Raw genomic sequence first — 288,358 nt, 5'->3', positions numbered from 1 at the left:
TCTTGTTTTTTGGTACTTGGGTAAATTTTGAGACTCCCCTAATCCTGCCGATCCTCCCCATCTCCTGAGTTGTCAGGTCTCCAGTTTTTGGCCAGAGGCTCCGGATTTTGTGGATCCTGTCTAGTTCTCTTGGTGAGTCATTTTAATCTCTAGACTCTCAGTTTTTATTCTAAAAAAAAGTTTCTAGGTGGTCTGGTTCACAAGATACATACTGAAACGTCAGCCACCTCCCCTGCAACTTCTGTTAAATGAGCTAGTAGTTGACTATTCTAACCCCACCCTTTCAGGTTTGTAGCCAATAAGTGAAGTCAGAGTTGTAATTGACAAGGCAGTACCTAGATCCCATTGCAAGGTCAGAAAACTGTTGTTTTTTCCTGCTTATCTGAAAATCTCATCAACTGAGTAAGTATATAGCTTTCAGTCTTTTTCTCTCTTGTGTGCAAGAGTCAAACATGTTTAAATTTTCCTGGGCTTTTGAAGAGGTCAATGTTTCAAAAACCTTCTCAATATGAAGCTTTAATCCTGTACTTGCTTTTCTGGGAGTAAAGCTGCAATGTTAATCCCACATACCAGGAGTAAACCCCATTGAATTTAATAGGTCTTACTTTTGAGTAGACATGGTTAGGATTGTGCTGTAAATTGATGAGACTTTTGAGTGAACATAGCAAAAAATTGTGTTTGTGTTGTAAATCTTTCTCTCCCCATCCAATCCTAGTTTTTAAAGCAATTAGGCAGGGCTTACTTGGGTATCACTGCTTTAATTATGTAGGAAACTAATACAGATTTTTTTTAAAAAAAGTTCTGCAATGACTAACTGGTTTTGACAATAAACTATTATATGAGGTGTATATATTCTTACATCTCCAGTGTGTGTATATATGTATGGAGTTTGTGAGGTAGGGTTGCTGACTGGAAACCAAGGCAGCTCACAATAAGAAATAAATTCCTTTAAAATTCAATAACCATAAAAACAAGTATAAACAGTTGCAAAACAGCTTAAAGTTACATGATTCTGAATTTTGGGTTGGGTAAATGAAGTTTCTTATCACTTGAGTTGCAGTTCTGTACACGTTTCCCTGTTTGAGTAAGCCCCCTTTATACTATGGATGGATTTCACACTATGGATGTACATCATTATGTCCTCCACATTTTAAGTGTGCCCTTCTTCTTTGGGATGATGATGGTTCCCCTCTGTTGTTTTCATCCTGAAGGGCAGATTAGTCTGAGAGATGGTGAGTAGCCCATGATCACCCAGTAAACTTTTATAGCTCATTTCCATTTTAAAAAATCAAAATGATTTACATGCAGGCTAGGTTTAGTAAGTAAATCCACACAATATGTTTAAAACACATCCAACTCACATTTAAAGCACATGATTTCCCCTAAAGATTCCTGGGAAGTGTCTTGATATCATTCATTGGCAATCTGATTTCACATTATGGTTGTAAATTATTATTTACAAATTATTATTTCCTCTACATTTTAAGTGTGCCCTTCTTCCTTGGGGTGGTCATGGTCCCCCTCTCTTGTTTTCACCCTGGGGGCAGATTAGGCTGAGAGATTATGAGTAGCCCATGGTCACCCAGTAAACTTTGTAGCTTATTTCAATTTTAAAATTTAATTAAAATGATTTATATGCAGGCAAAGTTTATGAAGATCCACATAATACATTTAAAGCACATCCAATTCGCATTTAAAGCACAATGACTACCCCCAAAGAATCCTGGGAATTGTAGTTTCCCCCTCACAGTTATAGTTCCCACCACCTTAACAAGCTACAGTTCCCATGATTCTGTGGTGCGATTCATGTGCTTCAAATGTGTTGAATGTGTTTTAAATTAATGGTGTGGATCTGCACTACATATGATATGCATTCATTAGTGAATTGAAAAGAACAATTTTAAAAGATACTTTTTTAAACAGGGGAGGGGCTGTAGCTCAGTGGTAGGGCATATGCTTTGCATGCAAAGGTCCAAAATTCAATTTCTGGAAAAGACTATTGCCTGGACTCCTGGAGAACCAATGCTAGTCCATGTCAGCAGTGCTGAGCTAGATGGTACCAAATTGCCTGAGTTGGTATAAGGCAGATTCCTTTGTTCCTAAAAATGGAAAGAGACCCAAGGGCCACAGTGACTCTAGCATTTATTTATATATTTTATTTACAACATTTATATACTGCTTTATTGTAAAAAATCTCAGAAGGAATTAAAACAATAAAATTATTGGCAAAAACAGTTAAAGACAGGTATTTAAAAGCATTCAAAATAATAAAGCCAACAATGAGTTAAAAACAGATAAAAAACATAATGGCTTCTACATGCCTGGGTAGTCTTGCCTTAACTAAAATGTTTTTAGCAGGTGCTGAAAACAGTACAATGAAGGCTTCTGCCTAATGTCAATAGTCAGGGAGTTCCAAAGCATAGGTGCTGCCACACTAAAGCATTGATTTCTTACCAGAGCTGAACAAGTACTATGTGGCACCTTGGAACGTGGCAACATGGAAAGTGCACCTTGAACTTTGCTTGGCAGCAAATTGGCAACCAGTGCAGATTTCAGAGCAGAGGTATTATGAGCTGATAGGGTTTCACTCATGTCAGCAATCGTGCCACAGTATTCTGCACTAACTGTAGCCCCAGGTCAGGTTGTGCTGCATGAGGATTTCTGTGACCTTGGCTAAATGGCTGCCAGGATTTTTTTAGTTTTGGTTTTTGGTTAGGAATCCTAACTCATTGTAGGATGCTGAGTTTTCTGTCTTACTCACAGGAATCTTGTTGTGGTTGGTATGTTATTGCGTTTAGGAAATCATCACTGTCTTTTGTTTTTGTTTTTCTATTTGCATTTCATTTACATTTAACCTCATTCCCTTATATCCATAGAAGCAACAACAGTAGTTTCATGCGCTCAGCTCAGCTCCCTTAAACCCACTGATGGTTGCAGGATGATTTGTTTCTTTCTCCAAAGTGGACATTCCAGGCAGAGAGTTGCCAACCTTGCTTGGATATGGATATCTTTGCAGAGGATCAAGCTTTACGAACAGCACAATCCAAACCATACCTACTCAGGAGTAAGTCCTGTTGAGTTCTGTGGAGCTTAGTCGCTTACTAAATGTGTTTAGAATTGCAGCCTTCAGGGGCATCCATCTTTACTCCTGAGTGCTCCCATCTAACATCTCCACAACACTAGGCTTTCTTTTTACAATGGCCTTCTGGTGACTGGCCTGGCTTAAGGGCACTTAAACCCTTCTTGCCAGAAGCAAGTAGGCTAGATGAAATGTTCGCTGCCCAGGCTCCATCTTTTAGCTAAGATTTCTATCTTAATTTCCAATCAGATAAATGTTTTTGTTTGAATTGTATGCGCCAAGCAACTGTAGTTGATGGTTAATATATCATGCTTAATGACATCACAGGGCCCAACCCTGAAATCTCAGGTACTTGGAGAATAAATTCAATTGATATATAATATGAAGCTGTATTGGGCCAAAGCAATATCCAACATAGCCTTCTCATCTCATCTATAGTGGGCAGATCTGCAAGGAAATTTAATAGCCATGGCAAATCTCTCTCAGTTATAATTACAATTTATACCACAGTTATTTTCTTAAGAAAAGAGTTACGGCTGGCTCCAGCAGTGGGCCAGGTAAGGCACTGGCTGAGGGTCCAGGAGCTCAGAGGAGCCTCTCGCCAATCCAGCTTATGGATGTTGCTATAATACCAAATATTATTTATTTACATACTTTGCCAGTACAAAAAGGTTCCTTTTTTAATCTCTAAAAAAAGGAAGTGTGAGTTGAGACCATAATAGGGAGACCCAAGGGTTAATTTTAGATGTCTGGGAGTGGTGTATCCATTCAGTTGTGAAATGATGGGTGCATTTCTCCATAAGTTCAGAATGTTGAATTATTTTTCTTTGACAATAGCGAGTTGCTATATTGGTCAAATTTTGTTTTACTTTAAAGGAGTGTAGCCAAGAGAGAGGAGGACTGGCGAGGAGACCAAAGGAACAAGAGGCTCACAGATAGCCTGTGCTCAAGGACCCCCAGAAACCTGAAGCCAGTCCTGAAAAGAATGCTTAAAATAATTATAATTCTTAATTAAATTGAGCCCCTTTGTTTTTATTTCTTGAAGAAAGTGAAAACACTTGAAGAGCATTAAACCAAGTAGTAGGTGTTTGAAGAAGGCAAATAAAATGTTTTATGCTACATTTTTATCATGAGATACTTAGGACACAATCCAACTTGTATTTACTCAGGGCTGAGGGGGATTGGATGTGACAGACCCCCAGCTAAGCAGGCAGGGTCCCAACTCTACCGGGCTGTGCCAGCAGAAGCCCCTCACCCCGGCTCAGCTGCAATGGAGCCGGAACCCAACCGGCTCAGCTGGTGGTCTGCCAGGGAAGCCCAACATGGTAGAAGGGGTGTTGGCGGAAGACAGCTCAAAGTCCAAAAAAGGAGCTTTTGGGGGGGGTGTTGGAGGAGGAACTGGGGGGGGACTTACACAACATATAACTCCTGTTCGGAGTGCTCCTGTGGGTCCCAATCCAAGCCAAGGTTACACCAAGAAAAAAGTCGGTCTAAGAAAATTCTAATGGAAGTAAATGGGGAATGTGTACTCACTGGTGGGGGTATTCATGAGAGCCACCTTTTTCTTTTCTGTTCCTGCGTGCAGCTCCCTGCAGAGCTGATGTTCAGCCAGTCTTGCAGCTCCCGAACAACAAATGGATGTCATGGTTTCCTGCCAGTTCCTCCTCTACTGGCACCCCTTCTGCCCATTTCCCATGAGTTGGATTGCACTGCCCAAGCCATTGAGCTCTGAGGTGGATCAGTGTTTTTCATGACATGAAGAACCTGTTTCTCTGATGTGTGTGGATTGTGGAATAAAGAATATTTAGTGGGGAGGAGAGCCTGGCTGGGAGTCCAGAGTCTGTGAGTTCAAATCCCCGCTCGTGTCTCCTGGGTGTCAAGGGCCAGCTAAAGATCACCCCCACAGTGAGTGGCTCAGGGTTACGTGCCCTGCCACCTGTGCAGCTGTGGGCAAGCTGCATAGTCCCAAGGAGCCCAGTTGCCCCCCCAGCTGGCAGTTGCGGACAAGGAAGGGGATGGCTTGTGCAGCTGCGGCAAGCTGAGTGGGCCCTAGCCAGCTGGAGAGGACTAGCCTCAGAGGGGGGCAATGGTAAACCCCCACTTACCATGAAATCCCCATTCATAGGGTTGCCAGAAGTCGGGATCGACTTGAAGGCAGTCCATTTCCATTTTCAAAGACTAAAGAAACTATAATTGAGACTATGAGACCACCTAGGCTCTGTGAGCAAGCCCAGTAAATAGTATTATGTACAATTTATTCCTGTTCTCACCTTCATATTTAAAGGTTAAAATATGATGAGAATACAGATCGTCTGGCTCATGCACATTTGTACTTCACTTACAAAAATAAAGTGGTTTGGTGTGAGAGGGTTAAAATAGTATAAAATACATATTCTTTGGCATAAAAAGGGATAAAAAAGACAAGAATGTAATTAGTTTGGCTCAGGAATATATAAACATGCAGATATTACTTGGCTTCCAGTCCTCCCACTGATAGTGATCTTTCCTGGTTGGGGACTTGAGCCAGAATTGACCGCCTCAGACGACCCATGGCCCCTGACATCCTAAGGGACTCCTCATAAAAGAAATGTTGTCAAATTCTGATATTGGGAATGGTAATTTAGTCCTTCTGGGTAAGATGCTTTGAGTGAGATGTTTCAATAAATCATATGTGCTGGGTTTTGATATTAAGATATTATTTAAGACATTGTGCTGAATTTATTGTTTTAGGTCTTTCAAAAATTGTTCTTTTGTTTTATTGTTGTACCCCACCCTAAGATCAACTGATATAGGGCAGTTAGAAAGGACAAGATAGAAATATGTTAATGAATAATAAAATAAATGTTTGAATCGGCCCACCAGTCCTCAAGGTTGTTCACTTCCCTACCTGTTTCTAGTAGAGTTGGGCACCACAAAAGGCATAACTTGAGACATTTTTAAGTTCTATCTTTTTACATTTCTAGTAACTTAACCTGAAGTAAGAGGTTCTAGCATAAGGGCTGGTGCCAGACTGCAGTGGATGCTTGGGCACTAGACAACAGCAGGCTCTCAACAACCCCCTCCCCCCATGCAGCCAGTGTGGGTTAAATAGGCCTGTCAGCACTGCTAATGCTGGGTGATGGCAGGCATGTACACACACACAATGCACAATAACACTGACACAGCAACATAGCATGCCGAGTGTGTGCATGTGCCTGCCATCACCTGAGTTGGTGGCAGGGGTGTGTTGATGTCTCTGCCACCAGCTTGAGTGTGTGGAAGAAAACAGAGCTTTGTCTTTTGTTTAATCAGATCCTGCTAGAGGCACTTTATTAAAATATAACAAGCAGCTGCTCAGAGAGAAGTTTAGACAGACATGGAGACAACATGGAAGCCCAAAGTTCTCTGTTCCAAGCAGTTTTCAGCATACATCTATAGCATTATTTCAGAAGCTTTCTTATCATCACACAAACATCTTAGGTACTAGGGACTGAGTAATTAGCACTATGCACACATGTTGATCTGTTTTGTGATTAGAAGATTGGGTGTCAATGGTTTTTCAGAACATCCTGTGACATATTTCAACATATTTGCCACCCTGGATTCCTACTGGGAGGAAGGGCGGGGTATAAATCTAATAATAAAGAAACAAACATATTCTTCCACCATGTTTCAGTGTCATTCTTCCCATCACCCCCTTCAAGCTTGCAAAGTCTTAACCAAAGTTTGAGGCCTAGGAATTTTTATTCCATATTCCCCCTTTTGAGCTTCTACAGCTCACCTTAAACTTCCACTTGCATTAAACCATTGATTTCACTCTTGTATTCTTTCATTCCTATAATCTCCGCATGCATGTTATGTACTTTCTGTTTTTGTTCCTGGTTCAAAGGCTTTTGCATTTGTTTCATGGTACAACTTAATTAAGCAACATCACAGAAACATTATGACAGCATAAATTCTAATTAATGTAGCAAATAATATCAATAAGCCATGTGTTATGCTAGAGCCAAGTGATTCAAAAATAGAACTGAACCATAAATCCCAATTATTTACACATATATAATAAGTAGTTCTATATATTTTCATACCTTGGTGTTCAAAACTGCATTTAGCATTAAAGTAATGGAGGTTCTGAAACACTGAGAGTTGCATTATATATTATGATGATGGTGGTATTTTGGGAGCAGGATAAAGTATAATTACATGTGCTCCATCCCACTGGCTTGGACCCATTGTTTCATAAGAGTCACTCAACTGATGGCCACCAGAGCCATACACCTTGGGAGTGTTTCTCCTTGGTGCTGCAGTCACGAAGGTCCATTCCTGCTTTCCCCAGATACATTCTGGCCAGAAGAGCAGCAGCCAGACTAGTCCAGAGAGTAGAAACCAAACAACAACAAGCCACACCCACTTCAGGAAGTGGGATCTAGGCAGAGGGCTTCTTTCTCTCTCTAACATGATATCTGGTCTGCTGAATATTTTTAGTTGCATCTTGCAGTGGCAAATCCTCTTCACTCTGGATGCTTGGCTCACCACTAGACTCATAGATTTTGCCTCCCCTGGCAGGTGCTAGGCTCATTACCAGTAAGAAGAGGCTTATAGTATCCCTCCAAAAGGTGAATCAGAAGCAGGAAGAAAGTTACTAAAACAAGTAAGAATGGAACCAACCAAAACCAGGAACGAAGCAAAAGGTCTTCTTCACCTTCTCCTGATAATAAATTGTTGTTGAAGGTAGCATCTCATAAGTTGAAATTCTTATATGGAAGTCATTCCCATGTGCAAATTTGCACAGATGCCTTGTGATGATTGTCATATGATGAACTGGCATAGGTGTAATTTTTTTGTATACTAGGGGCTGCTGCCCCTGCTCACTTTGCTTGCCAACCCCGCCTACCATCACCAAAGCTCTCCCTCCTTCCCATGGGTCATCAGAACCCCCCCTTCCCCCCCATGACAGTTGCCAGACCTCTCCTCACTGCCCCATGGGGATCACCAGAGCTCCCCCTTTTGTAAGCATGACACATACAAAAATGTAATATAGGTACACATGCTGAAAGTTTCCGTTGGTTTCACTGTTATGTAATGAAACTTGTAATATATATAATCTTTCACGTAGGCAAATATTTTTATTTAAGTTGATGGGATAAGAGAGGAAAGACAAAGATGCAACAACTTTCCCAAGCCAAATAATAAGATAGTCTAGTTATGCACCATGTTTTCCTTTACTATTGGCATAGCTTGGCTATTAGCAATGAATGCTAATTAGTGGCTGATCAAGGCAGGAGATTACTGGATGGTCAGCTCCCACAATTCGCTAAATGAAAGAAGGTTGCAAAATAGAGTGTGAGATTGAAGTGCCCCTACCACAGAAGAGAAAGCACTGCTAAGCATTGTGGTTTTGAGAGTTGGTGGGAGAAGTAGAGGTGTGGGTTTCAAAGGTGTGGCTGTTAATTTGGAGCTGATGTTGTTGTGAAGCTGGGGCTATCTGCTTGCTTCTGTACCCCTGTAATATTTATTTAGTTGTACATTTGCAAAAGAGAATATTGTGAAATGCTAGAAGACTCCTTAATTTGTTGTGTGTTTTATTTATTAGGAAAGTGTTAGGACAGTGTGATTTGTTATTGTATTTTCATTGAAAGTTGTTGTTGTTGTTGCTTTTTAATAATGTTATCTTGCTATTTAATTTTTGTAAATTGTACTGTTTTTATTTCTATGTGTTTCTATATTTGTGTTTATTTTTTGTAAGCCACCTTGAGGGCCTTTTGGCCAAAAGGTGGCATAGAAATAAACCATAATAATAATAATAATAATAATAATAATAATAATAATAATGGTCAGTGAGTAACTCAGTCCTCATGTCCCAGGCAGACATGAAGTCCTCAAGAAAAGCAGATTTGTTAAACTAGATGCATCCACATTTTCCCAATTATGATGAACAGTTACAGCACACAGTTAATAATCTGATAGTTTATACATGATAGTGAGTAAGTACGGCATCATCTCCACTTGGTTAATCTGTAACTTTATCACCCCGCAACTCTGAACCCAATTTGGCTCAGAGCCTGAAAACTGTAACCATATACCATTGCTAAATCTGTTTGGGGCAAAGAAATGTATCGAACTATTGTCAATATACACAAGAAAAAATAGCCACCTTTGTTTCTGAGGGTGTCATTCAATGCTAGTCCTACTCAGAGTAGACCCACTGAAGTTAATGGACCTGACTAACTTAGGTTCATTAATTTTAATGGGTGAGTAGGATTTAGTTGACTATAACCCTGAGATTTCTTCCTGAGCAGTTTACCTTAATGCATTCATTTCTAGTCTTATCTTTACAGAATCAACAATCAAGACAGTACCTGCTTCCAGTCAGTTTCTCCTTCTGATCCTTGCGCCTTGGCCCTTATTTCATATTAGGATTGTCAGTTATTTGTTGGCTTTGCTCCTGCGCCTTTAAAAGCAACTTGATATCTAGATACTAACAGGTGAAACCTCTTGGTATGGAGATATAGTCAGTTCCAGCTGCTTAATTTAGCAAAGCAAAAATTAAATATACAGGTGCAAGGCCAATTTAGCTGGCAATGTTTGGGAATTATATGAGAACAAAGATTTGATGTGTAACTTTTAAAATCTCTTTCTTTAGGATGAAATTCCATTGATGACTTTACCTCTCTCAGGATACCATGAGACTCTCAACTCAGTAAGTGACAGACCTTCTATTTTGAGATGGAGCTTTTTCAAGCCCAGATTGACTTTGTCATTGTTTTATGCCAAACAGATGCCTGGACCCAGGGCGCATATTCATCCTGATCCTTAATAATACTCAGAAGTGTTCTAGGGTTGCATAATTTATTTCCAGTCCAACACGAGGATGCACACCTTAATGTGATCAGGGGGGTTGAGAGTGTTGAAGAAGCTGAGAGCAATGCTGTCAGAAGTCTAGACCAAGAGGCTAGACTCCTAGCAGGGACACCCAAGGTGGAATGGTCAAAGCTGAGACACCAGACTAAGATGCATCCAGACTCAGAAGAAGGCAAAAGTAAACCCCCTCTGAATACCTCTTACCATGAAAACACTATGAACAGAGTACAGTAGGGCCCTGCTTTACGGCGATTCGCTTTACGGCGATTTGCTAATACAGCAGTCTCAATTAGACATAATTAGACTAAAGCTCCACTCATACGACGCTTATTCTGCTTTTACGGTGGTTTTTGGGCATTGTGTGCCATTCTATTCAATGAGTTCTGCTTTACAGCGGTTTTCGCTTTACAGCGGGGGTCCGGAATGTAACCCGCCGTATGAGTGGGGCCCTACTGTATCGAAAATGCAGCATGAGATAGTGGTGGAAGATGAGACCCCCAGGTCAGAAGGGACTCACCGAGCTACCGGGGAAGAACAAGTACAAGTAGTGCTGAGACTAATGACGCAGCTAGGTCAAAGCTGAAAGGAAGCCCAGAGGCTGATGCACACAGATGCAAAAGGAGAGTCTGGAGTTGTACGATGCACACAATGGGAACATGGAATGTGAGAAGCATGAACCAGGGAAAGTTAGAAATTGTCAAGCAAGAAATGGAACATATCAACATTACAATACTTTGTGTGAGTGAATTAAAATGGATTGGAATGGGACATTTTCAATCAGGCAACTACAAAATATTTTATGCAGGAAATGAGAAATTAAGAAGAAATTAGGTTGCTTTAATAGTGAGAAGTGATGTATCAAAAGCAATTAGGAGCTACAATGCAAGGTCTGAGTGAGTGATATCAATGAGATTAAACAGCAAACCTATTAACATAACCATTATCCGAGTCTATGCTCCAGTGGCAAACACAGAAGAGGAATTGGAAAGATTTTATGCAGAAGTACAGGGAGAAATTGATCACACACCAAAACAAGATGTGCTGATAATCATGGGGGACTGGAATGCAAAAGTAGGGAACAGAGAAGAACTAGGGATTGTGGGGAAATGGGGCTTAGGAGACAGAAATGAAGCAGGAGAAAGACTTATTGAATTCTGTGGAGCCCCATTTCCCCATTTGTTTCTTGTGAACACATTTTTTGAGCAACTGAAAAGACAACTGTACACGTGGACATCACCAGATGGTCAATATAGGAATCAAATTGATTATATAATTGGTAGCAGAAGATGGAGAAATTCCATACTTTCTGCGAAAACAAGACCAGGAGTAGACTGCGGTACAGATCATGAACTGGTTGTATCGAAAATCAAAGTAAAGCTAAAGAACAACAACAAAGCAATCATAATGCCAAAATACAATTTAAATAACATCCCAAAAGAATATAAAGATCAAATAAGGAACAGATTTGAGGCTTTAAACTTAGTTGACAGAGAACCAGAAGAACTATGGAGTGAAGTCAGAGACATTATCGGGGAAGAATGCAAAACGACAATACCTCTCATTAACTTTGGAACATCCTTCCTGACAAGGTTCGCCTGGCGCCTACACTACTATCCTTTCGGCGCCAGGTGAAAATCTTCCTCTTTGCCCAGGCATTTTAACATTTTAACATTTGTTTAACATTTTTTAATATTTTAGTATTTTGCACTTAATGTTCTAACAGACAGTTAAATTGTAATCTGATGACCAGATTGTTTTTAAATTGTATTTGCTGTGTTTTTACTTGATGTGCACCGCCCAGAGAGCTTGTTATGGGCGGTATAGAAATGGAATTAAATAAATAATAGAGAGAAAGACCTCAATGGATGACTGAAGAAACTCTTAAAATGGTTAAAGACAGAAGGAAAGCAAAAGCAAGAGGAGACAGAAACACTATCAGAGCCCTAAATGCGACTACACAGCAACTAGTACGTAGCGACAAAGAAAACTATTACAATAGTTATTGATAGAAATAGAAGAGGACAACAAAAAGGGAAGAATCGTGTTGTACACCGCCCTGGGAGCTGTTAGCTATAGGGTGGTTTAGAAATGCAATTAAATAATAATAATAATAAGAAGAACAAAAAATTAGAGAAATTAAGGAAATTTAAACCAAGAGTAGGGATGTTGAATAATCAACAGAGGAACACACTGACTGATTGAGAAGAAATAAAAGATGGAAGTAATACACTGAATAACTCTATAAAAGAGATGCCAGGATGACACATTCATTCATGGAGGAACTGTATGATGAAGAACAAGAAATTTTAGAATGTGAGGTGAAAGCTGCTCTTAAAATACTCGGAAGAAACAAATCACCAGGAACAGATGGCATACCAATAGAGTTGCTATAAGCTACTGAATCTGTCCAAATTTTGACAGAAATTTGTCAAGAAATATGGAAAACAATGGCCCACAGACTGGAAGTGTTCAATCTATATCCCAATTCCAAACAAAGGGGATCCCAGGGAATGCAGTAATTATCGAACTATTGCCTTAATATCCCATGCAAGTAAAGTAATACTCAAGGTTCTACAACAGAGGCTCTTACCATATATGGAGCGAGATATGCCAGACGTCCAAGCTGGATTTCGAAAGGGAAGAGGCACCAGAGATCATATCGCAAACATACGCTGGATAATGGAATGGAGCAAGGAATTTCAGAAGAAAATCACCCTGTGCTTTATAGATTACAGCAAAGCCTTTGACTATGTAGATCATGAAAAACTATGGAATGCCTTAAAAGAAATGCGGGTGCCACAGTATCTGATTGTCCTGATTGTCCTATTCTCAGAATATGAGAAACCGATTGGCTCCCCGTCAGAAAGGGTGTGAAACAGGTGTATTTTATCACCCTATTTATTTAATCTATATGCAGAACATATCATACAGAAAGCGGGATTGGACCAACATGAAGGAGGTGTGAAAATTGGAGGAATAAGTATCAATAATTGAAGATATGCAAACGATACCATACTACTAGCAGAAACCAGTAATGATTTGAAACGAATGCTGATGAAAGTAAAAGAGGAAAGCACAAAAGCAGGACTACAGCTGAACGTCAAAAAGACTAATGTAATGACAACAGAAGATTTATGTAACTTTAAAGTTGACAATGAAGATATTGAACTTGTCAAGGATTATCAATACCTTGGCACAATCATTATTCAAAAGGAGACAATAGTCAAGAAATCAGAAGAAGGCTAGGACTGGGGAGGGCAGCTGTGAGAGAACCAGAAAAGGTCCTCAAATGCAAAGATGTATCACTGAACACTAAAGTCAGGATCATTCAGACCATGGTATTCCCAATCACTATGTATGGATGTGAAAGTTGGACAGTGAAAAAAGCGGATAAGAGAAAAATCAACTCATTTGAAATGTGGTGATGGAGAAGAGCTTGGCACATACCATGGACTGAGAAAAAGAAATAACTGGGTGTCAGAACAAATTAAACCAGAACTATCACTAGAAGCTAAAATGATGAAACTGAGGTTATCATACTTTGGACACATCATGAGAAGACATGATTCACTAGAAAAGACAATAATGCTGGGAAAAACAGAAGGGAGTAGAAAAAGAGGAAGGGCAAACAAGAGATGGATTGATTCCATAGAGGAAGCCACAGACTTGAACTTACAAGATCTGAACAGGGTGGTTCATGACAGATGCTCTTGGAGGTCGCTGATTCATAGGGTCACCATAAGTCGTGATTGACTTGAAGGCACATAACAATAACAACAAGTAAAATGCAGAGCTTGGAAAAGTTACTTTTTTGAACTACAACTCCCATCAGCCCCAGCCAGCGTGGCCAGTGGATTGGGCTGATGGGAGTTGTAGTTCAAAAAAGTAACTTTTCCAAGCTCTGGTAAAATGTATAATATACTGAACAGCAGAGTCCCCTCGGGTTGTCAGTGGTCTCTTCAGAATCTGGTAGCATGAGCTTCCTGGCCTAGACTTCAGCCTTTCCTCAGGGTGCTTTAGTATGGTAGTTAATAAACAGAGTGACTGTGAATAAATTGCAGAAGAAATTATTCTGGTATCATTTTATTCAGAAAAAAATCTTTATAACATGAAAAAGGAATGTAACTTGAAGCAAAATGGAATTTCTGATAGTGTCATTGCAATATATATACAATTGATTAAGCTGATTGGCATTTTTAACCTTTCAACTGTACAGTGGATTTTCATCAAACCAGGAAGGCCAAACCTCTGCAGCTTCTCCATGTTTTTGATAGATGCTAAAGTGGCAAAAGGAAAAACTGGAGGTATGTTATGAGTGCACAAAAAATTGGTTGCAAACACGTGAACTGCATGTCAGGGGAAAACATTTAAATGGCTGTATCTCAGCCATTTTGTATCTGATTGTTTTGAAACATTCTTTATTTCTCTCCATGCTGACTCTTGTTGCAAAATTTTATAAAGCTACAACAGATCATCTGGATTTTATTATTGGAATGTTCAGGCATTATTACCTGCTGCAGCAATTGTGTTATAGAACTTAGAATTCCACAGCAATCTCAACATCAGCATCACTTTGTGCCTGAATGACAGTGAATCCTCCTTCATGAAGGTAGGAACCAATGCATTCAGAAATCATGATGCTCATAGTTCAAGGCAGCCAAAAATTCTTCTTTCAAGTTTTACCTGCATGCCTAGTGATAATAAACCGCCTCATTCAATGTTTCATAATATGCTTGATTGTAGAATTGCTTGCATAGCTGAATACACTGAAAACTCTCTTAATGGACTTCCCCTTCATAGTTTACTTCTGATTTTTACCAACCTCCTTTGCTATAGCTCTGGCAGTGTTCCTTGCTTGGGAGTTCAGGGCGCCACACTGTAAGAAGGATGTAGACAAGTTGGAACAGCTCAGAGGAGGTAAATGAAGATGGCTGAGTATGGAAAACAAGTCCTGTGAGGAAAGCTTGAAGACCTGGGTATGTTTAGTTTAGAAAAAAGGAGACTAAGGGCAGACATTGTAGCATTCTGCAAAGGATTTTTGCATAGAAGAGGTCCTGTCCCTGGTTCTTAAGAATTCCAGGTGATGAAGCATGGTAGATGACAGCTAGAGTGCAAGTGGCTCAAGTATAGTAAAAAAGATGGCAGAGCACAATAAGAGCGCATAATTGCACCTACCACGTTGTGGTGATACTTCTCCATCATCATTGTATCCTTAAGTAGGTGCTCAACTGAGCTTTTCCAGGTAGTGAATCGGCCTAAGGGGAAGAGCCTGAGTCCTCAGAAGCCTGCTGTGATAAGTTTGCAAGACACTTTGCGGGCAAAGTTGCTTGCATTTGGGCTGAACATGACTCTGTAGTTCCTACAGGACTAGTGGAGGTCTCTTGAGCACTAGTCAAATCTAGTGTCTTGGGATCAGTCTTAGTTGTTGAGGCCTGATGATGTGGACAGGACACTTGAAGGTGTTTGACCTACTACATGTAACCTTGCCCATCTTGGCCTGTAAAAAGGTAGCCAGAGGGCTTTGACTAGGTGGGTCAGTTGCAAATATCTTCTGTTTGGGCAAGATGCTTGAAAGGGTGGTATGTTTGGAGAAAGCTAATAATCTAGACCAGCCTTTCCCAACTAGTGGGCCACCAGATGTTGTTGGACCACAATTCCCATCTTTCCTGACCATTGGCAATGCTGGCTGAGGCTGATGGGAGTTGTGGTCCAACAACATCTGGTGGCCTACTAGTTGGGAAAGGCTGATCTAGACCCATTTCAGTCTGGCCCCAGGCCTGCATTTAGCACTGAAACAGCTTTGGTTTCTCTGTTTGATGACATACATTGGGAAAATAATAGGTGAAGCATAGCCCTTCTTGATCTCCCTGCAGTTTTTGCTAGCATCAGCCATGGTATACTCCTGAACTGGCACTATAGTTTGGGAGGCATGGTGTTATGCTGCTTCCATTCTCACCTGCAAGAGTGTAGGAATTGGAGATGTCTACGCAATCCCATGGCAATTGTGCTGTGAGGTTCCATCCTCTACCCCATGCTCTCTAACATTTATATGAACCCCGTGGGAGCAGTCGTCAGGGGGGCTAGAATGAGGTGTCATCAATGTGCGGATAATACCCTGCTCAGTTTCTACCTTCTCACCTCTATTTTCCCTTTCCATGGGAATCAGGTAAAACTGTGCAGGTGCTAGATCAGTGCTTGGAAGCAGTAATGGGCTAGATGAGGGTCAGTGAACTGAAGCTGAATCCCAACAAGATGTAGATGCTATGGGCTGGTGGTTTCCTGGTTCAGGAATTAGGTGAGCGATCTATTCTGGATGCAGTTGCATTCCCTCTGATAATCAGGCCCATAGTCTGGGGGTACTCCTGGATTCCACCCTATTGCTAGAGGCCCATGCAGCCTCAGTGGTGCAGAGTGCTTATTTTAGCAGCATCTCTTCCTGTCCTATTCTGCCTGTGATTTGAGATCTGCTAAGGAGGCTCTTTTGGTGACACCATCACCATCACCTCAGGAGAGGGCCATCTTGGTGGTGGCATCTCAGCTAGGGAACATCCTTTCCCCGGGGGTGGGAGTGGGTTAGACTGGCACTGGCAATAGCTATCTATCTATCTGTGGCAGCTGAAAACATTTATTTTCCTCTAAGCCGTGTGTGTGTGTGAGTACTGGTGTAACAGAGAGGGGTAGAGAGAGTAGTGATCTTTGTATTATCTTATAAGCTGTAAATTTTCCTATACATTATTATTGATTGGTTTTATGTTACCTTACTTGTTGTAACCCGCCCTGAAATTGTTTATGATGAAGAATGGGGTCATTGTTTTGGCTGTTGATCAGAGGCAGCAAAAAAGACAGAACATTTATTTATTTATTTATTTATTTGTTAAATTTTTATACCACCCCACTAGCATAGCTCTCTGGGCGGTGTACAACAGAAAGTATATACAATAAAATCACATAAATCGATACAAAAACATATATATAAAAATCCACAAATCTAAAACCAAATTGAACATATTAAACTAAAATGCCTGAGCAAAGAGAAAGGTTTTAACTTGGCGCCGAAAAGATAGCAATGTCGGCGCCAAGCACACCTCAGTGGGAAGACTATTCCACAATTCAGGGGCCACCACTGAGAAGGCCCTGGTTCTTGTAGCCATCCTCCGAGCCTCTCTGTGAGTCGGAACTTGGAGGAGGGCCTTCGATGTCGAACGTAGTGTACGGGCAGGTTCATATCGGGAGAGGCGTTCCAGGAGGTATTATGGTCCCGCACCGTATAAGGCTTTATAGGTTAAAACCAACACTTTGAATCTGACCCGGAAACATATAGGTAGCCAGTGCAAGCGGGCCAGAACAGGTGTTATATGTTCGGACCACCTGGTCCTCGTTATCAGCCTGGCCGCCGCGTTTTGCACAAGCTGTAGTTTCCGAACCGTCTTCAAAGGCAGCCCTACGTAGAGCGCATTGCAGTAATCCAATTGAGAGGTTACCAGAGCATGGACAACTGAGGTGAGGTCCTCCCTGTCCAGATAGGGACGTAGCTGGGCTACCAACCGAAGTTGGTAGAACGCATTCCGTGCCACTGAGGCTACTTGAGCCTCGAGTGACAGGGAAGGATCTAAGAGTACTCCCAGACTACGAACCCGCTCCTTCAGGGGGAGTGTAACCCCGTCCAGAACAGGGTGCATATCCACCATCTGATCAGAGAAATCACCCACCAACAGCATCTCAGTCTTGTCTGGATTCAGCCTCAGTTTATTAGCTCTCATCCAGTCCATTATCGCAGCCAGGCAACGGTTCAGCACATTGACAGCCTCACCTGAAGAAGATGAAAAGGAGAAATAGAGCTGCGTGTCATCAGCGTACTGGTGGCAAAGCACTCCAAAACTCCTGATGACCGCACTCAGCGGCTTCATGTAGATGTTAAAAAGCATGGGGGACAGAACTGACCCCTGCGGGACTCCACATTGTAGAGCCCACAGTGTCGAGCAATGTTCCCCAAGCACTACCTTCTGGAGACGACCCACCAAGTAGGAGCGGAACCACTGCCAAGCAGTGCCCCCAACTCCCAACTCCACGAGCCTCTCCAGAAGGATACCATGGTCGATGGTATCAAAGCCGCTGAGAGATCAAGGAGAATCAACAGAGTTACACTCCCTCCATCCCTCTCCCGGCATAAGTCATCGTACAGGGCGACCAAGGCTGTCTCGGTGCTAAAACCGGGCCTAAAACCCGATTGAAATGGATCTAGATAATCGGTTTCATCCAATAGCGCCTGGAGCTGGGCAGCAACCACTCGTTCCAAGATCTTGCCCAGGAATGGAACATTCGCTACTAGTCTGTAGCTATTAAGGTCTTCTGGGTCCAAGGAAGTTTTTTTCAGAAGTGGTCTCACTACTGCCTCTTTCAGACAGCTAGGGACCACTCCCTCTCGTAAAGAGGCATTTATCACTTCCCTGGCCCAGCCAGCTGTTCCATCCCTGCTAGTTTTTATTAGCCAGGAGGGGCAAGGATCTAGTACAGAAGTGGTTGCACGCACCTGTCCAAGTACCTTGTCCACATCCTCGAGCTGAGCCAACTGAAACTCATCCAATAAAACATGACAAGACTGTGCTCCGGACACCTCATTAGGATCAACTGCTGTAAACTGGGAGTCCAAGTCCTGGCGGATGCATAAGATCTTATTCTGGAAGTGCCCAGCAAATTCATTACAGCAGGCTACCGATTGCACTATCATGTCCTCAGGGCCAGAATGAGATTCCATTACAGTGCGGCTTCCACAGTCCCATTTCTTCAGCATTTTTGAAGAATAAGATGATTATGAAGTCCATATGCTAAAACTGTTCTAAGGTTTACTTTAAAGTTGCTTTTCTTCATGTGAAAGATTTTGCAGTAATGCAGTTTCATTAACAATGGGTTGTATTCAGTGGCATCCAGGTCAACAACTGCATTCTTGGATATCATCTTCCTGAAAACATGCTGCAATTCGTTTATCTCTTCTCAAGTCAAATAGAAATTATTCACTTATTTCTGAATGATTACCACAGCAGACTTCTGAAATAGAGGATGCAGAGTAGAATCAACAATAAGATGTCTATAAACTCCCCTTAAAAACATATTTCCACCAAATATGTAAGAAACTGTGTTAACAGCTACTCCAAAAGTTCACATATAATGCAACCTTAAGCATATTTGTTCAGAAGTAAGCCCTATTGAATTAAATGGCGCATGCTGCCAAAAGTGTGTCTATAGGAAATCACAGATCTAAGGCTGCAATGTGTTAGCCCCTCTCATCATTGGCATGCGGACCTCAACAGAGAAAAGGTTGCCGTTTTCCTAGTGTAAATGCTATTTTCTGTGATCAGCAATCATTGTCAAAATACAACACTCATAGCTTGAGGAAAGACCTACCAGCAGAATAAAGACAATACTAGCTTTTACTGTCTGATGATCTTGGAAGCTAAACCTGGAACTATTTGTAGGTTTCCTAATTAATTGTCAGAAGACACTTCCTATGCTGTGGAATTTGTTCTGTAACACGGTTCTTACAGCAAATGATAATGCCTGAACAGTCTGCAGGAGTTGTCAACATGGCATCCAGATGTGCCTGCAGGGTGCCCTTCTCTGCTGAAATTAGGCTTGAAAAAACATTCTGTTGTCGTCAGTACACAAGGATGCAGTGTGTGCTAGGTTGCGGGCTGTGTGTGGTGCCCACATCAGCTTCTCCACTTGGCAAACGTGCTCAAAAAGGTTGGAGACCAAATGGTTATAAAATCAAGACAGTTGTCTCGACCCAAGTGTATCAACTTTTGAAGTTTTGCACAGAATCTGTGAAATTCCCTTTGTGGGGAAGGCTGTGGGTAGGGAAAGCCTGTGGCTCAGTGGTAGCGCAAGTGTTGCATGCAAAAAGGTCCAGGTTCAGTCCCCAGCATCTCCAGGTAGTGCTATGAAAGACCCCTGTCTAAAACCCTGGAGAGCTGTTGCCAGTCATTGTAGAGCTAGATGGACCAATGGTCTGATTCAGTGTAAGGCTGAGTATGCACCCTGTATACACACTGTGTATTAATGTGCATTCAGTGAGCAGGGTGCAGGTGCATTTTTGGGGTGCTATACACACAACATCATCTCCATGTCATCTCTGTCCCACACTCTTCATTGATCTAGTGTTTTTGCTAGAACAGCTATAATCCATTTTGTCCTGAGAATGCACTTCTCGAGCACTTTCTGCCTGAATGTGTACACAGAGAGCGCTTCCTCAGCTCCTATTAGACTGGACCTTCTGATATCTCAGGGCTGTGCCACTCCCCCTCATTTCGTCCATTCACATCTTCCCTTCCTTTTTTGCTAAAGCTGAGGGTTGCCTTTTTTGCAATGGAGGACAATGAGAAGGGAAGAGGCATTTCGTGGAAAACCATGATCTTGATATTTGTGGGGAGGAAAAGAGTAAAGAACAGCTTAGAAACGGCTACCGCAATTATGGTACATTTGAGCATATTGCTCAAGAGATGGAAAACCAGGCTATAAACTGTATATCAACACACCAGTTTCCAGCTCCTCTCCTTCTGCATATCCTGAAGACCCACAAATAATAATAATTTTTTTAAGGTTGATGGAATTGCAAGTGTGCAGCTTATCAGAAGAATTATGTCATTTCTGGCAGCACTAGGGGAGTGGAAACACGAATTGAGGGAAGAGGAGTAGAGAAAACCAGTGCACTCTAGTTGGTAAACTGGCCCATCAATGTGTACAGATGGCATGGGTAGCAGCTGCCGCTTTAATCAAACATTAAGGTGAGAAGGTGTGTACTGTTGCAAAGAACTTTGTACAAAAGCACTCTATGGAAAAATGGCCCACACATGTTTCAAAGGCTATGTGTGTATACATGTCCTAAGTCATTCTTTTAGCAGCCAAGATAACGTGGGCTAGAAAGTGGAAGAATCAACAAGCTCCAATGGAGCAACTGGGAATGGCTAATGAAATGTCTGGAATTGGCAGAAATGGACAAGCTGACCAAGTTAGTTCTAACGTTGCAGAATGTTAGTTTTGCTGATAAATGGAACTGTTTTGCTGAATATTGGAACATACACATGTAAGACTTGGAAAAAAACATTATTTCTCTAAACAATATCACTTTCATAAAATTTAAAAAATGTTAAAAGGCAGTTTCCTAGATTACTATGAAATTTTGGATAGAGAGTCTACATAGCCAGAGCTCACCAGCAGAAGTAACAGCTGGATATATCTCTTGAGATATCGCAGTTTAAGTATTTTCCCCTGAAGTGCTGTTCTTATAAAAAAAAATCAGGGAAAGCACCCTTTCTGGTTTGACAGAAATGATTGTATATTAATATAGTTGTGTATAATATCAGGTACTTTAATATCCCGTTTTTAATTTATATAGCATTTGTTGACCTTTTAATTATATTGGAGGATAAAGTTAGAGATGTCCATGCACAACTAAACAAATACCTACACACATGCCCATAGTGGACCTCAGGTTTCTGGAACTTAGGGTGGGTGGAGAAGTTCTAACTGCAAGGAGGGGACAACGCACAGCGTGAATATATTTTCATCAAGCACCACCCTCTAGTGTGGATAGGAAACACTGAGATAGTTTAGGAGGCATAAAATTAAAAGTGTTCATGTGTGAATGAAGGTGAATAAACTCACTTGAAAACAATGACCCACACATGCATGAATGCCTTAGTGTGAACAAAGTCTCAAAGCAATGTTGTTTTCGTCACCAAAACCTGGTGTAAACAATATGAGAAGGAAGGGAAAAGAAAAAACAAAACCTTTGTGTTTATTTCAACTTGACAGTGAGTAATGATAGTGATGTATGAGATTTTGCATGGGATAGAGAAAGTGGCTAGACAGAAGGTTTTTCCTCTCATAATACTAGAACCCAGGGACTATCCAATGAAGCTGAATGTTAGAAGATTCAGAATAGACAAAAGGAAGTGCTTCTTCACATAGCACATAGTTAAACTGTGGAATTCATTACCATAAGATGTAGTGATGGCCACCAACTTGAATGGCTTTAAAGACAATTGGATGGATTTCATGGAGGATAAGGCTATCAACCATGATGGCTATTTTCTGCCTCCATTGTTAGAGGTAGTAAGTCTCTGAATACCAATAGCTGGGAATTCCAAGTGGGGAGAGTGCTATTGCACCCAGTACCTGCTTGTGGGCTTCCCATAGGCGTCTGGTTGGCCACCTGAGAACAGGATGCTGGACTGGATGGGCCTTCGGCCTGATCCAGCAGAGCTCTTCTTATGTTCTTACCTTAAGACACTGGATGTTAATAACAGGCCAGTGTAGAGTGATTAAAGGTGTGTGTATGGAGACCATTAATTTAAAGTGTAAAAAGGGGAACATTTCTAAAACCAACTGAAGAAGAAAAAATCTGTATTGTCATATGGACAGTAACTAGCCATAGATAAACTTTGTACAATAGACTAAAGGTGAATGGGGGAATTAAGGGTAGAGACACACTCACTGTCCTGCTGGATCCAACGCGTCTCCACCTCTCCTGAAAATGGGGTCACACAATGCTAGTCAAACCCCACCACTTTTTATTGTAAAACCTGGTGGGATCAGCTTGAGTGTGTGTGTGTGTGTGTTTAATTTGCTTCAAAGAGATTTTGCAACTCATAGGCAGATGAACCTATTCCCCCTTCAAGTGCGGCCAATGGAAACACTTTGCTGTAGGCAACTAGTGTGCTCACAGCCTAAGGTTGCTTATATTCAGTAATAAACTTTTTTTAAAAAGGAAAATGACAAAAGTGAAGAAAAAATAACATCAAAGGTATGAATGTATACAAATGGACTACAAGAAGATGAGCATTGCAAGAGAAATCAGTTTTATTACAGAAAAAAGAGAATAACAAAAAACTTTGTGAAGGGCTGTAGCTGAGTGGTAGAGCATCTGCCTTGCATGCAGAAGGTCCCAGGTTCAATCACTGGCATCTCCAGGTAGGACAAGGTGAGATCTCTGTCTGAAACCCTGGAGAGCTGCTCCGAGTCAGAGTAGCCAATACTGAGCTACATGGACCAACGGTCTGACTCAGCACAAGGAAGCTTCCTATGTTCATGAACAGATGTGTGTTTATCAAAAGGATAAACAAAACACAAAAATGTGGAAAATGGTGTAGTAGTGTTATTAAGGATGTTATTGGAATGCACAATATGCCTTTACTTGGCTTTTAAAAGCTCAACTCTTCAGGATGTTAACACACGATCAGTTTTGATGTAGGCAACTTGATACATATATGTCAATTGCCCAAACATTTGAGGTGATCATGGCACAGCATTCTCTCTCAGTGGAAAGGTCACTGCCCCTTCAGTTAGAGAGTGTCCCAAGTATTTTATAAAATCTCGTAACTGGTGAGTGCACTTTCTTACAAAGAATAGTCACCAGTATAATGACACTCTTTATCTTTGTGGCTGTAGAATCAATTTAAAAATTCCACCTAGACATGAAGTCTATTGTTTGTGAATTCAGGGAACAGTATTATTAGTATTAATATTAGTATTAGTATACTGCCCCATAGCCGAAGCTCTCTGGGTGGTTTACAATTAAAAACATTAAAAACAAATATACTAATTTAAAAACACTTTAAAAAAACAATTTAAAAACAGTATATCCTAGCATAACAAATTTATATTCAAAAGAACACTCTGAGCCAGCCTAATCAACATTTACAGTTTTTTTAAAAAAAGTTCTATTTAATTTAGAGTCTAAATTAGTTGGATGAAATGAAACAAACAAAAAGGCAGGTCCAATAGTCAGTCCCCACTTGTGTAAATTTAAAACAAAATAAAAAAATACTACCATCAAAGCAGCAGCAAATTAACTCCTTTATTTAAAAAACGTTACCATAATAATCAAATGCTTTCTGGGATGACTGGAGGGGTTTGATTATATTATGTAGAGGCTGAAAAGAACCAACACCAAACTTGTCTCTCCTATTTTCCTTACAGCCTCCTTGTTCTGTTTATTCCCACAGAGGCTTAGAGACATTTTTTAAAGCATACAGTACCTAGAAAATGTTTTACATGTACACATAAAAATGCAATGTATGTGTGCAATGAATGTATATTTCTAAATATATGTATTAAACTTAAGTACATTTGCTAAGTAGGTGGGATTGGCTACAGCCAACTCCCTGCCAAGTACATGCTTGGTAGCAAGCAGTGGATTGCTGCTGCAAAAACTGTGAAGCATGTCTCACTACTGGATCTCAGTAGTGGATACTATAGATAGCATGGAGAGTTGTATTTTTGTACCTTTCCCTGATGGTAGAGATTAATGAAATTATAAGAGTGTGAATGCAGGACAGGACTGTCATGTTAGATGAGTAATTTAGATGAAAAGTACCCTAAAGGGGAAATTAATGGGGAAGGTGATTCTCTAGTATCTCCTGGACATCATGTATGTGTGGGAGAGAGAGAAACGTTTTTATCATTCTACTAGTTGATTCAATTGGTTGTTTTCTTTGACCAGTTCCCAACCAAATGGGACTTTGTCCTAGTTTGTGACAATCACAGCCTCGGCAGTAAGAAGGATAGAAACAAAACGTCGTTTCTGCATGAACTGCGCAGCAAAGGATTCGTTATTGAGGTAAGACTGATATTTTCACAAGAAAAGATGGCACCAGGTTCTTGAGTTCCTTCCTGGCTATAGAACTGATGCCAGACTCGGGGGCCCTTCCTGGCAAGAGACGTGTAACCCTCCCTGCCTGGGATGGACTTGATACAACTAGATGATTCATACAGGGGAACTGGCCACTGTTTGGATGCAGTTAACAGGCCCTCCTTTCACCAGCATTGATAGTGCAGTGGCCATATCATTTTGAAGCAATCCTTAATTAGAAAACTAATGAGAATTAGAGATTGCACCAGACTCCTGTGCCTAGTGGGCCTCTCAGTCACCCATGGATCTTTACAGTTGCCTGATTTTGCCAGAAAGACAGAATTGTCAGTCAGGCTCGATAATTTAATCATAAAGGCTGCAGGTCAGCAGTAGAGAACCTCCAGCCCATAGGCCTGATTTTGCCTGTGAGGCCATTCCCCACAACCATGCCCACTTGCCCAACACCTGTTATCATATGACACGTGAAGTGTGGGGCATATATGAATGCAGCTAAGAAGGAACACTTGGGAGATTAAAGTTGCTCCCCAGTGTTCCTTTGCAAACTGGGCTGTCTGTCAATGCTGATCAGCTGCCTGGTTCTGATAGGGAGCTCCAGTGGCATCACTGCAGTAGGGAGTTCCCCACCAGGAACTTCCTAGTGCAGCCCTGGGGGCTCATTTTCTGTTTGGAGCAAGCAGTTTGGATTCAAACCACCTTCTCCAAATGGAGATGTCTGCCGCAGAAAACATGTTTCTTTCCTCTTCCCCCAAATGGAGTATTTTTTCTCTGCAGAGGAAGCAGTTTAAATCCAAACAGAGAGGAAAATGCTCCATTTGGAGGAAGAGGTTTGGATGTAAACTGCTTCCAATCCCCCCGCCCCCCAGAGAAAAATGCTCCACTTGGACAGAGCAGTTTGAATTCAAACAGCTTCCTCCAAAGAACTTCAAAGGGGCTTTCTGTAACTACTGATCAGTGATTACAGGAAGACTTTTTGGCTATGGGAGCATGCCTTCAATGAAAGCACATCTTCAAATGAGACCTAGGTATTGCATCAATTTTTTAAAAAATGGAAATGCCTATCCAGTTCATTTCACAATCTGTGGTGGACTGTTCCTTTCACTTTATTCTCACTATTATTTCTGATGTTTAGACAATTAAAGACATAAAGCTCTTTCATGGAATTTGTGCCCCAAGTTGGATCTTCCAAAATTACCAGTTCCTTCTGAGGAATCCTGATTCAAAGTCAAGAGTTTGCTATACAGAGCAACTAGATGAGCAGCAGGAAATGACCACTGCAACAAGGTACAAAATATCCCCCAACCCCACTCTCTGGTATTTTACAAGTGTCAGCCACTATGGCAGGGGTGGGGAACGTCAGGCCCAAGGGCCAAATGTGGTCCTCCAGGTCTCTCTGTCTTGGCCTTAGGCCTCACCCCAGACTATGCCCCTCATCGGCTCTACACTATGCCATCTTTGAGTGCTTTTTCCTGGCTGGAATGTGTCCTTAAACTGTGATAATGCCTTTTGCTTGCCTGGATGGAGGTGTGTGTAAAAAAAAGACCTCTGCCTCTTGAATGGCTAGAATTGCCCGCTGTGCAAAAGTAAGAGTTGCATCTGTTGCTCTGCTCGCTTTTGTCTCTGCTCCTATCACCACCACTGGCATGTGGCCCCTGGAAGGTTGCCCCTTCTGAATTACTTCATGTAGTATTTATTTATATATTTATTTATGACATTTATACCCCACCTTTCTTTCATGATAGAAACCCAAGATGGCTTACACATGGTTCCCAGGCAGTTTCCCATCCAAGCACTGACCAGTCCTGACCCTGCTTAGCTTCAGCAAGAAGCTGGCCTTATGTGCCTTCAGACCATAGCCTGGGTATCTGCTATTACATGGTTTCTCATTTGAACAGAGCTGTTCTCCACATGCCTAGAATGACTCTCCATATTACTATAAATGTTAAGGAAGGCTTGTAGTATGTGCAGTATTCCAGAATGAGCCAAGCTCTTTCCGCTTCTTCTGTGGCTGTGACTCTGGATAAGCTGTTTCCACATGAAAGCGATAGTGGATGATAACCACTTCAGTGTGGAGCAAGTTAATTCTCATCTCACCCATGCTAGTTCTGCGTATTTCTCCACTGCGTATGCAGGCATACATCTTTTCCTGGTATGGGGAAAGTGACGCTTATTATTTTTTATCCATTTAAATGTTTCTCTGCCATTGCTACTTCTCGATTCTTGTGTGTTTTAGGATACGTATTGTCAGCTTTATCTTGCATAATACAGAGATTCAAAGTACTACAGGTATGGGAAGATTTTTCTCTTTGTTTATAAAATGCAATCAATGTATTGTTCCCTACCAGTCTGTTGTTTCTTTTCTACAAGTAAAATTATGAGCATAAGTGCAGTTTACTACACAATCTTGCATTTGTAGATGCTCCCAGGGTCCAGTTCATAGAATCATTTTTGCATGTTGAAGGATGTGTTTACCTCTTATGATGAGTATTAATGGTGCAATCATTTGGCTGCTGTTAAACCTGTGATGAGCTAAGGGGAAAAAAAATTTTTTTACACAAACTTAACTACCAAACTGGATATATGCAAAATAATCTTATGCCTATTTTTCCTTATCAATTCTTGCTTTGCATCAGATGTGTGCTGGTGTAATCAGTTGGCTGTAGTATGAGGCTTATGAGATCTATGAGATCTAGGCTCAAATCCCCACTCAGAACTACCCAATTAATACTTTGCTTTTTAAAACCTGGAACAAAAGTGCCTACACTGAAACAGCAAAATAGATGCTGCAGCAACCAAGACACAATATTTCAAAATGTGGCCACAAATGCCCTTGGTGTGAGGTTTATGAAAGCAGCTATCTTTTTCTTTTTGTTTGTACAAGTCCCTTGGAGGACAGCATGTCATCACTTCCAATGCATCTGTAGCCACATTCTGAACACAGGTTGCAGTAATAGCCAGACTTTCTAACCACTTGGAGCAGCTGTTATAAAACACATCCTTCAACATGCATGTTTTATTGTACGCCGCCTAGAGTGGCCACTGGCTAGATAGGCGGCCTATAAATTAAAGTTTATTATTATTATTATTATTATTACTTTTACACTTTAAAAACAGCCCTCAGACCATCTCATAAAACTGTAAGTAAAGTGTTGTTTTTAAGTGAATTTACTTTAACATGTGCTCCTGTTCAGAGGTACACATGTTGCTATGAGAAGCTGGCTTTTGCCGCTTCATTTCAAAACTGCTGAACAAATATTAGAGTGTCTAGCCCTGGTTTATAGATTTAGAAGTATGTTGTAAGAACTGTGCCTTTTTGTCTTTGTTGTCTTCTTGTTTCTGCTCTGCTATTAGAGAAGCTTAAGCTTCGTGACCTGATAAAGAATAAAGTCTTTGAAACAGCATTTCCTTTACATGAGGAGGAATATTTAAGTGCCAAGCTAGACGTAAAGGTAATTGTATGAATACAGTTAATGTTCATGTTTTTTAAAAATGTAAATATTAGCACTGGAGAACAGGGGATAAGCATCTGGACCACAGCAGGTGGGGAAAGAGGGCTGAACTTTTCCCAATGAAATCTCCCCCCCTCCCCCAAATCCTACTATTTGTATTAGAAGGGAAGATGCCATTGATGTATGGGGCAGGGAGAGGCTAAACTAAATATATCTAAAAATAAATTTTCAAATGGTCAAACATAATCAATAAAAAAAGAGCAGAATCGTGGTAGATGTATTAGCATCTCTGTTCAGTATTGAACTCACATAATCTCTGATCACTGGCCATGCTAGTGGGGTTGATGGGAGTTGTAGTTCACAAAATCTGGAGGATATCAGACTGGGGAACGTTTGTATAGTCTGTACAGAATTTTAATATGTGTAACCATGCTGTTATATTCAGAGAGAGAATCTGGGAAGATTTCAAAAGATTCATTGGGCCCGATGGACAGAAATCCAACCAATTGAAGATATCAGGTAAAGGAAAGAGGATGCAAATATCCTCATCTTGCTAATTATAGTGAAGAACTTCTGTAGTGCAAAAACCCACTGTGGGAAGAGTCACATCATATTAATCCATCTATCAAATTTAAACTTCATATAAGAAGAGAGGAAATTAATTGGAATAATAATCCATCTAGCAAATATACGGCGGTATTCAACTAAATGCACTAGCGGACTGACTTCAACAAGCACAAGGAGATTTCCCCCTTTCCCCTGCATGTGCCCCGCCCCATCCTCAATTCTGATCTGGAGGGTTGGGTGAACCCCCAGAACAGATTTAGTGGGCATGATTGGAGAGAGGGGAAGAACGCTCTGTTGCGCAAGGAAAAATCCTTGCACAGACAGAATGTTTGACTTCATGCTATGTTAAAAACATCCCCTTGTCTCAGTGTAAGAGAGGGGAATTTAACTGGAATAATATGTAAATTGTTTGTCTCCCCACCCCCCACTTAAATTAGAACAAATTATTGGGAGTGGCAAGCATTTGAAATCAATGTGGACAGATGGTGGCAAGCACCTGCTGAAATGGCTGATATTTGTAGGGTGGCTAATCTTTGGCCCTCCAGCTGTTGTTGGACTACAGCTCCCATTATGTCTTACTATTGGGCATGCAGGCTAGAACTGATGGGAGTTGTAGTCCAATAACATCTGGAGACCTGAAGGTTCTCCACCCCGGTTTATATCAAGGCAAGGATTGCTCTTTTGAGAATAGTTTCAAGCTTCTGTGTTTGCCTTTCAGGACATATTTTGGGGAAAAAGTCGCTCTTTATTTTGCTTGGCTGAGCTGGTACACTCGCACCCTGTTCGTAGCTGCTGTGCCAGGCATTATTCTTGTTATATATGGATTAATTAGCTTCCGGTCCAGTCAGGTCAGGTGAGTAACCAAGATGAGCAAAGAAACTTTGTTTATGGAGGCTGGTGAGCTATGTGCAGGACATCTCTGTGTGCAGAGATGTTCCTAAGTATTTACATATCTTCATCTGAGTCTGAGAAGAGTAAGCACCAACAGAATAAAATATAATTTTGTACCATGCAAATATATCTTGGCCCATCTGTGGCTTCTGCTTGTGAGATTATGGCAGGATTATTTTGCCAAATAATGATGCAACAACATTGCTGAAGTTAAGCATGCCTGGGTTTGTCAGGGCCTGGATTTGAGGCTGCATGAGAACGACATGCATTCCTCCTTGATTCCCTCATGAAAAAAAGGCAGAATATACATGTAATAGATAACATACTGGCCTGTATTTGTCCATCTGTGCTGTGAGCACATGGGCAAGATAAAGAATCTATTAGGTCTGGGTACAGCTCTGCCTTGGCCTTGTTGTTGAGGAGAATAAACTGGATTAACAAACCAATCACTGTACACTTTACTACCATTCCTCATTTAGCAAAGAGATCTGTGCAGCCAATACTACTATGATGTGTCCACTCTGTGACCAGAAGTGCCCTTTTTGGCCACTGTCAGACACTTGCACATATGCACAGGTAAGAATAATCTACATAAAATGTGTCTTATTTGTCCCTTCTTGTGCTGCCCTTTAACATTGCCCACTCCTAAGGGAGCAAAATATTAATTGTAGATTTTGGTTGCTTTGTGGAGATTAAGAAGAGCCTCTGTTAACATACACAGAGGCATCAGCGGCATTGTGTCGTTTGCCAATGTAGCTATTCTCTGTATCTATATCTGAATGGTAGTGAACACCTGTTTTTATTTATTTGTTTATTACATTTGTATACCGCCCCATAGCAGAAGCTATACAGTAGGGCCCCACCCATATGGCAAGTTAGGTTCCAGACCCCTGCCGAAAAGCGGATCAGCTGTAGCACGGGGGTCTGGAACCTAACCCGCCGATTGCACTGGAGGAGGAGAAGATCAGCTGTAGCCCTCCTCCGGCGAGATCAGCTGGAGTGTGGGGAGCTCCAGCCCCCCCCCCAGCTGATTGCCCCGCTGGCACTGTATTAGCAGAATGCCGAAAAGCGGGGCACCGAGAAGTGGGGCCCTCCTGTATTCCTTTCAGTATTAAACCATATAAGACTGGATGGATGGGATGTCGCCTGCTTTGGATAGGGTTGCACTTCCTCTAAAGGAGCAGGTTCGTAGCTTGGGGGCACTTCTGGATCCATTATTGTTGCTTGAGGCTCAAGTGGCCTCAGTGGCGCAAAGTGCCTTCCATCAGCTTTAGCTGGTGGCCCAGCTGCACCCCTATCTGGTCAGGGATAGCCTAGCTTCTGTTGTCTATACTCTGGTAACCTTTAGGTTAGACTACTGCAATGCATTATACACGGGGCTGCCTTTGAAGACAGTTTGGAAACTGCAGTTGGGCAGAATTCTGTGGCCAGATTATTGACCAGAACAAGTTGGTCTGAACATATAACATCTGTTCTGGCACAAAACTAATTAGTTTCTGGACTCAATTCAAAGTGCTGGTTTTGACCTATAAAGCCTTATGCAGCTCAGGACCCTCAAGGACCACCTCTCTCCATGTGAATCAGACCAGGCCCTGCAATCATCATCTGAAGCCCTTCATGTGCTCCCTCATGGGAGGTTCAGAGGGCCTTTTCACTGGTAGCCCATTACAGGGAGGCATGCCTGGCACCATCTTTATCTATTTTTAGGTGCCAGGCAAAGACTTCTCTTTACCCAGGCTTTTGGCCTTTAATGTGTGGGGCCTTAGCTATTGGTGGCCTCTTTTAGTGGGGTGGGATTGTAGCCCTGTTCTTTATTATGTACTTCAGTTGTTTTAGTTTTGTTTGTTTTTTATTGATTATGTTTTTTTAACTTGTTTTGATGTACAGTAGGGCCCCGCTTTACGGCGCTTCGCTAATAAGGCGCTTCGCTAATAAGGCTGTCTCAATTAGATGCAATTAGACTAAAGCCCCATTCATATGGCACTTGTTCCGCTTTTACGTTGGTTTTCAGGCATTGCATGCCATTCTATTCAATGAGTTCCGCTTTACAGCAGTTTTCTCTTTACAGCAGGGGTCCAGAACGTAACCCACCATATGAGTGGGGCCCTACTGTATTGATGTGTTTTTAGGTTTTACTGATTGTGTTTGCTTTATCTGGTTTTAACTTGTTTTAATGTAAGTCACTCTGGGCCACTTTTGTGAGAAAAGCAACTAATAAATATAAATAATATGTCCCAATTTTTCAATGGGCACAACTTTTCAATGGAAAATTATTGTTTCACTTTCTTCCTCAGCACACCCAGTGACTTTTTTTTCTCCAGTGGGCTCTCCCTGAAATAGTGACTCTTTCTTATTTCCTGTACAATGTAGATCACCCATTTGCTTGACAACGAAGGAACAGTTCTCTTTGCAATATTCATGGCTATCTGGGGTAAGCTTCAGGGCAGGTTGATCTACAGCCTGTTCTGAATTGTATGACAAACTCTGTTGTTAACTGTGAGTCCTTGTGTACCCAGGACATCCCGACAAAGAAAATATGTTATACAACTTTTATTCTGATAGCAGAATGTGAAATATCTGCTGGGAAAACTTAAAATTTGCTTTGTTTTGAGTACTGAAAACTCAACCTCCTTCACTATAGTAGAGCATTATGCAGATTGACAACAGGGATAGGGAACCTGTGGCCCTCCAGATTATGTTGGATTACAACTCCTACCATCCCTATCAAGTGAAATTACATATAATAATTGAAACTTGGAAATTAGTTATATAAATGACAATGATTTTTGTGTTCTTCAGCTGTGAAGTCACATATTGCCTTTCAGTCTTCACCATTCTGTATGGAGACTGCTTAATAGGCTACTGTAAATTAATGTGGCAGCTCATTAGTTCAAGTTCTTACCACACTGACTGTTTAACTATTGGATTAAAATGTGCTCATTTTTTAAAAAAATCTTTTTTATAAGAAGCAAATGATATTCCAAAATTAACGTATGCAGCATAAACACATCTAAAGAGTATAGCCATATGTAACAATGCATGATAACATCAAATCCCAGATGCAGATGAGGAGAAAAGAGTTCTATATTATATTTTTGTGTTTCTCTGATATTTAGAACGTATTGGGGACCATCCTTAAAATAGCATCTTTCAACTCAGAACTGCAGTAATGGACCTTTTAAGAGACCCTTATCTGTTGACAGTATATTTGGCTGTGGTGTCTCACAGTCTTCAAAATTAATAAAAGAAATAAAGTCACTCCAAGTTGTTGAAAATCAATGTGTTGCCTTGGGTTTCTTAGTGGCTTAAGGTGGCTTGTTAGTTTCTCCATTATTGCCAAGTCCCAAAGTTTGGCATGCCAGTTCTAGATATTCAGTCCTGAAGCATTTTTGTTTGTTTTGTTGAAGCCATTCTCACACTGTGGAACAGCGAGGCTCATTGGGCTCTTGACATGGTTGCCGCAAGCGCCCTCTCCAGCACTGTGGAGCCCGGTTTGCACCTTGGTACACCAGTGAGCTAAGGACAGCGAAACAGGCTGGATGACGGCTAGAGCACAAGTGGCGAAAGACGCGCTGTTAGGCTGATCGGGCATGAGTAAATCATAACCATGCCTGCTGTGTGGCGGTGAGGGCGGTGAAGAAGGCTTTTCCGTATTGTCAGGGGTCTGTTTTATTATTTATTTATTTATTTATTAAACTTGTATACCGCCCCATAGCCGAAGCTCTCTGGGCGGTTTACAACAACTAAAAACAAATACAATTTAAAATACATCTTTTAAAAAACATTTTAAAACACAATTTTAAAATTATTGACATCTACTCCAGCCCTTTGGAGGCCCACTGTGAATTGTTTGCAAGGCACTTTGAGAGTAAAGTTGCTCACCTCCTTAGCAGTCTTGATGCCCCATCCATATCTACTGTAGTCCCCAATGAGGTATCCAGTGCAACATCTGCTGCTACTTCTTGGGAACCGTTTCAGTTGATGCGGCCTGATGACGTGGACAAGGTGCTTGCGATGATGATGCCAGCAACGTGTCCTCTTGACCCTTGCCCTTCTTGGCTTACTAAAGCTTGCCGAGGGGTTTGACTGAGTGGATCCAGGGTGTGGTCAATGCATCATTGAGGGAGGGAGTGGTTCCAGCCACCCTGAAAGAGGTGGTGATCCGACCGCTCCTGAAAAAGCCCACCCTGGACCCATTGGTCTGCGACAATTATCGACCGGTTGCAAATACCCCCTTTTTTAAGGAAGGTGATTGAGAGGGTTGTGGCGCAGCAATTGAAAGTACTCTTGGATGAAACAGATTATCTTGACCCGTTCCAGTCTGGGTTCAGGCCTGGTTATGGGACTGAGTTGGCCTTGGTCGCCCTGATGGATGACCTTTATCAGGAGAAGAACAGGGGAAGTACGACCCTGTTACCCTTACTTGATCTCTCAGCAGCTTTTGATACCATTGGCCATGGTATCCTTCTGGGCTGACTTGGTGAGATGGCTATTGGAGGCAGTTTTACAGTGGTTCCGATCCCATCTCCAGGGTCGTTCTCAGAGAATAGCATTGGGTGATTGTCTTTCGGCCCTCTGGCAGTTATGCTGTGGGGTGCTGCAGGGTACCATCTTGTCCCCCATGCTGTTTAACATCTATATGAAGTCCTTGGGAGCAGTCATCAGGAGATTTGGGGCAAGGTGTCAGCAGTTTGCTGATGATACCCAGCTCTATTTCTCCATAACATCTGAATTGGGAGAGGCCGTGCAAGCCCTGGACCGCTGCCTGGACTTGGTGGTGGACTGGATGAGGGCCAATAAACTGAGTCTGAGTCCTAGCAAGACGGAGGTGCTGTGGGTTGGCGGTTCCCGAGTTCAGATAATTGGTTAGTAGCCTGCTCTGGATGGGGTTGTACTCCCTCTGAAAGAGCAGGTCTGTAGTCTGGGGGTGCTCCTAGACCCATATTTGTCACTAGAGGCCCAGGTGACCTCAGTGGCTGGGGCGCCTTTTACCAGCTTTGGCTGGTAATACAGCTGCGGCCATTTCTGGACAGGGATAGCCTTACCACTGTTGACCGCGCACTGGTAACCTGTGCTCTATGTGGGACTGCCCTTGAGGTTGGTCTGGTAGCTGCAGCTGGTGCAAAATATGGCGAGACTGCTCACTGGGGCAGGGTATCGCCATCATGTCACCCCGCTGCTGAAAGAATTGCACTGGATGCCCATATGTTACCGGGCCAAGTTCAAGGTTCTAGTTTTGGTGTACAAAGCCCTATGCAGCTTGGGCCCAGGATACCTGAAAGATCATCTTATCCCTTATATGCCCAGTCGATCACTGCGCTCTGCAGGTGAGGGCCTCCTGCAGATACCATCTTATCAGGAGGCTCGTTCTTCACAACATAGGAAACGGACCTTTAGTGTGGCGGCACCTACCCTGTGGAACTCCCTACCCTTAAATATTAGACAGGTGCCATCTCTGTTATCTTTTCGGCGGCTATTGAAGACCTTCCTCTTTCAACAAGCCTTTTAAGCTGAGACCTTATTCCAATCTGCTTCTGTGTTGGAATTGCTTTTTAATATGCTTTTTAAAAAAAACAATATGTTTTTTAATCTTTTTTTTTTAAAGCAGAGCTTTTTAAAAAATGTTTTTAAAGTTGTTTTGTTTTAATGTCTTTTAATGTCTGTTTTTATGATGTTTTAAAGTGTTTTTAGTGCTTTTGTTTGCTGCCCTGGACTCCTGCTGGGAGGAAGGGTGGGATATAAATCAAATAATAAATAAATAAATACCACAAGCATAAGCCTAACCAAGTTCTTGGAAAATGCTTCTGCATTATCACCAGCAAATATGGCTGACAAACATAGGCTTAGGTCTTTGACCATGGGGTAGCAGATGAAACTTATCTCAGCAATAACATCATCCCAAAGCACATCTGCCACTACAGATGAAAACAGGAGCCTCTAAAACTTTCCTGTTCTCTCAGGTGTTCGATAGTTGAAGAGGACTCTTCCTAGCAATCTGAAGATTACTGATGGAAGAATGTTTTTATGCTGTGTTTTTTATTTTTAACTGTTCTCTATATTTTTAAAATGTCTTTTAGAATTTTTTTAAAAAAATAATTGTGTTTTGGAATGTTTTTACTGTTTTTTATGTTTTTCCTTTTCTTGCACTGTTTTGTTTGTGTTTGCTGCCTTGGGATCCTTCGGGAGGATGGGCAGGATTGAAATTCAAATAATAATAAAGCCACGTTCTCTCCAGCAATCTGCTAATTTCCCTCACTGGAAGTGGGCCATGTGCACCAGCCTGAGATACCAGTGATGTATAGTTTTAAGAGAATTTTCACATTCATTGGCTGACACCAAGTGGAGGAAAATTTGTACATACTTCACTTCACCCTTGGCACTTCAATAAATTATCATCATAAGTTTAAAAAGTGACATTTACTGCTCTGCCTTATGCCAGAGGTGGTCGTAGACTACAGTGAGTTGTGCTAGACTTTTATATTGGCTGCAGTGAAATGTATACAACATTCAACACAGATCTGGCTAAAGCATATTGTTGATGTCCGTGTCAGGTAGTAGGCAAATGTGACTCTAGAAAACACATTTGTGTTACTTGCTATGGTATTTTATAGTTCCTTATGGGCCTTTCTGAAATTAAGTGCATCATGACTCATACTGTCAAAGGCCCCTTGGAATAGCTGGATTCCTTTCAAGCTATCACATTTCTGTGTTACATTTGTTGGAACCAAGACTTTCTCTGTTTGCTGCACACTGTAAAATGGATTGACCTGTACAGAGTTGAGTTGAGGACCCCTATAAGAGGATGGACAGGATGTTTTTCTCATCCCTCTCCGTATATACACAATTCTATCTTTTCATTTTAAATTTATAGCCACTGCATTCTTGGAACTGTGGAAGAGAAAGAGAGCTACGGTTGTCACTGACTGGAACCTGTATCAGTGGGATGAAGAAGAGGTAAGGTTAATTCTTTCATATTGCCATTTTTTCTATATGTATTTTTTATCCACTATACCAGTCCTACTGTTTATCTGAATGGGAAGAAAGGTCCACACTGCTGTCTCTGGGTGTGAGGAAAATCTCTTCTTTGGTAACTCTGATGTGAGTACAGCCTTAATCATTTGTGTGGTGGTATCCTCCTTGACACTGCAGAAAGAGTAGGGAGATCACACTTTTACCTTATACTAATTGTGATACTGCTTGAAGACGTTGGTAGAAATGTCAAGAATCCTGTAATCCAAGGGTGGCTAACCTGTGGCCATTCAGATGTTGCTGGATTCCAGCTCCCATCATCCCTGACCAAACCATCCAATTTTCCTGACACAGGCCTCCAGGGACTTGAATGTTTTGTTGTGGTATCCAGATGTTTGCTACAGCAGTCACCTGAAACAAGATTACTCTTAGAACCAGTGCTCTAGGTCTCTGCACTCCGCTGTAAGCAGGCAGTGCAGCCAGTACCCATCAGGACCAAAGCATTCCACTTCTGTTCTGGCACTTCAGGTTTGAGTCCTGCCCTTTGGACTTGCCATGACTTCAAGGGTCATGCTCATCATCTCTAGCTACAGGGCATCAATGTCCTCTCTTATATCTATGACTGGCTGTTGGTGGCACTGACTTGAGATCACCTTGCCATTGCACTTTGCCTCCTGGGAGATCTGGGCTTCTGCCTCAACACCAAGAAGTCTTGCCTTCAGCCCTTCAGCATCTTCAATTCATTGGTGCTGTCTCTGAATCTGTTCACAGTGGTGCATTCCTGCCAAATGATGGAGCTGATACCATTGTTCAGCTGGCTACTGGTGAGGTATCTGTATTACACATATGGTACAACATCTACTAATCTACAATGTCTACTGAGTCACATGGTAGTCATGCCATATACCAGTTGCGCATGAGACCACTGCAGTTCTGGTTTGCAACAGTATTTGCACGACACTGGGATTAGCAATCCATGCTTGTGCACTCACTTGCCTCAGTCCATCCCTCACTCCAATGATGGATTGCTTGTCACACTTGCTATAGGATCTTTGGTTTGAGTATTTGGTACTGGAGATCTCTGTGACCATAGACTCTTCTCTCTGACGTTGGAAACCTATTGTCCGGGATGCAGCATCAGTGTTCCGTGAGCACCTCCAGGGAAGAAGATACACATTAAATTGCACTTATTTATTTAACAAAATTGTATAAACAGCACACACACACACACACACACACACACAGAGAGAGAGATACTGTTTACATAAAATAGCATAAAATAATTTATTTAAAAAATCAATAAAATCAACAAACCTTTTTAAAAAGTAGGCATGATAAAACTGCATATCTGGGTAGACTTGCAAACAATGTTTTTAGCAGGTGTTGAAAACAGTACAGTGAAGGCCCTGTACATCAGTGCTCTGGAGCTACTACCAGCCCTCAAGGCACTGTGTGCTCTCTTTCTATTGGTCCACTGCAGGCTTAATACAGGTTGTGATGGACAACACTGCCATCTCTTAAGAGTAAATGGCAATAAAATCACTTACTCTACTCCACTTGGTATCACATTGTGAGACTGGTGCATCTGTTCACCTCCCCCCCCATCAATTCACTAGGTGGAGAACAAGAAGTCTGTTGCAGGTCAAGTTCAGCAGGGGAGATGGGTGTTCCCATTAATTGGGCTTTGCTTCATAAGTGACCGGTGCTATATTTTGCCATTAGGGGAAGCTGGACTTAGACCAGTCTGGTGAACAAGAAGTGTGAAGCATACAGTAGCAGGGCCAGAAATGGAAGAGGCTCTCTGGGGGAAGCTTTCTCATATCAGTGTTTGGGACCATTCTATCTCTTCCTTTCCTGTTCCTCTACTGAATTGGATGGTTGCCAAGATTGCTCAGGATCAAACAAAGTGCATACTGATAATCCTGTGGTGGCCACATCTGGCATGGTTTGTGACCCTTCTAAGACTCTTAAGGCACAAAACTTACCAGCTTCCTCAGCAGAGAGACTTTCTCTGAACACTGGAAAAGTCTTTCATCCACTTCTCCACAACCTGACTCTCATGTCATGGTTCATCAGGAGTGGCAAGTTCTCTTAGCTGGTATTGAATTAGGTCCTCTGGAAGTCCCACTGAATGTCCAGAAGGGCACTGTATGCTTTTGAGTGGGAAAGGTTTTTAAGCTTTGCTTTGAACCTTTCAATCAACTCCCCCAACTGTCCTTTGGACACTGTGTTAGAGTTATTTGTGTCCCTATATAAAGGAGGCTATTTTGTCCTTATTTATTTGGTGGCTGTTTTTGCCAGTCATTGTCTGGTTGTCTCTATTTTCACACTCATTGTTGGGCACTTTCTAAAGATATTTTCAGACCAGCACCCTCTAACCACATAGTGGTTGCCAATGGTACACAGCTCATGTTGCCACTGTTTGAGCCAATGATGGTACATGATCTATGCCTGTTATTGCTCACGGTGACATTCTTAGCGGCCATCACTGTGGTGCAGAGAGCGAATGAGCTGTGTGCTCTCAGATGGCAGAAAAGAAAGCATATTTCCCTGCCACCGTTGTATCAGCCAATGGAGTTTTTTCAAATAATGAGGGACCTACTTGGTACTCATCTGACAAGTCAGCCTGCTGTACCTTTGAAGGCTCATTGAGACTACTTGGCAGTACATTTTGCAGATAAATAGCTCATATCTGCACTGACTTGGATATCATCATCTTATTTGTATGCTGTCTTTCCACACAAGAAAATGTGCTCAGGGCAGTTTACAACAAAGAGAGCAGCAATACATCTCAAAATCAACAATTGCAAGAAAAAATTCATAATAAGAATAATGAAACAGCAACATAACAGCAAATATAATGCAAACAAAAAACAACTTTTCAATGCTATAAATGTAACAACATTACATATCCTGGCAGGCAACATTACAGTTTAACAGAGGTGGAGATGGATGTAGCCATGTCACCATCTGCTCATATTGTTGTGGATACTTTTTCAACTTGTGCATCCTGAGGATGCTGACAAGTTGCTTGAGAGATTAAGACCTACCACTCACTTCTTGCTAATTAGTGAAATTTGTTAGGTCTGGACTTATACCATGGACATTAGAGGTGGTTAATGGCTCATTGAGAGATGGTGCAGTTCCTGCTGTCCTGAAAGAATTAATTGTGAAACTACTATGGAAAAAGGCAAGCCTGGATCCTTTGGCTTTGAAAAAATAGTGCCAAGTTTCAAAGTAACCATTCTTGAGCAAGATCCTGAAGTAGGTGGTATCCTATCAACTCCCAGACAGTCTTGGAGGACACTGAGTATTTAGATACATTCCAATATGGTTTCCAGAAACTGCCTCTGTTGTCCTGGCGAATAAGTTATGCTGGGAGGATTGACAGGGTCATGTGACCCTGTTGGTTTCCTTGGACCTCTCAGTAGCTTCTTATTTCCATCAACTTCAAAATAATGACACTGGATCCTGTGTATTGCGTTTGGGAACAACTGCCTGGAGAGCTGTTGTCAATTAGAACAGACAATACTGGGCCAGGCTCAGTGTAAGACAACTTCATATGTCAGTAACTGATGTCAAGGAGACTAAATTGTTTACAACATTTGTTAACAGGGACGATAAAATTGTGCAATTACAGGATAAAAGTAGGCTTGAGTGTATCTCAGTTATGAAGGAAAAATTGTCCCAGTAGGATCTGCAGACAATTTGACACAGATGGCTAAGATGGTTTCACTTCCAGGTCAGAATGGATAAGCAAGTCCAACAGTCAGCATTCTTTTGGTGGATTTCAGTAATAGCTGGAATACTCATCAGAGCTGAAATACTCCCCTCCCCAAATTCACCACTTTGTTTGCAGGTTGGGATTGGGGGCATCTCAGCCATTTTGTGAGGGTTCTTGCAAATGGACAAGGTCAGAGCTAAACTTAGAGTGCTACTCACTTCACATTGTTGTTGGATGTTGTGGTTTGTTTGCTTTTTAAACCTGCAAGATACCAGAATGAAGGCAGGAAACATTGCCTTCACCCTAATGTTGGTTTCAGTCATCATCACATAGCCAAATCTTGTTGGCTACAGATATCATCACAAAGGCAAACTGGAGTAAGGGAAATGGCTCCTCTCCCCATTCTAGCATCTTGCATCCAGCATCTGCAGCAAATGTGATTGTTGTTGCTGCCAGAATCACAAAACAGCTGAGCTAAGAGGGATGGTGTTCATGAAGCCTTTGCCCCCCCCATAGCCACACTTTTTGAGCCCCAAAAGTGATGAGCTACTGAGTCTGCCTTATACTTTAGTGAAAAGCATAATAAGGATCTGTCAGTGTGACTGTATCTCTATCTCTAGGAGGACCTGGCTATGGAACTCGCCTATAACCCAGAGCTTGATCCCCAGCTGTATAAACATTCTTACATCCGCAGCACTATTGTCCTCATCTTAGTTCTGCTTATGGTATGTGATTATTATTTTTGTGGTGCACTTCTGGCATGCATTTTAAACATTTGTTTGTTTATGGTGTATTTATAAGCCACTCTGCAACATAAGGCACAACATCCTTGAGGAGATTGGAAAAGTCCCTTGCAGAAAAATGAGTATTTCAGGGGATTTCTTGAGCTTCTTCATTGATGTGTCTTTCTAGAATAATTCACCATGGCAAGCATCACATATGTTCTTTTCCTTGTCTGCTATAAGACCTTGCAATAAAGTTTTGACTGATCCCTCCAGAACGAGAGAGCATATAATTTGAGTAGAAATTAGAAGGATAAATACAGTCCAGGCTTCCCATTGAAGAGCAATCAACAGTATTATTCTCAGCCATTTAAAGCCTCAAAAAAGATTTTTCTGACCAGTACTAATTAATGCTATCTGCAGGGATACTGTCATGATTGTAAACTGCTTAGAAGTTTTATTTACAATTTAAGTTGTATCCAAGTTCTGTTCAAAAAAATTAAATAAAGTTTAAAAACTAGTGACCACTGCATGTTGGTACAAGATTTTAGGTATTTTCAGCCCCCATTCCACAAACATTACACCTGACATAATATTCAACTGGCACACCTATACTTGATTAATAGTCCTTCTCTCTTTCCAGGAAACAGGGATCTGTGGTTTTATGTGGGGTATTGGGTATTTCTAACAGAATTCTTGTCACCATCATCCAACTAGTTTCCAGGATCAAGGGTCCACAAAGGTTGGCTGACCAAACAGTTATGGTCACTAGGACCCTGCCACTTTCCTAAAAGGCAGGTTCTTGTGCTGCACCTCCAAACCTTGGTGTAAGGTCAGGGACAATCCCTGGCTCTAAATATGGAATTAGAGAGAGGGCTGCAAAATCCTTCTGGCAAATGCATTGCATTTCCAAGGTATTTCAAGTACCACAAAAGCAAGCCCTAGCTTTCCTCTCAGCTTTGGAGCTGAAGAGGGGATAGGGATCATCCACATAGTTGTGCTGGGCTTCCGAGAACTAGAAAGGTAGACTTGTCTGGGTGCTGTACTTCAAAGGCGCTTCAAGCAGTAGCAGTGCAAAAATGACAAACCTCCTTCTCTAGAGCTGGAGTGGATGGCTGGGGCTTGTCATTGTTTTTTGGCACTGTATTTCCAATGTGCTTGGAGCAACTCAGGAATGCAACGCCAAAGCATCAAGCCACAACTTTCCTCTCCAGCTCTGAGCTTGAACAAGCGGGAGATCTTCCCCACAGCTCCACTGTACTTCCATGTGTTTCCTAAGCACAGCATAACTGCAGAAGAAGTGTTGCCTGCCCCCTTCCTATCTCCAAAGTCTGAAGGATGGCTTGGTTTGTCATGTTTACCAGAGGGCAGTGGAACACTTGCTTATGGTAAGTATGGTGAGCAGAATTAAGCTATGATAATGTGGAATTAAACCAGTATGTTTGTTGCATAGTTCCTGGGGATTGTCTGCAGGAGTCATCTAATAACTGTGGGTTAACATCCCCACTGCTCTAGGACAGGCAGGATCACAGGGTACCAAAACAACTGCCTCAGCCAGCTCCTTGGTCTCCACCTCTGGTTCCTTCTCTGCATCGGCACAGGACAGAGTTTTTCTAAGTTCCTGCTTCTCATTTCTTCATAGTTTTTTATTCTTGCCTTACCATCTCCTGGTTCCTTATTTTGCCTTTCATCTGCTAATTTTCTGTATTCCTCTCAAAGGTTTTGTTTTTTAAAGCAGCAAACCCAGGAGAAGGAACAAGCGGAATCTCCAAGGATGCCGCTGCAGTTCTCCCTCAGCTGGAGAGTGTTCAGGACACAGCTGAAGCCTCTCAGTCGGTTTCAGGGAGTGAACAGGAGGCTCCCCTCCCCCTTCGGAGAAAAGACGCCAGCGACTAGTGCAACGATGCTGCCAGTCTGGCCGTTTAAGACAGCAAGTTCTTGGGAGCCGGAGGGCTGGTTACCTGCACCTGTCTTAGGGAGTGGGATTTAAAAGGCAGCTCTTGACTTCAGTGGACTGCTGACTACAACGTTGGTTGTGACCTCCACACTAGACCCAGATTCCAGAACCCAGACCCTTGGACTGATTTCTTGGCTAACCGGACCCGGAATTCCCCCTCGACTTTGCTTCTTGGACACTGACTCGGCACGTGTGCTCGGAAAGACTCCTCTGATCTTCCCTCATCTCTTCCCCATTATCTTCCTGGCCGTAACCCAGCCAGCTGCTGGCTAATGAGTTTACAGGGCAGGATAGAGAGGCAAGCTCTGGTGCTGGAAGGAACTGGTCCTTCGTCAGGAGCTACAAACATTAAAACAAACTCAAATCACTATAGTGAAGCCAACACTGTGGTCTTGAACATAAACAAAATATTTTAGAAACCACACTTCATATGACTCATTTAACAAACATTTAAAAGACATTTTTTAAAAAAACTTTATTTAAAAAAGTTGTCATGTGTTATCCTAGAACTTTGACATGATACTGACAACTTAGAGAGCTATAATGTGTGACTCAGAAGAGACAGAATCTTATACTGGTCGTGGCAAAACAGCTTAAACATAACACTTCCGACCCTCCCCCAGGAGAACAGAAGGGAATAGCCTGACGACTTTTTTAAACAAAGCTTTTTTTTAAAAAAAAATGTCTTTTAAATGTTTGTTAAATGAGTCATATGAAGTGTGGTCTCTAAAATATTTTGTTTATGTTCAAGACCACAGTGTTGGCTTCACTATAGTAATTTGAGTTTGTTTTAATGTTTGTAGCTCCTGACGAAGGACCAGTTCCGAAACGCGTTGAGCTTTTAATAAACTTCTTCTAGCACCAGAGCTTGCCTCTCTATCCTGCCCTTTGTTTGGTGCTGTTCCCTTTTGTTTCTGCTAATGAGTTTACAGCCCAGCTTTCACCCTGTCAAAGCTGACAGGCTTCCATCATTTGTTCATCATTATATAATTTTCCAACCTGAAGCCTTCATGTGATTCTGAAAGCACCAGCCCAGCATCCCTTTGATTTCCTGCTATTTCACATTTGTCATTTAGGGTTCAATTTTTAGTTGTAATTACTTCTGCTAGTAGTGTGTCCAAACTTGCCCCCTCATCAGTGAAGGGTTACCTGTGTATCTTTACCAAGGACACAGTTATTCTTTGCCTAGTTCCTTCCTTACTCTCAAAAGTGAACTTCTGTATTTCATAGGTCACAAGAACTGATCTTACCGATATTCTGCCCTAATTCTCTCATTCTTCTGAGATGGTGTGGCATAAATTAAACCTGTAATGCCCTCCTGACATCTACCTTCATAAGCCCATGCCATTCTCAAAATCAGATTCTCTGTTTATTTCTTTTGATCCTGCCTCTCTATGTCAGAAATGTAATTGATCCACGTTGGCCTGCTGGGTTCGTGCTTGCATTGACAAGGCCTATAAACATCTTATATCATCTCTGAATATTTTAGCTCCTTCTGCTAGGGTGGCTGAAATTTTGACTGTCTTTTCTACAAATGCCTTCTTAGAGGATATCTGCAGAGCTGCTACCTGGATTTTCACCAATACCTTTACTAGACACTAAAAATTTACCAATATGCTTTGGTGGGTGCATGACAGGTGCTCTAGCAGGTGCTCCTGCTATCCTTGGGGAGCCACCTGCTATAGCCATCTCTGATTAGGCTTAACGTAGGCAAGTCCCACTGTTTTACTGGAAGTCTCCTGCATGCAATCCCCAGGAACAGAACATTGGTTACTTACCATGAATGTTCTTTCTAGAAGCATGCAGGAGACATCCAGCCCCGCCCCCCAGGCAAGTGGCTATGTATAGGCTTGACCTCCAGCATCTGATTTGTGACATGCCAGTTCAGAGGGATTACTTTTCTTTTTCTTTCTTTCTTTCTTTCTTTCTTTCTTTCTTTCTTTCTTTCTTTCTTTCTTTCTTTCTTTCTTTCTTTCTTTCTTTCTTTCTTTCTTAAGCTGTCTTTGTCCTCCTCATTTCTGTCTGTCCTGTTTGGCTTGGATGTCTGTTCTTCTTTGTGGCTTGCTGCCCTGGGCTCCTACTGGGAGGAAGGGCAGGATGTAAATCAAATAATAAATAAATAAATAAACATGGTCAGCACTGGAGGCAGAGATTCAGGAGCTGGTGGCTGCAATCAGGTTGGTACCATGTGATCCTGCCTGTCCAAGGGCAGTGGGTGTTTAAACCACTGTTTTCTGGATACCTCCTGCATGCTCTCAGAAAGAATGTTCACAGTAAGTATGTTCCAATCTGCCCCATAGTTTAATAGTGATACATATTACCATCCTGCAGCACATTGTCTCTAGATTCTTGCACTTCTTCTTTATCATTCTAACAGTACATTCTCTCCTTGTAGATCTGCGTGCTGATTGGTATTGCCTTTGTACCTGTTCTCTACAGAAGCATGGTGACAGTCATCTTTACTCAGTCCAATTCAGAATTTTTCCGAGAACGAGCCAGTACTATGGCAGTAATTACAGGGGCTGTGTTGCACTATTTTACCATCATTATTATGAGCAAGGTATGGAGTCATACATAGTGATATTTTCCAGCAGTCTGTCTTGCAGTTATTCTGTATTGTGTGTATCATATTATTTTGTTGCCTTTTGTCTGTTGCAGGTTAACAGGCGTGTAGCATTGTACCTCTGTACCGATCTGGGTAAGAAAAACTCCTTACTTTACCTATCTAGATGAAATATGTTCAATTCATAACTAAAGAAAAAAGAGGTTGCCTATCATGAATGCATTTGGGATTTTGAGCACAGAATAAGGCAGGTGTAGGGGACAGTTGGCTCTCCAGATGTTGCTGAACTACATCAGCCGTAGCAAGGTGGGCCAGTGGCCAGGGATGATGGGAAGTGTAGTTCATCAACATCTGGAGGGCCAAAGGCTCCCCACTCCTGGAATAAGACATACATAAGAATAAGAAGGGGGTGCTAGGTGCCACAACTAAGTTAGATGTCTATTATCTTGTTTCCAGAGAAGCCAAGAACATTCACCGAGTGGGAGAAAAACTTTACAATCAAATTCTTCACCTTCCAGTTCTTCAACCACTTCTCTTCTGTGATCTACGTTGCTTTCTTCTTAGGGAGGTAAACAAAATTGCAGAAAAAGAGAGTTCAGTGTATCCCACAGGTGAGGTTGTTAGCTTCGGATCAGGAGACTTGGGTTTGAATTATGTCTACAATTTTCTTCCTGTGTCAGGTTTGCACCTGCAAAATGGAAACAGTGGTGGCCTCCTTCTCATGGTTGGTGTGGGGACTAATAGTACATTTTATTTATTAAAAAAATGCTTTATGAATTATGCTGTGGGGGGATATAGCTGCAATGTTGCTTACAATAGCACATCACTGACAAAGCTTGCCCTCTATATTCTGAAAGCACGGGGTGATTATCCATTTCTCTGTTTATCCTCTCCCTGCCACCATTGCACTTTTTTACTACTTTAGGTTTTGATGTTGAGGTGCTGCTTTTTAGTTCTACTGCATCTCATTACTCATTGTCAGGGATGCCAACAGGATTTCCTGGGCCTGGTACACTGTGTAGATTGGGCCCCCTACATTCCTGCCCACCCCTGTCGCCTGGCAAGCTACTGGCAAGAACTGCTGCTTAGGTACATATATTACCAATATGAACAGTTATTTGGAATCCCTGACAACAACAGACAAAAAATACTCACAGTACATGCAGCTTCACAACATTGGTGACAGAACCAACTCTCAGCCTAACCTCCCTCACAGGATTGTTGCAAAGATTAAAGGGGAACAGAGGACCCAGAAAGAAAAGCGAGGTGCAAATATATCATGTCCTGTTCAGAGACCATGCAGTGAGTGGGGGAAACATGGATGAAGGCAGCCCCCTATTGCTTTAATGGAAACATCCCACAGTTCTGATATTTCACAGCAAAATACCAACAAAGAAGCTTGCCAACACACACACACACACACACACACACACACACACACACACATGCAAATACTCTAAGCATGTGCAGCTTGACTCAACCAAATCTCAACCTGGCCTACCTTACAGGGTTGTTCGACAGACTCCATACACACACAATTCAGATGTAAAAATACATAACCCCATATAATAGTTTATTGTCAAAACCAGTTGATCATTGTAGAATATTTTTTAAAAAATCAGTATTAGTTTCCTGTTAAATGACAGTTGTGACACCTAAGTAAGACCTATCTAATTGCGTTAAAAATAGGATGAGGGGGAAGAGATTAACAACACAAATCTATGCAATATCTACTGAGACGTCTCACTGAATTACAGCACAATTCTAGCCACCTCTACTCAAAAGTAAGTTCTGTTGAATTCAATGGGGTTTGCTCCTAGGTATGTGGGATTAACATTGCAGCTTTACCCCCAGAAAAGTGAGTATAGGATTAAAGTCTCATGTTGAGAAGGTTTTCAAAATAGACTATGAATTAGACAAACTGCCATGCTCAGCAGCGCAGGGAAATGTAAAACTGCATGACTCCCTATATTTAGAAAACTATAGCAAATTGATATGGCATCTGTGAGGCGTCCTTCCCTGGCTCTCCCTGTCAGGTTCCTACCTGCTCGTGGTTACTGCCTGTCTCTAGGCACCACCAGGGACTCCACCAGTCCGGACCGCTCTCTCTTATGATTTCTCTCCCCGCTCTAGCACAGATCTCAACAGATCCCCCTGCTAGGCAACCACCAGTAACGTCCCAATACTAGTATTCCCAGAGACTCTGAATACTGGTATTGTTATTCTCTTCACCGCTGCCACCATTTGTTACAGTTCCCCTTCAGCCTTGGTCATTACCTTACCCTCCCTTCTGGTCTGTGAAACCCCAGCCAAGGATCAGGCCTTTGGTAAACCAAATTAAGTATTTATTACAGATAACAAAGCTAACAAGATTAACAAGATTTCTTCTTAAGGCACATAAGCATATGGTTTTACTCAATACTAATCCGAACTCCACCTCCCTCCTGGTAAACAACTCTCTAAACCCCACCAAGCAATCCACTCTTTCTCTTCTCCCCCCAGATTCCACAATTCACCACCTCACATTCACCCAGATTTACCTGTCATCCTTTCATTTATACTGTCAGCCATTTTAAACATTCAGCCAATCATCAAGCATTCTATTGCCCATTCACTCCCCCTCCTCTTTCACTACTTACCATGTATACTCTAAACAACCAGCACTTACCATATATACACTAATATATAGGAACATCACATTTCCCCCCCCCCTTAAACAACTGCAGAGTATTATTCCTGTTCCAGGATTTATACGTCGCGTTAACAAATAAAAGTCTCTATGGGGAAAATGTCTTTCTTTGTTCCTCTGTCTGGTCACTTCACTGCAGTCCCAGCCACTTGCCTGGAAAGTCCATCGGCCAGTACATTGTCCTTGCCTTTGATGAACTGGAAGTCCACTTGATAGTCCTGTAGGGCCCAGGACCACCTCTGCAGCATAGTGTTATGGTTTTTCATAGTCTGCAACAATAACAAGGCCCGATGATCCGTAGTCACTGTGAATCTTCGTCCCCACACGTATGGGCGCAACTTGTTCAGTCCCCACACGACCGCTAGGCACTCCTTCTGGACCGACGAATAGTTTTTCTCCCTCGGCGTCAGCTTGCGACTCAGATACGCCACTGGATGTCTGGTGCCTTCTCTCTCCTGCAGCAAGACGACTCCCAGTGCGAGGTCTGACGCATCTGTAGCCACGATGAATGGTTGCTCATAGTCTGGTGCTATTAATATGGGTCCTTGGCACAAGGCTTGCTTCAGCAGATCAAAAGCCTTCTGGCATTCATCCGTCCATACCACATGCTCAGAACACTTCTTCTTGGTCAATTCATGCAAGGGGGTTGCTATTTCCCCAAAATTTCTCACAAACTTCCTATAAAAACCAGCCACACCCAGAAATGCCCTTACTTGTTTTTTGGTTAAGGGGATCGGCCACGCTTGTATTGCCTCCCCCTTGCTCCATAAGGGGGTGATTTTCCCACTCCCCACCTTATGTCCTAAATAGATTACTTCCTTTAGTCCAAACTGGCATTTCTTAGCTTTTATTGTGAGGCCTGCTTTTCTTAAGGCCTCCAATACTGTTGTCAGGTGTTGGACATGCTCAGGCACCGACTTGCTAAAAATGGCCACGTCATCGATATAGGCCACTGCAAAATCTGACATGCCTCGCAACACAGTATTGATTAGCCTCTGAAATGAACTTGGTGAGTTCCTTAGTCCCATGGGTAAGGTCACAAACTCATATAACCCATCTGGTGTACTGAAGGCAGTTTTGGCTCTGGATTGCTCGTCTAGTTCCATTTGCCAAAATCCTTTACAGAGATCTAATGTAGAGATAATGGTTGCTGCCCCCAATAACTCTAACATAGCGTCTACCCTAGGCATAGGATACGCATCTGGGACAGTAATTTTATTGATTAGCCGATAATCAATGCAAAACCTTGTCGTTCCATCTTTTTTCGGAACCAGGACAATACTTGAGGCCCAGGGACTGATGGATTCCCTTATCACTCCTAATTCCAGCATATCTTCCACTTCCTTTTTGATCTCATTCAAAACTTTCCCATTCGCACGGTACGGAACAGATCTGATTGGGGCATGATCTCCAGTATCAATGGAATGTATAACTATACTGGTTCGGCCAGGTTTGTTGCTAAAGAGATTCCTATAGGTTTTCAAAACTCTCAGAATCTCTTCTTTTACTTCCTCCTTCACCTCCTCTGACCATTCCACTTGATCTACCCCTCCTTTGTCTTTGCTTTCCTGTACCAAATCTGGAAGTTCAGGCCCACTTCCCTCAGGGAATAAGGTAACTTGCAACACCTTTGCATCCCTGGTATGGTAAGGCTTTAACATATTTACATGAACCACTTTGCTTTTGTTTAATTGGTCTGTGGTGATTACATATGTCACTGTGTCAAGCCTTTCTCTGATGGTATATGGTCCTTCCCAGTTAGCCTGTAATTTGTCATGTTTCCTGGGTATGAACGCCATAACCATATCTCCCACATTATACACACGTTCTGTGGCTGTTCTGTCATACCAGTAACTTTGCTTCTCCTGTGCATGACTCAAATTCTCTTTCACTACTTCCATCATTGATGTTAATTTATTGCGGAATTCCAATACAAAATCTACTACAGAAGTTTTGTACTCTCCCAGAGTTCCTTCCCATGAATTTTTTAGCAGTTCCAAAGGTCCCCTCACTTTTCTAGTAAACATTAGTTCAAAGAGTGAGAAGCCTGTTGACTCCTGAGGGACTTCTCTGTATGCAAACAAGAAGCATCCCAACCGTTCATCCCAGTCTTGTGGGTGATCTTGAACATAGCTTCTTATCATGCCCTTCAAAACTCCATTAAATCTGGTTCTGTATTTGCTAGGTACTATCAATTGCTTCACTGGTTCACATTCATCCTTTCTCTCAGCAGGCATCCACAGTCTATATAAAATCCCATTCTCACACACAACTTGATTCCTCAGTTTGTCAGTGAAAGGAATCTGTTGGGTCAGAGCTTGTTCCTTTACCTGCTTCAAACTGATATCTTTATGCAGCTCTTCCCTGAATTGCTCTGCTTCTTCCCCAGAGACCACTTGATACAGTTTGTCTTCTTCAGCAGGCCTGCTAGTGGTTGCTATGGTGACCTGAGGCTGGTTAACAGATTCCACCCTGTTTGTTTCAGCCCCCCTTAATATGGCTTCTTTTTCTCTGCCAATTTGCTGTCTGGTCACTACATAGATCTTTCCTTGGGCACCCATTACATCTCTTCCCAGTATTACTGGTTCTTGTTGCTGGGCATTAATGCCTACTTTATATCGGCCCTCTCGGCCTCTCCAAGTCATTTCCACCAGGGCCACAGGCAAACTTTCTGGTTGACCCCTCACTCCTTGGATAGTCACAGTTTCCTGAGGTAATATTACCTCAGATTTTATTAAATCTGGCCTCAGTAATGTCTGAGCGGCACCAGTATCGAGCAATGCCCAATAATTTGCCCCTTGTACTCTCACTTCCTCTCTTAGACTTGAATCAAGGTCTGTTACTTCTGTCCAGTTTATCTGGCAAAACTGAACCTTTTTCGCTGTTTCTAAAGCCTTGGGCTCTGTTTTCACTGCCCTTGTCTGAGCAGGATTACTAATGGGGTTGGCAACCTCACATTGAAAACGTAGGTGCCCCGGTCTACCACATTTGTAGCATAATTTCTCCTCACTTTTAGGGTACACAGATCCACTCTGGGGTGTCCTGTGCCCTTCAGATTTTAATGGAGGACTCACTTCCGGGAAGGGTGACTTCGCTTGTGCCTGCTTTTGAGACGGGCTCCCGCCTCAAAAGAAGCTTATTCAGATATAAATCAGTCAGAACATTTTTTATTTTGACTGATGAAATTTCTCCCGGGCAGGGAGAAACGTAGTGATCAACCTCAAAAGCCTGTTTTTGTTGGGAGGACTGGATTTCATTAATTTATGAGAAAAGGTCCAGCCAGCAATGCCGGACGGACTTCCGAACAAGCTCTATCTGATTAATGCAATACGTTTATCTTTTCTTCAAAGAGAAAACAGACTAACAGGCAAGCACCCTTCTTTCTATTCTTTTTTTTACTTGGTTTAAATTGTTGCAGCAAAAAGAGATTTGTCAAATGAATCAGCTTTAAAGAACTTCTGGGTGAGCTATAACTCTTCTCTGTTATTCACGAAATTAACAGCTTATCTCTGTTTCTATTGCAAAAAGCTGTCCTGGAAGTGCATTCTAAAGATATAAACAGAAGAGGGATTTCTATTCCGAGGAACATTATATTGTCTGGGACTATTCTCTTTTTGGTCTATTTTATTTTGACGAATCTGCTTCTTCACGACGCCACTAACTGTTTTGATGCTGGGAACTAAATTTGTTTTGTATTCTTGAAAATAGAGAGATAAGGCAGGCTGCTCTGTTTATACTGTGATGTCATCAAGCCTGGAATATTAACCCAATTGTTGCTGAAATAAGAAGTGGTTCTTCTTTATTTTTGTTTTGTTTTGTTTTCGTGGTTTTAAAAATGGCAATCAAGAAAGTGGCTGAGAATCTGGAAGTAATTATGTTTCAGAAAATAATGGATGAGATTGAGATAACGAAACAAACCCTGCAACAGGGCAGTAAGGAGCTGAAAATTGAACTGAGCAAAATGACGCAGGAGCTTAAAGAAATAGGGGATCCTGTGAGAGAGGAGAATGAGATCAGAGATGAGAAAAGAAAAAATAAAGGGAAGATACAAGCCCTGGAGATTGGAACAAATGTGGAATTGGAAAAAGATCTGGAGTTTATGGATATTAGAAATAAAATCTACTGTTTGGAATTTAACGTTATCTTTGAAGAAATTAATGAAGATATTAGAGATAAAGTTATCAATGGCTTGGATAATCTTCTCGACTGGAATGACGTGATGGAGCTTGATATAGAGAAAATCTATGGAATTAACTGCAGCCATGTGACAATGGAAAAACTCTCAAGAGATGAGCCAGTGCATTTTGTAAAAAAGAAGAACAGAGACATGACTTTACAACAATATTTCAGCAACTTATTCAGAATTGATGGCAAGAAAATATTTGGGATAGAGGAAATTCCCATCAGACTCTTATTATATGACTATGGCTATGACAGCAAGATTATTATGGAATACTGATAATGGAAGATTGGACACTGAAATTACTGGACTTAACAGGACTATTGAAGATGGAAGATGGAATTAATAGGGATAATGGAATAATGGCTATTGAAATTATTGGACCTAACAGATTTTGATGAGATGGATTAATCGATATGTTTATTTGGACTATGGTTATGACAATAAGATTATTATTATTATTAACGAGATGGATTAATCGACATGTTTATTTGGAGAAAAATTGATAGATATATTTCTTAAAGAATTGAAACCTCTCTTTGACTTTTTGTGGAAAGAATAAAGTAATGTTTATGAGATTTGATGATTAATTAAGATAACTACTGGAGGAAAGTGATTTTATAATATAATTTAAGAGACAGGATTGTTATATATTGTAGACCTATAACTGATTTGATCTGCGACAAATGGGAAGTCAACATTTTATTTTTTTGTTTAATCATTTTTGTTTTGTTTTGTTTTTTGTCTTTGAATGTTTTATGATTTTGTTTTGTATGTTTTATGAAAATTTGAATAAAAATTATTGTAAAAAAAAAAAAGATTTTAATGGAGGACTCACTCGCTGTGGTACCACATCCCTTCTGCCAGCACTATATGGTCTGGGTTTAAAGTCTCTTGATGTTTTCCCCACCCAGCCAGTTCTATTGGAGGCGAAGTGATCCGCCATCTCTGCGGCCTCCTGCACAGATGTAGGGGAACGGTCTTTGACCAGGAGCCTTATTTCTGGTGGTAACTGATGGTATAATTGATCCAGTATCATGAGGCTTTTCACCTCTTCCACTGACTGAGCTTTGGCACTACTCATCCACTTTCCAAATATACCCATCAACTTTGCTCCCAGTTCCACAAAAGACCTCCCTGTCTGTATCTGGCAATTTCTGAAAAGCTTTCTAAAATAATCAGGCCCCAGTCTGAATCTTTTAAACACTGCTTCTTTGAATTCAGCATAGGTGATGGGCTTGTCTGAGGGGAAATATTGGTATACCTCAGCCAATTCCCCTTTAATCAGGTTTGATAAATACTGCATGTATTTATCTTCAGGTAGCCCCCACAACTGAGCTGCTTTTTCAAAGGTGCTGAGGTAAATTTGAGGATCTTGACCAGGCTCATAGACAGCAAAGTCCTTTGGAGTAATTTTTATTTTTGCTCCATCTCTCTCTTTCCTTGTCTCCTCAGAGTGAAATTTCTCTCTTTCAAATTTTAACTTTTCTACTTGTAATTCAGCATCCAATGCTCGTTGCTTCTCCCTCTCCTCAAACCCCAATCTCATTCTCTCAATTTCCAACTCCCTCTGTTTTTCCTTCTCTGCACCTTCCATCCTCAATCTCTCAGCTTCCAACTCCCGCTGTTTATCTTTTTCCTCAGCCTCCATCCTCAATCTCTCAGCTTCCAACTCTCTCTGCTTGTCTTTTTCCTCAGCCTCCATCCTCAATCTCTCAGCTTCCAACTCTCTCTGTTTTTCCTTCTCTGCACCTTCCATCCTCAACTTCTCTCTCAAGTACTCTATATAAGCGGGATTGCTTAAATATCCTTCTGGGGTCTCTTCTCTGACAGGTTGTTTTTGCTGAGCAGTTGCAAATCCTATAAGTGCTACCCTCAATTCATCTACCCCTTTACCCTCATGAGGTAAATTGAATGTTATGCACTTCTCCACCAGCTCCTCTCTTCTCATTTTTATGTATTCAGCCATGGTGTTTGAGTTCACTCACTCTTTGCCACACACTCTTTGCCAGTCACTCTCACAAGTAATCTTGTTTTGTTATTTCTGTTTGCCACACCACTGTATCTGGATTCTCTGTTGTTCGTATCCCACCGCTACTGACACCACATGTGAGGCGTCCTTCCCTTGCTCTCCCTGTCAGGTTCCTACCTGCTCGTGGTTACTGCCTGTCTAGGCACCACCAGGGACTCCACCAGTCCGGACCGCTCTCTCTTATGATTTCTCTCCCCGCTCTAGCACAGATCTCAACAGATCCCCCTGCTAGGCAACCACCAGTAACGTCCCAATACTAGTATTCCCAGAGACTCTGAATACTGGTATTGTTATTCTCTTCACCACTGCCACCATTTGTTACAGTTCCCCTTCAGCCTTGGTCATTACCTTACCCTCCCTTCTGGTCTGTGAAACCCCAGCCAAGGATCAGGCCTTTGGTAAACCAAATTAAGTATTTATTACAGATAACAAAGCTAACAAGATTAACAAGATTTCTTCTTAAGGCACATAAGCATATGGTTTTACTCAATACTAATCCGAACTCCACCTCCCTCCTGGTAAACAACTCTCTAAACCCCACCAAGCAATCCACTCTTTCTCTTCTCCCCCCCAGATTCCACAATTCACCACCTCACATCCACCCAGATTTACCTGTCATCCTTTCATTTATACTGTCAGCCATTTTAAACATTCAGCCAATCATCAAGCATTCTATTGCCCATTCACTCCCCCTCCTCTTTCACTACTTACCATGTATACTCTAAACAACCAGCACTTACCATATATACACTAATATATAGGAACATCATAGCATCATAAGCTGCATGTACACTTTATTTCTGTCCAAAAATATTTGATAAAATGTAAATATACCACTTTCGAATTTTTTTTAAAAAAAACCTGCATGTACACTTTTATTATCTTAATCACTGAAATCATTTATTGTGCATGCCCACCAAGATCCTGCTGTGCTATGTGTGCTTCTTTGAAGTTCTGTTCTGGACCTCATGCTGAAAGAAAAGTGGGCAGGCAGACACACGTGCTGTTGCTGAAAGCTATAAGCTTACTCAGCTTACGAGATGTTCACATGTACACCATTAACTAATATGCAGAGACAAGCAGGAGAAGGACTTGCAATTGTCTGGTGTTGAACAAATCCCTTGTGACTTGCAGCTCTGATTTCACTCATTGGCCTAAAACCTGAAAAGGCAGGGATTGGAGCAGCCGGCTAGCTCATTTCACAGAAGTTGTGGGAGGGGGGCAACTCACATTTTGGTGAACACTTAGAAACTTACTTTAAAAAAATAAAAATAAATGAAAACTAAGAGTCTGGGGGCCCTGCTGGACCTGGGCCCAGTAAAAATTGACCAACCTGTCTGTCAGTGGCCTTGCTCATTGTGACTATTATCTTCTAGACTGTGTGCTTATCAAAACTGTGTGGTTATCAGTAGCATTAGGAACTAATTATATCTCAATCAAACTTTCTTGTTAGAATTAATGGTCGCCCAGGTGACTATGTACGTGTTGGTGGCAAGTGGAGACTGGAAGAAGTAAGTTTCTTTGTCACAATTAATGTTTTCCTAACTTCCCACCTGGCCCCCTGCTCATTAGAATAATCTCCCTGGCCTTCTCATTCATTCTTGGTACATTTTCTCATTCATCCTCCTCGGAATCCTCAGGTAGAAGGCAGTTTAAAAATATACTTAATAATAATTTTGTGGGGCATTACTATATTCAGTGGAAGCTGACCATCATTCTGTTTCTCAAAGGTCACAATTATTTCCTTCTATTGCATTCAGAATTGAAAAAGTAGGAGTAGAAAAATACCCCAAAATAGCAGCAGTCATATGTAATTACAGTATATGAATAGGCAGATGTGAATCTGAGATACATGAAATAAACAGTGGAAACTTCCAAGAGCTTTGCTATTTCACTCATCACATTACAATGATGCAGGCATGCAGTGTTTCCTGAATGTTTCTCTATGAACAGTTTTTTCAGAATATGAGTACCTAAAAGTGCTTGGGAATTGGCATTTAATTGCAAACCATCTTTTTTTCTTGCTTTTTCCAGTGCCACCCTAGTGGTTGCCTCATAGATCTCTTTATCCAGATGGCTGTAATCATGACATTAAAGCAAACACTGAACAGCGTTGTGGAGTATATGCTTCCGTAAGTCAGAAAAATTTGCACGATCTAGTCTTTGGGATTAGATCCAGGTCCTCCTTTTATCTGGGGCATCACAGGCTGTCACAACTAGAGTGAGGATATAGTATGGTGATGGCTTGTATGCCAATAACAGTTCCTTTTGTTGGAAACATGAAGTGAACATTTGGCTGTGTTTTAGCCAAGAGGAAGATAACAGTTTGGTGCATTTGGGACTAGGAAGAAGTTTTGTTTCTTCAGAACATATTGGTTAATGACTTGGAGTGATGAGAATTCTGTTATCTGGCAAGAAATGACTTGGCTTTTTTGCTCGAATCTTCTAGATTTAAGACAGGGCAGTGGTGGAAAATATTTTTCAGTCCAAGAGCCATTTTTTCTTGTGGAGAACCTTTGAGTAATTTGCAGGAGCCAGAAGCAAAAGTAGTAGAGCAGCTGATGTGACTCTTGACTGGAATGTAGCCTGTTGCGCAAATGCAGGACTCACATGTTTTTTCTACATTCCTCCCAAGCACTTGAGGAGGGTGTGGAGCAAGGCCTGTGAGGGGTGTGTTGCTAGGGGAGAGTCCTAACGGCCAGACAGTTAGTGGGCTGAATTTGGCCCATCAACTTTACATACATACCTTGGTTAAGGAATTAAGCACGTAAATCCAGAGGCAGGGTTGATAGGGCTTAGTGAACATGCCCATGCTTTTCATTTCATTGCCTGAATGTTTTAACTGAGGCCTCACCTCCTAGTTTTGCCTCCCCTTTCCAGAAATACGCTAAACTGCAGTATAACAGTACTAAAGCCAGAAGTGATTTAAAATGCTTTATTAGGGTAATAACATGCAAACCAGGGAAGTAAAACATTGCTTTAAAAACTGTTAATACCCTCATTAATCTCTCCTGATATTGTCCGTTGAAAAGAGTATCTGGCCATCTCCAAGGTTGGCCTTCCAAACATTGGTGATTTTAAAAAGTATCAAGCCTATCTGGGACCAACTTTCAAACTTCCTTCAATCAAAACTTTTAAAACTAACTGGAGAGTCCAAATGAGCAACTGACTTTCTTGAGCCAAAACTTTCTTCTACCCACACCATTAAACCTCTGTTTGCTTCTACAACAAACCTTCTTATCCGAAGGCAGGACTGGGAAAGGGGAAGAATTCCAGCAGAGAGGCTGATGGGAAGTGGAATTCCTGACTCAACATTGTGTTACATTCCCCTTCCAGTCTCTAAAAAGAACTTGTTTTTTAATGTTCAAAAATGAATTTTTCAAAGTATGCTTCCTTCCTCCAACAGAGAAAGTATGGTTTTGAAAACAATTTATCTCAGAAAAGAGAAAATTCACAAGCAGGGGAGTGAACTAATTTTGCCTGTAAGGATCATCTGTTGCTTACTGAGCATGGTCTGCTCCCTCTGGTTAGGCCAGCCAGCAAAGAGCTCAGAGCAGGACTTTCCTCAGGCAAAGAACTTGGTGGTATTTTTACAATCTAAAAGTTGGTTGGTGTATCTTTTTGATTAAGATAAAAATAAACTGAAATTTAATTTTTTAAATATTTTTGTATTGTTCTTATGTTAACACAAGAAAAAAGTTAAATGTTGAGACTCCAAGATAACGACAACTAGGTAAACTGGATCCATCCTGTAAAACAGGAATAGGGAATTGGATCTGGGCAGTGGGCCAGATCATTATCTTCTATCCCTTGCAGGCCAAGTTCAACATGTGGGTGGAGTCACCCACCCGTCAATCACCTGATGTCACAATGCAGGTGACTTTTTTTGACTGCAGGGTCTTTAGAAGACCCTTTCTGAGCACTATTTTGCAGTGCTTTGCAGGCACTGTTGATCAGTGATGCCTGCAAACCACCTTGCAGCTGAGCTAGATTTTTACCTGCCCCACAATTGACGTCATATATGATGTCAGGTGTAGGGCAAGTGGGTATGGCTTGGCTGAAATGGCCTTGTGGGCCAAATGGGGAGGCCTGGTAAGCCTGATTAGGCTTCTGGGCCAGAGGTTTCCCAGCCCTGCTCTAAAACAACTAGGTAAACTGTCTCCTTGGGCTGCCCTCTCTCCTCAGTTCTACTGAGTGAAGTAGGATAACTTAACCATGCATACATGCTGATGTCTAATCATGCTTACATGTTGGGAATGGTTAGAACATTTATTACTCATTCATGTACTCTGGGGGATTAAGAAAGAACAAGATTTGGGGGCAGAGTGAGGCAGGGCTGTGATGGAGCCAAGACTTAGCTATGCTTGGGGAATATTTACAGGTGCAGCCCTTGTTGCACTAACCTGTACTTAGGCAATTTGAACCAATAAGTTGAGGGCCTCCTGACCTGCTGAAAAGGGAGTCCCAGCAAAGACTTACAGCTATTGTCATCCTCTTATGGGTGAATATTCACAAACATCCTTGACAGCTCTCAGGCCTTGTATTTAAAAACGTGTTTTGTCTCGCTTAAAGTTATGTTTGCTCCTGCAGCTGGGTAAGGTGCAAGTTCAAGCTGTTCGGAAAACCCCAAAACAACAGCAGGGGTCGTGGGAAGGAGAATGCTTGGGACTTATGCAAAGAACAATGGCTACGGAACTATCACCTTAATGAAGTCAATGTCTTCAGTTTGTTTGATGAATATATGGAGATGAGTAAGTGAAATTGAGCAGAAAGGTTTGAAGAAAGGTGAAGAATAAATGGGACAGAACTTGACATTCTATCTTTGGCACCTCCCATTAAGTTAGTCAGCTAGCTAGCTATTTGGCCAAAGAAGACTGGATGATAGCTTTCAGAGAAATGATAGTGGAGTGATATAATTGTTGTCACACACTCATTTCCTTCTGTCCTGCTACTGCCTCTGGCCAAACATGTTTCTTAAACCTGTGAACAGAGATGATTGCAGGGATGTGTGTGCACCATAGTCAGCACTGCTTGTATCATATTATGTTCAACTCTCTGAAAAATGTGTATTCTTGTTCTAGTCCTAGATTACACTGAGAATGTTAAGGCCTGGCTTGTATATCCTCTGTACAATTAAAAACAAATGTCGGAAAATTCCTCCCTCTGACCTATTTGCATCCTTCATATATTCCATTCACCTCTGCTGGTTTGGATACTTTGGTCAGCTCTTTAAGATAGCTAAGATACTAGATTTTTGTGGTGAAATTTCCTTAAAACTTTATCTCCTAACTGCTCATATTGTCTTAGACATTTATTTTTACACTGTTTTTTTTTTTAATTTTAGGCTATCATGGCCAGCTCAGTTCTTGATTTTAGACTATCATGGCTATCTTTATTTTCTAAAGATTGATCAATGTGTGTAAGATATCACATTTTGCAAACTTTGTGTTTGTAAGAAATAATAGCACCAGCTATTACCCTTGTGGCACTTTTTATAGTATGCTGAAAAATCAGTAAACGGTTTTAGATTTAATCCTCTTGGTCTCAAAATTGGAATTCAATGAACCTTAGAAATTAGGGAAACTTTAGAGGCCCAGTGTTCCCTGTACCAGTTCAGTCCTCCTTTACATTCCTTTTTGACAAGTTTGATCTGCAGGTGTGTTTTTGAGGCAGGACCTTAGCGGTAGTAGCTCTGATTTTTAGAGTTTCATGGTCATGGCTAGCAGTGATAAATGCTCTCTGGAGGCTTTTAAAAAGGGGTGGGGTTTTTTAGCCTTTATTTTGCAGAGGCTTCCAGGATGGGTCTTGGTTCGCTTTATTCCTGACCTCTGTGCAAATTGTTTTTGTTTTTGTTATGGTAATTTTATAGGATACTTTAGTGTTTGTGAATTTTTTATACTTTCAATATTAGGATGGCAAATTGCTTTGACTAAAGCTTAATATATGCTGTGCATGGAGAGGCCTCACTGCTGGAAATCTGACTCCTGTCAACTTTTCCCAGCCTGAGAGTCTTTCACAGGTGTTGCCACATGCTTTCAAAACCTTTTTTCAGCCTAAGGGCTAGTAACGTGCTTGTTAAGCACATGAAAGTTTGGGTGCTTAATTCTTTGCACAGTACCTATTGCTGCATTTTGCATTTTTAACTCCAGAATGTGGAATACAGGTCACTTACTTATTAACTGAACATCCATCCAAATTTGTTCCCACAATGTTTATGGTAAGGTTATATGATATCGCCTGTTTACTGAACATTCATTCTGATTAGTTTGCAGGGAGCTTATACGACATCACATCAAATCAGTTATTAGCCCACATTTTCCAGGGCATTTTTCTAGCACTTTCCTTGCCACAAAAAGTCTGCTTGGGGGAGTGGGTGGGAGATTTGTTGCTGAAAAGCTCCAAATCAACTTTAATTGCCTAAATTTGCCAGGGAGTTATTGAATCCCACCTACAAAATAGTGACAGTCTGGAAGTGCCTACACATAACTCTTTCAATGGCTTTATGTCATGCAGGCAATTGGACTGCAGTATATGTGCACACTCTGGCACAGCAAATGTAGTGATTACTAGAAGTTTTCCTTTATTTGCTGCCTCTTTTCAGTGTACTCTTTTTAAATCCTCAGTGATCCAGTATAGCTTCACCACTATTTTTGTGGCTGCCTTTCCCCTTGCTCCATTACTGGCCTTGATCAACAATCTCATTGAGATTCGACTAGATGCTTTCAAGATGGTCAGATTGCAGAGACGTATGGTGCCCAGCAAAGCGAACGATATTGGTAAGCTGAGGATGAAGGAGAGAGGCTTTTACTTCAGACCCCTTGGGAGAGGTTGTCATTTCCCCCAATATTATTAGTGGAAATACTAAACTCTTTTTGAAGTGGTGCGTTACTCAATCAAGATGCTGATTTAAGAGGTTTCTCAGAAGGGGAAAAAGGAAGAGGTCTCATGGGCACCAGGATAGAAGCAATTCATAGCCTGAGATTTGTGTTTCATTGTAGTCTGCCTCTCCAGATATACTTGGACCACAATAATCTAGAGGGAAGAAGACATCCAGAAACCCTTATTGGGTCAGTGTAGCTTACGCAGAGCCCCATGACAGAAACACAGGGGAGCCAGTTGCCAGAGGAGTTCTGTGAGTTGCTGGAAGTAGGGGAAGGAGCTAAGGAGGGGAGCCCAGTGCTGAGGGACTCTGTGGCTTGATTTAGAAACTCTACAGTCTGAGGCTGAAACTGAGCCTACTGAGTTGCCATTTTATGTTATTTCATTTCATTTATGAATCACTTCCCATGAAACATCTGATAAAAACATCAACAATCCAATATATTGCATCTAAATTGGGATAAGAATCTTCACAAGAGGCTTAAAGGAAAGTCTTCAGTTGGCGCCAAAAAACAATAGAGTTGGTGCTTGTCTGATATGTAACGGGAAGGAATTTCAAAGAATGCCTCCACACTAATGGCCCAGTTCCTGCATTGTATGAAACAGACCTCCTGATGAAATCATACCTGCAGGAAGCCATGGGGAAGGGCTATGGGTCAGCGGTACAGCATCTGCCTTGCATGCAGAAGGTCCCAGGTTCAATCCCCAGCATCTCCAGGTAGGGCTGGGAGAGAACTCTGCCTGAAACCCTGGAAAGCCGCCGCCAGTTGGTGTAGACAATACTGATCTAGGTAGACCAGTGGGTTTGACTCAGTATAAGGCAGTTTCTTAAGCCCTCTCCTGCAGAATGCAGTGGTCAGTTGAGTATATAATGGGTGAGATAATCTTTTAGGTATCCTGTTCCAATATCACTCCTTCAAGGGCAGTATGGCCCTATCAAAAACAGGCAGTAGACCAGTTATCCAGACTTGAGGACACAGCCCTTCTGCCTTGCTAGAATTCAAACTCAGTTTGTTGATGTCGTGTCCAGGACTGGACTCAGTAACCAGACCAGGTTGTGAAAGCAATTCAGTCTTTATTAACGTAATATCCAAACAGAGGCTGCGCCTTCTCATGAAGGAACACAATACATGTGTCCAGCGACATGCAAGAGAGTTGACAGAACAAAGGAATTCCCGCCCCCCCTTATCCTTATTAAGGTGGCTTTCTGGTGCGAATTCTCTCACTCCGCCTTAGGGTGATTTCTTCCCCGCCCCTCCTCTCTCTTCCCCTGGCTCGTTTTTGTTTTCTCCGGGTTCGTGGTGAGGGGGGAAGTTCTGCCTCCTCCCCTTCTGAAGATTCTATCTCTGGTATTGGAGAAAGAGGGGGGTGAATGTCATGCCCATCAGGCGGGCTTTTCTCTGGCTGAGGAGGGAGTTGAGCTCCCCCTCCTTCCTGGTCTAACTGCTGTGGCTCGATAAGGGGGGTGAGCGTGGGAAATTCCTGAGAAGTGTCTGTAACTTTGTCTGTTGGAGTTTCAAGGCCTCTGCGGCTGCTGGGCAACACTATCTCTGAGAGTTCTCCCTCCCCCTCTTCACCCAGCTCTGGGAAAAAGATCTCCTCATCTTCTGAAGTGCTAGGGTCCCAATCCTGCATCCTGACAGTTGACTCTCATCCAGCCCACCAACAAGTCCTTGCACACATCCAGGGATTGCACAGCCTCTCCTGATTAAGATGTTTGCACGGCCTCTCCTGATTAAGATGTTACAGAGAACCAGAGCTGGGTATCTGTGTACTGATAGTTCACCCCGTAATCTTCTAATGACCACTCCCAATAGCTTTCTGTAGATGTTAAATAGCACTGGGGACAAGATGGTACCCTGTGGCACTCCTCGACACATCTGCTATAGAGAGCCAAAAATAATCACCCAATGCTACTTGAAACCAACCCTGGAGACAGGCCACTGTAAAACAGTGCCGCCATTAATGTTCTCTGAGTTGATTCAGGAGGATATGATGGTCAACAGAGATTTTTTGACACTGCTGAGAGATTTTTGAAATATTAAGCAGTTGAAAAATGCTTTTAAATGGAAATAAATAAAAATGGTTTCAAAAGAACAAATTGATCAAAAGATAAAGTAAAAATAACAGGGTGGCACTCCTGTCCTTCTGATAAAGGTCTTCCATCAGGGCAACCAAGGCCAGGCCAGTTCCATAACTAGGCCTGAACCAAGATTGGAATGGGTTAAAGTAATTAATTTCATCTTAGAGTGCTTGCAACTGTCCTGATATGACCCTCTTGATCACATTCCCCCCAAAAGGGATATTTGTGACCAGCAGGTAAATCTCAGAAACCAGTGGGTCCACGGTGGGCTTTTTCAAGAGTGGTCAAATCGCCACCTCTTTCAGAATGGCTGGACTCTGGCTCCCTTCTGCAAGGATGATACCCTGGACCACTGTTCTTCAACCTTGGGTCCCAACTCCCTTGGTCTACAACTTCCATCATCCCCAACCAGCTTAGCCACTGGTCAGGGATCATGAAAGTTGTAGTCTGACAACATCTGGGGACCCAGAATTGAAGAACATTACCCTAGACTGCATATGCTGAAACTTCAGAGCTCCCTTCAGGACTAGAAAGAAAATAGATGTTATAACAGTAGATGTGTACTCTATTGTAAACTGCTTCGAGATCTCTCAGATAGTTAGAGGTCTATGAATGGAAATGAAAACATGACATCTGTAATTGGCTGGTAGCATGAAGCCTCTGGATTGGGCAAGTCTGGTGTAAATATTAGGAGTCTTCTGCTTTTGCCCAGTCAACGGAGGCCTCAGCTCTTATTTATTTATTTATTTTTATTTTATTAAATTTATATACCGCCCCATAGCCGAAGCTCTCTGGGCGGTTCACAACAATAAACCACATATTTAGACAATTTAAAACAACTTTAAAATTTTTAAATTCTTAAAAAAGTTAAAAAACAATTTTAACACATACTAAAATGCCTGGGAGAAGCGGAGAGTTTTGACCTGGCGCCGAAAAGATAATAATGTTGGCACCAGGCGTACCTCATCAGGAAGATTGTTCCATAATTCGGGGGCCACCACTGAAAAGGCCCTTTTTCTTGTTGATACCCTCCGAGCTTCCCTATGAGTAGGCACCTGGAGGAGGGTCTTCGATGTTGAGCGTAGTGTATGGGTAGGTTCATATCGGGAGAGGCGTTCCATCAGGTATTGTGGTCCCGAACTGTATAAGGCTTTATAGGTTAACACCAGCACTTTGAACCGGGCCTGGAAACATATAGGCAGCCAATGCAAGCGGGCCAGAATCGGTGTTATATGTTCGGACCACCGGGTCCCTGTTATCAATCTGGCCGCTGCATTTTGCACGAGCTGCAGTTTCCGAACCGTCTTCAAAGGCAGCCCCATGTAGAGCGCATTGCAGTAATCTAATTTAGAGGTTACCAGAGCATGAACAACTGAAGCGAGGTTCTCTCTGTCCAGATAGCTCTTTGACTCAGGCCACTGAACTCAGGGACCCTGCATTAGGAAGCAGTCCCTTCCAAGTGTGGATTTGGATGTGCCTGTCCTTGGCTCAGCCTGGCCCTAAGACTCAATACAGGAATTTGTTTAGATGCTGGTTGGAGCATGACAGCAGAGGGAATAGGTGTAGTTGTATCCTCTTTGCATTTTGTTCTCGAGGCCTCAGGCAGACAGGTAACACACTCTTCAGGCTTACTTCTCCCTACCAAGGGCTAGAAGCCTATACTTTCTCTCATCAGTTAAATAAATTGTTAAATTGTGAAGGGAGGGGCAAGGAGAACCATTAATGAATGTTGGGGCAAATGCCATCTGCTCCAGAGAAATCTAGGAAAAGTCTCTCTCTGGTTTTTTTCCTGTTGCAGGTATCTGGTTGTTGGTTCTGGAGGCAATTGGTATTTTAGCTGTCATAGGCAATGGTCTGGTAATTGCCATCACCTCAGACTTCATCCCAATGCAGGTGTACAAATACACATCTAGTCCATGCATGCAGAAGAATTACACTGACATAGAGTGAGTGTCATTTGATAACTTTTGGTATCTTTCAAGTATAGCATATATTCAGTCAGTCAGTCTCTCCATGTGTGTACACTTGTTATATATAACTAATACTAAACAGGAAAATATCCTAAGACTAGCAGGGTGATATACTGAATATGACTGTGTCTCATGAATTATTTCTTTATTTTGGGGTTACTGTAAGGATTAATTGATTGCTTTATATCAGAAGCAGCTCCTGTTAAAGGCCTTTGTAGAGACCATTCATCAAGCACATCATTCATTGATATGGAGGAAGAAAAGGGTGGAAAAGTTATGGCAGGGAGGAATTTAGTACTGGACAAAATGAGGCAAAATGTGATAAGCAAAGAGGAGGAAATGTTGTGTGTGACATATTTTATGTGTGTATAAGAGAAAATCAAAATGTTTCAATCACTTTCCTGAATCCTCCCTACAGAAAAATTCTGTTCAATTCTAGGCTGTAATCATGTAAAGATCCTATTACATGAGTGCATTTTGACCAAAATGTACTGCACAGAATGAGATTACCTCCTCCATTAGAACATCTAAGAACCAATGTCCTAAAACGGCTTTGTAGTTTAATGGGGATAGGTACACAAGACATTTTTTCTTTTTTATAAAACAATGAAGCTCTTCCAATAAGTGCAGAATCAAAACTAAGTATTTTCACATGTAACTGAAAATCTGAATCATGTTCCTATTGTTTGTAATGTGAATCACGAAATAATTAAGGGACATAAACAAAACACCAACCTCTCAATTTATTACATAATATCTAAAAATCAGCACTGAGAATAGGAAGATCCACCATATTTACATTTACCAATGTAAAAAAAATGATTTTCTAAAACTTTATACAAACAAGTAAGTTCTAACATAAGTTGAGCCAGAAATGACCAGCATCCAAAAATTTTCAGCAGTTGATTTTTTTATTTCCTTTTCTTGCCAAAGTCGTGTAAGCTGTGTACTTTGACTGTGACACTATTGCATCCCATCTGATTATTACATTTTTTTTGTTGCCTTTAGCTGTTTAGCAGGTTATATCAACTACAGTCTTTCAGTGTTCAATGTCCAGGATTTTGAGAACCGCAAGGATCTGGCAGAACTTAAAGATGCCATGGGGAATGAGATAACACACTGCAGGTACTGGCAGATACATGATGATGCTTCCATGCTCTCAGTTTCAGCAGTGAAACTTCCACAGCCCAGTCCATAATTGGTGTCAGCCTCCTTCCCTTCAATAGAGCTTGAGTCATCTGTTCAGCGTGATAGCGGTGGAGCTTTTTTTATGTGCGTGAGGGGAAACTCAACCTAACACTGGGCTAGTCTGGAGATGATACTCTTTCCCATTTCTAATAACACTACAAATATATTTGCATAATGATCAGGGAATGAGTGGAAAGTCTTTATATAGGTTTCAATAGAAGATATTATTGGCCATAGATCAACTAAAGCTGTGTATGCAACAAATATTTTCCCAAGTAACATGTTTTAAAGTGAATGCTGTTTGAACCAAATCATGTGTGGAGTCACAGTTTACTGTTCCAGTTCCAGGTGTGGTTGCAGGAAAGTGAATTCCATTTTAAAAAAAGGAACATGGCTTTTCTGCAATATTCATTGTAATGTTAGAACAGACGTAGCAGGAACACAGTATCTGCTAGCTAGGAAAAGCAACCTACCAGTGATCTACTCGTGAAATTAAGTTCTTCTGCTCCTGTCCTTCATCATCAGTTTGGCTGGGAAGGGCTTAGTTTCAAGTGCCATGTCGGACCCCTACCTACACACAGATCTCCAGCTGAATACATCTACAAAAAGCAGCAGCAGAACTTTCTGGGCAGAGAAGAGGGAGGCAAGCAGAAAGAAAAGTATTCCACTTCTCTTGAAAAAGGAATGCAAATAACATCTTTTTTTTTTTTTTACAATAATTTTTATTCAAATTTTCATAAAACATACAAAACAAAATCATAAAACATTCAAAGACAAAAAACAAAACAAAACAAAAATGATTAAACAAAAAAATAAAATGTTGACTTCCCATTTGTTGCAGATCAAATCAGTTGTCTACAATATATAACAATCCTGTCTCTTAAATTATATTATAAAATCACTTTCCTCCAGTAGTTATCTTAATTAATCATCAAATCTCATAAACATTACTTTATTCTTTCCACAAAAAGTCAAAGAGAGGTTTCAATTCTTTAAGAAATATATCTATCAATTTTTCTCCAAATAAACATGTCGATTAATCCATCTCGTTAATAATAATAATAATCTTATTGTCATAACCATAGTCCAAATAAACATATCGATTAATCCATCTCATCAAAATCTGTTAGGTCCAATAATTTCAATAGCCATTATTCCATTATCCCTATTAATTCCATCTTCCATCTTCAATAGTCCTGTTAAGTCCAGTAATTTCAGTGTCCAATCTTCCATTATCAGTATTCCATAATAATCTTGCTGTCATAGCCATAGTCATATAATAAGAGTCTGATGGGAATTTCCTCTATCCCAAATATTTTCTTGCCATCGATTCTGAATAAGTTGCTGAAATATTGTTGTAAAGTCATATCTCTGTTCTTCTTTTTTACAAAATGCACTGGCTCATCTCTTGAGAGTTTTTCCATTGTCACATGGCTGCAGTTAATTCCATAGATTTTCTCTATATCAAGCTCCATCACGTCATTCCAGTCCAGAAGATTATCCAAGGCATTGATAACTTTATCTCTAATATCTTCATTAATTTCTTCAGAGATAACGTTAAATTCCAAACAGTAGATTTTATTTCTAATATCCATAAACTCCAAATCTTTTTCCAATTCCACATTTGTTCCAATCTCCAGGGCTTGTATCTTCCCTTTATTTTTTCTTTTCTCATCTCTGATCTCATTCTCCTCTCTCACAGGATCCCCTATTTCTTTAAGCTCCTGCGTCATTTTGCTCAGTTCAATTTTCAGCTCCTTACTGCCCTGTCGCAGGGTTTGTTTCGTTATCTCAATCTCATCCATTATTTTCTGAAACATAATTACTTCCAGATTCTCAGCCACTTTCTTGATTGCCATTTTTAAAACCACGAAAACAAAACGAAACAAAAATAAAGAAGAACCACTTCTTATTTCAGCAACAATTGGGTTAATATTCCAGGCTTGATGACATCACAGTATAAACAGAGCAGCCTGCCTTATCTCTCTATGTTCCAAATAACATCTTAAGGGCTTGTATATTAGCGTAATATTAGATACCCTATAATCTGAGAGAACAATATTCTGTTGGCATTAGATTATGATTGAACTATACTAATTTTTCTTGTCTTATCTGTACAGTGACTGTTTTATTTTCCCCTTAATGTTCTGCTTCAAAGCCACTTACAAAAGTAAAAAAAAAAATTACAGTAAAACAATATTAAAAGCAAAGATTAAAAGAATATCCAAAGGGATAGCTGTGTTAGTCTGTTGCAGCAAAAACAACCAAGACTTTTTTCCCCTGAAGACAATAAAAACAATTTTTAACAACAAATGGAATGGACAATATGCACTGTAGCATTTATGTGTTGCTATTGTCCTTTCTGCAGGTACCGTGATTACAGGAACAGTGAGGACTACAGTTACACTGTTACATTTTGGCGTATTTTTGCAGCACGCCTTGCCTTCCTTATCTTGTTTGAAGTAAGTATTTTCATTGTAAAAACTATGGGGGCTGTGTTCTATAGAGGACAGAGTCCCATTAGGTTAGGTGAGTGTGGAACAACATTTATATTGCACTGGAATTATCTTGGGTCACTTTCAACAAATTATGACTATGGTGTCCCTAGCCACACTCTTCCTCATTTTCAGAGAAACACACACTGACGGATGCAATCATGCACTGGTAAGTGCCTACACTAAGCTGTACTTAGGGGCAGTGAGGGCAGCAAAAAAGCAACATTTTGCTGCCACTATTAAATCATCTATCTGCCGTCCAGCGGAGCTCTTTAAAATTGTCCGAGGGCTATTACATTCTGGCCCTACGGACATGGTGCAGTCATCTCAGGCGCGCTGTAACGAATTTGCTAGGCGCTTCCAGGATAAAATCTCATGCATCCGCCAGGACTTGGACTCCAATGTTATAGCAGTTGAATCGATTGAGGTGTCCAGCGCACAGTCTTGTCCTGATTTTTTGGATGAGTTTCAGTTGGTACAGCTTGAGGACGTTGACAAGGTGCTTGGACTGGTGCGTGCGACCACTTCTAGGCTGGATCCTTGCCCTTCTTGGCTAATAAAAGCTAGCAGGACTGGAACAGCCGGCTGGGCCAGGGCGGTGATTAACGCTTCTTTGCGGGAGGGAGTGGTCCCTGGCCTCTTGAAAGAGGCGACAGTAAGACCACTCCTGAAGAAACCGTCCCTGGACCCGGAAAATTTTAACAACTATAGGCCGGTAGCTAATGTCCCATTCCTGGGCAAGGTCCTGGAACGAGTGGTTGCCAACCAGCTTTAGACACTCTTGGATGAAACCGATTATCTGGATTCATTTCAGTCAGGCTTTAGGCCCAGTTTTGGCACGGAGACAGCCTTGGTCGCCCTGTACGATGACCTTTGTCGGGAGACAGACAGGGGGAGTGTGACCCTGCTGATTCTCCTTGATCTCTCAGTGGCTTTTGATACCATCGACCATGGTATCCTTCTGGGACGACTCACTGATTTGGGAGTGGGCGGTACCGCATGGCAGTGGTTCCGCTCCTACTTGGCGGGCCGTCTCCAGAGGGTAGTGCTTGGGGAACATTGCTCAGCACCCTGGGACCTCCAAAGGGGGTTCCGCAGGGGTCAGTTCTGTCCCCTATGCTTTTTAATATCTACATGAAGCCACTGGGTGCGGTCATCAGGAGTTTTGGAGTATGCTGACATCAGTATGCTGATGACACGCAACTCTATTTCTCCTTTTCATCTTTTTCAGGTGAGGCTGTCGACGTGCTGAATCGATGTCTAGCTGCAACAATGGACTGGATGAGAGCTAACAAACTGAGGCTTAATCCAGACAAGACTGAGATGCTGCTGGTGGGTGGTTCTCCTGACCAGATGGTGGATGTTCGACCTGTTCTGGATGGGGTTGCACTCCCCCTGAATGATCAGATTCGTAGCTTGGGAGTTCTTTTAGATCCATTCCTGTCGCTGGAGGCTCAGATAGCCTCGGTGGCACGGGGTGCTTTTTACCAACTTCGGCTGGTGGCCCAGCTACGTCCCTATCTGGACAGAGAGAACCTCGCTTCAGTAGTTCATGCGCTGGTAACCTCGAAATTAGATTACTGCAATGCGCTCTACGTGGGGCTGCCTTTGAAGACGGTTCGGAAACTGCAGCTTGTGCAGAATGCAGCGGCCAGATTGTTAACGGGGACCAGACGGTCCGACCATATAACACCGATTCTGGCCCGCTTGCATTGGCTGCCTATATGTTTCCGGGCCTGGTTCAAAGTGCTGGTTTTAACCTACAAAGCCTTACACGGCACAGGACCACCTGTTGGAACGCCTCCCCTGATATGAAACCGCCCGTACACTACGCTCAACATCGAAGACCCTTCTCCGAGTGCCTACTCATAGGGAAGTTCGGAGGGCGGTAGTACGAAAAAGGGCTTTTTCAGTGGTGGTCCCTGAATTGTGGAACACCCTCCCAGAGGAGATACGACTGGCGCCAACGTTACTATCTTTTCGGTGCCAGGTTAAAACTTTCCTCTTCGCCCAGGCATTTTAATTATTTTTAATTATTTTAATCACGTTGCATTTATTGGAAGTGTTTTAATTTTTAATATTTTGTATTTTTAAATTGTGTTTTTATATTGTATATGCTTATGTATTTTTAATGTTGTTCTTGTTCTTGTGCACCGCCCAGAGAGCTTCGGTATGGGGCAGTCTATAAGTTTAATGAAATAAAATAAATAAATAAAATAAAAATCTGTCATATATGAGAAGAAACAAAAATCCACTGTTCCTTTTAATAGCTGCATATTAGCAATTTCCTTGCTAGCAACCAGGCCACATTCTATAAGATATAGGGCAAAGTAGTGGCCAGTATGGCATGGAGAAACCGCCCTTTTTCTTTTGAGAAACTGTTACATTATTATAAGTTTTATGATCCACCCTTTGTCCATAGACCTCATTATGTGTATGCAAATAGGCTTTCTATGCTGACTGACATTCAGATATTGGACATGCCAAACCTGCTTTCGAGATGAAATACCCCTTTTCTGAGTCCAGGAACAGAAACTCCCATTTAGCAAGCGGCAACCATCCTTGGTCTTGACTGTCTTTTCCAGGAATAAATAGAAAGTCTATGTTGAATTATAATGGGGGCATGACTTCAGATTTCCTCTGGGTCCAGCACAATGGTGGGGTTATAATGCTGTCTGTCCAGTCCCTTTACAGTTAAAGGAAGGATTTAGATTAATTGTCATAAGAGCTTGGTCTGGACCTATGTTGCTTAATGGCCATGATATAGTAATGAAACACTCAAGTGTCCAAAAGAACCAATGTAAAGTAGTTAAGAGGAGCAGGTTGCTTTGCCTATTTTCTAAACCAACAACTGTATTGTTGAAATACTTGTAGACTGCTTAGAGACTATTGTAATTAAATGGTACATAAATTGCCTAAATAAATAAAGTAGATGACGATTGCAACCTGTTCCCTGTGAGGAACAAAATCTGATCCTATTGGCTCTTTGCAGCATGTGGCCCTTTGCATCAAACTGATTGTAGCCTGGTTTGTGCCAGATGTCCCCAGAAGAGTTAAGAACAAGCATCTAACAGAAAAACATAAAAGGCTGTTGGAAAAGTCTCAGGTAGGTGTGTTTGTAGCGCACTGCGTGTGTAGGTGAGACGTGGTATGAATCCAAGAGCCGTTTAGAACAGGAATAATCACACTGACCTTGATTGTCTGGAACTCTGTTCTCACAGTTTAACCCTTCTGCTTCAGGTTTCTCTCTCTCTGCTAAAAACCTTATCTGTGAGTCTCACAACCTGCGTCACTGACCAACAGTGTTATCCTAGCATGAGTCTCTTGAGGGGCAAAGCAATGGCCAATAAAGCTGTAGGATAACTTTGGTCTCTTCCAAGATTATACATTGAACAGAAGGTTGGACTCGATAGCTTTATAGGCCCCTTCCAACTCTACTAACTCTTCTATGATTCTATGATACATGTTCTTGAGACTAATTGTTGTCCTCCCTGTGCTTCAGTTACTCTTGACTATTGGGTCACCTTGTTTCAGGAAAGACATGTGCGGTGTCGTATGACTTGACCTGGACAAGTTTTCAAAGCAGTGATTAGTTAGACATGAAGAAGTTCAATCACCTGAGTATCTGTTCAGAGTTAGGCTGAAATATATAGCTACTAGTGTTGCCCCATAACAAAGCACAATCCTATCTTGGATCATGGAGGACAGATGAGCCCTGTGCGTGCGCACATATACTTATATACTTCTGAGAGGATATCCTCTACATATTATCGATTGCAACATCCACCGAGCCTCCATTCTGTCAAAAACCTCCTCCTTAATGAGGTTTCAAAGAACAATGGATTCCATTTGTGGTAGATTTCCATCCAGCATCTCCTAACTATCCCAAGCAATCAAGGAGAGCTACCCATTGCTAGCAAACTCTGAACATCTTCTTGAGATTTGTATGCAAGGAAGCCTGAAAGATGATCAGTTTGTAATAAAGAGCAATCAAGCAGGGTGTGCTGTGTTAAATGCTGAGGCACAGACACATAAAGGCTGTGTGCATGATTGGCACAGAAGGCTGGGGCATGCAAATTTTGACACGATTAAGAAAACCCCGATGCATAGTGAAAACATGCGGTTGAAAGATTGTGGGCAGTTAATTGATTGTGATGCCTGCCATAAAGCTAAAATGACAATTGCACCAATAAACCGGGAGGCTAAAAGCTCGACAACATGCCCCCCACACCAACACCAACAACCGCACACACCAACACAGCAAGCCTCCTGTTGTAGCATTTCCCCAACCTCCTAATTTACGCAGACTGTTAATGAGAGCTGTGCTTAAGCCACCTATCAGCAATCCTGGGTCTCATGCTTGTCATTCCAAATGCTGTATCACCTGTGTGTACCTCATGGAGACAGCTACTTTCAAAAACACTAGGACAGGCAGAACATACTACGTCAAACAGAACATCACCAGCAGGTCCTGCAATATAGTTTATGTCATCGAATGCAGAAAACCAGGATGTCATATCCAATATGTAGGAAAAACTACAACTGACCTATGCACACACTTCAGAAACCACAAATCAGCAATCTTGACAAAAAAGTGGAGCAACCAGTTGCAAAACCTTTAAACACAGGGCCACCGCCTGTTGGACTTTTCTATAACAGCTATAGAGATGCCAACAGATCCAGCAGCACTGACTATGAGGAAGAACTTTTGTCTGGACACATTGGCACCACATGGTCTTAACCTGGAGAACAGTACAAGCATTACTTAGGTTCTGCAAATGAAGCCCCTCTGGGCATTCCATTCTCAAAGGTCTATAACTGCCACCTTGGTAACAGCATTTGTATGTTAGCAGCTCATGAAGGTAGAAGCTGAAACGTTTTGGTAGTACAGTAAAAACCTGTTTTATTAAAATCACAATTACGTGTATATATTTTTAGGTGATTAATGGAATCCTTGCCAAGTGTCCTGCCCGAAGCCAAGAGACCCAGACTCGGACGCGGCTGTGAGTTTTTATCTTTTTATTAAAGTGATAGTTACATCAAAAGCAGTGCACCTCCTTAACCTAACTAAGCTTTCTAGGAACTTTTCCCTGTCTAACTCTGACTAAGCATAACTCCACAGCGTTACAGCGTTGACTCAGCACTGAACCCCTTCCTGTGCCCCCTTAAGAAGGCTTGGCCTTCGCGCAAATCCTCTGGCTCCTCCTTAACTACTGTTGAATCTCCTGTTTTTGCTGTTGGTGTGTGCGTGGCGAAGAAAGTTGGTTCTCAGGTTCCCCCTCCGAGAATGTTGAACAACCAGCTTGCTTGACTGTGGGAACTTGCAAGGTGCCTGGCTGGGAAACAGCAGGTGAAGCGGGCGGCACAGATGCAGGCTCAGGCGAGGGAGGTGTGTCCAAAGGAACAGTCCTCAAAGGGGCAGTCTCTGACAGCTCCAGTTGTATGTCAGTGGGGGGGGGAGGCACGGGGGAAGTCAATGTGTCAGTGACTGGAACTTGCACACTCTGGGGAGTCACCCTGCTGCTTGTCCCCTCTCTTAGCTCATCGTCCCAATCCTCAATGTCAGTGTCTGGAGCTTGAACCCCCCCCCCATCATCCTGGGGCACAACACCAAGCTTGGGTGAACTTCTGTTTTTTGCTTTCAAAACACCCTCCCTGCCCCCCTCTCTATAATACAACAAGGTAGAGCCTCTGAGACTTCAGTCTCTGACAAGACATTTTAAGAAGTCAGTGCTCTAACAAGATTTTGTGGGGTTTCTTGGGCAAGTTACCTTTCTCACTGCCATTGCTACTGACTGTACTATTCCTTCTCTTCACCACTCTTGTCTGCTCATTTGCCATAGAAGCCTGTCAGGGCAGGACAAGTGAGCAAGTTATGGAAGTTCCTTTTCCTTCATGTTGCCGCTATTCATTTGTTAGGGAGAAAGCGAGGGAGAATAAGCAAGCAGCAACATGGAGAAGCAGGGGGCTCTTAGCAGTGTGGACCTTTGCATGGATCACAGCAGGTGGCTAAACAAACAAACCCTTGATGCTGGCCCTGAAAGTAGTAATCTTTCCAAGTCGAACCAAATGAATTATCCAACGCCCCTGAAAATTATAATCATAGTCTGTTTATTTATATATCACATTTTCCATAAGTACATCTGCGCTCATGGCAGTTCACATAATAAAAAATAGTCTAACTACAATAGTACTATAATGATACATAATAAAAAGTATAATTTCACTACACCATAACACTCAAAAAAACCAACAATTAACAGTTCATTTATCATACATTAAAAGCGGAGGTGGGGAACTGCAGGGCCTACCAGGGATTCCAATTTGGCCCACAAGGCCATTTTCTTCAAACCATGCTCACCTGTCCATCAGCTGACCTCACTAGTGACATCACTTGATGGGCAGCAGGAGAAGGCTTCATCTTGCCTGCAATGTGAATTCCTGTTCCCAGTAGGGAACAAGGTCACGTAGACAAGGCAACAGGATTGAATCCCTGCTAATCGGATGAGTGGGGATTAAAGTCCTGTGTAAAAGCATATATCGAAGCAGCTCACATGTGAGAGCTATTTCAGAGTCTTTTGCGAAGTCTTTAAGATAGCTCCTGCATTCCCATTTGCTCAAACAAGAGTGCAGGGGCTGTCTTAAAGCCTTTTGCAAGTCTCGCCCCTCACTCTTTAAGTCCCTGATCTCAGAGACCGAAAACAAAAGTGCAAAGAGACTTGGAAGAGGCTTTTGCAAGTTTCCCTCCTTCCCCTTTCAGTTCCCAGTCTTGAGGACTTTAAAGGGAAGCACAAGGGATTTTGACAAATAGGCAGCCCCACCCACCCATCAATCATGTGACATATTATGATTGGTGGGGGGTGGGACTGCCCACCTGTGAAATTTGCCCCATGATTCAGATCCTGATAATGCTCTGGCCCATGGAGCCAAAAAGGCTCCCCACCCCAGATCAAAAGTGAGGATAACGCTCACCAATAGGTCAAATAAAAATATTCAATAACTTAACATCCAAAAGTAGCCCCGAAGCTGATTACATTAGTACCTGGCAACTCTCCCCACCCCAAAATCTTTCATGCCACAACCAAAAAGGCCAGAAAGGCTCTTCAGAATTCTTCTGGAAAAAGCTCCCTTTTGAAGGCTCCTGGGGCTGGAGGGTGGGACACGGCAGATGCAAGGATCCATCCCCGATGGCAAATAGAATCTTTGTCTCTGCTCAGACTTAGTTGTCATACTCACCACAATAGTTGCATAAAGATAAAATAACTGTGAGGAGGCACCTGGAATAGTCCATGTGGATAGTACTGCAGCAGGAGCTATGGCAGCAGAGAAGACTTTCTTCCCTGCTGCCTCCTCTGTGGTTGATGTCAGTGCAAGACAAGTTCTATTTGTTTTTCTAGTTATGCCTTTAACTATAATCCTAAATTAATGAGGAGTTAGGTCCATATATACATCCAAGTTAAGCCCTGTTTGGGCATTCGCTTCACATGATTAGTAACAGGGATGGAGAATGAATCCACAACTCTGAATCCAGAGGGGGCTTATCTGGATACCCAATCTGGGTAGAAGTCCATTTTAGAATCCATGGTCCTATGGATCCCATTACCAGCCCAAGGGCTTTAGTGCTGCCTGCCTCTGTCCATTTCATGGTTTTTTCCCCCATTTAAAATATTTCAGAAGTCTTCCAGGAGTTCAGACCCTGAAGCAGCTAGTGCAGTGAGTCTTCTTGTCACCAGATGTTTTCAGTAAAATAGGGCAATTCCCCTTGGGAGCGATGGGACGATGTTCCATCATTCTCAGAGGGACTTGTCCAGCAAAAATGTGGCTGGCACATATTTTGCCATACCATTCTGTCTGAGAATACCAGAATGTCATCAAGCTCCATTGCTCCCAGGGGCCTGCTTTATTCTATTGAATGTACATGGTGGTAAGAAGACCCACCGTGCATGCCACTTCAACCATTGAGCAGCTGGAAGACTTCTGGAGCTTTTTAGAAGGGAAAAAGTCCTCTTGTAAAACAGACAGAAGCAGCGCTGAAGCTGTCAGACTGCCTTGTATAAGTACTTTTATTTTTTCATTTATTTTATTTTTACATTTGTATTTCTGCATGGATTTTAAAGGCTCTTCCGTTTACAATCAACATGGAAACAGGACAGATTTAGTCCTGTCTCTGTTTAGAACTAAGACAGACTAGACCATAATGGGTCTGGTCCATCCCTAGTTAACAATCATGTGGTGGGGAAGAACATGGTTATACCCACTGATCCCCACCACCATTGTTGACGTGTGTGTTGGGCAAGAATGTCTGTAGAAGAGAACCTACTGTATTCACATAGGTTCCCACTGCGATTTGGGAGCATACAGCAGGCTCCCTTTTAGAGATGTCCCTATTCCAAGACGTGGACAGGTAATGAAACAGTGGGTGCAGCTGCAGTCCCCCTCTCCACACCTTGTTAGTCACATGGAGCAAAATGCTCAAATAGTGCTTCAGCTGACAGTGATTCCTCTGCCTAAGATACAAATGTACCCTGCCTATCCTATGTCATGCCTACATCACAGTTTGTCTCCTGGAAGTGACCAGTGGGAATACTTTTGTTCAATAGGCAAATAAATACTTGATGTATTGTTCTGTAAGGTAGTTCCATACGCCAACTGGCCAACAAATTCTATTTTAAATTCTCAATTTAGATGGTTCCATTCTCTGTTCTATGAAATTAAATATTCTAGTATTTTTTATTTTCAAAGCTCAGAATGGCATAGGAGAGACTTTCATTGACTTCCCTTCAGGCATTAATCATATCCACACAGCCTTAGCTTCATCGTTGTTTTCTCACTATTAAAATGCTGCTTCATGCAACTGAAATTGAGAAGAGCTGTTCCTTTGTATTTTAGAGAAATGGATAACTCCACAGAAGTATAATGAAATGTCTGATGAGGGTGTTGGGATCAAGAGAAGAAATCCTAGAGCCCAGCACCTGCAGAATGGTGCTACAGGCTTTGAAGATGCAGCTGAACTCTGCAGGTGTAATTTGATCTTTTACTTATTATTTTTGGATTTTACCTCTTCATTTAAAGGGAACAGTGCAAAGATTTCTTTGCATGGTAAGATTGTTTTGAATATTTCAGTGTTCCTAAGAGACTACAGAGTGGGAACAATGTCACATGCCAAAGCAGAAGTAAGTGGGAATCTTTGCACTGTCAATACGGTAACACATTGCTGAAAAGCATTTTGGTTATGCCAAAATTTCTATGCTCTTCTTCCATAAGAAGGAGAGAGCATCTTGGAATTGACACATGCTACCACCCATAACAGATTTGGCCCTAAATTTGGCCCAATTAATTACCCATCTCATAAAGATGGGAAGCTTAATTCAGATCTGAAAAGCACTTTAAAGTCTTTGTCTATGTTGTAAACATTCCAGATTCTATTATTCTATTGAGGCACCATGTAGATGCCCTCAATCAAGCCTCAAGCCCCTTAAAGGTGGCAATTTGTGTATTACCTCACTTGACTTTTTCACATATAATTTGGGGGCATAGATGCATCCACACACATTCACAAACTTGACAAGAATAGGCATTTTTCTTTGAATTCTTTATTCAATCCAGAAATGTGTGTGCATGTTTACAAAGATTATATAGTTTTTTCATCAATTCACTCATCCCAGAGAGGCCAGCTGATCGTAGAACTATGGGATGCAGCAGAAGAATATTGGGCTCTGCTAATTTTAGTGCCTGTGCAGAAAAGAGAATTTTAGCAGATGGAGCTTGTTGCATCATAAACCTACACGTGTGAAAAAGCTGCTCTTTACTAATTTTTCTCTTCTACATAAGCACTAAAGGCACAAGGATGCTTCACTGCACTTGGTCACTCTACATCGGGATTGGTGACCTTTGGCCCTCCGTATGTTGTTGAACTACAACTTCCATCATACATAGCCATTAACCATACTTTTGGGGGCTGATAGGACCTGTAGTTTAGCCAACATATGGAGGCCCAAAGGTTCCCCATCTCTGCTCTACATAAACTGTTTTGTGTTTCATATCCCTTGTGCCTCCCTTGCAATCAAGTATCTAATAATACAGAGAAACAAAGCACAATAAAAAGACAGATCCAGTAAATGTTAAGGCTTCAGCGTAGAACAGCTGAATTAATGTTGATATGTAACTTTAACATCCTGACATTCAGGGTTTTTTGTTTGCCAGTGTTACCACATCTTATGGCTATTGTTAAGCTGCTTGTTTCAGAACTAAATCATAGCACTGACAATGTAAAAATATAGCATATGCTAAAAGGTACTTCTATATTGTTTTAACCTGAGCTAGATCCTGTCTCTGTTGATTTCAATCATCATCATTATGTTCTGACTCCTGAAGTCACTTCTGCAATTCATACCTTTGACTGACAAGATAACAAAAAGATAAAATTGCCATTATAGATACCTAACAGCTATGTCTTTTTTTCCCCTTGACAAATTCTAAATTTCATTGCAAGTTGAGCTTTGGCAGCAATCCTAAATACATTCCTTGAAATTCAACAGGATTTGGATTATCTCTAAAACGTATCTTTTTGAGAATCTCTGTAATGCTATAATTCTGGAAGCACTTTGCTCAGGGAAGCGCCTTTAAAATTGTGTCTCACAGCAATACGAAGATCAGAGTGTTTTGGCTCTAGATTACTTGAACTGGAATCCTTACATATTGAATTATGGGACTTTATTCATTTGTAGTTCCTCAGATTTTCTGATCTTGTTTTGTCATACTGTTTAAAGTTGTACTTTTAAAGAAAATACGCAATTACTCTGTAGTTCTCTAAAGTGTAATTTTTATTAAATTAAATTTTATTCAATAAATTTTTTTAAAAAGAAAACTACAACTTTTAAGCATAAAGACTGGACTGGCTTTATTTTCATTTAGACAGCGCTGTCAGGAATCCCATCTTTAGACAGAGGAGAGCTTATTTCAGAATTCTGAGCACCTTTCTTTGGAGTTGTGGTATTAAAGGGAGTAGGGTATAGCTCTGGTGGAAAAAATAACCCATGTGGTACAGGCCGTAAGGGAATTTAAAATAATAATTTCCATGAGATATGGAATGACTTTATTAAACATGTCGCTAACCAAGGCACTCTGAGGTGTGCACCCTACATGGAAATCTGTGGAACAATGTGTTTCAAAAATGGTGTCTATGACAGGCCACTAACGTAATATGTACTTAGTTGGTCTCCAATGCTGTCTTGAAATGCGGAGCAAGCTATAACTCATCTCATGTTTACTTATTATGCTTGTTCATGCCCCTAAATCTGTTCTGGGGTTCACTGAACCCTCTGGAGCAGATTTGGGGAGGGTGCAGGACATGTGCAGGGGGAGGAGGGGAAATATTCCATTGCACAAGCGGAAATACTTGCACTGACAGAACCAGTTACCACCCAGTGTTTTTGTTTGATGTTCCTGGGGAAAAAATATGGTTAAAATTCCACAATTCTGCAGTGACCATAGGCAGTATTACTGTGAAGTGGAACACTGCACCCTGAGACTTCCCCTCCCCCCTACATGGTAGCATTTTTGTTCCCAATAGCTTGCATGTATAAATGGGTTTCCTGTGAAATCCTATTTTACTTTGTCTTTCATTCACCCCAGCCCCAATTTATTTTTCCAGTGCTATTAACAGTGTCACAGTTGTTTCGGAAATTCCAGTTTGGCAAGGTGCCTTCAGAATGACAAAAGACTAAAGGATAGAGATGACTTTAAATATTTACTTAGGCAAAAGTCAGGATTTTTCCCTCTACAATATTACAAATGTATTTTCCTATATTCTCTGTAATTTATACCATTTTTAAAGCTTGATTGTATCCCAAAATGTAATGAATAACTGCTGTTTTTCTAATAACAATCTAGATGATTTTTATCCTTTCTAACCACACTTACATACCCGAACTCTCTATCCATCATCCGAAGCCCTTCTCTAGGTGTCTCCCCTGAGAACAGATTATGGGGGTAGCAAAAAGGGAGAAGTCATTTTCGGCTGTGGCCCCTCATATATGGAATGCTCTGCGCAGTAAGGCTCATCTGGTGCTGACATCTCGTTAAGACTTACCTCTTCTTCCAGCTTTTTGAGGGAATATAATTGTCATGCTTATTGCTGCTGACTACCTTAATATTATTCAAACACAGAGTGCTAATGCTTTCTCCGCCTACCACTATAGAGTCCACTGACCATAGACTATCTTGTACTTGCTGCTCTTGCAAAGGGTTGCAAAGGTCTGAATTCCTTTCACAGCTCTCAGATCAAGCCAAGGGTGAGCTATTATTATTGGATATGTTAGCTACCTAGCGACTTGAAATTTGGCACTGTAACACAGGAATATTTAAAGCAGACGTGGCTAACCTGTGGCCCTCCAGAGGTTGGTGGAGTCCAGCTGCCATTATGACACATTTGCTCTATTCAGAGGGAGCTAAGGTGCCACGTCATCGATGGCAAACTTGCTCTGTTCAGAGTGAAACTAAGTGTGATTTCTATATAGCACACACTGAGTCTGGCAGTTACTTTATTTCTCCTTTTCATCTTCCTCAGGTGAGGCTGTTAACGTACTAAACCGTTGCCTGGCCGCGATAATGGATTGGATGGGAGCTAACAGACTGAAGCTTAATCCAGACAAGACCGAGACGCTGTTAGTGAGTGCCTTCTCTGCCCAGATGGTGGATGTTCACCCTGTTCTGGATGGGGTTACACTCCCCTTGAAAGAACAGGTTCGTAGCTTGGGAGTTCTTTTCGACTCTTCCCTGTCTCTTGAGGCTCAGGTAGCCTCAGTGGCACGGAATGCTTTTTACCATCTTCGATTGGTAGCCCAGCTACGTCCCTATCTGGACAGTGACGACCTCGCCTCAGTCGTTCATGCTCTGGTAACTTCTAGATTGGACTACTGCAATGCACTCTACGTTGGGCTGCCCTTGAAGACAGTTCGGAAACTACAGTTAGTCCAGAATGCAGCGGCCAGATTGTTGACGCGGACCAGAAGGTCCGCTCATATAACACCTGTTCTGGCCCGTCTGCACTGGCTTCCTATTTGTTTCCGGGCTAAATTCAAAGTGCTGGTTTTGACCTATAAAGCCTTACACGGCATGGGACCGTAATACCTGGTGGAGCGCGTCTCCCAATATGAAACTACCCGTACACTGCGCTCAACGTCTAAGGCCCTCCTCCGAGTACCATCCCATCGAGAAGCTCGGAGGGTGGTGACTAGAAATAGGGCCTTTTCGGTTGTGGCCCCCGAACTGTGGAATGGTCTCACTGATGAGGTGTGCCTGGCGCCGACGCTGCAATCTTTTCGGCGCCAGGTGAAAACCTTTTTATATTCCCAGGCATTTTAATGTGTACTATTAATATTTATTGATGTATTTTGCTGCTATTTTGATTATTTTTGTTTGATTCCATTGTATTATTGTATTTATATATTCTCTGATTGTTTTATTATTATGTACACCGCCCAGAGAGCCCTTGGGCTTAGGGCGGTATATAAATTAAATTAAATAAATAAATAAATCTACACCTTCGCTCCCTCTGCACAGATGCCACATGAAGGAGGTACACACCCACCCTCCGTATTAGCATGGAGAAATTAAGGCTGAAGGATGAATCTTAGGCATATATGTTTGGTATATATATGTTCCCAGGAGAATTGCTCCGCTTGTGCTTGCCTCTAGGACGAGCTCTCGTCTCAGAGGAAGCTTTTTCAGTTTTTAAAACCAGTCAGAAGTTTTTTTTTTGACTGGGAAAATTTTCTCCCAGGCAAGGGAGAAACGTAGAGATTATCCACAGAAGTTCCGTGGTGTTTGTTGGGGGCTGGAATTCATCTGGATCGTCTATGAATGAAGGTCTAGCCAGCAAGCGTTGGACGGAGCTAGGGATTACAACAAGCTCAAACTGATTAAGCGAGACGGGTTTTTTTTTCTTCAAAGAAAAACGTTCTAACAGGCAAGCATTCTTCTGTCTATTATTATCTAGCTTAAATCGTTATAGCAAAAGAGATTTGTCAAGGAATTAGCAACAAGAATTCCTGGGTGAGTTATAACTTTCTCTTCTACACTCGGAACTAGGAGGAAGAAAATCGAAAAAACCTATCTTTGTTTTTATTGCAAAATGCTGGCATGGAATTGGGCATTATAAAGATATAAACGGATGAGGGGCATCTGATTTGAAGAGAGAAAATTTGATTTATTTGATATTTGAATTTTATATGTCTGGGACTATTTTTTCTGGTCTACTTCTTTTTAACGAATCTGCTTATTCTTTATGCCACTAATTATTTGGATGCTGTGAACTAAATTTGTTTTGCACTTTTGGACACATAAGAGATAAGGCAGTTTGTGCTATCTAGAGGACTGATGTCATCAGGTTTGGAAGATTAACTCCTTTGTGACTGGAAAAAGAAATAAACTGTTCTTTGCTTGGGAATAGTGGCTATAATTGGAAATTGAAGGTGTTTTGTTCTTTGGGTTTTAAGAATGACAATCAAGAAGGTGGCTGAGACCCTGGATGTACAGGAAGGGATTTCCTCTCTAGATATGTTTCAGAAAATAATGAATGAGATTAAGCTAATCAAACAAGAGATGAGACAGAGCAGACAAGAGATGAAAATTGAATTTGGCAGAATGAGACAGGAGCTGACAGAAATAGAGGATTCTACGAGAATGGAGGTAGATGGGACCAAAGATATAACTGGACAAATAAAAGGAGATGAAAGAAAAATTAAAGGGAAGGTTCAAGCCCTGGAGATTGGAATAGATTTATTAAATATGGACTTGGAAAAAGATTTGGATTTTATGGCTGTGATGGATCCTGGAGACAAATATTACTGTTTGGAACTCAGCGCTGTCCCTGGTGAAGAGATTGGAGATAAAGATATCATCGGTTCGAAAAAATTCCTGGACTGGAAGGATTTCAAGAGATGTGCTAGTGCATTCTGTAAAAAAGAGGAACAGAGATGCGGCTTTGCAACAATATCTCAGTGATACGTTCGGAATTGATGGCAAGGAAATATTTATGATGAAGGAGATTCCTATCAGACTCTTATTATATGACTACGACAGCAAGATTATTGGGTGCGCAAAGATGGAAGATGGAAGATGGAATCAATACGGATAATGGAAGAAGAGCTATTGAAATTACTGGATTTAGTAGACTTGAAGAGATGGATTAATTGACATGCCTATTTGGAGAAAAATTGATGGATATATATCTCAAGGATTGGAAGCTTCTCTTTGTCTTTTTGTTGAAAGAATAAAATGATATGATGTTAATGTGATTTGATACCAATTAAGATAACCACTGGAGGAAGGTGATTTTATAATCTATTAAGAGACAAGTTTGTTATATATTATAGACTTATAGCTGATCTATGATAAATCGGAAGTCAATAGTTTTTATTGTATTAGTTATTAATTTGTTCTTTTTCTTTTTCTTTTGTTTTGTTTTTGAAAATTTGAATAAAAATTAATGGTAAATACATTTCCTTTACTTAACAGAACTTAATCAAACATTACAGAAAATAAATGAAATTAGTCAATAACATAGAAGCATTATAAAACACAATTGCTATACTAAACTACTGATTCTGAGCTAAGAAACCCTATTAAATCATAATTACCTGAATCAACAAGGCTCTCTGACGCAAGCAAGGTGATAGGTGCCTCTCAAAAAGAAGAGGAACAGATGCTCAGAGTAAGGGATATTTATACTAAATCTTTCCTTTGAAGAAGATAAATTTATGACACATTCCTAAATATTCTTAAATGTTTCTCAGTTATCAAAGAAAGACAAAGCTACTTTCTACAAAATATCCAACTACATGAAAGACTTTGATAAATCATATGCCCACTTAACATGCATTACAACCTTTGCGATAATTTTGATTAGACATAGACTACTATCATCAAACAGAAATAATTGTAGGCACATCTAATAGATATATAGAAAATACAAACTATTATTTTATTATCAAAACCTAGATTGTATTAATACGAGAATGGGTCTGGTTCTCCTCTGCACAGTAACTGTATCAATGTTAAAAGTAACATTCACTGTGAATGCAACTTATTTAGGTGATCGACAAATGTGGGTTGATTGAGTCTAGCCAACAACAGGAGTCATAGGTGTAGTGATTTAAGATAGGGAAGTGGGGAGTAGTGATATCCCAGTCTGGTTTGCAAATCTGGTCTGTCTCTGAAGGACATCATAAAAATGGAAAGATGCCTTCTACTCCCAATATAATGTTTTTAACTGAGCTGCCTTGAGGTAAGGAAAATCAGCTATGGGGTCTGGACCAATGTCTCTGGAACCCATCAAAATGGGTGCAGAAGTGGGTATATTTGCCGCACCATCATCCCTGACCATTGGTCATGATGGCTAGGGCTGATGGGAGGTGGAGTCCATTTTAAATTGTTTAAAAAAAATTTTTTTAAGTGTTTTTAAATTTGTATATTTGTTTTTAATGTTTTTAATTGTTGTAAACCGCCCAGAGAGCTTTGGGTATGGGGTGGTATACAAATATAATAAATAATAATAATAACCTCTGGGAGGCCACAGATTAGCCAGTCTGCTTTAAAAGGTTAACCATCATCCTTGACTGTATATATGTTAATGCTGGTTTGAGAGACACAAAGAACATGCATTTACTCTAAATTTGCTGTGATGGCATCTGGTGGTAGGGCCAGTGGCAAGAAATGTACCAGGAACTGGTGCCTTGAAGAAATGCAGCAGTGCTTCTCTGCTGAACTTTCAGAAACTTTCAGAACACAAGGCCCATTTAAATACGCAGATGGTAGTTGAACTGAGCTAATCAAAGCTGCTGGATCTTATTGCTATCTTTTTTAGACACATAATTTGTTATTTTATTGGTTCGTTGAAACGACTTAATTCAAAAAGCAGAAGATGTAGGGCATAAATATTTTAAATAGTTGGAAATACATACAGTAGAGCCCCACTCATACGGCAGGTTACGTTCCAGACCCCCGCCGTAAAGTGAAAACCACTGAAAAGTGGAACTCATTGAATAGAATGGCGCACGACGCTTGAAAACCACCATAAAAGCGGAACAAGTGCTGTATGAGTGGGGGTTTAGTCTAATTGCATCTAATTGAGACCGCTGCATTAGCGAAGCACTGTAAAATGAAGCGCCGTAAAGTGGGGCCCTACTGTAATGAGATCTCAGTTCTGCTATTGAGAATAGCATATCACCTGGAGTAAATTACATAAAAGTTCCAATGTTTTAAGCCTTCAAGGAGCTAAGTTGCTTCCTTAAAAAAGAGTAAAGAATTGTAGCAAAATATGTCAAAATGTATTGTTTTCTGTCTCGGTGTGTTTGGCCTTCATGCTATTTGCTTTCCAATTTAAATTAAAGCTATGATACTGAGTGGGTGAGACCCTGGCATTAAGTAACGGGGCATTTAATATTCAGAATTTGACATCCAGCCTGTGTGGAATGAATGGAGCGGAGGTTTGTCCTAATCACGTCCGGGTTATTATGGCAACTCCTATTCTGTCTATAGTAGATGGATCCTTTATTATAGCACATTCAGCAAAAGGAACATCCTGGCATCTGCATCTGAATTGCCATGGAGAGACACTCACTGCTTTGTGCCTCTTAATGCTCTTTATGGTACTGAAAGCTTACATGATAAAAAGGGGTTTATTTTAGAAGACAAGGCTTTTAGTGTTGCAGTAAATTCTCATATGCAGGATTAGTTTGATGAGCTCATTATTGTAAGTTACAGTCATTTATTTATGCTCAGGAGTGCAGAAGCAGGAAAGTGAAATTACACACATCATTAATACTTTCCAAAGCTTATCTAATGCCTGCTATTACTTCCTTTCCTATTTTAATTCTGCACAGTGTTTTCTCTCTCAAGGCAGCTAGTGATATCAGAGCACTAATAATCCAATCAACTAGGCTGCCTTTCAGTCATTAGCTATATGGGGTATCTTTTTCCCAAATACAAAGTAATCTGTACATTGTCCTTAGTCTCAATTTGCATAATAAATGTTTCAGAATATTTAACATAGAGCTGCAAAATATGCCTGTTTGTTTTATTTGCTGTTGTTATGTGCCTCCAAGTCAACTACAACTTATGGCGACCCTATGAATCAGCGACCTCCAAGAGCATCTGTCATGAACCACCCTGTTCAGATCTTATAAATTCAGGTCTGTGGCTTCTTTTATGGAATCAATCCATCTCTTGTTTGGCCTTCCTCTTTTTCTACTCCCTTCTGTTTTTCCCAGCATTATTATCTTTTCTAATGAATCATGTCTTCTCATGATGTGTCCAAAGTATGATAACCTCAGTTTCATTATTTTAGGTTCTAGTGATAGTTCTGGTTTAATTTGTTCTAACACCCAATTATTTGCTTTTCTCAGTCCATGGTATCCGCAAAGCTCTCCTCCAACATCACTCGAAAATGCTTGGAAGTTGTTTAAAAACACTATATTAGAAGCTCAACTGGAGTGCATACCGCAGATCAGAAAAGGTACCGCCAGGGCCAAGAAGATGCCAGCATGGTTAACGAGCAAAGTCAAGGAAGCTCTTAGAGGCAAAAAGTCTTCCTTGAAAAAATGGAAGTCTTGTCCAAATGAAGAAAATAAAAAAGAACACAAACTCTGGCAAAAGAAATGCAAGAAGACAATAAGGGATGCTAAAAAAGAATTTGAGGAGCACATTGCTAAGAACATAAAAACCAACAACAAAAAATTCTATAAATACATTCAAAGCAGGAGACCATCTAGGGAGACAATTGGACCCTTGGATGATAAGGGAGTCAAAGGTGTACTAAAGAACGATAAGGAGATTGCAGAGAAGCTAAATGAATTCTTTGCATCTGTCTTCACAGTGGAAGATATAGGGCAGATCCCTGAACCTGAACTAACATTTGCAGGAAGGGATTCTGAGGAACTGAGACAAATAGTGGTAACGAGAGAGGAAGTTCTAAGCTTAATGGACAATATAAAAACTGACAAATCACCGGGCCCGGATGGCATCCATCCGAGAGTTCTCAAAGAACTCAAATGTGAAATTGCTGATCTGCTAACTAAAATATGTAACTTGTCCCTTGGGTCCTCCTCCGTGCCTGAGGACTGGAAAGTGGCAAATGTAACACCAATCTTCAAAAAGGGATCCAGAGGGGATCCCGGAAATTACAGGCCAGTTAGCTTAACTTCTGTCCCTGGAAAACTGGTAGAAAGTATGATTAAAGCTAGATTAACGAAGCACATAGAAGAACAAGCCTTGCTGAAGCAGAGCCAGCATGGCTTCTGCAAGGGAAAGTCCTGTCTCAGTAACCTATTAGAATTCTTTGAGAGTGTCAACAAGCATATAGATAGAGGTGATCCAGTGGACATAGTGTACTTAGACTTTCAAAAAGCGTTTGACAAGGTACCTCACCAAAGGCTTCTGAGGAAGCTTAGCAGTCATGGAATAAGAGGAGAGGTCCTCTTGTGGATAAGGAATTGGTTAAGAAGCAGAAAGCAGAGAGTAGGAATAAACGGGCAGTTCTCCCAATGGAGGGCTGTAGAAAGTGGAGTCCCTCAAGGATCGGTATTGGGACCTGTACTTTTCAACTTGTTCATTAATGACCTAGAATTAGGAGTGAGCAGTGAAGTGGCCAAGATTGCTGATGACACCAAATTGTTCAGGGTTGTTAAAACAAAAAGGGATTGCGAAGAGCTCCAAAAAGACCTCTCCAAACTGAGTGAATGGGCGGAAAAATGGCAAATGCAATTCAATATAAACAAGTGTAAAATTATGCATATTGGAGCAAAAAATCTGAATTTCACATATACGCTCATGGGGTCTGAACTGGCGGTGACCGACCAGGAGAGAGACCTCGGGGTTGTAGTGGACAGCACGATGAAAATGTCGACCCAGTGTGCGGCAGCTGTGAAAAAGGCAAATTCCATGCTAGCGATAATTAGGAAAGGTATTGAAAATAAAACACCCAATATCATAATGCCGTTGTATAAATCTATGGTGCGGCCGCATTTGGAATACTGTGTACAGTTCTGGTCGCCTCATCTCAAAAAGGATATTATAGAGTTGGAAAAGGTTCAGAAGAGGGCAACCAGAATGATCAAGGGGATGGAGCGACTCCCTTACGAGGAAAGGTTGCAGCATTTGGGGCTTTTTAGTTTAGAGAAAAGGCGGGTCAGAGGAGACATGATAGAAGTGTATAAAATTATGCATGGCATTGAGAAAGTGGATAGAGAAAAGTTCTTCTCCCTCTCTCATAATACTAGAACTCGTGGACATTCAAAGAAACTGAATGTTGGAAGATTCAGGACAGACAAAAGGAAGTACTTCTTTACTCAGCGCATAGTTAAACTATGGAATTTGCTCCCACAAGATGCAGTAATGGCCACCAGCTTGGACGGCTTTAAAAGAAGATTAGACAAATTCATGGGGGACAGGGCTATCAATGGCTACTAGTCATGATGGCTGTGCTCTGCCACCCTAGTCAGAGGCAGCATGCTTCTGAAAACCAGTTGCCGGAAGCCTCAGGAGGGGAGAGTGTTCTTGCACTCGGGTCCTGCTTGCGGGCTTCCCCCAGGCACCTGGTTGGCCACTGTGAGAACAGGATGCTGGACTAGATGGGCCACTGGCCTGATCCAGCAGGCTCTTCTTATGTTCTTATGTTCTTAACACCACATTTCAAATGAGTTGCTTTTTCTCTTATCCACTTTTTTTTGTCCAACACTGACCTGGGGGAGGGGCAGGGAGGGGAAGGGGAGGAGATTGGGTGGGTGGGTACTGGGCAGAAGGGAAGCTCTTTTCCTTTATTTATTTATTTATTTATTATTTGATTTATATCCCGCCCATCCACCCAGCAGTAGCCTAGGCAGCAAACAGAAATGATAAAAACACTTTAAAACATCATAAAAAGACCTTAAAATACATTAAAATAAAATGACGTTAAATACATTTTTTAAAAAGCTTTAAAAACATCTTTAAAAAAAGGCTAAAAACATTATTAAAGAAAACATATTAAAAGTAATTCTAACACAGACGCAGACTGGGATAGGTCTCAACTTAAAAGGCTTGTTAAAAGAGGAAAAGATAGCAGAGAGCAAAAGGAAAACATTGTGAACAGTATCATTGGTTTTCAGTGTTTCCCCACCTTTTTATTCTACAGCAGGCACATGTAGCCTCCAACCCAATTTTAAACCAAAGCTGTCCCTGGCCACATCCACACCAGGCCTTTATTTCACTTTAGACAGTCATGGGTTCTCTCAAAGAATCCTGGAAAGTGTAGTTAGTGAAGGGTGCTGACAGTTGCTAGGAGACGCCTTGTTCCCCTCACAGACCTTCAATCAGAGAGGCTGACTGTTAAACCACTCTGGCCACTGAAGCTCTGTCAGTGGAATAGCAGTCTCCTCTCAGCACCCTTCACAGACTACACTTCCCAGGATTCTCTGAAGGAAGCCATGACTGTCTCAAGTGAAATCAAAGTCTGGTGTGGGTGTGGCCCCCTGATTAGCCAAGCCAAGCAGCTGTGAGGCTTTTAGAACACTGACAGTTGGTTCTTACTGAGCATGCTCTGCATTATCATAGGGTTCCAGCCAAAATTTCTTAAATTAATTAAAAATCAGTCAGGCATTTTTTTAACTTTTAAACTGCAGAAGATGAAGGTCAGAGTATGGGGCAAGGTCAGTATTAGGATTACAGGTACTCTGTGAACATGGCTGATCTTTAATGAATTTCAACAGATTATGAGAACTCTGACAAAAAAGTCCAAAAGGGCTCTGGAGTTTTTCCCTCTCTTTTTAGACTTTGAACTATCTATTCTCTCTGACTGTTTTGTGTATCGCCATGAAAATTGAGAGTGTTGTTAAGCAAGCGTTTCTGAGTTCAGAACTATAAGTTTTGTAAGGTTTTGTTTTGAAATGAGCTTATGGGAAGCATCAGAATGGCATGGAGGTATTTTCAATTTAATATTGGAGAATGTGAAAAATCCACTCTGGCTATAGTATACAGCCACTCTTGTGGCTGTATAATAAAGGTTTACCTCTGAGAATGTAATTATAGCACATCAGGCTTTATTTTTTAAAAAAAGATGAATACAGAGGTCTTGTGGAAGACCTTTATCATTATTGCATAGATCTTATACAAATTGGGTAAATATCACTCTTGAGTAAGATCTCAGTATTTAAAAACAGCAACAACAAATGAAACTGGATATTGCCTCCCCCCCTCCCAAATAAACAAGCGTTCATTTTTCCCATTGTGAAACTTGATAATTAAGGGTGCAATCCAAACCCTGAATCTGCTGGGCTGTAGGGGATTAGGATACAATGCAACCATGCTCTCCCCAGTAGAAGTCCCACCTCACTAGTGGGTGGTCCAGTGGGCCAGAATCCATGCCTGTGGACAATTCACCTGGTATAATCTCCAAAAAAGGGTGGAAGACAGGGCACCCAGCCACCATATCCTAACCCCGCTCAGACTACAGCTAAATCCTTACAACTGGGTGGATCCTGCATCAGCCAAAGAGCAGACACATGGGACATGTCCCACAGGAAACAATCAGCCAGGCCCAATCTGGAAAAATCTGGGTCCAGCCCCACCCACTGGGCATGCTTATGCCAGCACAAGAGCACTCTCCAGATGCATCAGAGTCATGCTGCCAGTCAATGCACAGCACCAGCAGGTATAAACCTGCACATGTGGCCAGAAAAGAAAAAGGTCGTGGAGGGTGTGAGAGACTGACTAAGGGAAGAAGGGCAGAAAAACAAAGCCCAAATGCATTCTGTCAGGTTCCACCCACTGGCATGGATGGTAAGCAGCAGAATAGCAATGAATATCCATTTCTACACATAGGAATGTGTAGAAGCTAACATACCAAATGTGCACACAGAAAAACTGGATCTTGATGTTTGCAATACGTCCCGTCTGAAAATAACCCACGTTCTATAAACGTATTGTGAAACAGCGATTCCCCCCCCCCCAGTGATGAACATTCACTTTGTTTCATAGAACTGTAAACCTCTTCCAGGAGTTCAAACCAGTCTCCGTAAGAATATATAAGAGAAAGGGTTGAACCTGAAAGTCCCATCTTCCAACCCTCTACACTTCTCTTGGAAGGGAAAGAGAACCAGAAGCTGCGTCCAAACCTGGCCCAAACAGCATCTTAAAAGGAAAATACTGAAAATTCTATAACAGCAGGGGCCAGCTGATCATATTCTTTTCTCCATTCTCCCGTGGATAAAAGCAGGAAGCTGAGAATAACAGTATTTATCACTTCAGTCTATTTCCATATCTTGTTTGATCTATAGTTTACATCTATCTGGCTCTGCAGTTTTAATGAAACAGTGAAAGGAACTCGCCAAGATCATAAAACATTACTAATACGCAGGTCTGATACAAAAATTTATTTAGGACATTTTGCCTGTATTCCTGGGACTCACAGCTAGCACCAAATAAATCTTGATTCTCATGCTTACTAAAAGACCGAGAAAGGGAACAATCATAAGCCTGCTAAGGAAGCAAGAAGTCAACACACCGAGACTAAATAGATTGCTCTGACACTGCCTATCTATCTTCTTCGATCCTGCTGTGTTGGAGAGGGTAAACAAGTCCCGTCCTACTCAGGTGTGTACGGCCTAGGGCTGAGGCAGCCGATTGCATGCTGGGGGATGTAGTATTTTGTCGCAAAAAACTCAGCGGGATGAAGCTGCCGCACTACACTACCCAGAATGTTCTGCACAGAGAGGTGTGAGGAACCGCCCTTTGCCTACCTGAGCGCAGGCGATGGGTTCCTATGGCAACAAGGAAGAAGGTTATGAAGACTCCTCCCTGTAGCCTCAGCAACAAAAAGTGTTGGCTTCGCGCTAGAGGTTATTTTTGGGGCAGCTGGGCCATGGCTTCCTGAATAGAGGTTGGTGGTCCTTCCCGTTAACTATGCTCTACTCTCTCTTTAGCCCAGTAAATGAGATACAGGTTCCTTGTTAAGAAAAAAGTTTGTTTAAACAACACCAACAAGAGTGAGGCCTAGACAATAGAAGAATATTACTTTGAGAGAAGTAGTAACCTCACATTCCTTGGGGTGCTTTTCTGCCGTTCTAAAGCAAGATTTTGGCGTATCAAGTGAAAATGGAATTGCTGCCTCTAATAGAGATTAAGGTGTTCTCTTTTTGTAACTCAGATTTAGAGTAATTTTGCAGATATATTTCTCAGGGGTGATTATATTTGCACCTGTTGGGATACGTATGAAAATTGGTTAGTATACAACTTTGTTGTTGTTATGTGCCTTCAAGTCGATTACGACTTACGGCGATCCTATGAATCAGCGATCTCCAGTAGCATCTGTTATAAACCACCCTGTTCAGATCTTGTAAGTTCAGATCTGTGCCTTCCTTTATGGAATCAATCCATCTCTTCTTTGGCCTTCCTCTTGTTCTACTCCCTTCTGTTTTCCCAGCATTGTTGTCTTTTCTAGTGAATAATGTCTTCTCATTATGTGTCCAAAGTGTGATAACCTCAGTTTCATCGTTTAAGCTTCAAGTAATAGTTCTGGTTTAATTTAACACTCAATTATTTGTCTTTTTTGCAGTCCATGGTATCTGCAAAGCTCTCCTCCAACATCAAATTTCAAATGAGTTGATTTTTCTGTTATCCACTTTTTTCACTGTCCAGCTTTCACATCTATACGATATTATACTCCATTGTGGCAGTGTTTGGGGTTTTGCCCAGCCTTGCGTTGAGATAATACTTATTTTTGATATGAAAAAGGGGTTGGGATTCCTAAACAAAGTGTGGGCTCCCCTGACTGAAAGATCTGTATAGCCCGTTTCTCTTAAATATTTCCTTGGGAATTGTCCCTTCAGAATTAAATGAGGCTTTCTGCTAAGTAAGGCAACCTATCCATAGGCTACAGTCCTATGATGCTCAGTAGGGAGTAAGTCCTACTGGACACAGGAGAACTTACTTTGGAGTAAACATGCATAAAATCTCAGTTAAATGGGGGGGCAGGCACTTGCATTCCAATCTTTATTTTATTTGTGTATTTATTTATTAGATTTATATCCCGCCCTTCCTCCCAGTAGGAGCCCAGGGCGGCAAGTCTAATAGATTTAAGCAAGTCTGATAGATCTTAGTGATCCAGCAAAGAATATTTAGGATCATTGCTTAGGTTCAGTTTTCTTATTTTAATTTATATTCATTGGAAAAATGTAGGTATAATCTAGCCAAAGTTTAACAGCACAGTCTTAAGGATATATTCAGAAGCAAGTCTCCATGTTCAGTGGGGCTCACTTCCTGGTAACTGTATACAGCCTAAGAGCTCTTGAATGTCTTAGTGGGATGTACTCCTAAATATCCCCCTTTAGGATGCACACCTTAACGTGGTGAGGGGGTTTGAGAGTGCTGAAGAAGCTGAGAGCAAAGCCGTCAGGAGTCTAGACCAAGAGGCTAGACTCCTAGCAAGGGCACCCAAGGCGGAATGGTCAAAGCTGAGACACCAGACTAAGATGCATCCAGACTCAGAGGAGGGCAATGATAAACCACCTCTGAATATCTCTTACCACGAAAACCCTATGAACAGAGTATCCAAAATGCAACACGAGATAGTGCTGGAAGATGAGACCCCCAGGTCAGAAGGCACTCACCGAGCTACTGGGGAAGAACATAGTACAAGTACAAGTAGTGCTGTGACTAATGACGCAGCTGGGTCAAAGCTGAAAGGAAGCCCAGAGGCTGATGCGCACAAATGTGGAAGGAGAGCCCCGAGTTGTACCACACACACAATAGGAACATGGAATGTGAGAAGCATGAACCAGGGAAAGTTAGAAATTGTCAAGCAAGACACATCATGAGAAGACATGATTCACTAGAAAAGACAATAATGCTGGGAAAAACAGACGGGAGTACAAAAAGAGGAAGGCCAAACAAGAGATGGATTGATTCCATAAAGGAAGCCACAGACCTGAACTTACAAGATCTGAACAGGGTGGCTCACGACATATGCTCTTGGAGGTCACTGATTCATAGGGTCACCATAAGTCGTAATCAACTTGAAGGCACATAACAACAACAACAACAACTCCTAAATATACATGTTTAGGCTTGCTGCATGAACTCTTGATTTGTCATTGAAATAAGTAAGACTTGAAAGTGTTAAACTTTGCCAGGACTGTCCTCTATGTTTTGTTATTGCTGTTTATAAGACAACTGCTTCTGACCATTAAAGATTTCTAAAATAGAATGTGATTACTAGATCTTATTAGATATCATGACATTTTAGGCAGAAACATTAAGAACTTATTTTTGATGTATTAGCTACAAAGTAAATAATTGGAAGTGGAAATGTTTGGAGGATGATTGATCACTGATGAAATTGTGGAGATGAAACTATATGGTTTGGTTTCTAAGGCAACAGGTTTATTTAAAGCTGTTCACAAAAGAATGAAATCGTGTGTCAAAGAGAAGTCTGTGGTCTGGTGCTAAGATTCTGCCCAAATTTCATAAGTGCTATGGACTGTCTGGGCAAATTAAAGCTGCATTTGTCAAGTGTTTAAGATAAAACTATAACTAATAATCTATGTCTATCATGGTCCCTGAAATGCAGCATTTTGAGCTTCTTGAGGACTAGATGATCTAACATAGTGATGAACAGGTGGAAACCGTTTCTGTGACTCAGAAGCAGATTTTGTGAAGCCAATATATTTTGATTACAAAACATTTGGGCCATAACACATAAATCATAATAAAATATCTTCTCGCCTGCCCCACCCAATGTGAATGTGAATTTTAAAACCTTATCTATAAAATATCAAATAAATTGATTCTGAACCAAAGTGTACCTGTCTCATACCCATTAAAAGCTTAACCCTAGCCACAAAACCAACTATAATTGACAAGGTCTTACAATTAGGTCTACTCTGCCAATGCTACGATCTCTGCAAATGTAGAAATTGTTATTGATTGTAGAATTTATTAGTTTTTTTCCAGTATTTATAGGCTGCCTTATAACCAGGTTCTTAGGATAGTTTAAAAGGTTGCAGCCCTATATCTGCTAAGTCCCCTTGAACTGAATAGGGCTTATTGATGAGGACTCGTATAGGATCATACTGTAAAACAAACTAAAAAATCGCACAACGAAATAAAACAATATAAACGGCATAAAACCATGTGGCAAAGATAACAGGACATAACTAGCAAGCATGAGAAAGTAAAAAAAATATTTTGAGATATTTTGAGAAAAATATGAGAATCTGTTCTCATTTTTTAAAATGAGCATAACTTTGTAGATGTAAATGTTGTTTAAGATTGGCATGATAGTTTATGGACAATGCTTGAAAATGTTTCACTCAGAAAGAGCTGAACAGGATTTCCAGTGGCCAGAGAGATGGAGATTCAGCACCCTTCTTTTTTTAGCTTTTTGCCTTTCCCTATGAATAGCAGAAGCAGAATAAATTAAAGCAGAAAAAGCAAATACAGACAATTTTGTTAAATTAGTATGATACAAGTAGTAGAACAGGTTTCCTTGGGTAATGGGTTTCAGTAATCTAGTGAAAAACTTAGGTGTCCTTTTAAAATATAACTTCTATATATAGTTTTGCATGCAACCTTTTCAAACAACAAAATCTGGTTGCACCTTGAAGATTAACAAACAGATAGGAAGCAGAAGGAATGTTGTACTGGTGCAACATTGTGATGTCTGGAGTGTTGCATCAGTGCAGCAAAATACTCGATGTACCAACTTGGTACTGTGCAGTTGCTCTGTGGGAGGTCTTGCAAAAGTCAGATATATGTAGGGTAGAAGAATGTGGTGCTGCTACCAAAAAAAAAAATCCTGCTCCTGTCAGAATCAAGGAACCTCTCACATTGGCACTGTTGTCAGTGTTGTGACCACAAAGCAAATATATTAACTAAATGATATAATTCTTATATAGCACTTTGCATGTTGAAAGTACTATGTCCAAGATAAATAGCCCTAATTTTAAAATGAATGCTGGGTGCTAGGACCCATCATTCAGTGTCTTCCCAGAGCATAGCCAAAAGCTCTGTGCTTTGGCCCATACCAGGTCATGTAGTGATACAGTTGAAAACTACCACCCACATTCCATCCCACAATATTACCCACATCCATGGGCAGTAAAACAGAGGGGACAAAGGAAAGGAAATTGGAAATGCAGTGTTTGGGTAACCCAAACACTGTGTGCCTGCTTTGTAAATGTTACCCTACTTGAAGCACAGCAGTTCTTTGCAAGGCCAGCTCACCTGTCTGGCAGGGTGAGCTGGCCTGACTTGGATGGTAGTCCTGGGATATCATCAGAGAATGAGGGGCCAGTGAAAGGGATGTATGAATTCTACACTAAAAGGCAAAGCTGGCTGCAAAACAGACTTATATAGATGTACACAGATCTCCTGTTCATTTGTGGACATTCCTGCCCTGCATGTGAAGGGTGATATATGAATGCTTTAAATAAGACAGCAAGTGCCAGGTATTTAGTTTATTATTATCTTTATAACATGACCATGGCATGGACTTGCCATTTGTATTTTCTGTTCTCAGAAAAGGTCTTCAGCCTTCTTTGACTCTATGGGAAATTTCTTTCATAGATCATGTACCTCTGAACATACTAAAAACTTTCCTGCCATTCATATTATGGTCAAAGTGCTAAATACTTTTCAGTGCATTGTTACATAGATAGCAACTTTGATCACGCAATGATTTTGAATGCAGGTTTGGGTAGTCTAGTGGTTAGTCATGTTTGAGTTTCCGAAAGCCTCGAGTTTTGCCTCTTTTATGCATTTTCTTCCACAATTGTACTGTTCAGCAGTCGTTCCTCATGATCAGAGATGTGTGACCTTTCTGAGTGTGTATTTCATGGTACATTTAAAAATAAAGCAATAAATAAATAAAGCAATGAGTATTTTAGAGATTGTACAGACAAGGGAATTCAGCCTATGCTAGTATTGTTCAGTTCAGTAATACTACTTATCACATGTGAAGCTGTGCAGGTTTGATCTTGTCTTGCGATCTCACATTTTACTTTTGCATGAAAGCAGGTCTCCTTGGTGTATTTTTCTTGTTTACTCTTTGGGGTTTTCTTGTTTACTCATTGGGGCATTTTCTTGTTAATGGTAGCAGTCTTTGCCAGAGTCCAAGATAGTTGGCTGGCTTAGCGCCACAAAGTGGCAATCCTCACAGCCGCAGAGCTCTTGAGCAACCTGCCTCCCAGCTTTTCACCGAGCAAACTCTTGGTTGGCTGTTTGCAGCCAACAGGTTGGGTGGGTTTGTTGTTTTTAAGAGATTCCAGGTTTCATTTTATCATTGTATGCAAGTAGAAAGTGGGAGGAGCAATTATAGCAGGTGGGAGGAACTGGCTCTCCCTAGTGCAGACCTGGAAGATTGTTATTGGGGGCGGAGAATGGAACAAGTCATTTAAGGAGGACATAGAATGAACAAAAAGGTGGGGGGAGATATTTAACTGGCAAAGGCAGTCTGTTGGACAGTCATATGATTAATATGGCCACGATCAGGGAGCATACACCAAGGACACGTAAGGAGTCTCAAGTTTTGAAGGTGTCTGCCTGAATCTTACAGGGAGAAGTCCAGAAAGGTAATGCTTTTCCCTGTGCTTTTCCAATTTGTAGGATGCTGTTCATGACTAAGCTAAAATGACTGTGAAATTGCTCTCTCTTCTGTCTGCACCATCTGTCCTCTTGGCTTTGTGCTTTGCCACAAGGAGTGAGCAGGAAAGGACAGAAGCTTTGCAAGGTGAGACTCAAGAAAAATGGTGTCATAATGTGTGTGTGTGTGTGTTATAGATATACATAGGCTTGTGGTGCTTGAAATAAAGGCAGCCTGACCCACTGTTTTTTCTTCTGTATGTTCTTGTTGCTTGACCTGATAGACCCTCCTGCCTTGGTAGTCTCTTTTGCCTCACCCAGTCAGCTCCCTTCTGTGTACAGATGGTGGACATCTCTTTTTGGAAAAGGTTTCTTTTTTACCCACTGAGGCAATATCAGTATTTTAAGGGAAGATTTGAAACTTTAATCTAGCATATCTATTTCCTCCCTTGTTTCTGACAGTTTGGCATAGTGGGCTTTCCTAGGCCTTGCTTCCTAACTTGAACATTTTCTGTTGCTGTCTTTTGGTTGGTGAGATTTGTGTGAGTGAGTGAGTGAACTTCCTATTTCACCAGTGGGTAAAATAGGCTGTGTGAACATAGGGACTGCTGTATATTATTGATGTTCTCCATTTGTTCTTGAGGCCTCCGTTAATTCTGTTCTCCCTTGACACACATTGCCAGTTCCTGCAGATTTCACATTAGCTCACTGATGCCTGATATGGCTGGCTTCTGTCCTGTGAGACCTTTTAAGTAGTCCACATTTATCTATTCATGAAGGCCATAATTCTTGCATCGTTTATCAAATCTGCTTTAGGGGTGCATCTTTAGGAAAGGATCAAAAGTGCATCCAGCACCCTTCTGACCTGCATAGTCAGCCCCAGGGATTGGGCTCGTGGGAGTTGTAGTTCAAAAAAGTAACTTTTCCAAGCTCTGGATTCACGGGGTGGTGATGAAATGCCTTGTGCTACCATTTTACTACAGTAAATTTGTTATCACTAGTTAATATACATTTGCCATTTATGAAGGAGTCTGAGTCGGACAGTAGAAAAATAGAGGAGTCGGAGTCGAAGGTCTGGCGTACCGACTCCACAGCCCTGACCTGAACTGTACACAGTATCCCAAGGGTGGTCTCACCATAGCTTTGTATAAGAGCTGCATGATATTGGCAGTTTAATTTTCAGCCCCTTCCCTTTTCACAACTGCTGCATACTGGTGTGACATTTTCATTGAGCTATCTCCCATGACCCCAGATCACTTTCCTGATCAGTCCCTGCCAATTCATGCCACATCAGCACATATGTGAAGATAGGACTCCCCCCCCCCAATGTATCATTTTGCACTTATTTACAGTGAACAGCATTTTAAAACCCATTCACCAAGTTGGAGAGATCCTTTCAATCCCTTTTTGTTTTTACCGCCCTGAACAGTTTGGTATTTCAGCAAACTTGGGTTCCGCACTCCTAACTCTAGATCAGTGGATTATGGAGAGAAGAGCTGGAAAAAATTTTACTGATCTTTTTACCATCCACCTCTTTTTTTTCCTTTAATTTTTTGTGTTAAAACCTGGTCCTGAAGAAAGGCTCCAAATATCTCCCGTACTTTTGCCTGTCCTTGGAACTTGGTCGAAAATGTGGTCTTTCTTTTGCTAGTTGCCAGGACAGAACAGTAGAGAGTAAGCAGTGTGCTGCAGGCTATACACAGGAAACCCAAAGAATTCACTATTTTCATTTTGAATTGTCTACTGACTCTATGTGCTCAGTAGATTATGCTTGTTTCATGATGTCCACTTGTAAACTTATTGCAGGCAGCAGTTGTCTTGCAGTGTCTAGTATATTATACGACATATAACGTTAGCCTTACCATCTGGTCAAGCGCTACTGACAACTGTTTTACAAATGTGGCTGCAGCCACCCTGTAGGGAGTTAAGACAGTTTGTCTCATGGTGTCTACTTGTAATCTGATGGTGGCCACTGTAATTGTAAGTCACCATTCTGCTGCTTGAATTGGTTTTGCAGCTGTGAATTTAGAAAGTATTTTCATTTTAATTACACTTTTCTGTCGTATTCTATTATGAAGATGTATTTTAGTATAATTTGTTGTTGTGAACCGTCCTAGGAAATATTTGTGGGAAGGGTGATATACAAGTATCTTTTGAATAAATAATCTCAAGTCACCAGGTGAGGTGATGGTAGTTTTCAGTGCAAGATGTTGTGGCTTTGTTCTACCTAGGTAGTGGTTGTGTGATAAGCCAATAGTTTCTCAAATTCCAATATAGACAAGACAACAAAGACATAAAGAAGTATGGCTGAAGAAGGTGTCCATAGTTCCTTACCTACTGTATATATTCCAACATGCCACACTCATGACAAGGACTTTGAAGATGTAAAAGAGTTCAAAAGGGAATGATTTGGGAATACTGGAAAATTGAGATCTTTCTAAAGAGGCCACACTTTTCTTGGACTTCCTGGTTCCTGGTCAGAACAGTAATATAATACGCTTAATAATTTCCTATTGGGTGTGCGATTATCCAATTGTGAGTGATTACTTTGAATCACTGTAGACTTGAGCCCCAAGTCAAATACAGTCACATGCCACAATGCATACAAAACGTGAGACAGTATTTGGGGATTCGTGTTCCCATTGTTACTGCAATGTGGATTAAAATCTATGCCCACATATTTTATATTTGAATGTGCGCAGCAATGTACATGCACATCCAGATGCTCATGTACATATATACACACAAGTTCCTTACAAAGTAAGGGAACCTGGAACCCATGTGGAGAAGCTGCTTCCAAATATTTATCTTCCTTGCTGGATCAGGAAATTAATGCTGATCTCACATCAGCTTTAATTTTTAGCTCATGTCCCATGACAATCAAAAGTGTGTGTTCACAATCATGGCTTAAAATGATTTCTAAAAGTATTTTGCAGCATCTGCCATTTTTATGCTGTCCCAAACAATTCTAAATTTGTTCTTGATGGTGGTGATTCAGATTAACATACACATTTTATTTAAGGCAATGTGCCTACTGCCATTGGTTTTTAATGAGGTTTAAGCATGTTTAGCCTTCTCCAGTGTGAGCTGTATAAGTTCAAGGGCAAAGGACACTTACTTACTTTGGTGATCAAGAGAAATAAGCGCTATCTATTGATTTAAACGTTGACTATTCTACTGAATGTACAGCTACAAATTAATTTTGTCCCATAAGTAATTAATGTAGCAGACTTCTGATTGTGAAATTGTTTATATTCTATCCCTCTTATTAAGGACATCCTGATTTGGTTGTGCAAAATTCATGGTTAGATTTTATCTGGTCTTTATTGAGCATTCATTTTGATTTATTTGTGCGGTGTTTGTATGTCTTCCCGTTAGACATTCGTTTATCCTACACTTTTCAATGCATTTCCCCATCACTTTCAAAACTGCAAAAGGTCTGATTCTTTTCAAAAGTGTTGTTGAGCTAGGGCAACTTTAAATGAGCAAATCTAAAGTTCTGGTATGCTGTTGAATCCTTCCCCCCAAATAGTGACAGTCTGGAGGCACCCTTAATCTTGTCTATATATGGCTAGTTGAAATGTCCACATAAGATGAAATGGTACACTACATTTGATGTTTTTAGAGGGTTTTTTCCTTCTTAAATATGACTTGTCTTAAACTCCCTCTGGGCATCTGTGGTGAGTAACGCAGAAATCTCTGCACTTATTGTCCAACAGCATAAAAGGTACGATGTTGCCTTGATCTGACCTCTTAAAACAATGCCTCATTTAATTTACTGTCTCATAGGAATGAGATACAGCTTATCAATGTAACTTTCCATTCAGTCCCATTTAAAGAGTTTTTGACATTCTTGCATCTGTAATCACAGACTGCTTCTGAAAGGCCTAGTCTATCAACACACCCAAGCTACAGTGTCCATAGCAGCATATACGAGAAATATCGATCAGTTGGTTAGAAGCTATGATAAGCCTCTCTCTCTCTCTCTCTCTCTCTCTCTGTTATATGGGTTTGCGTATGCCTGCTGTGAACTTGGAAAAAGCATTGGTAGCATCAATACAATAACGTTCCTGTCTGTTAGGACCAATAAATAAGCCATAATCTTTGAGTTTTACATTGAGGACCCTTGCACGGTTTTGCTGTTGCAACAGACCAACCTAATCCACCTTTTATAGATAACGTTTTTGTACAAATGGACCACAGCTTGAAAAGAACCCAACTGTTTTGAAAGTGTGTGTGTGGAGGGAGGGGGAAGAGTGAGAGAGTGTGTGTGTAAGAGTGTGTTGCTGAGCCAGTAACAAGTGTCAGCATCTCCTAAAGAAGTTATTTGTTGAGATATTTGTGTCTCCTCTGTATACTGGCTGGGGCAACTTAAAGTAACAAGCAGTGTAGCCATCGCATGTTATCTAAGTGTGTTCCGGACCATTTATAAACCCTCTGCCCACTTTTATTTTCCTTTAGTGATATATTTGTGTTCGCCTTTATGCAGCAGGAGTAGCACAATATCATCTCACATAAAGGTTGGGAGAAAGTGCTATGCTTTTTTTTTAGGGGGATCCCCTGCTGTAAAGAAATAGCTATACTGACAATGACTTTTAGAAGCTGGGCTGAATGAGCACCCTAGGGCATGCCTTGCACAGTGGGAAAATCTAGAATGGAATATTTCAAACTAAAGGGTTCTAAAATGGCTGTACATGTTAGTATAGCTATTTTTCAAGCTATTTTAAAATAGTGCTGGAAGAATGCTTTAGCACTGCAATAGCACAGTGGGATAGCACTTCAATGGAACATATTTTCAGATAAGTGTGTATAGGATTGTAGCCTAAAAATTTACAAAATGGTGTGGTCATGGTGTGTGCGGGGTGTAAGAATCTTCACTCAAAGGCCAGTATGAGTGCCAATATGCTACTGGTCCAGGTTCAAGGCTTTTGTGTTAATATATGAAATTCTGAACAATTCTTGTCCAGGGTACCTTAAGGATTGCCTAAGTCTTTTTATCTCAGCTCAGTCACTTACATCACCCAGAGGAATGGTGCTAGTTGTCCCACCCACTCCATGTAACAGAGGCCCAACTGGTCTCAGCTATAAGTTGGGCATTAGTGTTGTCGGTCCCATGTTATGAAGTACCCTTCCAGCAGAAATTTGGCATGTATCTTCACTTTTGACTTCCAGGCATCTTGCTACTTGAGCTAGAATAAAAAAACTGATAAGATTCTACTTGATTAAGAGCTCCTGCTCAGAATATGTAGAGCATTTAAGAGCACATATAGCTTTTTTTAGGTTTGCTGCTAGTGATGTGTCAAATACGAATGGGTTAGAATTCGTGGCACTCCCACAGTTGCATTGCCCACAGTATGCCCAATTGCATTAAATGCTGGCAGCATGAAGAATAACATTTTCCCATTGCCAAAATATTGCTGCTTGAGTGGGAAGAAAGTATGATATCCCCAGAAAAGATGCGTCCCGAACAGAATGCATTTCACAATGAGTAGCAGCAGCACATATCAACAAGGTGTAGGGTACCTGTGGTCATCCAGATGTTGTTAGACTCCAAATCCCATCTGTCCAACCAGCATGGCTAATGGTCAGGGATGATGGGTGTTGTAATCCACCACTATATGGAGGGCCAAAGATTAGCCACCCTTCATATAGACCAGGAGTGGGGAACTTTTTCTGGCTGGAGGGCCAGATCTTTATCTCCCTGGCAGGCCAAAGCTGACAGCCCTGATTTTCAGGACTTCAGAGCAAACCTGAAGGCACAATCCCGTCTGCCCAGGATTGGAGTGTGCCTTCAAATGTCCCACCACTCCAGCGCAGAGAAGTATAGAGGGGATTGAAGATGCTGTCCGATAGGCCTATCAGAACAGACCTTCAACCCCTCCCCCGTGCTTCTACTAAACACTTCTGTAATTGGAAGAAGGGTGGAGAGGATTGAAGGCACACTCTGACTGGCCTGTCAGCTGAATAGCAGATGGAAGTGCACCTTTAAACACCTGTCCTCACTAGTCATGTCAGCTGGTGGGCGTGGTTTGGGACCCCTGCCCATCTTGGCTGGTGAAGACTGGCAGGGCTGTAACCACCGGCTGGGCCAAGGAGGTAATAAATGCCTCCTTGAGAGAGGGCGTAGTCCCTGGCAGTCTCAAGGAGGCAGTAGTAAGACCTCTTTTAAAGAAACCTTCTTTGGACCCAGATGTGTTGAACAACTATAGACCGGTGGCGAATGTCCCTTTTTTGGGCAAGGTTTTGGAGCAGGTGGTCGCTGGCCAGCTCCAGGCGCTCTTGGATGAAACCGATTATCTGGATCCGTTTCAATCCGGTTTTAGGTCCGGTTTTGGCACTGAAACAGCCTTGGTCGCCCTGTATGATGACCTTTGTCGGGAGAGGGACAGGGGGAGTGTGACTCTGTTGATTCTCCTTGATCTCTCAGCGGCGTTTGATACCATCGACCATGGTATCCTTCTGGGGAGGCTCGCGGAGTTGGGAGTTGGGGGCACTGCTTGGCAGTGGCTCCGCTCCTACTTAGCGGATCGTCGCCAGAAGGTAGTGCTTGGGGAACATTGCTCGACACCCTGGACTCTCCATTGTGGAGTCCCTCAGGGGTCGGTTTTGTCCCCTATGCTCTTTAACATCTACATGCAGCCTCTGGGTGCGGTCATCAGGAGTTTTGGAGTGCGTTGCCATCAGTACGCTGATGACACGCAGCTCTACTTCTCCTTTTCACCTTCTTCAGGTGACGCTGTTGATGTGCTGAACCGTTGCCTGACCGCGATAATGGACTGGATGAGAGCTAATAAACTGAAACTCAATCCAGACAAGACTGAGACACTGTTAGTGAGCTCTTTCCCTGCCCAGATGGTGGATGTTTCTCCTGTTCTAGATGGGGTTACACTCCCCTTGAAGGAACAGGTTCGTAGTTTGGGGGTCCTTTTTGACCCTTCCTTGTCGCTTGAGGCTCAAGTGGCCTCGGTGGCACGGAACACGTTCTATCATCTTCGCTTAGTAGCCCAACTACACCCCTATCTGGACAGTGATGATCTCGCCTCAGTTGTTCACGCTCTGGTAACTTCTAGACTGGATTACTGTAATGTGCTCTACGTTGGGCTGCCCTTGAAGACTGTTTGGAAACTTCAGCTAGTGCAAAATGCGGCAGCCAGGTTGCTGACGAGGACCAATCGGTCCGCGCATATAACACCTGTCCTGGCTCGCTTGCACTGGCTACCTATTTGTTTCCGAGCCAGATTCAAGGTGCTGGTTTTGACCTATAAAGCCTCACACGGTGTGGGACCGCAATACCTTGTGGAACGCCTCTCCCGCTATGAACCTACCCGCTCACTTCGTTCAGTATCTAAGGCCCTCCACCGGGTACCAACTCACCAGGATGCCCGGAGGATTGTTACTAGATCTAGGGCCTTTTCTGTGGTGGCCCCCGAACTGTGGAACAGCCTACCGGAGGAGATACGCCTGGCGCCTACGGTTCTTTCTTTTAGGCGCCAGGTTAAGACCTGGTTATACTCCCAGGCATTTTAATGTTCAATGTTTTTATGTTTAATGTTTTAGTTTAATTTTGTTGCTTTTTATTACTGATTTTATTCTAATATTGTATTTTAATCTTGTTTTGTACACCGCCCAGAGAGCTATCAGCTATGGGCGGTTTAGAAATGAAATAAATAAATAAATAAATGGCTTCAGGGGCCAAATTGGACCCCTTGGAGGGCCATGATCTGCCCAGAGGCTGGAGGTTCCCCACCCCTAATAAAGACTGATAATCTACAGGGGGGAACCTGGTGGTTTTTTGGAGGGGGGAAATAGGGCTTCAAAGACAGGCCTTTCTTAGCTACTTTATATACCAGCACTCCGTTATATGTCTTTGCATACAGGGTATTGTTGCATTACCCTTTCTGTTAAACATGGCTGGGATTTTTCAATGCACACACATTCTCTTTAATCAAAAACTGGATCAATTTTTATTCTCTTTATTCCATTAACTTTATCAGGGCATACTGGTATGAAGCGTCAAAAGAATTTAAATATTTCAGTTTGCATTTGTTTTATCAGAACTAGAGGCAAGCACTTTTTAAGTACAGTGAGCTTTCAAGTTACACTATTGGAGCTTGTTCCAACATAATGCCAAGCTATCTCTACAGAAATAGACCTTCAGGGAGGTGTGGGTACCCTCTACTGCCTTTCATGCAGAGTAATTCCCTATCTCTTTTCCCGGTTTGAGGCAAATCATTTGTTAATTGCAAACCATAGAATTCATGGTTCCATTTGCTCTGCAATCTGGTCTTGGACACTAGGACTAAACTGTGTTCCAATTCTGGTCCGCAGATGAATCGCAAAGAATAGTTTGCGAGTTTGGACAAAATGACAAATGGTTTGTCTTAAAGAAAGGAGGGAGGGAATGGATCTTTGTGTGTGGGGGGGGGCAAGGCTCATTTTTATACCGCCAAACCATGCTTTGGCATTATGTCTGAACCAGCCCTAAGGGTACAACCACAAATGAAAATCTTTGTTGCCATTTTGCACTGTGCTTTAATATTGTTTTAACCATAGAATACTATACAGTTTTACAGGGAAGCATTTTGCACAGCAGTTACTAATTTAAGTTTATCATGGCCGTTAAATAATGAAGGAAATAACTGATTCTCCCTTCTAGGCTGTTTTTATGATGATGTGAAGCCAGTTCATCATCTTGCAGATATACCTGCTTTTTTGTTTGTAAGCTCAAGCTTGCTATATATATGTTATTAGTGAAATAGGTTGATGTTTAGGGTGTAAAGGGTAAATCTGCTTGAAGACATTTTGCTGCCTGAGGCGGACAAGATGACTCCCTCGCTCCCCTTCCATGTACAGAAGCTGGCACTGGCAATGGAACAGCATCCTTCACCACATCTGAAGGCATCAGGCTAGCTTAGGGTGCTCCAGCCAGACCATATGACAGAGTTCTGTCTTGCTGCTTTGCAATAAAAATCCTGAAAGATGGCATATAAATGAATAAATGTAAATAGAGATTTCTAGATGAGGGCTATTATCTTTTGTGCAAAAGCTATATTGCAGTTCATTGACTGTTTGGATATGCCCTTTTATTCATCAGGAATGTGAGGTGATATCACTGCTGTCCAAAGTACAGTACTTTGGATTGATCCTAGGATTTGGAGTGATTGGTGGTGAAGGAATGCTATAATGAAATATATGAAAGGGATAGAGCAATAACATTTTTTTCAAAGGTAGAATAATGTAGATATATAGATTTATGCAAAATACAAGACTACTGGCTATAGGAACAGTAAATGTTGAAAAAGAAATCACACTCTTTGTGTTGGCTGTGATAGTCAGAAATGAGCAAAGGAATACAAATGGCACCTGCCTGTAAACTGGATTAAAGTTGTTTTGAAGTCCAACACAAGAGCTTAAGTGTGTGCTGGATTGTGGCCAGGATCCTTGGTATACTTCATGGCCATAACAGCAATATGACTCATGAGATCTAGCTTCTTGCACAGTGTCTGATATACCCAATGGATATCTGAGAACCATTTTAAAATGGACAGGTTTTTACTCTCATTGCTATACAAAAGAAGATAGCAGAAACTGACTTCATATGTTTAAGTCTAATACCCCAATCTGGTTTTGTCTTGGGATGCAGAATAGCAGTGCCCTTTTATACATAGACTAGCCTTCTGGATCAGGCCAATGGCCCATCCATCTAGTCCAGCATCCTGTTCTTACAGTAGCCAGCCAGATGCCTATGGGAAGCCTACAAGCAGCACATGAACACAAGAGCACTCTCTCCATCTGCAGTTTCCAGTAACTGGTATTTAGAAACACACTGCCTCCGAACATGGAGGAAAAGCATAGTCATAGTGGCTAGTAGCCATTGATAGCCATATCTTCCATGAATTTGTCTGTTATGTGTGTGTGTTATGTGCCTTCAAGTCAATTACGACTTAAGGTGACCTTATGAATCAGTGACCTCCAGTAGCATCTGTTGTAAGCCACCTTGTTCAGATCTTGTAAGTTCAGGTATGGGGCTTTCTTTATGGAATCAATCCCTCTTTTGTTTGGTCTTCCTATTTTTCTACTCCCTTCTGTTTTTCCCAGACAGCTGTTATAGCACAGTGGGGAGGAGAGCCTGTCTGGGAGTCCAGAGTCTGTGAGCTCAAATCCTGCTCGTGTCTCCTGGGTGTCAAAGGCCAGCTAAAGATCACCCCACAGTTAGTGGCTCAGGGGTTACATGCCCTGCCACCTGTGCAGCCATGGGCAAGCTGCATAGTCCCAAGGAGCCCAGTTGCCCCCCAGCTGGCAGTTGTGGACAAGGAAGGGGCTGGCTTGTGCAGCTGTGGCAATCTGAGCAGGCCCTAGCCAGCTGGGGAGGACTAGCCTCAGAGGGGGGCTATGGTAACCCCCCTCTGAATATCGCTTACCATGAAATCCCTATTCATGAAGGCAGTCCATTTCCATTTCCATTTTTCTGTTTTTCCAAGCATTTGTGTCCTTTCTAATGAATCATGTCTTCTCATTATGTGTCCAAAGTATGATAACCTCAGTTTCATCGTTTTAGCTTCTAGCAATAGTTCTGGTTTAATTTGTTCTAACACCCAATTATTTGTCTTTTTTGCAGTCCATGGTATTCGCAAAACTCTCCTCCAATACCACATTTCAAATGAACTGATTTTTCTCTTATCCACTTTTTTCACTGTCCAACTTTCACATCCATACATAGAGATCGGGAATACCATGGTGTGAATGATCCTGACTTTAGTGTTCAGTGATACATCTTTGCATTTGAGGATCTTTTCTAGTTCTTTCACTGGCCTCACCAGTTCTAGCCGCCTTCCGATTTCTTGACTATTGTCTCCATTTTGGTTAATGACTGTGCCATGATACTGATAACCTTGACAAGTTCAATGTCCTCGTTATAAACTTTGAAGTTACATAAATTTTCTGTTATTACTTTAGTCTTTTTGATGTTCAGCTTTAGTCCTGCTTTTGTGCTTTCCTCTGTAAATTTTATCAGCATCTATTTCAGATAATTACTGGTTTCTGCCAGTAGTATGGTATCGTCTGCATATCTTAAATTATTGATATTTCTTCCTCCAGTTTTCACACCTCCTTCATTTTGGTCCAATCTCACTTTCCGTATGATATGTTCTGCATATAAATTAAACCAATAGGGTGATAAAATACACCCCTGTCTCACACCCTTTCTGATGGGGAACCAGTCAGTTTCTCCATATTCTGTCCTTACGGTAGCCTCTTGCCCAGAGTATAGGTTGCGTGTCAGGACAATCAGATGTCTTTTAAAGCATTCCATAGTTTTTCGTGATCTACACCATCAAAGGCTTTGCTGTAATCTATAAAGCACAGGGTGATTTCCTTCTGAAATTCCTTGGTCTGTTCCATTATCCAACGTATGTTTGCGATATGATCTCTGGTACCTCTTCCCTTTCTAAATCCAGCTTGGACATCTGGCATTTCTCGCTCCATATATTAATTTGTCTAATCCTCTTTTAAAGCCAACAAAGTTGATGGCTCTTTATATTTTTAGTGATGTACTCTTCCAATTCTTTTTTAGCATTCCTTCTTTGACTCTGCTAGTTAACCATGCTGGCATCCTCGTGGCCCTGGTGGTACCTTTCCTGATCTGCAGTATACAATCCAGTTGAGCTTTTAATATTGTGTTTTTAAACAACTCCCAAGTATTTTGGAGTGATCTAACCCTCTTGACTTTGCCTTTCAATTTTCTTTTTACCAATCCCCTCCTTTTTGGGAAGTTTCCTCTTTTGAAGTTAAATGTGACTGTGTTGGATTTTCTTAGCAATTGGCCATTTACATGTATGTTTAATTAATATATACTGCTGTTCCCAGTTGGTTCAACAACACCTAAATCTCGCACCAGGGTCTGTGTCCCACTGAAGATTAAGTCCAGTGTCGCTGTCCCTCTGGTCAGTTCCATTATCAACTGTTCTAGGGCACAGTCATTTAGGGTATCTAGAAATTTTATCTCTTTGTTGTGACTAGAACACATATGCACTTGCTTGGACATGTAGACTCGATTGTAAGGAATTATGAGCATATTGACCACACAGCTTGAAGTGGATGGTTGTGTGGTGAGGACTGGAGCATGTGTACCTCCAGAAAATACCCTTTCTGCATGCCTAGACTAGGTGGAAGCCGCATTAATGGGAGCAGGGATAAAGGGCTGACCTCTCAATAAGGAATCAGCGAAAGCTCCTACCATAGGACACAACATGAGATGCTTTCCCCTCTGACTGAAACCCATGTAAAAAAGGTGCTCAGATTAAAATGGAGACAACACACAATTTTTGAAGAGAGTTGAAAATAGTTTAACCGGTGTATGTACATTTCTTCTGTTCTACTTCAGTTAAACATATTTTTTCAGGTTTTTAAAACCTGTTTACTAGAGGCGAAAATTAGATGAGTATTCACACAATAAGCACTGATCTTACTTTCACCAAGGTTTTACTTAGTCCCCATTAATTCATTACCTTTTCTGCAACACCTTCTGCCTCCCTCTCTGCTGGACTTCATACAAACACAATGAAGATTATAGGAAGCTTGGAATGCTATGATAACAAAATAAAGCAGCTAATGACCATGTTCTATTTATTTTATTTATTTATTTAATTTAATTTATATACCGCCCTAAGCCCGAAGGCTCTCTGGGCGGTGTACAAAAGATAAAACAAGCACAGTGTATAAATACAATAAATACAATAAATCAAGAAACAAAAACAGAGCAGAAAGAAGATCTTGTTCAGCAGACTATGTCTACCAAGTGCCCCAGACACAAGTGATGCAATCTATATTGCATTTAGAGAACATAAATTCATTATAGAGTAGGGAATATGCTGTATTTTGCCTGCTACCACAATGCAGTGATTTGGGTAACTTCTCAGAAAATTTTATATTCCTGTACCAAACTTGTACAGAATGTATGAGAAATAATAGTACATTGATTTCTCAAAATAATTGATCACGTGGATGGGCCCAGAATTAAGCTACATAGTAAGAGGAGCTTGCAGGCACAAAATTCGTTAGTAAATCAGCATTCATTATATGAAATATTTGGGAAAAGACTCTGCAAATTTGTGTCTTTTGCAAGAAGTTCTTGGTTGTATCTTAATGCTGCAGAACCTAGGATCCATGTGTAGAAGCAAACCTGCAGTCCCTCCCTTTTTTCCCCTTCCCAGATGGTTGGGTTTGTGCTTAACAGCTCCTGTGTGTAAGCAAAAGGAGCAGCACTTCCTTCTTCAGTTTCTCCCTGATCAGGTACAGGAATGTTTGTCCAGCAGACAAAAGGCAGCATATTATGCATACTAAGAGGGACCCAGCCCAATCATAGCATGGTTTATGAATAGGAGGAGGAAATAATGAAATGAAATTGTGTGCCAGTTCCACTACTACTCTGGTGGTTCTTTTCAGAATAATTCTGGCTATGACAGTGCAAACAAAAGCAATAACAGATGTATAGGATTAGGCTGCATGTATTTGGATACAAGGCCAAGTGAGTTCAGTGGGACTTAACTCCCTACCCTAGTAATGCATAGGATTGCAATCTTAGGTTCCTTTTGTTTAAACAGAAGCTGGTTGATGCTCCATAAGCAGCCAACCATTCAGTTTCAACCTGCTAAATTTCATACACATAACTTTAACAGCTGCAGCAATGTTAATAAACCAGTTATGCTTATTTAGAGTTTTTCTGACAAACCTGGCAGCAGTTAGCGGCACTTTAACAACTGTGTTTGCATCTGCTAAAGTTATTGCCACTTCTGGCAGAACATTGGTAGTAATCATCTATTCATTGTGTATATAATCGGGCTGGTCTCCTACCAGTAGTGAACACTTTTGATAATGGAAGTGCTCACGTGAATTGGAGTTCGCTGATGTCCTGCCAGCAGTAGCATTACCTTTAGTAGAGGTGCATATTGATGCCCACTCTTATGCCAACAGTGGTGGTCAAGAGGCATTGTGTGTTGAGAGAGCCTCCAGCTTAGTACAACAGGCAATTAGAGCCCTTAAAGTGGAGCTTGAATCTCTGATTGCTTATAACACCCCTTCCCAAAAAAAGTCTCTAAGTTACATGATGTACTCTTAAATGAGACAGCCAATACCTGATTAATAACAGCATGGGGAAATTACTTGCAGTATACTATATCAGTTGGTAAGAAGAATGTGATGTGGAATAAACTCCCATTTAAATCTGCTAACATGAGGGAGACTACATTAAAGCTGGTACATAGATGGCACTTGTCATTTAAGATTACTTAAGATTGATAAAAGTATCTTACACAGATGGTGAAGAGGCTGTGGGTATGCTTTATAATTTATGATGTTTGTGTGTGCAACTGCAATCTTATATGGAAAACATGCAAAAAGAGGATTAATTGGTCATGAATGAAAATATGATCCATGTTGAGTACTGCTGGGCATTTCTGACAATGAGGATTATTATTCTTACAAAGACCTACTACCTGTTGTTCATTAGCATCTAAACTGGAGATCTCTAAGCATTGGAAAAGATACAGAATAACTATTTCTCAGTGGTATGCAAGAATGTGGAGGCTCACTCTCTTGGACAAACTGATGCATCAGCTTCATGTGCTTCATGGTATGATGACCCTTTCAGTATATGACAAAGAATGATCACTTTACTGAGTATTGGTTCCAGTTCATATAAAATGCTAACAGACATGCAACTATTTGCTTGGTCTCATACCACATTCTTGGAAAACAAAGGGTCCTGTGTTAGTCAGCTGGTTTAAAAGTTGATTGCTTTTCCTTTACTATGTAACTGAGAGAGCCAGTGTGGTGTAGTGGTTAAGGTGTTGGACTAGGACCTGGGAAGCCAGGGTTCAAATCCCCACACAGCCATGAAGCTCACTGGGTGACCTTGGGCCAGTCACTGCTTCTCAGCCTCAGAGGAAGGCAATGGTAAACCACCTCTGAATAGCGCTTACCACGAAAACCCTATTCATAGGGTCGCCATAAGTCGGAATCGACTTAAAGGCAGTACATTTACATTTTTTTATGTAACTCTGAAATGCTTAACAAAAACATAGTTTAAAACAAACAGACAAGGGAACCTCAAGATGTACACATGACCAGTGAATACAAAATACCACTAATGCTATCCTATTTTTATACATTAGCAGTATTTGGTTGCTTATTTGAGATTGTTCTCTCCATTTTTCTGTGGAGGTTGCTTCAATGCATTGCTTCTCCTAGCATTTCTTATGGGGTGTGTGTTATGAAGAGGGTTGTAGAATGTAATCAGTGTTAATGCCCTTATTCAAACCTTGTGCTGTTAATTAAGGACGAGTAGGGAATCTGGCATAGTTAATCTCTAACTACCATAGAGTTGTAGTTACAGTCATATATTGTGTTGATCTTGTCAATCTGCATGATAAATATTTATCTCTCTTCTATTCAATAAATTCATTGCAAACAGTCTTTTAGCAGCCATTCAGTGGTATGCATATCAAAAGTAAATTCAGCCAGGCAGGAAGTGTTGTCTCTGACCTTGGTGGGCATGAAAGTCTCGATTGCTGCTGTGCTTGCTGTAGAAATGTGGGTTGGATTGTGCATCATAGGAGTAGATGCAATTTAACTGGTATGCTTTGTTGCTAATTAAGTTCTCTGTCAATTTTTAGATTTATCATGTATGGACCTAGATCACTTCTACAGCCACACCATTTTGACTCAACAAGAATTGGTTAATCATTTGTTCTGCCCTTTGGATAATCGGAGCCTCCAGCTTCTTCAGTCTGCCTCAGACTTTAACATCCAGTGGAGCAAAAACTGTCATCCGCTTAACCTCACTGCCTTAGGCAGTCTGCACAGCACATTGCAGAACACAACTGCATACCTCACCTTCGAGCACCCAAATGCCAGTGATGCAGGCAACTACACCTGCACGCTCTACTTGAATGATCAGAGAAACGCCTCCTTCACTATCCAGCTGGTCATGGCAGGTGAGTGAAAGAAGTGGGGAAATTAATCACTGAGGCCTCCTGTTGGGCTCACCCCAGGAGAAGCCGTACTGCCTAGTGTTTCAAGACAGGACACTTGTCTATCATGAGTTGTTCATCAGGCACCAAGCAGCTGTGATGTATCTAACTCTGCAGGGCAGGATTTGTTCATTTAAACAACAGGTACTAATCATACCAAAAAAAAGTTATGACACTACATAGACCTTGAGGATCTGAGCCGATTTATCGAGTGCTATGATCCAAATGATACATTTTCAACCTGAAGTCTGCTGATATCTATGACTGGATGTGTGGCTGTTGCTTCTGAAAGTAGATGCCCTGTATGTTCACTTCCTCACTGCCTTCCAGAATTTAGCCATGCAAAATGTGTGACATGACACTATGGCATTGTGAGTTTCCCCACCTTATCCCATTTGTTTGGCTGCTGTTTGTGGTGGGGAAACTTGCAGCGTAATGATAATGCATCACATGTTTTGCCATACGAAAACGTACCAGAGGAGACGGGAAAGATGCAGTATGCTTGCTTTTGGCAGCCGCCATGTGCTGACCCCAACATTTAGTCCTAATTTCTTTGTCTGCTGAAGGGTGAGAATTACTAAAGTGGGTATCCTTTTGTGTCGGGAAAAATGACAGATATTGAGCTTTCTTTGAGCCTTTGCTCATTTTAGATGACATACAGGTGACATATAGAACTGTGCAAACAGATAAACCTGATGAACACTTTGCTGTTCTGGAAACACAATTTAGGAGGGAAAAAAGACTTTACATTTCAAAATGTGTAATAATGAGTGATAGAACCTAAAATATGGGAAGAGCAAGATAAGCTCACCCTATCCTCCCTTTGCTCCATGTGAATGTATTATTTCAAATGTCCATGTTGCAGTAGGATTTTCTTCTAATTACATTGTTCACTGTAGTTTCAGAATTACTTGCAGTTGAAGTTAGAAATAGCTGTGTTTAGAAAGTGGGGAAATACAGGGTTTTTTATTTGCTGAGAATGTACAGATTAACAGAATAGTTGGGACAGATGAGTATGCCTTTGCTTCCACTTTATCTTTTGTGGCACACTTAAACTAGAATGGACCACCGTTATGGAACACATTGTTATAATGTTAGAAATGTGTGTCAGCTTAAAATGGTCTGAGGAAGGACATATCCTATTTGAACTGAAATCCTGTACACACTTACCTAGGAGTAAGCCCCCTGGACGCTCTGTCTTATTTCTGAGCAGATGTGTATAGAATTGTACTCTTGGATTTTTTTAAAAAGCATACAATATTGTTTGATTAAGACAAGGATTGATGGTTTCTTTGAAAAATTCTGAAAGTTGTCCTGATTTGGCTAAGGACTGAATATGGGCTCTGAAATCATTTTGTGTGTGATATTGTCTCTTTTAAAATAAAAGTAAAGATTGGAAATGGATCTTGTCTGCACAGCACTACCTGCTAAAGGGGGAGCCTCCACGTTTTAAAAAATGACGGCCTGGTTCTCCTTTTGAGAACATAAGGGAAGTAATGAGACTTTATTTCTGGCTAAGAGAGATAATTTTGGGCTTAAACGAGAAAGGGAAATTAGCTACCTAAGACATACTCCAGTGTCTAATGCTATGTGACTTAACTGTTTTTGCACCATAAAATCCCTAGTCTATTTAGATTCTGAACTGTAGTTATTTTCCACAACAAAAAATGCAGAAAGGTCTTCCTTTAAAGCACACACACCCATTCTAAAAATGTGTGAAAGGCCAGGCTAAATTTAACGTGGATGAAAGAGCTAACACCATGAAAGATATAGGAAGAACAGCACGGTGTTGGACTCTGAACAGGCATTTGAGAATAATTAAAGTACTGGCATGAGGACTTGAAAAGTTAATAATTAATCCAGGATCTCATATTCAACTGTTGTTGTGCTCTGTAAACACCCCACCCTTTCTCCTGGACACTTCTTTATTGTGAAAAATGTCCTGCTTTTCAGATAACCTGAACATTGTGCCTTTCCCACTATAGTCCTTGTTGAGTTCCTCATTGTTTCCTCAAGTCAGATCAAAACTGCAGAATCAGTCTTGAGAGAGAGGTTATACTTAATAATTTGGCATTTTTTTTAAAGTGTTTTTAAATTTGTATATTTGTATATTTGTTTTTAATGTTTTTAATTGTTGTAAACCACCCAGAGAGCTTCGGCTATGGGGCGGTATACTGATGATGATGATGATGATTTTAACACTTAAGTCAGTTTCCTAAAACCTGGTTAATGAAGGCAGGCATCCTTGGCTAACCTATTGTGCCAATGCAAGAGTGGTTGTGTTTGGGTGCAGCCAGGTTACAGGACCAAGAGTGGCTTGACTTTTCTTGTTACATTAGCCAGATCTGAGCAACCACCGTAAGATTTGCAGAATGCAATATGGAAGGTCAGTGCTCTTATTCAAAACTCCCTTGTGGTGTGTTGTTTTTGTCTTCCCAACAGATCTTTGCAGTGTGCTTCCCAAGTTCCTTTATCCCTCCAGCAATCTGACTTTGCAGCGTGCTTTGGGAAGCCACTTAATGCTGAACTGCACTGTGCAGCTGCCCTTCAATAAAAGCTGTGATCTTAACCTGCACTGGATGAAAGATGACCAGTTGTTAGACAATGAGACCTATGCTTCTACTCATTGGTAAGAAAAGTTTCTATGTAAAATGGAGATTAAAGCTAAATTGGCTGAATAAACTAGAAACAACTGGAAGAAAATAGATTAAAATAATCTCTCCCAAACTCTGAAGATAATGGCAGACCTTCTTTAACGGCTTATCTAGACTATTAGCCTTATAGTTTTGTGGAATAGGGACAATAGTGTAATGTATGTAGTCAAATGAGACAGATTATCTTTGCTTCTACAGGGCTAGCTTTGTGGAATAGGATATTTGTTTCTTGTACTTCTTTAAAAGAAAAAGAAAAAAAAGGTAATTGTACACTTAAACCCTGGAAAAGGGGATTGTGAAAAAACCAAAAGAAATGGGTGGGTTTCCATAAAGTGAGACATTGCTGTGTGTCTTCAACGGGTGGGGTGGGGAGAGGGAGAAGACCCTTGCACTTATTTGCAGCTTTGCATGAGTACTCCCTTTATTTTAGTGTTGCATAGCAGGGGAGCAATCACCCCTGAAAGGGCTTAAAATTCACAGCATTGTGACGTGAGGTTAGACTGCTGTTGTGCTGCTCAATGTGAGAAAGAAATAAAGAAATCTTCCCTTCCTTCTTTGGCAATAGTACATTCTATTATATATAGTCCCACAACAGAAATACTTCTTTTATATGAGACATTAGGATCTACCACGACAACTAAGCAACCACAATTAATTCATTGCTGTAAAAGAACAAGAAAAATGATTATTTGGAAAGGTCCCAAACTTCTACTAAACAGTGTGAGTGAAATCATTTTAGTGGCTGAAAAGATTGCCAAAGGCTAACATGCTAAAATAGTGACAGTATTTCCAGGCAATAGATACTCAAATCGGATCTCTTGTTTCCAGCTCAAGGCCCATCCCTTATCCAGATTTAATGTCTTGTAAAATCCAAAAGAGTCATAGGGTGGAACCCCTCTGAATTTCCTTTCAATCCAGCTCTGGCTGAAAACCCCCTAGAGTTTGTTTGTAATCAATGCTAAGCAAAATATTTTTTGATCCCTAGGTACAGTGACAATGTATCAGAGATATTCCTCTCCAGCAGTTTGGAGGTGAATGTGACTACTGATGAAAATTACGGAGTTTTTGCCTGCTTGGTTAGAAACAGTACAGCAGTTTTCACGCTGCAAAAATCAGGTAGCACTTCTTTGGATTTTATACTGTGTGCATATGGGGGTCAGACTGGACACCCCAATAGAAGGTCATTATCTTTAGTAAATCATTAAAAAAAAGATTCTGCTAGTCATTACGGATTGTATTCAGTGTCATGCTAAGCAGATTGATCTTCCCCAGTGCTAAGTGTGTTCTGGGTTTTCCCCCAACCCTCCAGAGCAGGCTCAGGGATGGCATGGGGCCAGTATGGGGAGAGGAAAGGGGGAAAATCCCATTGCACTAGCACTAACCCTTGTGCTAGCGCATTTTAATTGAAAATCACCCTAACTATATTTCATTGTATTCCACATAGTAGAATTTCCACTAGTATTTCTGAAATGAGAGTAGAAGCAGACATAAATTTTTAGAGTAGTCAGGCCACTCTGAAAGTACCCTTACGTCATTCAATCCAAATGTAAATTTCCCTTCCAGATATGACCCCTGAAAACAAAAATAGATGTGTAAGATTGCAGATGAATGTGGCTGTGTTCAGCGTTGATTGACTGGAATCTGTGTGGTCCCAGCCCAGAGCAGATTTGCACTTTTATTAATGAGACAACAAACAGATAAGCATTAATGAAATACTGCAAATTCTTTTTAACTTTTTTATTGTAAAAAGAGCAGAGAGTCTGTCTGAAGTATGAGGGGAGGGGCAAATCTGACAACTGAACCTGCATTTGTTTTGCTATATTTGTCATTAAAATTGCAAAACTGGAAGAAGTTGGGCTTGCACTGCAGCTGAAGAATACATTGTGATTTATTTTATGTCTGCCTCCTCTTGAGACCCAGGTAGCCTAAGTGTTTTGGATTACATTTTCTAATTACAATCTAGAGATGATCTATGGCTCAGCATCACTTTCATTTCTCACTGGTGTGTGTATGGAATGCTAAGGGTGATTTCTTTTTTTTTTTTACAATAATTTTTATTCAAATTTTCATAAAACATACAAAACAAAATCATAAAACATTCAAAGACAAAAAACAAAACAAAACAAAAATGATTAAACAAAAAAAAAATAAAATGTTGACTTCCCATTTGTCGCAGATCAAATCAGTTATAGGTCTACAATATATAACAATCCTGTCTCTTAAATTATATTATAAAATCACTTTCCTCCAGTAGTTATCTTAATTAATCATCAAATCTCATAAACATTACTTTATTCTTTCCACAAAAAGTCAAAGAGAGGTTTCAGTTCTTTAAGAAATATATCTATCAATTTTTCTCCTAATAAACATGTCGATTAATCCATCTCGTTAATAATAATAATAATCTTATTGTCATAACCATAGTCCAAATAAACATATCGATTAATCCATCTCATCAAAATCTGTTAGGTCCAATAATTTCAATAGCCATTATTCCATTATCCCTATTAATTCCATCTTCCATCTTCAGTAGTCCTGTTAAGTCCAGTAATTTCAGTGTCCAATCTTCCATTATCAGTATTCCATAATAATCTTGCTGTCATAGCCATAGTCATATAATAAGAGTCTGATGGGAATTTCCTCTCTCCCAAATATTTTCTTGCCATCAATTCTGAATAAGTTGCTGAAATATTGTTGTAAAGTCATATCTCTGTTCTTCTTTTTTACAAAATGCACTGGTTCATCTCTTGAGAGTTTTTCCATTGTCACATGGCTGCTGTTAGTTCCATAGATTTTCTCTATATCAAGCTCCATCATGTCATTCCAGTCCAGAAGATTATCCAAGCCATTGATAACTTTATCTCTAATATCTTCATTAATTTCTTCAGAGATAACGTTAAATTCCAAACAGTAGATTTTGTTTCTAATATCCATAAACTCCAGATCTTTTTCCAATTCCACATTTGTTCCAATCTCCAGAGCTTGTATCTTCCCTTTATTTTTTCTTTTCTCATCTCTGATCTCATTCTCCTCTCTCACAGGATCCCCTATTTCTTTAAGCTCCTGCGTCATTTTGCTCAGTTCAATTTTCAGCTCCTTACTGCCCTGTCGCAGGGTTTGTTTCGTTATCTCAATCTCATCCATTATTTTCTGAAACATAATTACTTCCAGATTCTCAGCCACTTTCTTGATTGCCATTTTTTAAAACCACGAAAACAAAGCAAAACAAAAATAAAGAAGAACCACTTCTTATTTCAGCAACAATTGGGTTAATATTCCAGGATTGATGACATCACAGTATAAACAGAGCAGCCTGCCTTATCTCTCTATTTTCAAGAATACAAAACAAATTTAGTTCCCAGCATCAAAACAGTTAGCGTTGTCGTGAAGAAGCAGATTCGTCAAAATAAAATAGACCAAAAAGAGAATAGTCCCAGACAATATAATGTTCCTCGGAATAGAAATCCCTCTTCTGTGTATATCTTTAGAATGCACTTCCAGGACAGCTTTTTGCAATAGAAACAGAGATAAGCTGTTAATTTCGTGAATAACAGAGAAGAGTTATAACTCACCCAGAAGCTCTTTAAAGCTGATTAAATTGACAAATCTCTTTTTGCTGCAACAATTTAAACGAAGTAAAAAAAATAATAGAAAGAAGGGTGCTTGCCTGTTAGTCTGTTTTCTCTTTGAAGAAAAGATAAACGTTTCGCATTAAACAGATAGAGCTTGTTCGGAAGTCCGTCCGGCATTGCTGGCTGGACCTTTTCTCATAAATCAATGAAATCCAGTCCTCCCAACAAAAACAGGCTTTTGAGGTTGATCTCTACGTTTCTCCCTGCCCGGCAGAAATTTCATCAGTCAAAAAAAAAATGTTCTGACTGATTTATATCTGAATAAGCTTCTTTTGAGGTGGGAGCCCGTCTCAAAAGCAGGCACAAGCGAAGTCACCCTTCCCGGAAGTCCGGAATGCTAAGGGTGATTTCACATATTATATGTGTGTCCTGGAATAGCACACTCAGAAGTGTGTGTATATAAGGGAAACTACTGTCTTAGGTCATGATTATATTTGGGTGTTGAGAGTGTGGGTAGCATGGAACTGGCTATGGTTTGACCCATAATGAGTTTGGAGGTATGACAGTTTCACTATGAATTCAGCTTATTACGTAACCAACATTTTCCATTTTATGGTGCCACTGTTCAGTTCACCTTTAGCAAGTTTGCAAAGGCAGTCATCTTTGGAAGAAACACAATTTTGAACATGGATGATGACTTCAAAAGGCTGAAGTGTTGTATAACCCGCTGAGAATTTAGGAACTGCTTATCTCAGCCTGGCTTTCCTTCTCTTAGGTAGAAGCAAGAAGTATGCTTTTCTTATAGAAATCTCATTTTGTTAATTAGGGTAACTTACCTTAGCGCCTGTATGACAGACTAGAGTTTAACAGTGGAGTCAGAGTATTTGTTTTTATGCTGTATCTAGATTGTTTTTTTCTTTTTAAATAAGTTTGGCATGTTTTCTTTTGAAATTCAAGAGCTTTGGCTGAGCTTGTCTGAGCCTGGTATTAGATTTTAAAAGATGTTTGTGCTCTAATTGAAGGAGGGTGGCTAAACAGGACTCTAGATTAGATTTACCATGTCTCTAGAGGAATCTGATATAAAGACAGCCTTTAGTGCTGACAGTGTGACAAGAGATTGAGACTCCATGCTGGTTTTAGGGGCTCAGTTTACAAGAACAATTTTATGACAGTATCATCAGTCAGTTTGAGGACAGGAAATTGCCACATGGTGGCACCAGCAGACAACAGAAACTTTTCTGAGGTCTTCTATTTGTCACAGCCTCAAACTATTCTGCACTCCAATACAAATGTGTTTTAGGTTGCATCCAGGCAGCTCTGCTGTTTTGGCATGCCTGAACACTTAAAAACTCCTCCATCTAGACGTTCCTATAGGCTGATGGAGCAATTTGGAGATTAGAGCCTCAGTTTATTTTAAAGCAACATTCCACAAATGGCTCGGTTAATAGTATCTTTCCAGAGTGTTGTGCAAAATGTCTAAATGAACACGTCCATGTGCACACAGGAGAAGATTAAAATGGCACTGAAGTATATGAGTAATTTAGTTCGTGCACATTCTTCCTCCTAAGACCTTAGATTTACTTCTGCATATGTATCATGTGTATAATATAGAGATACAGCATTACCTCGCTATCATGCAGCTCACTGTGCCATATATTTGGATATACCATGGGTATGATGATATCCTTGAGGACAATACTGTATACAGTACTCTGGTTTTTATTACAACACAGAACCCCATAACACGAGTGCATCCTTTGTCCCCCAACCTCATTATAGTGAGGTTCTACTGTGCTAAAAAAAAGGGGGGGAATGACCTGCCAATATGGTGCTAGAATAATTTTGTCTTTTAGCTTCTGCTCATCTTTTCATCACCACAGTTGTTTGTTCTAATAGATAATTTTGTTCAAGAATGGCATGTCCCTCCCATTACTATTATAATTCAGTATATTTTGAGACCATAGAACCCAGCTCTTCTCTTCCCTTTTTCTCTACCATTTGTATGGCTGTTTTTTCACTTATTATTGTTTTAAATACCTCTTTCCATTACAGCAGAGACTGTTGGACATTTGGGTGCAGTGCTTGCTGCGCTTTTCATCGTGGCACTGCTTCTACTAATGGCTGTGATGTATGTGAAATGCCGTCTGAATGTGCTCCTCTGGTACAGGAACCATCATGCAGAACTGGAGATCAATGGTAAACCTTGGGCTGGAGAGTTGGCTATCACTTCTCCTCTTGCGAGATTTAAATGTCAAAGTCAGTCCCACCCAAACTGTGAGATAATCTCTTTGTTTTGGTTGATCTACACTGATCTTTAAAAGATCAGTTAATGCTATGCTGACAAAAATTATTTTGATATATTTCTCTTCTTGATACTTTTCCACAGATGGAAAGATCTATGATGCCTATGTGTCTTATGCTAACTCAATGGATGATAGAAAGTTTGTGAACTTCATAGTGAAGCCACAGCTGGAAAATCGTCATGGCTACAAGCTTTTCCTGGATGATAAAGACATTCTGCCCAATTCAGGTAAGGATTTGGTCCAATGCCCCATCTAATATTTATCTGAGGCAGTCAGACTTGCTATTGAATTCAGGCTGTAGATTAATAATCAGAAATTGATTAGTTGGCTGAAAGAAGCAAAACTTTGGTTTAACTTTCCCATTTGGCATCCAATTTATAATATGATAGCTTTATTAAATGTTGTGGTATCAAAATGAAATTTGGTACACTAATTCAGGACACTGCATTTTGAATTAGAATATCAACTCAATCCCTACACCCATTTTCAAACAGGCTGAATATTTATTTATTTATTATTGAATTTATATCCCTCCCTTCCTCCCAACAGGAGCCCAGGGCGGCAAACAAAGCGCTAAAAACACTTTAAAACATCATATGCAAATTACAGTGTTTCCATTGGACACTGAGCAGCAAGGTGAAAGTTGGTATACAATTTCAGGGCATTTCAAGTACAGTTCTATCCATTTACCTGTTTTCAAGGGGACCTGGAAAGATGTAAAACACAGCACAATGCTATATATCACAGATATCAGGATGCAAATTGATGTGTACATTCAGAAGACTATCTTGCTCTTCACGCAGGACCCCAGGTTGACTTCTGCATCTTTTTTCAAAGGGGAGGAAAATGCCACAAACATTGCAATGCAGTATCTGAAATGAAGCTCCTTAACACTGCACTTCACTAGTTAATTGGTGCAGAAGTGTGGCTATGAAAAACATATTTTGTCCCTCGCCAGTCCTTTTTGTGTGACTGAAGCACTTCCAAATACCTTGACTTTTAAACACCAATAACACTAAAGCTATGCAAAGTAGGAATTGAATATTTTATAGGCAGGTTCTTCTTGGTGCAAAGAACAAAGTATTCTCCTTAACCACACAGTTGTCCACAGTAAGGGTGCCATCTGTATATTATGTAGAATTATTCACAATCTCCCCCCCCAATATATGTTCAGCACCACTGTTGTGCTTTCCATACTTATTCAAAGTTTGTGACACGAAGTATTGCATATCTTGCATGATGTCACAGATACGCATTTCATAGAAATGGTTGGTTATTTTGTGTTGGCCTGCTGCCTCTCCCCATGCCTCTGTTTTCAGACTGATATTGCTTAGAGTTGACAATTTGACACGTGTGGTTTTTGGACACAACTTGTTCCTTCTTCCTCCGAAGAGCATAAGGTGTCGTACATGCATTTCCTAGGCAGTGCCCCATCCAGGCAGTTCACTGGGCCTGCGGTGTTTTGGTTTCAGTAGTACAACTATGTCATATGTCTTTGGACCAGTTGTCTTCAACAGTTTTTGCTTAATTAAACTTCTAAAAAAGTATGTAGCATTAGTATGCACAGGAATGCAAACATTCTGTACAAAACACTCGCCCATATTTCATACACCTCAGTTAGTGCTCTGGTTTCTACATACTCCTATATGGGCAAGCAGTGTAGCAGGCTGCATCAAAAAGCTATGTGAAATATTCCTCCAGCATGAGTTGATGATGGAAGAAGTAAGAGAGGATACACCTCCCCCAGGGAGGAGCTAGTCCCATGCTTCGGCTCACTATGGTGCAACTATCCGTAACTACCACAATACAGTGCAGCAGTCTAGCATTAATGTTTCTCAGCAGTTGTATTATATTTTTGAGTATATAGTGGTATGGAAATGGAATGAACCTAGTAAGCCATCACCAGCTGAGAGAAATGACATCTGTATTGTGCTTTATGTGTTGTATCTAATAATCAGTAATCCAACATCTTACACTTAAATTTTATACTTAAAATGTCCTGAGAGTTCCTTGCAGAAGCCATAGGTGCCCATATCAAAAGCCAATAGGGTTGTCTGAGGGACAGAAACTCTAAACAGTCTGGCTAATTTTTCTTCTGTTATGTGTGGGTATTCCTTTCTGTAGAGCAGAGCTGATGTGGATTTGGATGCTAGGGTATTTCATGTACAAGAGAGGAGTGAAAATGATGGGCTGGTGCTGGGTCTTCTCAGAAAAGAGATTCAGTTTTTCTCCTCTCTTTCAGAACCTTCTGCAGATTTGATTATGAACGTCAGCCGGTGCCGACGCCTCATTGTGGTTCTCTCTAATGCATACCTGGAACAGGAATGGTGCAACAACAATTTCAGGTAATTAGACAGCCAGCAAGAGAGAGAAGTTCTCTGATCCTCCTTTCAATGTTTTGGAGGATCAGTAATGAGCTATGTGCACGGACCCTCCTATTGCCCACCTTGCTTAATAGAACATTTAGTGAATTGTCCAAACAGGCAAATGGTGGTTTGCAATCCACAGTTTGCCTGTTTAGATGTCATGACAAACTGTGGCTTGACATATCAGTTAGTGTTCTAATAAGCTATACTCACAAGAGAAGGTGGGAGGGAGTGTGCACATGGTTTGTTCCCAGCCCTCCTAATTATGTTTAGGAAGATCTGAGAATGTGACATCTGAATAACTAGTTTCAGTATATACCTCTTGCCTACAGCATCCAGAATCTCTCTCAAGTATCTGGAAATGAATTGCAGGAGTCTAGCGTCAACGCTTCTGAAACCAGTTCCTGAAGTTTGATTGAACTGTTGAAATCCACTAAAACCAGCGGCACTTAGAATGAATATTTTATGTGACTGGATTGGGTGCAAGGCTTTTTCTCTAGTTTAGTGTTTGGTTGGGCCATGAGGATTTGTTTATGACTCTACCCAACTGTCTTGTTTTGCAGGGAAGGGCTTTGGAGGCTGCTGGAACTGTCCCGGAGGCCAATCTTCATTGCCTTTGAAAGCCAGTACCGGGAAATAGCACATCCGGCCATTAATTTGCTGAAGCAGCAGAAGAGTGCTGTGACCCTTCTGATGTGGCGTGCTGGTTCCATGGTAAATTGTGGGCTTAAAGGCCTTAAATTTCTCACTCGGGTTATGTTTCTCAGTAGGAAGGCAGTACTTGAAGTTGTTCAAGAAGCATGGAAGTATATGGCAGCTTCTCTTCACAGAAGGGCCGAATCCCAGTTTTCATCACTTGACATTGCTGTGATGGATACCAGGGTAATGTTACTGTTTAGGGCCAGAAATTAGATATCTCCAGTGTGAAAGTAGGTTGTAGATATTTTAGTCTGTTGTTTTGCTTCTTCATAATCTCCTGTTGGTTAATATTTTTATTTATTTATTATTTGATTTAGATCCCGCCCTTCCTCCCAGCAGGAGCCCAGGGCAACAAACAAAAGCACTAAAAACACTTTAAAACATCATAAAAACAGACTTTAAAATACATTAAAACAAAACATCTTAAAAACATTTTTTTAAAAGCTTTCACAACCTTTTTAAAAAAAGGTTTAAAAATATGTTAAAAAGCAATTCCAACACAGACGCAGAGTGGGATAAGATCTCAACTTAAAAGGCTTGTTGAAAGAGAATGGACTTCAGTAGGCGCTGGAAGGATAACAGATGACACCTGTCTAATATTTAAGGGGAGGGAATTCCACAGGGTAGGTGCCACCACACTAAAGGTCCGTTTTCTATGTTGTGTAGAATGGACCTCCTGATAAGATGGTATCTGCAGGAGGCCCTCACCTGCACAGCACAATGATCGACTGGGTATATAAGGAATAAGACAATATTTCAGGTATCCTGGTCCCAAGCTGTATATGGCTTTGTACACCAAGACTAGAACCTTGAACTTGGCCCGGTAGCAAATAGACAGCCAGTGCAATTCTTGCAGCAGCAGGGTGACATGTTGGCGATACCCTGCTCCAGGGAGCAGTTGTGCCACTGCATTTTGCACCAGCTGCAGCTTCTAGACCAACCTCAAGGGCAGCCCCACATAGAGCACATTACAGTAATCCGGCCTAGAGGTTACCAGTGCATGAACAACAGTGGTCAGGCTATCCCTGTCCAGAAATGGCTGCAGCTGTCTTACCAGCTGAAGATGGTAAAAGGCACTCCTAGCCACTGAGGTCACCTGGGCCTCTAGCAACAAAAATGGATCCAGGAGCACCCCCAGACTATGGACCTGCTCTTTCAGAGGGAGTATGACCCCATTCCAAAGCAGGCAACTAACCAATTATCTGAACTCAGGAACCACCAACCCACAGCATCTCCATCTTGCTAGGATTCAGACTCAGTTTATTGGCCCTCATCCAATCCACCACCAAGTCCAGGCAGCAGTCCAGGTCTTGCACGGCCTCTCCCGATTCAGATCTTACAGAGAAATAGAGCTGGGTATCGTCAGTGTGCTGCTGACACCTCACCCCAAATCTCCTGATGACCGCTCCCAAGGGCTTCATATGGATGTTAAACAGCATGGGGGACAAGATAGTACCCCACAGCACCCCACAGCACAACTGCCAGGGGGTCGAAAGACAATCACCCAATCCTATTCTCTGAAAACAACATTGGAGGTAGGATTGGAACCACTGTAAAACAGTGCCTCCAATAGCCATCTCACCAAGTCGGCCCAGAAGGATACCATAGTGAATGGTATCAAAAACTGCTGACAGATCAAGTAAGAGCAACAGGGTCACACTCCCCCTGTCCTCCTGATAAAGGTCATCCATCAGGGTCACCAAGGCCGATTCAGTCCCATAACCAGGCCTTAACCCAGACTGGGATGGGTCAAGATAATCTGTTTAATCCAAGAGCACTTGCAATTGCTGTGCCACAACCCTCTCAATCACATTCCATAAGAAGGGGGTGTTTGCGACCAGTCGGTAATTGTCACAGACCAAGGGGTCCAGGGCGGGCTTTTTCAGGAGCAATTGGATCACCGCCTCTTTCAGGGCAGCTGGAACCACTCTGTCCCACAATAGGTTGACCACACCCTGGATCCACTCAGTCAGACCCCCTCAGCAAGCTTTAATAAGCCAAGAAGGGCAAGGGTCAAGAGGACACGTTGCTGGCTGCATCATCTACGTCATCAGGCCGCATCAACTGAAACTGAAAACTGAAACTGAACTATTTTTGCTATTTAGCTGTTGGTGAGGGAACCACCAGCTCCAGAGATTTGCCAAATGGTACCTTTGTATATGAACATGGCCTGGCTGCCCCAGGGCTCATGTGTGGAGGCCATGAGCATTATCCTAAGCATTGCAGAAAATATAGATGAGTTCTGTTGTAACGTGTTGACTTTAAAGAAACAAACAGAAAGCCACAGAGAGGCACCAGAACCTGAGAAATGAAAATTAATAGCATGCATGTCACTTTTTTTAAAAGCATAAAAGAACGCTTGTAATGCAAGGAGAAATACAAAGAGAGGAGAGTTATAGATTGGAGAAGGAAAAAACCATAAACCTCCCCCAAAGTGAGCATTTACAGAGGAGCATGGATTTGCTATATCCCATGTGTTCATGTTTTTCACATCATCCATGTGATGTTGTTCTTACCAAAGTAGCAGCCTGTACTCTCCCTGCCCCTCATTTAGTTTGGATTTTCCCTATCTGCAGATTATGTAGTAAGGAAAAAAATCCAACATAAAACTGCGTGTTGTTCAGTGTTGACATACTGAAGTACATTGCTTGGGTGGGTTTTTTGTGTGGGTGGTGGTTTGCTGGAGCCCGTCTTATCACCACATTCCCTACTTCCATTGATGAGGTGTTCCTTCATGAGCTGTTGGTGGGACCGGGCATAACATACAGGGGTTTTTTTATCCACTATTTTGTGCAAGTCTGGTATGTCAGAAAACTTGTATCTCAAAAATAAAAAAACTGGTTGTACACACAGATAAGCAAATAACTGTGTGCATGACCACAATGGAACTCGGGTTTTTGGAACTTGGGGAGGGTGGGGAAGTACTAATTGAGGGGAGGGGTCAACAACACATAGTACAAATACATCCCATGAAGGACCACCCATTAGTGTGGACAGGAAACATTAAGGTAGAATCCAACTGAAAACATTCATGTGTGGACAAACATGCACAAAACTGCACAGGAAAAATTGGATCAGTGCAACCCACATGCACATTAACACTGTGGTGTGCTATAATACCTAACCCTCAAAACATAGTTGAGAAAGGGGCTTCATAGTTTGACTTGCAACATAAAGAATCCCAAGCAACTTCGCTAAAAGCTGGCTAGGAAAGTAAACAGCCCCTTGAGATGAGATATTCAAGGAATTCCTTATGCTCCCTGTCCATCTACCCCGCTTCTATGCCCTCAAGTGTAAGATACTGCTTCCTTCTGGCAGTCAGTGGATCAAAGCCACACCATCTCTAAAACAAAATGGGAACAGCACATTAATATTTTTAATAAGATTGTTGCTGTACATGAGGAACAGGCTGCCAGTCCTGAGCTCTATAGCTGTGATCTTTGGCTTGTTTTTTCTTACTCAGACGTTAAAAATCTGACTCCAAAGCTGTTTCCAAAATAAGGCACTAGGAGATGTTTTAAAGTAAGATCTAATGGAGTGTTCTTGTCATTACTAAATTGTTTGATTCAATAAATACAACAGGCTGTATTCCATCAGGGTAGAATCTGAGCACAGGGGTCCCAGTTTTCAAGAAATAGGACGTGCAGATTATATACCAATCAGTCTTATAGATATCATAGAAAATTATGTGTAGAATACTTCCTGTTTAAGTGTGAATAATGACCTATATCACACTATGTAATGGCTGAAGAGCAAGCTGGCTTTAAAGCTGGCTAGTCAACCATTCTGTGCTTGCTCATTTCATTCCTGTGTGTTAACAGAAAAAAAATAAGCTCTTTGCTGTTTTGTTGATTTTAACACTACCTTTGAGTCTACAGTTTGGGATAAACTCTTAACATAAGCATCAATTGCCATTTGTTAATTTTGGTAAGAGTTTTATCCTTAAACACTAAGCTAAATTCTCTCATATTGGACTATTGCCCAGCTATATTCCTCTGTCTAGGGCCAGGGCCAGATCATTCATCCTGATTTGTTGGCACAAAGTTTGTGAGGAGGTTATACGACTTCAGCTGTTTACTGAGCATTCATTAGGATTTGTTTGCAGGGAGGTTATATGACATCATATCAAGTAATCGTTATCCCACACTTTGCATTTTCCCATCACTTCCCTTCTTGCAAAAAATCCCATTTTTAAAAAGGGTTTTATTTCACAAGAGTACTAATTCCATTTTTATTGCACCAAATGAATTTGTTGGTATGCGATTGAATAGTATCAGTCTGGAAGCCCCTTCTACTGTGGAACAGGACTGTATATTGAGGCCCTTGCTTTTCCTTCATAAATAATGTAACCTTTAAATTAAAAGGGAATTGTTACTTTCCAGTTATGTCAGCAAGAGAAAGCAATCCACCTTTCTTTATGCTATGATTCTGCCATCTCATTCCTGCCAGGGTGTGGCTACACCACAGCTTGTTAGCATTGCTGTCTGTATTGTGCCATCAGAACATCTTAGGCATAAGCTATGAGGAAACTAAGACCCTTACCTTCAGCCATAGACCAGACTGCCTCAAAGAGTATATGGTCAGACAATTTATTGAACAAGTTAAAACCAAAGTGTTACTTTGAGTTATTATCTCCAGCTCTGTATATTCCAGCTTGTGTGCTCGGCAGCTCCACTGCCATTCTGTAAAAATAAAAGCTGAATGACAGCTACATTTCAGGTACCTTGGAATTCTGACATGCATATTAAGGTAGGAATGTGCTGCTAATTCTCAAATGGTTAAATTTTAAATTAATTCTGCAATTGCTCTTTAGATTTGAGATTTGGGGTGAGAGTATTTTATTTAATTATTTATTTATATCCTGCCCTTTCTCCCAGTAGAGCCCAGGGGTAGGAGTGTATCAGTTCCTCATCTTACTTGAAATGTCTTCCGAACTCCATCAAATACACTAACAGCACTTTTTGGATCAGAAATGGGAAGTTTGCCCCTAAAAGTAAAAGTGAATGCAAGCCTAATTAACTGTTGGATTAAAGTCCTACAGCTCCCTGCATGACAGCAATCAAATTTTTGTTTTCGTGGATAGTCAGGGCATAGTAGTTATGTTTTTTCAGTTGAATATTTTTATAATGAGAATCCAATGGTTGCAAAATTTGACCTAAAGAGTAATGTTTGTGACTTATTTATTCAGAATGTCCTGAATGAAGGATGGAATGTAAACTGAATGAATAAATACATTTGGTTTCCAACTCGAAAATAATTCCATGGTAGTTAAGTTTAAATATAAACATAGTGGTTTGTATCCAACTAAGTCCTACTTAGAGTAGACCCATTGAAATTAATGAAGCTAAGTTAGTTATATCCATTAATTTCAATATCTGGGTAGGGGTAACACTGAATACCATCCATTTGAATTTTATGTAGTAGGTCCATCTAATTTCAGTAGTAGAAGGCTTTCACGTTGCTCACAAAGCAATGCATGCAATTTCCTATCATGGATGATGCAAAAAAAAAATATTTTCCTTCCCAATTCTGCTTGGCAATTCTGCCAATTCTGAGAATGTTTTATGAGGGATAAATCCATTAGTTTTTGAACACTTAATTTCTTAAGAAGCATGTGTGGCAAAGCCCCAAAAATCTCTTGTACTCCATTCTTTTTTACTGGAGAGATCACATCCCCCCTGGATCCACAAAAGGCAGGATAGATTCTGTTTGATGCAGAGAGGGAGAAATTTGGTGGTAATTAATACTGCAATAATCATCTCCTGAATTTCCAAAATGTGTCAAACCATCTACCTGGCAGATGTGACTGACTTCTGATTGGCAGGACACAGCCAGGTATCAGTCAAGACCAACCTGGGCCCCAAACCCTTAAAAGTGGGCTGTGGCCATAGGAGTTTTTGTCTCTCAACTGACCATCTACACTGCTACACATGAGGAGACCAGAAGCCTTTTTGTAACTAGCTATGTTAGGATAGACAGACTTGAACTTAAAGGTCTTTTTGTTATTTTCTTGAAGCAACACCTGCATCTTCCATTTGTCCTCTTTCTTTTTTATTCTTAATAAACTTCATGAAACTTGGCTGTTGTGGTCTTGGCTGCGTTTCTGCCTAGCTCTCGGGAGTACTCCAACCTCTGCTGCACATAGTCACTCTGTTCACGTTACATGTGTGTAAGAGTGGAGTGTGAGAGAGAAGAGCAAGCCATTTGATCTCCGGGGAGATACAAGTCACCAGGATGCTAGTTCTACTTCCCCAGTAGGTTTTGGCCTTGGATCCCTGGTTATCACTCCCATCCAGGGTTGGAGGGAGCACAAGGGGAGTGTGGTGGCAGCCTGCTTGGAGGTGGTAGCCTCTAGTATGATAGGCCTATTCTATTCAGACTGGCATATGTAGAAGATAGGGAGTAAAAAGTTTCTTTACCACCACCCCCTTTCTATTTCAGCATGTTGTAATTTCTTCATCAGTTTTTGGAGGTTTGTTGTCATTGGTCAGGCTTTCAAATAATTTATTATTTACTGGCAAATTTTAAAAAAGGACCTTCCTGCCCATTTTTTATTTAATGAAGTTTTTATTTTTGAATTCCTGCTGTTTTTATTTACAACGTGGGTCCTGTATATTAGTACAATTTAACTTGTTATGGGCTGTAGTCAATATAAAATTATATATCTATTTAATCTATATATCTACCCATCTCTCTGTTTCCCAGGGAGGCACAGTATTAGATCAGTGAGGCTGAAGAAACAACAAGCTCTCAAAGAATGGACTATATAGAAATATTGTGGTTTCTTGTGCCTAAAAAGGCAGCCAAACATTGCTAGAGTCCCTGTCAGCTATGGCCCTTTCCCCAAGGGTACAGGCAGCTCCCAGTATATGTCTCAAATTTTCATAGATTTTATAGGTCACTTTTTTCTCCAGTAGTATATGCTTTGCTATACAAATAATTCCATATAAATGAATGGAATGTGTAATTTATTGTGATTCCAGGTTTGTTGTTGTTTTAGCAAGTACTACTTGCGTGGCAGAAGAAACAAATGGATTTGCAAGAGCTGAGCTTGCATCACAATGATCTGGTTTGCACTTCAATTAAAAAGTTAAAAACAAACTATAGTTTAATACAAACATGCAGTGTATGTATTAGTGCATAGTGCTGAAAAATTCTCACTCCATTCCTCTTCTTTCTTTCTTTTTCTTTCTTTCTTTCTTGATTGGTTGATTAATTGATTGATTGATTGATTGATTGATTTGATTTATATCCCACCCTTCCTCCCAGCAGGAGCCCAGGGTGGCAAACAGAAACGCTAGAAACACTTTAAAACATCATAAAAACAGACCTACTGCTGCCATGTCATCAGCAGACAAGCCAGAGACTCTGGCTTGTTATGATGTCCCAGCATGGGCTTATGGTTTGCTCTCCCAAATAAATCATAACCAAGAAGTCATGAATAAATCTTGATTACCTCTCATGGTCTGGAGAGAAACAAACCATGAGGCCAGGTTTGTACATCATGACGGGCTAGACTTTGGCTTGTTTCCCAGTCCTATGGCAACAGCAAGAGCGGGGAAAGAACAGATCAATAATTTTTCAGCAGCGTCCAGCTATAGTTTAATGTGATGTACAAACTGGGCCACTAAGGTTGGATAGCCAGGAAATATCAAGACTGGGAAAGGAATCTGTGGACAGAATTGAAGCCTGGTACTGAGCCTTCACTGGATACTAGCCACGTGTTCTGTTTTTTTTCTCCATGATGATAAAGCGAAAAGCCTTCATTTTTTTAAAAAAGTCACTCAGTTTAAAGTTGTACTGAAATCCTAGGTTAAGGAAAAGGCATAGTCTCTTCCTTTATCTGGTTACGAAAGCCTTCCATCAGAAGTAATGCCACTTAATGCCTCTCAGATTTTGCAGTGCATTTCATGTCAAAGATGAAACAAAGCTAAATGGGGATACTACTGGTGGAGGTGTAGATTCCTCTGCTGTAACAGACTTTTATCTCCCTGTGTTCAATCCTTTGGGAGCCAGACAGGAGTACCTCTGAGACTGTTCTCCTTAAGGCAGAACTGCTGGGACTTGCCCACAGATATATCACAGAAGGGATTACATATGGCCGGTGAGTGCGTGACAAGAAGGCTCCTTTCTTTTTGCTGCTTCTAGGTGCCTTCATCTGATTTTTGGAAGGAACTATGTCTCGCCCTGCCACGAAAAGAGTCTTATCGAGGCCTCAGGGGAGACCCCCAAACCAATCTTCAGGAAGACAAGGACCCCATGCTGATCCTCCAGAACAACTACCTGGATTTCCGGGAGGATTCCCATCCTGAAGGAGACACTGGTAACAACACTGTTTAATCTTAGCTCTGCCACCATTTCTTGAAGGGATGACTCTGATGTAACTAGTTTAGGTGCAAAGTTGTCTTCCATGAATAATATGTCAACAGGAGAAAGGCTGCTGCTTCTTTTTTTTATTCTACTGATACTGCTCTGAGGTTTTATTTTTTCAAAAGTATTCCCTAGTCAGCCAGAAAGGTTCTCAAGTGAGGCTCACAACTAAGATTTTTTAAAAGAATTCATCTGAAATAAATATGTGGCAATCAGTCCCAGAGTTGTGAAGAATAAGCCCTAGCATTGGGGATTTGTTAACACAGGCTAAGCACTTTCAGAGCAATGCATTTTAATTTTAGTAACAGGAGCAAAATAAGTTCAGTAGTCATAAAAGATTTACGAGGAACTGGCAAGAGCAAACCCAGCTCACTTGTACTTGGTGATTTTATTGTCAAGAAAAGAACAGTGAAAATAACGGGCTTAGCTAGGTTTTTCTTTTAGTAGATACAGCAGTGTTGGGCTTCTTTTGCTAAGGGCATGTGTTCACTGTCATTAATAGGCCTTGTTTCTTGTGTGGTATTGCCATGCACCTTGTTGGAAGCTTTCCTCATTGGTCTAGTTGCTCCATACAAAAGCATGCCAGAGGTGGGGTGAGGCGCTTCATTCTCTTGCTTGCAAAGGGACTATTCAACTTGGAAGACACTCTGTTCTTACTAAGAGTAGCTATTTTTTTTAATGTTCCTACTTGAGAGAAAGTGATGCAGATTAAAAGTGTTTAGCTCAGCTTGCAAGGATGTTCTCCGTTTCTCGTCCCCATTCCCCTCTTGAGGTCTTTGAAATGCTGCCTGTCGACTTCCGGGAAGTGGTGCTGGCTGGTGGTTGTCTCTGAGGGAGCTCTGCCTCAGAGGAAGCTTTTTTCAGGTTAAAAGTCAGCCAAGAGGAATCTTGGACTGGCTTAAATGTTCTCCAAGGTACAGGAGAACCGATCAGATCTTCCACAAGACTTCGTTGAGCTGTCGGCGGCTGGAATTGATCAGGAAATTCCTGAGATAAGAAGGCAAGCCGATCGGCTGAAGACGGAGTCAGGATTTTCACGCAAGCTGGACTGGAATGAAGCGAAGCGTTTTTTCTTTTCTTAAAAAAAAACGTTCTTAACCAGCGAGCCCACTTCTGCCTAAACCTTATCATTTGGCTTAAATTACTGTAATAAAAGGGATTTGTTTATGAATCAGCAATTGAGAAACCTGGGTGAGTCATACTTTTTCTCTTTTAAATATAATTAAGGAAGAAAGAAAATATAAACAACTTATTTACTTTTCTACGACAAAAAGCTGGCTTGAATTTGGACTTTTAAAGTTTAAAAACGGATGAGAGGTAATTATTATATTTTGGACTATTTTTCTCTTTGGACTATTTCTTGTTGGATGAATCCGCTGCTCGTATATGCTACTAATTGTTTAGTCTTGGCAACCAGAATTGTTTTGCATTCTTGGATGCAGATAAGGACTGTGTTGTGCTGGCTGGATTCCAATTACAGGCCTGGAATATTAACTCTTCTTTTTGGTGGAGGGAAAAAAAGAAGAAATAGACTGCCCTTAGGTTCTGAAACAGTGATTAATTTTAGAAATTAAAGGCCTCTTTTTGAAAATGACAACTAAAAAAACAACTAAGGCCCAGGGGCGAAGAGGTTCTATTGATACACAGGAAGAGGATATACCCCCAGAAATGTTTCAAAAAATAATGGAAGGGATTAATGCTATAAAACAGGAAATTAAACAGGAAATGAAAATTGAATTGACAGATATAAAAGACTATATTAAAACACAAGTGGATGAGATTAAAGGGACAATTGGGCAAATAAAGGAGGATGCAAAAAATACTAAAGAAAAGGTACAAACCTTGGAGAATAGAACAGATATACTAAATCTGGAACTAGAAAAAAATTTGGACTATTTAGCTATGACTGAAATGAGAAATAAAGAGCATTGTTTGAGATTCCGTGCAATCCCTGAGGAAACAGGTGAAGACATTAGAGACAAAATTGTTAATGCTTTAGTAAAATTTCTGGACTTGAATGAAGATAGGATGGAATTTGAAATAGACAAAGTTTATAGAATTAACTCCAGATATGCAACAATGAAAAAAATTCCAAGAGATGTGCTTGTTCACTTCGTAAAGAAAACGACCAGAGATATGGTTTTACAGCAACACTTTAAATATACCTTTAAAATTGACGGTAAGGAAATACTGGTGATGAAGGAAATTCCTATTAGACTTTTACGTAAGAGAAAAGAATATGCTTTCCTTACAGAAAAACTTAAGCAATGCAAAATTCAATTTAGGTGGGACGTTCCAGAAGGAGTGATTTTTACATTCAGACAACAGAAATATAGATTGAATACTGTTCAAAAAGCAAGGGACTTCTTGAGAAAAGCTTCAAAAGATATGGAAGAAGATAAACTCAAAGATATGGATACAGTTCCTGGGAAACAAAGTCAACAAGGATACGCAGAGGAGGGGAAGGAAGATGATGGATCAAAAGGAGCATCAGGCAAATTTTAAAATACACGCTTAACGATGGATTACAAATACCTAACTTGGAATATAAATGGAGCCAACACGGCGCAGAAGAGAAAGAAAGTGTTTCATTATTTGAAAAAATTAAAATTGGATATAATTTGTCTACAAGAAACTCATATTCAGAAGAAAGATTCTAAATATTTGATTTGTAAAAATTTGGGTGAAGAATTTATTTCAGCTGGACCAAAAAAAAAAAATGGAGTTGTTCTCTATATTAACCCACAATTGCTTCCTAAATTGGTATTATTGGACGATAGTGGTAGATTTGTGGGGGTTGAAATTACTTTACAAGGTACAAACATTTTGATAGTGGGTATTTATGCCCCCAATGAAGATAAAACAAGGTTTTATACAGGACTTATGGAAAAATTGTCAGAGTTTTCATATGAGCATTGGTGTGTCATGGGTGACTGGAATGGGGTAATCTCACCAAAAATTGATAGGCTTTCTGAAAAAAATATCAAAGAGACACAAGGTAAATTACCGAAGATTTGTTTTGAACTCATGGAACATCTAGAATTGGTGGATACCTGGAGATATATAAATGATAATGCAAAGGAATTTACTTATTTTTCAGAAAGACATAAAACATTTTCGAGGATTGATATGATTTGGATGTCAAAAATTTTAGCGAAGGATATTTTTAAAATGGATATATTACCAAAAACTTTTTCGGACCATAATCCTGTGATATTAACTTTAAAAAAAATAAATCTTGGATTTAGATGGAGACTAAATGAATCTTTATTACAGAATGATAAAGTAGTACAAGAATGTAAGAAGAAATTAAAGGAGTTCTTTGAATATAATTTACATAAAGGAACAAGTGAAAATATTGTTTGGGATACAAGTAAGGCATTTATGAGGGGATACTTTATTAAATGTAATTCTGAATTAAAAAAAAAGAAACAACAGAAAATGCAATTAATTTTGGAAGAAATAAAACAAAAAGAGGAAGAATTGAAAAAGAATCCAGCTAAAGTTTCTATTGTAAATCAAATTAAAATGTTACAGAAGCAAGTATCAATGTTGACAGTTAGAGAAATTGAAAGGAAATTAAATTTTGCTAAACAAAGGACTTTTGAATTTGCAAATAAACCTGGGAAATGGTTAGCATATAAATTAAGAAAAGAACGTCAAAAAAATATTATTTTAAAGATACAAGAAGGAGATGAGACGCTGACAGACAATGTAAAAATTAAAAAGATTTTTCATCAATATTACTCAACATTGTATAAGTGTCAAGAAATTCCATCTGAAAAAATAGAAGAGTATTTATTTAAACAGAATTTGCCTAAAATTACAGATTTTCAGAGACAAGTTATTAATGGCCCTATTACGTCAAGAGAGATATCTGAAGCTATAAATAAAATTAAATTAGGAAAGGCACCAGGACCAGATGGGCTATCTGCAATGTATTATAAATGTTTGGAGGAAGAACTCCTGCTACCTTTACAGTCTACAATGAATTCTATTTTGCAAGAGGGAAAGATACCGGATAGTTGGAAAAATGCTAATATAACATTAATACCTAAAGAGGACCAAGATTTAACTAAAACAAAAAATTATCGGCCAATATCTCTACTGAACAATGACTATAAAATTTTTACAATGATTTTGGCTGAAAGATTGAAAATAATATTGCAACAATTTATTCAGGAAGATCAATCAGGGTTTTTACCTAAAAGACAATTACGTGACAACGTCAGGAATGTTTTGAATGTGTTGGAATATTTAGAACAACGAAATGATAAACAAGCAGCTCTGATTTTTTTAGATGCTGAAAAAGCATTTGATAATTTGAATTGGAAATTTATGTTCCAGGTTTTGGAGCAAATGGACTTTGGAGACAACTTTATAAAATGGATTAGATCGATTTATACATCACAGAAGGCCCAGATAATTGTTAATGGAGACTTAACGGACTCATGTGAAATACAAAAGGGTACAAGACAGGGATGTCCATTATCTCCCCTTTTATTTATTTTGGTTTTAGAAGTGTTGCTTAGAGATATAAGGCAAGATAAAAGGATTTCGGGATTAAAAATAAAAAAAGAAGAATATAAATTGAGAGCATTTGCTGATGATTTGATAATTGTACTAGAAAACCCTTTGGAAGGAATTCATATACTGATGGACAAATTAAAAGAATTTGGACCTTTAGCAGGATTTAAGATCAACAATCAAAAAACAAAGATGTTGGTGAAAAATTTAACTTTAAGGGAACAGAAAGAGTTAATGGACAAGACAGATTTTACAATAGAAAAAAAGTTGAAATATCTAGGCATCATCATGACAAATAAAAACTCAAAGTTGTTTCACAATAATTACGAAAAATTATGGACAGAGATTAAGAAAGACTTGCTAAGATGGGATAAACTACAACTGTCATTAATGGGTAGAATATCTGTGATAAAAATGAATGTATTACCGAGAATGATGTTTTTGTTTCAAACAATACCTGTAATATCCTCTGATTTACCTTTTAAACAATGGCAAAAAGATATTTCTAAATTTGTATGGCAAGGAAAAAAACCAAGAGTTAAATTTAAATTACTTCAAGACGCTAAAGAAAGAGGAGGACTGGGATTACCAAATTTGAGACTTTATTTTGCTGCCTGCTGTTTAGTCTGGATAAAGGAATGGATCTTATTGAGGAATAAAAGACTATTGGATTTGGAGGGCCACAATCTGAAGTGGGGATGGCATGGATATCTATGGTATGACAAAGTAAAAGTAAATGTAGACTTTAATAATCATTTTATAAGACGTCCTCTGTTGAAAATATGGAATAGATACAAACCAAGGTTTTATTCGAAAATACCATTATGTGTCTCAAGTCAAGAAGCTTTTTATAGAAGAGAAATGTCTGGAAAAGAGAAATGGTTAACTTATCAAGAACTATTAGAAAATGTACATGGAGAATACATAATGAAAGAGAGAGAACAATTGATAAAGGAAGGATATAGTTTTCATTGGTTTGCCTATTTACAATTGTTAGAAAGATATAAAATGGACAAGAAAATGTATGGGTTTGAAATAAATAAATCTGATTTTGAAATAGGTTTGTGTACAAATGATGAAAACATAATTGCAAAAATGTATAAACTTTTATTGAAAATGGATATGGAGGAAGAACAAGTAAAAGAGTGCATGGTAAAGTGGGCAAAAAATTTTGGTCATAACATACAAATGGATCAATGGGAAAATATGTGGAAAAAAGGCTTGAAATTTACATTATGTTATAATCTTAAAGAAAATTTTTATAAAATGATGTACCGTTGGTACATGACTCCAGAAAAGCTGTCAAAAATGTATAGTAATGTCTCTAATGTTTGTTGGAAATGTAAACAACAAGAAGGATCTTTTTATCATATGTGGTGGTCATGTAAAAAGGCGAAATTATTTTGGGCACAGATAGGTAGGAAGATGCAAAAAATTCTAAAGATAAATATTCGGTCAAAACCAGAATTTTTTTTATTGGGTTTTATGGATAAACAAATAGAAAAGAAATATGGAAGAATAATATTATATATGATTACGGCAGCAAGATTATTATATGCACAAAAGTGGAAAATGGAATCAACACCAACAATGGAAGAATGGTTATTGAAATTAATGGACTTAGTAGAAATGGATAAATTGACATGTTTACTTAGAGAAAAATCGACAGATACATTTCTTAAGGAATGGAAACCTCTCTTAGACTTTTTGTTGAAAGATCAAAATAAAATGATGATACTGGGATTTGACGATTAATTAAGACAGCCTATGGAGAAAAGGGACTCTGTATGTATACATTAAGGGACAGGTTTGATGTATATTATATACTTATAGCTGATCTGCGACAAATCGGAAGTCAACTATTTTATTTTCATTTTTTTGTTGATGTATTGTTATGTCTTTTTGACTTTGTTTTGTTTGTTTTTGGAAAAATTTGAATAAAAATTATTAAAAAAAAAAAAAGAAATGCTGCCTGTCAGTTAGTTAGTGCTAAAAGAAGAGCAGCCTCTGCCCAAGCTTTCCGCAGACCCTGGGCACTGGCAAAAGGCAATCCTTTGCCAGCTTTCTCGGTGTTGACATATTCAGGCCCCTTACTCTTCTCTATGACAGTTAAGACATGCTCTAAAATAAAATATTTACATTAAGTTTAAAACTATTGACTGAGGACCAAACTGCATGAGATGTTGGGAGATCTCATTATAGACCTCCTGCATTTCTGTTTTTAGTTAAAAGTAGCTCTGGCTTTTATTAGAGCTGTGACCCTGAGCCTCAGTTCTGAGCAGAGCTTTGTTACTTTTTTGAGTAACGAGTGGGTAATTCCTTTACATTCTGATTGTAATAGAACTAGGAGTAATTTTATTACTCTTGTGGAGTAATTGTAATGTTTCCAGCATTACTTTGGGGCATTACTTGGGTGGGGGGAAGCAGGGGAAGTCTTCTGCTCTTCTGATTTGTGGATGAAAATCATGTGTTTCAAACTGGGCTTCTGTGCAGTGTCGCTCTTCCCTCATGCTCTGTGGGTGGGGAGGAGGCGACAAGGGAGGAGGTGGAGAGTGAGACAGGGTGGAGTGGAGAAAACAATTGTTTTAAAAAAGGATGGTAGTGGTGAAGAATGGAATGGAGGGGAAAAGGAGCCGGAGGGCAAGAACTTGGATAAAGAAGGAGAAGGAGGCAGTAGCAGAATGGAGATAAAGAACTGTGGAGGTGAAAGATGACGTGTGTGTGTGGGCACCCGCACTTGGCACACAAAGTGGCCTCCACCACCCTCTCTGGCTACTGTGCTGCATTTGCATTATTTTAACTTTTTTGCATCTCAGGGGAAAATGTTTGCTTGAGTGAGTGTCCCTTAGTTGGTGGCAGGGCAGGGTCTGGGAGGTGGTTAAGTGAGAGAGATTATGCTGGCTGGCCGAGGGGGGGAGTTGCACTTGGTTTGACGTGCAAAGATCTGAGTAGTGGCCTCTGCCTCCCTCCCCGCCTCCCTTACCAGTGGAGAGACCGCCATTGCTATCTTATGAATAAAAAGAATTATTCTACTACCTCTGTATGTGTGTGTTTATTTTAAATGTTGTTTTAGGCTACTTAGATGTGCAGCAGCCAAGGCCAGCACCTTGTAGGCGTTTTTTTAAAAAAGTAACTGAAATATACCTGTAGTGATTACTTTTGAGAAAAAGTAACCAGTTACTTTCAGAGCAATTGCAATTGTAACGGTGATTACTACTTTTTGGGTCATGTAATTGTAACTGTAATATATTACTTTTAAAAAGTAATCTTCCAATCTCTGGTTCTGAGGAAGTATTTTTCAACCTTTTCCCCTGTGCCATTACCCCTATTTATTCTGTCCCCAGGCATAGATCTCCCACATCTCATGTAATTTGTACTTAAATAGTTTTTCCTTCTTTCCAGGGGGCCCTAGCAAATCGTTCTTTGAAGAAGGATGGGGCTCTCTAAAATAATTATTAGGCTACTCTCCAAAGTACAATTCACAGAAACATTTATGGGAAGCTATGATTCTTCAACTGGTATTAAATACGTTCAGATTGTTAGATGTGCCCTCATTGTGAATACTTGCAGAAGCTGTAGTGCTATCTGTCATTTCAAAGCACTACAGCTAGTCTCATTCTGGCCTGCCCATTCTCCCCACTCACTGTTACTGTCTCTTTCCCATTCTACAGGTGTCAGGGGGCCCATTTTCAAAGGCCCACCTCCTCACTTTATTGGCCCTGATGGTCCACCACTTGGTTCATTGGAAGAAGTACAGCTTGGGGAAAAACAGCGGAGTGAGATAGACATCTCTGATTTGGGATCTCGGAACTATGGAGCCAGAACAGACTTCTATTGTCTGGTGACAGAAGATGATATATAAGAGATGCTGGGATAGTCCTGTGACACTGGCCATTTTCATTAGCATGATGTTCGTTGACAAGGATAATATGCTTGGATAGTTTCTCTGATCCATAACAACCAAGTGGGAGTGCTGCAGGGCCCAGGACTCTTCATCATTTTTATCAATTACTTAGCTGAAGGGTTGGAAGGAATCCTTGTCAGTTCTGTGGATGACACAAAAATGGGAGGGATCGCTAACACCTGAGAAGATAGGAATAAAATTCAACATGATCTTAACAGATTGGGAAACCAGGCTAACTAATGCAATGAAATTCAGCAGAGGTAAAGCAAAATTCAGTTATGCAAGTATAGGATGTGTGAGGATGGGGAGATAGCTGGCTTGACAATAGTATATGTGAAATGGATTTCAGGATTGCACTCAGTCACAAGCTAACTATGAGTCAGTGGTATGATATGGCTGCAAAAAATGCTAATAGGATTTTTGACTGCATTAATAGACCCATGGTTTCCAAGTCACCAGAAATGGAGCTATTAAAATGGAGCCAGTTATGTAGGGGCCAGGTGGTTTCTGGAGGTCTACAAGCAGCAGCTGGATCTGAATTGAGGTGGCCTACAGCATGGGTGGCTATATGCCCCCGAACTTTGTCTGGTCCTCCATCACTTCACCATTTTGGTGGTGGCAGTGAAAATTAAAGTAGAGTGCTGGAAGGTAACCCAGCTCTGTGCCTGTACATGTAGTGTGTGTTTGTGCATGTGTGTGCCTGGATATGCAAGACTATGGATGGGAGTGAGATGTCTACACCCACAACTGGCATATGGCCAATGGAGAGTTTGCCAAGGGTCAATTTAGACCAAGAAGGTTAACTATCCCTAGCCTACAGTGTCCCCTTAAAATGATTTTATTAACTTTTCAGCACTGTGATGGTTGCAAGGAGTTTCTATTAATCCTGGGGCATATGTGACCCTCTTAGTGCCTTATACAGTGAATATCTTTAGTTTTTAGAACTACTGAGGATCAAGGAAAGTTGTTAGGAATGAATGACTGTATAGTTATCAAGTTATGATCTGCCCTAGACCCCTGTACTGAGACCCCAGCAACAAGTTTGTCAGACTTCTCTGTTATTGCTAGCATCGCTGGATCAGCCTTGCAGTTTCAGAAATGGGCTTTGCTGGCCAGCACTGAGGTAACAGAAAAAAGGAAAATAACAGCAAATAGGCCTGGCACTGCTGACACCTTGTTCTTGCTGGAAATATATCAGTCAACAGCAGTGTAATGGAAGCAACATCTTGGACAAAACTTACCCACGTTAGTAATTTGGTTTCCAAATGAAAAAAGTACATGGACAGCCACAGCCCTTGGACAGCTAGCACTTTCCGAGCGTTACAACCTGATCCTAATCACATTTGCTTGGAGGCTAAGTCCTATGGATTACAGTTGACCTTATTTTCAGGTATGTTTGTGAGTACAGCCTTAGCTATTCACTGTTGCTACTAGGTGCGGATCAGTGCCTAGGATGGAGTGTGGGGGACTGTAATGTTGATGGGATATCAACTAAATCTCAAGAAAAGTGTGGCTTATGGAAGAGAGAGGATTTGTAAAGCAATGACATTGAAAATCTAGGATGAGAAGGTCAAGATTTACTTGATGGCAGCCTTTCCCAACCTTTGGGATCCTAGATGTTGCTTCCTGACTGTTGGCCATACTGACTGGGGCTGATGGGAGTTATAGTCCAACAACTTCGGGGGACCCAAAGGTTGGAAAAGGCTGCTTTATGATTTAGCTAGTATAATGGCAAATGTCTTACAAAGTCTTACTTGTCAGAAGAGGTTGGCATGGCACATGGTCTATTGTCCTGTGCCAGTTTGTTCTCTTGCCAAGCAAGTCCCTGTGCAAGTCACCCACCAGAAAGCCTAACTGCAATAATAGCACTTCAAAATGCCTTTCTTAGGTTGTGTTTAGCTACTGGTGTTGTTTGCTGCCTGAGCACTTCATAGGACAACTGTTCTTGGTTTAAAAATTGTGAATGCACACACAAAAAGTGGTCATTATAAGTGAATGGGTGCTAGCTGTTTTGCAACATAAGCAAATGGCTGTTTTGCAACATAAGCAGACGGTAGTTCATGGGCTATCAACATTAGCCTCAGAGAGCTGATGTTGTCCTGTTAACTAGCAGCAAGAGGGTTAAGCCCTGACTTGGAAAAACTGGACCTCCTGCAGATCAGGCCAGATTGTGTCAGGACTAGGTGAGCACTGCTACCTTGGTCAGTGGATAAAAACAATGAGGTTGCGATAGACAGTATTGGCATCCTCATGATCCTTATACATATCAAGATTTATTCCCTTCCACAAACACTAGCATTAGCTAGTCTATCCATTTCTCTTTGGCATGTAAGGACATCCACAGCAGTGCCATATGGTGCTCTCACTTGGATATAATTCTTCTGGGTAGGCTAATGTCTGTTGTCCCTTACTTTCTTCCAGCAATGGAGAGGTCTAGTCTAGTGAAGGCTGCACGGAGACTCATTTTCCTTCCAATCCAACTCTTTAGGTCAAAGCAGAAGTGTGGGAGATGTTTCCTGAAAGAGGAAATATAATGCACCATAAGGCAGTCTTATGCTGGCAACACATTATGTCTGCACTGGTCCTCACAGGCCACACAGATAGGCAGGACTGGCCAGCATCAATTGAAGACTCATAAGCATATAGACTGAGGGCATCAGAGTCGGCTATGAACGTGTTTGGCCCCTGAAGAAAGCCATATGCAATCACAATCTTTGATAATGGGGATAGTAGACAACTTTATTCCTTTCAAAATCATTAGAGGGAGAGGAGAGCTCTTCAATTACTCTAATCAGTACACTTTTGAAATACTTCTTTCATTTTAAAGGGTTTTTCTAAGAATTTTTCAAAGGCTCGATCCTTTTGTTATATTTGTGCTAGCCCCAATTTAGTGCCAGAACCATGGTATCTTGTTTGCATGCAATAAATGTGTTTTCCCTGTCTAGGAGTTTGATGTACATTGCCTAGTAATATAATGCATTAGATTACTAATGTGTTAACAGCATTAGTTACTATGACCAAATCTGGCAAAAAGGTGGCACTATTTTATAGCGCTTGCATAGTTATAAGTTGCCACAAAGCAGTTGAAAAAAGATTATGAAGAGCATATTGCTAAAACATTTTGAAAATCTAAAAATTAAATACATCATGAGCAGGAAACCGATCAAGGAGGCCTTTGCAGCTGTAGATGGCCAAGGAGTGGTAAGATTGCTAAAGAATGAGAGATTGCAGAGAAATGGAATTATGGGTTTTCGCTGAGGAAGATGTAAATACATATGAACTGTGTTTTTTTCAGGGAGGATGTTTGGAAAAGTAAATAAGTAGATGTGACCTGAAGTTTTATGGTTAGAATTAACCCTCCACATCCAGATTACACCCAAGATTTCTTAAAGAACAAAAATATACAATCTAGCACTAAAATTGGATTTATAACTAGAAAGCAGTCAATTCTAGGTGTATATGTGTTAAGGAACCATCAGTAAAATTTGGAAAGTATGTTAAAGGAGAATTATTTGGGATGCTGAAGACAGCCTTGTTGAGGAAGAGTCCATGTGGCTTCTGCAACATGAAGTCCTGTCTCATCGATCTTTAGGAGTTCTTAGAGAATAGCAGTTAATATTCTCAACATGGATAGAAATGATCCAGTGAGCATTTTCTACAAGTTTTCTCCAAGCTTGACTATTAATTACTGTTGTGGCTTCCCTCAAAGAATCCCAGGAATTGTAGTTTGGTGAAGGTACTGAGAATTCTGTTAGAGAACCTTAACCCAAGTCACAGAACTACAGTTCCCAGAGTCATCTAGAAAGAGAACTGCTATACCAGATTGTAAATATATACCAGAGGTATACCACTGACACATCAAACAGCATAAAAGAAAAAATAACAGCAATAAATGGTCAAAGCCTTTATTATTTACTTACTAACACAAATGAATCTGCTCAGGATTAGACAATATGTGTGGAGCATGCTCAAACTAGGCAAAAGATTCTGATCTCTTGTTATTTTCCTTTTTTGGTGGTCATACCCTGATGACAATGAGGACAAGCTCTATTTGGTGATTGCATGAAGTAATAGATATGACAGAAGACAACGTTCCTATACCTTTAATAGTTGTGTAGAAGACAACGTTTTAGCAGGTACAACATGTCATACAGGGATGAGAAACTGGTTGAAATTCCTTCTGTGCTGATCCACTGAGGCTGACCATCTTACGGGTTTCACACAAATCAGTGAGTTGTCCTATCAGTTGCAGTTTGTTCTCTCTAGCAAAAGTATTGAAGTTGATTCAGTCCTTCTACCCACTTGCTCTTGGATATCACACAACATTTTTCAGTGTGTCAAGCTCTCGTAAGGCAAATACAAACAGTTGTCTAGACCAGAATACCTCTACCTTTGTTGAAGAGCCTAAGATCCCATTTAGTTCCCAAGAGATTTCTCTCCACCAAAGGATATAGTTACTGCTTGCTATGATCATTATGGTTTAACTAAGTGTATTTTACCTACGAATGTGCCATAGGCTCTGGCTGTCTTCACAGGATGGCATAATAGCCCATTTTTCTCCTTGGGGTACAGCAAACAGACCTTGTGGCTAAGGTTTTAAATCTTGCATCCAGTGTGTTCATTTGAGGGGTCTATGTGGAGAGCAGAGCCATGGCTCTGCCAAACAGCATTAGCAGCAGGCAGATAAATAAACAGATTTATTTCCTACTTAACTTGCTGAACTATAGGTTTTGAATAATCATTATGGTGCATTTTGTTGATTCTTTCTCCCCTTTACCAAAGAGCGTCTTGAAGGGGATAACAACTCCATTTCTGGGCATTGGTCTCAAACATCCTATCTGAAGCTTGAGTATACATGTACCAAAGAGACATATCTACAAATACATCCATCCTAACCTGCAAATTAAGGGAGATGTTTTTTCAATTTTATATATATGTGATCACCTCTGAAAATAGGATGAGAGTTGGGAGGAGCAGTGAGTGATAGGACAGTATCACTATGCACCATTCAAAGTAGAAGCTACTTTAAAAAACAAGATGTCAGCTGCTTAAAATTCACCTTTCTTAAAGCAAATTCAAATATTCAGTTGCTTAGTTATGATTTCAAGGAAGCATGCAGGTAGCTGAGCCATAGTGCCTTCAAAGTTAACGAATTGTGAAAAATCAGTAATTTTATAAGATAATAGCGTATCTGCTATACAACTGGGGCAAAACCAAAAGCATTCTATGTACAACATATACACGAGAGCCCTTAGTTGTCAGCCCAAGTCCATCTTGGCTTCCCGTTGTGGCTGAGCAAAGTCTGGCTTCATATCTATACTAGACACAAATTTTAACAATTACAGCAAAAACTTTAGAGAGGACACTGGGTAATTTTTTCTCTATGAAATACTAAAGCAAAGGGCTAGCTTAGCAGGGACTGGCCACATGCCATAAAAGTCATATTATTTGCATAGCTCACTTTGAGCAGGATAGATATCAAGAGCTGCTGGTATATGTGAAAAGCAGTGCAATTAAAAGTGCAACTACTCCCTCCAGTAAGAGAAACATTATCAATGGTTTTCAGCTATACTGAAAAAAGTTGGTAGGCCGAAGACACACAGTTTCTTTCTATAAGCCATAGTGTGTATGGCATGTACTGTAACTTAAGACCGTCTCCTGCAGCCTCCAACTTCCCAACTGGCATAGATAGGTGGCCCGAAGACAGCCATCCACACATGCCTATGGTGTGCCTGTCATCACAGCCTCTGTGGCAATTTCCCCTTAAGCCACCATTCTGATGAGACTTGCTAGTAATCTGTCACTGGACTGTAGGAAGGATATACCCAATTGAAAAGTACTTTGGGTTAGTATATAATGTCCTTTATGTAGAATACTGGCACACACAGGACGGCTTCATTTTACTAAAAACCTAATCCAGGCATCTTGTTCCTTGCCTAGCATAGCCAGTTCCAATGCATTTCTACCTCTTCTCAAAATGGGGGTGCACAATGCTAGTCAAACCCCCCCCCCGCTTTTTACTTTTAAAACCTTGGATCAGCTCCAGTGCATTTTTTAAAAAATTCAGCTTCAGGAAGGTTTTGCAACTGATTGGTAGATTGACCCTTTTGTCTTCTAGGTGTGGCCAAGGAAAACACTTTGCTGCAGGCTCAAGCAGAGACAGTTTGCTGTGGGTGGTTCTGAAAGCTCTGAAGGCAGCAGAGGGTAAAGGCGGTGTGGCCAGCAGAGGGCAGTGTCACTTCAAAACACAGCCAGAAAAATCATACTGGCTGCGTTTGAAGTGACCAGTGAGCCTACAGTCCTAGTAGATCCCAGACAGTTCTGGCTACTTTGACAGGGATGCTAACTGTGGGTGATCTGACTTTAGGACAGACCAACTAAGGTCCTTTCTAACTAATGATAACATCTGTTTTAATAATAATCCCAAGACTCCACCTTATGGAGCCAGCCTTCCCATCTCCCATTTTGTGGTTCATGCCAATAGCTGGTTATTTTCCATGGCATGGGAACAATCTTAAATACAAACATGCTGGCATACTCTAATGATTTCTCTCACAAGCTCATAATAGGTTCTTAAAGCATTTATATGGACAGCATACCAGGAAAAGAAAGCAGTCATTAGCTTGATCATTCTCACTGGTCATTAGCTCATCCACACAACTGATACTGTGGTGTAAAAAAAATCCATTTGCTGGGACGTACACAATACTTGTGTGTTGCATGCATATATCTTAGCAGCTTATTAGTGGCTGGAAAAGCTTATAGCACTGCTCACCTTTGTTAGGCAAGGTGTTGGATGAGTGGATGGAAAGGGCCCTTTGCATGCCCAACAGGATGAGCTTCAGTACTGCTGGACACTGTCAATCTGATGGTAAAGACAGCATATTGAATGCAACAGTGGCTCTGAAGGCTGCTACTGCAGGCCAACTACTTTGGATTGAGGCCTTTGGGGTGCATTTCTGTTCCCTAACAGAAAGATGTCCCTTCTCCCCACCCTCCATGTACCTTTCTGGGGGGTCCCCCCACCCTCCATAACAGATTTGGGGGGCAGGGATTAAGGGGGGGGAAGTCCCATTGTGCTAGCAGGGATCTTTGCACTGGCTTTTGTTAGCGCAACGAGTTTGTTGATATGGCCCTTTGATTTTATTCTATAATCAAATGAAGTTCAGTGGGCCGGCTTCAGGCACTTTACATCCACCTACAACAAACCTACCAGCATAGAGACAAAAATAAATTTCTGCACAACCCACAGCAAGGTTGGCCAGAGACCAGTCTGAGGATCGGCAGATTCTAAGTCAGCCAGCACTCCTTTTCTGTACACGCCCCCTTTAACCAGTTCTATCACCCAAACAGAAATGGAGCTAAACACAGTATGTACAGCTCCAGAAAAGTTTGTCTTTAGGACCATTGACATGAATTAACTAAAATGAAAGGATCCACCACCCAGTTCCACCATAAAACTATATTCCAAAGCATTCTGCCCTACTTTTTGGTCAGTGCAACTTTAAAACACTGCATATATCCATCAAAATTCCATCAACAAGGATCCAAGACCACCAGAAACAAGTGGCCTTTTCCTAGTGTCCTATATGTAGAGCTTACATTTATCATTAAAATAGATTCATGCCTCAAAACAGCATTATCCTTTTTTAAATGATAAGGAAGTCATTCCAGTTCTTCATAGGGGTGGGGAAGCGTAATCAATAAAAAGCAAGAATTTTGAGAAGGAGGAATGGAAAGCGAGAGAAGCATGAAAGCAGATGGAAGTACCCATGAATGATACAAAGCCCTTCAATATCTTAAGCAAGTCTGGAAGTCCTGCTGTGACATCATTGTCCACAAATTCCAAAGAATGCCCAGGGATCCATTGGCATCCAGGACATGAAGAGAAAGAGAAGGAGAGTTTGGTGCTGTCACGAAGAGTCCTGAGAATTTTCCTGGATGCTGACTCATGTCTTTACAGTTAAGATGATTGCTTTATTGAGATAAGATGGCCAGCAGAAGAAGACAAGCTTCCAACAGGCTTGAAAAAGAAACAGTAATGAATAATGCAAAAATAAGGCCTGTCCGCCAAACTGGCCTGAGAACTATAAAAAGGAGGGGAGCTGCAAGGGAAGAGCCACAGTCTGTAATGGTGCTTCACGCACAAATTTCATTGAGAAGAATTAGGGTTGGACAGTCCATTTTCTGCATTCCCTTTTCTTTACAGGCCAAGAAAGTCCTCTTTTCGATAGCCCGTCTGTAAAAAAAAGGGGTGAAATATTTATCACAAGGGCACATCATTCCAGCCACCAAGTGCCCACTGATCTAAGACTACAGATGGCAGTGATTCTCAAAAGAACTGATCTAGAATTCAAATGTTCTGAAATAAGGGTCATGCATTATGCACTAATTGTGTTGTACAACCAAGCATTTAAAATAAAGGGATGCCCTAAAAATAAGTGGTACTTACCAAGCCCATTGAGGGGGGACATTTCCAGATCCTATGATACATACCATGACTCTCAGACTAAAACCACAGGTTATTGACTATTTGATTCAGTAGGATGTACCTTTCATCCTTGGATATGAACAGATAGAGAGCACATCTGTATGTCAGTTTCTCATTTAGCACTACAGTGCTAACCCCAGTGTACCCAGTAAGTACCCCTGGGTAAAGTTAGATGCAAAGAAGCATTGGGGGTGGTGGGCTCCCATACTGTTAACAACTGTGCAAAAGAGGAGGTTTGAGCAGGTGTGTTTTCTTACTTCCCCATGAGAAGCTGTACCAGGTGAAATTCCTCTTCCAAAAAAACTAATAATTATACAGAAGCCTTGTCCTCCTTTACAGCTCATCACTCTAGAACAGCCTTTCCCAACCAGTGTGCCTCCAGATGTTGTTGGACCACAACTCCCATCAGCCTCAGCCAGCATTGCCAATGGCCAGGAAAGATGGGAATTGTGGTCCAACAACATCAGGAGGCACACTGGTTGGGAAAGGCTGCTCTAGAAGATACCTCTCCTCCCCGTTCTTGAATCAGAAAGCTACTCATGCAAATTGCACCACAGGCACCCCTATTAAGCCATTTCTCTTGTGATGTGGATGTCCAGAAGAATTGGAGTGCAAACTTTCATACTACAGGGCTCAGAAGGACAACGATGCCTCCCACACTGGACTTCTTCACTTACATATCCACTGAAGAGCGGAGGGCAATTGAGAGGAACGTACCGTCTTATAGTCCCGATGAAGCTTGCTGTACTGCCACATGTTGGTCAGGAGGCTAGAAGCAGCTCTGGAGGACTTCTCACTGTCTGAGCTAGAGATGGAAGACAGACATAAAACACTGCCAGTGTACATTAACTAACAAACAAGCATGCTCACTCTTCCTTCATGAATTACTAGTGGGTTTTATACTAGGTTACTTCATGTCCATCAGCAAACATCTGAGACTTAACGTTGCAACCTTAGACACATATACTTGGGCATAAGCCCTACTGAATTCAGTGATACTTCTAAGTAAACATGAATAGGCTTGGGCTAGACTTCTGGAAGAAAAAGGTTCTGTCTTAACAAATGAGCTTGTGCTGTAGAAATAGACTCACATTTTTGCAGTCACGAATGCTACCATTAATAGAACTTTGGACAGGAGACTTTACTGTACTGTACTGTACTGTACAGATGGGTTTATTTCACACCCCTGTGATTGCATAGCAGAGTGGCTAGCTGATAGGCAGAAACAGAAATGCCACCCACTGCTTTCCTGGGATAGCAGGATCCAATACCCTAGACACACTGGTCTTTTCCAGATGGGTGGTGTAGTCTGCGATGAGAGCCCTGAGCTCCTTTTGGGAGGAAGGGTGGGTTGTAAATACAGTAAATAAATAAAAATGAGAGCCTTTGAGACAGCTGTTCTTGAAATGTGCTTTGGCACCAGGACTTAAACATCCATCAGGTCCTGAAATGGGGATTCAACCTGGCTGCAAACATCCAGTTCAAGCCACAGAATGAACTTATGGAGCTAACATGCTAGACTAGTAAGAAACCTCCTGAAAGTTTGAAGTAATTTTTTTAGATGAATCATGCAATAAATCCAGACTCATAAAAGCTTCCAGGTCGGGCTTACTATCTTATCTCATGAGCTTCAAAAGGAATCTGCCCCTACCTCAAACCTCATCCCAACTTTGCCCCTTGGACCTCTTTCATCAGACTTGGTAGGAGTGAATCTAATAATTACGTGGTTCTAAGCAGCTTCAGGCTCAGCCATTAAGATAGCTTGGGGGGGGGGGCAGTGTTGGTGATGATACAGGAGGGTATGAGCAGCCAGGTGGCCTAAAACACAACTCTGAATATGGAGGTGGTTTCAGCAGAGGGGGCTGGTGAAGGAAACCCCAGGTTATCCACACCTGTCCCTTTTTCTCTTGATGTAGAACAGCTTGCGGAGGCCATCAAAGTAAACAATGTCACGTGCAGCAACAGGGCTTTCCACAACCAAGTTGTTCAACACAGCAATAATGTTGACAACCACATCTGTTGGGGGCCACTTGTCTCCGGTGCTGCCTGGGAGCTTCTCGATCAAATGACTCACCACCTTGGTTGCTGCAAATCAAAAACAAAACTGAAAAGTGATACAAGTCACCAAAGGTGAAGCCGTAAGGAATGGGAGACTCCCCAGAATATCAGTGTGGATGGAGTAAGCAAGGTACTTACTCTGCAAGGAGGGGATCTCCACCCAGATTTCTATCAGGCCTGGGATGGTGACCTTTGGTATATTTTCCCATTGGAGTGATACTCACACATCTCATCCTTGTTGCGTGCATTTCGCGAGAGATTCCGAATCAGTCCCGTCAATGAGCGAAGCTGGTGGTGGTCAGCTGTGCGGACTCTGTCGAGCACTGGGTTCAGGATCCTCTCTTGCTCCAAAGCCGCTCTGCTGAGGACACCAGCCCACTACAATGGAGGAGGAAGACAAGTAATGATTCAGCAAGAGGATGACTCAGCAGTCAAGTCAATAAATCATCTGAGCTCAAGTGGGGGGCAGATTTCCACAATTCCTCCTATTATTGCTATTTTTATTTATCCATTGAATATTTATAAGCCACCCATCCTCTGTGGCAGGGTAGGTGAGCTCTCACTGTAGCCACTGTTAGGTCCAAGTAAGGCAAGGCAAGCAGAGCCCACAAGGGAAGTTCCTTCGTAATAGGCATCTTCTCTCAAAGCATAAGCTGGGGATTTCCTCAGAGCCTTTCACAAGTGAAAGACAGAAAACAACAAGATAGGAAATGACAGTTGTTAGCCTTGAGGACTGAAGTCCTTTATGCTTTTAGTAGGTCTATTCAATTTCACTACAATATTCCACCAATGGGCAGAAAAGACCACCAGTTTTTATGTTTTGCCAATCATAAGAACAGCCTGCTGGATCAGGCCAATGGCCCATCTAGTCCAGCATCCTGTTCTCACAGTGGCCAACCAGTTACCCATGGGAAACCAGCAAGCAGGACTTGAGTGCAAAGAGCACTCTCCCCTCCTGTGGTTTCCAGCAACTGGAATTTGGAAACATACTGACTCCGCCTATGGAGGCAGAACATAGCCATCATGGCTAGCAGCCACTGATAGCTTTTCCTCCACGAATTTGTCTAATCCTCTTTTAAAACCATCCAGGCTGGTGGTTATCACTGCCTCTTGTGGGAGCAAATTCTATAGTTCAACTAGGCACTGTGTCAAGAAGTCTTCAGAGTCTGCGATCTAAAGGAAAACCTTAAATGGTAGACTGAGGACACATACATCTTGAGCCTTCTCCATCCTGTTTAACACACATTAGTTAATCCGAGGGTACCAGACAAGCTCCTTGGTGGGATACTTCATGCCATTAGCCTTACCCTCCGGTCTCCTGCAGTGATGTTCTGAAGAGCCCCAGAGGCTGCCTCTGTGGTGTGCTTGTTTAGCTCACATTTCTGTAGCAGCCTGTTGTACACTCCTATAATTTGAGGGTTCCAGAGCCACTCCATCCCCCTGGGATCCTTAGAGACCTCTGTGAAAGTCACAATATCTGCGTTCATGTGGAGCTTGGGGAAAAAGAGAACCGGAATGTTCAATGACCATTCTATGAGAACCATTCTATTCTAGAGAACCTTGCTCTATCTACAGCCATATCAGCCCCTTCATACCCAGGGGTCAACACATTCATTGCTTCATCATGGCTGTAATCCATTTCCATAGACCCCGTTTCCCACATCTTCCGTCCACTTCATTCTGAGCCAATAATCATTCCATCTCTGTTTTAGGACCTTACCACATAATTGTTTCTTGTGTCCACTTTACCTTATCATTAGTTCTCAGCATTCAATGTAAAAATACCGGGAGAAGCTTACACCTCTACTGGCAACTCTCTGGATCTCCTTGGGGAGATCACCCTCATTTCTTGAAAAGCAAGTTCCATTTCAGTGCTTAAATCCAGCAAAAGATGTGGTGGGGACCAAGTCAATCTTGAAACAACATCCATTGGTGTGGAAGCTCTTCCCACTCATCTCTAAAATTGGAGGCTCACTGTAGATACTCAGAGCTGAGGAAAATGTACTCACATTCTCTGGAATACTTTCATAAATCCTTATTGTATTCCAGGGGCAGGGGATGAGCCTCAGCAATAAGAACAGAGGCTGAGGCTGAGCCATGTACACCCTGGCACAAATTAAGCTCTACAGACTTCAGATACACAGACCCCTTCATAGGCTCACTTTGCCATCTCCTCTCAATAATCCTCCACCTTATGGAAGAGGTGCTGCTATGGCCTTCTTTTCATTCTCCACCCCCATGATGGTATCATTCACACTCTCACCTCTCGAGCTCTCTTGCTCTGTGGGCTGAAGCAGCCTACCAGCTCATTGGTCATGACTGCCCCATCGCTCCTCTTTTGGCCTTCCAGTCTCTGGAGTGCAGAAGGAGGCATCTCATCATAGAGACGGTAGGAGAGGTTGCGCAGTACGCAGACGGCATTCTCTACACTCTAGAGGGACAACAAAAGTGATGACAGAAAAGAAAAAAGAAAAGATGAACTATTTACAACACATTTTCTAATGCAAAGTATTTTTCTTTCTTTTGGCAAACCCTTAAGGATTTTTGTTTTTAAGTGACTGCCTTGCATTGTATTATAAAATGATGTACTGCATAGGTTTTAGTATTACATATGTTTTGATTTGTATTTGATTCTTCTTGTAAGCTGCCTCAAGCAAAACATTAGAAAAGCCCAAAATATAAAATATTTATAATAATTATATTTTACCTTTCCATATTTTTACCAGAGGCAGCTTACAACAAGACTTCCCATTGGCTTTGAATTCAGGATAAAGGATACAGCTATGTCAATGCTCAGAGACATGCATACTACACTTCTACCAAGAACAAGCAAGAATGTAAAAGGAGATTCCCAGGCAGCTCTGTCCTAAGTGGCAACCAAGCATCTTCATTTGTGTAGAATGGGTGCAGCCCAGACATAGGGTCTGGGGTCTACAAAGGCAGAAAACATAATTATTTACTTAGATGTAAAATAACAATCAGATTCAAGTCCTTTCAAATCACCAGATCACATTTTGGCTGCCTTATTCAGGAGATATCCTGAACTTTATCTGGAGAATTAAACATACTCCTATCCAACCATTCACAAGCTAATTCCAATTTTATTATTTCTTGTATTTTTACGCTACCCCTCCTCCAAGAAGCTCAGGATAGCATACATGCTCTCTTCTGTGAGGCAGTGTCTGGCCCAAGATCACCCTGCAAGCTTCATCACTAAGGGGAGATCCGACCCCAGGACTCCCCAGTCCTAGTCTGACACTCTAACCACTATACAACATCAATAAGGGTTACTTCATACTTCACATTTTTAAGTGTACACCTAAGATGTTTTAAGTGTATGTCTAAAATTGTAACAAGTATGCGTATAATACATATATGCATAGCAAGTGCCCATGACTGGCTGCAGTTCCAAGTTGGGTGTACACTCAATGGCAGGCATTGGTTTGTCTGTGCATAACATGTGAAATGGCCTGTCATGTCTTTGAACCACTTTCCAGTGCTTGCCTTAAGAACATATGCCAGGAAAAGTAACAAGGGGAGTGGTCCTCTATGTTTTGACTCATGGAAAGGTCTCTTACTTGAGACAGACTGTCAACATACTATTGGCTCTCAAAGAAAACATGCATGAAAGATGTAATCAAAAGCCATACCAGAGAATAATAGTCTGAAAGCCTGCAGCTTCTCTATATAACATGTATATTTTGCCCTTCCTGTATTATGTTTAACATGGCTTGAGAAACAAGCCTTCTGCAAGTACTCTTTAAAACTAACATAAAAATTTCCAAAACAGAATTGCTCTAATCAGAACATGTGCTGGGATCTAAAAGTCAGCCGCTTCTCTACCACCACCTGAAAAGAACAGATCAAGTGGCTGAAAGGAATAAAATGCTTGTCCAGCAGTTTGCTTGGTCCATAATTCTGCCCAGGAGAATGAAATGACAATCTCAGCCTAAGAAGAAATTTTAAGAACACAGCAAGATTCCTATGGTTACGGAGAAATCATTCCACATCACAGTTGCTTACATGTAAAAGAATAATCACAGGATGCAGTAAAAAAAGCTTTGCCTTGGAAGTTAGCACCTCCCCAACCCCAGCCATGACATATTAACAAGGCAACCACAAAAACAGGGAGAGAGCTCACCTTGTCCTCCGACTTCCCTACTTCTAGTGAGCTGTTAATGTAATTGACCATGGAGTCCACCAACCCATAGCACTCACGCATCTTCTGCCGGGTTTGCTGGCTGGCAGAGCTAAGATTTCTACAGGGAAAACACAAAGGCATGTCTTCACAAGGGGAATCTTGCTTCCATCTGACATCACACCTTAAAAGCTAAGGTCTAACTACTTTCTATGCCCTCTCAAATGCTAAATACAGGAAGTAGAAGATCCTATCGGTTGTCACAGAGGGAAGCAGCATCTCTCAGGTAAATTTTTTCTCACTGACTTGGTAGCTGTATATATAAGGCAGATAATATGATCTTAACAATGGTACCTCTAAGACCTGGCTGCAGTCCCAACCCAACTTACCTGGGAGTAAACTCCACTGAACTTACTTCCAAGTAGACATGGTTAGAATTACATTTTCAGTCCCACTGTCAACGACAGCCAAATTAGATCCATGCTAAGAGAAATGGAATACTTTCACACTTGGAGCTGCATTGTCAGTCAAAATAACCCACTTTGCAATCTAACACAGAGCCCCAAGAGCTATTCATAGACACCTCAACTTCAAAAATCAGAAGTGCTGATTCAATGTGGGCTTTGTCAGCCAGAAGTAGAATGTGTTGCTTAATAGACCTCTTCCACCCCTTGATTGTGTCCTAGAGGTTGCACCAGCTGAGTGCTGCTGACTATGACAGCATAAACGATGTACCAAGGAAAGGGCAGAGTGTGAATGACTCCTCCCGAACTTTGGTGCCACCTTAACCTGTGGCCCACTTAGCCTGCCAGGGAAGCTTTTAAAGTCTGAAAGTAGTGCTGCCCCTATTTCTTTAACATTGCAAAATTGTATATTGTACTATTGCTATATACCATGCAGAGCTTTCTTGAGTAAGTCACATGAGGATCCAGTGCCATGGAATATGCATTTCCTTCACTTAGGAGAAATACCTGAGGAAGCCAGTAGCATTGTAGAATATTTCTGCCTCAGAGGCATTTAGCTGGATAATAGCAGCACTGCCTGTACCAGACAGAGGAATCAAGATGAGGTCTGTGAGCTTCTCCAGGGTGTCACGGGCCAGACGGTCCTTGAGGTTATCGCTGGAAGACAGATTCCAGAGGATGCCTGCAGAGCAATGAGGCAGGGGAAATAAGAAAACCTCACTGCAGAAATCCCTGCTCAACAAAATGGGAAGTGTTACCTCATGGTGGAAATCACAACATCTTGAAGGACTTCAAGTAGCAGCAATGTTTATACCATGCTAGGAAGCTCCTGCAAGCTTTTAAAACATCATCATCATCATTGTATGAAATGCTTCACAATCCTTACCTCACTTGCCCTCAAAATAAACCTGTGAGTTCAGTCATTATATTTTAGCTCTACAAATACTCAGTTCATGGGAACATTTTGAACTGATGTACCAGCAAAATGGCAGTCCTACAAATGCCCTCATATACTTTAAGGTTCTTGACTTGCCACCTCCTGGACCAACCCATACTTAAAAGGTGTTTTGGACCATTGCCATGAACACTCACCACATGGAAACATGGCAATTTGTCAGTGTGGCTTCCGCCTGTCACCAGATGGCACAGGGTGACTTTCTCAAGGCCACCCAGTAAGCCTGAGCAGGGTCCAAAGCATCCCAAGCCCCAGACCACAATTTTCTTTACTGAGTCACATGGGGAAGAGCCATAGCTCAGTGGTAACCATCAGAAGGTCTCAGGTCCAATTCCCACCATCTCCAGGTGGTGCTGGGAATGTTCCATGTCTGAAGCCCTGAAGAGCCACTGCCAATCAGAATAGACAATACTGAGCTTGATGAACCAATAGTCTGATTTGGTATATGATTCTAACCAATAGAAATGATTTGGGGGATGAAGTGGCGGTTACAGGAACTCTGGGATAAAGTGACCACACCATACTTGAATTCTTGATTTTAACAGAAGCAAAAGCTGACAGTAGCTACACGCGCATCCTGGACTTCAGGAAAGCTGATTTTTATAAACTCGGAACAATTGTAAGTATGGTTCCAAGGCAAACGACCCTAATGAGAAAGGGAGTCCAAGATCGGTGGGAGTTTCTAAAAAAAGAAATTCTAAAAGCGCAATGGCAAGCAATTCCAACAAGGAAAAAAGGGGGGAGACAGCAGAAGAAGCCAATGTGGCTTCACAAAAACCTTAGAGATGACTTGATAACAAAAAAGGACACATACAGGAAGTGGAAAGAAGGCCAGGCCACAAAGGAAGAGGACAGGCAGGTATCACAGAATTGCAGGGATGGCGTCAGGAAGGCTAAAGCTGAGAATGAACTGAGGTTAGCGAGAGATGCTAAAAGCAACAAAAAAGCTTTCTTCAGGTATGTGCATAGTAAAAGAGAAAAGAAATGGTGGCACAGTTACTCAATGAGGATGGCAAAATGATAACAGATGACAAAGAAAAGGCAGAAGTGCTCAATTCCTACTTTGGCTTAGTCTTCTCCCAAAAAAGGGTCTATGACCCTCCTGGGAAACATGAAGTGGAAGGGGCAGGATTGGAGCTTGAGATTGATAGACAAACAGTCAAGGAATACCTAATCACTTTGAACAAGTTCAAATCAGCAGGGCCTGATAAACTGCATCCTAAAGTATTGAAGGAACTGGCTGAAGAACTCTCAGAACTGCTGTCTATTATCTTTGCAAAATCATGGAGGACCAGTGACGTGCCGGATGACTGCAGGAGAGCTAATGTCCCTATCTTTGAAAAGGGCAAAAAGGAGAAACCAGGAAACTACAGACCAGTCAGCCTAACATCAATCCCTGGAAAAACTCTGGAGCAGATTATAAAGCAGTCAATCTGTAAGCACCTTGAAAACAATGCAGTGATTACTAGCAGCCAACATGGATTTATGAGGAACAAATCCTGCCAAACTAATCTTATCTCATTTTTTGATTGGGTAACCTCCCTTGTAGACTGTGGGAATGCTGTGGATGTAATATATCTCGACTTCAGCAAAGCTTTTGAGAAAGTGCCCCATGATATTCTGATTAGCAAGCTAGCTAAATGTGGGCTGGATGGAACAACTATCAGGTGGATCCACAGTTGGCTACAGAATCGTACTCAAAGAGTGCTTATCAATGGTTCCTTCTCAATCTGGGCAGAAGTAACGAGTGGGGTACCACAGGGCTTGGTCCTGGGCCCAGTGCTCTTCAACATTTTTATTAACGACTTGGATGAGGAGGTACAGAGCATGCTTATCAAATTTGCAGATGATACAAAATTGGGGGGCATAGCTAATACCGTGGAAGACAGAAACAAAATTCAAACGGACCTTGATAGGCTGGAACATTGAGATGAAAACAACAGAATGAAATTCAACAGGAATAAATGCAAAGGCCTCATCTTGATTACTGTATCCAGTTCTGGTCTCGGCACTTCAAGAAGGACGCAGACAAACTGGAACAGGTTCAGAGGAGGGCAACAAGGATGATCAGGGGAGTGGAAACAAAGCCCTATGAGGAAAGAGTGAGAGAACTGGGCATGTTTAGCCTTGAGAAGAAAAGACTGAGGGGAGCTATGATAGCCCTCTTCAAGTACATGAAAGGTTGTCACACAGAGGAGGGCCGGGATCTCTTCTCTATTGTCGCAGAGTGCAGGACACGGAATAATGGGCTCAAGGTGCAGGAAGCCAGATTTCAAGTGAACATCAGGAAAAACTTCCTGTTAGAGCCATATGACAATGGAACCAATTACAAGAGAGGTAGTGGGCTCTCTGACACTGGAGGCATTCAAGAGGCAGCTGGACAGCCATCTGTCAGGAATGCATTGATTTGGATTCCTGCATTGAGCAGGGGGTTGGACTTGATGGCCTTATAGGACCTTTGCGACTCAACTATTCTATGATTCTGTGGCAGCTTCCTATGTTCCTTCCCTATGAATCTCTGAATAGCATGATATCTGCTATTTGCTGAATGATTTTACTTAATTCCTGAAGTATCATCAAGGTCCCTGCTTTGTTTGATTTGGGGGTCCTCTGTGTGAAAGCATTTCCTTGAAGCTGTTCACATTTCCAGACAGCCATCCCTTAAGCATTAAGAGTAGCTAGCAAGCAAACAGCCTCCCACACTATGCTATTTAAAGTACGGTAGAAGTGAATTGGAAAATCAATGTAAAAAAGCAAATATCAATCAACCATGTGCAAAACCTTCTTGAAAACCCCGCTAAGCAATTAACCAGTTCCAAAGGGACAAAATAACAAAGCACTGAAAATCCAAGTATCTGCTCTGCAAATTTTTTAGGAAGTAATTTCAAAAGGACAGATATATTTGCAGCTCAGAAGGTATGATTTTATTCAATGGACTAACAGACAAGGTGGTTGTAAGATTGCACCTTGGATTCCACCATCCACACACAGGGCTCTGTGGACTGATCTGCTGGGGAGATAATAAGAGGCATTAACTTTCCTATTCAGCAAATGAAACTATGATTGTTCTCCACCTATACTTGTATTGTGAAAATGATGTACCCCATGTTTTTTTTTAAAAGGATAGCTATATTTGTTCCAGTACATATCCAAAGCTCAACTCCACAGCCACAGCAATTCCAAAACAAGCACATAAAAACACAAATATACACACTATCTAGAAGGGAAGCATATCCTGATCTCCTTGCAGTAGTTAGATTTCCTTTTATTCATATGGATGGATTGCTGTAATGTGCTGTATGTGGAGCTGCCCTTGAGGTTGGTCTGGAAGCTGCAGCTGGTGCAAAATGCAGAGGCGAGACTGCTCACTGGGACAGGGTATCGCCAACATGTCACCCCACTGCTGAAAGAATTGCACCGGCTGCCCATTTGCTACCGGGCCAATCTCAGGGTTCTAGTTTTGGTGTACAAAGCCCTATACAGCTTGGGACCAGGATACTGAAAGACTGTCTTACCCCTTATATACCCAGTCGATCACTGCGCTCTGCAGGTGAGGGCTTCCTGCAGATACCAGCTTATCAGGAGGTCCATTCTGCACCACATAGGAAACGGACATTTAGTGTAGTGGCACCTACTCTGTGGAATTCCCTACCCTTAAATATTAGATAGGCGCCATCTCTGTTATCTTTTTGGCGCCTTTTGAAGACCTTCCTCTTTCAACAAGCCTTTTAAGTTGAGACCTATCCCAGTCTGCGTCTGTGTTGGAATTGCTTTTAATATGTATTTTTAGAAAACAGTATATTTTTAACCCTTTTTAAAAGAAGTTTTTAAAGCTTTTTTTTTTTTTTTAGTTTTTAAAGTTGTTTTGTTTTAATGTATTTTAAGGTCTGTTTTTATTACGTTTTGATGTGTTTTAGCACTTTTGTTTGCTGCCCTGGGCTCCTGCTGGGAGGAAGGGTGGGATATACATCAAATAATGAATGAATAAATAAATAAATATGGTTTCCAAGAGTGTACACACAGTAGCTATGGGGGGGGGGGAACACCTGAAGTACTGTTCCCTTGTGGTGAATGAGCCCCCCTCACCTGGCTAGCATTTGGGGCTTTTTAGTCTAGAGAAAAGGCGAGTCAGAGGTGACATGATAGAAGTTTATAAAATTATGCATGGCATGGAAAGAGTGGACAGAGAGGTTTTTCTCCCTCTCTTGTAACACCAGAACCTATAGACATCCAATGAATCTGAATGTTCAGGACAGTCAAAAGAAAGAACTTCCTCACACAGCACATAGTTAAACTATGGAATTTGCTCCCACAAGAGGCAGTGATGGCCACAAATTTGGATGGATTAGACAAATTCTTGGAGGATAACAGTATCAAAGGCTTCTAGCCACAATAGCTATGCTTTGCCACCACAATAAGAGGTAGTATGCTTCTGAAAACTAGTTGCCAGAAGCCACAGGAGGCGAGAGTACTGTTGCACTCAGATCCTGCTTGCGGGTTTCCTATGGGCATCTGGCTGGCTGCTGTATGAACAGGATGCTGGACTAGATGGGCCACTGTCCTGATCCAGCAGGCTCTTCTTATGTAGTCTGGGCCGGAGGTGGAAAGAGACAGAGAAGCCTAACTTGCTCTCTGTGCTGAATCCCAAGCTATGGCTTTGGAGATTCCCCTAGGAACCTAACAGGGGAAGTGTTAATGCTGCAAGCCTTTCCATCTTTTGCTCAGGCCGTATATGTATGTAAATAAAACCATGTATCACAAAGACACCACAGTCCCCAGTGATCTTCATTCCATGGAAATTGAACTCTGGGAAAGTGCTGGAACCCCTGGAGTCTCTCACCACTCAAGAGACTAGACTCTTTTGGGAGGAATGGCAGGATATACATTTAATAAATAATAATAAAATAAAATAATCTGAAGGTTTTATCCCTTCAAGGACATATCTCAATCCTTTTCTACAAATACTGTATATATCAGTGTTCGCAAGAACCCTGCTAATTTCAGTAGGCCTCCAAAGATGCAAATATTAGAGCGTTGGGCCGTTATCTGTTAACCAACTAAATCAGCCTGAGTGACAGGATGAGACCAAACAGAAGTCCTTACCAGCTCCCTGAGAAATGTCTATTTCTGACAGCAAGAGAAAAAAGCAGACGGATGCCATGTAGAAACTTGTATAGATCCAAGTCCTGTAAAACTCAGCATTACTGGGATGTTTTACTACAAAGACAGGGGTGTTGAGTCAGATGAACTTGTTGGAGCAAGACAACCCTGGACTCCGCCGTGTGTCGACCTTGTCTTCCAGGAACTCATCTAACCCCTTCCCTGTACAGTTCCTCAAGCTTGGGACCTTCCTCTGCATTACTAACAGGATAATGTCTCTGACTCAAAGCTTGCTCTGTTTTCTTTCCCCTTACAAGGATGCTTCATGTCTACAAAAGGACTATTTCTTCAGCTAGGCCCGGCACCAGATTTGGGTGAGGGGTGCTGGGCAGGCTTTCCCAAGTGGTTCCCCCAGCACCAACCAGCCCCACATCCAGCCCCACTTAGTTTCCTAGGCTGCAACCTTTAGTCTCCTTCTCCCACTTGCTCTCCCATAAATTTACAGGCACTGCTGCTAGAGGTAAGCCCACTTGCAAAACCAGCTCCTCCTTGCACTCACGGCTGAGCAGGGTGATTCAATGCCAGCACTGGCAATGGTGCTTTAATGGGCTGGCCTGGAATCCAAACAGCTGGGAGCAAATTGTCAGCCCTGGTGGGGTGCATGGGCCCCATGTCTCAGTATGTTGTGGAGCTCCAGATGGTTGTGCCAAGAGACTATTTCCCCCCTTGTGGAGCCTAGCAAGATCAATAGACACTTTGGATATTGCAAGGGAGCAGCAAAACATCCCCTTCCCCACCCTCCATTTACTATTAAAATTCCCAAGAGCAAACATCATGGTCACTGAGAAAAACAGAAATAATAGATGGGAAAAATAAAAAAATTACTAGGGGAAGTTCTGTTCAGATAAATCAGAAGTTAGGATCAATGACAGCTTGAGTTCAAGTTATTGGCTCATGCCATGGATGCAGAACAGGAATCAGAGTTCAGCCAACAAGAGTGCCTTCAACAGACAATATTCATTTGCTGATGAAACAAAGCTATCTGCATACACCTCAAGTTGGGATTGAATATGGGAGCACTAAGCCATGTTGCTGTTCTGTTCTGAAGGAAGGAATTTTTACGCACCTCCTGGTATGAAAGGGGCTGGGCAAACAATTGGTTGAGAGAAGATAGAGGATGGGTGTGTGAGGAAAATGGAAATCCCTGTAAAAGAGTGGGGGCATGAGAAAGCAAGTGAGTTTTGGCCTGAATCAGGTGACATATCCTCCGGTGAAAATGAAAGGTGTGATGCAGATTTGGCTAGGGATTTATTCATATTAAGATTATACTCTGGGAGAGAAGGTTTACAATTATAGGGAGGGAAGGGAACTATTAGATGAAAACTAGCAATGTGGGTAAGTTTGTCTGATTTAGAAAGTGAGCCTTGCACAATACTGCAATTCACCCTGTCCTACTGCGATAAGTGGGACAATAAATGGATCAATAAAATGTCTGCTTTCAGTGTTGTGAGCTTACTGATTTGCATATGAAGCGCCTCAGCAGGATACAAGAGAGGTGAGGAAACATGCCTATAAAACATTTTGTTGTTGTTGTTGTCATCATATGGTTAGCAAAGGTGGGAAATCTCACACACCGTCAGCTACAGGCAAGAAAGCAGTAGTTGGCCTGTCTCTCCCTCCCTGCAATCCATACACACCAACAGTGAAAGGCTAATCTCATGCACAGAATGAGGTGTGCCCTGGCTGTGATATCTGGGGATTACTCTCTCCATCCTCTGATTGTGTTCAGCTAAAACCACTTTCACAGACTCCACCACGCTGGTAATAAGTGTTATTGCACATTGCATCATAGCCATACCCATTAGCCCTGGTATTAGATGAGACAATCAGAGCCCGTTGGGCAGGATTAGGTAGGCCATTTTGTAAAAGAAGCAAATGTACTCTCTCCTCTGCTGGATCTCTCTCTTCAGTGCACCGCTTGTTAATGGACAGGCATTTCAATCTCAGCTCAGAGAGCATTTCAAGAAGCTGGGAGTTGCTACTTTTTATTTGCAGGTCAGGGCAGCTTCAAGCTATTTGTGAAATGAGAAGCAAGGCAATATTTGGGACATTTGCGGGTGGGGAGAGTGGCTAGTTTTGAAGGTGAACGTAAGAGAGGGGGCAGCATAGAGGAAAGCTCTGAATGAGACTGTGTAGTGTGTAGTGCAAAGGATGACACAGGTGCAAACAAGGTGGTCCATGGGCCATACTAGATGCATCAATGCAATTCACATGCATGTTGGATGCTCTGTTTCTGGTGTAAAGAGCAGCTTAAGGATGGGGGGAGAGTTATTTGCTCCATAGCAATGAGGTGCTCCCCAACCCATTTAGGTCCTTCACAGCTGCTATTTCTGTTTTTAAAAATACACATTAATGGAATTCACACGATTAACCCTGAATTTAGCTTTGCCCTTTGTGGGTAAGGAAGAGGGCTAAAATGGTGGGAGCTACTAGTTTCAGCTCTGCCAACAACCTGCCTGGTGATTTCCGGTACATCACTGCCCTTCCCTCAGTGCCTAATCTCCATCTCTTTTCTTGTGCTTCTCTTGATCTGTTTAGGATCTCCAGTGCTGTCACACTTCAGTTTAAACACATATTAGCACTCGTACAGATTACTCTGAAAAAGCCTGGCTATAATTATTAATATACACACACACAAACCACTGTGAAGTAGACCAATTAATGGTAGCAGCTACTACATGCCATTTTTTGGCCTGGTGATAGAGTTACCAAGTTACAAAACGAAGATTCCTTCTGTCACTTTTAAGTTTGTCACTGAGTGGGACAATGAGACAGCTGCAGCATCTTCCCCTGCTTCTCCTAGCAGCTTTCTCCCCACCTGTTTGTTTGCCCCTTTCTTACCTGCTGTGCAGAAACCTGGAGAAGCCACACCTCCAGATGCAGCTGCCAATTAATGACGGGAGGAAGGATTTACCTGCCTCAGGAATCCTCTTCCTACTTCATGCTCCTCCCCCCAGTCTCAGCACCTAGGAAACTGGTGAAGGGCCACAGCTCAAGGATGGGGAAATTGCTTTGTACACAGAAGGTCCCAGGTTCAATCCGCAGGAAGAGCTGGGAATGTCCCCTGCCTGAAACCTCAGAGAGCTATTCCCAGTTAGGCTGTGAGCACACTAGTTGCCTACAGCAAAGCATTTCCATTGGCCACACCTGGAGGGAGAACAGGTTGATCTGCCAATCAACTGCGAAATCTCTTTGAAGCAAATTTTATAAAAATGCACTCAAGTTGTTCCCACCAGGTTTTACAGTTCAAAAGGGGCAGGGTTTGACTAGAGCTGTGTGCCCCCATTTTCAGAAGAGAGAGGTGGAGATGCACCGGAACCAGCAGAATAGTGAATGTGGACTACACTGAGCTAGATGGTGCAAAGGTCTGATGTGGCATAAGGCAACTTCCTAGGTTTCTATGAATTACAGAGAGATATTTGGGTTTATTGACTGTTTTTTTTATGACCGATTTGCTTTAGTATTGTATTGATTTCACTATATTTTACTTTGAATTGCCTTAGTCGCTACTGGCTGTATGCAAATATAGAAAATACAATAAATAATTCCATGGTCTTGTAGTTTCTGGGTCTGGTGCATGCATTAATAACCCTGTCCTTTTTGAACATAGGAGTGAGAGCCAGGCTGCCTTGAGGATGCCACCAAAAACAGCTTTCCCAAGACATGTTGTCTCCCTCCTGCTCAAACATCTGACCACTACTCACAAGGATCAGGGCCAACATGTTTTGCGTTTCCCCTCTCCTACTCGTTGTAGCCAAACCCACGGAATGCAGACAGGCAGAATTCAAGTCGCTGCAAGTGCTCCTGGATGCGACAGTGCAGCAGCGGCTGGCTTTTCATAGGGAAACTATTTTTGGCTGCACCTTTGTGGCAAACATAACTTGTAGCCTGCTCTACCTTTGCTAGAGTCACCCTATGACTAACTGCATATCTTTTTAGGCTTTTCTGAATCAGAGACTGTGAAACTGTGGGTGTTCACAGAGTGATGACTTCTCAGTTCCACCAATATACCCCCGCTCCTTTTGTCTTTCCCTGTTTCCAAAGCGGGACAGAGCTTGCTGTCCCTAAACCATCTGCTCCATAACTTGCCCAATGCAAAGTTCTCTCACCTGTGACATTCTTGCGCAATTCATCATCTTGTTCACGCAAAGTGTGCATCAGCTCATAGATTCCATTTTCTTCTACCAGCATCAGCTTATTTTCGGCATTGTCATAGATGAGGTTGCGCATGGCTCCAGTGGCATGGCGCTGCACCTCTTGGTTGGAGTTGTTGAAGAGCTTCACTAGTTTGGGCACAGCTTGGAGGCTGCGGGCCTGTCACGAAAGAGAGAGAGAGTTGTAAGAGAGAAACAAGAAAGCAGATCCCTGTGAGGCACTCCCCAATCTCTAGTATGTCACCCCACCAAAGGCAGCCTACCCTTCTTCTCATCCCAGATAACCTCTCCACCCCCAACAGAAAGAAACCAACTCATTAAAGTTGTCATTACTGAGTAATGCTGCCGCCTTTCAAATGAGACACATCAATGACTGGGGCTGTATACACACCATACATTTAAAGCATATGATGTCCCCCAAAGAATCCTGGGAACTGTAGTTTGTTAAGGGTGTTGGGAACTGTATTTCTGTGAAGGGGAAACTACAGTTTCCAGGATTCTTGAGGAAAAGTCATGTGCTTTAAATGTATGGCATATATGCAGCCTAAACCTGCAACAAATGTTTGTTCCCCGACAAATAGGCTCACGCCTTGGGTACAGCACATCTTGGGATCTGCCCTCTTCTGCCTCACCTGCTTCTTGGCATCATTGTCGCTATAGCATTTGTGCTGGATGTAGGCAGCTCCAAGCACCTGTAAGTTGGGGTCACTGGCCATCAGGTATTTCACCGCAGAGGGAAGATCAATGTCATCAAACCTGAAAACCAAGGTCTAGTCAGAGAGGATATTAAGCAATTTCCATTCTTTTCCTCATTTACAAAGAGCTCTAATAAAGTCCCTCTGAATGCTGTGTTTTAAAATAATCCAAACCTCTCTTAAGCAAATCTGCATATCCTTTTTTATCCAGTTTGCAGATTTGAGGTATGAAAAGAATTGTGGAGGGGGACCAAAATTATTTTGTTAAAAATTGGGAAGGCAGATGAAGAAAAGCGTTTGGAAATTAGGATTAGATGGTCAATGAGAAGACAGCAGACATTCAAGAAGGATAGGGGATCCTGCACAGTAGTAAAGCACACTTCACAACAACTGCAAACCTTGTTCTGCCTTGCTCTGTTTTCTGAACCTTTGCTATTCAGTTCTCCAATTTCTATGCCTTTCTTCTCTAACCATGATGGCTAGAAACATGCTTTGTTTTTCAAAATTACGAGACGAGATTCTCAGAATGCAAAATACCAGAATGGATTCCATATTCTGTGCTTTCACAGTGGTTATGCAGAATACAGAGTACATCATAGTATTCTATACTTCACCCCAAAGGGAATTACAGGAAGAATTTATAGACAAGTATATTTATTAACCAGACCCATATGTCAACACCTGACTAGCCATAACCAAGTCGATAGAGGCTGCCACGTTGGTTCTGACTTCAGGATGTTGTAGTCATAGCATCCTATCATGAAGTTGGGGAATCTTGGGGATTGCAGAGCATAAGCCCTATTGTCGCCCTTTCAGCATTATCAGTTGTACTTTGCTGTTAGAGCAAATGCATGACCCAGAGAAGGATATTTCCCTGCTGCACTGAGCGGCATTAAACAACAAGTGAGGATCAGCCACCTCAAACACCAGACTAATTTTACAAAATGTACCAAGGCTGGAGGAACACTATGCTAAAAACCAGAAGCTCCATGTCCCTAATGGAGAAAAATCTTCCTGTTCCTCTTTCTTCAAGCCACTTTAGTTGGGAATAGAACACTGCCACATCCCACAAGTTCATCACAGCACACTCACCCGCCAGAGAAGGACTGCTGAGACATCAGTGTGTTTTGACCATCATACATGTCAATGGCGCGCAGATCTTGCAAATGGTGGTTGGATTCAGCTAAGCTGCGCACAGAGGGGGCACGGGAACTACGTTCCATCACTCCTGCATAGGAGTTTCCACTCCCTCCCTGAGAGGCCTGGACACCGCTAAAGGAGCCAGTGCTAAAGCGAGAACGGTTGTTGCTCTGGAAACGCTGCAAGGTACGCATGGCTGGTGCACGGATGACAGTCCTGTTTTGGGGTGCCTCCACACCATCCATCCAGTCGATGGGCCCTTTCACGCCAGCATTAGAGCCAGCACTCATCTGCCTTTCAAATGCGTAGGATCTGCTGAAACCACCACCTCCCCTGTTTTTGTAGAGAGTTGCCTGGGCCAATGGATCCAGCTGCTCCGACACAATGCTGTAGTGGTCCTCCACACCCCCAGGACTGACTGGCCCATCTGCCAGGCGCAGGGAGTGCAGGGACATGGTGTCATAGTTCTGATGTGCCCGGTAGTTCCGCTCATGATAAGATCTGGGGCGGGAGGCAGTGTTGGCAGATTGAGACAGGGTGTAATTTGTGCCATAAGCTGGGCCCTTTGGCCCAACACCATTGCTGATGGAGGCCACTCTCTGGTTGGGTCTAAGGTCCACTGCTGAGCGAGAAGACCAGCCAGTAGATTTCACAGTGCTGTATCCTTTCTGGGCTGGTGGGTGGTACAGCTACAACAGCAGGAAAAAAGGGAATGTATATTTTCAAAAGGAAATTGGCTCTTTCATCAAATGAAATATCACACTGTATTTGGTTTGCCCTGCAAATGTCACCCCCCCATGCACACACACCAATGCCAGCTGTAATATCAAATGGGGTCTTTTCACACCATCCCTTTATTTGTCATTGACAGGCACCGTCCTCAGTGAATCTGCTCTCAACAATATCCATGCTGCTGTGCACGGAAACTTACAAAACTGGCATAGCTACCATTGACACCAACACTGGGATATTTTAATGACAAAACCACTGCAAGACTGCATAGTACCATGGGGACCAGTTTTATGAAAGCAGAGAGGGCAACAATGGAAAGCAGATTCTTTTAAACACTGGTGGTAATCATCATTATCCAGAAATTAGCAATGAATAGGTGACAGAAACCACTAGGTTTTTGAACTTACAGAGCTTTTGGGGGCTGTGCCATTTGTTTGGGATTTGGAGCTGAAGTGCTTCTGCTGAGTGCTGTATTGGCCATTAGAGGAGTTTCCACCTGCAAGACAAGAATATATGGAACAGTTAGTTACAAATGTATTGCTTTGTTTGGCAAACTCAGCAGTTGGGGCAGCAGGACAGCAACTGGTTGAAGTTGACTAAACTCAAAAGGAGAAATACAATCTGCATGAAAATATCAGACGTTACTCTTCAAACTCTAGGAAAAGAGATATGGATTCTGGATCCGTGGCTGACCTCAGTTTCTACCTTAATCAAAGCAAATGTCTAGGCTTCAGTTATTCCCATGCCATGGTTCCCAGTTTATACTGTCAACCAGTTTATACTGTTACATAGTTGGCTGATCTAGCCTAATATTGTCTCCTTGGACTGGAAACAGTTCCCTGGGGCCCCACGCACAGTCCTTTCTCAGCCCTGCAAAATGAGATACCACAGACTAACCTCTGGGTTTCAGGACTCCAGAGTCCGGCAGTGACCAGGATACCAAGTCAGAGACTATAGCATCACTAGCTAAGGAGCCAAATCAGGTTCCTAGCTCTGAGCCTGATGCTGGTGACGAGGGAACCACTAAAGCCAAGGGTGGTAGGCAGGAGCCTGCTGACCCAGAAGATACCACACCAGAGCCTGTAGAACCAGAGCCAAGATCTTCCACAGGGACCATGGAACAGAGCACCTCCCACACTAGCTTGCCAGCCTAACAGCACAAAGTGCACATCAGATAGGTGGCCATGGAGAGTAGGAGAAGTGCCCGTCTTCAGGCCTGCACTATATAGGGCCTAGCCTTACCTAGGATTTTATTTACCTTCAGTGCCTTGTAACAACTTATCAAGTGATATCACCTCTTTAGTTCTACTCTGGCTGAGGAACAGCTGCTTACATATCTGGATGACCTTACCTTTTTTCTCACCTACCTAGACCTTTGCCAAGTGACTTTATATGCACCTATTTGTTCTTTCCTGGCTGCCTTTTGGATAAGATCGTTGGCTCACCTAACTACCGTCCTTTAAAGGACCTTACCCTCACAAATGGAATTTAATCCAAATTCCATTCCTCCCAATACCCAGTGTGCAGGGACACTCTAGTTACTTAGAAGTTGGAAAGATGCTCTGCAGTTACTCAGGGGCACTTTTGTCTATCCTTACTTCATATGTTTCAGAGCTGAGCCCTGTCAATGAAAATAGATCCTGGGAATGAACCTAGGCAGTAACTAAATCCTAGCACTACTTCAGCTTCAGCAGGGCCAGCGCCAGGGAATGACCAGGTTGGGCCCCAGCTGAGGGGCCCTACAGCCCAGAGGGACCCCTGAAGGGCCCCTCCTTAGGGTGGGAGGGTAGTGCTCCCATTCCGCCGTAGTGTCAGCTCCCGACCCTGCCAGAGATTGTGGAGAGGGAGCTCTCAGGCACCATCCCCCCAATACAGTCAGTGTGGGCTTCAATAAAGGCATACGCACACCCCACCTACCTCTCCCATCCCTGTGAATGATATGTGCACTGTGTGTACATACCTGTCATCAACCAAGATGGGGCTGCCCTATGGGGCTGACGCCCCTCCCACCATCCTGGTTGATGTCAGGCATGTGTGCACACCATTCACAGGATCAGAGAGGTAGGTGGGATGCACAGGCAGGCTTATTAGTCCTGTGCTGCCTGAATGGGGGGGGGGCTATGCCATCACGGGTCCAGGGCAGGCTGATGCCCAAGGGCCGGCTGATGCCCAGGGGCCCAGTCATGCCTGGCGCTGGCCCTGAGCTTGAGTTTTAAAAATGGCTGAGTAGCACCATACTATTTATTGCTTAATAGTTCCTGGATATGAATGGTCCTGTTCATTCAGTCTAAAATTACATTGGCCTCCTTTTCACTCCACTGTGTGACACTGTTGATCCAGTTTGTTATCTATTATAGCCCTTAAATGCTTGTTGTCACCATTACTGCCTAGCCAATTATCCAATATCTTGTCAAGGGTCTCTGACCTGAACCTAATTTTTAAAGCTATCCCTCATTGCCCTTGCAACGTCCCTGTTTTCTGCCATATGCTCCTAGTTATTTGAATTTGTCTATAACTATGCCTTATGACTCCAATAGGCCAATGCAGCGTGTGCCAAAACAATAGCAAAAAGTTTGCAAGCATTTCAAAGTGAAATGTGGTTTCTGGAGAAAAAATTATCGTTAAGAGAAGGTCCTTTATTTTGGAACATTCTTGTTTCCCTCAAGATGACTGGCTGGCTCTTTGAACTTGTCAACTCTTCCAAAGACAACTTCACCCTGTTCAAAGGCTCAAAGCTTTTTGTAAAGAATACAACAGCATAATAGCTGCCTTGCTGGTTCAGATCAAAGGTCTAGCAAGTCCATCATTCCGCCTCTGAGTGTGGACAGCCAGGTGTCTCTGATAAACTTATGAGACAGGAAAAAAATTGCAATAATCACACCCTTCAGTTTGTTGCCAAATTCACTTAGGCAAGGTAGACTGCCTCAAAACATGGGGGCTCTGTATTGATACTGTGGGTAACAGCTATAAAAATGAGCTAAGGTTGGGCTTACATACATACATGGCAATTAATGCCATAGGTTAATGAACCACTGTGAAGAAGTAGATCTTTCTTCATCCCAGACCAAATACCATGCTACTTCTCTGAAAAACTTAATGTCCTGTTCTTATGGGACAGGGTAGACAGTTTCTCTTCACATTGTTCATGATTTTATAAGTCCCCTCTTAGTTATCTCTTTTTTCTAAACCAAGTAAAGTATTGTTTTATTTTTATAGGATTACTGACTTTTCCAATTATCTCTCTCATGTCTTTGATTGACCCTCATTTAAAAGCTTCTGACGTACAGTTTAAATTCACAAGGATGACATATGAGTTATCCTCCACCTTACGTTACTGCATTTGGCTATTCCCTTTCCTGTCATCCATTTATTTATGGTAGTTTCCTGATGCTCTTTTAATCAGATTGTACTATCCTGCTCTTCCACATTCCACCTACGCATGAATTCTTGGAACACACTGTACTGGGATCTGGCATGGTGCCTTGTGGGTAATGGCATCTTCATTCACTTTCTGAGGAGAAACTAGAAATGGCTACACACATTATGGAAAGGTTATATATTCTTCCATCATGATAAAAAATTAGAAGTGTGACAATTATTAAAGGTGCCCTTGTTCAGATGTGTATGCCTCCTTAGGATACAAAGTAGAAGGGAAAACAAAGTGGCAGGGAATTGTATTGTATTTGCATTAGTCAGAGGCCCAGTTGGGACATAACCCTAAACCAAACCATGACTTAGTGTGAACAAGCAAACCTGCAGGTTCCCAGAGAGAAGACGATGGCCGCTTATGCTCCTCCTCCAGTCCTGCTGCTGCCACCACACTGATGTGAGCTAAGCCATGGGAAACCATAGAACAAGCCTTAGCTACAGCTCATGGCTTGTCTTTAGTGATAAGCCATGAGCAGATTTGGACATAGCACGAAGCCAAATCATGGCTTAGCTCACAGCAGCACTGCAGCAAGACTGAAGCAGAAGCAAAGCAGCTGTAATCTGCACTGTAGGAAACAGCATGTTTGCTCTTTCACCCTTGCCATGGTTTGGTTTAGCGTTGCATGCAAACCAGGTCAGAGTGTGGAGACACAATAGCCGTAACTAGAGCAGGGACAGTCAATATGGTGCCCTCCAGATGTTGTTGGGCTCCTGCTCCCACCATCCCCAACCATTGGCCATGCTGGCTAGGGCTAATGGGAGTCCAACAACTTCTGGAGGTCATCACATTGGCTGCCCTTGCATGGTAAACAGGATTCCTGAGAGCACCATCACCCATTCCACAAATTGACCCGAATTCTACCAATCACAGTGAATCCCAACACTCACATCTGCTTCACGCAAGATAATTTCCTACACAGAGACAACTTTTGTGGACATCTGTGTGTACATGGAAGGAAATGAGCATGTATGTGATTATCTGACATGGCTTTCCTACACTGAAATAATATCTGTGTGGGGGAATTGTTCATGTGTGAAATGGTGTTTAGTTCTCCTCCATTCACAAGGGCTTTTTTGTGCTGGATGATCTCCCGGTTGCATCCCACACAGTCCCTGATCATAGTCCACAGCATGGGTGGAAGAAATTGTAAGCCCAGCATGTTAGCAGTGCTATCAGCATTGAACAAGTAGCTTGCATGCCCAAATCTGCAGTGTTAGTACAAAAAACCTCCAAAGCAAAGGAACTTGCTTCCCCAGGCCAAAAAGGCACTGTACATTCATAATTTACAACTAAAGCGACAAAACAGCAGTGTGGGAAGTTGCTGCAGAGTTGCCCTCTCACTTTCTTATCTGCAAGATGCTTGGTTTTCTTCTTGCTAGCTGCATTGATTCTCTTTTCTGACAAATTGATTTGCAAGAAAACCCCAGATAGGGACTTGCTACTGGCTGTTAATAGCCTTCAGATCCTTGCTCTGCCTCTGTTAACCTTCTCCGTTCCCTTTTCCCTGACAGCCTTCCATTTTGTATAAATATTAGAACACTTGTTAAATGGCTGCTTAACAAAGGCCCTTTTTAGAAAGCTGTAACCTGGCATAATTCCTGGAGAGCTGAAGGGAGTTGACCAGCTATCAGTGCAGCCAGAATGCTACTGAGTGATTGTATTTCAGAAGCTGCAGAGTCATCGGTAGAGACCTGAGCCAAAATCCAGCAAGTAGAATGTTTTCGGTGGGCTCAGATTTAGTTCAGAGCCAATGTTTAATGTTTTATCTCAAAACCACCCGACTCCTTTTGTCACTGTGGGGGAGGATGTGCGCACAGCAGTTTTCTATATCTATTTTATAGGAATCTGTAGAAGATAACACATCTTAGAAGCAGTGTAAAACATGCTTTATCACTTAACATGAATGAACAAAACACTCTTTAGACTGATGTTCAAACTAGCTGAAGTCACAAATCTTAGCCCCTATGGGTGAGCTTACACTGGCAGTTTACTGATGGTGTAATATATGAAAACTACTATGAGATATGGCCCTATGACTGAAAACATGGTGCATCCCCCAGAAACAGCACTCTGCTGCTGTTCTTTTCAAAAAGCTTTCAAACTAGTGAACAGTCTGATCCTAAGACATCTTGTGCTAGTACTTTTAAGGGCTTGACATAAAGCATGCTAACTAAGCAGCCACACTAATGCAACATCAAGTTACACTGACACTGCAAATATGCTAGTGCACAAGTTTGGCAAAGAAGTATTATTTAATGTTTGAAAACAGCACTATGGTATTATTGTTAAAAGATATATTGTAATTCAAAACATTAAAAGAGAACCTATAAAAATGGTTACCAGACAAAGTTCCAGAAGAACTCCTATTCTGCCTCCCCTCCTGCCCGCCAGGATCCATGGCAGTCATTTTATGATTTCCTAACAATTCCAAATGTGCCCACTGGCCCAAAAAGGTTGGCAACCTCTGGCTTAACCCCTTTTTAAACAACTCCATTTTCATATGTTAATCTCTTGTTACCCTTTCTCTTTGTTTTCTACCCCGCTTTCAAGTTTCACTTGTAAATTGAACTCTGACACATACAAACAAGACAGCAAGCAGTTTGTGTTTGCTGCATGGGTGAAATGATAATCTGGACAATCTCCTCAGTCGCAGAGTAGCTGCTAGAATGGAACTACCAAAAACAAGGGGAGAAACAGAAGGAATATTTGGAATCCTGCTCCATTAAAAGGTGATCCTCTGGACAGTATTTGAAGATTTGGTGCCAAATCATATAGCATAGAAACACCAAGAAATTTAAGGACTTAAGCATAATTAAGGAAGCAACTAAGCCTATCTTGTGTCATGATATTAGTCATCAAGAAAAAAGGGGGGAATGCATCTGTGTAGATTAAAAAAAAAACTAAATAAAACTTTAGTCAGGCAAAAGTATGTAGTTCCACCACTAAAGGACCTTCTCTCAAAAGTCTCAAGAACCAAAGTATTTTTCAAATTGGATACTTCAAGTGGTTTCTGGCAAATGCCGTTGTTAAGTCAGAGTATGAAACTTACTACATTTATTACACTTCTGGGGAGATTTTGCTTTCAGCGCTTACCATTTATTGCACATGTGCCAGAGATTTTTCAAAAGATGATGACAGAACTCCTCAGAAACATAAAATAAATAATTGTCTTCATGAATGACATTCTAATACATAGCACATCAATGGAAGATTATGACAAAACACTGGCCATTGTTAGGATTAGGAACCATGAACCTGAACTCAAGCTAAAGAAAGAAGGAGAAATGCATTTTTGTCAAGGTGAACTAGAGTTCTTTGGACAGTATTACACATCATGGAACAAAGCCATGCCCATAGGAGATAAATGCCATTACATTGTGAGAACATTGATATTTGCATGACATCTCAAAACAGAAACACCACTGTATCTCAGCAGAGACACAACTACTACACCTATGATTGAAATCCACCACTTCTTGGTTTTGTGGACCAGATCAGTAGACTGCCTGTAGAAAGATAAGGGACATGACCTCCAATGCCCCAGTCTGATAGTTTTAGGATGCCACAAGCCCACAACAGTTACCACTGATGCAAAAAGCTACAGACTAGGTGGAGGGTTACTATGACTGCATGTTTCAGAATGTATGTCAGTCACATTCTGCTTTCGAACTCTTACCAGAACAGGAAAACGTTATGCAAAAATTGAAAAGGAGTTTCTTGCTAGCATTTGGGCATGCAAACCCTTTTATAGAATGCTATGTGATTTATCATCTTTCAGATTCACAGACTGCAAACCCTTCATGACTTGATTACTTGACTAAAGAAAAAGATTCAAACTGGTAACCAAATATATTCAAAGAGAACAACTGATCACAGCACGTACCTTGTCACAAAGTCCCACAAGAGTCAGAGTTTATATCAAACATGAAGGAGAAAAGACACGGCAGATTCCATTTCTTGTACACACAAAAAAGAAACACTCTTTGAAATACTTAACAGAAACCAATAACATCTTCCTATCACTGAGAAGGTACAATCGCCAAAAGCAAACTCTTTCTGGGCGTTGTAGGACTAACAGCAGTGTTCCTGTCAGACTATTACTAACTCCATCTGAATTATCTGAAAGCTGTCAAGGTAAGTGAATGAAGACCTGAGCTATCAGTGGTTCCACAGTGCTGATATATAGGTTTCTTTAAATTGAAAAAGGGGTGGTGGTGGATAGTGCCATTATACAGTTTGGTCACTAGGAGGCATTAGACATGGTTAATTCTGGAGGGAGTTTCCTGTGTCCCATTCTCATTGGGGAGACAACAATGTTCTTGTCTAGCTGCCTGATTGGCATGTCCTCTAAGCCTTGCATGATGTGATAACAAATCTATTTAGAGTAATTATTGGGGCAGGATGAAAATAAAGCAAAACAGTTGCCATAGGAGTGAAAAAAAGATTGCACAGACAAACCTTGCATGTGTCTGTGTTATGTCAATGAATCCACTGCTTAGAAACATATGATGTCAACACTAAAAGAATATGTGAACCTTTGTATGAGTCTACCACAATAAATACACTCTTGATTTTTTTCTCCTCTGAAGGATATTGTTCCATTACTGTAAAATGCAACTAAGGGGAGGGATCTCTGTTCATACTTCAAGATTAGGAAACTAGTTCTATCTTAGCAGACTCTTTCAACTTACTAAGCTAAACAAGTTAAGCTTTATAGAGGAAATGTACTGCAGGGTTAAAATTCCTCCCATTTTACTGGGCAGCTGCATGTGTAGTTATCAAATATGATTCCAAGTTAAAAGAATAAGCATTTCGATGCTGTTTGCCAAACATCCTAACAACATAGGAGGTTGATTTTCCAGCAGTGGAGGAGACACAAACCATGCTCAAAACCACAGATGAAACTGCCTATCTGAACATTTCTCATATAGTATCTCCAGAGGGAGATACAGATTTCCTTCCTTATCTGTGACTGCCTTAGCTTTGCAGTTACTTATTAGCCCATGGGAATGGTTTTGAGCAGGAATGTGAACCCTGTGGCCCTCAGCTCTCATCAACCCCAGCCAGCATGGCCAACGATCAGGAATGATGAGAACTGGAGTCCAAGAACTTCTGAAGGGTCACAGCTTCCCTATCCCTAGTTTATGGGTCATTAAAATAGACTAGCTTTGATACTCCTCCATTGAAACACAGTGCAAAACTGCCCCTTATTAAAAGCAGCCGGATCATACTACCAGAATAGGATGTCATGCAACCTAGAACTAGCCTCTTTGGATGCAAAATGTTGCACTGAATCTGGCTTTTTATCTCAAACCACACTTGGGAAACATATTATTGTATGGAAAGTGCAATGTATGTGTTATCCCTCAGTAACTACCATATCATTTCAGATTTACATTAATATTTTTATTTGTTACACTTGCATCTCATTCTTCCTCAAAGAAGCTCAAGGAAGCATTACTGGGAGGTAGTCTGGTTTATCCTGACAACAACACTATGAGGAAGGCTGTCCACAAAAAATGGCTGAGTAAGGGTGTGAAGGCCCAGATCTCCTGTCACAAAGGTCAACTACACATTATGTGGGCGATCCGTGATTGGCTCTCTGGCTGTTTTGTAACCAAAATGTAGCTGATGGGAGGACTGCTTTGAAGCACAGTATATGTATAACCCTTTCCTCCTGTGTGTTTTCCTAAAATCATCCCCCCAAGCAAGGGGGAAGAACCTGTGCTTTTCCTGTGCGGGGCAAATGCAGCTGGGTGTGTGCAATTTGATCAGGAAAACAATGCAGGGAAAGTTAAAATGCAGACACATACACACACTGCATATACTGCTCCAAAGAAATTGGCACCCCCTCCACACCTGTCCTCATGGCTGCATTTGAGTATTTTAAAAATGGGGACATTATGATAGCTGTCTCCAAGTTTAATTATCTATCTATCCATGCTGCATCGTCTCTCTCACCAGTGTAACAGCATTCGCTGATCAGCCTTTCCAAAGCAGATTTCTGTACTGAAGTTGTCTGATGTCTGATGTACAAGATACATATAAGGCTATACCATCAGCAGAGATGGAGGTAGCAGAGAGTGCTACAGATCGACACTGGGGAGTATTTACAAAGGTATAAAGGAGCCCAGAACTGAAATGGCACAATGCCAGCTGGTGTTTTCCTGCAAAACTGAAAATGTTCTCCTAGAAGTATGTAAAAAGTCATGAAATATTTTTACTCTTTTTTTGTTATTATTTTTAAAAGTTTGGTGGCAATACTTTTTTATTTCAGTTTATAAAACATCCTGGATACCTTATATAAGGCAGGGAAAATATAGGGAAAGTTATTTAACCAACAAACAAGGACTTGCAGGCACACGCTAGCTCAAAAAATATGTAAGCAAATATTCCACCTACAAGTCAGTATGGAATTCACTCTATGATTGACTAGGGCCAGCTGAGTTCTATTTGCATATGTTAAAGATCTGTTTTATCAAAAACTGAAGGGATTTAGTTAAAAAGGGAAAGCATCAGGTACACCTTGACTCACTGTGGGCCCAAGCAGGATCCATGAAACTTTCAGCTAACAAACAAGAAGCACCTATGGAAGACAATCTCCTATCCCAGGGGAGATATGGGGCAGTGAGCAAAAGAGAGGATGTTGGGTGTATCATTCTGGCTTCACTGCAGGGAGTGTGTGTGTGTGGGGGGGGTGTCTCACAGCAGGATGGCTGAAAAAAACAATCTGCCAGACATATTCTACTCAACTGGTTTCCAGTAAAAATATGCTCTATTCTAGAATCAGTTAGTATCCATTTTGCATTGTAGAATCCTGACTTGGACAGTATAGCAGCTGCTTTAACGTATTTCATTTATATATTTATTTATTTCCTTGGAGCACCAATATAACAAGAACTTTACAAAATTCTGTCCCTGGAATTTAAGAATCTTTTTACATTTGGGGACTTCAACAATTCTTCTCTGTTACTCTTGTTGTAAGTGACTTTTAAAGTAAATGTGGAGAGGCAGAGACATAATTCATTTGGTCAGAACAGGTGGAATTCCCACTTATCATCAGTACGTACACACTGCGATACCAATGATAACATTGGGGGCAAAGTATAATTTACACAGCCCTCAGACGGAGTTTGAGTTTCAATCCATTCCATTCCTGCTAGTACTATTTGATGTGCCTATTTGCCTGCAGAGACAGACAGCAAATCCCAACATGGAACAGGCACATGTGGACCTTGTATTCCTCTGAGGCTATTCATATGTTACCTTTGTGTTAGCTCTTGTGCTCATTTTGACTGTTCAAGCATAATAAATCAGCTATCATGTAGTAAAGGATAGGGAAGGTTGAATCCATCCAAACAAGTCATTCCGCAGCCACTGAAAAGCTCCACGCAAGCTTATAGCATTTGTTGGATGATAGCCACCACCTATAATTTTTCTGTGACTTTCACAGAGCATGAATGGAGAGAGGTGCTAGCTTGTGACTGCCCTGCAATGGAAGCACAGTATTGGGGCAGTAGAAATCCTTGAATGGATTTGCAATTTATTTCCCCACATTCAGAGAGGGTGAGTTGTTCTGGGTCAGATCTGGTACTCCTCCTGAGGATTCTGAAACTGGTTCACAGAGAGTGCCTCTGTATTCTTCCTCTACCCTTTCCTTCCCCTGTCTTCCCACAACTCCCAGAAAAAGAACAGTGTTCGCTGATAGCTAAGTATTGTCAAGGAATATCTGTATGATGCAGTTAAAATGATTGCTACCGCAAGATATACCACAGCATCAGCATAGGAGTGGTACTCTTGTTAGTAAAATTCAGCAGGGTGTAAGGAATTCTGTGGGGGAATGATCAAGGAGCCAGTCATTTTTATGATTATTTTCTACTGTTTTATGTATCTTATGTTTTATTGTGTTTGTATATATTGTCTTCATATTTTATACAAGTGGCTATTGCATAAATATGTTTATGAATAAAAAAACCTCAATCCACTATTCTTGAATCTGCTGGGCCCAAATCCCCTGACATTTGAATTTTAGTTCCATCGAGCAACAAAGGCTAGGCATTGCCTCATCTTGGCTCATTGCAAAAAGCTAGTTCTGACCCCAGGATCACAGAAAGCACACACACACTAAGTTAACTAGGGGGAAAGATAGGAGAAACATTTTTAGAGTGCTAGGGTCAATTTGGAAATGCCCACACTGCAGTTAGCCCCAACATACTTTTCCTCTCCAGTGTCAAGTTCTCAAAAAAAGCAGTACTGCAAATTGGTAGAAGAAGCCAGTTGTACATAGTGTTAAGAGGACAGCATCCATGCCAACACCAAAAACAAAACAAATCCCAAGCCAGTATTGTACTAAAACTTTTTAAAAAATAAACGTTCCCTTAATTTTTTAAATCAATACATGAAAGAATTAATGTATAAATAAAGATACAAGGATGGCACTTTTAAAATTAAAAAAGGATAGATGTCCACCTGAAGCACAGAGGGAAGGGGCAAAACTGATGGCCAGGGCAGCACTCAATGCCATGTGTATGCCCATTGGTCATTTCAGTTGTAAAGCCAGGAGATGCTAGACTCACCTGGCAGCAGAGGGACCCACCCATGGATCTGCTGTGAAATTTAATATAGCACCTAACTTCAGCCTCAAGTTTAGCCCAGCAGTTCCTTTGCACAATAATAGTGGGGTAAAAATCAATCGTACTGGGTTAAGTACCCCAATTCAATTGAAGTAAGTGTCTGCTGTATTACTATCCCAGAACGGGTGACAATTCCAGAATGAATTACAATGTAGCATGGAACAATTAAGTAAGGTTCTTCATTTAATATATCTTGAGAATATATAGCCCTAAACCTGAATCTCCCAGGAGTTGCCAGCTATATGGGTTTTAAACTGACCCACTTGTTCAGCAATTGGACACATTTAAATGAATTGATATGGCCTTGTGTTCGCTCTTTTCCCTTCTCTCAGCCAGCCAAAAATTCCTGATAACAGAGCTAAATTGCTCTTGAAGTGTCTGCCTTTGATCTGCAGCCTTAATCTGTTGCAGAGCAGAAGGAGGGCACTTATTCATGTTATAGTGCCAAAAAAAAAAAAAGCTTAAAATAATTCCATCTGCCAGGTTTGAACTCTCACCACTCGATGCTAACAATGGGTAGAATGCTGAATTTGGACATGGATCTCTCTGGGTAGCCTTGAGCAAATCACTTTCTTCAAGCCTCAGTTTCCTCAGCTGTCACAATAAGAACCTACCCTTTAGGGCTGTTGTGAGGGCAAAGAAACAGCAGAGCTAAAGTTAGCACAGATAATAACTGCTTCCAGACAATGTTGCATTGTTGCTAGCGTAAAAGTGTATAAACAGTAGTTACAACGCTGCCCTGTGCTTACACAGCACTGCACTATGATGTCTCCATACATCACTTTTTTGTATTCCTTTTAAGAGTTCAAGAGATACTGGTGTTTGAATGATCGAAGGGAGACAAAAAGAGTCTTGCTTTGGGACTGCAAGAAGAACAGGAGCCAAGGGTACTTAGCCATGAAGCCGCCCCATGATGTTTTATTTACAAGTATGTATTTTGACATCAAACCTATGATTAAGAGGTAAATTGCCCTGAAATTAATGCAGCTTCATTTTTTTAGTAATGCTTTGTATCATGTACAAGTGTTAGTATTATGAATGTATTAATTATATAACAAATAATAGCAGCAGTAGCAAGAGCTGTGCTAGTTAGCCAAGCCTTCTTTTCCTCACCAGGGAGTCATCGGCAAATTCAGATAATTAATCCTGGATTAACTTCTTGCTAGGGGTCTCCTCACTACATTAGAGAAGACCTGAGCCGGCACAAAATTGGCCTTTTCTGATCTCAGTGGTTAAAGCTGCTCAGGAAGCAGGTTTAAATGTTTGGAAGCCACTACTGCCCCCCTTCCTGCTGTTGCTGTTTGCAGCAGCTACCATTTTGCTATCCCATGCCACCATGCACACTATTACTATGGAAAATAAAATGCCAGATGTTAGGAGGTGGCAGGTAAGAAGCCTCCAAGCATTAATTTTAAAATTGGGAATGGGTGTCATGCAGGCAGAGATGACGCACACTTACCATCATAGGCTCATTTTGAGGTGACTTAACAGACACACAAGAAGGCTAGTGAGTTTTCACAAGCTTGATAGCAAACTTTGGGAGCAAAGTCTGAAGACAAAAGACAAACCTGTCTAGCTGTTCACCTCTATCCGCACTGTGATCTTTGCATCCAAACAATGTTTAAGCTTGCCTAAAGCCACAGACGTTAAACTAAAGAGAGCTCAAATCTGTTTGAAGTAGAAGAGGAAGCATGTAAGCTTGCAAGCTAAAATAAAGCACTCACTAAACTTGGGACAGGACAGGACAACTTATGTTTGTGTGGGGAAAATTAATGCAACAGCATGATGCCTCTGCAATAAACCAGGCTCCAAGTAGGATGCAGCTACTATAATCACTGTTCCATCCATGTGCTGTTTCCACAGCCTGCAACCTACACAAAAGCTCCAGACAGGGCCAGAGTTGCCATTGCTATACTATGCTATGATCTAAATGGCCTTCTCACTGCAAGAATGTTGTGTATAAAAGCAGTTGCCCTAGGAGACCCTCATTAAGAAATGGGAAAGGCAGAATGTCACAATGTGCTGGGCAGCTACCCATTTGCTTCTTGTGAGTGTCAGAAATTCTCCCTCCCCCCCCCAAAAAAAATACCACCCACCAAAGTCCACTAGAACCATCCAAAATGTCACAAGAATGTGAAGAATGTGACAGGATTTCAGGTTGTCCAGAATGAAGATAGAGGAGCAGATGGATGAAGAAAAATATAGAAAAAATAAATAGATTATAGCCTTGAGGTCTGCTTACATAGACTGAGGGCTTATCCACATGGGAGCATTACTTCGTACTACAGATGTTGTTTTTACCTCCATTTTCTATTTACACCATCCACAGTAAGGGCTGCAAACATGGTGTTTTCTATTCACACTGAGGGGAAGGATCAATCACATTTCCATTCCCTCTGGTTGCTTGGTGACCAAGAATGCTCAGTTTGTTCTACCAGCTGCAGAAGTTTACATTTAAAAACAACAACCCGGAAGTGTGATTTGCATTTTCACTGGTATGATATTGCTGAAATCTTTGTTTGAGCAGTGTTATGCTTTTGTGCACAAGTTAGGGGGAAAAGAAAAACAATGGCACTGTTTGCAGCAACATAAAAAGACCAGAAATGACCAGTGGGTATACACATGGTCAAAGAGGAGAGCAGCCAGAAGTTGCTTGTCAGCCCACAGAAGATGAAATGAAAGAAGGGAGAAGAAGACAGTGGGTGTGGAGAGGGAAATGATTGACACACACCCCTAAAAGCATTGGAACAAGGCATTTGCAAGCACTAGACATTAAGGAGTTAAGATGTTTTTTCTTCCACTGTCATATTATCAGTAGATGGGTTAGTACAGATTTACAGGGGGAAGACTGCATGATGGCTTGTTTTCAGGTAATGTCATGTGAACCATGCAAATTAAAAGGAGGTGTGAGTAGTACCACACATACACTAAACCACTTGTGTAGATGGGTCCTGAATTTAGGATGGAGATTGCTGGCTAAATCCCTCTCAGAGAGTGAGATATTAGGGATAGAGACACACTATTCTGCCGGTTCCAGTGCATCTCCACCTTTCTTTTCTGAAAACAGGGACACATGAAGTTGGTCATACCCCGCCCCTTTTTACTATAAAACCTGGTGGGAGCCACTTGAGTCTGTTTCTTTTTAATTCACTTCAAAGTGATTTCACAACTGATTGGCAGATCAACCCATTCCCCCTCCAGATGTGGTCCATAGAAATGCTTTGCTGTAGGCAAATAGTGTGTTCACAGCCTTTGTTACACATTTGGGATTATGGTATGAAAAAAAAGTGGCTGATGTTCCCATTTCTCACATTTTGCCCCCAAATTCTCAACTGAGCTACATGCCCAGGGAGTACCTGTGCCTCCTATACAAGCCACACGAGTGTTTTGAAAATGGGACTTCAGAAATAAGAACAATCTAAACTGAAGGATATCCCCCCTTTACCACAGAGTTCAATAGCTGTGTCGCATTTGGAGTCTAGTTGATTTCGGGATTGTGCAATTGTGTATAGCTCTAGCAGCATCAGGATTGGATTGGGATGACACTAGCAGCCCAGGTAGGAAGCTGAAGCAGTCCTACCTAATAATATCACCACCATCTCCCGCAGTGGCTCCTTCTTCCTTTGAATTGCCTCCCAGTAGTACTCTCCTTGGCACACATGCATGTGTGTGTGCGGTGCACATATGTGCATATAATAATCCTTACCATTTGTATAGTAGTTTCAAGTGTTCATATTGCAACACACACATTATCTAGTTATAATCCTTGTAAAGGTAAAGGTGTCCCCGCACTTATAGTGCGAGTCGTTTCCGACTCTTAGGGTGACGTCTTGCGACGTTTACTAGGCAGACCGTATATATGGGGTGGGATTGCCAGTTCCTTCCCCGGCCTTTCTTTACCCCCCCAGCATATGCCAGGTACTCATTTTACCGACCACAGATGGATGGAAGGCTGAGTGGACCTCAACCCCTTTTACCGGAGATTCGACTTCCTCCTTCCGTTGGAATCGAACTCCGGCCGTGAGCAGAGCTTCAGCTGCGTTACCGCCAGCAAAAACAACCCAGTAAAAAGTTAGTGTTAGTATCCTCCACATATTGCAGATGGTTGTTGTCTGTGTGTTCGGGTTTGTTGTTCAGGCTAAAAGCAAGTGCCTTGCCTAAGATCACCTAATGAGGTCATGGCGAAGATTAGATTTGAACTGCAGACTTCCTTGGTCTCTTAGTACTCCAGTTCTCGTATGTGTGCGTACAATACACACAGGTTCGCAATCCAGGTGTTATCAGGAACTTGGTGCACATGTCTATATAATCAGGCAAACAATTTGAACCTCAGCCTTATTCAGTCCCTATTCTCCCAGGATGTTAACCAATTTCATGCTAGCTTGCCCAAGACAGTACTGAGATGCATTGACAAGTGCATTGACAGGCAGAACACGAATGTTATAGGTCAGGAGAACTGAGATATACACAGGGGAAATATAAATCTGTGCTATATCTGCCTCTAGCTACAGCAGACATCTTTGTGAGCATTTGAGCACCCATAATGATGCATACCTCCACACAGTTCTCTTCCTTCCTCACTCATTTTGTTGCTATCTTTATCTTGTATTGTGAAGAGACTGTATGATAACGTATGAATTATGTACAGTTGTCACTCTTCCTCTATCTGGAATGCATCCAACCAATGTCCCTCCTAGACAGGCTGAAGCTGCTCCCAGCAACTTTCAGTGGTTGGCTTTCCAAGCAAACCACTTGGGCCTTCACCTGATATACCCTCATACAACATGCAATGTCTTACAAACTGCAACCCACCAAATGTCCACTGGCAGGCTTGTAGCTGAACTCCTGAATACATGAGAAAGGAAATGCTGGGACACTGAACATAAGTGGAGAAATCTATGCAACAGCCATAAAGGTGATGGATGATCTTTATCAGGAGGACAGGGGGAGTGTGATTCTGTTACTCTTGCTTGATCTCTCAGCAGCTTTTGATACCATTGACCATGGTATTCTTCTGGGCTGACTTGGTGAGATGGGTATCAGAGGCACTGTTTTACAGTGGTTCTAATCCTATCTCCAAGGTCATTTTCAGAGAATAGCATGGGGATTGTCTTTCAGCCCCCTGGCAGTTGTGCTGTGGGGTCCTGCAGGGTACCATCTTGTCCCTCATTCTGTTTAACATCTATATGACACCCTTGGGATCGGTCATCAGGAGATTTGGGGTGAGGTGTCAGCAGTATGCTGACAATACTCAGCTCTATTTCTCTGTAACATCTGAATCAGGCGAGACCGTGCAAGCCCTGTGCCACTGCCTGGACTCAGTGGAGGGCTGGATGATGGCCAATAAACTGAGTCTGAATCCCAGCAAGACAGAGGCGCTGTGGGTTGGTGGTTTCCGAGTTCAGATGTCAGTTGCCTGCTTTGGATGGGGTTGTACTCCCTCTGAAAGAGCAGGTCCGTAGTCTGGGGGGTGCTCCTGGATCCATCTTTGTCGCTAGAGGCCCAGTTGACCTCAGTGGCTAGGAGTGCCTTTTACCAGCTTCGGCTGGTAAGACAGCTGTAGCTGTTTCTGGACTGGGATAGCTTTACCACTGTTGTCCACGCACTGGTAACCTCCAGGCTGGATTACTGTAATGCGCTCTATTGTGGGGGTGCCCTTGCGGTTGGTCCGGAAGGTGCAGCTGGTGCAAAATGCAGCAGCGAGACTGCTCACTAGGGCAGGGTATTGCCAACATGTCACCCTACTGCTGAAAGAATTGCACTGGCTACCCATTTGCTACTGGGCCAAGTTCAAGGTTCTAGTTTTGGTAGATAAAGCCCTATACAGCTTGGAACCAGGATAGCTGAAAGACCATCTTAGAATCATAGAATAGTAGAGTTGGAAGGAGCCTATAAGGCCATCAAGTCCAACCCCCTGCTCAATGCAGGAATCCAAATCAAAGCATTCCTGACAGATGGCTGTCCAAATACCTCTTGAATGCCTCCAGTGTGGGAGAGCCCACTACCTCTCTAGGTAATTGGTTGCATTGTCATATGGCTCTAACAGTTAGGAAGTTTTGCCTGATGTTCAGCTGAAATATGGCTTCCTGCACCTTGAGCCCATTATTCCGTGTCCTGCACTCTGGGACGATTGAGAAGAGATCCCGGCCCTCCCCTGTGTGACAACCTTTCATGTACTTGAAGAGTGCTATCATATCTCCCCTCAGTCTTTTCTTCTCAAGGCTAAACATGCCTGGTTCTTTCAGTCTCTCCTCATAGGGCTTTGTTTCCAGTCCCCTGATCATCCTTGTGGCCCTCCTCTGAACCTATTCCAGTTTGTCTGCATCGTTCTTGAAGTGCGGAGACTAGAACTGGATACAGCACTCAAGATGAGGCCTAACCAGTGCTGAATAGAGGGGAAGTAATACTTCACGCGATTTGGAAACTATACTTCTGTTAATGCAGCCTAATACAGCATTTGCCTTTTTTGCAGCCACATCACACTGTTGGCTCATATTCAGCTTGTGATCAATGACAATTCCAAGATCCTTCTCACATGTCATACTGCTGAGCCAAGTATCCCCCATCTTATAACTGTGCATTTGGTTTCTTTTTCCTAAATGTAGAACTTTGCATTTATCCCTGTTGAATTTCATTCTGTTGTTTTCAGCCCAATGCTCCAGCCTATCATGTTCCCTTTGAATTTTGTTTCTGTCTTCCATGGTATTAGCTGTGCCCCCCAATTTTGCATCATCTGCAATTTGATAAATATGCTCTGTACCTCCTAGTCATTAATAAAAATGTTGAAGAGCACTAGGCCCAGGACCGAGCCCTGTGGTACCCCACTCATTACTTCCACCCAGTTTGAGAAGGAACCATTGATAAGCACTCTTTGAGTACGATTCTGGAGCCAACTGTGGATCGACCTGAACATAAGAACATAAGAACATAAGAAGAGCCTGCTGGATCAGGCCAGTGGCCCATCTAGTCCAGCATCCTGTTCTCACAGTGGCCTACCAGGTGCCTGGGGGAAGCCCGCAAGCAGGACCCGAGTGCAAGAACACTCTCCCCTCCTGAGGCTTCCGGCAACTGGTTTTCAGAAGCATGCTGCCTCTGACTAGGGTGGCACAGCACAGCCATCATGGCTAGTAGCCATTGATAGCCCTGTCCTCCATGAATTTGTCTAATCTTCTTTTAAAGCCATCCAAGCTGGTGGCCATTACTGCATCTTGTGGGAGCAAATTCCATAGTTTAACTATGCTCTGAGTAAAGAAGTACTTCCTTTTGTCTGTCCTGAATCTTCCAACATTCAGCTTCTTTGAATGTCCACGGGTTCTAGTATTATGAGAGAGGGAGAAGAACTTTTCACTATCCACTTTCTCAATGCCATGCATAATTTTATACACTTCTATCATGTCTCCTCTGACCCGCCTTTTCTCTAAACTAAAAAGCCCCAAATGCTGCAACCTTTCCTCGTAAGGGAGTCGCTCCATCCCCTTGATCATTCTGGTTGCCCTCTTCTGAACCTTTTCCAACTCTATAATATCCTTTCTGAGATGAGGCGACCAGAACTGTACACAGTTCTGATAGTTGTTTCATCCAGTCCACATTTAGCTAGCTTGCTAATCAGAATATCGAGCCGATCTCTCTGTTTCCGTTACTGTGGACAAGCCTTCATCAGTCGTTACCACCAAGTTTACGTCTCCCTCCCCCTTAAGATTCAGTTTAAAGCTCTCCTGATGAACTTCTCCACGCTGTGGCCAAACACATTCTTTCCATCCTTGTGAGATGTAACCCATCACTTGCCAGCAGTCCATCTTCCAGGAAGCATAGCCCGTGATCTTATCCCTTATATGCCCAGTCAATCACTGCACTCTGCAGGTGAGGGCCTCCTGCAGATACCATCTTATCAGTTGGTCCGTTCCACACAACATAGAAAATGGACCTTTAGCGTGGCAGCACCTACCCTGTGCAATTCCCTACCCTTAAATATTAGACAGGCGCCACCTCTATTATCTTTTTGGTGCCTTCCTCTTTCAACAAGCCTTTTAAGTTGTGACTTTATCCCAGTCTGCATCTGTATTCGAATTGCTTTTTAACATGTTTTTAAACTTTTTTAAAAAAACATGTTTTAACTTTCTTTTTTTAAGATAAGCTTTTTTAAAAATGTTTTTAAAGATGTTTTCTTTTAATGTATTTTAAAGTCTGTTTTTATGCTATTTAAAGTGTTTTTAGTGCTTTTGTTTGCCCCCCTGGGCTCCTGCTGGGAGGAAGGGTGGGATATAAATCAAATAATAGATAAAAAGGACTGGAGGGTGATTAAATCACAGGCACCATTACAGTTCACATGAATAGAAAAACACTATTTTCTCCCCATGTTCCAATTTGTAACAGTTGATGAACTGTCTTATGATCTGCTCCAAAAGCCATCAGTGGAATCTTCACTCACAAAGGTGGTTGTTGCCATGGGAAAAGTGAGGTCCCATTTCTCAGGCTATCAATGGACTATTATTTCCAATAGCAAAAACAATCAAATAATCTTATGGCACTTTATGGAATAATAAATGTATGGCTGCTTAAGCCTGTGTCATCAGATCCATTTAACAAAGTGGCTTTGAGTACATGAAAGCTTATGTCACAAGACTCTTTGTTTTCTCATATTGCTAATTGCAGTGGGGGAGAGGATTTCATAGAGATGACAGCTGAGGAGAAGAGGGCAAAGTCTCCCCCGTCCATGTGCTGACAGGAATATTACTATTAAACACTTACTATTAAACAAAAAACACCATTGATATGATTGGCATCATATGCAGTTAGGCCCTCGGTGGGCATGGAATGTTCTTGTGGAGGCAGGGAATGGAAAAACGTGGGGGGGGGGAGGTTATGTGAATTAAGTCAAGTCCTGTGGGGGAGGGCATGGCTGGCTGACTAGAAAATTGAATAGGAGTACTCCATATTGCAACATTTTGTTTCAGGTCTCAATTGTTTTAAATCATGTTTTGTATGGAGGTCATTAAATGGTGATCATAAACTAAGTCAATCGCTTCATTCTGCCTCATGGTAAGCCAGCCTTAAGGAAAGAAACAAATGGTTGAGAATATTCAATTTTGTTACAGAGAAAGCAATAATAATAATGGGTTGAAATTGACAGGCAATAAAAGTTTGTGCTGACAGCCTTTAGAGCCTGATTCAAGGGGATGTGGAAAGCAAGGAGGAGTCAGTAGAGAGACTTATGACCACTGGAAGTGAGCCACAGGCACAGCTTAACCATTCCATGAAACTTCTAAAAGTGACTTCAGTGACAATAGCGTGGGTATTCTACCTGTACATAAAAGGATATTTGTTACTTTACAAAGCGATTCATACAAATAACGGAGGCAAAAATGACAGGACCCTGCCCTGGTAAACAGTGTGGGAAAGTTGCTAACTTTTGAACTAGTCCCTGTAGCTAGGCCTTTAATACTATCTGCTCTGCAACAATTAGCAAGTAAAAATAACAAAGAGTTTTGTGGTACTTTAAAGACTAACATTTATTATGGCATAACCTTTTGTTGATCAGATTCCACCTCTTCAGAAGCATGCTTGCCATAAGCTGGCACACACACACAGAGATGCAGAGATAGTAAAATGAGATCACAGGAAAATGAAATGCCAAGAAATACAGAATGTGATAATGCCATTAAAGTTTAAATGTGTGTAAAATAATGAGAGTGACAATTCAAAAAGTAGTGCTGATGATGTACAAACATCCTGACATTGGCAAGTTAACACATGTAGTGGATAAGACTACATTCAAGCCACATATGTTAAAAATGAGCTTTCTGATGTCAAGTACATCAGATTACAAATTGGCTAGATTGTTCACTTTTAAAAACAATTTTGGCTATATTTATACACTGTAGAGTACCGAGCATCCAGATTTTTTAAAAAAACTCAATAATAAAGCTAAAGCAAAAGCTTCATAACAGGACATGACTTTGATGTGAAAAAAATAAGCTGGTTGCCACTTATTATTTGGGTTTTTAAAGATCTGACTAAGGATAGAAACATACTCACTGTTCTGCCAGTTCCAGTGAGTCTCCACCTCTCTCTTCTGAAAACTGGGGCACATAATGCTAGTTAAATGCCACCCCTTTTTACTGTAAAACCTAGTGGGAGCAGCTTGAGTGCATTTTTTTTAAATTCAGCTTCAAAGAGATTTTGCAACTGATTGGCAGATTAACTTAATCCCCCTCCAGGTGTGGCTAATGGAAACACTTTGATCTGAAGACTAGTGTGTTCACAGCCTCTGTTTTGTACAGACACTGCATAGAAAGGAAGCATCCCATCTATACATGTTAAGACACATGCAGGGAACCTTTGGCCCTCCAGATGTTGCTAAACTACCATTCCCATCAGTCCCAGCAAGCGGGGCCAATGGCCGGGGATAATGGGAGTTTGTAGTTCAGTAACATCTGGAGGGCCAAAGTTTCCCCACACCTGTTGACTGAACCACAAGAGGAAAACAAATGTTCATTTAGTCTGTGTATGTGCACAGTACACACCGTGCACACTAATACACTAGTCAAAGCAAAAAAGCCTTAGGGACTTTGTTTTAGCAATTTCACTTCTTAAGCCTTATTACTTAAGGCTTAGGCAGTACGATAACTGGTTGCATAGAGGATCAATGAAAAGCACAGGAAATGTAGGGTTTTTCCTGTGTCTAGGAAAGAAGAGCCATGAACTAATGAAGTAGTAACATTTATTTAATGTACTTATTACATGTCTATCCTGCCCTTCCTTCTAAGAGCTCAGGGCAGTATGTATGGCTTAACCTCAGAAAACCTGTGAGGTAGGTTAAGTTGAGTGACTGGCCTCACCCAGTGCGCTTCACAGTAGCCAAGTGAAGGTTTGAATCCAAGGCTCCCTAGGCCAAGTACTATATTCTACTGCAATGTTCAAGTTACAGCCTCAGACCTCACCATAGGATAGACACTGCCTCACAGGATGCTTTTTGTGAGCTGTAACAGGACAAACGCTCAATTACAATCCAAGAAGGCCTGCTTTCTTTCCTAAAGTTGTATCACAATCACACCTGTCCTCCAAGAAGCTCTGGGTATTACACATGGTTCTCTCTCTCTCTCATACGCACACACTCCTCAGACCAACCCAGTACAAGATAGTGACTATCCCAAGCTCACCTAATGAGTTTCCTAACCAAATGAGGATTTGAACCCAGTTCTCCCAGGCTCAGCTACAACACTAAACTGGCTCTTTGTGGCTGGATTAGATGCATTTGATTGCTAATAGTAATGTAGGCTGTATTCCTTCACTCATCTAACTATGAATTTGATTATGTGGATCCTTTGTGTGATTTCTCCTTACAATCATTTCCTCTTTTCAGGCCCATTCTCTGCAGAGCTGAATGATTCTCCAGTGTCACTGTCCTCCTCTTCCCAGCAGAATCTAAAGGAGGCAGGAATCTCAGATTTTTCTAGCATACAATACTTGACCATGAAAAATAATTGGTTATGGCTTCTGGAGTCATAGCCATTTAAAAAAAGGGGGGGGGAAAGGAGGGTGGTTTTTCTCTCCAGGATCTGGTTAAAAAGCACTCCACTGCAAAAAAAGCTGATCAGCACAAGAGGCAGACACTTTAAACAAAAGAAATGCCTCAGAATAATTATCATTATAAGGAGGGTGAAGCCTGGCTGTTGCAGGAAGGGAGGCTAGCACACAACACAAGACCGCAGGCAAGGAAAGTATCACAGCAGGAGGGTGATCATAATCTGTCCTAAAAGCAATCTACCAAGTTTATTTTGGCATGACAAAGATCTGAAGAACGCTGAAGAAAGGGTGATAGTAAAAATGTAAGTGCCTATTATTAACTTTTATATATTCCACAGCTCTAAAATTGTGCTAGGTTATGAGCTAGCCACAGGCATATGTGCCTAATAAGAAAAATGCCACCATTTTGTCTGCCATATTTAAACACTAGGACAAGGTCAGGAGAGTTCAGTTCTCAATCCCATGCCCATATTTATTTGATTTATTTATTAAATTTATATCCTGCCCTTTCTCCCAGAAGAAGCCCAGTGTGGCAAACAAATGACATAACACTAAAAACATCTATAAAACATCTTAAAAACATATTTGAAACAATACGCTGGTCTATGACCGTAATAAATCTATCTATCTATCTATCTATCTATCTGAAACAAAACATCTTTAAAAAACACCTGTTGAAAAAAAATATTTAAAGCATCTTAAAAACAATTCCAGCGCAGATGCAAACTAGGTTTCTACTTAGTCTTGTTGAAAGAGTAAGATCTTTAGTAGATGCCAAAAAGATAACAGACAGTCAGTCACATGGCCCTCCTAGGGCAGCCTCTGCCAGCTGGGCACCCTGCAGATGATTTAGACTACAACTTCCATCAGCCCTGGTTGGCCAGGCACCTGGTTGGCCACTGTGAGAACAGGATGCTGGACTAGATGGGCCACTGGCCTGATCCAGCAGGCTCTTCTTATGTTCTTATGTTCTTTAGCCCCAGCGAGCTAGCTTATGAAAGTCATAGTTAGAAACATCTGGAGGGCACCAAGTTGGCAAAGGCTGCCCTAGGATTAGGCCCATTTTGATAATTATTATTCACTACTTGTTGCCTGTGGAGTTTCACAGGCATGGCTGGGGGTGTTGGGTCAGGAAGCTCCAGCTCTTATGAGTAATTTCTGCTCCTATGCCTCTCATCTCCCCTGCAGCACTCTCTACCTCCACTTCTCCCAGTCTCCTCCCCCATCTCCATCACTGTTGCCACTGCTGTCTGGCTTCAGGATCATAACAAATACATACAACATAATCTGTTTTGAAGTCTCTAGAGCAGGCCCACCGTGTTAAGACTGTGCCTCCCTAAAGAGACTGAACCAATTCTGTAGACTGCCACAGCCGCCTCCATTCTGAAGGCTTTTCAGGCCTGGTAGTAGAACAAGGAGGAGGAGATGGGGAAGAGTAGAGGTGGGGAGGGAGGCTTCCCAGTAGCTCCCCCTTATCTACCACACCAGAATCAGGGCACTCCAACTCTATCAGTGCCAGGAAGAGGGAACAAGCAGGAAGGCCTCATTCTCTCCCACACAAGAACTTACCATCTTTGCCTTTTCTTCTCTTGAACTGAACTGAAGAAGCAATCCATCTTTTGATGTACTGCCTCCCCTTTCTCCATCCATCTTGCAGCACTTTATATGCTCCAAGCACAATAGCCTCCTACCCATCAGTTGAGACCACTGCCTCAGGCAGATGAAGTGGGGGTAAGGCTACTTTCCAAATCTAGCCCTGTCCCTCCAGAGATCCCCCCCCCAAACTCTAGACTTCCAATCTGGTTATGGTAAAATTTGCAATGTCTCTCTCATTCAGATCTGTAGGATTTGTGTAACTAAATGCATATCTGCAATCTTACTTCACAAGCTTAAACATGTTTACTCAGAAGGAAGTCCCGTTGATTTGAATGTGACTGACTTTCAGGTAAGTAAGCTTAGAATGGCAGCCTTACTTCTCTTTGCTATAAAACCATGTCACCATAATGAAACATATGTAAGGCTGCACACACATTAAACTGCAGATAAATATAGTTTTGTTTTCAATCCAGAATCATTCATGCTCATCCTCAACAGACTGCTTTTGATCTAGGTTCATTCTACATCCTACTGTCCACAAGGGTGGGTGTGGTTACTTGATACACATTTGAAAATTATCACTTTAATTGGGTTATCCACGCTTTTCCCTCCCTGCACATGCCCCAAGTGAACGAAAAAGGAAGTGGTGATTGCACTCATGGTATCCCCTCTCCCCAACATAAGCAGGCAAGTGTGGATACACTCCCTATTACATGGTCCACCTATATCTGTTTTCAAATGGACACACTGAGGGGTAATGCAGAATCAATCTGCAATGAGATTTTATTTTTAGAATGAAACCAATTTCTCAAGAAGCTCTTTTCAGGGGTAAAAATTATGCAATGGCTCTGGATTCTGTATAGACTATGTAGAAAAAACAAACATTCAGTCTCCGCTGATTCTAGAATAAAATGTTGTGTGTATGCAGCCTAAGTGTCATTAAAGATGTTAAAGGTAAAGCTTCATTTTGAGAAGCCTCAACACAATATTTCAGCCACTAGGAAGTAATATTGTTGGCCTGAATTAACTCTCCACATTACAACAGAAAGCTGACCCTATTGAATTTCTGCTTGTTCTACAGCTGATAAAGACACACACATTCAAGGGATACTTTGAAGGCTCATGATTAAGTAGCCTTGTCTGGTTGGGGACCTGTGCCCAGGAATGTCTGCCACCTTGAATATTTGAAGTCCAGAGAATTCCCATACAGGAGGAAGGCAGATTATTCTGGAGGACATTAGCAGAATAATCCCTTAACACAGAATTAAAGTGTCTTATCCACTCTTAAGAATTCATGAATTAACAACATTTCAACCCAATTTAAACTTAACATACTACTTAATGGTTTACATTGAGATGTGAATGATTGTGGGATTACAGGCAGGACCTGGAACCACCTTTCAGTAGCCCCATCATTCTCCTGTCAGGCCACAGGACAGCATCTCACAGGACAAGACAGACATACCAGTGCAGGATGTAGGATTAGACTCTATAATTAGATCAAAAGGAGGGTGCAGTCATAAAGAAAGTGAGCTCCAGTTGTCTCCAAGAGCTTCCTACCCTCTGGTGATGAAGCATTAATCTCAGTGTAGTTCAAAGGATATACAGTAATACAGTCCAGTGTTGCAGATCTACCAATCTCCAGCAATCTCCAGTATTACAGAGAAAGTAATCAAGTAAGCTGCCATTGTGTCTCTGATTCCAGGAATGTTATTATTCCAATTTTATGGGTTGATAAACAATGGCAAATAAGAGACCTGAACCAGGTTTGCGGCCTATTGCCGAAATAAAACACAAACACCATCCATTGGGTTAAATCATGGGCCACTTTATTAATCAGAATCAATTAGAATAATGAACCTGCAGAGGGGAAATCAAGTGCGGGAGCATTCTGATGATCCAGGCAAAGCCTGCTTGCAGCCATAGGGCAACCAAACCTTGCCTGAGCCCGGGGCTGCCCTGTGCCAGACCCCGGTTCAGGCCACACCCTGAAGATGTGTAGGGGGTCCAACCTGCATCACCGCCCCCCGGAGCCCTGAAACTCCGAGCGGATGAGGCACGTTTGCCCTAAAGGCGGCCCGTATTCTGCCCCCGGGCCGTATAGCCCTGAGCTGCAGGCCTCCGGACCGCCTATCACCCCCAAAGGTGCCTAAAGGTGTCACCTAGCTGCCCTTTCCCTTTTAACCTTTTCCCGCACTTCTTTGCCACAAGTGACCGTTGACATATTAAAGCTAAAAACAGACCAATCAGCCTATTAACCCCAAAGGCACCCGTGCTAACCCTTGACCCATCCCCCCAACCACAGCGTGGAGTAGGCCAAATTCAAAGGAGGGCGGGAGGCTGGTGGAGTGGCCTTAAATGACCTTCAGCCGCCCCACCTCCTTTCTGCGTGTCACGCCAGTGCTGCGTGCACACACACACACCCTTGATGGCGGCCTGAGCTTTGGCTGCGGCTGCAAACTCACCCCTTTGCCCGGCAAGTACCGGGCACGGAACGGGATATGATGGAGAAGCCGTTGGGATCAGCACAAATGAAAACCAAGGTCTTAATAAGTGAACACTTCCTCCCCATTCTCTGCAGCAATGCAGAGTTTGGAGAACAGTAAATTGCAACTGTGACTTAATCTAGAGGACCCATCATATCCTCATATAGCAGGGGTGGCTAACATGCGACTCTCTAACCTCTGTCAGCCCTAATCAGCATGGCCAAGGATGATGGTAATTGTAGTCCAACACATCTGGAGAGCCATAGGTTCTCCAGCCCTGTGACAAGGGATGGGAGGCATCAGTAATTGTCCCTGAGATAGATGCATTATATACTGAGAAGTTAAATAATAATAACATTATTATATTACATTCCACTTTTCCTCCAAGAAGCTAAAGGAAGTGTAAATGGTTCTCCCCTTCACAATTTTATCCTCAAAACTACCTGAGGTAGGTCAGGCTAAGAGACAATGATTGGCCCAAAGTCACCCAATGTGCTTCATTCATGGCTGAGGGAAAATTTGAATCCTGGTCTCTCAGTTGCATTTAGCAATAAATGGTTGCTCAGGAAACACTTCCAGCTAGTAAAATACATCAGGGCAGTTGAGGCAGAATCACAAGAAATTTCAGAAAGAAAAAGTAAACTAGGCCTACATTCTTGTTAGACACTTTCAGTCACTAGCCCCAAGGAAACAGCCAGACTCGCCAAGCTAAGGAAACTCTGCACAATGCTAGAAGCCTGCCCTGGTTCTGTGACAGGGCGTTTACGTGAATAGAATAGTTACACCTGATAGGTAGTCATAAACTACAAGCAATCTCTCCTAATCTCTGGATTGTTATCTAGGGCTGCAATCCAGTACACACTTACTTGGGAGTAAGTCCCATTGAACCCAATGGAGCTTGCTTCTGTGTAGACACGTATTGGATTGCACCCTAAGTCTTCAAATGCAGAGGTTAAAAACAAGCAGTGGAAATGCAACTAAAATATGCCTGACATCTATGTTAAAATAAACTTATTTAGTTCATTCCAAAAGTGGTTACTTTTGCGGATGTGAAAGAGCAGAGTATAGTAATTAGGCAGCATAATTGTGACTGGTGCCATCAAGAAAACTGGAAGGATTTCAAGACTATAATTCTACTGACGTGGGGTGACATCCCACCTCCAACAGAGGCCTTGTATTAGCTGTCCAACTGGCAGGCATTCAGCAAGTGCAACTGTCATCAGAGCAGTGGTATGTGGCATAGTAGTTAGAGCGTTGGACTGGACCTGGAAGAGCAGGTTTCAAATCTCAGCTATGAAGCTTGTTGGGTGACCTTGGGTGTCTTTCAGCCTAACATACCTCACAGGTTTGTTGTGAGGATAAAATAGAGATGAGGAGAACCATGTATGCCACCTTGAGCTCTTTGGGGAAAAGATGGAATATAAATGTAGTAAATAAATAAAATATTGTGATGGTGAAAGCTGCACCTGATGAACTTTTGCCTGCTACAAATCTTCACAGCACCTCTGTCCGGAAATGTAGAGTGCCAATCCTACTGTTGAAGGATACTTGCTCCATTAATGAAAAGAGAAGCTCTCTCCTCTGATTTAATGTGGGAAAATGAATAGCAATCAGTAACAGCGTGAAAAGCACAAGTTCAAATCCCTACCCTGCTTGGCCATCAAGCTCATTGGGCTGTCTTCAGTTATTCCTGCGTACACACTTATCTGGGTGTGTAAACCCCATGTAACTCAGTGGGACTTTATTCCTGAGTAAGCATGCCTAGGATTCGGCTGTCTGTCTCTCTTTAAAAGCTCAGTTCAGTGAGACCAACTTCCTGAAACACATGCTTCAGATTGCAGCTCTATACCCATAACCTGTCTTGAGTAGCCAGGACATGGTGGTAATGAAACCGATCACATTAACATTTAAGCAGCCCCTCCTGCCTCTTCAACATTGCACTAGGGTTTAATTAGGGCTGAGGAACCTGTCGCCCTCCAGAAGCTGCTGGACTCCAACTCCCATCATCCCTGACCATTGCCCATGCCAGCTAGGGCTGATGAGACCTGGAGTCTGCAGGGGCACAGATTCCCTGGCCCTGCTTTAGATAAATTGTGTGGATGGGAGACTCAAAGAAGAGCACTATTGTCCCTGACAGTACTACATACCCAGCGCAGCTAGGGAGAGGTGGCTATGGTTTATTCCTTCCAGTTAAGCCAATTATTTATTTGAAAGCCACTGTGGTGGAGTGGTCACCAGTGGTGGACACCAAAGTTCAACTCCACACTCAGTCATGCAGTTCACTGGGTAACTGTGGGCCAATCACTATCTCTCAGCCTAACCTACCTCACATGATTGTTGTGGGGACAAAATGGGGAGAACTATGTCTGTACTCCACCGTGAGCTCCTTCAAGGTGGGATATACATCAAAAACAAATAAACAAACAAAATAAAAGCTGGGCAGTGGTAGTCCAAATGTAGGTGGCACACTTAGCATAATGTCATCATAAGCATAGTGACACCAGAACGAATTATTGTTTTGCAGACAGCAGAAGGAGACAAAGCACTAGTGAAAACTAGTCTCTGGGACCCAGAGTAAACTTCAGAAGGGTCTGAGTCACCTTCCCAGAGAGAAAGGTGCCTCGGTAATACAGCCCCGAAAACTGTGGGGATCAGCTTCTCCTTCTGTCTAGGACACAACACCATAGTTGGCATATAAACCTATGACACTGAATGACGAAGCCAACAGCCACTCCAACATGGCACACTCCTGAAAGAAGCATCTGAATCTACACAGCTGGGCTAACTCCTCCAAGCACCTTTTCTCTCTGTGCCATTTAAAGAGGCCATTTGATTAATACAATTGCACTGCACAGGGAAGAAAAGTTAGAACAGTTCACACAGCAACGGGAGAGAGCAGGGCATAACACAGAGGTTACAAGTGGCGAGCTTTGAGCTGGGAGGCCCTGCAGTTCAAACTCACCAGATGAACTTTGCAAAGCCACTGTTTCTCAGCCTCATTGGCTAAATAGGAGTAATAACACTGACTTACCATGCAAGGACGTGGCAAATATTTCTCAGATAATGTTTGTAATGCTCACTATTATTATGATTGGGTGTGGGTTTTTTTGTTTTTCAGTTTTCAGTTTTTCAAATAAAACCATCATAAACACAAACTTCACCCCACTATCTGCACAGATGGGTACATTATACAGGTTTTAAAAGAAAACAGACAGACAAACAAAGAAAATAGTATGATAATATCCACACATTCAATCCAAGATTGCCCTTCTATCACCTGCTGCCCCTGTGCCACAAAACCTGTGTCATCTGGACATGCCCCACTGTTGCACCCATTGCCCCAGCTAGAAGAAGCCCCCATAGCCAGAGACCTACTCACACCCCACCCCAATCCCATTGCTCACCTTTCAGCTCTGCGTAGTCAAACATTGCGCCATTAGTCCTGGGGGCGGAGTGGCTCTTCTGCAGCATCCTCATGCGGACCTGCTCCTGCACCCGGGCACTCTTGAACAGCTCGCTGCCTTGGGCTTCCTTCTTTTTCCTGTCCAGCTGCTGGTCTGAGGGCAAGGCCAAGGAACACACACCATCCTCCGGCTGCAGAGCCGACAAGAAGAAATTATTTTCCTGCATGGTGGCAGCTGGGCAAGGCATACATTAAAACAGCCTGGCTCTTCTTCTTCTTCTGGTTGACCCCTGCTGCCAGGCACGCAGGTCTTGACTGAACCAAGGAGTTTCCTCAGGGGCTTGTGACAGCCCTTCAGCTCCCCCTGCACCCTCGTCTCTGAGCTCAGGCAGCTCAAGCGTCCCGTTGACACTCCAGAAAGTTGAGTGCTTATTCATAGGTGAGGCCAGGTGTCTGCCGCGCCCTCCCGCTGCCTGAGTCAGTACAAAAAAAAGTTTCTTCACTCAGGACAAGCGTAAGCACGGCATACACAGAGGCACATACACCCTCCTAGCCCACGCCCTCCCTGTCTGCTTCCAAGCGTTGGTTGGTTTCCTGGGACTTTCCTCTCCTTCTCTGAACTGCTGGTGACACACCTACGGGATTACACCCCTCTCCCTAGCAACTGACATCAGCAGGGAGGCAGGCTTTAAGGCCAGCCGGTTCCACCTTAAGCAGGTAAGACATTGGGCAAGCCGTGACTTTAAGGTGGAATTCTAAGGATGCGAAGATGCAAGAACTGGCCTGGCCTTGCCCTGCCCGGCGGCCCTACCCCACACCCCGTCAGCTGTGTAAACTAGCAAAAGCGGTTATGGGTGCGGCGCCTCTGGGGCTGGAGGGTGTGTGGAGTATGTGTGGAAAGAGAGAGAGAAGGCTGTATGCCATTCCCCTTCCTCTGTTTTTGTTCCAAAGTCTTAATTCTACAAAATGCTGTTATTCGGCTAGGTGAACTGCCCCGGCTCTGACCAGCGAACTGGCAGACCTCCTCGTTCTCAACAAAGCGCAGCAACGCCGAAGTTAGAAAGAAGCACACCCGGCCCTCCCGCCTCGACCCAACCCAGCAATGTTCTTTCGCAGCTTGTGAAATATTACTAACACTGCGGACGTTCCAAAGACGACGCTATCAAAGGGGAGAAGGGCTGCACTCCACCAGAGGCAGGTCAAAGTCCAGGAGCTCACTCCGCCCGTTCTCCTCCTCGTCTAGGATCCCAGGAGGCACCTCAGAGAGAGCCCCCTTTCCTTGCAAAGTATTAGGCATATACCAGCACGATCGTTGTAATGGCTGCGGCTGGGGGAGATGGGCGGGAGGGTCATCCTAGCCTGTTGTCTTTTCCTCAGTAGCCATTTTCTTCGACAGAAGTATCCCCTGGACGTTAGAAGTAACGGACATGACTGACTTTTGGTGGGTGGGTGGGCTGCAAGAAATTTTGCTGGGGTTCTCTATGCATCACTTCACAGCATAGCTCACTGTTTGACAATCACCCAGGAAGTGCCCAGCTGCTGAATAACAGATTGGCAGGGCTGCTGGCCCTATCGGTAAGCAGGTTGCAGCACCTGCTTCAAGCAGCTAATTTAGGGTGTCCCATAAAAGAGCAGCATACTGCTAGTTCCCAATGTTCTTATTATTTACTCCCAGGGAGAGTCATTTTATATCTCAGGTGCAAAAATAACTTACCTAGCCTTGAATACTATGCACCTTTAGCTGGGCTGGGAGGGGGAGACCATTTGCTGTTCTGCAAACAGGCAGCAAAATGTATTGTAGGCCCTTGTAATCAGTAGTGTAGTGGCAAATTCAGAAGTTCAGGGTCCCTTCATGATAGTCATACCATGCCCCCTCACAGTCCATGCCCCCAGGATTCATCATCTCTTCTGCAATTACAGGATTACAGAACCAGAATAAAATTGATGTGTGCATAGGCTTCCCACCGCTCAATCGCTCTCTCTGGGGGCTAAATATTGCCAGAAATGTTTTGATTTTAAGAATTCTGAAATGAAGCAAAGTGTGGGACTAGGATTCAGGAGGCCAAGATACTTTGCCATGAAGCTCACTTCTCACTTTCCCTAGTAGGCAATCGGCATGAAAGGGGAGGCATATGTTAGCTACTGAGACAAGTCTTTTCAGACCTCCTTTTAGTCTGGTGTTGTCAAGTGAGAAGTCTCTTCTCAGTGGCTAACATGTTCCCCTTTCATGCTGATTGGCTCGCACATAGGGACCCTGCTGTGACCCTGCACTCAAAGAAGTAAGGGGTCTACACCCCCCACAACCCCAGACAACTACACCCCTGTATACTGCAAGACTAATGAAGGGGGAAGAGCAATTTATTTGCTCCTTTGGAGAGTTTATACAGCATTTGCTTAGTATCAGAAGACTCTGGGGGGAAGCAAGTGGAGGGAGAAAGAACTCAGTGGAAATGGCCTTCCATTAACAACACCCTGGGCAGACTCTTGAAACTGTACACACACACTGCCCTCCTCACCCTTCCACTGTGGCCATGCCATTGCCAAATCCCAGGGCAGCCTCTTCACACACATGCACCCTTCCATAGCCACCTACCATCCAACCAATCACCCCATAATGGGGTCTTGAGTCCCATTTATCCCATCATCAGGCTGCTACTGCCCTACATACACTACTGCCTACATGCTCAAGTTCAACAGATGCCTTGCTTAGCCCTCTCATACTGTGGTTGGGAGCCTTTGCCTATTAGCAGACCTGTTCTCTCTCTCTTCCCCCCTCCCCCAATTAGGCCCTCCATGTTTGTTCCTTTCTTCTTCAACTGAATTACAAATAAAATTGATACAGACTATGACCATGTTCACAATGGAAGACTCATCCATTGTGCAAAACTGCTGCACCCTCAAAAAAAGGGCCTTATACAGTAACCTAGAATTAACTTAGCAGCAGGGAGTGTAGTCATCCATGGTCTCGGGGTCTTAGACCCCTTACATTTTTGGGAATAAGGTCCCAGCAAGGTCCCTGTGTCTCCAGCATCCTGTGAGCCAATCAGCATGAAAGGGGAGTGTCTTAGCCACTGAGAAGAATAATCTAACATGCTTCTTTGACCTTTCCTGCTGATTGGAGCCAATTAGAGTGAAAGGAGATGAGTCAGCCACTGAGAAGAGTCTTCTCAATACCTCACACTCTCCCCTTTCATGCTTATTGGCTCCTAGGGATGTCTATTGTGGGAGAAGGCATTAACAAGGGTCTCATCCTCAACTCCACAGCAAAAAAATGGGGCGTGGTGTGGCTATGAGCAACATTAAGGGACCCTGAACTTCTGAATTGGCCACTACATTACTGCTTAGCAGTATACAGAATATACCATGCAACAGCAAATGGGCCTAACAGTAGCCCATACTTTTGCTCTCTATGGGTGCCAATCAATCAAAGTGGTTAGTCTCTATTTGATTATACCCAACCATCTCCTCCTATTTACATTACTAGCATCGGTTAAAAAATATTGCCACACCACACATTTATGTCACTAAAAGTTTTAGGATAACTGAACTGGTTGTACCACTGCCATAGGATGGGTATTTGATTGTATGTTTGGCTTTGGGCAGCACGCAAGCAGGCACGCAAGAGACCTCCTTGAGTTTTGTATATGAAAGACACCAGGTGCAATAGATATTTGGACACGAGGATAACCCAAATACTAACAATAATATCTGAGTACCAGTTAACAGAAGCAAACCATCAGTTCTCCTCTTGCACAGTCCTAAACTGGCTTATTTATCTCTAAGGGAAACACCATATTCTTCTTGTAAATATGCCTGCCTGAGGCTTGCAAGGGACAATAATCAAGACACACATCATTCCATAAGATGGTTTTTCCCTTGGGTGGTCTCTAGCCAAATAATAATTAACTAGCGTTTGTGAAGCATTGTCAGATGTCCAGATGAAAGACTCTCTGGACGTGTTTAGCGTTAATCATAGTAATAGCCCGGCTCGACCCAGCTAAGCATTTAAAATTCTGCACAGCACAGCATAGGCGATACTGAGTTTCCAGCTATTAAATGCTCTGTGACTAAAGTATGAACAATCATCCAAGTTAAGAAATCACTCCACAATTAAGGAGACCTCTTTAAGGAAAAGTGTCCCTCTGTTAACTAGTGGGCAACTGAGGCACGTGAAGTGGAGCTATTCATCAGTCAGAAGCAGGGTAAGACTCGTACTTAGCAGTTTCCAGGACTGCGCTCAAGCCTAATTGGGCATTTCTCCTTTTATGTGCTTTCATAAGAACATTAATTGCCAGTTAGTTTCACCATTCATGTTAAACAACAACCATGTCCCAGACAGAGGAATCTGAGGAAGGGGCAGATGCTTGGCCAGGAAGAGTATTCATGCTAGAAATTTTTAATTCCTGGCAGATGCTGGGTTATTTCGGAAGTTGCCTGCGGGCAAACAGTGTGCCCCCCTTCCTCAGATGATGTATCCACTGATCTGGGGTAAGAGAATCCTATGAAGTAATTTGTGGACTTCCCATAGCATCTGGTTGTCCACTGTGAGAACAGGATGCTGGACTAGAAGGGCTATTGGCCTGATCCAGCAGGCTCTTCTTATGTTCCTGTGTTCTCTTAACTAATTGCAAAAGAATGTGATTGGCAGGGGAAGAAGTAGTTTCTGATAGAAGGTTATCCTACGGGGACCACTGCATGAGCATGCCTGAGTGCGCAATCTGTGGCCCAGCAGAGGTTGTTGGACTGCAACTCCCATCATCCCTGATCATTGGTCATGCTGACTGGGCTGATAGGATATCAAGTCCAACAACAGCTAAAGGGCCAGAGGTTGGTCACCCTTGCAGTAACGCATTCAGCTCAGAGTATAGTCTTTGGAACAACGTCTGTGACTCATGTAAGGCTACTTCCAAAGGCCATTTTGGGTGTTATGTATGCTGATTCAGCGTGTCTTACACATCCAAGCTACACAGTGATTGTGATGATCCCTGTTATATTTTTTTTGAAGTTAGAACAAGGTTAAAAATCTCCAGGATAGCCTCAAGGAGCATTAGCTATGATGATGCAGGTGGAAGGGTGTAAAGGGAAGGTAGCCATCAAGACAGAGGTGTGACTTGGATTTTTCCTTCCCATATCAGACTAAAGGCACTCCTGGATGTGATTCTTATTCAATACCTTGGGCACAATACAAGGGTAGCATTATCCCACCCACCCCCATTGTGCAAAGACCTTTGTGTGTGGTTACCTTTATGTACCAGGGCTCTTGACATAAGAAAAAGTAAGCCTGCCAGCCTTGAATGCAGTATAAAACCAAACAGCTTTTCCCAACCTGGGGCACTCTCCAGACATTACTGGACTGAAACTCCCATCAGCCCCAGCCAGCACAGCCAATGTTCAGAGATAATGGGAGTTGTAGTCCAAAACATCTGAAGGGCACCAAATTGGGGAAGGCTGAAATAACAAAGAGACTTGTGGCACCTTAAAGTCTTGTGACACCTTATGCCATAATAAACATATGCATTATGGCATAAGGGTTCGTGGACTAAGTCCACTTCATTAGATGCATGAATTAGGATAATGTCTGTGCAAGGTCATTTTTGTGCAATCTGTTATTGAAAATTGTAAAAGAATATATTGTTGTTCACAGTCTTACGTAACCTATTGCTGCCATTCCATTTCCCGGTTGTAGTGCCAAACCAGAAGACCTGAAAAATGTACCTCAGCTGTACTAATTAATGTGAGGCCATAATGGTATAGGCAGTAACTTGGTCTGTGCTACTAATGCTAGTCCATTTGGATTAGCAACTATCAGCATGGGGATCACCACAGGTCCTTTGTGGATTATGGAATCATCACATCCAAAACTCACAAAATTCTGAGAATGCCCTTAGTATCTCATCAGTAAAATACACTTTCCCCACAATTAATCTGCAGAAGTACTTAACAAATGCCCCTCTTCCTGGTCGTCATACTGCCTCCCTCCACTCATATACCAATTCAGCCTAGGCCTTCATTCATTTCTTCTGGAAAGGTAATTTCTGACTTTGCGCTACCATAGCTGTTCCACAGTCCCATCACAAGGTTTCCCACATACACTTACTTCTTCGGCATAGCACAACAAAAATTGGTGTTCTTGGAAACTTCACAGGTAGTATTACACAATATAGCATTGTTTTTGAAAATTCTGCAATCCCAAGAGAAGTCAGCATGTATGTGTAGGGGAAATGCAGTGTGTCACAGCTGCGTTCAACTAATTGTGGCATGCACCAAACTCCCTTGCCAGGGGCTAATATAGCAGATAGAACCAGTTGATGACCAAAAAAAAAGCACAGCTGCCATGGGGTTATACCAGGGAGACCAGATGAAAGGACCAGGCTCCTCTACTTTTAGTAGTTTTGTCCGGGAGTGAATTTTGATATTTTCTACGCATATATGAAATTTGTGCTTGCCAAAATTCTCTTTCCAACACAACCAGAGGGAAAGGAGTCCCACTGTTGTACTTTGCATTCAGTCATCCAAAGCAAAACTTGCATGTGAACTGGCCCTTTCACAGAGAATGTGCTCTGTCCCTACCCAAATAACCCCTTATTTGCATTTGTCTAAAATGCAGACATGGCATGACCATTTGCTCCCCCCCTCCTACTCCTATCGTTTCAGTTGTGAGTTTAAACAGCCCAGCATGTCCTTGAATTCTGGGTGCTTACAAGCTGTTGCTGTTTTCAGGTGGGATTCAGTCACATACTGGCAAATTCAGGTTGCACAATTAAAGTGGAGTTGGAGCTTTTGCAAAACAAGATTGCTCACACTTTGCCATCCAAAACCAGACTTTTTGCAATAAGGAAAGTGATGGGAAAATGCACTGAAAAGTGTGGGATAACATTTGCTTGATGTAACGGTGTCTAACCTCTCTGCAAAACAAATAAGAATAAATGCTTAATAAAGTGCTGACATGGTCTAGCCTCTCTGCAAATTATTTGCAAATTAATCAGGATGAATGCTCAGTAAACAGGTCATCTAAAAGCGACCTCTCATAATGACTCTTGTGTGCTTGAATGGAGGATAGAGAGGAGGGTGTGTGTCTGTTGGGGTTAAGGAAATTAGCCTACTGCAGAAAAGTAAAATTTACATTCACTGCTCCGCCCACTTTTGCCTCAGGCACTGCCCAGCCCTGGCATGTAGCCCTCAGAAGGGAGTGCAGTCCTTGGGCTGAAAAAGGTTCCCCATTCCTGTTCTAGAGGATTCTGGATGTATAATTTGTTTGTGTGGAGTACTGCCCAAAACTCTCCTGTGGCTGCACATTGCAGGTTAAGATCAGTAATGGTGCACAAACTATATTTCAATAAAGTTTGTCTGCCATTACTGTTCTTCTCATTATAAACCACTGAAAAGCTGAGGAACCCCTGGGCTACTCAGAATAGAATACGAAAAACAGCACATTACATCCATTTATCTGGGCATCTATACTGCCCAATATGTTTATGATAGATCTGCACATAGTTTTGCCATGCAGAAGCCCCTGTTTTTATATACATGGTGCTCCCCAAAATGCACTCAGGGTAGATTTCTGGTAATATGCTTGCGAATACTAGGCAGCCACATCTGCTTTTCAGTGCATTGGTATAGGTACACAAGTTACCATAAATGCCCAGAAATTAGCCCTTTGGATGTGGCCATGTATGCATAGCATCATACTATAAAATGCCAACTTCTGTGTAGCAAAGGGACATGCAAAAATGTCCACTTTTAATATTAGTTTGTTCCTGCTCTTAGCTGATAAAACAGATTTTTGCTAAGCTTATTGTCTCACCCATCTGTCTCATCTCATATAGAGCAGGGTAGCCCACGACAACTGGGGACATGGGGACAAACAGTTAAACCCTCCACATAAAAAGGCCCATGCTGCTTTAAGTCAATGGCAACTTCTTGAAATCCACCTGTCTGCCTTTCCAGCTGCTGTGGTTTAAGTTCCCCCTCAGCTCAAATTTCTCTCTCATAGTCAGTTACAAAAGCACTGAAACCTACTCTTGCGAGGCAATCAATAAACTTTTGTCCCCACCCCAGCACCAAATGAGCTTGAATAGGAAACGCAAAAAGAGAAAGCCTGAGAGCAGCTTCTAGCGATAAGCTGTGAACCATCAGCAGCAGAGAAGGCTTAATGCATGAATGCAAATAAAATATGTATTTTTAAAAAATCTACTAGAAGATACCTGAAGCTGCAAACAGGAGACTTTTTGAACCAATATTGTGCATGATGGAGACTGGTTGTTAACACACGGAATCTGGGAAGTAGGTAATGATGAATGAGAGATTTGTAGATGGGGAAAAATAAGGCAGAGCTTTACTATTGAGGGATGTGCACCTGCCTTGGCTAGGAGCACAAAGTGGCCTGGAAAGGATCAAGATGGATGGTCCTGTGGTGCAGTTTAGACAATTTTGGACTTTGGAGGAATCTTTAAATAGCAATGTGTCTTACTTCAATTACTATGAAACGTGGAAAGTCAGCCCTGCTATATTTGGGGCCCTTTTGCTCATTCTGCTGAGTAGGGCTTTGGACTTCTGCCCCAAAGTCTTGCCCTGATGATACCACTGCTGCTGAGCACTAGAATTTGAAGGTGACTTATACTGAGTCAGACCTTTGGTCTATCTAGGTAGTGGCTCTCTAAAGATCTTGTGAAGAGGTCTGTTCATAGGCATGCTACATGAGATCCTTCCAAATTAAAACAGCATAGGCCAGAGATGGAGAACCTGTGGCCCTATAGAAGTTGTTAGACTACAACTCCCATCATTCCTGGCCGCTAGTCATGCTGGCTGGGGCTGATGGGAGTTGGAGTCCAGCAACAACTAGAGGACCACAACTCTCATCAGCCCCACCTAGAATGGTCAGTGATCAGGCATGATGGGAGTTGTTGTCCACTGTCTGTTTACGCTTTGCAGCTTGAGCAAAATAATGTCAAAAAGATGTGCTGAGCTCCATGTAGTACCAAGGCCTGTCCTTTCAAGCGATTCACATCATACTGATGGGCTGTAAGGGCAGTCTACAGGGTCTGCACAATAGTTTGCTATCTGCAAGCCTGCAGACTGATTCCTATCTCTGCAATCTGTTTTCTCTTTATGGAGGGCTCCATGGCAACCACATAAACCTCTTACTAAGGACCTCTGACTATGGGTTGCCATGCCTGTTCTCTCCATGGGGCTTCAGTCAGTACTCAAGGGGTTTATCCTGTGCCCCAAGATTTTTCTGGTTGATGGCTCTATGCAATAATAGCTAAATACTACCTGTCACCCCCAACCTGCAACATGACACAGTAATGCTGAATTAGAGCACATTTGATGTATTGTTGGGAGCAGAACTGATGGCCCTGTTCTATGTGCCATGTTAAGAGTCCTAACACTTGCTGGAAGACCAGTGTAACTCCAAAGGTTCTTCTTCACTTACTAAGCACAGGATCGTGTAATAGCTGAAGCAGCATGAACCAATGCTTTATTGCCAGAAGTATGATGTCTGTGGGATCAAGCTGCCTGGCAAGTTAGTGTAGCACAATCTCAATAACAATCTGATACGCAACTGTAATAAGCAAGCCATAATCTCTCTATCCTGCGTGTAAATTAATCTGTCCATCAAGTGTGTAAATTAAAGGAATGGTGTTGACCCACCTCTGCAAACCACTGAGACCCGCAGATGAAAGTTGCCAGGTACAGAGAGAGAGTTATTACTTTTGTCATTTCTCTCAACCCTACTCCATGCACTTTACTCCACCTCAGCTTCCATCCAAATTCTGCTGTCTGTTCCATTCATCCATCACTCTGATTATCACTGCTTCATTTCCTCATAAACAATGTACACTGACTATCCAACCACTTCAAATCCTTCCAGAGAAGGATTTTAATCAAACCTTCCTTACACATTGATTTCTTCTGTCATAAGCTCTTTGAAGCATGAATCTTAATGACTTTGCACAGTTAATAAACTGCATACTATGCCATCGACATCTACCAACGATGCCATTAAGGAGATAGTTTTGACTGAATTTATCCACCAGACTGGCTTAAGGCATAGATATGAGACAAAAGTATACCTTTCTGAGACCCATGTTTCCCAAAGTTCTATTATGAGGTCAAGATCCATGCTTCTGGGACTGTGATCAGTAGTCAAAAATTTTAACTTGATTCAGTGTTAGCCTGAGTTGTATAGCCTCCAGAAAGAGGGAGAACTGTAACCTCTGCTTCTAAGGGAGATGTTCCCAGGGTCCACACCCATCAGGAAGTTATTGGATATCTCTGTACTGTGTCCCAGGAACACAGCACCTCCCCTTATTTGAGGGATCTTCATCCATGTCTGGGGAAAACAGGAGAGGGAAAGGAATTCTGCAAGTCCAAACAGTATCTTAATTGCATAATTTCATCCTGGTTGCCACTGCCAGGTTAATCCAATATTGCTTAGCATAAGGGGACTTCTCTAGACAACATCTAGTAATGCCTGTCCACTACTTAACACATCACTTTCCTTTCTCCTATGTGTTTATTACGCTTCACAGCTCCACTGGGAAGCAGAAAAAGCTGAGTTTCTGTTTGGTGTTCTACAATTATTTCAGTATTAGTTGCTATTAGTTGAGAGGGGTGGGGGGAAGACTTCAGCCTTTTCTTCTGTTATTGCATTATGACTTTCTTGTAGGCCACCAGAAGTCACACTGTGGTGATCCCAGGACTGCATGTGTGTCTTACACAAAACAATCCTGCTCTGCTGGCTTATTTGTATCCTGATATGCAACCTTGCTCTCATTCCCCTATAATGGGGATGTGGAATCTTTTTTCTGTCAAGGGCTGCATTTCTTCAGGTGTAATCTGTCAGGGACATAGGTAGGTCCAAACCCAGTGATGGGTGGAGCCTGAGCCAAAAGTGGATGGGACTACCTCTCTCACTCTCTTTCTGCAACACCCCCTCCCTCTTTCAGGCACCGCTTCTCTCTCTCTCTTTCTACACAGCAGGCTCCTGCAAAAGGGACAGCTTGTTCTTATCAGAGGTCTGAAGTGATCACATGCAGAGGGCTTTTGAAACTAGACCAAAGGCTGCAGATTGCTGTCCCTCCCTACAGTTTTGTGCGGCCTGAAGGTAGTCAGAGTAAAAATAGCAGCTGTAGCAGGAAAGATTGAATTCCAAAGGCTGAAAGCAGAATTCAAGAGTAAGGAAACCATGGTTTGGCATTATAAGAGCAAGCAGGGACAAGGCTTGGGCTTATGTGTGTCATCTTCCTGTGCCACATCTCCTTACATGTGGATATTAGAAACTTTCCAATCCTAGTTTGTGGCAAACCATGGTTTGCTGTTTTGTCTAAATTCTGCATTTAAGGGGGAGAGGAAGATGGACCAGGAGAAGGAAGTATATAAGCCTGAGGCTCATTCTTGCAACACAGAACCATGGTTTGGCATCACAGCTGTACACAGCCAGTATACTTTCCCTTAACCTAAGCATCAGCTTCTGCCATGCATGCTTTCAGTTTTGATGAAACATGACACCAAGCATCAATAGACCATACGAGTCATGTGAAGAAATGCTTGAGCCACCAAGGGTGGAACTAGGTGGGCAAAGAGCGCACTTTAAAACCAAAAAAGTATTGATTAAAAGAATAAAATTTTATTTGACTGGACCAGGGTCCCATAAACAAGTATAACCAAGGAAAAGGACATACAGCCCAATAGCATTGTTTTGATCAGAATATGCACAAAACAGGGCCAGCTAAGCACCAATTCTCCACATCTGGGCAAGTCACACACAATTTCTGTGTGAGAAGGAGGAATAATAATAATAATAATTTAATTTCTGTGTCGCCTATCTGGCCGATGGCCACTCTAGGTGACGTACATGTAATAATTTGGCTTTTTCTAGGAGAGAAATAAAGCAGTAGGGAATAGTAAGAAAAGGAGGAATTCTGTCTTCTGGCACATCTTTACTAGTTCTCATTTTGTTAGACAGATTCATCCTTTCACACACAGTTCCAGGTGAAAAAACAAAATAGCTTGTGCTCAGAGAAACACAGGAGGCAGTTGTCTGCCAAAGAAAGGGCAAGTTTGCTGATTTCAGCAGAAAACATGCAACATGTACAGTAAGTGTCTCGTATCCTGGTCTAGCCCAAAGAAGGCTTAGGAGACAGTGTAAGTGTGTGCGTGTGTGCTATGCGCATGACTCCAGTCCAAGCCTCCCCCTCAGGAGAGGGTGGCGATGTGAAATGGCTTGGCAGAGGAAAATCATCACAGCACAAGTCAGCACTTGACCTGTGCGGCTATGTTCGTCTCCCAGGTGGCTTGACTTTCTGGTAATCAACTGGATTCTTCCTCAGGTGATACTAAGGGCTGAACCAGGCATGTGTGTATGTTTGTCAAATGCACATTTGCTGGTTTGGCTATACAAGGTGGGGTCAGGGAGAGACGTCTAGTTTTGTCATTAAATTGAGGGGGGGGGAAGAAAAATATGCCCTCTCCTCTGCCTTATTCCTCTGTCCTCACCTCTTGAAGATTCCCCACCCTCAGATGACTCATTGCTGGTATTGGAGCTGGGCTGGGGGTGGAATTAAAGCAGCAGAGCACAGAGAATTAAGGTAGAGGAGAGGGATGGGTTTCACTCCCTGTCCTCCTCAGCATGCTCAATTTAGTTATAAAGGTAGACTCCCCGTGTCTACATGTTTAGTAATCATACCCGCATCCGAGTTTGGCCCTGATTCAGGTGGGTGGCTCCTCCCAGCTCCATGATCCTACAGTTACCTGCCTGTGCTTGTCTTTGTAGGAGGAGCCATGTAATGTGTATGTATGCCAAGCAGGGAAGGGCGAGAAATTTGATTCCATTTGCATTTCAAGCCAAATTGATCACATTCGCACTTTCTGAAACGATATGAGAACTAAAACACAGCCATCCTTTGAAGTTAGCAGGTGCAGTTTGCCAACCAATGTTTACAAAAATGCCTATATTAAGGGAAGGTGTGCATAAAAATGAAAATATGAGTGAAAATAGTATACAAAATGGCATTATGTGGTGAGAAATTGCTTCTAAAAATGTGTACATTAGTCACAACTGCCTACAAAAAATGTATTTACTAGGAGAAATTCGCACTAACATGTTGGAGAATTTTCATGAGGATTTTTTTTTTAATCACAGATTTCTCCAGAAATGTGAAGAACTGAATTTAAGACTGGAAAAATGAGAAATGGAGAGAACCAAAATTGACAGAACTTTCCGTCCCTAATGCCAAGTGCAATGAATCCCCTCCCCAATCTCCTCCAGTGTGGCCTGGAGGCAACAGTAGATATACTAATAAAATGTGTAGCACTGAGTTACAGTGCCAGCTCTGCCCTGGGAATGTATCCTCCAATGTTAAATGCAGCCAAGTTTGGCAATTACTAAAGTATGCTACCTTTCCATGTGCAAGTTAGGTCTCGTGTACAAGGCCTGTAACTGACCACACCCAGCCTGGGAACCTCCCTCTAGCCATTGCAATACCTAAGAAAACTCATAGTTGCAAAGTAGTAGATGGAAGCCTAGGAAGGACTGAACATTATTCTCAGTGGTGTAAATAGTATAAATCTTTTGATACTACTGTTGTGCTTGTACACTTATCTAACCTCCATTAACCCCATCCATTTAGAACTGCCCCCCCAAGTTAATCTGTACCTCATCTTTAAGCAGACAATTTAACATTAACAGAATTTACTGTATCATCTGCTATATATTTTGGAAAGTCGTTTGTCTTTTTGTCAGTTATCTATGCATTTGGACACCTCTTAAGATATTGTAACCAAATTTTGCATGATGGTTCTGAGATCAAGGAGCAGTTTTTTGTCTGTGTTGGGATGCAAGTAGATGCCATTTTGAATCAAGATGGTGGATGAACCTTTCAAAACTTGTACTGATGTTAACCACTAATTTAAAAACTACACTCCTTTTTGGGGGGAGGGTTTCTTAGAATTCTCAATCAATGCTGAGCACTTTCTGCTAGTACCATTATATTAAGAACTCCAGAAAAAAACAATCCAATACCTTGCCCAAACTACAGAGAAAATTGTACCCATTTTGCACCACATAGCAACTTCACCTAAGGGGCTAGGAAAGGCCAATGTGCAAATGGCAGCAACTATTTTATTTATTTAGGAACATTTATAAACTATTTATTATGGAAATAAATTCCAAAGCTTATGAGCACTATATACATAAAAACATGCAGTACAACTATCACTATGAAACCCTTATCACTAAAACCAACATCAAAACATATGGGTTACAGGGTCCAGTATTAAACTATGCAAGAACAGCAGCGCACTCAGGATGTGAGTGCAAAGGAAGGCCCTGCTTACAGGAGATCTAAATGTGGGGCTTCCATAGCCCCATTGAGGTATAGTGTGTGTGTGTGGGGAGGTCTACCAGTGGTGGCTGGTGGCTCCATGTCAGTGGGGCAGTGGAATCCACTCTGGATTTTAGTTTGAACTTTCAAGGAGCTGTCCAAGGTGCTTCAGCAACCCGTCATGGAGCCACCAGCCACCAATGAGGTCTACTATCACTAAATGGAGTTTACAGGGGACCACCTCCCTGCGCTGCTGCTTGCATCGTCTCCCCCTCCCAGCCCATTAACATCCACAACATAGGTATGTATGCATAAATAAACAGATGTTGAATGTTTAAAGTTTATAGCTTATTATTGAACTGCTCCCACTCCACCACTGAACTTTAGGAATACATACCACACCTGCCATACCCAGTTACTGTCAGCAGTGCTTATTCTGCAGCTAGTGTGGTTGACGCTTACCAACTCCTCCCCTCCTCCCACTCCTGTTTCATGCTGAATCTGTAGAGCCCCTTCTCTTTTTCCAATACAGGGTGGATTCTGGCAGAAGCTGCTTCTGATTTAAATCTCCTCCCATTATTAGTACCAGACTGGCTAATCCTGCCTTGCTCTCTTCTGGCTCTCCAGCACCATCTATTAATCCTGCCCTGCTCTCTTCTGGCTCTCCAGCACCATCGATCCTCTGCTCTTCTTTCTCCTGCACACTCTTCCTGGGTGACTTCATAATATTTATTGAGTACCATTTATAAACTCACACACAAATGACACCCCAGCTCTATCTTTCTGTCTCTAAATTGTTCCCCTCACTCCAGTCTCACATCTCCAACTTCCTCTCCAATATCTTTGCTTGGATGCTCTGCCAATAACATCTCAAAATTAGTATGTCCAAGACTGAACTTCTCATCTTTGCAAGCCCTTCAATCCACCTTGTTGACCAGGCATGTAGCTTTGGCTTTATCTTTGACTTCTTTATCACTTTTATTCCCCATATTCAGTATGTAGCCAAGTCGTGTCACTTCTTCCTTCACAATATTGCAAAAACGTGGCCCCGCCTCTTTGTTCTCTCAGCCAAACCACTGGTCCATGCCCTGATAATAATCTTTCACCTAGACAACTACAATCGTCTCCTTTCTGGTCTTCCATTGCCTCATTTTGATCCCCTCACATCTGCCTGGCATTCTTCTGCAAAAACACACCATGTGCCTCTCTTAACTCCCTACACTGTTTTCCTGACCTAGAAGGACCATAAGCTCAGTGACAGAGCATCTGCTTTGCTTGGTCCAAGGCTCAACACCAAAAAGCTCCAGGTAGAGCTGATGAAAGAGACCCCTGTCTGAAACCCTGGAGAGCCACTGGCGGTCAGTGTGGACTATTATTATTATTTATTACATGTGTATACCGCCCCATATGCGAAGCTCTCTGGGCTGGATGGACCAACAAACTGACTTGAGGCAGATTCCTATGCTGCCAAATATAGCACCAACTTCTTATCCTTACCTTTGAACCCCTCCATGCTTTGTCCCCCCACATCTCTCCGCTCTTGTCTGCCTATCTGTGATCTTTCCTCCTCTGCCTTCAGCCAGGTGAAGTTCTGTTCCCTCAAAAGACTCTGCCCTTTCTCCCTTGCTGCCCCATATGCTTGGAACTGACTCCCAGAACAGACTGTGTCGAAGAGTACATAATTGCATATTGCTTCCCTGTTCATCCTGCCTCCATTTTCCTCCCCTTCCTCTGTTTTTTCCACTGTGATGAATTTTAGACTATAAGCTTCTCAGATCAGGGAACTGTCCTCTTCTACTGTTTAAAGTGCTGTACATCCTGATACTACAATATAAACAACAACAATCGTTTGTAGAGGGATAGCCATGTCTTTTACAGCAAAAACAACAAGGCTATTGTAAAAAATACTGAGAAAATATGTGTTGGAATACTTGAAATGTGGTATTAGCACATGTGACTTAAATTGCCTTTGAGTCTCTCTTGGTGCTATTTATGTTAATGGCTGATTGTTCATGGAGAAAATAAGCTTTCATAGTTACAAACCCAGCTGAAGCAAAAGCTTCTTCAAGCTTCATGTGTGAAAATGTCCCATTACTGTGTGCATAATTCACAGTTTAACTGTTTAAATAACAACAAACAATAACAATAAATATATTAAATAAATATTGTTTAAATAACAAATATGGCCACTAATCGCCCGTGGGCAATATGTGCATCCTCAAATAACCCTTTATATAGTGTATGTAGGGCAGGTATATTTCCACACAGTCCGAAGCAGGATCATGCCCACACAAAGGTAGAAATAGCGTATTATTATTTAAATTTGTATGTCACTTTTTCATATAAATATACTCAAAGCAGCTCACACCAGAACAAAAATGAAAGCCACTACCTCAATACTAAACCATTTCAAAACATAACAATCCAACAAATAACTCAATTTGATTACATGAACGTTATAACATTTAAAGTCATCATAAAGCAGACTATCAATCAGTTAAAACATATCAATTAATGGCAAACACAATAAACATTCCAATACAAAAACACAAGAAAACAGTCTCGTATACAAAGCACAGCACAGTCAGCCTACGCTGGTCCCCTGCTTATATACATGACTTATGAGGATGTTCGTGGAACTAATATGGAATCATGTTGTATGGATGAGCAGTCCATTTGTGCCATCCATAAAAAGATTCCTGGGGAGAGCAGAGAACCTCAGCTCCTGCTTTTAGTGGAACAGTTCTTGTATTTCAGAGTGCGAAATTCAAGTGCTAGGCCAAATGTACGTGGCATGTGGATGCCCTTTAAAGACATCTTACTTTTTCAAGTAAGCACACTGTGCCACATTCCAAGAGATAAGGCAAAACCCTTCAGAGCATGGTTATGAGGTCCGGACCCTAGGAGGGCTCCTTGTCCTGGAATTCTCCAGTTCTAGAACTGCAGCACTGGAAGCTGTGGGTCATCACATTTCGCCTCCTGTGCTACAGCAAGCTCTTAAAGGTACAGAATCCTCTCACCGTCCTGCTCCTTCCAGTCCTGTTCTTCATCCTTTTGCACTCCTTCAACACATAGCCAAGCAAGCAGGATTCTTGTTTTGTTCCACAGTAGCTGAAGGCCATACGGGTGACAAGAACATGGATGAAGCTACCACCACAGGGCTGATAGAGATGGGAGGGATTTACAAGTAGGCCACCCTAGCCCTTAATCTTATTGCAAACTGACAAATGATAAGTGACAAAACAATCAATTTAGGAATATAAGAAGTTGCCTTAGACAGAGTCAGACCACTTGTCTAGCTAGCTCAGTATTATCTACACTGACTGACAGCGGAGCTTGATGGTTTCAGAAGAAATTGAAATTCAAGTTCAACTCTGCAACTGTGAACTCTATCTCCACTTTTTCTCTGGCAAGAACATTTACAGAACCTATTAATGTCAGTCACAACATAAGTGGTTCATTCTCCTGCTCATCTTCCTATCTGCCCTCATCTACCAATAATGCCTTTCTGCATTCTTCATAGGACATACAGGCCAGTCCCTTTCAAAATAGTAAATGGACACAAATCTGACATCACAAACTGCAATGTTTATAAACCAGTAAGAGAACACTTAGTCTACTAGAATAATCTGCAACTGATCTTAAGGTGGTCACGGAACAAAGGAATTTCAAAGGAAGGTTCCAGCATGAAATTGCTAAATCATCAGCATCATATATCCATCAAGAAGTTCTTCTCTATTCATTTGGGTCTGACAGAGACAATGGTTGCCTTTCCCACTACAGATGTTAAATTAACTCAGCATTGCCAAACATATTGCTTTTATCACCCTTCACTTCTGTTGTAAAGGGTCACCATTCCACACATTCTAGTTCTTAACTGAATTGTCACTACCTGTACTTCTTGCATTTCATTTCCCTCTGACCTCAATGCTTACAATTCTCCTTCCTCTTACCACCATGTGTTTGTTTATCTGCACCTGAGGATTATACTTTATGAATCTGATGAAGCCCAGTCTAGTCCACAAAACCTTCTACCATAATAACATCTGTTAGGCTGCAATCCAATACATGTCTACTCAGAAGGAAGCTCCATTGGGTTCAATGGGACTTACTCCCAGGCACTTACCCAATGGAGCTTACCTCTGTGTAGACATGTATTGGACTGCAGCCTTAGTCTGTGAGGTGTCACAAGACTCTTTGTTGAATTTGGCAATGGAAGGATAATTCTGAACACCACCATTTTATGTAGCAAGGGGCAATCATTTCTATAAACTACAGAGAGGTAAACAGGAAGTGCAGCTGCCTCCTAGAGGATGCATAAAGCAAAAGTGTGTCAGCCATGAAAACCATGAAAATGTGTCAGTTATTAATTCAGTGGCACTGTTCATTGAATATTCTGTTTATTGTTGTTTGTTGAGCATTCACTCTGATTTCTTTGTAGGGAGATTTAATGAGCATTGATTCCAATTTATTTGTGGGAAGGTTAGACAACATTGCATCAAAGCAAGTGTTATCTCACACTTTCCACTGCATTTTCCCATCACGTTTCTTATTGCAAAATGTCCAGTCGTTTAGGAAGTGGGTTTGTTGAACAAGACCTCCTGATCAGCTTTAATAGTGCAACCTGAATATGCCACAATGGCACTGAATCCCTCCCCTCCAAAATAGCGTCAGTCTGGAAGTGCTCCAAGAGAACATTTTCATAGGTCAAACCAACCCATTTTATCCCCCATCTTTGACTGAGCTAACTCTTGAGCTTCAGTAGAAAGTGAGTGATAGGAAAGGAGAATTAAACTACAAAATTTAGGGGAGAGAATGTAAATTATTTCAGAGCTAGGAAGGCTACAAATGAAACATTACAAGTGTTTGCACAATAGCCTTTTCCATTTAATATAAAATGGGGCCTCTCTCTCTCCAGAACTTATGAAATATTCCACTAGTGGAGTCAGAATGCAAATAGTGTTGAAAGGGGATCGACACAATTTCCCCCAATATTGCTTCGAATGGTTGAAGAGCAAGGTCTGTCATTGAAGGCAGGATAATCTATGCATAACTGGAGATTATGAAAATACATTAAGAGGGCCCAAAGATGATTGAGCCAAAACTGAGGGAATGTATGTGTCACAGTGGAGGGAATGGACAGCACTAGAGCTGTCACTGCAGGAGGTTAAAAGGCCAATTAGAGACATTTTTATATTGCAGTTTAAATTTGAGGAAGATTTATAGAGCTCATAAAAACAACAGGTTGTGTGTCCTGACAAGAGGTGTGTGGAAAAGAATGCAGATTACTTGGTCACATCTGCTATTGGGTCATTTTTGTTTTCAGTGAAAGACAATCCTATCTGTATCACACTTAGCTATTCCACTCTGCTCTGCATCCCTGACAATGCACCTCAGGATCAGTTTAACAAGGTAGATTTTCCATGCAATAATTACAGCTATCTCTTGATGATTTGTACAGGTGAAACTGATATTACAAATTATCTTATCAAGCAATCACCTACTAGGTTATATGCTTGCTATTGCTTAGGGCATGTCTTCTTCACAAAAATAAAGTAGACTAACTGGCATAGTTTCTTCCCCCAGGGAACTCTGGGAATAGTAGTTCTGGGTGTTAGCTATCACAGAATTCCAAGCACTCTTAACAAAACTATGGTTCACTTGAGGGAAGATAAGAATATTAGTCTTGAGATGGTAAAACTTCTAGGTTGTGCTCTGGTTTAAGTATGACAGGCCTGAGTCCTCTTATCTACCTTCCACTGGTTCTGATGCTTGTTGTATAGGATTCTGGCAGATTCTAATTCAAAATGAATTACCTGTGCATTGTCCTCTTTAAATACAACCCAGTAGGACTGGCTTCAGGTTTGAGGGGGCTCTGGCCAAAATGCCTCTCCACCCCCAGCACGCATGCATGCATGCACATGGGAAATGGACCCCAGGAAAATGAAGATAGTGGTGATTGCAGACCCTTTGCTCAGTATTTCCCTTTTCAGCACCAGACTTAGAGCTGTCTGCCACTGTCTGCCCTCCAGATAAGCTTACCAGGCATGGGGCAATGGCAAGGATGGGCAGTGCCACTAAAACTGGTGCTGCAAACAGAAGGGCCAGATGTAGCAACTGGAACAACCATTGCTGTTTCTTTTTTCCCCATTTCCTGGAATGCTTATGTTGGGGCCCAGACGCATTCTGGGGGAATGAAATGGCAGCAGCTGCACCTCACCCAGCAGTTCTTTTCATAGCGCTCAGCTGAGCATTCCAGCTCTTGATTAAAAAAAAAAAGAATAACAAAATTGCAAGTGACTAGTGTTAGTCCTGGTAGGCCCTCTGGGGCCTGACACGTGCCAAGTGCTGGCACAGGCCTACAACCCAGCTTCCAGCCTCTCCCTGCTTTCTTTCGGCCTAGGACAGGGTGAGAAACTGGATCTGGCCAGCAGGCCTGATCCTTATGTCCCCCACTCACCGTATGCATAGTTTGACAGGTGAGTGGGGCTACCCAACTGTCAGTCACCTGACATCACAAGGCAAGTGACCCGTTTTTGCCAGACAATTTAGGGTTGCCAGGTTCAGGGCCTGAGACTGTTCCTGTATCTTTAGGAGAAGAGAAAGTAAGCCAAGTGCAGGTGTTCTAATGAAGGTAGAATTCTTCCTTCTCCCTGCACAACTTTTAAAGATACAGAAGACCTCTTGGTTGCCAGGACTGGCCTCCAAGAGGTCTTCTGTATCTTTAAAAGTCGTGCAGGGGAAAGGGAGAATTCTACTTTGTGGTTTTTCCCATTATAGTGTTGCAAGAACACCTGCACTTGGCTGACTTTCTCTTCTCCTAAAGATACAGGATCAGTCTCAGGCCCTGAGCCTGGCAACTCTAAGACAATTATTTTATATATTCATTAATTAATTTATAGGCTACGCTTTTCAGCTTATAACATACAAAGGAATAAAAAAATGAAAAACAATAAAATATCATTATTATGATTGCCAGGGATTGCCGGCTCTACTGCGTGTCTTCACCTACCCCACACCTGACATCATATACAATTTCAGGTGTAAAGCAGATGAGTGTGGCTTGGCCAAAACAGCCCCACAGGCCAAATGGGGAGGAAAAATCCTGCAATAGACTCTGCAGTCTTAAAGAGCTGTGTAAGGAAGCTATATAGAAGCCTCTTAATTAACTAGCTGGGTTACCATTTCCTTTGTGGGCTTTGAATTTAGTAGTTAAGAATAAAAAACACACAGGTCTGGAGACTTCATTATGTATGGCATACCCCATACATAAGATTGCCAGGTGTCTGTTTTTTTGCCTGGAGACTCTGGATTTTTGGGGTCCTCTCCAGGTGAGCCAGCTTAATCTCTGGACTCTCAGCTTTCATTAAAAAAAAGCTTCTAGGTGGTCTGGATGACAAGTTATACACCAAAACATTAGTCATCCCCCCTCCGCAACTTTTGTGAAATTATCTCTTAGCTGGCTGCTCCAACCCCTCCCTTTCAGGTTTGTAGCCAATAAGTAAAGTCAGGGTTGTGATTGACAAGGAATTTCTGGACCTCCAAACAGTACCTAGACTTCACTGCAAATATAGTAAACTATTGTTTTTTTGTGTTTTCTGAAAATCTCATAAATTGAGTAAGTATATAACTTTCAGCAGTACCAAAACTTTTTTTCTTTTGTGTGTATAAGTCAAACAAGTTTAAATTTTCCTGGGCTGTTGAAGAGGGCAGTGTTTTGAAAACCTTCCCAATATGAAGCTTTAATCCAATACTTGATTTTCTGGGAGTAAAGCTGCAATGCTAATCCCACATGCCAAGTGTAAACCCCATTGAATTCAATAGGACTTACTTTTGAGTAGACATGGTTAGGATTGTGCTGTAAATTAATGGGACTTTTGAGTGAACATAGCAAAGAATTGTGCTTGTGTTGTAAATCTTCCTCTTCCCCTCTAATCCTATTCTTTAAAACAATTAGGCAGGGCTTATATAGATATCACTGCTTTTATTGTGTAGGAAACTAATACTGATTTTAAAAAATGTTCTGCAATGACCAACTCATTTTGACAATAAACTATTATATAGGGTCTGTGTATTTTTACATTTCCTGTGTCTGTGTGTGTGTGTATGGAGCCTTCCCAACAACCCTGTGAGATAGGATTGCCTGTGAGGTGGGATTCATGTGCTTCAAATGTGTGTTTAATGTGCTTTGAATGAATGGTGTGGATCTGTCCTAGGTATGCTGTGTATTCATTAGTGAATTGAAAACAATAATTTTAAAATATACTTTTTTAAACAGGGGAAGAGCTGTAGCTCAGTGACAGGGCATATGCTTTGCATGCGAAGGTCCAAAATTCAATCTCTGGAATAGACTATTGCCTGGAATCCTGGAGAGCCAATGCTAGTCCATGGCATCAGTACTGAGTTAGATGGTATCAAATGGCCTGAATCGGTATAAGGCAGATTCCTTTGTTCCTAATAGAGGAAAGAGACCCAAGGGCCACAGTGACTCCAACATTTATTTATGTATTTTATTTACAACTCTTATATACTGCTTTATTGTAAAAAACCTCAAAGGGGTTTACAGAAGGAATTAAAACAATAAAATTATTGGCAAAAACAGTTAAAGACAGATATTAAAGCATTCAAAATAATAAAGCCAACAATGAGTTAAAAACAGATAAAAAGCACAATAGCTTCTACATGCCTGGGTAGGCTTACCTAAACAAAAATGTTTTTAGCAGGTGCTGAAAAGAGTACAATGAAGGTGTCTGCCTAATGTCAATAGTCAGGGAATTCCAAAGCGTAAATGCTGCCTCACTAAAGGACTGATTTCTTACAAGAGCAGAACAAGTACGATGTGGAACCCGTAACATGGAAAGCACACCTTGAACTTGGCCTGGTAGTAAACCTGCAACCAATGCAGATTTCAGAGCAGAGGTATTACGTGCTGATAGAGTCTCACTTTTGTCAGCAATTGTGCCACAGCATTCTGCACTAACTGCAGCTCCTGGGTCAGGTTGTGCTGCATGGGGATTTCTGTGACTTTGGCTAACTGCCTGCCAGGATTTTTTTAGTTTTGGTGTTTGCTTAGGAATCCTGACTGGCTGTGGGATGCTGAGTTTTCTGCCTTACTCATAGGAATCTTCTTGTGGCTGGTATGGTATTGCCTTTAGGAAATCATCACTGTCTATTCTCTTTCTGTTGCATTTCATTTACCTTTAGCCTCACTCCCTTTTATCCACAGAAGCAACAACAGTGGCTTCATGTGCTCAGCTTAACTCCGTTAAACCCACTGATGATGCACCTTGTTGGTTGCATGACGGTTTGTTCCTTGCCCAATAATGGTAAAAGAGAATATGCATACTGGGAAGTGTGGCTGCAATTGTTGTTGTTCCCAAGCTGCTCCCTATGAAGGTAGACCAAACCATGTATGTTAACTCTCTTGTCAATTATTACTCACTGGAATTGAGTTGGCTGTCATAGCATCCCACAACGCAGACAGAAAAGGGTAGAGAATCTTCTTACTCTTATTCATCTCTCAGGCCTCTTTTGGAAGTGAAGGATCAAATCTGTAAAGACTTTTGGAGCAGCCATGTAAAAAGATAAGGGCAGGGCATTCCAGGCAGGGGGGTGCCAACCCTACTTGGATATGGATGTCTTTGCAGAGGATTCCTAGTCAAGCTTTGTCAACAGCACAATCCAAACCATATCTACTTAGAAGTAAGTCCTGTTTAGTTCTATGAAGCTTAGTAAGTGTGTTTAGAATTGCAGCCTTTGGGGGCATCCATCTTTACTCCCGAGTGCTCCCATCTAGCACCCCCCTTGACATCACTAGGGCCTGCCCCTGAAATCTCAGGCTTTGGGATGCTTCTGACCTGGCAACCCTACCCACACATGACGTTGGGTGACTACAGGGTAAACAGGTCATTTGTATTGTCTTTGAGTAGGAATTTACCAGTCTTCCCTGGATTTCTGAAGAGGTACAGAAGTGTGAAAAGATTTTCCATACTAGAACAACAGATGACCAGTTCACCAAGTAGTTATATGTGCACTGTTGTAAGTTACCACTTGGAAGACAATTTATTGTCTGCATCGTGAATTCTCCAAAATTTGACAGAACCCAACACATTTTAGTAGGTGCCCAAGACCATTCCAGAGCAGTTCTGATAATAGAACCACAAATTCCCTGCAGACTTCCAGTAATTCTGGAATTTGGCAGCATCTCTAGCATACTGTCTAGACTAGCCAAATTCCACAGCATTGGACAGCAGAGCAGAGGCCATGAGAGATCTGGTCAGGTCCCTTGCCCTAGCCTTTTTTGAACCAGGGATAGGGAGCCTATGGCCATCCAGATGCTGTTGGGCTACAAATCCCATCATTCCTGACCAGCGGCCATGCTGGCTGGGGTTGATGGGAGTTGGAGTCTGACAACATCTGGTTGGCCATAGGCTCCCCATCTCTGCTTTAAACCAAAACTCTCATTTATACCATTTTATTGTGATTATTTTCTTCTGGGTACAATGTTTTCTGTGAATATATTAGAGTCTCTGTTAGTGGTCCCCCATGGCTCAGATGCATGGCTGGTATCCACCAGGAGCTGTGCATTTAGTATTGTGGGACCGGCTCTGTGGAAGTACCTCCCAGATGAGATCAGATAGGTCCCTTCCCTGTTGAACTTCAGGTGCTTGACGAAGACCTTCTATTGCAGCAGGCATTTTAAATAAGCCTATTTTATGGCTTTGCCTATAGTGCTTACAACAATTTTAAAAAGTATGATTGACTGATGCATTGTTATACTGATTGCCAGAGCTTGGAAAAGTTACTTTTTTGAAGTACAACTCCCATCAGCCCCAGCCAACATGGCCACTGGATTGGGCTGATGGGAGTTGTAGTTCAAAAAAGTAACTTTTCCAAGCTCTGCTGATTGCTCTCTAAACTGCTTTGAGACTACTTACGGTGAAAAGCAGTCTATAAATATTGGAAATAAGAAAAACAAAATAAATAACGGAGTTATCACTGAATGATGTTCAAAATAGAGGACAACGCCAAGGGTAGGTGGTCTGGGAATTGTTAGGCAAATTATGAACAGAGATGTGTTATATTAGCATGCCTCATTCATTTGATGTCTAACAGGGAATTTTGTCTCTGAAGTTTGCAGGGGATACAAACAGGAGGAAGTAAAAGGTTCTGCTACCCCCTCTTCATCACTACTTTTGGCCAGATGCATTCCTGCCTCAGAGGCCAGAACAACAACAGCATGTAAGCAAAGCAGTGTTTTTTTTTACTGAGTAGCAGATTTTATGTTTACATTCCTGTTTCTCCTCTCTCTACTACTATGAGAATTAGAGAGGTAATCCTTTTTTTAAAAACACACACATAAGATTAGAGTCTGAATCACTTAATAAAATACCAGAGCATTCAGTGGAAAACCTGGATTCTGGATGCTACCCATATACTCTGCCACATGGCCCTCATCTTCAGTGTCCTGGGTGGTGGGATTGCCTCCAACACAAACGATTCTGGGCATGTAGATGCAAAAAAGGAGGACTGTCCTCACAAAGGGCTGCACAAATGTCTGACTGTGAACCTCAGAATTCCTAAGAAAGGCTCTCACAGTAGGGTCAATTAACATCTGCAGCTGGTATACGTTACCACACCTTTGCTACATCAGCAGAGCTGGAAGATCCCACTCCTCTCCTGATTACCCTAAATCTGCACTCCTCTAGGGGAGGGCTTTTCCCTGCATGGGACTCAAACCTGCCAGGGTGTGGGAATAATGCACAGAGTGAGCAAGTCCTTCAAACCCACACCTACCACCACAGCCTCTGGCACATGCAAGCTGCAGAATATGCAACAGCAAACAAGTTTGAGGAGCACCAACTTGTATAATGAAATCTTTTCTGCCTATTGAATATTCAGTCTGTACCTGAGTATAAAGTATGTCTGGTACTATCACTCATTTCGTGGGCAGGAGTTCCCTTTCTTCTTGTACCACTTCTCCCTTGCCCTTGCCAATTGAAAGTGAATGTGGCATGTAATCTTCGTTCAGATGCTCCTACTAGAGTCATACCTGTTGCCTGGCCATTAAAGACACATGCTGGCAATTTGGCAACTCTGTTCATGAAATGCCCACACCCTACATCTCTGCTACACCTCTCTTCCTTCTTGCTTCTTTTCCTTAGGATTTATGGTAATTATTTTTCCTGTGAAATATATTAGTACGCCCATTATATAGGTAGGGAACCAAGGCCAACAAAGGTCAGCAGAGAGTGTGAAGCAATTAGGCAAACCCAGATCTTCTCACACCAGACACTCCCACCATTCTGGTTGCAGCAAATCAGGGTATATACTCTGCTTTTTTAAAAAAGAAATTTTAACATCTTGAGCATTTTCACCTACACAAGCTATCTGCTGGAGAAAGTGGTGTTACTCGTGTTAGAAATGACTTCCTAGGCTAAGGTGTTTATGGTAACATCCTTTAAAATCAAGCCAAACATTTTTGCTAAAATCTATAAGCACAACACCTTTATGCTCCATTGTTGCTCTGTGGAGGAAGCTATTATTCATTTACAGTAATACTTCAGTTAATGAAGTAGATTTGTTCCTGGACATTACTTCTTTAACAGAAACTTCAGAACCAGAGGTTGGAATAACATGGGAAGAATAGGGATAGGTTCCTACACCACAAAAAAAGAATAGCAATTCAACATATTTCAGCAAACTTTTTATTCAAAACTAACAATAAGCATGTCTGAAATGAAATAACCAGGTCAGGTAAGCCTTGCATACAGACCACTTGAAGGCTTCTTTCAAAATGCATCCAGGGATTCCTGCCTTGCTTTTTTTCTTTTATCATGTAGCATCTTGCTATAGTGTAGCAATGCTTTGAGCACAGTTCTCTGTACACTCAAGCTGGCAGGCAAGGGGCTTGTTCTCTCTCTCTCTCTCTCTCTCTCTGTGCCATCCTCTCCTACACTCGAGCAGACACGTCTTCGGTAAACAGTGCTTCCAGGACACCCAAAGCACTGTTTACTGCAGAGGCAACTGCGCCACCTGGCAAGGAGCACCAATCCAGCCACATGTGAGAGAGCTGCCTGCACCGCCGCAATCCAGTAGACAAGGAGCCACATTCTGACTATGTCAGAGCGTGCACCCCACCCCCTGCACCCAAATAAGACTTTGTTAAAAGGGGCTTCTTTCCTGTAGGATTCGTTATCTGAGGTATTACTGTATTCAACATTTGTAAACGTATAAATTGTATTACCATTCTCATTTCAAACAGTTGTTCAACATCCTCTCTGAGAGCATAAGAAGCTGGAACAAACCACAGGCCCGTCTATTCCCACATTCTGTTCCTAACATCCACCTCTGGGAAATTCACAAGCAGAGCACATGAGAGATGGTGATGACATCCCAGCACTTAGAGGTATGTTCAGCCACTGATAAGTCTCTCCTCCTCCATGGATTTGTTTAATCCTATTTAAAGCCTTCTGAACTAGTGGTTGGTCTTCACCACATTCCACAGCACTGAATTCCATAAGTTAATTATGCATTGCTTGAAAAAGAGGCACTATCTCATTTGACAGGAGAGGAATTGTGACTGGAAAATGGAGACTTGCATGCAGCCACCCATTACACTTATGTGTCATAGTTAATGTGTGATTTTTAAAATCCAAATTCAGGACACTACCAGATCATACAGCCTCTAAACAGGATTATCCACAAAAACTGCAGGATCATAGAGAATACTAAAATGCCCTTGTTTCTAGTGGGGTGAACTTCTCATTATGACCATATCACAAAGGCAGATCTCAATTCCCCCTCCCCTCTCTTTCTCTGGTTTGCAAGATGTAAGCCATTTCTGGATCAAAAAGTACCTGCCTGCTTATGATTTGCAAGACAGCTAAGAGTCATCTGCAGGCCAGTCTTAGACATTTTTATTTTAAAGTAAATAAAATACACTGAGTTCAATGTACCTTGGTCAAAGGCAAGCGAGAATTGGATTGCACCTCTAGTGCTTTTCACAATATATTTGCAAGCCTTGGCTATTCCCCGGCTGGCCTACATATTCCCCAACTTACTACTACACACGATCCCAGGGCCAGAGTCAAAGCGTTTTACACCCAGCAGCCCAGCACATGCTTGCAATTGCCCAACACTAGCAGCCCTAACTTCTGCGTATCCATTTTGCCTACCTAGACTGAAAGAAAGCAAGAAATCAGAGAATAAGATGGAGACATACAGTGCTTGGCATCCTGGACAATTTGTTCCCCTGCAGCATTCTCTTGGTGGTGACAATGGAGGCAATTTCCCACGTGCCTTCTTGGCCCAGGGCTCTTGGGGTCCCAGAGGTTACCGACTGGGCAGATATTTCCTTCTGCAAGCACCTGGGTCAATTAAACTCTCACCGTTTAGTAGTTGTCAGCGCTATGACAGGCTGGGCTGGGTTGGGAGCTAAATATTAGTCCCACCCACTTATGTTACCGAACCAGTTAATTTTCTTTTGTTGTTCGTTGTTTTTTTTTCAAAAAAGCAAAAACCCCAAGACGAGTTGGTATGCTCTGTGGCAGCAGAGCTCATCTTGCAGAACAACAACAACAGCTGTTTGCGGGGTGAGACTTGGCTACAATCTGAGCTCCCAGCAGCAAACTGGGCCTTAATGAAGTTCTAGGACATGGAAGAAAAAAGCCAGAGAAGAGAACACACAACCTCTTCAAGCCTTTGCATTCAACTCTATCTTAACCTAAAGCTCAAATTTCAGTAATCTCTTAGCAGGGCAGGGCTGAGATTCAGATTAAAAAATATCATTCTGGATTAAAAAGGAGATGAATCATTACCACACCATCAGAAGCAAGATTTTTTACTTTCCCCATTCATTTGCCTTGCTGGGTTAGTTGTCGGCCTGGCCTGGCCTCCTTCCCACATCTTTGCAGGCACTTCCAGACTGTCACTGTTTTTGGATGGGATTCAATCACATGCCAGCAAATCCAGGTTGCGCAATTATAGTTGATTGGGAGGTCTTCTGCAACAAACCTGCTTTTTGAGAAGAGAGGACTTTTTGCAGTAGGGATAGTAACAGGGAAATGCACTGGAAAGTGTGGGACAACACTTGGTTTGACACAATGTCATCTAACCATCCCACAAACAAATTGGAATGAATGTTCATTAATGGCCAATGTTGTCTAATCTCCCTGCAAACAAATCAGGATAAATGCTCAATAAACAGGTGGTCTGGAAGCAGCTTTATTTCTCTTATATTTCTTTCCTGTCTTTCTTCCCTTATTTAGCTCTTGTCATTCAGTAACATTATTTCAGGTTTCTGGAGCTGAAAAGACTGGGGTGTGGGTGGAGATAAAATTCACAGTGAGATCGGCACCTCCAGACTGTCACTATTTTGTGTGAGGGATTCAAGCACGTACTAGAAGCTTAGATTTGAGCAATTAAAATGGATTTAAAAGCTCTGTCACCCTAGTGCAGCAAATCTGCTTTAAAAAACCCTGAACATTTTGCGGTTTGGAAAGTGTCAGGGAAATGCTTTGAAAAGTGTGGGATGAATGCATGATTAGGGGGAAGACATGTAATCACCATGAACAGGCCCAGCATCAGTGGGCAGCCAGGTTAGGAAATGGCTGAGGGCCCTGAAGCTGGCCAAGAACCCTGCTCCTGGCCGAGAGCCCCTGCGGCTGGCGCTGGGAGGGTGGGGCTCCCACTCTGCCATCCCCACCAGCATCAAGTTGCAGGCCAAGACCAGACAGTGGCATGGATCGCAGAGCAGGAGCTTCACTCTCCCAGGCCACATCACCCCATTGTGTGCTTAAATATGCCTGGTCACACCACCTCTTGCCTCGCCATATCAGCATGCTGTGCATGCACACCTACCATCACCCAAGGTGGCGGCGGGGGCTGACATGGAGATGCAAGAGTTGGCGCGACCAGGCGTACCGAAGTGCACGGACGCCTACGCACATGCATGGAAGGGAGGCAGGGGCCCATGGCGTTCTGGTGCCGGGCTTGACCATGCAGGCAAATCAGGATGAGTGCTAATTTTCATATAACCATCCTGTAAACAAATCAGAATGAATGCTCAATAGAGTGGACGTAGTCTAATCACTGTGTAAGCTTTGTGCAAGCAAACTGGAATGAATGCTGAATAAACAGGTCATCTGGAGGAGCTCTCAAAGGCTTGTTCTTTGATACATTAAAAGCACTTTGGGAGTGAAGGAAGGAGATGATTATGATGTGGGAGATGAGGGCTCAGATATCACAGAAGCAAAGATTAAAATACCTGATTTGTGGGCAGAGAGCTGCAAGCCGTGGATGATGAGGAAGCACATGGTCAGACTAACAGGAAAAGAAGGGAAGTAAAGGTGGCGGCAGCCAGACACCTGTGTGGTTCTAACTCAGACATACAATTAACACGTAATTACATTGTTAATAGCTTTTTATTACACCTTGTAAAACACTAACTGGAGCCAGGAACTACATTGCCTTTGTAGTCAGCTGCTTTTTCAATGAGCTGGAAACCCACCTTCCAAAGGATTTAAGAATTAAACTGCAGTCTCTGTGCAGTCTCTCTTCGTCCCATGGAACAGCTACCATAGCAAATACATCCAATGGGCATCCTTCTGTTGTGTTGACATGGATTTTCAACCCCTCAGTTCCTGGAGCTTGGGTATATAGGCAAACACAGCCATCCAGAGGACAGATAGCAGAAGAAAGGGGAAAAGATATGAAAGGAGAAACTAGCTAGTAGCTCACAGGGCTGAGAAGGGCCTGTATCTCAGTTGTAAGCACATAGTTGTCGAGTCCCAGGCTCTGTTCCTGGCCTCTCCAGGTCCAATCACAGTTAGTGGATTCGCCCCAGTACGGCTGCTTCTTGCTTGCTCCTCATGAGGCATGCACATTCCCCATCCTGTAGGCAGGGCCTCTGAGAGGAATTTTATCAGGGGGTACAAAATTTATTTTGGGACCCTTCCCTTCTCCCTTAGTCATTCTGTTTTTATCCACTACGGTTTTATGCCATGAGCTGTAGCCTGTAAGGTCAAAAAGGGTATGGAAGACGAGAGAGGGGTGGAGTGGAGCACTCTGTTAATTTTCTGCATTTAAGGCCTTATGCTCTTATACTCCCTCCACGATATAAATAAATATAAATAAAATAAAAGAGGATCAGAGACAAGAAAGCACATTTGATTTGAACATCTTTGTTTATGCTACAATACAGATAAGGAGAAAGAATTCACATTGAAACAAGGTAGATAAACTTACTATTTACTTCAAAAAAAGAGAGCTTTCCTGGCCTTTTTTTTGTGAAAAATTTTGAATCACAGCATGAAAATTAATTGTTCTGGCAATGTTTGATTCAATACTTAGCCTGGCCAAATCCACAAGATGTTCTTGAGACATTGTAGACCTTAAATAATTCTTAATTAGCTTAAGTTTGCTAAATGATCTCTCTCCAGAAGCTACTGTTGCTGGAATTGTTAATAGTATTCTTAAGCTAACACAAACATTTGGAAACAGGTCACCAAGTCTGTACTCTGTTAACAAGTTCATTGTTTGAATCACCAATTTGATGGGATGAACCAGTAAATGCTAGACCACGTTCTCCCAAGAAGAGTACAACATCAATGATGCGCTTTAAAAGGTTGTACCATTTCACAGCTTCAGTTTTGATTGATGCTTCTAAGATTATGTCAACTCCTGTCCCAGACAGCAGGCGCCTTTCTAGTTCTCACCAAGCTAGGTAACATTCTCTGTGACTATTGCCTTTTTCATGTTTTGGGATCCTGTAAGGAAAGTTTCCGCCACTTCCCATTAGAATCCCAGCCTTCAGCAGATACTAGTGCAGACTTAGACGCAGAAGTGCTAGTCTTGACTGTCTTGTGCCAAAATAATCGACATGGAAAGCAATATAAAGCTTGTTTCTGTTGACTCCAGACAAGCCAGTCTCTTACATGTAGTTCTCCATTAGTGCTTTGAAATTTCAGTATGCTTTCTGGGAACACTTGATCGCAGGTGTCTTTTGGGAATGTTTTAGGCAGAGGGATGTGACCATTCGTAACATACTTTTCTATTTGCTTTTGAGATGGAAACTCGGTTGTGATACATCCAGTGTCAAGGCCTACATTATGATTACTCCTCTCATCCTCCAAATTCACTTCCACATGTGTCTGTATGTCTGTTTCTTTCTGTTTTCCATTTTCATTTTCTGCATCTGCCCCTTCATCAAAATACTGTGCATGATTACCCAAATCAACTGCTCCTTGTTTGGGGATGAGGTTTCCAACAGTTTCTTCTTGCTCCAATTCTGTAGGTGAGTTCAATGAAATTTTTTTTGAAGCCGCACTTAATCCAAATTGAAAGAGAGTTTGTTGACCCCTTTTTTCATTTTCCTCTCGTTCTTTCTTGTCTTGTATTTTCTGGGCTCCTGATTTGTGAGAATACATTTTGGAGATATGATTTTCTCATCGTGATAGGGTTTAAAGGTTCACACTGCTTACCTTATACGAGCCCTCAAACCGCATTTTTCCTTTCATACTAAAGCGGAAGGGTTAATCTAGCTTCCTAATGACCACGCCCTCTTAAGGTCAAAGTATCTCTTCCTCTTGTTACCTTGGCCACTGAGCATGCTCAGTTTCTTCCAGAGTAAGTTTAATTAAAAAAATGAAAAAAATCCTCAAGTTTGATTATTTGTATTTTCAGAATCCAACAGAAATACAAATATTTGTTTGAACAATGTTATGCTTTTTTGCAAAAGTTAGGGGGGAAAGAAAAAAAAAGCACCATTTGTAGCAGGCTTGCAGAATGGGAGCCAGCAGGAAATGACATAACAAAGGGAGGAAAAGGGAGCTCCCCTCCTTTGGCTCCCGGGCCCCCTTTTTGACCCCGGGCCCAGGTAAGATGTACCCCCTGCATCCCCCTCTCATGGGCCCTGCCTGCAGGAATACCATCACTTTTGCCCCTTTACTCCAGGATTTTCCAGCTTTTTTACTTATTGCATGTTATTTGTGCTGCAGCTTTACATTTCCCCCCCACTGTCTCCCCCATCCTATCTTTAATTTTCTAGCCAGTGGGAGTGATTCTGTCAGAATTAAAGTTTTATCCACAATTTTACTCTCAACATCCGAACAGTTATACACCTGCACGCTTGCACAGCTGTGCTTACTTTGAAAGCCCTTTCCCCCAACCTTCACTTTTCAGGGGGGGGGGATGTTGGTGATTGTGACAGGAGTGTAATAGTGGTGGTGATTGTGCGTGCCCTTCTCTGCAGCCATTTCTGCAGAAACAGTGATATCTCCTTTAACCTGGATGGGTGGAAAGAAGGGACTGGATCCCCAGATACAGCTGAGGTGGGGGAGGAAAGGAAATGTCACCTCCAAGCAAGAACCCCTGTTACCCCAAGGGTCCTTGGTGGGGAGTGGGCTTCTCTCCTCACCAGCCATTTTCAGGGACCCAGCTTTTTTCTTTCAACTTGTACAAGTTACCAGAGAGAGCAGTACCTACATTAGCTTGCATGGGCAGAATGAAGAGTCTATATTACTAGAAAAGGCTAGGGGAGGGAAAGAACATGTCACCAGGATCCTTGCTAGGGATGTGACATTCTTCTCACCCTGTTTACAGGGCCAGCACCAGGAGTGACTGGACCCTTAGGGATCAGCCTGCCCTGGGCCCATGACACCTTAGGCCAACACCCCCTGATACTGGCAGCGCTGGGCTTATAAACCCCACATGCCCCACCTACCTCTCATGCTATCTGAATGACATGTGCGCATATTGTGCATGCCTGCCATCAACCAAGATGGTGGCGGGGGTGTCAGCCCCTTGGAGAAGTCCCCGCCACCATCTTGAGTGATGGCAGGCATGCATGCACGGCGTTCTCACTGATGGGAGAGGTAGGTGGGGCTTCTGCTTATTGAAGCCTGATCTATCTGAATTGGTGGGGCCCGGAAGCTCTCTTTCCATGATCTGCAGCAGGGTAGGGCTGCAGGACATGACATTGCCATGGACCACAGAACAGGAGCACCACCCTCCCATCCTAAGGAGGAACACTTCAGTGGCCACTCTAGGTCACAGGGGCCCTTGGCCAGGGTCCAACCTGGCCACCCTTTGGAGCCGGCCCTGGCTGTTTAGCTTCTATGAACTGTCTGCGCAGGGGCAGAGATGCACATGTACTTGGGGAAAAAAGAAGTGACCTTTCAGATGCCACCCACTTCCCATCTTGCATGATCAAATGAGGTGATAAAGTACATGTGTCTTAAGACCCTCCCACTTTTTATTGCACTTCACAGTAGCATGTACGGATGGGGGAGAAATTCAATTAAGTTCACATTTAAGGGTGAACCTACTGAATTTGCATGTTCTGAAACAATGCATGAACCAAAACACAGCCATCCTTTGAAATTTTGCAATGCAATTGTCCAGCCATGTAATGTTTGCAAAAACTTCATATTCTAGGGTAAAGTGAACATAAAATACATATATTAGTGGAAATAATGTGCAAACTGCATTATATTAGGCAAAATTGTGTACAGAAATGTGTTTATCAAGAGAAAATCAAACTGAAATGCTGATGGATTTTCAAGATGATTTCAAAGAAATAAATTGCAAATTGCTGCAAAACTGTGGAGAACAGAATTTAAGACTGGAAAAATATAAATTGAGAGGTTATAAACAAGGGAGATTCAGCATAGTATTCCATACAGTGTGCCCTGGGAGTGGCAGTTGCTTTTGCAGTAAATACCAGTACAACAAGGTCTCAATCTTGCAAGCAAATGAAAGGGGCCTCAGTGTGAATGGCACCCCAGCTTAAGGAACTTGTGGCAAGTGTGGGAAAGATCCTTCTCTGTCTGAGCCCCTGGAGAACCTCTGACAGTCAGAGTAGACAAATCTGAGCTAAATGGACAAATAGTCTGACTTGGTATAAGGCAAGTAGCATCCTATGTTTAAGGATAAGATATCTCTGGACTGGTTTGCCTGAAATGAGGCGTGACTCAGTGCAAATGGGCTCACCTAGGCAGAAGCTGTGAGCTCATATATTTCTCAAATGGTGTCTCATAACACCCTTAACTAATGGTGTTTTGACATGTGGAACTCTTTTCCACAGCTCAGCTGTTTCCCTCTGTCTCTTCTTCATCTCAGAGGCCCAACAAAACATTAACTCGAAATGGCTGCTGAGTGGTAGTCATTGTAGTATGTCAGTGCTTTCAATGCTGCTACTTTGCTAGTTTATGCTGCTACCTTGCTGTCTTCGTTTGCATTTTTGTATGGTACATTTTAACAATTTGGCTGCATTTGATTCAGTATGTGCCTGGGTGAATGACAGAGGATGGGATGTTACGAGTGTCCCTATAATAATTATTATATTATAATTACATAATAGTCTATTGTCAAAATGAGTTGGTCATTTCAGAACATTTTTTTAAATCAGTATTAGTTTCCTACATAATAAAAGCAGTGATATCTATGAAAGCCCTGCCTAATTGTTTTAAAAAATAGGATTGGAGGGGAGAGAAAGATTTACAACACAAGCACAATCCTTTGCTATGTTCACTCAAAAGTCCCATTAATTTACAGCACAATCCTAACTATGTCTACTCAAAAGTAAGCCCTATTGAATTCTTGGTATGTGGGATTAGCATTGCAGCTTTACTCCCAGAAAATCAAGTACTGGGTTAAAGCTTCATATTGGGAAGGTTTTCAAAACACTGCCCTCTTCAACAGCCCAGGAAAATTTAAACTTGTTTGACTCCTGTACACAAGAGAGAAAAAGACTGAAAGCTACATACTTACTCAATTGATGAGATTTTCAGAAAAGCAGGAAAAAACAAGTTTTCTGACTTGCAAAGGGCTCTAGGTATTGTCTTTGTCAATCACAACCCTGACTTCACTTATTGGCTACAAACCTGAAAGAGCGGGATTAGAGCAGCCAGCTACGAGCTCATTTAACTGAAGTGGGGGGGGGCTGACATTTTGGGGTATGTCTCGGGAACCAGACCACCTAGAAACTTAATTTTTTTAAAAATGAAAGGTGAGAGTCCAGAGTTTAAGGTGACTCACCCGGAGACCCAGAGACCACCCCAAAAATCCAGAGTCTCCAGGCAAAAAACAGACACCTGGCAACCCTAGTGCCTGCCAGATACTCAGTACAGAATCAACATAAACTAGAGGGTTGGGTGGTGGCCACTGTGGCCTACAATAATTCTATCTTCCTTAACAGGAGATTTTTCTGCCCTGGAACAGGTTTTGGGGGCCTGCACTGTTGGGCCAAATAGACAGACTGGAGGTTTAATGGCCTGTGTGACAACCATGGGGGTGTCTCACTGTTTCATCAGCCCAGTGCACAGACAGCAAGACATACCCTCGATTTAATTTTTGCCTCAGGGTTTGAGATGGTTGGTCTGGATTGGAGGCAGGGGGATTGAGACAAGATTGTTGTCATGATCAGATCATTTCTTGGTGAAGTTTGGTCTTAAGTTGGCAGTCTTTAATATCTGTTGTGGTCCTGATTATGTTGGTTTTATATCTGTTGCTGATTGTAATTTTAATTATCTGTATTACAGTATTATGCTTTTCCTTGTGAAAGGTGGCATAAAAATATTCTAAATAAATAAAGGCTGGGTGAATTAGTCATAGAATTATGCCTCTTACGCCAAAATATTAAGAACAAAGAAGCTTTCTCCTTTAGCTATTTACCTGCTGCTGCTTGCCAGAAGTCTCCATCACGGAATGCTGCCATGAGACCTTTGTAAAGAGGCTGCATGGAATGAATGGCCTTAAGACCTGCAGGACCTAGTGCAGCCATAGGGGCTTCCAATACAGAACTGCCTAGGTTGCCCATGAGAGCAGGGAGGCCAAGGAAGAATCAGGAGATGATAGGTGGAGTGAGCTGAGAAGCAATCTGCTACCAGGTGAGGCTGCTTGAGAATGCAGTCTGTTGATGGGGAGAGACTGCAAGGTATGTGTATGAGTTGGGGATGAATAGGTTTAGCTTTTGATCATCCGCTATTCATTGCAGCACTAGGTTTGTGTCCGAGGGGGGATTAGTATCTGGGCTTTCTCAACAGCCAAACACTCTAGCCACTGACCCTTGGTGTGAGGACACTTCTTTCATCTCTCCTTAAGGTTGTTTTTAAGCTTATCACTACTATCACACAGGGGTGGAAAAGATGACACAGCTTTGTGAAGTATGGAAATATTACGACAATGAGGGAGAATATGCTATGTTGTGGCTCGATTCTTTAAAGGTGCCTTGACAAAAAGAGTCAAGTTTTACCTAACCTGAGGAGTCATTGCTTCTCATTGCGTGGGGAGAAAAAATTAAGCAACAGGCATATTGAAACTTGCATCAAACCTGTAAAGCAAGATTTTCAAAAGTGCTTTAGGACAGTTGCTCAGCTTCCAAAGGTTACTCTTGCAGAATGATTTTCTAATAAGGTATTATGCTGTTTTGAAAACCAAGGCATTTATTGGTATGCCTATGGAGACTGATGGCCACTTTGCATGTTATGAGTGTAACCTCTGCCTGATCGTAATTGCATGTAGGGAAGTGTGCATACTTGAGTAACTAATATAGGACACTTGTGTCTACTCCCAACTGTCATGCTGGGTGTATTGCTCACCAAAAACAATAAGAAAACATAAACACTTATCTAATTCTGCCAAGGAATCCATAGATTGAACAACAACAAAAATCTGTCTAAATATGAAAATTTAACAAAATTCTAATTATTCCTTTTATTTTCCAGTATTGTTTCTGCAGTGTTTAATACTTTACATAATTTATTCTGGTTTTGCTGCTCATGGGTAGGGTTGCCAGGTCCATGGCCTGAGACTGATCCTGTATCTTTAGGAGAAGAGAAAGTCAGCCAAGTGCAGGTGTTCTTGCAACTCTGTAATGGGAAAACCCACAAGGTGGAATTCTCCCTTCCCCCTGCACAACTTTTAAAGATACAGACCTCTTGGAGGCTGGGCCTGGCAACCAAGAGATCTTCTGTATCTTTAAAAGTTGTGGAGGGGGGAGGGAGAATTCCACCTTGTGGGTTTTCCCATTACAGAGTTGCAAGAACACCTGCACTTGGCTGACTTTCTCTTCTCCTAAAGATACAGGATCAGTCTCAGGCCAAGAACCTGGCAACCCTACTCATGGGGAGGGAAAGGATTATGCAAAGTACTGAGAAGAACAGCCTCAGTCACTAAAATCTTATTCAGTTATCTTCCTTCAACCATACATATTCAGTCATAGGGGCTAGAAATTTGCTCTTTTTAGACATGAACATTGAGATTCTGGGGAAGATTAATTCTGCATCCAACAGCACAATGCATGCATTCATTGTGCTTCTACACAATCACAGTGTATGTTCAGCCCAGCCCGTGGTTATGTGCACATGCTATCTGATGTGTGTCTACGAAACAGATATAATGGGCAAATATACTGAGGTGACATACAAGAAAGCACAACCAAAGAAACTGAAGGAACATAAAAAGATTGCAGTGAAAGAGAGAACGTGAACATGTAACTTCACTTTAACTTTTGGAGAAAAATGGAGAAAAGGATATATTGCATTTTAAATTACAGATAATTGTGTGACTATTTTCTGCTACTCTAGCATGTGGTAACAACTCCTGGCTAAAGCCCAATTTTGCAGAGACACGTTTTGACAGTTACAAAAACAAAATTCTGTAATATGCCGAGGCCTCCACATAGTATATTAATACTTGGTGCTGGGTTTAAAATGTTTTTACTATTTATATTTAAATCATTTTTATTTATTGCTGGAAGCCGCCTTGTAAAGACATTGCCCTAAAAATCAATGCATAAATATTTTAATAAATAATAACCACATATTAGGAAGACCTGTCTCTATGCATTCCTCTTCATCCCTGGTCCAGCACATTCTCCTTGTTCCACCCAGGATCTTGTATCCTTGGCTTTTATTTATTTATTTATTGCATTTATATACCGCCCCATAGCCGAAGCTCTCTGGGCAATTTACAATAACTTTTGCCTCCCTTGGCAAATTGCTGGGCGCTTATTGTCCTCACATATGCAGCTCTCAATGAAGCTGATGTATGGTAAGAAACATGACAGCTAGGAGAGCTGGGTGTATGCACATTACATTCTCAAACATGGCAGCAACACAGAGCAATAAGTGCAAAAATGGCTACAGGGGGCCTGTAGGTTGGAGCAACAGTGAAAGAGTCGCTTTCAAACCTTCAAGCCAATTCTGAATTTGGAAAGATTCTGGCCTGAGACCAGTATTCTTAGGAAGCTACCTTATACCAGGTCAGACTGTTTGTCTAGCCTAACATTTCCTACTCTGGCTAGAAGCAGCTGCCAAGAGTCTGAGAAGAGTCTTACCCTTCACCTGCTACCTGAGATTAGCTTTAGGTGCCATGTCCTAAATGTGGGACCTTCTGCATGCAAACCATGTGCTCTTGTTGTTATTATGTGCCTTCAAGTCAATTTTTACTTATGGCAACTCTATGAATCAGTGACCTCCAATAGCATCTGTTATAAGCCACCCTGTTCAGATCTAAGTTCAGGTCTGTGGCTTCCTCTACCAGTACCCTATAGTCTCTCCCCAATTTATCTAATGCAATACAGCTTTACAATGCCATAATTTTGATAAATAATGCTCGTTCTGAACTAGCGTTTTTTCCATCTTCTCAGTATATGTACATCCAGCCATGAAATCCTTCTTTCATAAGTTGAAGCAAGTTTTAATGAGCCCATTGCTTAAAAGATTATCCATGCAATAAGATGCAGAGACTCCCCAGCAACTAAATATGCGTTCTTAACTCCAGAGGTAGCTTAGGGAGGGCATTATTAAGGACAGTCTTTCTCTGTTCAGTGATCTCATAAGTCCTAACCTAGTATGCTTTTCATCATTGCAGGATGTGTGTTTGTATGCACGGGATCAATTAAGAGACGTTTGGAGACCACTAAATTGGAAGGAAGTGTTTAAACATGCCAAAACCATTTGAACCACTAAGCTAAACAGTAATTTGAATTGCTTTTACTTAGTATCTTTGCTGTGTTTCCCCATTTGACGTTACCTCCACCTTAGCAAGGGTCTGAATGCTCGTGGAACAGGCACTACAAAGTAAGAATAATCGTAAGTGCTACGACCAGCAGGTTCATTTTATGGGACCTGACCCACAAACCTGCCCCAGGTATCTGGGGTAATGCACAGTTCTACAGAGCAATGAAGATTAAAAAAAAAACTATTAAATATAATGGCTAGTCAAGTCAGCTGAAGGGGATGGAGGCAAAGAAATACAGCCTGGGAGGGAGCTATTGCAGGAAATAATCATTTGTGACTTCCAGGGAAGGTGACCAGTGTGATAAGGCAGACCCATGTAGCTGCCCTCCTATCAATGGTGTCCCTGCAGCTTTTCTGGATGGCTTTGGGGGTGTGACAGCATAGGGGCGAGGTCGGATGCACTCCTGCCAGTGCATCTGAACAGCCAGTGGAGGCTAGTATATTGGGGAAAGTGGAGCATTGCCCCACTAAGCTTAGTCTGCCCTCAGCCAGGCCTCACCTCCCCACCTTCTTTCTTATCAACAATCCACGGGGTGGCACTGCCCATCAGCTTCCTTTTCCTTAGTGTTGCCCTTGTAGGATTGAGCAAAGAGGAGGACAAAACTAGAATTAGTTGGCTCTGCCTGTCATAGGCTTTGGCTCAAGCTACTGTTGGGTTCTCTGCCTTCTGCCCGCCCTACCAGTTCCAATGGGCACCAGCCACTACTGTGACCATTCCTGACATTGCCCCATGACAGTGCCATCCACATAAGCTGCAGCAACACCAGTTTTGGGAGGACAGCTCTACCCCACTACACTGGTCGCAGCCAGAAAGATGTACCAGGTAAGGAAAAGAAGCAGCAGATATCTGTGTGCTGTGGTGGCCTGTTCTGAATTAGCCGCCAGGTTGTCTTGCCAGTCAGTGCTCCACTATGGTAATGTTGATGGTGATTGCCAGATCGGTCCATGATACATCCTTGTTCAATTTAATAATGGATGAGGGGGCTGACCTGGCATGCATTACTGAGACTTGGGTGGACGAGCATGGTGAACTACATTCTATCCACTTGTGCCCCCAGGTTACATTCTGCAACACAAAAACAGACCGAAGAGTGTGTGTTGCTGTTGTCTATAGGGATTTAATTATCTGACCAGAAAACCAGTTTGCCTGGGAAGTGGGAACATGGTTCTGTTTCTAGTGGTGGGTGTGACGCCCTTCCCTGGCTCTCCCTGTCAGGTTCCCACCTGCTTGTGGCTACTGCCTTTCACTAGGCACCACCAGGGACACCACCAGTCCGGACCGTCCTTTATATGGTTTCTCACTCTGCTCTAGCACAGATCTCACTAGATCCCACTGCTAGGCAACACCACCAATCACATCCTGTAACCAATACTCCCAGAGACTTTGCCTGAGTCTCTCTCTCTCTGGTTACTTTTGCGACGGAGTGCTTATGCTGTTCCCAACCCCCTTGTATCTTTATATAAAAAGCATACAACTCTGGGTTGCTCTGGATACTTGACTTGTTACAATTCCTCCCTTCACCGCTGCCACCATTAGATACTGCTTCTGTTCAGCCTTGGTAATTACCTTGCCCTCCCTTCTGGTCTGTATATTCCCCAGCCAAGGATCAGGCCTTTGGTAAACCAAAGTATTTATTTACTAATAACAGGAAATAACAAGATTACTTTTAGAATGTTTCACAAGCGTATGGTTTCATATATATATCCTCTTTAAATATCAGCCAAATCCAATCCAAACTTCCCTCAGAACTCTGCCAACCAACTCAACAACCTCTCTCTCTCAACTCTCTAACTCTCTCCTTCCAACCGACCCCCCTTCATCACTCACAAACCTCCATTTATACCTTCAGCCAACCAGCCACTCAGCCAATCATCATCCAGCACACTTCAGCTTCTCACCCATATACTCCCCCTTTCTCTCTCAGTCAATTACCATACATCACCCAATAGACCCGCACTTACCATATTTACAGATGCTAACTTACAGGAACATCACAGTGGGCCAGAGAAACACAGGGATACAGCTGGTGTACTGTCCAGCTGTTTACCAAAGCTGGCTGAGATGGTCTTGGAGGTGGTGCTGGAAAAACCCCCAGAGAGTTGCCTTGGGGAATTTCAACATTAACACCAAGGTAATCTTGGTTTGATCAGTTTAGGACTTCATTGAAGCCATGATAACCATGAGGTTGTCTCAGTACATCAGGTGGACATATTATTTATCTATTTATTTATTTATTAAGAGGATCTATATCCTGCCCTTCCACTGTTTAAAAACAGAGCTCCGGGCAGCTTACAAACATAATAAAAACAATAAAAATACACAATTAATATAACAACATAATAAAAATACAAAATAGAAACAAACATAAAACAAGTCAGGGCAGCAATATAAAAATCCAACATAAAACAAAACTTCTCAATCTATATTCTCGATCTAGTCATTTTGACTGGTTGGCTGGCAGATGGTTCAATGGGGGGATTTCAGTCATCTCAATTCATGGACTAATAATTTCCTGGTAAAATTCAAATGGACAGTAACAGTTCCCCCCCTCCCTTTGCAGAGGACAATCACCTATTAGAATGGCCCACCCGAGGAGATTTACAGAATCTGACAAAATTCCTGAATGGTCTGGGGAATATTGGCAAAGTTGGCTCCTCTGTCAAAACCCTCATCTTGCTGTGGAAAGTGAGACAGAAATGGCTAATGGCATGGTCACTCCTAAGCACCCTCTCTGGTGCTGTGGGTCTTGGAGGGCTCTCTAGTTTTCTGGGGAGTTTTGGGCTGTGACGCAGACTGGATGCCAGCTAGAGCACAAGAGGGTGATGGTGACTAAGAATAAGTAATAATGCACAATTGCTCCTACATTGTGGCAGTGGTGGTAGCGAATAAAACTTCTCTGCCATCATTGCATCCTCAAGTAGCCATCCGGCTGAGCTTTTCCAGTTGGTAAAAGGGCTGGTGAGATGTTCTCCTTAGGGGGAGAGCCTCAAGCCCTCAGTCTGACAGGTTTGTAAGGCATCAGGCTGAAGTTGACACCACAAGTTGGGATTGGGATTTTAAAAAATCACACACCACACACACACCACACACACACACACACACACACACACACACACGAATTTTGTACCAGGTATAGCTTTCTCTTCAGGAGGTGCTAGCTTAGCTTGATTTGCAGCTAAAGCTTGCAATATGAAGATGTCGGCTGGGATGTTCTGTCCTTAAGGGAAAACTACCTTCTGTTCCTGGCTCCTGATCCACATCTCTCTTCCAAGGCTGGAAATGCCCTGGGGCAAGAAGTGCAGGAACAAACGCTTGTTTCCAAACTTGGAATTTGAAGGGATTGGGGAAGGAAGAACATGAAAGCTAGAGGGAGTCAAGGAAGGACTAAAAGTAGATATTGGGATGGATCTTAGCCTCCAGCTTGGTATGAAAAGCAACATCATCACCCAAACATGGATAAGCCCAGGCTGTGCCACCAAGGGGTTTCCCAGTTCCAATAATTGCTCCCATCTCATGCTCACAGATGATGGCTCCTCTGTAGTAACTCTACAGACATGCAGTCAGTTTTAAAGCAGCTACAGTGTGGTGAGTGGTGGCCTGTTTCCACCATCTTCTAGCCAGTGGTGCAGTGGGAAGTTTTGAAGTGCAGGAGCTCATCAGGATGGCCCCCACAGCCACGTCCCCAAAATGGAAACGGACTGCCTTCAAGTCGGTGCCAACTTATGGCGACCCTACGAATAGGGTTTTCAAATGGTATTCAGAGGGGGTTTACCATTGCCTTCCTAGGAGACTGAGAGGTAGTGACTGGCCCAAGGTCACCCAGTGAGCTTCATGGCTGTGTGGGGATTCAAACCCTGGTCTCCCAGGGCATAGTCCAACACTCTAAGCACTACGCTACACTGGCTCTCCAAGGAGAGTTCAAAAATGCAGGCAGTGTTGATGCCTATATACACATACGTGCATATGTCCCTCAAAGGGCAGCAATACATGACATAACGCCCAACTAATTTGGATCAATTGACAGCCATAGAACAGGTGTTTAAAGAATAAATTCAATTTGCAAAACATATTGAAAGCCTAACTATCCTGGCATCCCAGCCGATGACATAATTACTCCTGCTCTGGATAACGTCATTTGAGCATAGAATTCAGTGAGCCTTTCCCCCCCTTAAAGGTGAACGCATGTGATCTACACATCTGTTCATAACTAGTAAATATTAAATAAACAGTAAATAAAGTTATGTTTCTTAAATGGACACCTTTGCCTTGAGTTTAATAATAAGAACATGGTTTAAGTTGAGTTGGAGGGGGCACTGTGGGATTCTGGACTGTTCCTTTGCTCAGTTTCTACTTCTGGGGAAAGGTTGTACAAGTAACTACCAAACATTGGGTACTTAATACTGTTGCACATTAATGAACAGCCACCACCCACATAATCTGTAGCATTGGCAATGTTCATTTATTATTTTTGGCTGGAGTGAACTAAGCAGTAAAGGACACACTGAAAAAGAGCTTCTCCACAAAACGAAGTAGAAAATCAAGTACAATCACAAACATTCCTCCTAACCCTGGTCGAGGTGAAAAGTGAAGGTTTTGGGGAAAGGGTTTTAGAATTAAGCACAGCTACGCCAATGCACATTGAGAAGCAGAGTCCAGAAAAATAAATAAATTGGGTTGTATGCAGTTAAGTCCTACTTAGAGGAGAGAACCACTGAAATTAATGAACCTAAGTTTGTCATGTCTATTAACTTCAAGGGGTCTACTCTGGATAGGACTAGCATTGAATACCACCCATCATGATGATAATCTAATTGTTGAGAGTAAAATGGAGGATAAAATGTCCTTTCCACACATTTGCTGTCACCCTCCTGAGGTTAAAGACTAAAGGCAGAGCGAGAGAGGAAGGTGGGGGGAAAGGGTGCCTAACCAGTTGTGCTAGATCCAAGCCACTCCCATTTATCATAGTAATAATAGCATGTGGTTGATTCACATGGAACTAAACAGCACAAGGCAACACAATAAGTAAAAAGCCGTCATAAAACATGTCTGGAAGCTCATGGAATAAACAGGGTAGAAGTAGCAGAATAATGACAGGTTGGTGAATGTGTCATGTGACTCATGAACAAGAGAGAAGCTGCAGTCTCACAGAATAATGCTAATGTGGATTGGATCATATAGTTCTTAGGCTTCTCCCCAAGATGCTAGCCTTGTATTTGTAGATACGTTTTAACAAGAAGGCTCAGTATGTGTGATTCTCAACATGCATAACTGAGGTAGTACAATACAGTCCCATGAAGGAATTGGATTGATACACCAACACTGACAAAATTCATTATGCTAGCTCTAGGCATGACACCAGACTACAGATGGGATCCATTGGCCAGTCCCAGTTCAAAAGCATTCCATCGACTTAATATGCTGGCATTGATTCGAGTTTGTTCTGTATCCACTAGCTGCTGCTTTTACCGATCCGTTTTTTCTGCTTGGAAAAATATCAATATTAATATCGATATTTTGAAGGAAACATCAATAAATTATTATTCTTACAATCAATATTTTAGAGGTGGATTTTTTTTAAAAAGTCTGTTTTCAAAAATAACTTTGGAAATTCACTACATTAAAATCCCATCCTCAGCAATTGAGAATAAGTGAATAAATGGAAAATTTGGTATCAAATCTGGGTGGAATTCTAGCACGTCCCTACACCAGATACATCAATGAGAGGAAGAGGAAGAAACTGCATAAGGTGTTTTAAGGACACAAAGGGGGAGACCCTCAGGGGAAAATTTACATGGAAGCCCAAGAACTCCGCAAACAAATGAAGAGCTGCTCCACTGGCCATCAGCACCACCTAGCAGTGCAAGTGGAAGCAGACACTTGCCTTACTTATACTGACTGGAGGCGGAAAGGAGGTCCATCTACTTCCTAGTTCAGTCCAGACACATATACAAAAACTAGGGGAGAGAAGAAGGAAAGACCTCAGTCAGACTCTTAGGAACTGTTTTTACCTCCTTAGAACCTTTAGGATGCACCCCCCTTTAGGATGCACACCTTAACGTGGTGAGGGGGTTTGAGAGTGTTGAAGAAGCTGAGAGCAATGCCGTCAGGAGTCTAGACCAAGAGGCTAGACTCCTAGCAGGGGCACCCATGGAGGAATGGTCAAAGCTGAGACACCAGACTAAGATGCATCCAAACTCAGAGGAAGGCAATGGTAAACCACCTCTGAATACCTCTTACCATGAAAACCCTATGAACAGAGTATCCAAAATGCAACACAAGATAGTGCTGGAAGATGAGACCCCCAGGTCAGAAGGCACCCACCAAGCTACTGGGGAAGAACAAAGGACAAGTACTAGTAGCGCTGTGACTAATGACGCAGCTGGGTCAAAGCCGAAAGGAAGCCCAGAGGCTGATGCACACAGATGCGAAAGGAGAGTCCGGAGTTGCACGACGCACACAATAGGAACATTGAATGTGAGAAGCATGAACCAGGGAAAGTTAGAAATTGTCAAGCAAGAAATGGAGCGTATCAACATTACAATACTTGGCGTGAGTGAATTAAAATGGACTGGAATGGGACATTTTCAATCAGGCAACTACAAAATATTTTATGCAGGAAATGAGAAATCAAGAAGAAACGGGGTTGCTTTAATAGTGAGAAGTGATATAGAAAAGCAATTAGGAGCTACAACGCAAGGTCTGAGCGAGTGATATTAATGAGATTAAACGGGAAACCTATTAACATAACCATCATCCAAGTCTACGCTCCAACATCAAACACAGAAGAAGAAGAATTGGAGAGATTTTACGCAGAAGTACAGGAGGAAATTGATCACACAACAAAACAAGATATGATGATAATCATGGCGGACTGGAAAGCAAAAGTAGGGAACAGAGAAGAACTAGGAATTGTGGGGAAATGGGGCTTAGGTGACAGAAATGAAGCAGGAGAAAGACTTATTGAATTCTGTGAAGCCAATGATTTGTTTCTTGCCAACATATTTTTGGAGTAACCAAAAAGATGACTGTACACGTGGACATCACCAGATGGTCAATATAGGAATCAAATTGATTATATAATTGGAAACAGAAGATGGAGAAGTTCCATACTTTCTGCAAAAACAAGACCAGGAGCAGACTGCGGTACAGATCATGAACTGATTGTATCGAAAATCAGAGTAAAGCTAAAGAAGAAGAACAAAGCACCCATAATGCCAAAATACAATAACATCCCAGAAGCATATAAAGATCAAATAAGGAACAGGTTTGAGGCTTTAAACTTAGTTGACAGAGAATCAGAAGAACTGTGGAGTGAAGTCAGAGACATGATCAGGGAAGAATGCAAAAAGACAATACCTCTTGTTAAAAAGAGAGAAAGACCTCAATGGATGACTGAAGAAACTCTTAAAATGGTTAAAGAGAGAAGGAGAGCAAAAGCAAAAGGAGATAGAAACACGGTCAGAACCCTAAATGCAACTATACAACGACTAGTATGTAGGGACAAAGAAAACTATTACAATAGTTATTGTATAGAAATAGTAAAGGACAACAAAATGGGAAGAACAAGAGCCCTATTCCAAAAGATTAGAGAAATGAAAGGGAAATTTAAACCACGAGTAAAGATGTTGAATAATCAACAGGGGAACACACTGACGGACCGAGATGAAATAAAAGGAAGATGGAAGCAATACACTGAAGAACTCTATAAAAGAGATGCAAGGATGACAGATTCATTCATGGAGGAACCATATGATGAAGAACCAGACATTTTAGAATGTGAGGTGAAAACTGCTCTTAAAATTCTTGGAAGAAACAAATTGCCAGGAATAGACGGCATACCAATAGAGTTGCTACAAGCTACTGAGACTGAATCTGTCCAAATTTTGACACAAATTTGTCAACAAATATGGAAAACTAAACAATGGCCCACAGACTGGAAGTGTTCAATTTATATCCCACTTCCAAAGAAAGGGGATCCCAGAGAATGCAGTAATTACCGAACTATTGCCTTAATATCCCATGCAAGTAAAGTAATGCTCAAGATTCTACAACAAAGGCTCTTACCATATATAGAGCGAGAAATGCCAGACGTCCAAGCTGGATTTAGAAAGGGAAGAGGCACCAGAGATCATATCGCAAAGATACGTTGGATAATGGAACGGACCAAGGAATTTCAGAAGAAAATCACCCTGTGCTTTATAGACTACAGCAAAGCCTTTGACTGTGTAGATCATGAAAAACTATGGAATGCTTTAAAAGAAATGGAGGTTCCGCAGCATCTGATTGTCCTGATGCGCAACCTATACTCTGGACAAGAGGCTACTGTAAGGACAGAATATGGAGAAACCGATTGGTTTCCCATCGGAAAGGGTGTGAGACAGGGTTGTATTTTATCATCCTATTTGTTTAGTCTGTACGCAGAACATATCATACGGAAAGTGGGATTGGACCAAGATGAAAGAGGTGTGAAAATTGGAGGGAGAAACATCAATAATTTAAGATATGCAGACGATACCATACTCTTAGCAGAAACAGTAATGATTTGAAACTGTCGGGATGCAGGATTGGGACCCTGAGCTTTCAGAAGACGAAGCGAGAGAGGGAGACATTTGGCCAGAGCCGTGTGAAGGAGAGGGGGAAGAAATCTCCGAGATAGAACTGTCTGGCAGAAAAGACCTTGAGAGGCCAACCGACACAGACTCTTCCAGTGAGCTTCCCAGGCTCCCTCCCCCTTCAGGTTTAGAGCAGTTTGAGAAGGAGGGAGGACAAGGGGGAGTTCCACCCCCTCCTGATCCAGGGAAAAGTCAGGAGCAACAGCCTGACAGTTTCAGCATGGCCCCCCCGCTTTCCCCCATACCTGAGTCAGAGTCTTCAGAAGGGGAGGGGGCAGTGCTTCCCCCTTCACCACGCACAAGGAGACAGCAAAAGAGACAGGAAAGGGGGGGAAAGGAGGGGTATGGATGAGAGCACTTTGAGGCGGAGTGAGAGAATTCGCGCCAGATTACACCCTTCATAAGGGAGGGGGGGAATAGGGATTCCTTGTTCTGTCAACTCTCTTCCCTGTCGCAGGTCATGCCTAGTAGTTAAAGTTCATGAGACGACGTAGTCTTTGTCTGGATATTACTTTAATAAAAACTGAATTGCTTGCATCAACTGGTCTGGTTCCTGAGTCTTGACCTGGACACGACAGCTTGACAGAACCAACCACCCCACCCTCAACGCTCCTACCACTTGGACGTGACAAGATGGAAAAGGGAGCAGCAGGGGGGACTAATCCCACTTCTGAGGCAGAGGAAGTGCGACAGCTGAGGATGACCGTTGCAGATTTACGAGCAGATGTCCAGACCTCGTTGGCGTCAGTGAGGGCGCTGAAAGTGGACAATCAAACCTTGAAAGCTACTATAGACCAAATGCGGACAGCCCCTTCAGCCACTGTGGTCAAGGTTCCAATTGGACTACCACCTAAATACACAGGGCAGAGTGACCAGCTGTCAACCTTCGTGGCTCAATGTGAAATGTATCTGGACATTAGGAATGCAGAGTTTCCTAGTGATGGGGCCACAGTGGCCTTCGTGATCAGTCTCTTCAAAGGGGAAGCTGCAAAGTGGGTCACTCCACATCTGGTAAGGAAGGATGCCCTTCTAGGAAGATATAGAGAATGAGCCATGACCGAGATGTTTCAGGACCCTCAAAGAGCTGAGACTGTGGCTAGGCAATTGGGAGCTTTGAAACAAGGGAGAGGAACTGTTTCAGAGTATACTAATGCCTTTAAAATCCTGGCTCAAGAAACTGGCTATAATGATGTAGCCCTGATGTTTATGTACCGAAGTGGACTGAATGCCGAGATCCTGGATGATCTGGCCAGAGCTACACCTCCAACTAATCTGCCTGGCCTGATTCGACTGTGCCTGCATATCAACCACCGGTTGGAAGGAAGGCGCTTGGAGAAGAAACAGGACGTACAGAGATATTCAGTTTCAGCTTCTCGCAGTAAAACCCCTTCAACTCCAGGAATGTCAAGTAACCCGGCTGAAGGACAGGGAGGGGCTCGTTGTGATGTTCCTATATTAATGTATATATGGTAAGTGTTGTTGTTTAGAAGATACATGGTAAGTGGAGTGAAAGAGGAGGGGGAGTAAATGGGCAGTAGAATGCTAGATGATTGGCTGAGTGTTTAAAATGGCTGAACGTATAAAAGGAAGAGTGAGAGTGGAATCAGGGGGGAGAAGAGAACTGAGTGGGTTGCTTGGTGGGGTTTAGAGAGTTGTTTGACAGGAGAGAGTGGAGAAGGAGGGGGTGGAGTTCCGATTAGTATTGAGTAAAACCATATGCTTATGTGCCTTAAGAAGAAATCTTGTTAGCTTTGTTATCTTTAATAAATACTTAATTTGGTTTACCAAAGGCCTGATCCTTGGCTGGGGTTTCACAGACCAGAAGGGAGGGTAAGGTAATGACCAAGGCTGAAGGGAAACTGTAACAAATGGTGGCAGCGGTGAAGAGAATAACAATACCAGTATTCAGAGTCTCTGGGAATACTAGTATTAGGACGTGACTGGTGGTTGCCTAGCAGGGGGATCTGTTGAGATCTGTGCTAGAGCAGGGAGAGAAAAAATAAAAAAGGACAGTCCGGACTGGTGGAGTCCCTGGTGGTGCCTAGTGACAGGCAGTAGCCACGCGCAGGTAGGAACCTGACAGGGAGAGCCAGGGAAGGACGCCTCACACGTGGTGGCAGTAGCGGTGGGATACGAACAACAGAGAATCCAGATCCGAACAAAGGAGACTACGTCACAGGTGTTGGCTGTAGCAGTGAGATACGAATACTAGAGAATCCCTACCAGTGGTGTGGCAAACAGAAATAACAAAACAAGATTACTTGTGAGAGTGACTGGCAAAGAGTGTGTGGCAAAGAGTGAGTGAACTCAAACACCATGGCTGAACATATAAAAATGAAAAGAGAGGAGCTGGTGGAGAAGTGTGTAACATTCAATTTACCTCATGAGGGTAAAGGGGTAGATGAATTGAGGGTAGCACTTATAGGATTTGCAACTGCCCAGCAAAAACAACCTGTCAGAGAAGAGACCCCAGAAGGATATTTAAGCAATCCCGCTTATATAGAGTACTTGAGAGAGAAGTTGAGGATGGAAACTGAGAGAATGAGGATGGAGGCTGAGGAAAAAGACAAACAGCGGGTCTTTGAGGCTGAGGAAAAAGACAAACAGAGGGAGTTGGAAATTGAGAAGTTGAGAATGGGGTTTGAGGAGAGGGAGAAGCAACGAGCAGTGGATGCCGAATTACAAGTAGAAAAGTTAAAATTTGAAAGAGAGAAGTTTCATTCTGATGAAACAAGAAAGGACAGAGATGGAGCAAAAATAAAAATTACTCCAAAGGACTTTGCTGTCTATGAGCCTGGTCAAGATCCTCAAATTTACCTCAGCACCTTTGAAAAAGCAGCTCAGTTGTGGGGGCTACCTGAAGATAAATACATGCAGTATTTATCAAACCTGATTAAAGGGGAATTGGCTGAGGTATACCAATATTTCCCCTCAGACAGGCCCGTCACCTATGCTGAATTCAAAGAAGCAGTGTTTAAAAGATTCAGACTGGGGCCTGATTATTTTAGAAAGCTTTTCAGAAACTGCCAGATACAGACAGGTAGGTCTTTTGTGGAGCTGGGGGCAAAACTGATGGACATATTTGGGAAATGGCTGACAAGTGCAAAAGCTCAGTCTGTGGAGGAGGTGAAAAACCTCATGATATTGGATCAATTATACCATCACTTACCACCAGAAATAAGGCTCCTGGTCAAAGACCGTTCCCCTACATCGGTGCAGGAGGCTGCAGAGATGGCGGATCACTTCTCCTCCAACAGAACTGGCTGGGTGGGGAAAACATCAAGAGATTTTAAACCCAGACCATATAACGCTGGCAGAAGGGATGTGGTACCACAGAGAGTGAGTCCTCCATTAAAATCTGAAGGGCACAGGACACCCCAGAGTGGATCTGTGTACCCTAAAAGTGAGGAGAAATTATGCTACAAATGTGGTAGACCGGGGCACCTACGTTTTCAATGTGAGGTTGCCAACCCCATTAGTAATCCTGCTCAGACAAGGGCAGTGAAAACAGAGCCCAAGGCTTTAGAAACAGCGAAAAAGGTTCAGTTCTGCCAGATAAACTGGACAGAAGTAACAGACCTTGATTCAAGTCTGAGAGAGGAAGTGAGTGTACAAGGGGCAAATTATTGGGCATTGCTTGATACTGGTGCCACTAAGACATTACTGAGGCCAGATTTAATAAAATCTGAGGTAATATTACCTCAGGAAACTGTGACTATCCAAGGAGTGAGGGGTCAACCAGAAAGTTTGCCTGTGGCCCTGGTGGAAATGACTTGGAGAGGCCGAGAGGGCCGATATAAAGTAGGCATTAATGCCCAGCAACAAGAACCAGTAATACTGGGAAGAGATTTAATGGGTGCCCAAGGAAAGATCTATGTAGTGACCAGACAGCAAATTGGCAGAGAAAAAGAAGCCATATTAAGGGGGGGCTGAAACAAACAGGGTGGAATCTGTTAACCAGCCTCAGGTCACCATAGCAACCACTAGCAGGCCTACTGAAGGAGACAAACTGTATCAAGTGGTCTCTGATAATGATGAGGCAGATCAATTCAGGGAAGAGCTGCAAAAAGATATAAGTTTGAAGCAGATAAAGGAACAAGCTCTGACCCAACAGATTCCTTTCACTGACAAACTGAGGAATCAAGTTGTGTGTGAGAATGGGATTTTATATAGACTGTGGATGCCTGCTGAGAGAAAGGATGAATGTGAACCAGTGAAGCAATTGATAGTACCTAGCAAATACAGAACCAGATTGCTAGAGGTAGCCCACAATGTCCCATGTGCAGGACATCTGGGAATAAAAAAGACCAAGAGGAGATTGGCAGCACACTATTATTGGTCAAACATCTCCAAAGATGTAAAACAACATTGTCTATCTTGTGGAATATGCCAAAAGGTGGGGAAAAGTGGAGTAAAGACTAAGGCACCCTTAAAGCCCCTTCCTATAATTGTACAACCCTTTTATAGAGTGGGGATAGATTTGGTGGGCCCTTTTTCCAAACCCACAAGGCATGGCAAGAAATATCTATTGGTGGTGGTGGATTTTGCCACCAGGTACCCAGACGCAGAAGCACTAAGATCCGTGGAAGCCCCTGTAGTGGCAGAGGCTTTATTAAAAATCTTTATGAGGCTGGGTTTCCCTCATGAAGTGCTGACGGATCAAGGCAGTGTATTCATGGGAGAAGTGATGCAATGTATGTGGAAATGTTGTGGTCTAAAACATCTAAAGACTACTACTTACCATCCCGCCACTAATGGGTTAACAGAGAGATTCAATGGCGTTTTGAAGGGCATGATCAGAAGCTATGTTCAAGATCACCCACAAGACTGGGATGAACGGTTGGGATGCTTCTTGTTTGCATACAGAGAAGTCCCTCAGGAGTCAACAGGCTTCTCACCCTTAGAACTCATGTTCACTAGAAAAGTGAGGGGACCTTTGGAACTATTAAAAAATTCATGGGAAGGAACCCTGGGAGAGTACAAAACATCTGTAGTAGATTTTGTATTGGAATTCCGCAACAAATTAACATCAATGATGGAGATGGTGAAAAAGAATTTGAGTCATGCACAGGAGAAGCAACGTTACTGGTATGACAGAACAGCCAGGGAACGTGTGTATGATGTGGGAGATATGGTTATGGTGTTCATACCCAGGAAACATGACAAATTACAGGCTAACTGGGAAGGACCATATACCATCAGAGAAAGGCTTGACACAGTGACGTATGTAATCACCACAGACCAATTAAACAAAAGCAAAGTGGTTCATGTAAATATGTTAAAGCCTTACCATACCAGGGATGCACAGGTGTTGCAAGTTACCTTATTCCCTGAGGGAAGTGGGCCTGAACTTCCAGATTTGGTACAGGAAAGCAAAGACAAAGGAGGGGTAGATCAAGTGGAATGGTCAGAGGAGGTGAAGGAGGAAGTAAAAGAAGAGATTCTGAGAGTTTTGAAAACCTATAGGAATCTCTTTAGCAACAAACCTGGCCGAACCAGTATAGTTATACATTCCATTGATACTGGAGATCATGCCCCAATCAGATCTGTTCCGTACCGTGCAAATGGGAAAGTTTTGAATGAGATCAAAAAGGAAGTGGAAGATATGCTGGAATTAGGAGTGATCAGGGAATCCATCAGTCCCTGGGCCTCAAGTATTGTCCTGGTTCCGAAAAAAGATGGAACGACCAGGTTTTGCATTGATTATCAGCTAATCAATAAAATTACTGTCCCAGATGCGTATCCTATGCCTAGGGTAGACGCAATGTTAGAGTTATTGGGGGCAGCAACCATTATCTCTACACTAGATCTCTGTAAAGGATTTTGGCAAATGGAACTAGACGAGCAATCCAGAGCCAAAACTGCCTTCAGTACACCAGATGGGTTATATGAGTTTGTGACCTTACCCATGGGACTAAGGAACTCACCAAGTTCATTTCAGAGGCTAATCAATACTGTGTTGCGAGGCATGTCAGATTTTGCAGTGGCCTATATCGATGACGTGGCCATTTTTAGCAAGTCGGTGCCTGAGCATGTCCAACACCTGACAACAGTATTGGAGGCCTTAAGAAAAGCAGGCCTCACAATAAAAGCTAAGAAATGCCAGTTTGGACTAAAGGAAGTAATCTATTTAGGACATAAGGTGGGGAGTGGGAAAATCACCCCCTTATGGAGCAAGGGGGAGGCAATACAAGCGTGGCCGATCCCCTTAACCAAAAAACAAGTAAGGGCATTTCTGGGTGTGGCTGCATTTTATAGGAAGTTTGTGAGAAATTTTGGGGAAATAGCAACCCCCTTGCATGAATTAACAAAGAAGAAGTGTTCTGAGCATGTGGTATGGACGGATGAATGTCAGAAGGCTTTTGATCTACTGAAGCAAGCCTTGTGCCAAGGACCCATATTAATAGCACCAGACTATGAGAAACCATTCATCATGGCTACAGATGCATCGGACCTGGCGCTGGGAGTCGTCTTGCTGCAGGAGAGAGAAGGCACCAGACATCCAGTGGCGTACCTGAGTCGCAAGCTGACGCCGAGGGAGAAAAACTATTCGTCGGTCCAGAAGGAGTGCCTAGCGGTCGTGTGGGGACTGAACAAGTTGCGCCCATACGTGTGGGGACGAAGATTCACAGTGACTACGGATCATCGGGCCTTGTTATGGTTGCAGACTATGAAAAACCATAACACTATGCTGCAGAGGTGGTCCTGGGCCCTACAGGACTATCAAGTGGACTTCCAGTTCATCAAAGGCAAGGACAATGTACTGGCCGATGGACTTTCCAGGCAAGTGGCTGGGACTGCAGTGACGTAACCAGACAGAGGAACAAAGAAAGACATTTTCCCCATAGATACTTTTATTTGTCAACGCGACGTATAAATCCTGGAACAGGAATAATACTCTGCCGTTGTTTTAAGGGGGGGGGGAATGTGATGTTCCTATATTAATGTATATATGGTAAGTGTTGTTGTTTAGAAGATATATGGTAAGTGGAGTGAAAGAGGAGGGGGAGTGAATGGGCAGTAGAATGCTAGATGATTGGCTGAGTGTTTAAAATGGCTGAACGTATAAAAGGAAGAGTGAGAGTGGAATCAGGGGGGAGAAGAGAACTGAGTGGGTTGCTTGGTGGGGTTTAGAGAGTTGTTTGACAGGAGAGAGTGGAGAAGGAGGGGGGTGGAGTTCGGATTAGTATTGAGTAAAACCATATGCTTATGTGCCTTAAGAAGAAATCTTGTTAATCTTGTTAGCTTTGTTATCTTTAATAAATACTTAATTTGGTTTACTAAAGGCCTGATCCTTGGCTGGGGTTTCACAGACCAGAAGGGAGGGTAAGGTAATGACCAAGGCTGAAGGGAAACTGTAACAAATGGTGGCAGCGGTGAAGAGAATAACAATACCAGTATTCAGAGTCTCTGGGAATACTAGTATTAGGACGTGACTGGTGGTTGCCTAGCAGGGGGATCTGTTGAGATCTGTGCTAGAGCGGGGAGAGAAAAAATAAAAAAGGACAGTCCAGACTGGTGGAGTCCCTGGTGGTGCCTAGTGACAGGCAGTAGCCACGCGCAGGTAGGAACCTGACAGGAAGAGCCAGGGAAGGACGCCTCACACTCATCCGAAGCTGTCAGAAGAAGAGAAGGAAAGACGCCGTCGGGAACATCTCTGTTTCTACTGTTCAAAGCCGGGTCATGTGGCCAGGGAATGCGGGCTTAAAGGAGAGAAAACAGGGCCATCGGAAAACTAAAGCACCCAGCTCTTGTGCAGGCCGAAGAGCTGGGGGCCGTTGTGTACAAAGGGCCTCCGATAACACAGCCCCCCTCGAAAGGGGGACTGGTGCTACCTATTCGGATTACAACCTCAGCAGGAGTAATGTTTAACACTACAGCGCTGATTGACAGTGGAGCCTCAACCAGTTTCATCGATGCAAAATTGGCGAAATGTTACAAAATATCAATATGGAAACTGGGCGCCCCCTTGTCAGTGGAGACGATTTATGGTAGACCTCTGAAATCAGGTGGAGTAACGCGAGCGACTGAGGAATTGAAATTAGAAATTCCTGGGCATGAAGAGTTCATTTCCTTGTATGTATCAGATCTCTCGAACTTTGATGTGATTCTGGGGATGCCCTGGTTAGCAAAGCATGACCCACAGATAGCCTGGAAGAACGCAGTTGTCTGGTTCACCTCTCAGTACTGTCACGAGAATTGTCAACCAGAGATAACTGTAAAAGCCCTGGCTGGAGCTGTGCAAGAGGCCAAAGAAGGGGTACTTCCCTCAAAATATGCGGATTTTAAGGATGTGTTTGATGAACAGGAAGCCGAGTCTTTACCCCCCCATCAGCCTTATGACTGTGCCATTGATCTGGTGCCAGGAGCAAGCATTCCAACTGGAATAATTTATTCTCTGACAGCCGGAGAGAGCAGCTTTGAGAGAGTTTTTGGAGAAAAACCTGAAGCGAGGATTTATTCATCCATCACAGTCCCCCGCTGGCGCCCCTTTGCTGTTTGTGAAGAAGAAAGGAGGGGAACTCAGGCCCTGCAATGATTATCGCGCCTTAAATCAAATCACCATCCCTAACAGTTACCAATTGCCCTTAATTCCGGAGTTGTTAGATCGTTTGCGCTCTGCAACCATCTTCACGAAATTGGACTTGAGAGGGGCGTATAATCTGATTTGAATGAAGGAGGGGGATGAATGGAAAACGGGGTTCCTCACCTCCTATGGTCAATTTGAATATCTGGTGATGCCTTTCGGACTATGTGGAAGTCCTGGCGTGTTTCAGAAGTTTACGAATGAAGTGTTTAGAGACCTCTTGGATCAGTACGTGATTTGTTATCTGGATGATATCCTGGTGTTTTCAAAGAGTCAGGAAGAACATGATCAACACGTGAAAACTGTGTTGAAGGGACTGAGAGAGAACCGCTTGTATGCCAAGTTAGAGAAATGTGGATTTGACTTGTCATCTTTGGACTTCATTGGATACTGAATCTCGGCAGGAGGAGTAGAGATGGACCCAGGAAAAGTGAGTTGTGTACTGGATTGGGGTCAGCCAACCACCAAGAAGGATGTACAACGTTTTCTGGGATTTGCCAATTACCACAGAAAATTTATCCCAGGCTTTTCCAAGCTAAACGCCCCCCTTACAGATTGCTTGAGGGGAAAGGGAAAGTTCCAATGGACAGAGGATGCAACAAGAGCTTTCAGAGAACTGAAGAAGAAATTCGCCTCAGAGCCTATTTTGCATTTTGCTGACCCTACCCGCCCTTTCGTTGTGGAAGCAGATGCTTCAGACTTAGCTATGGGGGGGGGGTTCTTTTGCAATCTGACCTGGATGGGAAGGAATTGTACCCTTGTGCATATTTCTCCAGAAAATTAAAAGATGCCGAAAGAAATTATACCGTGTAGGAAAAAGAGTTACTAGCCATTAGAGACTCCTTTGAGAACTGGAGACAGTATCTGGAAGGAGCCCAGCATCAAATAGAGGTGCGCTCTGATCATAAGAACTTAGAAAGTCTGCAGACAGCTTGAAAGCTGAACCAGAGACAGATACGTTGGTCGCAATTTTTCGCCAGGTTTAACTTCAGGATTACTTACCATCCCCATGCAAAAAATCAGAGAGCAGACGCGCTATCCAGACAGCCGCAATACAAAGGAGATGAGAGTGACAGCCCTCCCCAATACATTGTTCCCTCGGAGAAGATGATGCTGGGATTATGTCAGCTTTCATGGGAAGAGGAACTCAGAAAGGCTTAACAGGGGGATCCCTGCATGCAACAATATGTCCAGGAAATGGAACAAGATCAGGATTCAGAAGTAAGTTTCCATTGGAAGGATGGATTGTTGTGGTTCAAAGCTGCCAGATATGTGCCAAAGGGGGATCTAAGACTCAGAGTTTTGCATCAATGTCATGACTCCATCACCGCTGGGCACTTTGGCATCTTTAAGACCATTCAGAATGTAGCCAAGGACTTTTGGTGGCCTCAAATGCGTTGAGACATTGAAAATTATGTAAAATCCTGCTCTGTCTGTATGCGTGCAAAGACAGACACCGGGAAACCAGTGGGGTTGCTGGAAACTCTACCCACCCCGAGCGAACCCTGGAAGGACCTATCCATGGATTTTATAACTGATCTACCGAGATCACAAGGGATGACGGCCATTCTGGTAGTTGTGGATTCATTAACCAAGATGGCACATTGTCTTCCTTGTTCAGGGGCCTTGGAAGTTAGAGAAACAGCTGAACTATTCATAAAGGAAATCTACCGACTGCATGGACTGCCACATAGTTTAGTCTCGGATCGAGGAACTCAATTCACCGCCAAATTTTGGAGAGCTGTTTGGAAACAGCTACAGACAGAGTTAAGGCTTTCTTCGGCTCATCACCCCCAGATGGACGGGCAGACTGAGAGACTGAATGCTGTTTTGGAAAGGTATTTATGCTGTTATGTGTCTTACCAACAGACTGATTGGGTCTCCTATTTACATTTTGCAGAATTTGCTTATAATAACTTCTTGCATACCAGTACTGGACAAACTCCCTTCTTTGCTAACAATGGATTTCACCCCAAAGCCTTCCCCAGCAGCACAGGGAGCCTGCCGGTACCTGCTGCAGGGGAATTTTTGCAGGAGCTTCAGGCAGTGCAGCAAGTATTAAAACACCAATTAGACGAGGCCAAAACAGAGTATAAACGAGTTGCTGATCAACATCGGAGAGAAGCCCCCCCCCCCTTCAAGTAGGAGACAAGGTATGGTTGTCTACCCGTTTTCTCCAGATGCCGGGCAAATGTAGAAAGCTGCAGGATAAGAGAGTGGGACCCTTTGAAGTAGAGGCACAAATCAATCCAGTGGCTTATCGTTTGAAGTTGCCAGCTACTTTTAAAATACATCCTGTGTTCCAATGCTCCTTGTTAACGAAAGCAGCCCCTCCCAGTGAGTTACGACCGCTGGAACCCCCAGGGTCACCGCTAATAGTGAATGGACAAACGGAGTTCGAAGTGGCAGAGATTCTGGACTCACGGAGAAAACGTAACAAACTACAGTATTTGATTCACTGGAAGGGCTATGGGCCGGCTGACAGATCATGGGAGAATGAATGAGACGTTCACGCTCTGGACTTAGTAAAACCCTTCCATCAAAGGTTCCTGCATCGCCCCAAGCCGACAAGTGGGGGGGCACAGCATGGGAGAGGGGATGGCGTCGGGATGCAGGATTGGGACCCTGAGCTTTCAGAAGACGAAGCGAGAGAGGGAGACATTTGGCCAGAGCCATGTGAAGGAGAGAGGGAGGAAATCTCAAAGATAGAACTGTCTGGCAGAAAATACCTTGAGAGGCCAACCGACACAGACTCTTCCAGCGAGCTTCCCAGGCTCCCTCCCCCTTCAGGTTTAGAGCAGTTTGAGAAGGAGGGAGGACAAGGGGGAGTTCCACCCCCTCCTGATCCAGGGAAAAGTCAGGAGCAACAGCCTGACAGTTTCAGCATGGCCCCCCCGCTTTCCCCCATACCTGAGTCAGAGTCTTCAGAAGGGGAGGGGGCAGTGCTTCCCCCTTCACCACGCACAAGGAGACAGCAAAAGAGACAGGAAAGGGGGGGGAAAGGAGGGGTATGGATGAGAGCACTTTGAGGCGGAGTGAGAGAATTCGCGCCAGATTACACCCTTCATAAGGGAGGGGGGGAATAGGGATTCCTTGTTCTGTCAACTCTCTTCCCTGTCACAGGTCATGCCTAGTAGTTAAAGTTCATGAGACGATGTAGTCTTTGTCTGGATATTACTTTAATAAAAACTGAATTGCTTGCATCAACTGGTCTGGTTCCTGAGTCTCGACCTGGACACGACAGAAACGAATGCTGATGAAAGTTAAAGAGGAAAGCACAAAAGCAAGACTACACCTGAACGTCAAGAAGACTAAAGTAATGACAACAGAAGATTGATGTAACTTTACAGTTGACAATGAGAACATTGAAGTTGTCAAGGATTATCAATACCTCGGCACAGTCATTAACCAAAATGGAGACAATTGTCCAGAAATCAGAAGAAGGCTAGGACTGGGGAGGGCAGCTGTGAAAGAACTAGAAAAGATCCTCAAATGCAAAGATGTATCACTGAACACCAAAGTCAGGATTATTCAGACCGTGGTACTCCTGATCTCTATGTATGGATGTGAAAGTTGGACAGTGAAAAAGGCGGATAAGAGAAAAATCAACTCATTTGAAATGTGGTGCTGGAGGAGAGCTTTGCACATACCATGGACTGCGAAAAAGACAAATAATTGGTTGTTAGAACAAATTAAACCAGAGCTGTCACTAGAAGCTAAAATGATGGAACTGAAGTTATCATACTTTGGACACATCATGAGAAACATTATTCACTAGAAAAGACAATAATGCTGGGAAAAACAGAAGGGAGTAGAAAAAGAGGAAGGCCAAACAAGAGATGGATTGATTCCATAAAGGAAGCCACAGACCTGAACTTAGAAGATCTGAGAAGGGTGGTTCATGACAGATGCTCTTGGAGGTCACTGATTCATAGGGTCGCCATAAATCGTAATTGACTTGAAGGCACATAACAACAACAACAGAATGATTTACCTCACATATTGTGAAACCGATTTGAGATGTTCATAATTATTATTTTACCTCACTCAAATCTGAATTTTTCTGAAGCCTACCCAATGTTCTTCCTTTAGTGCCAACACAACACCCTCATAACCTTCATTACTATGCTGCCCTGTCTGGTAGGTCACCAGAAGTGACCTCCTCTGTTTTCCTTGAACATTTTCAGTTAGTGTTTCTTTTCACAAATATTCATGCTCTCAGCCAGTTTTTGTTTTTAATGTAAGTTTAACATAACAATATTTGCATACATTTAAGTTAATTAATATATAAAGATGGACACGGAAGAATTCTCCCCCCTCCCTCTCTGGGAGACTCTCCAACTTCCCTCTCCCTCAGCATATTTGTGAGGTTTATATTATCTCTGTACTGTGAAGGAATATTCTCCAGTGGTCTGTTTTACAAAATGTTTTCTGTAAATTAGACTTAAAAACACAGGTCAGGAAAAATTAAGCCATGCGCACCACACTGGAGCTGTTTGTCATATACTGGCAAGTGTAGCGGCTGTATGATGGAAAGGAGAGCTGTATTTTGGGAGGATAATCAAATGCTAATGTGGCAAACCACTGAGATCTGCTCTATATCTGAATAATTACCTATGGCTGACTATTTAGGTGTCACTAACAGGGTCAGCACCAGTTCAGCAGCTGTACACACTCTGTCTGACTTGAAGAGTAGAGCATGTGTAAGCCATGCTCAATGTTTCAGTTGTGATTTGATTCAAGGACTATTTCTGTGATATGGTATAGCCATACAGTTAGCCTTGGCCTAGGTTTGCATCTATGCTGCACGCTACAGAGTAATTGGTGATGAACCCCTTGACAGCAATTGGCAATTTTCTTTTAGAGACAACACATGGTGGTCCTTGGTTCCACCTCTGGTCTTCTATCATATTGTGTTATTGCTATTATGTTGCTTTCCCTTGTGCATTTGTCACAGTTGTGGCTTTTTGTGTGATAGCAATATGTGTTCTTCGGGTGCAGACACAGTCTAAAATCAGAAAATATGTGAGATGAACTCATACTACCCAGGATCATATAACCATATAACTGAGGGGAAAATACATTGAAAACCTCACCCTATTGGTCCATGATTACATGATATAGCTGTAGAGGGGTCACATATCCCTAGTGAGCCAATCTAAAGAGGGGAGGCTGGAAATCATATAACTGAGGGGAAAATCTTGCTGGCAATAGCTGAAACTATACCTTTCTCCCTGGTGTGAGGAAGGATGTAGACGCAAGAATGCCCTCCAAGGCCAGGGGCAAGCAACCCTGTGGGTGGCAGCTAAAAAAAAAGGACATCTTTATTCATAATAAAAGTGAAGGGTGGAGACATAGGGTTGCCAGGTTCTTGGCCTGAGACTGATCCTGTATCTTTAGGAGAAGAGAAAGTCAGCCAAGTGCAGGTGTCCTTTCAACACGGTAATGGGAAAAACCACAAGATGGAATTCTCCCTTCCCCCTGCCCAACTTTTAAAGATACAGAAGACCTCTTGGTTGCCAGGCCTGGCCTCCAAGAGGTCTTCTGTGTCTTTAGAAGTTGTGCAGGGGAAAGGGAGAATTTCACCTTGTGGTTTTTCCATTACAGTGTTCCAAGAACACCTGAACTTGGCTGACTTTCTCTTCTCCTAAAGATACAGGATCAGTCTCAGGCCATGGACCTGGCAACCCTAGTGGAGAGTTGTGAAGCACCCAAAGGAGAAGAGCAAAAACCAAGTAGCAAGGCTCATCAAACTAATACCACATAAGGAGGTATATTCCTGAAGAGCAGAAGAAACAACAAAATTGATTTAGATCCTTTCTCTAGAAGGCTATCTCTCTTTGTAAGAATTTTCTTTATAAAAAAGGATACATCTCAGATTCTTATCAAAACACACTGGGCTTTTTATATCCTCTGCACTTCAGAAATAAAACTTCTCGTAGGCACCAGCTGCAGGCCCACCTTTCATTCTGTGTTGCTATTTATAACATTGACAGTCTAAGCATACAAAAGGTATCTCACAAAACAATTGCTGGTTCCTTCATCTGGGCTTGCCAACTCATGGCTTTGAAGGTTGCTGAGGTGCCTTTAATCAGTTGAATGTTCAGCAAGAATGGCCAAGGGAAATGGCTGTAACAGTGGGAAAGGTGAGGGTGAGGGGGTTGAATTTCTCCCTGCCACTGAACTATTAAAGGATCAGGAATGAGCGGCCTCTGCCTATATTCCTGCAACCACCTAAGAGAGAGGGTCATTTTCATGTGAATTCCTTACATATTAGGGTTGCCAGGTCCATGGCCTGATTCTGTATCTTTAGGAGAAGAGAAAGTCAGACAAGTGCAGGTGTTCTTGCAACACTATAATGGGAAAAACCACAAGGTGGAATTCTCCCTTTCCCCTCCACAACTTTTAAAGATACAGAAGACCTCTTGGAGGCTGGGCTAGTTAAACATTGACCAGGGATAGTTAAACATTGCTCATAAGGATAAGGGAGAATTTGGTTCCATTCACATTTTGTCTTGAATGGCTAGATCCAGTCTTCTTCAAGGAACATAAAAAGCAAAGGCAGCATCTACAACCAGAGGAAGGCGATTTTCTACCACCTGATGATGGACTTTGCATTCTGAGGGTTACTTCCCCTCCATCTACCAGGTAATTCTATACAATTTAGCTTCAATTGACTCTTTTTACCTAGGGCAGCATCCTAAATTAATCCCTGGCTTTGCTAAATGAACGACTGCCATGCTTCTGCTCATTACTTCTGCACTCTGGCTACCTCAGGAAGCTGTGTCTTAATTTCTGAGACTGAGAGCAACCATTGCTTCTTTATCCCAGAAACCTAAGGGGGCAACCTGATATCTGTAACACCTGAGAAGGTGTTCTATCTTGAACGTTCCAGAGATGACATTTGTGGGCAGAAGAGTAAGAAATTAGAAATGGTTACTTGTTTTGGAAACAACAGAGTATCTGGAAATGGGAATTCCCTTAATATGCATTTTGTGCTATTCCTTCTTTGTTACTCCTTTCCAGTAGTTTTCCTCTGGTCAGGGATAGGGAACCTTTTCAGTTCCCTTCTGGGCATTACATGCTAGTGGTGGGCAGAGCTACAAATGATGTTGTCTTTACATAGCACATACACTTCCCTCTATTCTCCATCCAGGCAAGCAAAGGGCGTATCAGAGTTCAAGGACACATTGCAGCCAGGCAAAAACCTTCAAGGAGGGTTGAAGCAGGGCCAGTGAGGAATGTGGCCTGGGGAGAATACTCCACAGCCCTTTTATACTTGAAGGGAGTTGTCCTTGTGTTGAAGGAACCTTTGTCTCCTTCTACATGCTGCTTCTTTGCAAATGCATCACTCCACCAATGACTTGGCTGTGACAAAACTATCCTACCACAAAAACTGTATATGATAGAATTAGCACTAGTGATACTTAATGTTCCTGGTATTACATGGTTGGGGAGTTGGTCTCAGTGTTGTTTTATCGCTGGTAATAACTATGTGGCAGAAGTAGGCGTTAACAGTGATGGTGGTGCACTGTTGGTGAAGACTGTTTTGATGTTTATGTTCATATATTAATGCATTCTGAGCTAGACATAGAGCAGATGTAGGGTTTTTGATACATGCACAAGAGGTAGAGGATGTCGATTGCCTCATCAGAGGAAGCCTTGTTGCAAATCACTTTGTTACCTGAAGTTTGATTGATGGGGATGAAGAGCAAGGTCTTCTTAAAAGTGGCTCCTCACATTATGGAACTCCCTCCCCGGGAAGCTCCTTCCCCAGAGAAAACTAGAAGAATGGTAAAGTGGCTTTAAAAAAATCAGCAAGCATTTTGGGGATAGTGGCTGATTTTAAACGTCTTGGCTGCTGTTCGCAAGTTGTTTGGAAGCTATTTTAGGATTTTACTTTAGCTGTTTGATTTTGGAGTGATGAATTTGATTGTGCTTTTATGGTTGCTTTATGGGTTATGTTACAATATGTTGGAGACTGCCCTGGAGCTCTTTGGAGGCGAGTGGTGGGATATAAATCCAAAACTAAAATAAACAAACATACACAAAAACAGGCATTTCCTACTGTGAAGAGTATGCTATACAGATGGTTACTATCACAGATGGTAATACATATTCCATACAGATAGTAGTACATGTGCTGTTTTCCCCCCTCTCACCACCATTAATCTGTTGTACATTCCTCCTAAACCAACTCTTGGGAGGACATTTTTTTAAAAAAATAGTATGGGGTGAAAGGGTTAGTCCCAACCTAATTTGCTACTCTCTTCCTGCACCTATTTTAAAATAAATTTAAATAGGCAGGAGATCTGATCATAGATCACCGATATCTCATCTAGGCTATGTCCAGGTGGAGGCGCTGTCTTACAAATGGATAGTTAAGGTCTAATTTTTGAATGTCTATACACAATTGGCACACAATAGTCAACACACACAATCCTGTTTTTTCCACACTCAACATATACATTGCTATCACGCTGATGCTTGTCCTGCAGACGATGGCAGATGCTTGGCAGAAAATATCTTGGATATTTGTTTCAAATTACTGTATTTTGTTTTGTTCCTCCTCTCAAACATGCCACTATCTCTCTCCCTGGTAGTTTACAGGATTAAACTGTAGTTTATGGGTTCCTTCTTTTTTAAAAAAAATATTTTTGTACCATTTTGATTTCATACAATTGCGCAAGGTCTGTAATAACAAAATCAAATTGGGCCTGTTTGGTGCTCTGAGTGGATGTGTGTGTGTGTCCTGAGATAATTCCTCTCCCCCAGCCTTTTTTAACATCCAAATTCAACTTAATGCACCCCAGGATCCGGATCACTGAGACAGGGAGGGGAATCAATCAGCCCTGAACCTCCTCTCACTTTTTTCAAACTTCTCCTGCAGCATTGGAGAGGTTGGGGGAGGGGGAAGCAAGAGGCAACAAGGGGGTTTCTTACTGCAGGGAGACATTTGCTTCTTCCTGCTTGTTTCCCTCCCCCCTTACCTCTTTGATAGCTCTGTGCCCCAGGGCTTCCTCCTGCTGCAGGTGAAATTTAAAGGGGAAAAAAGCAAGAAAATGTTCCCCTCCCACTCTCAGCAGCACACATACCCCCCTCTTCAGTTAGAGCATTAAGCAGTCCCAAGCATTTATTTTTATTATTACAGGCCTTCTGCAAATCTACTCATGGAAGGAGCAAATGGATAGAGGCCACCCATTGAAGCATCACCACAAAGGTGACAAACCACCCACCAAAAATGTGCTAAGGTGATGTCACCAACCTGGTGCCTGCAAATACCCCATGGCACCTGCAAAGACCTTCAAGAGTGACCCTGGAAGGTAGCCCAGAATCTGAGTTCTCATTTTTTTAAAAAGAGTAAGTCTCTAGCCCTCCCAGAAGGAAAGTTATGGAGCAAACCTTGCAAATACCCTTCTAAGCCATTTCTGTTAAATGAGCCAGCTCGGCTACTCCCACCTGTCAGCAGTGCCATAACTAGGCAGGTGCAACAGGTGCACAAGCACAGGGCCCAGGACGAAGGGGCCCCTGAAATGGAACTGACAAAAACAATTGTCAAATATAATAATATTTTCAAACTTTAAATTTTGGCGCCGTGCTCTGCTGTGCGGTTCAGATGTCGGTGAACCGAGTGCATCGAGTGGGCCCAGACAGCCCATTGCATTATTTAGCGGTTTAGCGAATGTGAATGATCTTGTATATTTCTTATGTGCACAAAAATTATTTGTAAACAATTGTTATATCGTATTTGTTTTATTATTATTTCCCCCCCCCCCAAAAAAATGAAGGGGCCCAAAAATAAAACCTTGCACAGGGCACATGAAAAGCTAGTTACGGCACTGCATGTCAGTGTTATTAGCCAATGACTGAAGTCAGAGCTGTAACTGACAAGTGAGTTGTTTGGACACCAGGCAATAGGAATTGTTGGGATCCTAAAGAGCTGCTGTTTTGTCCTCTCTTTTAATACACTTTCCCTTTCTGTCTTTTTTTAGTCCTTGGAATCGCCATAGGTTTTTCCCTAGCATCTGTCCTGTGATGGGTTCACCTGAGATCCAGTAGTGCCTACAAGTAACTTTCTGCAAATACTACAGAGACAGTGTGGGTGACTGTTAATGAATCCCCCTTCTGCTGAAAGGCAAATGTGAAAACTTTGCAAAGAAGCTTAGGCATGTCTCTTACTGTGCTGTAGCTAAAAACCAGGGACTTATTAAGAAGCTCACTGTATAGTGAACTTACAGTCTTCTCGGAAGTAAGTCTCTTGGTATTTAATGAGGCTTTCTTCCAGGTAAGTGGGTACAGGATGACAGCCTAGGCTTTGGGTTAGGACTGGCATTGTGCCTTTAACAGCTGTATGGCAGGGAAAAATTCAACAGGTCAATACTTTTCTAGAATGGAAATCCAATTATGTGGAAAGCGTCACCATAACTACTCTCTACTTTTGTGTTATGCCATGCCTCCATGGCAGCCATTTTGTGACTGGTGCCCCCAGCACTCTCTCAAAACATGAAATGTGCCCAATGGTCCAAAAAGGCTGGTGACCCCTGCGCTAAGGAGTTTACACACCGGCATTGGCTGTAGATGTATATGATAGCTTATATCTATTTGTCTGTAGATGTATGTGATAGCTTATTTATTTATTTATTGAAGGGAAAAGCTGGATTAAATGAAGAAAAAGTATGGGCTGGTATTTTGATGAGGACACTGTTGTGTGGATGCTGTGAAAAAAAGCTCTGAACACAACCAGGGCCCAGTCCACAATAAACTGCCAAGCAGAAGTGCCTCATGTTTGGCCCTTACTTTTCAGGGCAATCATTCTGCTCTTTAGGTCCTTATCCTCACTTATCCTTATCCTAACTCAGCTTTCTGCTTCCAGTTCTTTGGGTATTCCAAATCCATCAGCAAACATTGCTCTGTCTTCTCACCTGATATTGACAGAGCTGCTACATTATTCTGAGCTTCAAAGCATTTCAAAGTAGCCCTCCCCCCGCAATGTCTGGAGAAGGGCAAGAACCCTCTCCAGTTTGAGAAGCTCATGGCTAATTATAACACAAGCAGGACGTCGAAATTGGAGAATCTCTGTTTAAATATATTATTATTACTGCATGATTAGTAGAGGGTTCTGGAAAACACTTTTCAGAAGCAGAGCTAAAATTGCCTATAAACCTCTCACATACTGTTTATGTGAATGTCTGATCAATTTTCTGGCCACTTATTTTCATAGGTGAGGCTTAAATTGCCTGTGATTCTAGTTATTTCCACATTGGGCATTTGCTGTGGAATAACCATAGTTTATCCTTTCACTTTTTATAGGGCATCTGTGTGACATTGTGAAGAAAATACCACTTCTGTTTTCCCTGTTCAGCTCTCCACCCCCCCTAGCATAAAAATTCCAACTTTTTTTTTTTAACTCAGTGGGCAAGCTGTGCAATTTCCCCAGGTGTTGATGGCTTAATGACACCACTATTTTGACCAATAAGATTGATACAGCCATTTTATTATTTATTTATTAGATTTATATCCTGCCCTTCCCCCCAGTAGGAGCCTAGCTTGTGCTCTAGCCATTTCCTTCTCCATAGTCTGCTTTGCATGTCTAGGACAGGAATCAACTCATTACTTTAACCATTCTCTTTCCCAAAAGATATATATCTGTTTTTTTCTGCCCCTCCCCTTATAGTGGATATCATGATCAGGAGCGCAGTGAGGAGGGAGGGAGTATTCAAAACTTTCCCACACACAACGGTTCCAATGAAAAGCACCCCCTCCCTCTTTCTCACTATTTGTTGTTGACATCTGGATTGCTTGATGGCTGTTTATATAGAACAGAGAGTATAGGGCAGACATTTAAAATGCAAGAGACCACTCTGGCCAATGCTGGGTTTACATCTGCATTGCAAAGCTGATGTGTATTAAAATGGAAATGAACTGCCTTCAAGTCGATCCAGATTTCATGGTAAGCGACCCTATGAATAGGGTTTCCATGGTAAGCGATATTCGGAGGGGGTTTACCATTGCCTCCCTCTGAGGCTAGTCCTCCCCAGCTGGCTAGGGCCTGCTTCAGCTTGCCACAGCTGCACAAGCCAGCCCCTTCCTTGTCCGCAACTGCCAGCTGGGGGGCAACTGGGCTCCTTGGGACTATGCAGCTTGCCCACGGCTGCACAGGTGGTCGTGCACATAAGTGAGGCACTCGCTGTGGGGGTGATCTTTAGCTGACCCTTTACACCCAGGAGACATGAGCAGGTATTTGAACTCACAGACTCTGGACTCCCAGCCAGGTTCTCCTCCCCACTGTGCTATACCAGCTGTGATATGTAATGCAGTTCATGCTACAATTTTTGTTCATTTAACATATTTATATATCAATATGTATTAAGCGATATATAAATGTTAAATAAACAAAAATTGTAGCAAGAACTGCATTATTCTGCATTGTAAAAAATGTTCTAGGTCTCAAAAACCACTTTGTCATCCTCCTGACTCTAATATTATCATGCTGCTTCCCATCAGATAAAAAAGGATAGTACTGCTGTTAGGCCACCTTTCTTGTCTCTAATTTTCCCCAGCGGAAACAGATTTTTTCTAGCACTGTAAAGTCAGTGAAATAATGGGAGAAGACAGGTCAGATAAGAGACCTACAACCTTAGATTGCCTTAGAGTGATGGCTAAAATCATAGGGCAGGAGGGGACATGTTGGGTCATCAAAGTCCAGGAATGACCACCTTCATCAGTCTGAGAATCATTTAATATTACATCCATGTCCTTGGGAGCAGGTGCATTGGTGCTCTCTACAAGGAAGAGCAGTCATAGTGCCCAGGAGATTGGGGGTAATATCCTTTCATTTGTTTACTGAGTTCTTTCCAATGGGGCTGATGTTCTGTATAGCAGGGCTAGCTGAAGATATGCTGCCAGCTGAAGCAGACAGGCAAAAGTTATCTATTGGGCTGACCATTCCCTGGCCCACCAATGCCTCCACTGCACCTGATGTCAGTCACTCAGGGGTCTTCCAGAACTGTTTGAATCTTCATCCTCATTTTCTTACACAAAGCTTATGCAGAGGTTATATTATGTCCAGTCTTTATTGAGCATTCATTCTGATTTGTTTGTGCGGAGGTTATACAACAATGAGTATTCATCCTGATTTGCTTATGCAGAGATTATATGTCTTCCTATTGATCTTTTAACTAGAGATGTGAAGACCCAGAAAAAACCTGGAAAAAATCAGGGGGGAAATCCCATACTTTCTAGTGCATCTCCCAGTACTTTCTTAATCACAGAAAGTTTTTTCTTAAGTGAATTTGTTGCATCAAAACACTTTAATTGCGGGAACCTCAATTTACAGTAGGAAATTGAATCTCTCCTGCAAAATACTGACAGCCTTGAGGCCACCTCACATCCTCCCCACACTCAGTGACATCTTACCCTGTCCTAGCAGTAGCAGGGTGCCACTATAAAATACTGTTAGCTGCCCAGCAGGTGGCTGTCATTTTAGATCCTTGCAATGCCAGACATCATGCACTTGGGGATATTTAAATTAAGATGGCATCTGTCTGCTTCTGACTGTCTGGAGCCAAGTTCCAACATGGCTCTGGAAGTAGGATGGAGGTAGTGGCTAGGCAAGGGGCCAGAGGCCACGACAGGAGAGGGCCATTCCGCCACCCCTCCCAATCCCTCTAGATTGAGTTTTTTTAAAAAATAGAAGGAGGTAGCACCCTCACCCTTGGGACGCTCCAAGAGGTGATCCCCTTCAGTATCAACCCTGCTGGCGGCAGACCTGCCGCCCAAGGGCAGCTGGGCTTTTATGCCCCTTGACCCAGCCAGGAGGTGATGCAAGAGGCTGCAAGATTGACTGCAGCCTCTCTCTTGAGTCAGGGTCAACCAGGGGATCCCAGTCCTTGCAGCACTAACCAGGGACTTCAGCTGTCTCAAGAGACAGCAGCCCAGAGGCGCGAGCAGCAAGCACCCAGATGCTCAGATACTCACTCCCAGGGCAGGATGTCTCCAGTCCCCCAGGACTGCAGTTGTTTGTTGTGCTACAGTGCAAGAGTGTTCCTCCAGATGGCAATAATATGGTAACATTGGGGAGCCATCACAGAACAACTAATGAAGCACAATGATGGGTGGATGGTCCAGAATAAATCCACCACTAATTCACTATTATTGCATCTGTAACATATTTCACAATACACCTGCAAAAAAAAAAAGCCCAGTCTGGAATGGCCTTTAGTCAGCATTGACAGCACTGAAAAGGCAGGCCTCTAATGTATTCATACCATTCCTGAAGGCTGTTGGCTTCAGGAAATTGTTGTGAAGACTCTTGAGAGGATTGCTAATCAAATCTTCTCCCAGGCTCTCTGTCTGTATCTTGAGTGGGCTGGGCTAGGAACCAAACTTGCATTGAATTGCATTTCATACTCCCACAAATAACCTAAGGGAATTCATCATCACCATCATCTTGCTTGTTCGTTGGCACCCAGTGACCTGCAACCTTATTGAAGTCCTGGCGTGAAAGGGAGATGGAGGTCCTGAGTGCTCCTTAGGAAGTATTTGTTCATTAGCTAATGGGAAGACTCTTGGCTCTCCAGCACTCAGCACTGTGAAAAGGAGGATCTGGAAGATGCCAAGTAGAAAATCATGAATGGAGTCCTTGGAATTTGTTATATGTGCAGAAGGGGGCAGGGGAATTTTGCAGGTCAGATTGCCATAAACGGCAGCAGAAGAGAATGGGGAGAACATGGGTTTGGGAGTTATGAATTTGATTCTCCATAGCTCTTTTTTCTCCCTGGTCAGGCAAGTCATCATATCTGTCAGTATTCTAGTTTCGTCCTTGAAAAACAGAATTGGCCAGTGCTCCCCAAGGCTTATCCCTAAGACTTGTTTTCATTCTACAAGCCAGGCTTGGCACTTGAAAAGCGTGCTGCCTTTGACTATGTATAGAGTACCTTTCTTTTCCCATTAGATTATCACATAGTCGTCATACATTTGGGTTTAGTAGGGAGATCTGCCAGAGCAAATACTGTGATTTGTGGGCAGGCAGAAACTGAGCATTGAGTTTGTTATATGATTTTCATACTTGGGCCCAGCATACCTTATCAAACTCCTATGGTAATAATGCATTCAGTGAGAAAAGAGTTCATTACAAACGCTCAAAGGCTCTTTTGCCATTGTTTTCACATTCCTGGTCTGAATCTATCTTTGAAAACACATTCCGGGCTGGTGAACCCTGGCTCAAATTAAGTCCAGATATCACTGGGCCAGGACTGGGCCTTGGTAATTTTGCAGATAGATTTCTGCGATTTACTCTACACAGGGCTGCCCTTAACAACTGGCTGGAAACTTCAGATGGTATGAATCCAGCAGCCTGTCTTTTGAAGAGCAAAAACGTGCATACAGAGAATATAAAATACCATCCTCATTGGTTCCCAGTATTCTTTCTAACATCATTCAACAAATAAAGTGTTGATATGGACCTTTCAAGCTCCAAAAAGCCTGGTTCCAATGTGCCCTTTTACATATGAACTTTCCTGCTCTCTGAAGTCATCTAATGTAGCAGTGCTTTATGTGCCCTCCACACAAGAGGTAAAATCCCTCTCAGGCATTAAAACCCTTTATGGCTCATCAGGGTTTTATTTTGTTCCTGTATGCCTTGTCTTTTGGATCCAAGCCTGTAAAGAGACTAACAATAAAAAATGAATTAAACACACAGGCACATTAAAAGAGTGAATGCATGAAACATACCAACATGATCCCCAAAACAGCAGTTAAAAACAACTGTTTTTAATTTGTGTTAGGGCTGGTGCTGGCTATTGTTTCTCTCTGTTTTGTTGTAAGTTAATGGGTTTTATTATTTTGGACAGTGATTTTACTGTATCATTGTTAAGGTAAGCCACCTTGAGTACCTGACAGAAAAGATGGGTTACACATTTTAGAATGAATGATGAGTGAATGCCTGAATGAAAGGCTCTTGACCCAAAGTAAAAAAATTCTCATGTCTCGTATAGGGAGCTGGGGCTGTAATTCACACTTGTCTGGTGCTAAATTCCATTGAACCCAGTGGGACTTACTTCAGAGTAGACATGCCTAGCATGTTTTTGCACGGGCTGTGGAGCCTCCCCCATGGGTCAGGACTGGTTCTGATTCAAGACTCCTTTATCAGAACTACTGCTTGATTTTTTTTTGCTAGGATCCTAACTAGATGCAGTGGTGGTGATGATAGGGAACTCTGACAACCTTGGGAAGATGTTCTTGATGGCGAAACTGTTGGCTGTGTGCACAAGAAGGAGGCTGGGTGGGGCTGACTGGGTGGTGCTCATGGCCCCAGGGGGATGCTCTGTTCCTTTTAGTCAAGCCAGGGCCTGTTCCTGTTTGTTAGCAGGCAAAATATATTTTGTCTCTGCACTCTGGCTTCCACAGAAAGAAGAGAATTTTGAAAGATACATTTTAGCCACTTTTCTGGGTAAGTGCAGTTCCAAAACAGCTTACAGTTCAGAACAACAAAAGATAAAAGGAACAGTAGTACAAAAATTTTAAACTTAAAAGTACAACTTAGCAACACCCCACATAGTTTTTTTTTAACAGAGCTGGGGGAAAAACCCCTAATTCATCAGGCCATCACCCAGCTAATAAACATCATACCAGGAGTACTCGCAAACAACACACCATGTATTTCAGGGGGAGTACCAGAAATTTTAGAATGAGGTGAAAGCTGCTCTTAAAATACTTGGAAGAAACAAATCACCAGGAACAGATGGCATACCAATAGAGTTGCTACAAGCTACTGAGACTGAATCTGTCCAAATTTTGACAAAAAATTGTCAACAAATATGGAAAACTAAACAATGGCCCACAGACTGGAAGAGGTTGATATACATCCCAATACTAAAGGAAGGGGATCCCAGGGAATGCAGTAATTATCAAACTATTGCCACAATATCCCATGCAAGTAAAGTAATGCTCAAGATTCTACAACAAAGGCTCTTACCATATATGGAGCAAGAAATGCCAGACATCCAAACTGGATTTAGAAAGGGAAGAGGCACCAGAGATCGTATCTCAAACATATGTTGGATAATGGAACAAACCAAGGAATTTCAGAAGGAAATCACCCTGTGCTTTATAGATTACAGCAAAGCCTTTGATTATGTAGATCATGAAAAACTATGGAATGCTTTAAAAGAAATGGGGGTACCACAACATTGTTCTGATACGCAACCTATACTCTGGACAAGAGGCTACTGTAAAGACAGAATATGGAGAAACCGATTGGTTCCCCATCGGAAAGGGTGTGAGACTGGTGTATTTTATCACCCTACTTGTTTAATCTATACGCAGAACATACCATACGGAACGCAGGATTGGACCAAGATGAAGGAGGTGTGAAAACTGGAGGGAGAAATATCAATAGTTTAAGATATGCAGACGATACCGTACTCTTAGCAGAAACCAGTAATGATTTGAAATGAATGCTGATGAAAGTTAGAGGAAAGCACAAAAGCAGGACTACAGCTAAATGTCAAGAAGACTAAAGTAATGACAACAGAAGATTTATGTAACTTTAAAGTTGACAACGAGGACACTGAACTTGTCAAGGATTATCAATACCTTGGCACAGTCATTAACCAAAATGGAGACAATCGTCCAGAAATCAGAAGAAGGCTAGGACTGGGGAGGGCAGCTATGAGAGAACTAGAAAAGGTCCTCAAATGCAAAGATGTATCACTGAACACTAAAGTCAGGATCATTCAGACCGTTGTATTCCCGATCTCTATGTATGGATGTGAAAGTTGGACAGTGAAAAAAGCAGATAAGAGAAAAATCCACTCATTTGAAATGTGGTGTTGGAGGAGAGTTTTGCACATACCATGGACTACAAAAAAGACAAATAATTGGGTGTTCGAACAAATTAAACCAGAACTATCACTAGAAGCTAAAATGATGAAACTGAGGTTATCATACATAATGAGAAGACATGATTCACTAGAAAAGACAATAATGCTGGGAAAAACAGCAGGAAAACAGGAAGACCAAACAAGTGATGGATTGATTCCATAAAGGATGCCATAGACCTGAACTTACAAGATCTGAAACAGGGTGGTTAATAACAGATGCTATTGGAGGTCGCTGATTCATAAGTTCGCCATAAGTCGTAATCTACTTGAAGGCATATAACAACCATCCCATCTAACACCTGCTATAAACTACTTTCTGGTGCTAGGGATCTCCCTACCCACAGCTCCTCTATTATGCTTGGATTCAACCTCGGCTCGTTTGCTCACATCCGTCCTAGAACTGCTTCCGGCACCGGTTTAGGATTTTGACAGCTATCTTGGAATCGGATGTTAGAAAGGAAAGGTATAGCTGAGTGTCATCAGCATACTGATCATGTTGCAGATCAAACGTTTGGATGTCTTCTCCCAGCAGTTTCATGTAGATGCTAAACAGCATGGGGGAACAAAACAGACTCCTGTGGAAGCTTGCAGGCCAGTGGCCATAGGGCAGGTCAAAATTCCCCCAAACACTACTTTTTTGGTGTGACTACCCAAGACAAACCAGAATCACTTTAATACAGTGCCTCCTAAACTCAATCTGGATAATTGACCCAAAAAGTACACCATGGTCAATGGTATTTAAAACTGCTTAGAGGTTCAAAAGGTCCAACAGGGTAGTGCTTCTCCAATGTAAATAATCTACCAGAACCACAAGGCTGTTTCAATTCCATAACTGAGCTTGAACCCAGACTGGAATGGATCCAAGTAATCAATGTCATCTAAAAATGCCTGCGGCTGAGAGGCTACCACCCACTCTATCACCTTGCCCCCAAAAGGTAAATTGGAGACCTGACAGTAGTTGTGCTCAGCCAAACAATCTAAATTTGGCCTTCTTAAGGGTGGTCTAAAACACAGGAAGCTGCTTTATACTGAGTTAGACCACTGATCCATTTAGTCAGTATTGTCTTCACTGACTAGAAGGAGCTCTCCAGGGTTTCAGACAGTCTTTTCCCTGCCCTGCCTGGAGATGCTGGGGTTGAACCTGGGACCTTCTGCATTCAAAGCAGGTGCTCTCCCACTGTGCTACCACTCTTCCCAGTTATTTCTATGAAAGTTGCTAGGAGATACCCTGTTCAACTCACAAAGCTTCAATCAGAATAGCTGACTGTTAAACCACTCTGGCCACTGGAGCTTTGTCAGGGGAATAGGGGTTTCCTCTCAGAACCCTTCACAAACTACACTTCCCAGGATTCTTTGGGAGAAACTATGACTGTCTCAAGTGAAATCAAAGTCTGGTGTGGGTGTGGCCCCCTGTTTAAACAAACCAAACAGCTGTGAGTCTGGCTTTTAGAATACTGACAGTTGGTTCTTACTGAGCGTGCCCGACATTATCTTTGAGTTCAATGCTAAATTTCTTAATTAAAAATCAGCCAGGCATTTAAAAAACTTTTAAACTGCAGAAGATGAAGGTCAGAGTATGGGGCAAGGTCAGTAGTAGGATTACAGGTACTCTGTGAACATGGCTGATTTTTAATGAATTTCAACAGATTATGAGGAAAAAAGTCCCAAAAGGGTCTGTTTTTTCCTCTCTTTTTACATTTTGAACTCTTGATTCTCTCTGATTGTTTTGTGTATTGCCATGAAAATTTAGAGGGTTGTTAAGGAGCCCAGGGCGGCAAGCAATTTAACACTGTGGAATGCAAAAAAATCCATGTTGACTATAGCATATAGCCACTCTTGTGGCTGTATAATAATTTTGTATCTCTGCCATTTGAATTATATAGTTTTGTTTTAAGCTGTGCTCTTTTTTTTATGATCCCTTGTGTGGCTGTGCTCTAAGAGGCATTCTGTAGGTAAGTCTATTAAAATAAATAATAGAATATTTTCACTAGCCTTCTTGTCTTTCCCTTCAGGTTGGTCGGTCTCAATGGCCACATTTGCATGTAACACCAAGCCAAACCATGGCTTAGCAGGAACATGCTGACTCCTGGGTAGGAAATCGCAGGTGCTTTGCTCCTCCCTAGTCCTTCTAGCTCTGTGTAGCATGACAGGCAAAGTTTTGCTTAGTGTGTCATCTGATCCTGGGACTGTAGTTAAACTCTCTCTTCCTTAATCACAAGCTATAGCTAAGGGCAAACCTTGGCTATAGATCATGGTTAAGGAGGAAAGAGCTTAACCACAATCCTGGGTTCAGATGACACACTAAGGCGAACCTGGCCTTAACTGTGTGCCGTCGTGACCTAAAAGGACGGGGGAGGAGCAAAGCAGGTGCAAGCTCCTCTCTGGGAGCCAGCACTTTTGTGTGGTCCAAAAAGCCGTGGTTTGGCTTACTGTGATGAGTGAACCAGGCCAACATGTTCCTCATGTTGTCATCATATCTTGCTATACAACCACAGTGCATCTTGTGAAGGGGAGAACTGCCAAAGTGGCAAACCAACGGAGGACAGATGTTAGTGAGGATATTATTTAATGTTTGCCTGGTGTCACACTGCCTAGAAGGCTCTAGAGCAGCCTTTCCCAACCAGTGTGCCTCCAGATGTTGTTGGACCACAACTCCCATCAGCCTCAGCCAGCATTGCCAATGGTCAGGAAGATGGGAGTTGTAGTCCAACAACATCTGCAGGCACACTGGTTGGGAAATGCTTCTGTAGAGGCACACATCACGTACCAATGACAGAGGCAAATGTGGCCCCAAAGAGTGTTGGGCAGCGATCTCATGGACTGGCCCAACTCTGCCAGAGATTTATTTGGTTTTGGAGAGTAACATCGTTCACACAGCCTGTGGAGATGTCATGACAAATCAACAATCAATTCATGGAAAGTGTACAGAGTCCAGTATTTTATGGAAAAGGCTCGTGTGACTGTGTATGTTTCTGTACTTGGCTGGCTTTTAAAAAAGAAATGCTTTAACTCTGGGGTGACACTTTCTAAGTCACTTATGGCAGTGACTTGAGGTTGGGGATGTGTGGCTGAAGCAGAATGTGGAAGGTGTGTGTCTAATGCGGGAAGAGAATGACTGCTTATCTGGCCTTTGAGGCTATGCAGGCTAACCGTGACTTGCTAACTGATCTTGAAAACATTTCCTACTAAATATTTTTGCTTGAAGAATAAGCACAACTAATGAGAAGCCAAATACTTAAAAAGAAGAAGAAAAGTTCACCTTCCATGACACTGATGCCTTCAGCTGGTGGACTTGTTTTTTGGGAAAGGAAGCTCCACAAGTATCTCTGGCTTAGCTGCTCACTTGTCTTTTGGTTTTGCTTCAGCCAAGGAATTTGTAAAAAAACCCAAAAGCTGTGATGAGCAGGTGACAGGAACAAAGAATTCCCAGTTTGTTTTCAATATCAGAACTGGTTCGCAGTTGTGTCATTCCAACTTCCAGTCCTTGTTTCCCCCCCCCCCACCCCAAGATTACTTAATCTCAGCAACCAGATTTAGAAGGAGGTAGGTTGGGAAAGCTTTTTTTCGTTCCCTATTGTTGATCATCCTTGAAGATCTACTGCAAATCATGCAGAGATCAAACGGTAGATGCTGAACTATCTTCTACCCATCTCTGATCTAGATTCCATGGAAAGATACAGCTTTGTACATGGCAACGCTTGTTTGCAGCGCTGTTATCTCCTTTGCATCTCTCTTCTCTCCCATCTGGGTCATCCACCTGTTGTGTGTTTTGTAAGTAAAGGAAGAAGGTGGTGAGCTGTTTTTGAAGTAGAAGATGCTCAGCTAGAGAAGCCCATGTGTCTGGCTGCTGGTACCTCTTGGTGTGTATTTATTTGAAATATAGATCAAACTCACTGAGGATTTCAGTGTAATTCAGTTGAGCCTGAATCCTGTCACGACAGAAACACTGTGGGTGAGTGGTTTCCGTGTCCAGGAAATTGGTCAGTTGCCTGCCCTGGACAGGGTTGCACTCTCCCAGAAGGAGCAGGTATGCAGTCTGGGGGTGCTTCTGGATCCAACTTTATCACAGGAGGCCCAGGTATCCGCAGTGGCTAACAGCGCCTTCTACCAGCTGCACCTGGGATGACAGCTACAACTGTTCCTGAACCAGGAGAGCTTGACCACAGTAGTTCAGGTATTGGTAACTTCAAAATTAGATTACTGCAATGCACTCTATGTGGGGCTTCCTTTGTGCTTGACCCCGAAACTGCAGTTAGTGCTGAATGCTGCAGCTAGGTTGCTGACAGGAGTAAGACCAAGTCAACATATAACACCTTTGATGAGAGATCTGCACTGGCTGCCAATTGGTTACTAGGCCAAGTTCAAGGTGTTAGGAGGAAGGGTGGGATATAAATCAAATAATAAATAAGTAAATAAATATATAAAGCCGGTAACAATGTGGGACCAGTTTATGTGCAGGATTACCGTACCCCATATGTGCCCACTCAACCACTTTAGTATGTGGAACTGGCCCTGTTACAGGTGCCACATAATACTCATTTAGCCTTGTAAGAAATCACTTTTTAGTGTGGCAGCACCTACACTTTGGAACTCCCTGCTTATTTACATCAGACAGGCCCCTTTGCTGTATTCTTGTCTGCACCTGCTCGAAACATTTTTTGGGGGGCAAACAAATCTGTAGATGTTAATGTAGTTTTAATTTCTTTTTAGTTTACTGCTGATCTTAACTGTCTTTTAAATGCTTTTAATTACTTGTTTTTAACTTTTTATTGATAATTTTAATATTTCTTGTAAGCACCATAGAGGTTATGTTTCAATCAAGTGGTATATACATTTTGCTAAATAAAAATAAAAAATTAATTAAAACAGTTAAATCAAAATATTAGGTGGTATCCAATGTGCCTGTTCAAGCTAGCACTAGAGACCTGGGTTAGCAGAATGGAATTTCCCCTCCACTCCTCTGCAGTCCTCTCCCATGCTCCCCGGCAGCCGTTCCCAACCAGTGTGCCTCCAGATGTTGTTGGACCACAACTCCCATCTTTGCTGACCATTGGCAATGCTGGCTGAGGCTGATGGGAGTTGTGGGCCAACAACATCTGGAGGCACACTGGTTGGGAAAGGCTGCTCCCCGGCGTGTGCTTTCAAAATCTTCTCCAGAAGGTTGGGGGGCCTTGTGGAGAAGATTTTGAGGGCACATGGGGGAAGGAAAGGAAATGGAAGTGCTGCTATGCCAGCAGAACTCCACTGACACTGCTTTGGATGCAGCCCAATAGATACAAACAGGAACAAAAGTGGCAGCTTATTAAAGGTAGTAACCAGCCTTTGAAAGATAACAAGTGAGTGGGTCTGATTGACCTCTTTAGGCAAGGAATTTCCATAAAGAAGATGCAGCTATCAAGAAAATCTTGTTCCTTGTAGCTCCCTGCCAGCCTCAGAGGGTGGGGCTCTCACAGCAGGGCTTCTCCAGAGTCTTTAAAAGTCTTCAGGGGGACATATGTGAGGAAACATTATTTCAATGACCCTGAGCCCAGACCGTTGGGAGTTTTAATGACAGAACAAGTTGTTATTCTCTGCCATTTAACAAAACTTACCAGGTTTCGTAAACCTTTCAACCTTGTCCATCTGAACTGTAGGCTCCTGCAGGTCCAATGGAGTGGCTATATGGGAGGTATAACTGTTCCACTTCCATCACAAATAATGTTTGGTGAAATGGTCTGATCCCAATACTGTGCAGCAGTGGGGTTTTTTGGGTGTGTGATAGGCAAAACGGAGCACCATCACCTTCATTGGCAGCCATGTTGTGCTGGCACTTTTATCAACATGAGTACTGGCACTTCATTTTAAACAACAACAAAAACACTGCTGTACAGAATCTGGAACACAACACAAGTGTACTCTGGTCCATTTGATGCACACCTGGCCCACAGCACCATGCCTGTTGCATGGGTCAATGCGCATTTGATGTGTTATGGGCCTCTAGCCTTGCTGGGCTAGGCACATACTGAAGATTTATCAAAATGATATTTACGGCATGGGTTCTATGATGATGACACTTCTGCTGACCCAAACAACTTGTCCTTGCCCAGAGACTAAGAATGAAGACATGGAGATTGCAAGAAGAGTCTGGATAATTGTGGTGCTCTGAGGTGGAATGTGGAAGTTTCTCCCTCTTATAGTTGTAGACCTAAAAGCTTACAAGCAAGAACTGAGAGGAGAAATGAGGATGAACCCAGATGTTGAGACCCAGCTTTAAAAACAGAGAGGATGCCATTTAAAAAATGGGGACTGGATACCTTCGGGACACCTGAAGGTGAACTGTGGGAACAAAGGCTCAGCTCAATGAATGTACATGACCCTGTGCAAAAAGAAGCAAAGCTGCTGCCATTTTCCTATATATATAGTCCCAAACGCATGTGCGCACACACACACAAAACACAACACTAATAATTCACTAATAGGCAAAAAATCTTGTGGTTTAAGAACATACCTATAGGCCACAGATATCTCTATCAAAGTTCAAAAAGCAAGGAAATTGGGCAGCTATAGTGAATACATCAGGGGAGCAGGAGACCTGAACTCCTTTCTGAGATATTGGACTGCCCTACAAATTGGTCAAAATGCAAACACCATTTGGGTTCGTCTTTCACAGTGCAATCCACTTCCTGTGTAGCTTGGAAGAATTTGGTAACGTGCCTCTGAGCATATGGTGAGTGGTGACAACACCTGCCATCTCCAAAGATAGAGAATTATATTTTTCTATGTTTGTTGTTCTTACTTTGCTTCTTTCCCGTGTCACTAATTTTCTACAGATAATCTAATCTAGAAAATTTTATTTCCCTCATTATTCATCCTACAAATCTGTGTCAAATTTATTTTTATTAATTTCAAAGCCTTTTTATTGGTCAATGTCATATGATGGTGAAGACAGCCTTTTGTGTTTCAAATTGGAGGTTATGTTCTATTTCTATTTTGGGTGCATTAACAGTTGAATCTGAAACTGCAGTTTGATGTAAACTCAGACTGATTACAGTATGTTGCTACTTCAGCAATGACTCTAGCTGTTGGAAAAAAGAGGATGCGTGTTTTCAGCCTGCTATGTTTAAACTACTCCGCTTAAGGCAAGCTGGGCATGGTCAATTAAAAACAGAGAGCACACCAAGAATTTTGCTAGAATATATTTCACACTGTTTTATCTTGTGCAAACTAAGACACTCCTGATGTCCATTGGAGATTATTCTGCAGAATAGTCAGTGCCATTATTCCACAATTATGTTTGGAGTTTTTTTAGTGTAAATTTTGCAAAGTGTTGCTGTATTTTACATATTTACAGAAATAGAAACAAAAGAAAATGATTTCCTATAGGAAACTTCACTAAAATTGCAAAGTAAATCAGACATATTTAAAGTGACCATCGGAATTATATAAACTGTCTTAACTTAATAATGTTGCTTCCTCCCTGCTAAAAAAGGATCAGCACAGCACGTCTTCTTTCTATTATTTGGGCTGATTGCAGGAAGGGGAGGAGGAGGAGGGGGAAGGGGAAAGACGGGATTGGAAGGGGATAAGGATGAGGGGCAAAAGAAGGGGGATGGAAGGGGTAAGAGGGAGGGGATAAGAGGGAGAAGGGAGGGTGGGTTTGATCACTTGCATACTTTTTGAGTTCAGTGGGATTTATTTCTGTGCAATCATATCTGAAAATGGAATTGGACTGCCTTCAAGTTGATCCTGACTTATGACAACCCTATGAAAAGGGTTTTCATAGTAAACGGTATTCAGAGGGGATTTACCATTGCTTTCCTCTGAGTGAGAGGCAGTGACTGGCCCAAGGTCACTCAGTGAGCTTCATGGCTGTGTGGGGATTTGAACCCTGGTCTCCCAGGTCATAGTCCAATACTGACATGGGGGAGGGGCAGGGAGGGAAGGGGGAGGGAGGAGATTGGGTGGGCACTGGGCAGAGGGGAAGCCCCCTTCCTTTCCAAAAGAACAACATTGTGAACAGTATCATTGCTTTTCAGTGTTTCCCCACCTTTTTATTCTACAGTGGGCACATGTAGCCTCCAACCCAAATTTAAACCAGAGCTCTCCCTGGCCACATCCACCCCATGCCTTTAGTTCACTTTGGACAGTCGTCGCTTCTCTCAAAGAATCCTGGGAAGTGTAGTTAGCGAAGGGTGCTGAGAGTTGCTAGGAGGAGCCCTGTTCCCCTCACAGACCTTCAATCAGAGTGGCTGACTGTTAAACCACTCTGGCCACTGGAGCTCTGTCAGTGGAACAGGAGTCTCCTCTCAGCACCCTTCACAATCTACACTTCCCAGGATTCTTTGGGGGAAGCCATGACTGTCTCAAGTGAAATCAAAGTCTGGTATGGGTGTGGCCCCCTGATTAGCCAAGCCAAGCAGCTGTGAGTCTGGCTTTTGACAATTGGTTCTTACTGAGCATGCCTGACACTATCATTCAGTTCAATGCAAACTTTCTTAAATTAATTATAAATCAGCCAGACATTTTTTTTAACTTTTAAACTGCAGAAGATGAAGGTCAGAGTATGAAGCAAGGTCAGTAATAGGATTACAGGTGCTCTGTGAACATAGCTGATTTTTAATGAATTTCAACAGATTATGAGAACTCTGACAGAAAAAAGTCCAAAAGAGCTCTGGGCTTTTCTCTCTCTCACTTTAGACTTTGTACTCTCTGTTCTCTCTGACTGTTTTGGGTATCGCCATGAAAATTTACAGGGTTGTTAAGCAAGCATTTCTGAGTTCAGGACTATAAGTATTGTAAGGTTTTGTTTTGAAATGAGCTTATGGGAGCATCAGAATGGCATGGGGGTATTTTCAATTTAACATTGTGGAATGTGAAAAATCCATGCTGGCTATAGCATACAGCCACTCTTGTGGCTGTATAATATATAATTTATGAAATACTGTAATATCAAATATATAATATAAACTCATTGCTACACTAACATTAAATCCTTAGCATATTGCTTCTTAAGCAATTAAAACCTTCTTTATATCTTTACATTTCTACATTAAACTTGATCCATGTATGTTATAAAAGGGGATCAACATTTTTCAAATCATTTTTTAAAATGTTTTCCTTCTCTTACTCATAAAATCTCTAAACATGCACCAGCATGCTTGCTTGCTTGCTTAGCCATGGTTTGGTTTAGCGTTATATGTGAATGAGACCATTGCAATAGAGACATGAGGCCTGTCCAAAATTGGATGATTATTGCAGAAAAGTCTGCTCCTCGTTAATGAAGTGCTGGATTTCCTGTAAGAAAATGCAAAGTGAGCACTAATTGAGGAACCTGTTATTCAAAGAAGGGCCATATTTCCTGAGTTTGTTCTTGTGCTTATGCATTTACAAGGGTTAGCAGGCTGTAGTAACTTGCCATCAGCTCTATATCCATGTATTTGACACTTGATAAGAGTCTGCATTGGAAACAGTCTTAGCTGAATCTCTGGAGGTAGCTCAAAGCAACATTCTCTTGTGACAGAAAGAAGCTAATGGAGTTTTACCCAAAATAGATTTAGCCACAGCATTTATTCATAATGAACTGTTTTCCTAGGACCTCTTAAGAGCCTTTCTCTTCCTCTTGCATCCTTTTCTCAGTGGTGTGGCTTGCCCTCCATTTTTCTTCTCTTCAGATCCAAATATAGCCCTAGAGTATCTCAGTACGACCCATGGATGTAGTTGTCCAGGGTCTCAGGGGAGGTCTTAGACCCCTTACATTTTTGGGAGCTGGGTCCCAATGTCTCCAGCATCCTACAAGCTAATCAGCATGAAAGTGCATTAGCTACTGAGAAGAGTCATCTAACATGCTTCCTTGTCATTTCCTGCTGATTAAAGCCAACTGGAGTGAGAGCGAGTCAGCCATTGAGAAGATTCTTCTCAGTAGCTAACACTCTCCCCTTTCATGCTGATGGCTTCTAGGGACAGCTGCTGTTGTGGGAGAAGGCATTAACAAGGTTCTCATTCTCAACCCAGCAGCAAAAAAAAAGGGGGGGGGAGAGGGTGTAGCTCTGTCTGTCATGGGACCCTGCACTTCTGAATTTGCCACTACACTACTTGTGTGACCATATTAAGCTGTGGCAGGCCAGGAAGAAACCTGTGTGGCAGCTAGGGTATAGCAGCATTGAGGAAATCTGGAAGTGAGTGTCAGTTTGGAGATAGTTCCTTTCTAATGCTTTTTTTTTAATTCAGAAAGTCATTTTTCTCTTGTAGATTCTGAATGATTACAATGTGTCTTGCCCCATTTTAATGCAACCAACTACTCAGCATGAGTGCCATTGTTTTCTTCACTGGGCAACAGTTTTGTATATTTTGTTTTCAAAAAATCTTTTATTACTAATTTCAGCCCTCCATTTATGCATTTTGCATTGGATGTTCTCTTTGTGCACTGTGGTTGTAACAATATTGTAATGATCTTTTTTTTTAATTTGGTTTTGTTAAAATTGTGGGTTTGGGGTTGTTTGTTATACTTTGCACAATTTTGTCCTCAGGGAAGCCTGAGAAAACAAGTTGCAGCCTCAGCAATGGAGAGATCCACCACTTCCTTTCACAACTCATGGACGGAGATGGTTATGCTCCTGCAAGGTAGAGTGGAGGACTGTATAATCCTCTCTATACAGACTTCCAAAGAATAAAACAGAATCCTTTTTGTAATTTTTCCTAAGGTCTGTGCACATACATGTCCAGATTCAAAGGAAATCTGTATGCAGAAATGAATATGCATACACGCAGCTGGCACAGGTCTACATTGAGAGAAGCAGCATGCACACCCATCACAGTGCTCACCTACAGTTACCAAGCTGATTGCACTGATGTCCTGACGTGGAAGGGCATATGGATCCCCATCCATGACTATTCATTGGTGTGCATGTCTAGAGCTGGCTTCAGGCCGT

The 288,358-nt window shown here is 42.1% G+C and overlaps 3 protein-coding genes and 1 long non-coding RNA gene across 21 annotated transcripts in view; 3 read left to right on the top strand and 1 right to left on the bottom strand.

Moving 5' to 3' along the window:
• The window catches only part of ANO9 (anoctamin 9), a 115,676-nt gene extending 35,943 nt beyond the window's left edge, over positions 1–79,733 (top strand). For 3 of the 10 annotated variants that reach the window (XM_061609900.1, XM_061609902.1, XM_061609901.1), the window contains exons 2-25: positions 9,702–9,758; positions 24,420–24,536; positions 25,699–25,850; positions 26,800–26,852; positions 27,918–28,015; positions 28,461–28,534; positions 29,301–29,435; positions 29,953–30,049; positions 31,844–31,904; positions 36,345–36,427; positions 40,787–40,891; positions 45,241–45,405; positions 45,504–45,543; positions 45,865–45,976; positions 55,763–55,820; positions 56,344–56,441; positions 58,900–59,060; positions 60,933–61,085; positions 65,070–65,217; positions 66,250–66,366; positions 68,798–68,891; positions 71,917–72,030; positions 73,863–73,927; positions 77,814–79,733. In XM_061609900.1, the coding sequence (XP_061465884.1) occupies positions 9,702–9,758; positions 24,420–24,536; positions 25,699–25,850; positions 26,800–26,852; positions 27,918–28,015; positions 28,461–28,534; positions 29,301–29,435; positions 29,953–30,049; positions 31,844–31,904; positions 36,345–36,427; positions 40,787–40,891; positions 45,241–45,405; positions 45,504–45,543; positions 45,865–45,976; positions 55,763–55,820; positions 56,344–56,441; positions 58,900–59,060; positions 60,933–61,085; positions 65,070–65,217; positions 66,250–66,366; positions 68,798–68,891; positions 71,917–72,030; positions 73,863–73,927; positions 77,814–77,841 (2,385 nt within the window). In that variant the 3' untranslated portion in view covers positions 77,842–79,733. The other 7 variants (XM_061609908.1, XM_061609909.1, XM_061609904.1 and 4 more) reach the window with 7 other exon arrangements.
• Positions 79,734–92,643: 12,910 nt separating this feature from the next.
• Positions 92,644–147,648, top strand: SIGIRR (single Ig and TIR domain containing). 4 transcript variants are annotated; one of them, XM_061609896.1, is made up of 11 exons: positions 92,644–92,838; positions 98,562–98,685; positions 114,209–114,529; positions 117,008–117,194; positions 118,205–118,335; positions 122,844–122,987; positions 123,178–123,321; positions 125,337–125,439; positions 126,024–126,174; positions 134,308–134,482; positions 142,728–147,648. In XM_061609896.1, exons 2-11 carry the CDS (start codon positions 98,586–98,588, stop codon positions 142,916–142,918), a joined length of 1,647 nt encoding a protein of 548 aa, XP_061465880.1. In that variant the 5' UTR covers positions 92,644–92,838; positions 98,562–98,585; the 3' UTR covers positions 142,919–147,648. The 4 variants fall into 4 exon arrangements, with proteins under 4 accessions (XP_061465880.1, XP_061465882.1, XP_061465881.1 ...); XM_061609897.1 differs by lacking the exon at positions 92,644–92,838 and adding an exon at positions 92,955–93,083; XM_061609898.1 differs by lacking the exon at positions 98,562–98,685 and having other exon boundaries at positions 92,645–92,838.
• PKP3 (plakophilin 3) lies at positions 147,048–239,061 on the bottom strand. Of its 5 annotated transcripts, none has more exons than XM_061609893.1 (14): positions 239,020–239,061; positions 202,023–202,212; positions 171,355–171,443; positions 170,168–170,904; positions 169,013–169,136; positions 168,336–168,540; positions 158,619–158,793; positions 157,651–157,768; positions 155,773–155,940; positions 154,817–155,002; positions 153,734–153,887; positions 153,344–153,536; positions 152,169–152,256; positions 147,048–151,199 (listed from the first exon to the last, which is right to left on the bottom strand). In XM_061609893.1, the coding sequence occupies exons 1-14, from the start codon at positions 239,044–239,046 to the stop codon at positions 151,164–151,166; spliced, it is 2,490 nt and encodes an 829-aa protein (XP_061465877.1). In that variant the 5' UTR covers positions 239,047–239,061; the 3' UTR covers positions 147,048–151,163. The 5 variants fall into 5 exon arrangements, with proteins under 5 accessions (XP_061465877.1, XP_061465876.1, XP_061465878.1 ...); XM_061609892.1 differs by lacking the exon at positions 239,020–239,061 and adding an exon at positions 230,570–230,711; XM_061609894.1 differs by lacking the exon at positions 239,020–239,061 and adding an exon at positions 203,323–203,549.
• A 90-nt stretch (positions 239,062–239,151) lies between these two features.
• On the top strand, positions 239,152–288,042 carry LOC133376925 (uncharacterized). Of its 2 annotated transcripts, none has more exons than XR_009760582.1 (3): positions 239,152–239,234; positions 266,097–266,217; positions 287,957–288,042. It is a non-coding gene; the product is annotated as an uncharacterized LOC133376925 (long non-coding RNA). The 2 variants fall into 2 exon arrangements; XR_009760581.1 differs by lacking the exon at positions 287,957–288,042 and adding an exon at positions 268,721–269,071.
• Positions 288,043–288,358: the final 316 nt, after the last annotated feature.

This window comes from Rhineura floridana, chromosome 2 (genome assembly GCF_030035675.1).
Source record: "Rhineura floridana isolate rRhiFlo1 chromosome 2, rRhiFlo1.hap2, whole genome shotgun sequence".
Lineage (NCBI taxonomy): Eukaryota > Metazoa > Chordata > Lepidosauria > Squamata > Rhineuridae > Rhineura > Rhineura floridana.
Note: the sequence above shows the minus strand (reverse complement) of the source record. Positions and strands in the feature narration are given on the sequence as shown.

Excerpts from the sequence above, each read along its gene's own strand:
- SIGIRR (XM_061609896.1), top strand. The coding sequence starts at position 98,586 with ATGACTGTGAAATTGCTCTCTCTTCTGTCTGCACCATCTGTCCTCTTG. Across the intron at positions 98,686-114,208 it reads AAGGACAGAAGCTTTGCAAG|ATTTATCATGTATGGACCTA; the intron begins GTGAGACTCAAG and ends GTCAATTTTTAG. Across the intron at positions 123,322-125,336 it reads AGACATTCTGCCCAATTCAG|AACCTTCTGCAGATTTGATT; the intron begins GTAAGGATTTGG and ends CCTCTCTTTCAG.
- PKP3 (XM_061609891.1), bottom strand. The coding sequence starts at position 202,269 with ATGCCTTGCCCAGCTGCCACCATGCAGGAAAATAATTTCTTCTTGTCG. Across the intron at positions 170,905-171,354 it reads GCACAGCCCCCAAAAGCTCT|CTGTACCACCCACCAGCCCA; the intron begins GTAAGTTCAAAA and ends CTGCTGTTGTAG. Across the intron at positions 152,257-153,343 it reads ATCAAGAGAAAAAGGGACAG|CTCAGACAGTGAGAAGTCCT; the intron begins GTGTGGATAACC and ends TTCCATCTCTAG.